We start from the raw sequence: 281,331 nt of genomic DNA, 5'->3' as shown, positions 1-281,331 counted from the left end.
ACTGGGATGCTACAATACGGTGTACGACAAAGCGCAGAAGTTGTCAATCAGTTAACCTCCGTCGAACGAATTCTTCAGTACAACGAAATCGAGAAAGAGGGACCACTATTAACCCCTCCAGGTTTGTATTTTTCCGCTCCCGAGTCCTTACAGTCTTCGTCTCATTATTACCATTTCTAGAAAATGCTCCACCTTCAAACTGGCCCGCGCATGGCTTCATCCTCGTCGATCGCCTATCCCTTCAATACTCACCCACAAAACCGCCCGTTCTCAAAAACCTGAACATCGAAATCCAGGCCGGCGAAAAAATCGGGATCGTGGGAAGAACGGGAGCCGGGAAATCGTCTTTAATAGCCGCCCTGTTCCGACTAACGGAACCCTCTGGTACCATTTACATAGACGGCGTTAACACTCAGACGCTAGGTGTGCGCGATCTGCGTCGGTGCTTGTCCATCATCCCTCAAGAGCCAATTCTGTTTTCGGCAACCGTGCGTCAAAATATCGACCCCTTCGGAGAATACAGCGACAGACAAATATGGAACGTGCTCGAGAAAGTGGAGTTGAAAAATATCGTGTCTTGTTTGGACGCACCTGTCGCTCGCAACGGGTCGAACTTCAGCGTGGGCCAAAGGCAGTTGGTGTGTCTGGCGAGGGCCATGCTCAGGAACAACAAAATACTGGTAATGGACGAGGCAACGGCCAACACCGACGATAAGTAAAGTTTTGAGAGACGCCATTAATTTGAAAATTAATTGACGATTCTAGGACTGACGCTCTCATACAGAGGATGATCCGCAAAAAATTCGATTCGTGCACAGTTCTAACCGTGGCTCACAGATTACACACCGTCATCGACTCCGACAGGGTAATGGTGATGGAAAACGGCGAAATCGTTGAATACGATCACCCGTACTTGTTGCTGCAGAAGCCCGAAAGTACCTTTTACAAGATGGTTTTAGAAACCGGGCTGGAAACCAGCACTTGGTTGGAGGAACTCGCGCTGGACGCCTTCCTAGAAAGGCGAACGCACTAAACTTCTCATACTCATCTAACTATTTAAGGCAGTAAAAAACATCTCTATTAAATCCGTTATTTAAATAATAAAAAATTAAAATAATTGCACTACATCTACTCTTACACTAAATGAGATAAATCGTCAATACTCGTGGGCGGTTGCATTTGCTCGGGTTTTTTCGTGGGAGCTTGTTGGTAGCTGCTTTTCGAGACCACGGAAATGGGAGATTGGCCCGCCTGTGCAGCGTGCGTGATTCCCAGTTTCTGGGCGGTTACCATTTTCTGTTGGTTCAGCGTGTTTGTATTCGACACGAACTTGACAACGGTGTTTTGTTGGGGTTGCGGTGACGGCTGACATCCGGGCGTTGGTGGCCGTTGCGTCACAAAGAGAATTTTTTGGTTGTTAATTTGATTGGTTACTCTTCCGGTCTGGTTCATCATGATGGTTCGCTGGGGACCGGCGGTGTTCTGCACGAGTTGCGGGTGCTAAATTAAGATCAACGACATTTTTCTCCAATTAGTAACAGCGAAAACGTTCTATATTTTCATAAATTAAGTTTATCGATCAATTTTCGTCAAAATTTGTGTCGTAAGATTTTATAGCGCACTCGAAGCGGATTACGTTGTTTGGGGTTTGGCGAAAATTAATGTCAAATTAATGTACTATTATAAGACCGTGCAACTCAGACGCTTCTATTTATGGAGCTGCGATAAAACTGTGTAGTGTTACAATTAATTTGCAGTTTCTGAGTTTGTCAGTAATACAAAGAGCTAGTTTTATTGTTACACTTACCTGTTGTAGTATTTGAGACGGCTGACCGACAGTCCTCGTAATAGTGGCACTAACGTTAGTTAAAGAAGTTGAAATATTACAAGCCGCCGTCGTCGACGGCGTCGGCTGCGTACGCGCTTTTAAAACAGCAGCATGTAATGCAGGTCCCAAATATCCATACTCTTGTTTATATTCTTCAACATAGTCTGGCGAGTTCTTGATATTTTTTAAAACCGGCGCCACTACTTTAATCAATAACTGTTTAATGTGTTCCGATGCAATTTTTTCAATGTTTGAAGTAATGGAACCTTGAAGGTGTGTTTCAATTCTAGCGCCTATCAACTTCAATTTCGGTAAAACAAAAATCCTGATAACTTCCGCTCCCAACTCTGATAAACCTTCCAGAGCACCGTAAAGTGAAGAGAGAGGAACTTTATCGCCTTGATTTAGTGCATTTGTAAACATTCTGGTGATCCTAGTCTGAATGTTGTTTGTGCTGGTGTTGAAATTTTTGCAGATTTGTGACATGAGTCGTGACGCGAAATCGCGAAGCGCCCAGTGATTATCGAGTTCTGGACGCATACACAGTTGTTTGGAAACGATGCAAGTGGTTACTGATGGAATCAGTTCATGCAACTGCAGTAAAAATGAATTAGCGAATAAGTACTAAAGCAAAAGTAAAATTTACATATTTTTCGAGATACAGCGACTGATTATCCAACAAGGCTTTCACCATCCTCATTAAATAAATAAGAAGGGCCAGATTATTCTGAACGACATTGACTCTAACACCTTCGATAATGAAAGTACACATTCTTGGCAGCATTTCATGTAGGCCTGGATCCGAAGCCAAACTCTGTAGCGCTTCCTACAAAACACCGTTAGCCAACACAGTCCCTAAAAACGTTTTTCGCCTTACAGCTCGCCTCGCTTCATCAGAACCAACACAAGCTTCAGTGATTTCTTTATAATACAATTGTTGTTCCACAGACAATTCGTGTGTCGCTAATTGCTTAATCTGCACCGTTTCCACATTCCTCAACTTCTGTTTACCTGTAGTTGGTTTCCCTGACGTTTCTTTTGCTGGTTTTTTATTAATTGGATCAACCGACTCCAACTACAAAACAACGTAAAAACGAGATTCAATTTTTAATTAAACAAATGCTTCAAACCTTTTGTATATTCTTTGCCACGGGTGGTGGATTCTCCGGAATCGTTGGTTGCACCCCATCAATGCACAGCCAATGTGATCTCAATGAAACCTCGAGCGGAGCTTTAGCGTTCAAATTTTGTAATAAATCGTTCAAATTAACTTCTTTTTCTTCAATAAAATGTAGTTCGCGGCCACCTCCTGATGCAAAACGGAATGGTAGGGGTTCTGACGATTGGAAACCGTACTGAGGCTACAAAAAAAGTGGGGTTATGTGAACAATTCGCATCGCAAATTTACCTCCAAATTTTTCACTTTTAGAGCGGCATCGACGTCACTTGGCATTAGTTTTGTTCTTTTTGAATGGTGTACAAACTTTGCAGCATCTTGTATGATGTGTTTGAGTTTGAAGGAAATGTCTTCGGCTAGCTCTTTGGCTGCATCATCTGGAAGATTTCCTATGCCTATGCTTTCAGCGATGACTTTCATCGATTCCATTGAGAGATTTGTACCGTACAGTTCATTTTCCGAGGACTTGGACATGTTTCCGTGTACAAGTTGATAAATTAAAGAAAAAGCTCAGACCTGGAGACGTGGTCTTCCTGTGGAGAAACAAGTAGGATTACTCTGCATTCTCAAGAGTTTGTATTCATTACTTTAATGCGTGTATCACAAAAAATGTACCGTAACCTATAACACAAATTTATTGCATTTGTTTGTTCACTTTATTTGCTTTTTCAGTGTTTGATTTGTTGTCTTATAGTGGCGCCTCTAGTGGACACTACGAACTAGTTTTTTCCTACCATCTCAAGTTAAAGGGCAAAAGAAATGTCTGTTTCATTGTGTTTTTTAATATGTTTTTTTCCACAAAGAAAGTTATATTCAATTTTAATACTAGCATTAACCACGGCATTAACGCAGAAATTCAAAAGTGACATAATTAATAGTAATTGTATCACTTGCAAAGAGATGTCACTACACTCTGACATTTCTTCAGCCAAGTATGAAGATCGATTGACAACATACACGATTTCAAAGTCCCTATTTTAATGATACTAATACATATTTTGACACGATTTGAGAATTTTGAAATATATATTGAAAAATGGAATTGAATGGACCTATCAATCTGACTGGTATTTGAGAGGAAAAAATACACGAATCGCAGAATATCGTCCAGATTTTCTGTGATAATAAGCTCACTACCTATTTTTTTCTTGATATACCAATGATGTAAATTACCAACCAAATAAATTTGATTCGACTGTTGATTCTGTCATGTGATTGGTCGAAATTGGCATAGTTACACGTCGTGACCAATCAGAATTTATATTGTAAAGTCAGTAGATGTCTAGAAGTCAACATAGCGAACACCTAATGGGCATTTTATCCATGTGGGTGGAGACCAAGTGGTAATGTGATGATGGTACTTCAGCATTTCCATTTACCCATGCACTTGATTCTCAAACAGTCGTAGTCTACGACTAACGGCTTATAAAATGACCCTTTCGAACTCAAACAGATTATAATATATTTATTGTTTTCAATAGAACTTATACAGTTATAAATATAACATGAATTAATAATCTTAAATTTTACATAATAGTAAATCATAGCACATTAATAAAGTGTTGAATCACATTCCTGTAGTAGTTAGATCAGCAGTCAGATTCAAAGCAGAGCAGAAATATCCCAAATCTTAATTAACCGGTCCTGACCTACCGTCACCAGTTTTTTGCGAGTTTCATCAATTCCCATGGCTGTGACACTATGTTTAGCGTCATGGAATGTGGCTAACGACGGTCTCCTGCAACACCGTTATGCAAAAATCATATAAAACATCGTCAAAACTCACTCTTTGTCTCTCAATTGTACATGACAAGGATCACAGACTCGCACCGCAAACTCGAAACCCATCACCGGTATTGTAAGCCTGCCTGTGGAGCATTTCTCACAGACGGCTTTCCCACAGTGTCTACAATGATGCTGGCGCAGACCTAACTGTCTTTGATCCATCATAGCACGCAAATTCCAGAAGAAGGGCCTTCCGCACAACTGACACAAATCTGACTCAATCCATTCTGGTGTTTCTTGTCGTGATTGGTTCATGTCCCAAAAAACTAGGACGCCGTCTTCGCCGGCGCTGACGAGTTGTTTTGTGCTGTTTAAATAGCACAGAGATGAGACCTACGACAGTTACAAATAGATGGACAAAAAACACTCGAGAGGCTGTACTTTGTTGTGATGCCCTTGAAGCTCGTACGCGTTGCCTTGCTGGCCTCCTATATCCCAAACAATCACAGTTTGGTCGTAGGAGCCGCTAAAAAGCATTTGTCTTTCGGCATCCCAGGCGAGTGAACGCACAGAGCCCGAGTGGCCTTTTAAGGTTGTGATGACGCTTGGTCCTGAATTATCCAACTTCAACATCGTGATCTGCCCTGAGTAATCTCCTACGAAAGCATGTTTGGTTTGTGCATCAAATCTACTTGCGTTAAGGGGAACCATACACATGTGAAACTATTAGTAGATACATAAAAGGATACTGCAAGGAAGTGCACCAAGCTTCAGCCGTGTAGATCCCGATGTTTCGGCCAGTTTGTGTGCAATTGTAGGAAAAGACCTTGTCTCTGCTGACGCTCAAAACCCATTCACAATTTATAGCAAAAATGATTTCTGTGACTCTAGCCTGATGTGCTAAATACTCCCTGACAGGCATCATTCGGTTGAAGTCTGACGCCAGTGAGAACTCCGATACGGTTCCGTTTTCCTGTCCTATGAAAAGCTGGCGCGTTTCCACTGTGTAGAATATCGAAGTTGCTCCGCTTGGCATGTATTGACAAATGCTGGGCCAGTACTGACCCGAATCTCGTTTTAACCATACTCGGACAGTTCTATACGACGAATTTCGTTAGTACGCAAACATTTATTGCGAAAAATCACTTACTTGTCGTCTGACACACTTATAACCCCATCTTCCCCTGGGATTAGAACAGCAGCGTTAATTTCGTCGCTACAACCTTCTAATTTTGCGAGGAGCGCCGGTTTTTTCGTTGTACAAAATTTGTCGTTTGCTTGTGTCGCTGGTTTTATTTCCGCTGCCATTTTTTAATGTTTTTCGTTTGATATTTATGGCGATTTTTTTGACATTTCTTTGACAATGGCAATGGGTTAGCAGTGCCAACCTTGGAAAAGTTAAGTCGCACTTTTGCAGCACCAATGATATGGACACGTTTCACCCACGTGACCCTTTAATGACAAGCGTGAAACATCAAAGTGTCAAAGTGACATTTGGTGGATAGGTTATGTCATCAAAACACAACACCCCTTTTTTTTTTAAATACTAAAATAAAAAGTAATGGAGCCTTCAAAGGAGCCTACTTTAAACTTGCTCAGTTCAAAAGACTTTGTGCCTGAAAAATGTACTATAAATTTTCGACGTAACAGTTTTCGTTAATATGTTATTTTAGATGTTCGTGACTTATCCCAGAGCTTAGTAGGTGGCCCTGAACTGCGAAGGCTCAGAAAAAAGATCCAAGCATTATATGAAGAGACGAACAACAACTTAAAAAGGAATGTTTACCACAATTACATGCAATTTATTGATACCGCCAAGGAAATATCACGTAACTTTTTTAACTGTTAAAATGTGTTTGCCCATTTTTGATTTTTAGACTTGGAGAGTGAAATGTACCAACTGTCCCACTTACTGTCTGAACAAAAGGCGTTGTTAGCTGCTTTATCAACAACTTCAATTTTAGGCGATGAAACGCCCATGATTACAGGGGCTGAGAATAAGAATGATGCGTCTGAACGTGGTGACGAAAACAGACAAAAATTAGCGTCAATTTTGGAGAAAGTCGAAGGCTGCAAGGTATTTATGGAACTCACGTTTTCTCAAATTGAATGTGATTGTTTCAGGAGTTGCTGGAAGTGCCGGGTCGAACTTACCTTCATGAAGGTGACCTGTTGGAAGTGGATCCTGTGGATAATAATACTATAAAGACAGTTCACGCGTATTTATTCACAGATGGTTTTATGACTACGTATAGGAACACCAATAATAGGGGTTTAATGAAATATGTCTTTGAAGTTATGTACGAACTGGGAAGTTTGGCTGTAGTGAATGTTAGAGATATTGGAAATAACAAACACCAGTTCAAGTTGCTTATTTTTCCAGATACTAGAGTCTTTCAATGTACCGCGAGCTCAAGCAAGGTAAATATTACGTTTAGTGATAAACTAGTTTTCTTCAAATACAAGATTCAGTTTTATAAAAACTGAAAAATTGTTCATTTAGTTAAAAATCGGCAAGTTTAGTACACCGAAACTTCAAATAACAAAAAAAACCTTCAAATTATTGCGAACTGTTATAAATTATGTTGAATTATAACAAATTAGGCACGATCTCTTGCAGAAAGAATGGTTGGACAAATTTGATCAAGCAAAGAAAGCCCGCCTAACGCAAGAGCAACAAAAACGCGAATCCATTGTCGAAAAATCGCCATCCAGATCTGCCTCCATCGAATCACCTAGTTTCAATCGTAAGTTCCATTTTTTCATAACACTCTCAATGACATCACCTTACAGCATTTGAAGACATGGAAGAAGACGTTGGCACCATCCACCCTGAATGGTTTATAGAAATTCCTGAAGAACTAGACGTATGTGTGGCGCAAAGACATTTTGAAGAAGCTCTGATCTTTCTCCAAAAATCCAAAGATTACATCACTCAATTCGTGAACACCAACGGTCAGCCAGATCACGTTATTATCGACATCCAAAGGAAAGTTGAATTGAGGCACAACAATTTGACAGAAGTTCTGATGAAAGAACTTGAAGTCAACCCTGACAAATCTCAGCAAGGAGGTTTGTATAAGCAAATAAAATATTTTTAGACATGACTTAAGTAAAAAATACTGCTGTCATAATACAGCTACCACATCTTTGTAGGTTTAAGGGCTGCAAGACGCGCCGTGAGACTTCTCAACCAACTTGGAAGGTCAACCCAGTCTTGTGATTTGTTCTTAAAATTATGTAGTAGTATTCTGAAGACGCAGTGTAAAAGAGTGAAGAGGGAATGCTCCACTGCGATGTACGTGCGTCATTTGTCGAGTGTTGTTTTCACGAATATGTGTCACATGACCGAGGAGTTCCTGCGAGCGTTTCCGAGCTCGTCTAGCTGTTCATCAGGTGAGGTTATTATAATAACAACATTCAATTTAACTAAAATGTGTTTTAGCCTATGTTGTGTGGGCTAGTAATGAATTGTCGCTGTTTACAAGTCACTTTATTAAACAAGTGTTTATGCCGCAAACTTCTCTCTCTACATTGACGGAATGTGTAGTTCTTGTTCGATCACAATGTGAAAGGGTACAACTCTGTGTTGTTTGAGGTCAAGTCGGTAATTAAAATTGATTTTAGTTATGTTCTTTTGGTGTTGATCTTTGTTACCAATTGGATGGTGCACTGCGCACTCCTTTGATGCAGGCACTTAAAGATACACGCGATAAATCTATAGAAGTAGCTAAATTGCGGGCCCTGGAAGATAAATGGATTCCTATGAATCTGCGTTCTAAGACTGGTTTAGCTAGGTTCCTTCTTCAGTACTCAGAAATGGGTTTGAAGCTGGATGACTACGTCACAGGTATGTACTTCTAATGTAATAAACTGGTGACCGAGAGACGTTACAGTAAAATACTTCCTTGACAGGAGATATTTGGATCCAGCTCACCAACAGCACGCTCGTTTTCGCCAAGCTATATCTGACTCTACTTAATGACTGTCTACAATTGGAAACTACAGAACTCCTTCACACAATAAATGAGGTTCTGTATGATGTTTTTGAGGCGCAAGTACGTCACGTCGAGTCTTCCTTGCGAAACGAAAAACAAGTAGAGGTATTCCCTCAACCACCCTACCTATGTCTGATTAAATAAAAACTTGTAGCAAAGAAAATTCATCACTAAAAATGCCGACTTTCTACTGGTCATACTCCAAGATTTGTGTCAGAAAAAATACAAAGAGACAATAGGCTTTGAATGTGAGTCACTTCATAAACTTAAAAAGGAATATTCGGCGCTCATCAAGGGTGTTTCCCCCACAAGTAGGAGTACAAAAACAAAGTATTCATCAGAATTTTTGTGATTGTGTAATGGTTACAATAAATAATGCTAAGTGTATAATATTAAAATAAAAATCTAATTATCATTAGATGTCGTTTCATGGGTGGTTTTAAGCCGTTTTTTGTCTCTAATGTCTGCCATGGTTTGTTCAATAGACCTAACGTCCTTCTTATTCTCGCTAGGCACTAAATGACAAAACTATAATAAAGAAATAACCACAGTGCACTACTTACCAAAACCATAAGTTTTGTTAGTTTCAGTTTTCTTGGCAGCTTCTAGTGCCGCTTCTTGTCCAATAAGATGCACATACTTATCTCTGTAGTTTGAATTGGGGACGAATTTCTCTGGCTTTCTTTTTGCCGCTTCTGCTTCTTCTAAAGCTTCCAGTTTTCTCTTTTCTATCAAGTGTCGTTTAATGTCCTCGTTCCACGGTTCTCCTCGCCTTCTGGCGGCCAGTTCATCCTCACAGGGAGCGTTTTCTTTACGGTACACTCTAATGTACCTGTCGACACCATCAGTACCAAAGGCGTACGATAGTAAACCGGTAGATTCCGCAGCTTCGTGTCTGTGAACACACTCCTGTTACAAAATGAACATAAAAACTTCACATAAGTACATGATGCTTCGATAAATTTGATCCATTGGTTCAAACTTCAACATCGTGTTTGTGGCAATTTTAAAATACGATTCCAATTTGGACTCAACGCGTTCTTTAAATCGTTTCAGACGTTCTTTTTCTTCGGCTTGTCGTTTTTCTATTTCTTCTTTTCTTTCTGAAATTGAACGATGTGAAGAGGTTAAATAGGTTATGGGGCTTACTTTTGATTAACAGCCGCTCTTTCTCGCTCAAGCTGGGGGGTTTCTCCATCGAATTCATTATAGAACCTAGCAAATCCATTTTGTCGATTACAGGTTGATATATCTACGACTTTAGGCTCGGAAAATTGGAAATAGAAAGACAAAAATAATTCTAGTAATTTTTTCAGACAGTGCATCCACATCAACGGAGTTAATTCACCAGAAGCGAAAATGATAATATATTTTTTTTAATTATGATGTTGAAATTACCATTTCATAATTTATGTACTTTTTATATGGTCTTTATTTTTTTGAGTATATTTTTTAGTTTTTCTCTGCAATCGAATTTTACCAAAACAGGAGCATTTTGTTTCACATAGGGTTTTTCATAAATTAGTAACCGGATTGGTGGACCTGCTTCATTTGCGCGCTTTTAAAATAACCTGTGTGTAAGGTAGTGTTGCATTTGTGTTCGGTGTGAGTTGAATCTTCGAAAATTAAAAGAAAACTAGATAAAAGCTGTGTGTGCGTCAATTTGAAACAAAAATGATGAACAGTTTCCAACCAAGTCGTCAATGGTAAGTTTTCATTTTCAGACGCAATAGGTAAATAGTAGACAGGGATGTAAAGAATGAAAGACAAGCTTAAAAATTCTTCACCTTTTTTATTCGAGGAAGGAACTAGTCACATCGTACATAAAAATTAACGTGTATGCTGAAGTTAAAATTAAATAATCTTACAAATACAAATACCCAAGAACTACCCACAGTAGTGGCACATAACTGTTCTCAGTTTAAAATCTATAAATATGGACGAGTCTATATTTGCAAACAACTGTCCGACAGACGAAATTTTATGGTCCACTTTCACAAATCAAATCAACGAAAATATCACAAAACTGTTACCATACTTTACATTTCTTTTTCGGATTCATTCTAGAACCTACAGGACAGTTAAAATCTTTGGCAAAGTAGTCCAAGTTGCTGAAAGGACCGATAACTCTGAAATACCCCGGTGAATGGTAGCCAGTCAGTACTCTCAATTTTAGCGATTCGGGTCTGTATTTGGCACACCAGCTGTTTGCTGCTGATATCCAGAACAATTGGTTTGGTGTGTACTTTAACCCTGGTAGTACTTTCTCGACACCGTGTCGTGCGGTCCACTTATTGTAAGCCAAATAGGCTTCTTTGACGCCACCGTTATCGGCGATATTTTCTCCTTGAGTGTTAATGCCGTTGAGCTAGAATTCCAGTTTATTTTGAGAGTAGATAAAGAGTAAACGTTAAATACTAGGCCTACATTGCACTACTTACAGTCTACAATAACTAATAGGTATAATTAGGTGAAGCGGTAAAACTACTTAACATACTGATGTAGCAGGACGAGGATATTAATTCTACTGTAATAACTTAACTCAAAAATGTCTCCATTAGGTACCAAATATAAAATTTATTTAAACAATCACAATTGATCTATGTACAACTAATAAAATTCGTCCGAATTAAATACTACGAGTAATCACAAATAATTTGTGCAGTTTCGACTTAACTCTCGACCCGTTTTAAAACAGACCTTTTCCGTCATGTCACGCATGCTTAAAATGCACCCATTCTCAAAGTGTGTTAAAAATTAAAGTGTTAGTGCCGCAAGTCCAAAATCTAGATCTCATCCACTTCGCGATCTTACAAGTTTCTTACATTAAGTGTGAAATCAGTCAGAAAAAAAACAACAATAAATTAAAGCTACCACACTTGGCATTTGCGCTTTGGATTCATTTTGGACCCTATCGGGCAGTTAAAATCTTTCGCGAAGTACTCCATGTTAGTCAGTGGTACTAGCACTCTGTACTTGTCGGGAGCATGTTCGTCGGTAATGACCAACTGCTCCAACTCTTCTTCACGTGTCTTTGAGCACCAAATGCTAGCAGCAGACACCCAAAACAACTGCCGCCCCGTGAACTTAACACCGGGCAATCGTGCTTCTTCACCGTTTCGCTGCACCCACTTACTATAAGCTAAATATGCCTCCTTAATACCACCATTGTCTGCAATGTTCTCTCCCTGCGTGTTAATGCCATTCAACTGAAATCGTCAATGCAAAAGCGGTGTTAGTGGATTAGGCCTCGACATACACGTGCACAGAATCATACTGGGTACCACATACGCGACTAAAGACGATTTCAGCGAACGATTCCGATACGGGAACCGACTGTAGACAGATACAGATACATAAACACGCTGCTAATACCCACTACAATTCAAGTTTTAACTAACTTCATGCTACACTACTACGTCTATGTACAGGGAGTGCCTTTGGGTTAAGCTAAGCCCCTTTGTACTTACGTTGATGCCCAATTCGGGGACCGTGTAGTTACCGTACTGGTCGATAATACACTGAGCCTTTTCTAAGTAAGCTTTTTTCGTTTCCGGTGCCCACCATTCCACCAGGTTACCGTTCTTATCGAACTGTCTTCCTTGATCGTCGAAACCGTGCGTGATTTCGTGGCCGATGACGAAACCGATAGCGCCGTAGTTCATGTAGCGGGGACGGTTTGCGTCGAAGAAAACTCCTTGCAGAATACCGGCCGGGAACTCTGGAAAAAAATCATCAATTTGTGCCAACTCCAAGCCCGAAAGTACTAACGAATGCTATTTTCCAAAGCCGAGTAGAACGCGTTAACCACCGCAGGTCTTCCATGGGTGATCCAGTCAGTTTTATTTACGGGTTGTCTCAACCGTTTGAAAGAGAACCTCGTTCCGAACAATGTCAGATTCAGGATCGATCTCAGGTAGTAGTTTTCGTCCAGTTCGAGCTACAAATTACAGTTATCGAAGTCGACACGCAATCGGGACACTTACGTCACCATAGAACTCTTCAAGTTTCTTATCGTCCATGAGTTCATCAGGGTACGCGATGTGCGTGGACATGGACTTGGCTTTGTCCAAAGCGTTCTTCTTGGTGTCGTCGTCCATCCAATCTACTTGTTTGAGGATGTCTTGGAACTCTGTTCGGATATCGGCAACCATCTCCAAAGCGTTTTGCCGCGCTTCCTCGTTGAAGTACTTGCGGACGTAGAGAGCACCGGCGGCTATAGATAAACTAAAATCGGCGTGAACGTGTGTCCTTTGAAGACGTTTGACTTACCTTCCGGCGGAGATGTCGATACATTCTTTCCATCGGGCTTCGCGTTCGGTACGACCGGTGACGACGGTAGTGTACTCGAGCTGACGCTTCCGGAGGTCTTCGTTCAGGTAGGAGACTGAGGAAGCTGCGGCTCTCCACATGATGTAATTTGCCTGTACTCTGAAATGTTAAATGTTTTAGATAGAAGCCGACAAGGTTGTTACTCGTTCATTTTAAGGGATGATTTTTCAATATGTGACATTTTTAGGAATCGATTCGAGAGGATCATTGAGAATATGACCAGAAAGTTTACAAAAATGTGGGTGGTTACAGTCTTGAGACGACCGTCAGCGTAACAATAAAGTAGACCCAAACAAAAACAGAAAAGTCGGAATGTGTTAATTTAATTGTAAAGATTTTAATCAAAAATATGTTGACCAAACAAGAGGGTCAATTATCGTAAGGTCAGAGAGCACACGGTTTATCGAGAGCTTGACAAGTTGTAAAATTAGTGTTGCCCAACAAGTTTTTGAAAATAATCACACAATTGACCACTGTTTAAAATTATAGTTAAGAGAAATAACAAACGTAAACTTGTAGATATCTTGGAAGGTGTAAAAATATCCAAAGCTTTAACGAATGTGTGTCTTACCTTTTAGGTGTTCTACTGATCAAAGCCTCAAAGTCGTGGAGGTACTGAGGTACGCTGACCACGACGACCTCATCGTGGTTGATCTTAGTGTCTGGGGCTAGTAACGTGTTCATGTACTCTATCCACGGAATACTCGGAAATTTGCGTTGGAGTTCATCTACGTTCATGGGGTTGTACAGTGCTGTGGCGTTACGTCGTTTTTCGCTCGGCAAGGAAATCTAAGAAAGCGACACCACCACGTCCAGAAACGCTTAACACTCATGCGAAAACTTACATTGGCTAGCTTGATTTCAAACAAAAGTGACTCCTTGAGTTCCTCAGCGGCTCTTTCCTTATCGGCCCCGAATAGTACCGCCACATCCACCATGTACTCGTAGTATGCATTGACCAATTTATCTGACAGTCCCTTGGTCAAGAACTCTCGCCGCAAGCCCAAAGAAGCTTGATCTAACTGCAAAATAAAATTTAACAACGTCTCCCCATCTCTACATCGTACCTACGTCTATGATTCGTCTCGTCGAGTTCTTCAAGTCGATACCAACAGAAAAATCAATGAAATAATCAACACTGTAACCGACTTTCCTGAATTTGTACACGGACCGTCTCCAATCGAACTCCCCAGCGTTCCAGTCGCCGCCTTCCAAAACCGGCCAACCGCCCAACTCTCTCAAAATCGATCTGATCGTCTTCAGACCGTCTTTCTCAATCAGAGTTTTGTTCATGCAAGCTCTGTATAATTTCTTCGTCAACTGGAACGGTTTAGGCTCCGTCGGTTGGACTGGTTCTTCGATCATGGTCCGGAGCTGCTCTTGGAGAGTGTCGCTGATGATGCTGAAGGAGGTAACCGAGGACTTGTCGTCCGGGATGTTAGTCGTCTTGAGGAAGTTGCCACAAGTGAATTGATAAAAGTCGTCGCACGGGTCGACCGTCGTGTCCATGTACTTGAGCACCGTCGATGCGGTGTGAATACATCCAGGGGACAAACATACCTCCTGCTTGGAGTCAACAGGGTAGGAGTTGATGAGCACGGGGTTGTTGGAGCTATGGAGGGCCTGCGCTGTGAAGGGGGTGCCTGAAAACAAGTCTTCATGTTCGTTTTGTTCCAAATGGGTTTATTGCACTAATATACAGGGTGATAAGGAAACGAAGATGTGCGTGTTAATGTGACGAGTGATGTATTAATTACGGCCCGCGGCAAGTTCACGAGTTCGTTGGTAGTTATGGTAGACGTAGCGCATTTTTGGGCTATGGATGGAACGGTGTCTTCGAAGCATTCGTGAGTGTCAGGATGTAACGTGTGTACTTCCAAAATCGTGTGTTTTGTAAGCGGGAACCCCCGGTTTTTCGCTTCACTTTCGAATGTTCAGAGCTGTGCATCGTAAAAATCAATGATCCTTAGCGCCACCGCTTCTGTTCGTTTTAAATAATAAAAAGAGTTCGAGTCAGTGACCGACTTTCTAAATCCGATCCGATCGGATCAAACTCGTTCGAAGGGAAAGAATATGTTTAAGTAATGAGATGTTTTACGTGCGAGTCATTTACAAATAATTGTTGTTATTACAAGTAGGTGGGAAGTGGAGTTATGTATGTTGCACACGAAGGAAAGTTTTATATGTTGTGGTTGCGGAGAAGAATGACCTAGTATTGTGCGAAGAATAAAATGTTTGTTTTGTAGCGCATACTAACTGTTGACTTCCTGATTTCTGTTGTATAATACTGTGGCAAGAGCTACGATCAATGAGATTCCAATGAGGATGCTGATCGCCGTAATTAGCGTCAAGCACCGCTCCATACTCGTCCGCCGCTTCCACCATGTTGGATTTCTGAAAATAATGCGAAATTAGGGAATTGTTTGTTGTTAGCTAAATGCAGGAAATGGCTACAAACAGTAATAAGCGTAATTGTGTATTATTACATCTATTTCTGTTCTAATGTGTTTTTAATGCAATATTTGTCGTTTTTGTTGCTGGGTGTAAGGTGAACGTTCACTTACAGCATCTTTTGTCTAACTAAACGACCGACAATTTATGATCATTTAGCGAATTTAATTTTTCCATTAGAACCGGCATTCTTTATTTCTTCACACATACCTATACAACTTTAAAAATAATAATCATTTATTTATGTTGTAAGCAGAATTGCGCATAATTCTATTTAGCAAAACAAAAATCGTTACGTAAACGTTTCTTTCGTTTAACGAAGACAGACGACTTACCCATTGTCGGTTTCTTGAATGCACTGATTAGATTTTTCGGTTGAATTAAAAAAAAACATAAAAAATACGAAATGCTGGACAGTACGAAAGAGCTTTGTTGTTCAATATAGGAAATCGTGGCTAATTGCAATTATATGCAAAACTGCAAGGTGCATAATTAAATATTCATAGATATTTTAATCGTAAGTTCGCTTCATCTTATTACTTATTATTTTGTTGTTATTTACTCGAGACGTGTATGCATTCGAATGAGGTCAGCATGTTCACATAGAAAAAGTATTGTTGCGAAGCGATATTTTGTAATTTATTCAAATAATAAGCGAAAAATGTGCCAGTTTTTAAATCGTATAATCGAAGGCTGATTTAAGTATCTAAAATCATGAGAACATTACATAAACTCTGGTTTGCATTAAAATTGCCGGATTGCAAGATCAAAATTTACGGAAAGAAAAATATTTGACGAAAAACAACGTATGACGAAGCAAATATGTTTAAATATTTTGGCTACCTCAAGTACGAGCGAAAGAAGGGTCACAAGCGAGCGAAGCTCGCGAGCGCGTTGTACACTACGTGCGTATCAACTAGTCCTTAACCCTTGACAGTTCTACTCATCTTCAGATATCGTAAAATATTGTCCGATTTTTTCACAACAGAACACTTATTGTATACTACGACAGTCACTTACTTCCACCCCTTCCACCTGCGTCCCTTTTTAATTTGCTCTTCCGAATAAGTGAGCTCGTTGTACAAAACATTCTCATTCATACACAACATTATTTCAAACCGTTCGCGAAAAAACAAGAAAGACCTCTCACCAATCGTTCACAAGTAAAATCGATCAAATTAATATATAAAACCACTATATGTGATAACACGGCGATAAAACTCCATTATCATAATGGGAAAAGTAACTAATGAAAGATCCGAGATTAGATGAATTTAAAGAGGTTTCAATCTACATCAAAAAACCCGTCGTATCGAACTCCACCAGTTCGATGTCTTTTTTTAATTAATTTATTTTAAATTTTACAAGTCAGCTCTCACCTGGGGAAAACAATGACGTTTGTGACGTATCAGATTTCACGGAGATCGCGTACCTGAAATGCAAATCAAGCGCTAATGTATTATTTGCGAAAGCCGCTTGTCGGGTAAATTGCTCTTCGAGGGGCGCACTAAAGCTCGTCATGGCTGCCATATCATTGTAACTCTAGTCAATTAATTGTAATTGTGAACACCTTCTCTCCCGGAATTTGCCAGCAGCGGTAATAAACTCGGTTTAATTCAGTTAAATTGACCGTAAAGAGAAGAACGCCGGTTATTGTGAAGTGGAATATTAATGAAATGTGAAGGGGTGGTTCTCGAACTTGGTTCGGATTCGTGTTTGGCGACCACGTGAGGGATTGCCGGTTTCGGACTGGCCATTCCAAAAAAAGCGCGCAACTGGCACAGCCCATCAGAGTCTTGGTTTAGGCACGTGGTTACTGCGATTTACAATCAACAAGCGAACAAATAGTAAATGGTACATCGCAATACCTCTGTAAAAGGGTCAGGTTCCATTTATTGCAAGATGGGGGCCACTTTCAATATTTTTGTGCCTTATTTCAATTTTCCTTGTAAAAATAAAAATTTTCGAATGAGTGCTGGATGTACGAATGATTTATAGACAATCTGTATAATGTATTTTTGTGAGGTCTAATCTACGTACTACAAGTGGCATAATATGTGGAAGTCCACCTGGCAAAACCTAGGTAACTAAGTTTCTAGGGATTGCATATTATGACTAGATATTTTAAAATCGCGGACCAATGCATCTTTTCAAGGGTTTGTCCATTTTTTTTTAATTCGTAGTATCTGCATATGTAACGTGTTCTTTACGATTTGAGGACCTATTTGGTAGTCTAAGAAGGAATGGAAAGAGAATTCCCGTGTTTGTCGTGTGGTTAGAACTTCTCGAGTAGAAGAATGTCAGTTCATGGTAACATTTTGTTTAACAAATTTCTCAATTAAATGGTAAATGTATTCTGCTCAGTTCCGCACCAGTCTTCTAGGCTGCTCATAGATGATTCAGTGTTAAAGGTTATGTAAATCGTGCCGGTGCTTAGGTTTTTCCAAAGATTGCTATAACTTTTTCGTCGTGACCGCTTTGTTTGTATAAAGCACACACAATCGCCTCATTGATAATTATCTACGGCTTGGGATTTCTTTATGTTATCGATTGATTTCAGCTCTGCATGCGAGCAATCAAGTCGAAAGCGGATTTCCATCGTTCTCAAGGAACGGAAGCAGAAGACATCCGGCGGAAAACGAAAATATGGCCTCCTTTCTAAATTTCTAAATTTAGCAAATTGCGTGCGATTTTTTAAAAAATAGCGCTTTTGTTTGACATTTCCTGTTAATTCACAAATTGCATGAGCAAAATAGATGTTCTTATCTATTATTAAATTCAAATGTTATCTGAAGGTCTGCAGCGGGTCACTGGATGCTAATTCCGAGCGCGCGTAGCTTGGAAATAAAACTCTTTTCGGATAAGGGGAAGTTTTCTAGATTTACATTCCTTTCTTAACAATTTCCATATTACACGCGGTGCTACTTTACCGGTGCTCCGACGCTGAATCGCAAATTCTTTATCCGTAAAGTAACATACTGGGATTCGAGCGAATCCAACCGGAATGCGAATTTTTTTCGCACAAACATACATAACTAAATAGGGTAATCTGGTGGTTTTACCTTGAAGCGGGTCAGATGACGAGAGATTAGACCAGCGCCAAAAAATTGGGCTTGTGCTGTCTGGGTTCTCTGTTGCGTTAAATCTTGATTGCTGGAGCTGGTTAGGCTTGGATGGCATTCGTTTTTGTATAAACATCAACTTTTTTTAATTATACAGGATGAAAAAAACAAAACGACGATCGATAATAATTAAAGGCGATTTTTTCGTGTTTTTTAAACAACTCGTAGAATACGAACATGCGGCTTTTCCGTTTCCGTGTATGGGTGATTTTTATGAGACTGACAATCTTCGAAACCACGAAATCGGATTACTTTGAAATTTAAGATGTGTTTTCGGGTGAACTTTTTGTGGATGCTGATTTTTGGCGGAAAAACCGGCAATTGTGGTTGTCTGGTGGTTATATGTAAGGCACACCTAACTGACGTTGATCGGGTTAGTGCGAATGCTAAGTGTTACATAAATTTTTACTTTATTTTTTTTTTATGCTAACGTCCTCTGACGTTCAAAATCATCAGATTTATCGTCGCTTGTGTACATTTGTGGAAATGATAATTCCCAGGCTGTATCATTTGACATGTCAACTGAATATGTTGGGGGAACATTCGTACCACTTAAACCACTTTGCTGGAAATAGTGCACTCAGAAAACGCAAGTGCTCCTTGGTGGAATAGCGAATGCCTAAATAATCATCGTACGTCACGTTATGAAGTCACGTGTGATCAAATATTTAATCATTAATTTGTCGACTTTTAGTACGTTTCACGAAAATTTCAGTTCATAGTTTGACCTCTCTTAGTACAAATAAACCACTTTGAATTGATTCGAAGATAAAAACTTTCATTATAATTAACATACAATTAGTCTCTGTTCGCTAAAATGTTTTCCTAGTTCTGGCGCCGTTATCTTCCTATAATTTCGCGATAATAAAAACTTTGCGAAAGTGTAGTATTGGTGTGGGAAGAATGTCATTAGCTCGTTGGATACTTTAAAGAAAGGAACTAAGTATGTCAAAATAGGACTCGACGAATTAAAGTGAACGTGTTTTTCATGCAGCGTTAATTTTAACAGTCATGTAGGTAGAAGCCAAATAGCTCCTTTTAAATGTGCGGAATTTCATAGTGGATAATTTGTTTTTGTCGCAAAATGTATTCAACATGTCAGTCTATTATTTTACTCGAGTTTCAATTTAGTTTTTTATCTTGACGCGGATCTATGACTGTTATGTTTCATTTAATCTGTATTTGGATGAGTTTAAAGTTATTGTTCACAGTACTGAATAGAGAAAACGCTATTCTTACTAACATATGCCTAATAATCAGGTAACCCACATATTTTTTCAACATGATATTTTCTTAGGTGATGGATAATTACATTGGGTGATTAACATTTATCATGAAAAAAGTACATAGTTTATTAATATAATATTAAGCGTAGTTGATTTTTTTATAACTAGACCTCGCATTACATATTAAAGTTTGGAGAAGTAAAGATCTCTATAATAAATATCTAATAATATACACAAAAATACATAAGATACGCTTTTCAGGTTATTTTTAATGTTTTTCAATATAATTAGACTTTGGTTATCTTGCCTGTAGACGAATATCTGAACTACAACTGAAGTGTTGAGATAATTTTTTTCCTGAGAATAAATATATTAATTTTATAAAACGAGAATTAATTATAATGATAACACTGTTCCCAGAAGAATCGCTCTAATAAATTCTTTGGTACATCAATTTTTTAAATATTTTGAATTGTTACTCCAAAAAATAAAAGTACTAAAAGACTAGTATACTTCAGGGTATATTAATATTGTATTTACTGCTTTTTGAGATGACGTCATTAACCTCGTAGAGGAGTTGCGTGAATAAAGTTTAATGTTTCGTAATCCTGTAATAGCTATTGCTTGGTTTTGACGACGTCCGTTTGGTGGTGTACGCAGTGCACAGCAACAGCCGTTTTTGTTTTACTTTTGTAAGTTATTGCTGACGATGGAATTAAATAAAAGTATGTAAAAACTCATTTACGTCTTAATTGTGTTTTTATTGCCTATCAGCATGCAAAATTTGATTTCCCATTTTACGACCGCAGTGTATAGCACAATTAAAATTATTTAATGACTAAGTATATGTTGTTGAGAAGCGTATATTTATTATCCTCGAAGTGGAAACACATAATTACATGAATAAAATTTTATTTTGTACTTTTTGTTCCACTATTGTCATTATGTAAGTATATTAATTGAAATGCTGAAACAATGCTATTGTTAATTGCTTGTTTTGATGACTTTATTTGAAAAAACATTCTAATCATCCGATAAAATGTACCTTTCTCTGCGTTAGTAGAAATAGATGTCACTTCCGGCGAAACAATATGTACATTATCAGCGTGTTAAATGACAAGTGCAAATTTGAAACCTTCAGTTTCTAAAGTTACCTAATTATTAGACCGGAACTACCAAACTGGGACATCTGATCTACAGGGCGTCAAAAATGAGGACACATTGTAAAGGTTAAAAAACAAACAAATTTTAATTGCGTACATTTCACGTCAAATCAAATAAAACAACTGATCAGTTCGTCAGTTGACATTTTTAATTCCAAAATCTCTGCGACAGATTTTGGCGTGCAGTAAATTGTGTTGGCATACGACCACCTGTAGATCGAACACGGCCATAAATTCGGACACGGATTCGAAACTGGTGCTTAACGTTTTATTATTTCTTTAACATTTTAGGAGCTTTTGCGAGTAAAATTTACGACTTTACCTACGAGTGACTGAAAAGTAATATCTGCTTATCGAATGTCGACTTTTTTAATAAGCACGTGTGGTATCAAATGGGGTTCCTGATAATTGTGCCTTAATTCTCTAATATAAATGAATCATACACTTATCAGTGCAAATACCGTAAAAACGAAATATTTCCTTGCGAATATCAGCTCACATTTCATTATTTTCGCTAAACGTGCAGTCGTTTATAGGCAATTAATTTAGCTTTTCTGGGATCTAATAAATGCATCATGGAATGTTACCCCAAGCTTACTAATTTAAAACCCAATGCTAACGATTCAGAATACACACTATGAAAAGTGATAATTTTTCGTTAAATAAGTGACTTGACTTTTGCATTTATAATGTGTCGGAGTCGTGTTGATCAACCATTCAACTAAAACAAGAGAGTCGAACTTGTTTTTCTGGAGTGAAAGAACTAATTCTTTTCCAGCACGGGTTGTAATAAGGTCAAAACACCGACTAATCGATGACAAAAAAGGAATACCTAACTGTTGTATTTTGGTATCATTATCGAATCGGTACGTTTGCACCGTTCGCGATATATGCAAATTTATTCAAATTACTTATTTATCTTGACAGTTCCTTAACTTGTTACAAATAACTTAAATTGTTTCGACTGATAATTGCGACAATGCTTTTTCTTTGCGGATTAGTTGGCATAACTTTTTAGTTTTTTTTTTTTTAAGTTAACACTCGTTTAATTAAGACATTGGCCTTGGTATAAGGAGGATGCACCACCGAAAATCTGGGAAATACGCGTCGAATATCTTTTTATTTATTGCTTGGGCAAGCACAGGATCCACCGTTCGGATATTCTGACGCAAACGAATCTCTTGTGGAACTTGTTTCGAGCTCTGCTTTGAGGGTTGGAAAAGTCCATGACTCTGTTGTAGCCACACGGATTTTTCCGTCTTATATTAAAATGTGCAAATTTGTTGCAGAAAAAAAACATTCATATTAAGAGCGCTTAATCGACGCATTGTTTTGGCGAAACTTAGCGCGATTTTATTGATTTAAGATGTTTTTTGTCACGTTTCGCGATGTTGGTCCACGCACTTAGGCCCAAAGCGCTAATTGGCTTGTTATAATGAATTCATTAGAACAATGTTAGCTGAAAATTAGAATGAACGGGGGAATGTGAAGGTTCTGTGTACATTTTGTATTTGTTTTTGACGTAAAGAAAAATCGTCGAAAAAGTTCATGTTCAAGTGCGCAACTTTCGAATTCGAAATCCGTCTTTTCGGTTTTGCTAGGGAGAGGAAATTCTGATTCGCGTCGCATTACCACACAAGAAACGGCTTGCGGCTTTGCACTTTCCAGCCAAATTGCTGTGCGGTAATATATTGTTGTGAACGTCGGTAATTAATTGCAAAATAAAAGAAGCGCCAAGGTGAGGAAAAAAAATTGGAAACTTTTAAGTGCGTCCGTTGTGTTGGTCGATAAATCGTGTTTTTTTAAAGGGATAAGGGTCAAGGTGAGAACGGCCGTTTCGTAAGCAAAAATTGCAAAATTCGGTCAGTGGAACCGAGCGAAAAAGCGATTTCCTCAGTTGCTGTAAGTGTTCGTTCTTAGGTAACGTGTGGATTTAACCCAATCACCTCAGTGCTGATAAAAATAAGTGTGAAAAAGCGGGCACCTACTTGATAACGGTCTGTTTGACACTGGAAGTCATGTCGGGCGAAGTCAAGCACTGCACTGGAGAGTATCTTTTTGCGATTGCCACAAGTCACACGCGTTAAATAATTCACGTGCTATAGGGTCATGTCGGGGAACAGAATAGCGCGTGCCAGCGTCGGAATTTTGTGTTGTAGAAAGTCAAAGCGATGTCGGAGAAGCGCTTTACCACCGAATGTTGCCGCTATATAACCTGAGATCACGACCCCCACTACTGTAACATTTTCACCACGATTTGGATTGTTTTATGCATTTTACATTTGGTGCGTTGGTTCGATTGTGGCAGTTAACGACGAACGCCTCACGGGGAAATGGAGCGACCGCATGCCGAAATTCGTGGGGCAGAGCCGATCGGCGAATCCCCTCGGACCGATGGGTCAAATTCCGTCGAGCTGATTATCACTTGTATGTTTGTTTGAGCAAAAATTTTAAACGAAATGGGAGAGGTTGACGAGCGATGGCTTCATTACCGCTAGTGCCCTCGATCGGCGGCGGGTACATGGAATTCGCAGAAATTTTCAACTACGGAGTCAAGATAACCCTCTATGTAGCAATGCTGGCTGCCGACGTAAAAGCGACGTCGCATGGAAATCTTTGTTTCTAGGACGGAGATAGGTTTCAAGGAAATTATATGTGCATATATTTCGAAGATGCAATAATAACAATATTTATAAAATTCCTGCGATCTTTGAAACATCGGCTGCTGTCTCGCATATTCCGAATCGGTCGTACATCTCTGTGACGTCACACGCACATCTCGCGATACTTTAACTCTTAAAAGCGCAATTGCCAAAAAGCTGCGTTTTCGCTTTTCTGCTGAAATATTTTTCTTGTATATTACCTTGTTTATTACCTCTTCCTTTTTTTTAAGTAAGTATTTGGAAACCAGAAGTCCTTCCATTTTTTTTATCAAATGTTCTAATGGTTTCAGATAAAAAATTTGCTGTCCTTTTTTTTAAAAACGCAGTCCTTTCCACCAGGATAACCTCAGTTGGCATTTCGTAAGCGTGTTGCTGTTTCAAAATATTTTCGCAATCGTAATCGGCACTAAATGAACTAAATAAATCTCATTAACGGGTTCATAGGGGTACAAGAAAACAAACGTGTGTTCATAATTCACGTTTTGCGAGGAAGATTAGTTTTGCATGTGGGCGGGTATGCGTATGCCTCCATAATTCACTTCAACAATAAAAAATATTCATATCATGTAAAGAAATTCGGGGAATTGACTCCTGATGAACGGGCGAGGGTTTAACAAGGCAGGCTTTTTTGAATACAATGCCGATGGACAACAGGTACTCTATTGTGGGTGTTCGTGAGTAATGGACCAACCCAAAATGACGTTTTTATTCTTACTGTGCAGATTTCATGATTCAACGAACTCTGGTTGCTAGCGAATAGGTTTGAAAATATCGATGACAGAAAGGCGTAATGAGTATTTTAATTCTCAATTCTTGTTATTTTTATTATTCGACTAAGTAAGCATTGAGAAGAAACGAGAATTAACTGCTACTGTGTGGTCATATATTGATGATTTTCTAGAAATAATTCCAGTCGGCCGAGGACTATCCTAAAAGACCCAACTTTGGCATAAAACTTAAGAATCATCTTATTATTTTACTTTAATAGCGGCAACAATAACAACAATGATGTAATAAACGTGTTGTAAAAAGTAACCAGTAAGATCTGAAAATAGTACTTTACCTCACACTCCGTGTAGTAATCTAATACTACCATGTAGTGGCGCCTGTCGAATAAGTTGACGCAGCAGGATTTATTATTTATCAATTAGAAAACATCATGTTGTTAGACTAAATTATGTATTATGTGCGCTTGAAAAAAACAAAACATTTATGCTCTTATGACTCAAGTAATGCAAATCAATAAAATTGTTTGCTTCTACAAATTGGAATTTGTGGTTTTAGCCACAAAATGACTGTAAAACTACGCCGTTTACTTCGTTACATAAAAGCTTGGAACGAACGAACGTTGGTTACCTCTGATAGCCAGAAACAAAGTACAAACATACAAATAGTAGAGAGAAAGATAAATTGACGACTTTTGTAATCAGTTCACTAGTAAAATTTCGAAAAGTAATCTGGGTATGCAATTGTTGTAGACCAATGAAACTTTACGACCAGATTGGTATCATTTAAGTAATGATAGCTGCGATAAAGACCCTCGTCAACCCTTGACAGATCCAGCGTGCTTCAAATACCTAATTTAAATTCCTTGCATAGGGTGGAGCGGTGCGGTTCATAATTTATGTTTTTACGGACCAGAGTGTTGCTATTCTTAACTTTGAAGTTGTAAAAGTGTATTAGTGTGCAAAATACGGTACACTACAGGATGTGCTGGGAAGAGCAGGAAAGAAGCTTTCCACGGGTTTTCTGTGGTGACCTTCACAGTAATCCATATAATACAGGATGAATGACAATCGAGGTGCATCATTCCATCCATCCATTAAAAATCATTTTGCTTATGTTTTTTGCTTTGTATTGTGTTTATCACTTCCTCCGCTTATAATAATAATACGATAATAGCAACTTCAGATCGCTTTAAGAGCGGTGAGCTGAGATTTGATCGATACCGCCTTACGGTGACAGCGATGTTTGTGAACATTTACGCAAAAAGTGTTCCGATGACCCGACATAGAATATGACGCAGTTCGACTCTGCTAATTTACAGAAACGTAAAACTGCACCGGTTGTTGCTGCGTTTTGAGGATATTCTTTTTCACCGCAGGCGATAACGACGAACGTCTTCATTATCTTGCGTTTAAAACTTATGGCTTTTGGACTTCGTAAAATTAGTCACTTTCTGGTGATTTTTTACCTTTCTGAGTAATTATCATTCTTTTACAAGTGACGCACTTTACGACGGAAAAAGACTTGACGCAAAACAGAAATCGATGGTAAATATTTACTACATCTTAAGTCATTTCATAGAAATAAAATTCTTAACGCGAAGTCACTATCCGAAGAGCCAAACAACAAACAAAATTCCTAAATCGTCATTGTTTATATTTTATGCAAATTTTCTACAACAAAAACAAAGCTCGCCCTGGTGCGATGGCTTCGGGGTGCAGGAGTGACTCGTAATTTCGAAAAAATTTATGTAGGATACAAGTTTACACCTATAAAAGAGTTCTGCGTGGGTTTATAGGATATACTTATATGTATAAGCTCATTATTAGTTCAAGTTCATTAGGCTATTGGCAGCACATATCTCGTTCTGATTTGTTTGTGACAACGCACATATTTGGAGAAATTTGTTGTCTGACCTGAATTTCTTGTTTCAATACGATTTATTTGAGGCGCTGCATCGCACTCATAATTTACAGGTTAATGTAAAACATTCGTATTTACTTTTCTTGCGTCGAGCGCATACGAGATGCCGTTATTCATGATTAAATTTAAACCAGAAAAGCTGTAAAGTGCAACTATTTGCTCGTCTCGCACAAAAAATACAAAAACTTGCCATTACGTGGTTTCTCATGATTTTGGGTCGAGAGGGGTTTACTCGTCCGAGGGATTTCCCCGGAGTGTTATAATTTAATGTCGCGTATTAATTTCTGCGATTGATTGCTTCATTTTTTCTCTTATTAGTATTGTACTTTACGTACTTTTAAATTTAGAATGGAGTATTTAAATTATTTGTTGGTAGCGCTCTTCTTTGGGCGATATTTTCTTGATTCAGTAATACAAAAAAAAAGAAGCTGCTATAACTATCAGTTCATGGAATTAAGTAGAACTACATATTATAGTTTTTTAATATTAAAAAAAAAGTTGTTTAGACAATATTCTTTCGTTTCCAGAAATAAACATTGTTTTTATGTTTGTTTTATCCCAAAAGTAGCATAAACGCGCTCAGAGGACCCCAAAACATGAAGACTGTTGAAATCTTCATGCAGAAAATTTTGCCACGTTTTGGAAACGTCCCTAACGTGGAAATTAGAATGGCAAATGATGGCATGTCCGTTGTCCACGTGCCAAGGCAATTAATTTCCTATCCATCGTTTCACAGGCCGTTAAGGACTCAGTGCACCAGAAAATTTAGTGATGTTCGCAGTAGTTGCGAAAACCGGAAGGTAATTAGCACTAAAACCGTCGGAACCTTCAAATGTTGATTTTTTGCCAAAGAGCGTGTAATCGTCAGAAGGTTCGTAAGTGCTAATCCGCTGAAGGTTGAAGGTATCGCCGGTATCAAACGAGCTGACAAGAAATCGAGACCATTATGCAAAACGTGTATTTTTAGACGGAAGTCAGTGGGTCAGCGGGTTTATTAGGTTGAGGTGCTAATAAATGAGTGCCATTATCAATCAGCTATCAGAGAACAGTATCTCTGCAGCCTCGATGTAGATTAGGGTAAGAATCCGAGCGAAGTACGTTTTTATCCGAGTGTGGGACGCTGCAAACCGGGCAACACACATTAACGGGATGGACCGGTCCGGAGTTCAACGCCTTACACAATTTGCATAAAAAACGAATCGATTTCATGGAAATTCGGCTAAATTCGGCACCTTTTATTGTTTTCGATCATTCTTTTTGCAAAACTGCATTCTCGAGCAGATAATTTATTTATTCAAAATAAAAAAAGGCACATGGGGGCACTACACTACAGTGTCATTTTAATGTCGTCGTCTCCTTCGGCGCTTCTTTCCTTTGCTGCCGCCCTTTCGTCGCTTGGCCACGTACATCTTAGTCCGATAGTGATCGCCGTATTTGGCGATGATCCCCAGGTTCACGCCCTTGTTCACGTATCGTGGAACCAGCTTCAGGAATTTTTCGGCTCGGTGTCCGTACTTTTCGTAGATGTGTTCCCTAATGTCTTTCATGGCAGCGCTTTGCTTGTTCTTTTGTAGCTCGGAGACTGTTTCCATTACGACGTTGGCCACCGCCACACTGAAATTTTTTCTCTTCATTTTTACAGAAATTTTGTGCAAGATTGCAGATGCGAAAATGACATTTGTTGAAAAAGATGTGTTTTGTTTTCTAAGGAAGGCTGATTTTTTTTTTTTTTTGTTTTTCTGCGTTCGGATAAATTGCCGCGGCGCTGAAGGTTTAAAATGCTTAAAAGTGGACCGAATTGTTTGAGAAACAACTTTCGGAAGTGGGAGGCTCAATTAGGTTTTCTTTCGTAGTTCTACTTGATTACTAGGTAATGTGACAAACAACAAATAAACCTTATCTGGTTTCAGCGACCATTCGTAAAATGTTTTTCTCAGAAAATTTAAAATTTCCGAGTTGATCATTTACAAAGAAAAAAGTAATTTAAATATATGTTAGCGCGCCAACGCATACCAGTGGAACTCGAGGGAATATTTAAATCACGTGTCGGACTGTACAGGTAGACTCGAAAACATGTCTCTGCTCTCCACGTTTAGGAGGGATCAACATGTTGCAGGATATTGTAGGGATACATTACTAGGGTGTACTTTTTTAATTACCGACAGTAAAATGAACGTCTACTTTCACATATTTTTCGTAGCTAGTAGAATACAAAACTGCGGATTTCCTACTTGTCTGGTGCTTTTAGTAGACATAACAGTACCTAAAATTGCTCAACCGATTATCGAAATGTCTTCATCTTTGTTATTTACTCGCTAGATTTGTGTTATTGTTTTTTTCACAGACGTTGTTTTCCAGTTGTATTTGATTTATTTTTATTTGTTGAATGTAAAGGTGACAGAACGTATCCTTCAAAAAAATACATGTACTTAGTTGTTTATAATTTCAACCTCGAAACTGATACTCCCTGGATACTACGTGGTAGGATATCCTGCGTCCATTACTTGAAAGTATGGTCGAACATGACCCCAGCACCTGCGGAATTTCCACAATATGGTCAAAGCCGTTGCCAACACACTGTCTAACCACAACAAACTTTAAAATTCTCTCAACGAAGCGACATTAACATTGGTTTATGGAAAACCATGAACGGGTGCGTTCTGCCCATCATCGACCTGAATTTTAAGGAGCACCTTGACCTGGTCAGGCGATGCACCGATCACCGATAGTGACGCAGCAAGGAAAAAAAAATGGATGCCACTGGTGACCACTTTTGAATTTGTCCGTAATTTGAATAAAGAACATACAACTTATCCTTGTGCATAATTCTCGTATGACATAATTGAAGGTGACGGCATATCGCCATGTTTCCATGGTAATTGTGGAGGAGTTTCATTTTTGTAGTGATAAGAGCATTAAGAAACGCGCCCGGAAAATGTATAATACAGTAGTATAATTTATTAACGTTTCTATACAGTACACATGAGTGATAAACATAAATAATAAATAATATTCCACAAAACCTTTGGTCCCTATATTTTGCATTATTTGATTAATAGTTAGTACACAGACGACGCCGATAGGTACATATCAATATGACTTCAGAATTCCTTAACAATATTGAGCTTGAAATGCCTAAATCCTATATACACTACGCTTTGACAGCCCTCAGCCCCTTCTTCCCTCCGAAATCTCGTATGGCTTGCAGTAACTGCTCTTTGGGGTCCCCAAACTCCTCTCGCTTCGCGTTCCCGCCGAACTTGGGCATCACGGGTGCCGGCGGCGGCACGGTTTTCTTCTCCAAGTTCGTCGATTCAGTCCTTCGCAAGTTCGACTGCGAAAACGGTTTGGGCGCGTCCAGGGAGAAATTCTTCGCGGGCTTGGCGGGCAGCGTCGAGAAACTGTGGGGCTGGTTCCACGACAACCTGTTGATTTCGTTGCTGTTTCTGAAACCGCGAACGACAGGCGCCGAGGTGTTCTGGAGGTAGCTGTTAACCCGAAAAACAGGTTTCGGCTCGGTCTGCGGTTTTATCGTGCTTTCGGACTGCTCCTTGAACCCGTTTCTGAAATTGTTGCTGGGGAGGATTTGCGTGACGGAGGTGTTGTTGTTGTTATTGTTGGTGGTGGTGTGGTAATCCTTATAGGGCTTCTTAAATTCGACCGACCGTACTATGGGGACTCTGGAGATGTCGAAATCGCCACCTAAAGCTACGGAATGCGGCCGCTGGGTTTCTGTATTCACGTTGCCGAGGGGTTTCCGGAAGACGGGTTTGTTGGGAGGCGGGTTGCCGCCGATCTTGATGACGACGTTGCCGCTGTTTTGACTGACGGGCTCGAAGCCGTTTACCTTTATGCTGACGTTTTTGTTTGCAGCGTCTGGACCTACCCTCACGCTGACCGAATTCGTGTAACTCGTCGAAGTCGTTTTGTTGCGAATTTCGATGCTGTTGTGGCTTTTGACGTCGTTGTTGATTGTGTTGACGACGAGCTTGGACGTGCTCGTCTCCTTGACGCCGTACTTGTAATCGGGATCTTCCTTCACGTTGACTGGAATTTTGGGTCGTTCGGACCAAGTTCCCATGTTAATGGACGGTGGACTATATTTGTAACATCTGATTATCGGTTTCTCTTCTTGGGTTTGTACTTCGTTCTTGCTTTCGGGTGGCTTCTGGTAACTTGGTTCTTTATCCAATTCCTCGGTGGAGTTGTTGGGTGTGTTGAGCTTATTCTGTATCTGTCTCATCACCTGAAAGATTGGCGTTAATACGTTTGTCGCCGACACTCACGTGCTTACCCCTAAGCTCTGGAGTCCAGAGACATCAAACAGACTGTTGCTCTTCGTTAAGCCGTCGTCGACTTCCGGCGGGTTCTTCGCATCCCTGTATTTGTTAATCGCTACCTGTGACTTCGACCTGCTGACGGGTTTAACCGGTACCCATTTCTGTTCCTTCGTGAAGGACTCGGACCGGAGAACGTTAAACTGCTGTTTGGGAGGTGGAGGCCTATAGAACGTGTATTCGTTTTTAGCGAACTCTTCGTCAGAAGTTCTTCCTAGACTGTTCTTCCTGAAGGAGATGTTCTCCATCGATCTGCCGACGTAACTTTTCTGCAACGTCGCCTCGACGAACGAGTTCCTTTTGCTGCCTCTGTCGTTACTCCTAACTGTATCGTCCTCGAAAATGTCCACTTTCTGTTTAGGATTGTTGTATGTGGTAATTTTAAAGTTCGGCAATGTACTCGTCGCCACTTGTTTTAGACTAGATTGTTTCACTTCGTCGTAAGTCTTTTCGAAATTTACTAACGAACTAGAAAACGTTTCTTTTCGATCCTCGTCGGACATTTTTAGGCTCGTCGCCAATTCTCTGTTATACACTAAAGACTTTCTTTTCTCTAGATTCTCGAGGGAGAGTTTATTTAATATCGGCCTCTCGTCCTCGCTCACCATACTAATGATGTCGCTCGCAGTCTCTTTCTCGGATTGGTCTTTGACCACTTTCAGCTTCTCGAAAAGTTCTGGTGACGTTACCACCGAATCCGCTATGGATTCCTGGCTGACGTCCACAAAGGCAACCGGACTAGAGTCCCTGAAAGCCTTCGGAGGCGATGGAAGTTGATACTGCCAGTCCGCTTCCAATTCGTTGTTTCTGTGTGGCTCGATTTCCTCCAGGTTTTTTGGCTCGATCGTTTCCTCCACTTCTTTGAGGTTCTCGTTCGAAGTAACTGAAGGAGGCGGTGGCGGTGGAGACGAAGGCGGTTCAATTAATTCCTCCACTTTTATTTCTTTCTTCTCGGTTAGCGAAGGCAGTGACTGCTGGACGGAATTCAAACTTTCGAAAGGCGTTCGTTGAGATGTTGTCGTGGAAGCTATAGATTCTGGAATGATATACACGTTAAAATTGAAAAAATTAGAGATTAATAGTCCAGCAGACTGGACCATAAAGCGTGCAATTAGTAATGAGACATGCCTGTGTCAGAAGTGTCCCCAATCACCCAACCGTTCCGACCACCAAACGAGTTCAAAGAAATGTCGTCGAGTTCTTCGACGTTGTTCCATTTCTTCATATTACTACCTAGAAACCCGGGAAGGCTGCTCACGCTCCTCAAGCTACCACCCGAAGGGTTTTTGCTGAAGTTATCCAAATCATGCATTCCGTGCAGCTGGTTAAGGATCTTGTTTTTGTTTCTGGAATTCTTGGATAGCGATCCCGTGAACATTTCGACGTCGAGGCCTTCGATCTCGTCGACGAATTCGAAGGCGTTTAGAGCGGACGCCACGGAATTCGGCGTCGACAAGTCACTAGAATTCTTGTGGTTCGAGGCCTCCTCGTCGGAACGCAAGTCGAGCAAAGAGCTGCCGATCTGGAAGCCTCGTTTGCGAGTGTAGGAATCGAAGAAGGACTTAGGGTAGCTGTCTTTATTTGGTGTTTTAGGATGAAGAGCCACAACTTCGGGGGGCTTCACTTTCGACACTTCGGCCTTTGGCTCCAAAATATCGCTGACGACGCTCTTCTGTAGCTTGGCCAACTCGGAGAATTTCTCTTTCATGCCGTTGTCCGATTTTTTGTCGCCTCCCAAAGAATCTGCAGATTGAAAATTGTTTTTGGCTTCATCGTCGTTGGCGGTGGTCTCATCGATTTCTTCTTTTTCGAGTAACCCCTCCTTGGCGCTGTCATCTATTTGTTTGCTTTCATTTATCGGTTCTGGGTCTTCCTCGTAGGGAACTGAATCCGCTTCGTTTTTAGTCGGGGCGGCAATCTCGTGGTCTTCGTTTTCAATGACGGTCGCTTGGTCGACGATCTTGATCTCTTTTTCATCAACCAACTCTTGCATTTCATCACTTTTGGTGTCGGCAAGCGTGGGGCCTAATTCGTCGCGAACTGGCGTGGGAGTTTCGATGCTTTCGTTTCGTTCGTTGTCCGCCAAAGGTTCAAGGTTCGCTCGAGTATTTACAAGTTCTGTAGATTCTTCTCTCTTTTCTAAGAGTTTGTCGTTGACGGCTTCCGCGCTGTTTTCGTCGGGACGGTCTTCCGAGCTAAGCGAAACAAGGCTACGCGGCCGAGGGGATGGTGCGGTTTTGGTTCGATTTCTGGGTTTCGGTTTAGGATTAGTGTTGTTAGCTACAATATTGCCATGCCCAATACCAGGTGCTTCTACCATATAAAATACAAGGAAGGTAGTTAAAGAGACCATCACCGATAGGAAGGCTTTTCTGAGTACGTACCGTTATAAGAACGCTTCTGCTTTCGTGGTAATGATTTTATTCAATTTTTCAATAAAATCATCCCATTTATCGTCACGATCGACAATCCTCAAGCCAATAGGCCGTTTCTCAGAAAAGCTTTTGCTTTTATTAACGAAAATCGCTCCATCTGGCGCGGCTGAACTCTCACGACTAGCGCACTCACCTGTTTGAGCTACTGTACAAGGTTGACTAGCAACTACTGGACTAGGTTCTTCAAGGTTATGAGTTTTTTCGGGTTTTAATACTGGCGGTGGTGGAGGAGGAGCTGTTTTCTTCTTACGGCCTGAAAGAAACCGTCGTAACAACGGAGAGGCATTCGCAAATCACTCACTTGGAAGCGCTAAACTAGAAGTGGACTTTGAGTGAACGCCCATTTTACTTAAATTACTGGTACTCTGGCTGTGTCCCGAGATGATTTTCTGGCTGTCTTCGCCGATGACGGTCGATTTGGGCCGTCGCGGCAAGGAGGCGTTGTTGTCGCTCAGAATGGACGCCTCGTGATACCCGGAGCTGTCGCTGCTGTTTCTCGAATGGCAGACGGTCAGCCCCGCGTCCTTCTTCGCCGCCTCCACCGGCGGCTTCGGTGCCGGCCGCCTCTTCCTCTGAGGAGGCTTGGGCCTGTCCGTCTGGTCCGGAGGGGGTGCGATGATCTGTTGAACGCCCGGAGGCGTTACGGACCGGGAATCGTCGCTGTGAGTTGGCGAAATCGAACGATTTTCGCTCGATAACGAGCCAGTAGTACTCTACAAAAACGGAGCGCGTCGTAATAATTTTTTTGAGCAATGTCGTTTTCCTTGACTTACCGACTTCCCCCGTCGAAATATCAAGTTGAAAACACCGCCCCCGGTTTTGTTATGCATCTGTTTACGTTCTTCTTCTTTGCGGAGTGCCATGATGTCGCTGGTCGAGAATGTCTGGTTCAAACTGCCGACCCCCTTCTGGACGAGGTAAATTTCGGTTATCGTGTAGTCGCTGAGGGTGAGTTTGGGGTCCAAAATCTCGTCTAAGTTTCCTAGAATTATGTAACGGTGAGTTTTCTAGCAGTTTCGTTCGACTGATGCACAAAGTACAAAATAAATATTTTAGAAACCTATCAGAAGATAAACATTGTGAAATTCTTGCCGTAATTAGAACAATAAAATGATGCGTAGGCTACTATAAAAACGTTGTTTATCTCGAGATAAGAGAGGAAAGAATGCGGCGTAAACACATGTCGCGCTGTACGCCTATCGGACGATCGCATGGACGGATACTGAACGTGGTAGTACCTGGGTGCCTGAACTCGTATTTTCCGGGATCCAAGTTCTTCTCTTCGCACACTTTCTTCATGATTTCTTCCAGGTGCACGCTGTGACTCACTCTCGTCACGTACAGCTGGTTTCTCGGTAAATGCACCTTCAACCTGAAGGTACTCTCGAACGGTTGATGTCCCGGGGGGATGTTCTTGGGCACGGACATCCCCTTCGCCTTCGGAACGACCCTGATGTGTTGCGTATCTAGGGCTCCGATGGGCGTACTGGGCTTGTACGGCAGCACGCTGTCGCCGTGCTCCTTCGACGGCGCCATCCCCAACACCTGGAGCGTGTGATTGGACAGCTGCAGCTGGTAATTGGTGGTGATCTGCACCAGCAGGTCCATCATGGGAGTGCTGAAACCAGCAAGCTCGAGCACTGAAGGTACTATCGCCTGACTTTACCTACCTTCTTTCGACCGACATTTTGACGGATCTGCCGGTTGGAAGATGTACCGTAAGATCCATGGCCCCTGCCAGCATGTCAGGCGGTGTGTCTTCCGTGATTTGAAGCATGGTCGCTGCGCCACCGGCCGATCTGGAAACCAAAAAACTCACATGAAATCATCGAACCGGTTTTGCGTCGGACAGCATTTGCTTTCAAGAGGAATGCCGAATTTTTCGAAACGGTTAGGGCGAAATGGAACAATCGTAGAAAGTTTTATGAGATTAATCATAATAGTATGGCTATTGTGTGGCGAATCCAGTGGAAGTGGTTCAACGAACTCGAGAAAATTCAATCGTGCGGCGATGAATCGACGAGTGCCAAAACTGATGTTTTGAAAGTGTCTGAGACGAGTAGGAAATGTGTCATGGGGACTCTTCATCGTGAACTAGAATGTCTTATCTGTGAATTACTTTGGGTAAATAAAAACCTGTTTGGAGATTACAGACGGTCGCGTGTCAATGTCGAGTAAGTCAACTTTCGGCACTTTTGCGACCGAAACGATGATTACTGCAATTGCAGGAGACGGAACGTGGCGGAGTCGCTTTTCGGCAGAAGACAAGACAAGCAGTTTTTCCAGCATCGCACGAATGCAGTGCACCTGCGGAATCCGCAGGTACCAGCCGCCACTCCGAAGGCTGTTACGTCTGCTCCCGACTCAATTACCAATTGAGTAATTTCGGAACGTATTATATAAACGCCCCCTTCGCCTCCGACACGCATGTAAATGGCGTGTGAGAGTCCCATGGCGGAAGAAATCCGAAGAGAATGTAGATCTTTGAGCGTGCCTCAAGCGATTTGGTAACGGAACAGAACCACGTGTTTTCTTCTTCGTTCCACCTGCAACGAGAATAAGTCTTGACCTACAAGGCCGTGCTGCGGCCGCCTACATCAACGGTACAAGTCTTTTTGAAGAAAATGGAAAGATTGGAAGCGCGAAAAAAAGCTTCCGCGTGATAACAACTGCAGAGAAACCACTTTCAGTCGTCGCCTTGCTAATTTATGCTAACGAAAAAACATGTTTGCACTAAAAAAGATAATTAAGAACGTCTCCGATCGGATTGGTTACACTTGTTGACATAGAAATTCTCGCTTGTGCGATTGGGAACTGCGTCATGGGGTTTGTGGTAGAATTTGGAGATCTGCGGTAAGAGATTAGGTGTTTTCTAAGGAGGACAAGATGCGGTAATGGCACTCCCAGTAACCATCGAGCTGATGCCGAACATGGAAAAAGTTTGAAATATGTGATGCGAAACATGGGTTGTAGTATCGAAGATTAGAAGCGTCGACGCTGCTGAGTAGGAAAACCAGTATGGTATTTGTCGAGAGGTTGAAATTAGAGCGCACCCAATTAAAGTGTCGTTAAGGAAATCGTTTAGTAAATGCGACGTGGTATGTAAATAGCAACATTTTTCGTGCACGAGTTTTTATAATATTGTCAAACATTTTTAAAGGATTATGAAACAACCTTGACATTTTTGGAAACTAAAATAAACCGAAATATCAACTCGGAGGCATTTGCAAGCGCCTTGTCGAATATTATGGGTCAAGTCGACCGGTTGGTCTTATTGATGATAATAAGAAAAAAATACAGTAAACAGCTTTGTTGTGAAACGTCTGTGGTGTTAATTGTATCCTACACCGAAATGCATTTCAAGTGTGTAGCACCACTCGTACACTTCGAACGTAATTGGATGAGTGATAATAATAGGAAGAAAATCAGAGGTGGAGAAAACTTGAAATCAAAGCAGCGAATGGGCTGCGAAGTATTCTTTAAGGTGTTCGCATGGAATCGAAAAAGAGAAAATTTTGTATACATAGTTTCGTCGGTCGGAAAGCCGCTCCAGTTAAGCTTGCCTTCCAAGTAATAGTTAAACAATTTGCTTTCTTAACAGTTATTTTAATACACTATAATACTAGAAACAACAAATTACTAGGAGGTGAGCAAATGCGTTGAACTGCCGGTAGGAGTCATCGTCCGTTACAGAGCAATGGTTGCTCGAGACGTTGAATAATAATCATGACACACCACATTAAAGTTTATGTTGTGTTTATTACAATGCTTGATCGTTTCGATTTTTGCAGATACTTTTAAAAATACAAAACAGGCAAACTTTTACCACGGATAAATAAAGCGAACACCCGAGGTTTGAATACTTATATCAATTATCGCAGGAACTGATCGCGGCAAGTAGAGCGTTAACTGGAGCAAGAAATCTGTTTGAAATGATATTGGACGTTTTAAGACGAAATAACTTTTCTACGCGTCGTATGACGAAACTTGGACGCCCAAGAGTTGGCAAAGTGACCTCAAACGGTCCAGCAGTCGGCGTAAAAGGTATTGCGAGTATTTCCGTTCTACTGATCGCGGGATGGATAACATCTTGCGAACAACATCCTGAAACGGCAATTCCTGAACGTGTGCAACATTCTGCATCGGAAATGGAATTGAGAAAAACCCGATTCCCAGAAGCAAGTAGTTCCCCCGTCTTTTTTCGTAACACTTATTATTTCTGAGTACTCGAAAGATAACTGACGAGTACCAAAACCTGGTCGACTTTATCGCCGACTGCGAATAAAGTTTTAATTGAATTACTCATTTATATTTCTGAAGCCCTTCAAAGATCAGATCCAATTATATTTATCGATTATGTTGTAGCCGGAATTTCGCCTGATAAAATACCGATTTTGTGCAAAAACGGGGCACTTGCTTGTGCAGTCGTACTACTGGCTACCTGCAACTCAAGTTTCTCCGATTACACAAGACCGTTCGTAATGTCTTCGTAAAATGAGGAAACCTTTTTTTCTCTTTTTCGATTTGGTTATGCAAAATTTCTCTGCGAACCTCTTTCAATGCTGTACGTTTGTTCAATTGCGATTTAAATTGAATCAATGAGTCTTTTGAAAAACGAGTTGCATAAGAATTGACATAGAAATCCGTAGAGTGCGTTTGGAGGTCGAATACCTCGAGTGCATTGCATTATTTGGCGTGATGTGGTAAAGTTGGAAATTATCGGGATTCGGGATCTCGTCGTAATTGTTAATGTCATGATTAATTAATGATTAATATTTTGAATAATTAATTTGGCATGATTTGGCCTTCGGTGTTCCGTTGGAGTTTCGTTGCGACTATTGTTGGTCGGCGGTATAGGGGTCAGGATGTTGGTTTCGTCATTACGGCAGCCTTGTTCCGAACGAAACGATGATAATAAATAATATTGAACATAATAATAGTGTATTAAAAATACAATGAAATACAGTTGCTAATTTGTTGGTGTTTTAGATGAAAGTGATTTCTTCACTTTGGAAGTCATAGTTTGAAAAACTTTCTTTTTTTAGTAAAACGCTGTAGAACATCAGTTTACCAATTTTCCAAAAACCAAAGTATCAATACTATCAATTTCAAATTTATTTTTACTTTTATGGAAAATATTGTAATAGAATCATTTTGACGGACAGGTGTTCCAAGCTTTTTTTTTTTTTTTTTGTTAACGTCCCTAGGCTACGAGGTATCGATATTTCCGCAAACAAATTGGTATTTGAAATAATGTTTACTAAATAATATTTTGGGATGGCCTCATCAAATTTTTTAATAAAAAACGTAGCATATTTTAAATGAATTCGTTAGTTTTGGGGATTATTTTTCTGCTAAGCCGCCAACGGAAACGGCAAGCCTGCATTTTTGTATCCTACGAGATGCGAGAGAAATTAGACATTCGTCAAAATAACTATATGTATTACAATATACCATATTCCTAATTGTTGATGGAAGTGACTACAGATAAAGTGGCACCACCATTTTAATTTTTCAACTCTACTTTTTCAGCATTCTTCAGATATTGTAAAAGATTAAATTTTTACGATACTAATACTTGATCTAATACGAGCATTATCAAAGCAAAATTTTTGATTGTATACTTTATAATATATATTTCAATTTATATTTTGTTATCGGCGTTTTATAGCAAAATTGTTATCTTGTATATATTGTTAACGATCAGCTTTAAAATGTTAATAGACTTAGAATTTCAGTGGTCTTTTCTTGCTTTATTTTCCGTCTATTTCTTATTTTTTCTTATAAACGATAAATTATTCTTAATAAAAAGAACCGTTTGTGAGCGTTGTGGACGTAGAATTTTGTTTACTTAACGAACCAGTGAATGTGGACATAAGAAAACCAGATTTTGACAATAGGTCACCATCTACAATAAAAACATACACAATTTATTCGTTTGATCACCTGCTGGCTTATCAAAAAATAGTGAAAATTTTCTAATTTAGCTGGATAGTAGTTATGTTGTTCATTTCAAATTATTTTTCCACCTTCCCTGCACTACATTTAAAAACTAACGAACATCTGTGCACTTTTGAGTATTTTTGGAAAGCTGGGATTGAAGAGAACAATATATAGATACATCAAAATCACATCAAGTTCGTAGATAAAGTACCTTGTAGAATACTCTACGATTAGATATCGATCAAATTAGTTGTGATTAATAAATTTTCGGTATCAGTTTTGGAAGTGGATAGCAGCCCAGTGAAACCAAACATTTACTTGTCCTACCTAGCGAACACCTATCAGCGCTTAAAATGCAAACAGATATTTTGAAATTTTTATCGACGTGGTAACGACGACAGTGGTTAACCTTCAAGTAATTACAACGACCGCCTTAGTACAGTTTTAAATCCATAATTTTTATTTAAACTAGACCACGGTGTTTATATGAAAATCGTGAGCATTAAGAACGGAGGCGGTAGTTGCATTTAGAAAATATTGTCCGTATAATCACGAGGATAATCATTAAATTAATGAGTTTCTTGTAAGTAATATCGAAGGAAATTGACTACGTTGAAATCGCCTCATTACCATTCCAACAATTTAAAAAAATCGACATTGTTTCCAACGGTGTAAACGTCCTTAATGAGCACTTCCACGGAATCTAATTAGTAATTTCGTTATTTGTGTGGAAACAGGAAAGTCGTATCAATAGCCACAGTTCGCACGATTTTTTTAACTTTTCGTTATATAAGTAGAAAGTCGCAAAATCGATATATTTTCGGTCGCCACATGCCTCTTCGAGCGCACTCTTTCACGAATCAAAAACGTACCAGAAAGGGCTAATCCGGGACCTGGAGCAAGTTGGCGCTTACATGCTAAGCGTGCGCTGGCCACGACTGAGTTTCGATGGAAGCGTTATCAATCCAATACACGTAACGATAACAGAAATAAACTCGCACATAGATAGACACACACCATGCACTCTAAGCAGCACCTGTTACCTTACGCCACATTGTCGCGAAATCGACTGAAAGTGGGGTCTCTCTCTTCGTCAGACCACTCACTTGTGATGGACGCACGAGGAGGACTTGGGAGGCCGAAGCGAATCGACAGGTGCAAGAATTTGCACAAATTTCAAAGAGATACGGACATTCCGACCGGATTAGAAGATTACTTTTATCACGGTTTCGATCATCCTTGATCGATTATCGCTGTAATTATTTGTAATCGGTTTCTATTTATTGTGATGATGGCTTGTTGTGACATTGCTGATGGATCACGTAGCCGATGTTTTTTCGCGGAATTTTTTTCGAAATCGTTTTTGGGACAGGAAATTCTCGCTTCGTTAGGATAGTCGTGAGCTGTCGATTCCCTTAACCTTAAAATATTGATTTCCAAAAAACAACTAATAAGTTTCCGAATTGATGATCGACAGATTGAGTGAAAATAACGAAGAGCAAAACAGCAAGAACAGGTTTTTAATAATCAATTACATACACGAAAACAAAGTTAAACTAATAGGGTTTTAAATATTTTGAACATGTGTTTGCTTATGCTGTTCAAACATTTAGATGTTTTGAGGTGTTTGCAAGTTTATTTATAACCTTTCGAAGGTTGCGAGATGCGTATTTTAGACATTGTCAAAATATGGTTCTGATTGATTATGATGTTTAGACAAATTAAAGCGAAATTATGACTCCTACTTTGAGATTTACGTTTTTTTTTTTAATATATTCTAGAAATATTGATTTGTGAAGTGGAGATTTTTCGTACGTATTTTTAGTATGCAGATAAAACTCCGCGGCCTCATGTCCTTCTTAGCTTGAATGGGGAAAATGATTCACTACAGTACATGAAATGCGACACATATAGTGGCATTTAAACAAATAACTATAGGCTTCCATCGCGATGTTGACGCTGTATATTTGTGAACGACCAAATTAAGCTTCTCTCTTCTAGCTAAAAATATGGCGTTTACAGAAGTTCAATACCTCTATCCATTCTCAAAAAATAAGGCCGCGGAATTTTATCTGGGACACCCTGTATACGGGGTCAGGCAAAAGTCTGCGATGGATTAAATATCTCGCCAATTGCTGATCGAAGCTTCTTAAAATTTTGCTTATGGAAAATTTGCCATGCATCCGTACTTTTTTTTCACGAAGGGTATCGGGCATGTGGTTAATGGTAATATTTTGTTTTCGAAAGATTCAAAGAATAAAAAAAAAGTAAACTACTCCGTACATTCACGAAATACCTAGAGTCACCAAAAGTATTCAATATCTTTTTTTTTGTATATAAAGTTACCAATATTTTGTACGAAAAAAACTATGAATTCAGTATCAATATTTTCTAAAATTTTAAAGTTCGATGAACATTTCTTTTTTCAGTCACACGAATTTTTTGTTTTCTAAAAAATACTGTTATTAAATTAAATTTAGTTTTGGTTGCAATTTTCATTCATATTGCACTTCCAGAACATAACGAAAATAAGCCAAATCTATGTATTTTTGCTGTAGTTTTTACAATTCCTAGATATCATACGGATATAGCTTAAATTGCCCAGAAACACATACTTAAAAAAAAAAGATCTCTTATAAATACAACTTTGATAAAAAAAATCGTTGCGCCACAATTCAGATATCTGTTAGCACAAAATTGTAAGATATCTCACGAGAGTAACTTGTGTTTAATAAGTTTTTAAGGAGTTTCGTAAGTTCAGAGGGTGATAATTAATTATACACCAGTTTTTCAATTCTAATCTACTGACTTAATTTAAATATTTAGCTTCTCTCATCGAGATACGATATCAGTTCTTACGAAGCCTCAATAAACATTTAATCAAGAACTGAAAATTTACAAGTTTTTCAAAGTAAATTAGCTGTAATTGATGTAGCTGCTGCATATTCACGACATGAAAAACCACATTACCTTATCTTGTGTATGATAAATGTAATATAGAGGCTTAATAAGATGCAAATAGGCAAATGCGATTTCTAGAAATAGATTTTGTTGTAGCAGCAACGGTTCAATTTTTGTTATCAAGTTGCACAACCAAATCTCTTCAACAAATTTTTTGATAAATATCACTAAAAATGAAAATTATCACAAATTTTGGTGGTTGTAGGGTTTGAGCTTTGAATTTTGAATGAGAAATTCAATTTGACCCTAGTTACTTTCTGCGTAGTTATACTTTTGTGCTCGCATCCAGGACCAATAATTAACACTAGCCCATAATAACCTGCACGAGTCCTGTTACCATACAATACTCGGCGTACACCAGCTGTCGTCAGAATCTGATCTAATGGTAGGTGTGGGTGAATGAACGTTCATGGCCTTGTACATCCTTCCAGCGACCATCAGCAACAATTCTCGTTGCTTCCCACTCGCTATTTGCATGTAAAATTTGTTTCATCTTGATAACGTCCCCAACAAAGAATCTTCTCGGCGATTATCAATGACACTTGCAGCCCTGACACGCGTAACCGCAAGGCTCCGTCATCGCTCCTCGGCTCATCAGCGCTTCCACGAAACGGTCTGTTAGATGTCTAATCATAAAGAATCGCGTCTTTGCATAACGGGGACATGCAAAATGTGAATTCTTTTCCAAGATCGCGCATGACGTAACGGTAGAGAAATTTTCGGTTTGCCGTCAATATTTGCCCGGCCTTTTCACACACAGTCGACTTCCTCCCCGTCTCCCATTACCATGTGAAGATTTTTTTCAGTATCGAATGAATCTAAGTGCGGGGTAATTATAATTGATGTCGGTTACGTGGGATTGAGGTTTTAATAACGTTCCACATCCACCATTCACACGTGCATATAATTCATGCACGAAAATGCATCGAGGGATTATGATACAAAAGGAAAAATCGAAACGCCCACTTTCTAATGATCACAGAACAAACTGCTGTAGGAAGTGCGAACGGAGAAAACTGTCGTTGGAGTTTTCTGCCGGTTGCGCTTTATTTGGTCTTTTACGTTTCAGTGAAACTTGAAGCGCTGTTTGGTATTCTTTTGCGAGGAGCGGTCGTGACGGGGCATACGAATAATTAAAAACCAATCAGCATGCGGTTGTCACATACAAAACGGCGCCATTTTGCGCGCTGCTGGACGCGAATTGACTGTTAAGCAACGCTGATGCGATAATTAGCAAAAAGAGGGTTCAAATTCCAAGAAATCTTCACGAAAATGTGAAAATCGTAACAAACTAATAAATAAATTTATTTTTGTATAAACACTTCACTTGTCATTGTACTTACAAGAAAAAAACCTGGTATGGCAGCGCCATTCTGATAAAGTGATAACTGATATCTGTTCATTATTAATAGTAAAGCCACAAGTATTATAGAACATAAAAAAGCACCAAAATGATCGATGTGGGCCAAAGTCTAATAACATTCACAGAACACTCGATTCTGATTGGCCACTTGAATGTCAATTTTTTTGCTTACGCTTGACGCAGTCAAATTTATTCCATTTTGAGGAGGTGTTTGTACCTCACAATTTCAGCAGACAAAAAAATCCGATTGTATTGCATACGTTTTGCAGATGGTACGTGACAACATCAGCAGTAATTATTATAATCGGCGAGCATTACGCACTTCGGTGTCAAGATTGTCTGCTCTTGCTCGACTTGTAATTCAAAGCTGTTATTCGTCGTCGCAAGCGCTGGCGCAATTTAAAATCGATTTTGACCATCCCTGGCGGCTTTATTTTCAAATTTCAAATCATGCTGGGTTATTATCTGGCCGCCGTCATGGTTACTCTGCGGTTTATAAGTAAGTTTACATAATACTTTTGCGATAGTCAAATAATAATATTTTCATACGTAATGGCGCAAACAATAACAGATAGGCTGAAAAAATTAATAACATGTAAGTATATGCGAATACAATTGCTTCAACGACATTGAAAATCGATGACTCATTGCATCTATCTATGTAGGTACGTGATAAATATGCTAACCGACAATAACAACAAAAAGTAAAAATTACGACTGGGTAAGTGCTTTGTTTTTGAAGAAAATTACAGTCACATGAGCGAAACGAAAATTGCTATATTCCCTGCAACCTTTTTTTTTTCAAAATTAATTGGATTCATCGCAATATTGGTCAAGGAGTCGCAACGGATTTTGCACAACGGAGTGAGATTTTATCATGTCTGCAATAAACGGTATCTCAAATATCAAACATTATCCGCTTTGTTATTTTTTCATGTTCCTGTCTTTTTCCAGGTGGTCGCGGACACCGGTAATTAAATTAGAATTCCTGATATTAGAAAGCTCTTACACATGAAAAAGTCAATTAGCCGTTTGTTACATCATTAACTTGAACAAGTACTTACTATTTCGGTGATCACTTTCACTGATAACCATGTAAATTTGTTTTAATTTTGTAAATAATAGTAGGGCGTTGTACTTTGGTCATCGACTCTTCGCTTTTGCACTCTTCGAGTCTTGATTTACCGCGAAACCGTAACAGCTACTTAGTATTTGATCGATCTTCAGATCGTCTTCATTTTTGTGCTCTATATACAAGAAATAATGGTGTTAAGCGTAATCAAGACCGCAATTACGTACCGACGTGTCAGAACAAAAATTAAGATTTTACACAATTAATATGACATTAACAGTTGCATAATCTCGTAAAAAAGACGTATAACGTTATTACGTGCCACTTTCTGTCGGTCGGATTTTTCTCCAGATATCGATGATGCATGTTTATTACTAACTGTTGTTTATGGCGGAAAATTGCTGTTTATAATATCAAGAGTTTGTTATTGTTGCTATGATGAGTGTTACACTTGTTAAAAATTTTAAAAATTAGTTTATGACTTCCGTCTCAAGTGTGTATGTGTTTGCCAATTAATTTCTTGTTTCTTTTAGAGGTTCTCTTATTACTTCAACAGCACATGTTGATTTATTGAAAAGATGCCGGTAGTGAGTTCAGCAGTAACGTTTTTTTTTCGAGCCGACACTGGAGATGTTTACAGAGAAAAATAAACAAATTAATTAAAACACAATCGTTTATTCCACTGGAGTAAAATTTAATTTATATAATGGGATTCTTAATGGAATTCAATCCTATTAGCGAAGCGCAAACAGTTGAAAATGCTTCAATCCAGTTGAGAATAAATGAAGTGGCGGAAAGAATAATGGCTACATATTTTAGTGATTTTCCGCAGTTTTATTTGTGGTAATTCGTCAATATCGTAGTCAGTCGCGCATAATCTGAACTTTACACTCACAGCGATATTTGAGGTAAGAAATTATTTTCAACACACTGACTAATCGATGAATATTAACCGAACCCAGGGCATTTTAGGGTAAACCATACAATTCATGAGACTTTCAGATATGATGCTAATACTCGCAATTTCAGTAATACATACACTTGAAATAATGAAACATTAATAACTAATTAACATTTTTAATCTTTTAAAACCCGATAAGTGCTTAAGGTGTCCGCGAGCAACTAATAAATCATTTTTCGTTAAAATTTTAAAAAATTAAATTTACAAAAATACAAAAACGTAGTTTCTATAATAACTATTCCTCAGTTCTTACATTCATTGATGATCTACACATGACTGGGTTGCCTTACAGCGTACCGGAGTAGAAACCAAGCCGTAAGTTTTACTTTCTTTCTTTTTAATTTTTGATTTCCTTAATTTCGTTAAATAAGGAATTGCAAACATTTGCTGTCTCACGATTGAGTAAATATTACACAAGTTTGTGATTATATTCGCTTGGTGCAAACATGGATTTGATTCGCGTAGGCCATCAGTCGATTGAATGAAGCATCTAAAAAATGCTAGTAGGTACGTGAAACAAATGATTAATCATCCATCCGAAAACCAAGTAGTAAGAAACATTACAAATTTCCTAAATTACCAATTACGACACAAATACGCAAAAATGACCATCATCATCGTTTTTTCACCTTGCAAGAATTTGCAGAACAAAATTTGTAAATCCCAACAAACCGGTTCCACTTAGAATGAATTCCACGTCGATCCGAGAAAAGATAGTGGAAAGGCTCCATTATGCACATAATATGTATTGGATACAAGAAAACGGCAATAAACACAATACGAAACCGTTCAAGTGTGATGCCCATTCACCGATTGTTTTAGGAGAAAACAGTGTCATTTATTTGCACAAGTAGAAACTACAAGTCGTTACGACCTTGTGAAAGTTATTACTGTGCTGGAAAATCATCTTTTTATCGAAAAGGCAATCGATATGTAAAGAATTTAAATGCGGCGTTCTTCTCTCAAGTTTTTGGTCAATTAGTTTAAAATATGCCCGCGCAAAAGGTGATATTCTATCGGAAATTCAAGGCTAAAGTGGGTTCATTAAGGCTCATCGTGTCCATTACATAATCGTCATTACTTTTTTTTTGCGCAATTAGCGACGTTCTTTAAAATGGCTCTGAAAACATCACACTTGCGTCCAAAAGTCCAATGCTGAAGTAATTACCGCCCATTTATGCTCGAATCGTTTTATCCGATGGAACAATGTTCGAAAATGGAAAGTTTCCACATTCACTTTTCGCTACTTGCATTTAAATGATTGTTCTTTCGTGGAGGAATATCGTGAATAAATTGTACGCTTATCGGCAACAGTATTTGTTCCAAAGTTAAAAAACAATAAGCTCGGAGGTAGATGGACTGTAAAGATAAATAACTCGAACGAGGCTAACCCTGACCGTTGTCATTCATGCATACAGCGAGTACAATTTTTGTATAGTTACATCCCACAGAAAAAACCGAACAGTTTCGTTTCCAAGTTAAATGGAAGCAATTTTCTTGCTGCAGAAGAATCAAATAAGACACGTGTTATTACGTCGAGCATGAGCCGTGTCTCCTGACGTTGGTAAAAAGTCGTTAATAACGACTCTTGCTTGTTTTGCTGTTTTTAACTCACCGCTGCTTACTTTTCTCTCTTCTTCATGTCCTGCATTTAATTCCGATCGCGTCACGGCTAGATACTGGATTTTCCAAACGAAACAGTTCGTAGAGACACTTTTTTTGTCACTGCACTGAAAGAACGACATCAATTTAAGCTTAAAATTACGGAAGCTCGACCGCTTTGTGTACGCATTTCAAACATTTGCGGCCCCCATTCATCTACCTGCCAGTTGACGGTTTAACGGATCGAGGCGAATTGTTGGTTGCATGCACGCCAGGCGCGAAATTGCCAATATATTGCACAATATACGGCATGGCGGGGAAAGTTGTACTTGACACTGTTGAAATTAATTTGTTGTTAATATTTTCAGAGCATGGTTTAACCCGATTGTTTTGATGACCGTACGGTCTTGGATTCATTATAAGGCGATCTCTCTAATTAAAAGTCTATAGAAATGTTTTATTGTTTTTTGTTCGATTCACTGAATGATTTTTAATTAGTCTTAAGGTTTAAAACAGTCGTACAACTGCAACATTCGCATAAGAAATCGTTTTTTTTTTTTCAATAGAAATATCGACTGTTCTATTTTTGAGGATACTTGGACTTTTTAAAATATGTGTTTCAAAATGTTCAGAATATCTGTATTTAATAATTTGATTTCAGGTTTTAACTCCCGGCTATACAATGGGTTTGATTTTTAGATCTGACGGTGGCGTGCCTTCAATTTATTACAATATATATTTTAAACGGCGTATGACAACTCGACAATTTTTTAATTTCCTTTTCTTGATTTTTAACACTTTATAGTCACTTTGCTGTGCCACGTTTATGGTATTTCAAAATCTTAAATAGCCTAAGTTTGCCTTCATTTAGAGCCCATTAACCTCGTTTTAGTGATATCGGTTTCCCTCTTAAGGTTTTGCTCTTTTTCCACGGCATTTATCCATTTCGTGATCTACATAGATACATCAATTTCACCTGCAAATTATTTTTGCGTCGGTATTAAACGGAATTACATTTTTTCGCATTTCCAACAAAGCTTCTTGGACGGTTAAACCCAGCTGCGACGAAATTACAAGAAAAAATCCCCCCAAGCCACAAAATCCCAAGATCCAGCAGCTCTTCCAAGTAATCCGTATATGCATTCCCACTTTAAGTACACGGAGAAATAAAATCCCCAGCACGCATTCCAAATAGCAAGCGCAACAAGTTCGGTACTGCTATTAAAATAATGAACAGGGACAAGTTGCAGATTTATAATCCTGGGGGCTGGAAGAAGTCGCAGCGTTAAAACTGGCTCGGGAGCCCATTTAGAGACGACCATGTGGCATTCCTGTCGGTCTGGCGTTAAACTGGTTTAGTTTAGATGGGATTTTTTGAAATGTTTGTGTAATTGAAGGTATCTCCAAGGTTCTTCTGTTCGACAGTTAATCGGTTCTTTTCGTATAACAACCTTTCTGTTGCGGAAAATAACAAAAATAACGAAAATTGTACAAAAAAATCATAATTATTACGTATATATGAGTATTATGCACATTTTGTTTTGCTGTTCGCGGCGCTAAACTGGTTTAGATTAGACTTTTTTCGATTTTTGTGTAATCGAATATACCTGTACATTGTTAAAGCGTTAAGAACTAAAGACCCCTTGCGAAAGAAAGTAAACAAGGGTCCGTGGCAAAAGAGGTTAAACATTTAAACGGAGATAATGAGCGAAACAATTATTCATTTCGTTAAAGAAATTGACCATTTTAGCGGCAAGGCGTGCCGTTTTCTCGGCGGAAACGTAGAATGCAAGGTCGAACAAGAGTTGTGTCATTTTCGAAAATTGGGATTCAAGGGAGACGGATTGTGGCGAATTAGTACATCTGATGTGGTGATAGCGCTAATTGGACGATCATAATTGGAAATTCTCCACCTAATTAAGTTACACGGTGAGCCAATTATAAATTTACCAATTAGCCAATATTTAACGAGTGGTATTGTGGAGATTCGCCGTTTTTTGTCGAGAACGAGAACAACGTTTGACCAATGGGTTTCGTTGCATAACCATTTAATTGTAACATTGAAGACCGTACGTTTAAGCGGCTCAAGGTGAACCCTGAAATGCACGATATCGACAAAAATGCATTCCTGGCAAGGTGAATTATTGAAGTCGGTTTGTGTTTTTGCCTTACAGGTTTAGTTACTTAAAACTGGAAAATTAGACAGGATTAGTGTCTTCGAGAAATTTAAGAACTAATACTTTTGAAATGCAGCTCGCGTTTTTGTTAAATTTCGTTCTCGATTTTTTATTGTAATGTACAAACCGAATGAGAAAATACTGCGTCAAAACGCAAACCCGACCTTCGACAACAAATTTCCAAGTTTGTCGTCGGTTTGCTCTCGACGAGACAAAAAGCCACCTACATTCGTCTCGGAATTTCAGGCAAAAGTGGCAAGGTGTTGTGTAAGAAAACAAGTAGTGATCATGGCACATTCCTTAATAATTTATGCAATATCAAACCTACGTTGTGTTGAGCAGAATTATTCAACAATTTTATTATTCCTGAACGGCAACATTGACAATAAACAGATTATAATGGCTAATAATAGCGAGAACCTCGGACTGACTTATGGTTGCGTGATATAATTTTAATCAAACAATGCTTTTGTCTTCATCCCATTCTGCAAGAATGACTTTAAAATTACCACAAATAAGAGTAAATGCGTTGTTATGCAAAAAGTTAATTAGATGTGCTTGTGTGGTAGGCATTGTGAAAACTTCTCATACTCAAGGGGCGCTTTAATTTCTGATGGGGAGAAAATTGTTACCTTTTGTTTTTTTCGGCGGAACCGGATCCATTTTCTACTTTGTTGACGATGCAGTAGCTTCTCTTCTTCTTCTTTTTGATGCACAGGACATTGGTGGATAACATGTTGCATGAGTTAGCGCCACGGAATCGATGGTGAGAAGTACTTGTGCATCTTTAACGACTTCAGTTTTAATTGGTTTTCAACTAAAAGCGAGTCGGATCTGGAAACAGTTCTAAATTAGAAGTTGATTTGAGTTATGAATCGAACGTAAACACGCGATCAACATGTGCCGCTATTGAAAATATCTTTCCGATTGATGCTTCGATCGATGAAGTTGCTACAAACTATTTGTCACGCATTTCGTAAAGCGGAAAATTACAGAGAAATTAAATTTTTAAAGGTTAATTTGCCAACTGACCGCTGTACGCTCAATCCTCGAAACGTTCGTTTCTCAACTTTGACTTGTTGCAACAATTAATTAACTATCAGTATACTAAAACAATAATTTAACTACTTGCATAATGCTACATTGTTCTTTCTCTCTAACGCAACAGATCCCGATCCAGTATTTTCCTCTCGAAAGCGAGCTCGAAAAATACGAAGTCTTTATCACAATAAGATTAATATAATATGTAAGTAATAATCATGTGTAAGGCCGTTTCATCTCGCTGAATGTCAGAACTTGTTCTACTTGGAGAAACCTTGAAGGTTTTCGAATCACCATCATTAAATGATAGGTACTTATTTAATTGTTTGATAGAATAAAAGTTCGTATTGTTCTGAAGTTGCGAAAATCGTAACGGATTTTGAAAACTTCTACATCACTGCGTTTGCAGATTGTTCTAGTTGGTCGTCGACTCATTAACATGGAAAGTGCAATGCAGTGCAAAATTCACTCGTAAGCTGTTACATCATGTGATTATATTTCCCATTACGCTGCAGAGTAGATGAATATTCAGCGATACGATTTTAACCGTTGTTGCGTTGTTACAAAGCGACCAAGTCGAAGACACTTTTTAAATGTTTGACTAGCTGTTGGCTGGAGGAACTAAAAGTCAAAAGGCGGTTTACGGACCAGCACTGCAACTGTTAGTAGATAGACACTAATCTTCGAAAATTTACATCAAACACATTATCAACACACAAACAAGTACAGGCTCATCATATTTTGTACATTTTAGATATGATTTATTCGGCAAACTTTCGAGCTGACGTCATCAAGTTTTTGGAGGGGATAAGCAAATATATTTTGACTAAACATTTATTATGCTCTTTATGACCTTAAAACATCTGCAAGATTTCAGAGCATTCGGTTTTGTAGTTCCTGATTAAATCAATAAAATATATTTACGCATTCATTAATTTTTTTGAGTCACCCTGTATATGCAAATCCAAAAAATATTAATGGAGTGATAGTTCACAAGTACAGACTCATCATATTTTGTACATTTTAGATATGATTTATTCCACAAACTTTTGAGCTGACGTCATCAAGTTTTTGGAGGGGATAAGCAAATATTTTTTGACTAAAGATTTATGATGCTCTTTATAGCCTTAAAACATCTGCAACATTTCAAAGCATTCTGGTTAGCAGATTAAAAATTAAATTTCAAAATGTTGTTTTATAATTTTGATTTTTTTTCCAAAAATCTGGACGTTTCGGGTGAAAAGTCGATTCAGAGTTGTAAACTACATGTGTAGGACTATGTTATTTTATACAATTGAAAACCCATTTACTATGTACAATTTTGAAGTGAGGTCATCGCTTTAGTGGTGGGGATGATTCGACAAATTTTGGTTAGCGTTTTACCATCTACATGATATTCTTAATATAAGTACAAAATTTCACAACAATCGGTCGAGTACTTTCGGAGATTATCTGTCTAATAAAAATCCGTGACAACAGACGGACAGACGGACAGACGGACAGACAGACGGAAATGGGAGACCTATTTCTTCGTCTTCTAGGGGTCATGAAAGATCGAGAAAACGTAAAAGTAGAGAGTCGGCCGACGGACTCGATTACAATACTTCCTTTGCTTACGCTCGGGAAGTAAAAATAAATTGTACCTTTTTTTCAAATTGTCGTTAATAACTTTGGATACGAAATAAATACATATATTCTTCTGCGTGTTGATAAAATCTGTGTATTTATGTCATAATTCATAAAACTATTTTGTTTCGTTTACGCTTCGAAATCGATATATGCAGCGGTAAATTATCGCATTAAAAAAGCATAAAAGGAAACTACGTTAAATAAATCTAAGCGCAGTAATTGATCCATATTTATGAATCCTTTATTGCAAATGAAGTCGTAATCTGCAAAAAACCTGTCGCCATTAATTAATCGGTCAATCTATGTGACATTTGACGCTAATGCTAATCTAGAAGGTCGTCAAGAGCTCGGTCCAACTGGTTTGCATCCTCCGAAAATACGACTGGTTTATTTAACTCTCCATTACCCCTGAACCATTTTTATGTTGAAACTTCGTGTAGATGCCTAAGGATAACAGTTTCAATAAATTGCGAGTAACCAAACGCACTTGTGCTCCACTTTTCTCAGCCACACACTCAAAAACTCTCATGAATAATTCCATCTGTTACGTTCATGTTAAATTTATTTTGATTTTACGAATCCACTTTAAATTGCAAAATTTCTTCGGCAGGTTTCCGCGTTAAGGTGATTTTATCTCATTAGACATAGTCGATGTCCTTGAGTACTTCGTCTAATTCAGCTTTCTCTCTTTTATTTGGTTTATGAGATAAGTGCTCGATGAAAAAGCGAAGATGACACGGAGACAGAAAAAGCGACCCATTAGCATTTTGCAACACTTCCTGGCACCCGAGGAGGTACAACTCCTTATGTAATTCAATGTAAGAGTTGAGTTGGCTGCACCGAACGAACAGTTATGGCAGTCGGAAGATTTATAATTTGTTCATGTCTGTCTTATATAATTATTATTAATCTCATTAGATGATCAGTAATTAGAAACAAATTAAATGCAGTGGTAATTGGCGAAAGTCGATATTTACCACTAATTAAACTAATTCCGAGTATCATCGTATCACTTGACCGACATCGATTTTGTGTTGGAAACTGAACTTGCACCCATAATCCACAAATTGTGGCTTAATTTATTCAACTGCGGTTTCGAAACATGCTTGACATTAGCAGCATGTTTGAATAAATGATCGTTTATGATTTGTGAGGCAATTGATTGAAGTCATCGCATGATCCAACAAAGAAAAATTTGAATTGAATCTACCACTCGACGTCGTGCCGTTCTGCACCTTAAAAACCCAAAACAATTCCTGTCACGTTGCCTTATATCCTATTAGGTGTGTAATAATTACCGAGGGGACGTCCGGAAATCTTTTCTATTACCATTATGTCACATCCGCTCCTGACTTTATTTTTAATGTCTCGATGACAAACTCTGTTGTGCTTAATCTACTGTTTGCACGAGCGCCGACACTTTTATTCGAAAATTTCTCTTATTGTTTTCCTCGTTGTTAATTTGATCTTCGTGCTAAATTCTTGAACAATTAAAAACACGTTGCAAATTAGATAGAACATGTGCGTGGTCGATTAATTTTATGCTTTATCAAAACCGAAATGAGTATGAGATTCCCATGTCAGCTACAGTTTTTCTTTTAATGAGACTTTCACTGTTTTTACTTTTCTCATAGTTTTTTTTCGAAGAGGTGGCTTTTTATAATGTTACGTTAAGTTTGGCTTGGTCGCTTCGGAGCGTCATGCACCGTAAATTTTATCGTATATCTTGAATTACTTTGTTTTACAGTTAATATATTTTTTGTGGGTTGTTACATTAAGTAGCATCGATAACACTAAGCCTGACGATAAACGGACGCGGCGTGACGGGAAAAAACCGTCTGTGTATTTTCGGCAGTTGTTGGATTTGTTGTATCGTTTGGTTTATACATTTTTAGAATTTGCATGATTACAACTCGAAACCGAACTGCAACAGTTTTTTGTTTTTTCATTTACAAATTCTTACAGTGCCTGACCACCGGCAATCATAGGGCAATACCTAAATATTACGCAAATCGTTTCAGAATTTGTAAATGGTGGCCAATACGACTTTCTCGAAATTAAGTAACGACTACTTTTTACTTAAATCATAATTTGTGATTTTTATAATTACGCCGTCATAAATAGATACACCCAAAGTGGCTAATTTTATTCTAAGTTATTTTAATTTAATCGTAAAAAACAGAAATATTAAATTTTGATGTGAAACTGCGAGACATTTTGAAGTAATTTTAAAAATGTAGATACAGTATTTCTTATTTTTGGATTTTTTCTCACTTTGCAGACTACAGAATAATTTTTGTTGAATATTTTTCCATTTATAGGTAGTTCCGTTGTTTAGGGGATGTAGCACTACAGGCAATTTAAAATATTGGGTTATACACAATTTTGATTTGGTTAAAAATTTAAGTCGCATGTTTTTTGGACAAAATTTTCTTTGAAATGAATCACTAATTCTCCGCTTAAAACACAATTTGGTGAATTGTTAAAATATACTGTAGACGGCACCTCCATGCATAATACTCCTACTATCATTATCTTAATAACATAATGGTAATAATTATGGTAGTATTCCTTTTTGTTCAAGGTATACCAAATTTATTCTCACGTTCATATTTATTAACCATTTAAGTATAAGAACTGCCGCAATGGCGACCGTGACGTTCTGCTAGCAATTAAAAAAAATATCTTTGCAAACGACCTTCCGTCATGATACAATAATTTACCGTCATTAGCAAAAATCACACCTCAAACAACCGGTACTATTTACAAAGTACTGTAAACGTATTGTTTTACGAGCAAAGCTGTGTCCTTGTAGCGGTACATTATAAACGATTAATAAATTTTCTGCTAGCTAGGTCACAGCTGATGTATGCATGCAACCTCTCATAACCGTAGTCAAAATCATCCAGTTAACCAAAATGTGCACGTATAACCTGTTCTACTGTTGTTATAAAGTACTACCAAACAAACGTGTAGTCGTACCATCGGCACTCTTCCCATCGTTCACAATCCCGCCTCGTCCCGAATAGAAAAATTGCCAAAAACTCACCACCGCACTAAAGAAAATGTCTAAATCGCCACTGAAATGATGGAACGTAGCAGTTACAGAACGAAAACAGCTAAAACGAACGCAAAAAGAAGGCAGCGACCGGATAATGACGACATTCGAGAACTGGCTGACTCGGTCATATCGTGAAGGAGACTGAAGCCGGCTCTGTGGAAACACAACAATTCACGTTGAACATTCTCAATTCTCGCCAGCGCGAGTCCCTCCACGTTATCTAATTTCTAACATTCATTCATGTCGTTCGTGCTCTTTGGTGCCGCGAACGCTGGACAGGGACGTCGGCATGGGAAGGCACACCGTACCCACGGCCCTAACGCCAGCAAAACTGACAAAATTAAAAAAGCAGCGGAATTGTATGTTTATTTTGACACTGGTTGGTTACAATAGTTACAACAATTTGGTCAAAATGCTCAATGGCAAGTAATTTTTTTTTTCCTCCAAAACTTTTAATAAAAAAAAATTACAAGCTGGCGTAAACTTTTGCGCAATCGAAACAAAGCCATAAAAAAATCTTTTGTCTTGACGTTATTAATAGTAATAGATATAATTTAAAAGTTGACAAATCGCTTTGGATTTTCCTTAAAAAATGTGTTCTCGCTCCGCCACTGACATTGTGGTGCAGGGCGATTTTTGCTCGGTCATGTCGACGGACATTTTTATTTTGCGTTGGAAGAAAGTTGCGACTAGTAATATACTCGATTGGGAATTTTATATGGATTTTTGGCGTAATAAAATGACGTTATTTCAAGTTTGTGAATTGTTTGCCCGTTCTTGCAGTTTCCCACAAGTTTGACAGGACAGATCTAGTTTAGCAAGTTGAAATTTATGTGAGTTGGGACTTCACCTCAATTGCTCTTGTATCTTTTGATTTAATCTCAACATATTGTTTTGCACTTCTGGAGGTGACAGCAGAAACGATCTACATTATTAATATCGCACGTAGTTCAGAGTGGAGGTGGAGCGTTTTAATGAAAAGACCAGTAACTTGAATTGGCTTTAATGTGAAAATGTGGGGGAAAATAAACGTTTGCTGCAGAATTAAAATGTTTTTGCAAGGGAAGTGCTGATTTTTGGACTCACAGCGTGCTTCAAGTTAAAGTTACAGGCGTGAGAAGACGTAGGAGTGGGTGTAATGAACACCAAGAGCAAGTGGTAAAAATCACTTTAATCTTAATTTCTGACGGTTAAATGAAAATTTTTGCATTCAGAAATAATTCTTAAATCACATTATTGCACTATATCCATTCAAAAGTTGAAAAGTCTTAACATCAATTTTAAAATTCTTAAAAAATATAGCTAATTTATTCTTATCATAGTAGATCTCTTAATCGTAGAAAAGTAAGTAGGCCTTTTTAAAGCTAACTGCACAAAAAAAAAAAGTTGTAATAACATATTAAAAAAATAATAAAAAATAAATTACGGTGTGTGTTTTGGAGTTTCTAGCAAGAACTGAGTGAAATTTAAAGTTCATCGTGCGATTTCTAGTTGTCGGGGTTGAATATCTAGTAAAAACACAGTCGTTGTGCCGCCTGTTTCTAAATAGGAATAAAACTAAATCTTTTTTGGTTTTTGTTGACCTTAAATGGAGAAATTGTTTGTGGGTGCAGGTTCGGAGCAAATGCTCGGTAATTGATTTGTCGCATTCATTACGTTGGAGAGCTATGTGCAATTAAGATATACGCTAGTGTCATACAGATACAATTATGATCGAATTAAGAAATTTAAATAACTTTCTCGTAGTTACAACTTCAACTTGTTCTACTCTATTACTTCTGACACATGTATTATGACTTTCCATTGCCGATAAAAACTTGGCGTTCAGGATCGGCTTATTGATATTACTAATTAAGTAAATTTTACAGTTTCACTTCATTTATCCACTAGTATTTAAATTTTGTACCAACAATGTGCAAAGTAAACAACCACACCGTGACTTTGCTCGATTTATCGAATTAAAGATGTGAAAATTTTGTTTATCTGGAAACAGACGCAAAATGGCACGGGCCGAAAAGCGCCAGGCGATTCACCTGTATGTAGCGTGTATAACCACACCGTTATATACAATTTCCTTGAGGCGATGCTTCCGATGAAGGAATTTGGGAGGGAGTGCCAAATTTTCATGCTCCTCAGAGCAACAAACTTTGAAATTTGCACGACTATTTTCAACGAAACCACACGTCGTTTGCTTTTTCTCCTACAGTGCAGGTGCATTAAGAGCAATTATTATTCTTGATATTCAAGCCTAATGATTACATGTTCGTTAAACTGCATTTCTAATCTTTTTATCAGTCGTGGTGAAATCGTCGTTTTATCACCAGGATCTCGGCACTAATGAAACCGAACTCATTTTAGCGACGCATTTTTTTTTCTGTATTGCATACTCACCATCCTGTCTTTAATACACATAATGGCTCTAAAAACCCACGCAACATTCATTCACAAATTCCACATTATCTGCGCCTATTGTTCCCGTTTTTATCGGCGTAGAAAGCACCGAAACGGAAATTTTTTCTCGATATTATTAATTAAAGTGGCACATGTGACCGGCGCTTTTTCCGCCTGCGAAAGAAAAGAATCGTCGGCAATGAAAATAAGTTTTATTTTTTTTTTTTGCTTGAGGAGAAACGAAACCGTGTTGAAAATAGATTTATTATTTCGGGATCTGAAATCCAGGAAAAATGGATGTTGGCACTTGCGCAACCAGAAAACGTTGTATTTCGCTAAGAAATAGAATTTATTTTTTTAAAGTGAATCTTTTAATTCCCTAATGTGAAAAGCCAAAATTTAGCTTTGGAATCTTTCCCGAGATTTAATTTTTTTATCACGTTAAAACTTTCACAACAGGCCCAAAGTAAGTTTTAATTTGTAATCCAATCTGCTAATCTAGATCCTAAATTACACTTTCCAACAAAAGCAGCTACCTTCTCTTCCATCAGACAATTATTTTACCTCAAATTGTTATTAATTATTACAACTTTGTGTACAGTCGAACGAAACAGAAAAGAACCGCTTCGGATGCAAACCCGGAGCATTTGGCAGTTCTTGAGTAAAGTGATGAAGAATGTGCAAGAAACACCAACAAAGCGCAAAGTGAATGAATATATGCTGTTAGGTCAAGAAATAACAGCGACGCTAGAGGCGCCACCGCACCAGTGACGTCACTACTGCAGTCAACAACCTTGCATTCGAAGTCGACTGTACATACCTAGATTTTGCAGGACAGAACAATACGCTGCTGTACAATGGCCTGCATAAGCATTCTCGTCACCAGGAATGGCGACCAGCCGGCAGCCGGCTGCTGATGCCTCGAGATCCGAAAAGTCGTTTAGGCCGTATGGCTTTCCGAAATCTCCCGCCAATTTGGACGAATCGGCGGCGGCGTGGCGGTGGCGACGGGTCGATCCATACAACACAAGGTCCTAGCATCATGGTCGATAGCGACGACTACCGATACAAAGCTTCAGTAACGAGTCGAAAGCTCAGGAAAGAGCTTCAGTCAACAAACACGTTTCCATTATAGTCATACTCGTGAGTAATATGTGCCAACAACGCGATTTTTCGGTTCGTCAGACGAGGCTACACCTGAAAATGTGAAATTTTTTTGGGTGATCGTTGCTAGTAGGAAATTAGACAACGCAGAGAGTAAGTATTTAAATTATTTGGGACGGATTTTCGGGGACGATTCAGAGAAGGGCCGTGAATTTTTAAGTCGTGGCGTGGTGTGGCGGTGGTAACAATGGCTGGGGGTATACGAGAATAATGCTTAATTTGAAGAGGCGCCATCAGATTAATAGGGATTTTGTAGTCCGGCGAAGTTTCACAATACTGAGCGCCATTTTTTGCAAAAAAGACCATTTTAATTGCTTGTAATTGAAACAAATATTAGGGGAGGTTTAAATATTCAAAGTATTTATCTATCGTGTTGGTCTGTGCGTTATACGCATTTCCTCGCGAGGCAAAGAGTAAGCAAACGTTGCGAACGTTTGAAGCATAAAATTAAAGAGTTTGTAATATGGGCACTTATTAAGACACTTTTTTAGATAATATAATAAAAGCATCTACTTAGTTACAGTTTGGTGGAGGTTATCGAACAAAAATATTGGGTGGTTGTTTAATGTTGTTTTTCTTGTAACTATTATCTATTTCGACGAATGACAAATTAAACCGCAGATTAAAAAATATGATGCTGTGGAAACATACATGGTAAAGGACGAAAGCTATGATTTTCAAGAAAGAATAAAGAAGCAAAAGCGGAAATCGTACGTAATAGTTATTTATATATCAAGCGCCGAAAATAAGACTGCATCTACCATTTTTGTGCTGGTTTTTATAAAAAAAAATTAACATTTTTTAATTACGATTTTCATTAATAAAAAAAATAGTGAATTTGTTTTGTAACGAAAATATGTTGCCACTACCTTCTCCGTTACCATAGCAATCAGTAACAATTCCGACAAAATTGTATGGAAACTTTTAAACTTGTGACGATAAAGTGAATTCGCGGTAAAATGAATGATTATGTAGAAAAATACGCTGAAGAGGCATTGTCGGGGTTGCTTCCTGCGAAATCTCGCACTCTATGGTGCGACGATAACAAAATTAAAAATAAACACCCTCAGACGACGTTTCTAGCTTATTTTAAAATCAAGTCCCAAACTTTTTAACCCTCTTTTTTTGGAGCATATATTCAGTACTAAAAGCGACATTGTCTGTAATAAGCTTAAAAATTGATGAAAATCGCCTTCAAAACTGTACACATTTTTAAAACACACAAATCTAAATACAAAATGTGTTTAAATTTGAAAAATCGACTATTTATTGTTTTTTTATCTCTTGTAAACTGATGAAATAATTCAATTTTTTTTAATGATTTTCCTGATTATTGTAATGAGAAAAGATGATCACCACCTTGTATATGTGGTATACAGGATGTCAAAAAACAGTTAATACGTAGCAGACATCGAAAAGCGAAAGATAGCGAAATTGAACAACGAATGAAATAAACAACTATTTTACCGCTAAAAAAGTCGAATCGCACTGGGAAAACATAGTACCATTATCCATACCACAGATTTAATGAATTTTAAACTTGACGTAAAAACACCGTTCATGTTATTTTTTTAGCAACCTAGCGTCAGACATTCATGAACGTTTCAAAAACCGAACATTTGAATAAACTTTCACACTTCATATTCTTTTGTCACGCTCACGAACCGTTAACCTTTAATAAATCGTCCGCTCGGTTCGAGAAATGTCCAAAAGAGTCGGCAAATCATCGTAATTGCTGTCAATAAAAGCGGTTTGCCTTTTCGTGTCAATTATCCAGATTCCCCCTGAATATTTTTGCATTCGAAACGTTCTAAATTTAGTCGATTTAGTGGCACTTATTGGATCGTAATCAGGGCACTATAAATACGAATTTCGCTGATTGTGTCGCGCTTTACGATGAAGCTACGGCTGCTTTCGTGACGGAGATTTAATCAGTTAATTTTTTCCAACGGATCTCAAGCCACCACGACCAAAGTAAAGAAAGACGGTAAATTACAAGAGGATTCTGCAAGAAATCGATGCCGCGGCGGCCTCAGCTGATCCGTTCAAGATCGTTACATTGAATCCCGTTCCCAATTCAGGATTTCCCAGATCCACACCCATGTTATTTGTCTGTCGGGGGAAACGATAAGGGCTGTTGTTGGGATCCCTAAGTTTAATTGCAAATAGAAAGAGACGCTTTTTGGCGAGATTTCTTTGAACTGTTTCTTGATTTTAAGTGTGACAGAGATGGTTAAAGTACCGGCGTTCACAATTCTGATTTGTTTCATGTACGTTCGGCTAAATAAAAGTAACACGATTTTTGTTTTGTTTCAAATACGGGGTCCTCTGTGAAATGACTATATAAAAAGGCAACAAATTGATAAAAAAAGTAAATTGAGCAGTTTATAGTAGCAATTTTCGTGGACGTAAAACGAAAATAATAGTTTTTCGGGAGGGAACACAGGTGCGCGCGTTATTTTATTACTTCACTCAAAGCAATACGAAAAACACGGCGTGAAATCAAGCCATTTGTTTCCAATTACAATAATTTAACGAAATCTAGAAGGTATTACGCAACGATAAATTTTTGCGAGCTGCATCATTACGTCGTCTCACTAAAAGGATTCGCTAAAATGTTTACGACAGTTGAGACATTTTCCAAGGGATTATGACATTTACACACTTTCCGCTAAATTACACAAATACCTTAAAATCCTCTCCCAAAAGTGAATCTCAAAGTTGAGCCACTACCATTTGAACTTACGCCGCCTCCGCTTTTCTGCGATTCTCTAACGAAGTAAACGAAATTTAATATGACTGTATTGTCTTTCAAGTGGTATTTCTGCCCACGAAATGCTTTATGATTTCTTTCTGGGGGGTAAAGGGAATTAATAGTTGTTTGCTTTTCTGATTTTTTTTCTCGACGAGATACGAAACAAACGCTAAGGCGAATATCTGACTTGCTTCCCGACACCTCATAAATTGGAGGTTGAATGGAAGCAATTCTTCTCTCCCATCCTTTTTCACGGATACGTGGGCGTATTTGTGCGGCGGACGTATAGGAAAATATAAATTTAGATAAACAAGGGCATAATCGGGAAATTTATAGGAAACACTTTGTTTAAAAAAATGAATAAAGTGTTGTACACTTTTGGCCAAGGGTTGTCTTATTTTTTAGTTACTTTCTCACCAGATTTATTATTATTTCACAAAATAGTTTTCATTATTAAATTTAAATTGCACATGTTACCATCTAGAAAAATATTACATGAAATCCCGGCGCATCCACCATTTTGCACCATAGCCGTTTCCTGCGACAAAATAATTTCATCCATTTTTTTTTTGTTTTTTTTTTTTTACAACTATACCGTTACTACAGTAAACTATGCTGCGTTTTGTTTGTGGTGATCAGACAGACATTCCATAAATTCAATAATACCTCGTACCACATTGTGTTGACACAAGCATAATGAAACGACGTGCCCACTGATGGAAATAATTTTAATTACGTTAGACGTGATACCACAATACGCTGTTTGATCAATAAAGCTGAAGCGTCTGTTGAAAAAGTTGCGGAACTTTAAAAATGAAACCTTTACGAAAACTTCGCTAATATATCGCCCGCGGCATAATTTTAACAACATTCAAAATTCGCCTTCGAAAATTCCCCATTGTCTAAATCCCATCCATCTGGAAACAAATTTGCGTCTTATTAGAAACCCTTACCCGTCTCGAAGTAAAATCTTACGCAAATTGAGGCTCTTTGTTGGGCTACGTTTATTTATTAATGTGCGTTTTTTACAAAAACGGACGAAATTATTTTAAAACGAATCAGTTTTTGCCTCATTAAATATGCAGGAGACGTGGACACTTCATCAAAATAATTAAAAATTAAACTACGAGTAGGTAATTGGTGCAGTGTGAAAATAGAGTAAAATCAATAGAACCAAATCCCATAGCACTAAAATAATGACAGCCGTTTCAATTTTAAACACGTAGGTAATTGCATATTGATTGACGCATTTTTCTTTGAAATTAAAAACGGTGGATGCGCCACGACGCAACTTTTGTCGAGACGAGTTTACTTAAATGAATTATGCGCATCCGAAGTCAAAGTCATTAATTTAAAAGTTATTCCGCCGAATCTGATTTTTTATTTCTCGACAGAACTGACGTGGAGGGTGTTGAAACCCACACTTCATCCTTGTTCATGTTTAGGTTTGTTTAATTTATCCATTTTGACGTTTTTAATTTACTTACATTGTACTGTGTTGGGTTTTCCGTCTCCGCGAAAATTATCTCTGGAGATGGGACCAGGATTATTCTTCAAAGTATGACCGCATTAACTCAAGTGTTGTGAAGTTTTGCGTGAATGCACTTCAACATACTTGGTGCAGAGAAAGCTCTCGAGAACAGTTAAAAATAATTTTTCTTGGTATGAATTCACCGCAGAGAGCATTGTAATGCTGATAAAAAACTATTTCTAATACATAGTTTGGTGATTTTTTTAGCGATTCACCTTTTCAAAAGAAGTTTGTTTTGCTAGTTGTAACTGCAAGCGAATGTTCCTGATTATTATTTTAATAACGGTCTACCGGGATAACTTTTAGTGTCTTTTAGGAAAGTGCGCAACATGCTTTAAAAATATTTCTTTCTCCAAATATACCTTGTTTATACCCCAACATTCTACGGCAATAAAATATTGCCGACCGTTTCAGTTCGAAACCCGCAACTGCATATTGATTGAAACATTTTCTCTCGGCTAATTAAAAATGGTGGATGCGCCGCGATGCGTCTCAAACTTTCTAATAAAACGCCTTTGTCAACGTAGATGATTTAAATAAATTTGCATCCGAATGCTCGCATAAACGAGTTTCCAAAAATACCTCTTAAATTACATTATCAATAATTCATCGGCGCCTCAGCTCGAGATATGCCTCATTTACATGCAGCATAACGAAACCTGCATTTGTCAGCTTGTAATTTGTATCTGTGACGGGAAAAACGGACACGGAATTAACATTTGTGCGCAACGACGACATCGATTTTACCTAGAAAGCAACTGGTTAGAAGTCGGACGACGCCATCGGTCCCCGACGTGACGTCATCGCGTCCCTACAGGTTGCTTTCATTCATAAGCTTTTACCAATTCGGCGAGAAATCGATATAGATAAATATTTTCTGACGCTGCTGCTCCAGGATAATTTACCACTTCGACGGCGGATCCAAGAATAAACACGGCCGCGTTTGTCTAACGATGGTGGTTAGAGTATCTATCGATCGCCGCCACTGTGGGAGATTAAAACGGCCTTTGTTTGATGTTGATTTTCAAATGTGCGATTAGATTTTCTGTTAATTTGATCTCAAGTTTTCGCACGACTAAATGGAGCGCCCGAATTGCGGAGGAAGTGAAAATGCGTCTAAATGAGTGATATTTGGATGAATGGAAAGGAGTGGGACGGGGGTGCCTACGTAGACTACCGCTTTTACGCCAACGTGCAATTATCGCTTTGCTTTATTTTTACGTACTTCGTGCCTTTTTTTCTTTCGCAGAGCTGGATTTTTCGGAATTAATTAAACATTTAAGCATTTTCTTTGAATGTAGAGTTTCTGCAAAATATTAAAAATTAATATTATGAAATTTTTTAAGTTGTGAAAATTCAACTCCTGCTCATTTTAAAAGTGTTTGTAGCGAATTTCCATTCTTCTTTATTCCAAAAACCTTGTGCGTTTTATATTTACCGAAATCTCAAATTTCCAGAGCTTTAGAAGACAACGTTCTGGGAATTTTTCGTTGTCGTCAAAGTTTAGAATATTTATTTTCGAGTCGAAAGTTTGGGAATACAATAATATGGATAAATTATTTAAAAATGAGAAGGTAATGGCTATGGTGTATAGAACTTTGTAAATGACTGGAAACTTGAATAATTTAATAATGTCGTAGTAAATGAGTTCCATAAACTTTTAACATCCCTTTTATGGCAGCAAACCGGATTGGAAAATTTTGAAATCCTAGACCTTTTTCAAACACTCACAACACAAAATACGATATACGTTGTTGCCAAACTCAAAAAACTATCGAATGCATTCTAATCTTTTGTTAATAAATAATCAGGGTATATTACGCACTAATAAATTTATTGGTTTCGAAATATAGTTAAATATTCACGAAAGTTTAAAGTTTCCACATTTTATGGATCAAAACTTCACATTTCGTTCATTAATAACATCCAATTTTATAGTATAAACAAAGCTGTTAATAATAATGGAAGCCAAACTCCTAACTTTGTGGTGGGATTTATACGAGTTTGTACTTTGTTACCGCACTTTTCTTTTTAAACATTTTGTGTAAAACTCGTAATCCCACACGAACAGACTTTGCTTCTCTTTTTACATCTGTTTAACAATCCCATTAACTTTTACACGTTTTCATCTAAAACCTCCACGTGCGCCACCATATTTGCCGCTACTAAAGAGCTTCATAAGCTCCCCAGAAGCAATTTTCTCCAATCATCGCTCCGAAACGAAAAAAAAAAAACATAAAAAATGTGTCATTTCATAACGTGTAATACACTAACCGCAGATCAGCCTATATCCCGCCGCGTTTTCATTAATTTAAATTACATCCGAAATTACTAAATAAAGGCGAAAAGAGCCCAGTTTTAGCTTTCGGCGCCCGTGTAATTCATTCAGGGGCGGGGTGCGGGTGGTGTGCAAATTAAATTCTTGTTTTATTGAGGTCTGCGCGGCTAACCTCTGCGCCAATTCGAACACTTTTGCAGATTTTCGGTCGCCCACATGAGCTAACCTTCACGGTTCACCAGCTGCGTTATGGATAAAATTGAAATTGCTGGAGCAGAAATGGAATATTAAACACCAACCTCGTTCTTCATTGTGTTGGATGAATTACCGATATTGGAATATCTGAGGGGCTCAATTTTCGCTTTTTCTGGGAGCCGGCGACGCGGGAATCAAAGTGAATTCATTTAGAGCGGTATGAGGCGTCGGGATGCCCGAATCGCCTTCCTTAATTAAATTGGACTAAATAAGTCGTTATGTACGGTTCAGACGGCTGTATTTCAATCAGAGGGGCGCCGAGTCTTCGGAAAGAAAATGAGGTTGATTAACTTGGAATAAATTAAAACCCGCACAACTAATAAAATTTATTTCATAAAAGTGCAAAAAATTCAAGTCAACAAATTATTACAAAATGTTTAGGAGGCACTTACTAGAATCCGAATGTAAAGCATTTGACTTTTCATATTGAAAAAATGCAGTTACTTCACAAAATGTATGGTGTATAGCGACACTGAGGCCAAAGCTGCGATCATTACTGAAAACGATGGTATCCTGAGAGAAAAACGACTGAGTCCTTCAGGAATCTCAGGCATTTCGAATAAAGTTCAGAAATAATTGGGTTACGACGCTTGCTGTGAATTTTTCGTTGGATGAAAATAATTATAGTGTGGTAAGCGAAGGAAAATAAACCGAACACAAAAATTCAGTGATCCATCAATGATCTGATTTCATCGTAAAGAAGTTTAAATTACAATATTTTCAAAAGAAAAAAAGTCTAGGGTATCGAAATGTTTTAAAAAAAGCTACATGTTGTTACACAAGACCGGCGACAGTTGCGTAGCCAATAACCGCTCCTAAAATTGCATTAGATGTTTAAATGCTCCATTAAAAACGTAGTTATTTCGTTAAAGCCGTAATATTTTCTCCCTGAAGAAAGACTCGAGCACCATTTCTAACGTTTACGCATCCCCAGCCGCTTAAAATTTCTTCCGCTGCACGTTTTGCCGTCTCGACGCAGCGATAAAATTAAAACGAATCAACGCTAATGAATTTTGTACGCACACACTATTTAAAAATTAAACGTGACATGGCGTGGGTGACAATCCCTTTATACCGTTACCATTTTACATCGGGATATCTGCAAAATAAGCACGAAGAGTAATGAATGTCGACACGTGCTCGAATACGATAATGATGAAAAATTGTATTTACCAGCTAGTCTTTCAATAATTTAGAGCCAAAAATGAAATACGCGACCATTACAAAAGCGCTTTGGTAAATATTTGAACCACCCGATGCGCCATACTGGAATACAAAATCAATAGATACGAAAAACAACGCGGATGAAAAAATTAATAAGTGTGGTTTCGTTTGGCCGAGTTCACTGCCCTTCTTTGCTTATGACATGTCGATAAGCGCTTTTCATTGGAATAACTATGTGGGGACAGATAATCAAACAAAGATAAAATTTTAGCTACAAGATAATCAAATATCTATTTTGTTTTGTTTTGTGTCGTCGTGCTGTGAGGTTGTGTGGTGAAACGCTGTCACTTAATTTGATATTTTGCCAGGGTATTTTGAAATTGATTTCTATTATTGCATGTTTATGAGATGAACAATCCCAACTAACATTTTTAGTCCCAGATACGTAACAGCCACTACTGATGGAACTTTATAGCACATCGCTACATAGCACAGATACGGAATAGCAACTTTTCTACTAGGTATATTATACCAAAATGGGCAACAGTAACAACGTATCCATCACTTTTCTGGAAACACACTGGCTACGTTTTCATGATTTACGTGTTTACGCAACAGCTGCGTAATTAAGTAGTAATCGAGACTTCATGGTAACTTTTGACCCGAGTATACATACTTTACCCTTTTGTTTTCTCTCTCTTTTCCTGATAGTTCAAACAATATATGCCATCGCTGTTTCTTTTCTCGAATGAACAAGTCCGATTTGGAGAACGATGTGTTAAACTTCATAATGGCAAAATGGTTTCACAAGTTTTCTGATAAATGTTATGATATCTCCATATACCACACGCACTCTGAAAATATTACATATTAGGAGATTCTTTTGTAGAAATTTATACATAATCTCACACCAACAATTTTATATCTAACGCAAAAAAAAACTTCAATTTGTTTTTAAAACCTTGTTTAGGTCAGTATAGTTGTGGTATGTATAACAATTCAACATAAGAAACGATATTTTTGTCGATATATCGATATATTGCAAATAACATTATTACTAAAATAACTTTTAAAGTCTATTTTTCGATAGTAACAAAGCCATTTTTGCTTCAAATGCTACCAAAAGTCCCAAAAATTTAAAGTAAAAAAACGAGTCGTGTCAACGTCGTCACGACTATCATCTTTACTTTAACGTTAATATAACTTTGGAGTATTCTGTAGCATTTTTGTTCAATGCACACATCGAAACCATAGCACAGGCTACTTTTAAAGCACTGGGTTTTGTTTTACGTAATGGTCGTGAATTTGATGCTGCTGAAACGTTAAGACATCTCTATCGTGCTTTTGTTAGATCCCACCTTGAATATGCCTCAGTAGTCTGGTCGTCTTTGTACAATGGGTATATTTCTGCATTAGAGCGCATTCAACGTAGATTTCTTAAATCAGTAGCATTCATAGTCGATGAAGTATATCTCGTAATAGGCTCCAAGACCTGCTTCTTGACAGGCTGAATCTGTCTTGGTTGTTGTCTATAGAAGCATTGGACATTCGGTTATCTTCTTATTTAAAGTTCTTAATGGCCTACAAGATTGCCCGGAGATTATTTTTAATAGGATTAGTGCTCGTTACAAAAATACATTTTACTTTGCAGCTCCACGTGCTGACTTGCATTGGGTTCGCCACTTTTTCGAATGCTTCAGAATTTTTCCCATCTGACGAGCATGTAGACATATTCAGTAGGTACTTCAGTGCTTGAGATTAGAAGGTGCTTCCATCGTCATTCTGTAAACTAATTTTTCACAATAATTCGTGACCTGTAATTGGGCCTTTGCTCGTTGGACATTATGTCACTAATAATAATATTAATAATAATAATAAATATCTGGGACATTCTTGAATTGGAAACCGCCAATAAATGTTTTCTATGGGTCGTGGGTGGTAAAATAGCTTGCTACCACCGAAATTTAATTGTGGCCGGTTTTGAGGCTTTGCGGAGGTGACGCAAACAGCTGGCGTAGAAACTGGAACAAAGTTTCATTTATTCCACATGCGATATTTTATTAAAGGCGAGCCCGCGGGGAAAATTTCAATTTTATACATTATTACGTGAAGGGCTGCGAAGAAACGGGTTAGCTTTAGTGCTGTTGTAATTACCGACAAAAAGACGAAAACGAAACTTGCGTAACTATCGCCTTTAAGTTACATCCTGATTAACTTCCTAGAGTTGTGTTTCAATTATTCAGCAGCAGCAGAATTATCACGATCCTTATAATTATTTCCGTCGGCGCGGTTGGAACAAACGTTCCGGAATGAAGAATGTTAATTAGGGGTGAATCGGTGAATTATTTGTGACCATTGAACCTTGTCTTTTACGCGAATATTGTAATTACGACTTCGGAAATGCCTCACAGCTCTTTTTGTCCTTCCCTGTCGGATTGTGGAACAACTTTTCAAATACTGCACGTCAAAGCTGCGTTGTTGTGGGATTTCGACATCAAACGAAATCAAAACCGACATGTTCTCAGAGACGATGAGTAGATTTTTTTTACAGAATGAAGGTGGGTGCTTGGCTCGGTGATCGCGAAACGCTCCGGAGAGATGGTCTGGTTCTCTTCAGCAAGTTGATACGGACGAAGAATGTCGAGAGCCTGCAGGAACAAAGCAAATCGGCAAGAACGGACGATCGCAAACAAAAGCTCACGGTAGGTTGAATTTTGGTCAGATTTGTTCGGTTACGATAACTGATGCGACCCTAACGGCAATAATATTTCTCGAGGGAGTAGGACGGTGGAACTCATTTACACACTTTGAATATTTGCTTAGTTCCAGCCTTTGATTCCGTTTTAAACCGAGACAAATACTAGGGTAACACTGTTTCATATTCAGAGGGGCTGGAGATGATAAACGGTTCTGTTTCACTTAAACGGAGAGGGAAGATTTATGGACTTAGAGGCTGTTATTGAAGTGCGGTCAGGAAAATACGAGTTTGCGGCCACGAAGGGATGCAGTTTTTTACGCCGAAAATTTTCATACCAGCTTGCAGGGTGTCCCAGCTTTTTATTTCCGTATTAATTTTTATATCTCCAAAAAAGCTAATTGCAGCTTCGTAAATAACAAACCCAAAATTTATACCGATAAAATGGTACAAAATCGACGAATTGATTCCTGTTTGCATAACATTCGTGGTTAAAATTGCGGTTTATTTCTGAAAAGAGGCAACAGGTCCCACATGTTTAAAAACCGAAGCACTTTTTGCTCTTGACGCGTATGCCAAATTCCCGGTGTGTAACGTTAAAATAAATTTTTGCGAAGCACTTAAATCGATGGCTAATTAATATTCAACGTTTGTCAAACACGAGCGAGCTTCGTGTCCCCCAGAACGAAAACAGCATAGGATATGAAGCTGAAGCAAAATTAATTAAACTGCGAGATTTTTGCGAAAACAATTTCATCTCGTGCCATCACGGCGACGGTGTTCCTTGTCCGTTATTATTATGTAACGAGTGCGTAAAGCAGAATGATATAGTAGCAAAAGCAGATTTTATTGTAACTGTAAGTGTTGCTTCGGTGCACGAAATGACACAAGAGCTTAAAAATTTCATCAGGTTAAAAATGTATGGCGAAAAGGGAGGTCGGTAATAAAAGATCTTCGTGTCAACGGAATAAGAATTGAAAGTTGCAGTCGTAAAGTCGGATTTTTATAGTTTTTTTGGATGGAAAAAAAAGCTGGATTATCAGGTGATATCTGAGCTTGTATTAATAAAGGCACACGTCCACAGCTTTCCATAATTACCTAATACATGCAAACGACGCCGGCGGCACGCAAATTGCTTATTACGGACCGTCACTGGTGCGGACAGCTTAAAGCCATCTGGTAAATTGTGATTTTAATTAGCTTATTTCAAATTCGAGCTTTGAATTACGGCTAGATGAGATTACGAAAAGGGAGGACAATAACCCAGAAAAATTATAAAATTTTACGGCGAAACCAAGGAACGGACACACGTTGCCTCGAGCGGGCAGATCGTTATTACGTCAGAGGTTTTGTGGCTTATACTGTAAATTCTTCGGGGATTTCTATTGTAGAGATTATTTATAAGGTTTCATTTATTTTGTGATGATACAGTAGGGCCGCAGGGCGTGGAAGGGCTGGGTTTCCGAGAGACATATGTATGCACACTATCATTTTAACTCTGACAAATATTTCTTTGATAAATTTGTGAGAATCAAAGGACCAAATTAAGCACTTCTCCAAAGCTGACATTTTTCTCAACAAAATAAGTAATCTCCGAACCGATTGAACCGACAACTTCAAATATCAAGTGTATCTTAGATTATTCTGAAACGAAAAAAAAAAAAATGTCTGTTCATTCCCTCGGAAAAATTGATGCCGTCATTTCAGTTGAAACGGAGCGGAGTTGCGAAAATCAGCTCAAACGCACTTCATATCGCACCGTGTATAAAATATCAATTATAGCACCACATAAACAACTTGAAATATAATTCGTATGAGTTGTTTGTGAATAAGCCATTATTATGTCGGTTAAAACACTGAAACGTTCCAGAAATGCCTGACGACGCTGGACCTGACGTCCCTGGGAGTCGGAAGCTGCGTGGGTACGGGAATGTACCTCGTGGCAGGAATGGTGGCCAAGCACTACGCCGGCCCCGGTGTAGTCATCAGTTTCGTCATCGCCGCAGTAGCTAGCATATTTTCAGGTAATCCCCGGCATTATTTTCGTTCAGCGACACGTGTCCTCCACCGTTCGCCTCCCATGTTCTGCGCCGCGAACACGTTTAATCCATAACACGGCCCCATTTATCGGAACATGATTGCGCCGTCACCGCAAATATGCGGAACATTCCTGCGGGAATACAAGCTCCTGACAGTTTTAAAGGAATCCGGTTAAAACCTTCGCTCGTCACTTTTATCGACAGCCGAAGATTCGTTTCGGCGCAAACATTAATTTAGGTATCGGAATTTGGAAGCTTGTTTTGAATTCATCACCTATGCAAGACCCATCTGGTTAAACAATGGGGCGCTTTGGGCGTGGATGTATGTTGTACAAACACGGTAACTTTCGCGGATCTCCCGAGGGATAACTTTAGGAAACTACTTACAGAGTTACTAAAGGCGAGTTTTGGTGTTCACTCACCTCAAAGGGCCGCCACGAAAAGGGCGTCCGCTTTCAATTTGAGAGATTGGTTGTTTGGCGATACGGGGACGATTCGCTGCTGCGACGCGACGGTCGGGGATGGGATCGGCGAACAGTTACCTGCTTATTCGGGTCCTGTTAAGGCGATAACGGGAATCGAAAAGTACTTTATCGGGCAATTCGAGTGCTTATATGGACGGTTTGTTAGTGGAGACGTTTCTCGTTTCAGGGATCGGAACGAAAATACGATATGTTGTGAACGACAGGCGTCTGCATGAAAACTAAACACCACATATGGGTGTAGTTATGTATCAAGACCGTGCTCGGAAGTTAGAATTCAAAAATGAGCTTTACCGACCAAAATTGAATTTAAAATGTCGATCCTCGTGCGAAGAGCGAAATTTCGTTTTGTTATTTATCCCAGTTACTTAAAACAACAAACTCCCGACCGCCACGAAACGATTTTAATGCAAATAAAACATTCCGACGTTTCCATTACGTTTGGCGTTTTTCACATCATATCTTAAATTTTGTTTGTGGCGCCATTTTCCCCTTTAGTGCGTCAATAAACAAGAACAAATACCAAGAAACTCGTAAGATATAAAAATTAATGGCAAGATTTAATAGCACAGCGAGAATAAGACAACGATAAAGAAAGGAGCGAATCTCGTCGATAACGAAAGGGTCGTGATTTAGTTTTGAGAGAAGCGAGACTGGGGAATCAATTCAATTAATAGAGCAATTTACTGCGTCAAATGCAGCTTATTTTTCAGCCGAGATCGTCGCGTTTACTGAAAAGACAACTCGGTTTTCGGTTTTCAGTTTTCGTCCGTGGAGTTAAAACGGGCAAAAGGAAAAGCGAACCTCCCGACGACACTCAGTTCTGCAGTGCCATGAGCTATATCATTAGCACAAAGAACATAATATGAACGACATAATCGGAAACACTCGAGTTCAAAGTGGCCGGTTACAATTTTCCTTTTAAGTAATTAAGAAATTAAGGAGTTGAAGAATTAAGACCACAAATAAAATTGTGGCATTATACTCGCGCCGTTTTAAAATTCAACTAGAAAGGATTATATGATTCACCGTTTCATCGAGATATAAAGTGAATCGTCCACCGTGTTTTCTGTAACTACGGACAGTGTGGTTAATTAACCTAATATAACTACAGCACTGATGTGGTGTGCCGTCGGCTCTATCTCTTCGTGTGTTCAAACGAACTTGTGGCAAATGATATTAAAATGACCACAAACGCGACTCCATGTCAGCTTTGTCCCCCTCCCCTTCGCGCATCCACTTACCAAACGTTAATTGCGACATTAATGTAATTAGAACCACACGTGTACACACTTCCTCCACATTTGCAAAAAGGTTGTTTACCACCAACCCTCGTTTGATTACAAATTAGTCATTATTGACATAATTTTCCCTTAACATCTACGAGACCGCTTCTCCTCTCTCACTCTCCATCTCTGTTTTCAGGAGCATGTTACGCCGAGTTCGGCGTAAGGGTGCCACACACGACAGGCTCGGCATACATGTACTCGTACGTGACCGTGGGCGAATTCATCGCTTTCGTGATTGGCTGGAACATGATTCTAGAATATTTGATCGGAACGTCAGCATGTGCTTGCGCGCTTAGTGCCTGTTTTAATGCATTGGCAAATGGAGCAATTAAGGAGGCTGTTGAGACGAGCATCGTCGGCAATATATTCGGTAAGTGAAATTGTATGAAATATCGTCGAGGAATTGTGCTAATTGTGCCGGTGCACAATTCGACGCTGCGGATCGATTCGATGCTGGATGGCCATCAAGGGGACGATACGCGGTTGCAGTTGGTGGTCGAAATGTGATTTATGTCAATAATGGTGATCGAGACTCGTAATTGGTTTAATGTTTTTGTGATGAGTTTGTAAATCTGAACAAAAATGCGTTTGGTGGGAAGCTATTATATTTCGTAATTGCAAGATAATAGGGATAAGGATTCGATTTTGTATCACTCATCGTCTAAATGTTACATTCACTGTCTTGTTCGTTTGCTTTTTTGCACTTTCGTACTTACGCACCGAAATTTTTAATTTGCTCTTTGTACGTACCCACTTCTGTACTTGGAATTAACGTGTTTTCCCAACAATAACAAAACCTTTTCATTTGCTCTGGGGTGGAATATGAAGCCAGGCGTTTGTAAGCCTCATGAATCTTTTATTTGTCGGTTGAATCGGTTCGTCTTGCCGCAGTAAATATTTAACGAATTTAAAACAGACAACCTTGCAATTTATTATTAATATCGACTTCTGCGGAGAACTTTACAAAAAGCGGTACGTATTTTTTGGCCACAATATTAGTTTTAAAAGTTGATAAAACAGAAGGCAATCATTTCGTCCACCAGTCGATAGCAAAGATTTATTAATTAATTAAATTTAAAAATAAGTCCATAGTTGTTATTTTCTTATTTTTGATGAAACTGCTGTTAATGTTAATTTCTTTTTATACATAAGTCCGTTATACATAGTTGATGATTTGCAGTGTGTGTAGAAAAATACAATTCTCTGGGTGCAAGCAGAAAACCAGGCACAGTGTATAGGAGAACGAAGTATACCAATGTACATTTTTTGAGGTTCCTTTCTCGTTGAGGAATAACACGAAATATACGAACCATAAAAAATTTACGAAGACATGTATGCACGTAAAGATCGAAATCCATGTACATGGGTCACTGACCATTGGACGAACTCCACCTTCCAAATGTGTGCGGCGTATCCCTTGATCATATATTTCTAACGATCCCCTCCCATATGCGCCACTTGGTAACCAAGCAATTATTCCCAAATCCATTTTATGTATTATACACCGGAAAAAGAAAACTCCCCAAACCACCAGCTTCGATTAAAAATCATTCGCAGCAAAAAAAAATCTTCTCACGAAAAGCCCATCGTGTTAAATAAAAAAGTATTCATTACTCACCCGCCAAGAATTCCCTGCGAAAAACTAATTTGTCGTCGTGTTTACTTCCAGGCCGAGCGCCGGATTTCCTGGCGTTCGTCATAACCCTCTTGATGATGCTCCTTTTGGCAGCCGGGGTGAAAAAATCGCTCATATTCAACAACGTCCTCAATGCCATCAATTTAGCAGTTTGGGTGTTCGTCATGACCGCCGGCCTTTTCTACGTTAATACGGATAACTGGACCAAGCACGACGGGTTTTTGCCAAAAGGATGGTCGGGGGTAAGTTGGGGAAGTTTTCGGCTTGAATTACAACCGAGTCTGATCAAAGTTTCGCGGGAAAAAATGGCAAAGTTTTTATTGCGTTTAGCTTGCTACATTATTGCACTAATGAAGTCGCCTCGTAAATATTCCGCTTCTTTCGCAGCGGAGGGAGGGAAGACGGGAAGCGCTGTGTGATAGAATTTGTTGCACATACGATCAACCGAACGTTTCGATTTTCCTTCTTGTCAATACTCCCACCGCTGTGGTGGCGGCGAGGACTCGTTTTCTAATACGCCACCAGAACGTGTAGATAGACGAAACCGTATTTTGATTTGAGGTGTTTACTGGAGCTGCGACTTGTTTCTACGCTTTCATCGGCTTCGATATCATAGCAACAACGGGGGAGGAAGCCACAAATCCGAAAAAGTCGATACCTCTTGCTATTATAACGAGTTTAGGCATTATACTGACAGCTTACGTTACAAGTTCCATGATGTTAACGCTAATAGGTAGGCATTTTTTTGCTGCCGCCGAAATGCTTTTATGTGCTTCCTAGTTCCCTACGACAAGGTCGACGAGAATTCCGCCTTGGTCGAAATGTTCGGCCAAGTCGAAGCTTACAAATGTAAATACATCGTGGCAGTCGGAGCCCTGGCCGGTCTCACAGTGAGTATGTTCGGCTCCATGTTCCCCATGCCCCGAATTATTTACGCAATGGCTCAAGACGGATTAATTTTCAAGTAGGTATCTCCCGTGCCGATCCCACCGACTCAGCCGTTTGTACGCACTTTTCAGAGTATTTTCTCAAGTCTGGCCGAGCACGGGAACCCCGGCTTTAGCGACGTTCATTAGTGGTTTGGCAGCCGGTGTTGCTGCTCTTTTTATAAGGTTAGAAATCCTCGTAGAAATGATGTCGATAGGTACCCTTTTAGCTTATACGTTAGTCTCGACGTGTGTCCTAATACTGAGGTATCAACCCCACTCTACGAATTTAGTAGAGTTGTTGCCTCAGAGTTTGAGAACTCCGTTGAGGGGATCTCCAACTAAAGAGGGGCTCAGTCAGAATCCTAGCGGACAAGGGTTGTACGGCAACCAACTCCATCCGGACGCCCTGAAGCAAGCGATTGACGCGAACCTTGGACCGCCGATTCCCTCGCCGGCACCCTCGCCCATACCCAACCAAACCACGCAGAGAGTGATGGTGAGGAGGGTCACAAGAAGGTTACTTGTTCCATTTTTTCTTAGCTTGTGCACTAATAGTAATCTCTTGCAGTTCACCTGACAGCGATGACACTTTCGGTGCCGACGAGCAAGAGGAGGACTTCTCCATGAGGGACGACCAATTCCTGGTCTCCGACAGAACGGAAAACAAGTTCTATGGTGAGAATAATCTTTATATTTCAACTCCTACAGAATCCCCTAGTATCAACATCAAAAACCACGTAGTACCTCACTGTCCTACCTCCTCAAATAAATCGATCACAACGGTTCGAATATACACATATGGCTTTCAGGGACCCTGCATGGTGCGGGCAGCGCCACCAGCACCGGAGGCGTCGTCGGCTCCACCGTGGGCCCCAGTTTAGGCTACATCGGCCGCAGACTCCAGGTACTCTCCAGCACTTTTTCAATCTCCAATAAAAATACCTTTTGAAGGCGGCCACCTACCTATGCCCCGCGATTTTCCCATGGGTCGACACCGGTCCCGCCACCGAAGAATCCGGCATGTTCGTAATGAAAATGGTCGGTTGTTTATACTTGTTGATAATAGTTTTTGACCTCATAATAGTGTGTGGCATGCACAATATGACCGGAACGTTAACGTTCTTCTGTTTCCTGTTTTTATTCGCGATTGTGGGCGTCCTGCTGGCCATATCAAGGAAGCCGCAGAACAGGTCGGTTGATGAAACGCTAGAACGCGCTTGTTTAATGTTTTGGATTCTAGAAACACTTTGATGTTCATGACGCCGGGTTTGCCTTTCGTTCCAGCAGTGGCCATCACTGTCAACATTTATTTGATCTTTAAGTTGTCGATTTTGACCTTGGTGAGGTTCACCATATGGATGACGCTGGGTTTCATCATGTACTTTTATTACGGGATTACGAACAGCACGCTGGAAGAAGGTGACGGGGATCAAAATATCGAGTTGACCGTGACTGATCATGAAAAGCCCAAGTTTAATAACACGGAGCCGAGCATTTTCAGGTAAGGCGGCGACGAAAATGATTGAAAATTTGCTCGATCGGTTTCGATTTTTATTTTAGCCAAGAGCAACCCACGTACGATTGGGACCCCAAAGTGGCCTGGGAACCGCCGTCTTGGGCCCAGCAGCCCACGCAGCAATACCAAGTCGAGCAGCAGTACAATGTAGAAACAAATAATACACGATCGGTAATTAACAGGTCGAATCCAACATCGACGAGTTCTAGTCTTTTCGTGAGCGATCCCAATGCTTTCCCCACATGGGACGACTAGTGAGATTTTAAGAAGCGCGAATTTGTTATCCTGTTATTGAAAAAATGGTTGTTATAACGTATAGTTAAAATGGACTATCGGACTGAAGTTTTCAATTATTGGTAGTATAGTTATGGTTTTTCAACAACAGCTTATCGTATATTCTAAAACCGAGTGGTGTGGGCAGATTTCATTTATTTGATGCACAAATTCAAAGCACACGTTGGTTTTTGAGTACTGTCCAAATTTTCCTACAGTTTTGAATTAAATTTCGACTTTTGAGGTTGAGCGTCTGTCTGTCTGAACCGGTGTAAATTTATCTTCCGTTTTGTCGCGGGACGATGCAACATATCAAGAAATATCACGGTACTGAAACTGGAAAACAACCCTTTTATTAAAATGAAGCGTTTGAACTGAACGGAAGACATATCACCGGAATTTCACTCTACTTTTTGACAGTTGTTGAACAGAGTGAGACTTAAGAAATACGGTACTGAAACTGAAAAACAAACCTTTTATTAAAATAAAGCGTTTGAACTGAACGGAAGACATATCGCCGGAATTTCACTCTCCTTTTTGACAGTTATTGAACAGAGTGAGACTTAAGAAATACGGTACTGAAACTGGAAAACAAACCTTTTATTAAAATAAAGCGTTTGAACTGAACGGAAGACATATCGCCGGAATTTCACTCTACTTTTAACACTTATTGAACAGAGTGAGACTTAAGAAATACTACTGGCGTTTCTTTGCAAATACTCATTGTAAATAACGGTGATACAATTTAGATATATATTGTTTTTCTCATTATTCTTGTTGCGATTTGTTACGAAGTTGCCTAAAGATACAGGGTGGACGACACGATCTTAAAACTAAACTGTTAGGTTGTGATGTAGGTAATTAAGATCTATCTGCCTTTAATTTGTCTCAGCGTTTCGATTTAAACACCCTGTATACGTATGAGATGAAAATTTTTGAACGGGTTTTGTAGCGACATCAATTTTCTCGGTAGTACGTGACGACGAATCTTTGTCAAAATGTAACGATGTGTCCATGATTATCATGACTTCCAATTTCTGAAAAAACCCGGTTACGTTATTTTTCTGTTGGTCGGTCTTCCTTGGGTAAAAAAAATCGCCGCCCCTCCCTTGTCCCCTTCACAAGAGCGGAAGTCACTTTCACCATGGAGACAAATTTTAAATTGGTGATATAAACGGCACAATTTACTCTAGTATCAAAAGTAATAAAAATGCTCCCAGTACTTTCGGAACCCACTCGTTTTGCAGTTACAATGTGTTTGATAAACCGCCACCATCAGTATTACTGAACTGCTGAAATTGTTTCGTGGCTCATGCCGCTTCTTTACTTTTCACAAGATTTAAATAGATGTGCGATCCATACATTAAGTGCTGTATTATATTAACTTGATTAAAGTGGGCTAACCTGTTGTAAATAGTTTTACGTTAAAATGAAGCAAAACTAAATGTTGCAAAATGTTCTAAACATACCAAAGATGTATAAAGCACGTATTTAAATGTTGATAGCTTGTTATTGATATTCTCATTTCGGTTATGTTCGACACGCCTTTGTAAATACACAGGACTGATTAAAATCTGTATTAAAATATTTCACATACGTCAGTGCCTGGATTTAAGGATTGCGTAAGATTTCTTTACGATTACATTCCAACGCATTTATCATAAAATGATTCTTTTTTTTTCGAAGCCTACGTTTCCGATTTTCGACAATAACGATACGTTTCTTCCTTTTTTTTTTTCCCATGTTACTTACCACCACATATTTGTTCCATGCGTAGTCAACATGACAATAAGTTCCTGCGTCTCTTCCCTCCACAAACATATCGACAGTTTTGTGATAAATGCGTGGCCAAACTTTGTTACCTTAACGGTGAAAATGATATACATTACTGATTATAATTGTTTTGTTGTAAGCAATGTGAAAACGTGTATAAACAACGAAATGTTTTTTTCTTCAAAGAAAATGAAAACGTTTATACATGTTCGACTGCTTGAAATTTACCGTATGTTGATTTCGACGTTTTCGTTTCGTAATTGTAAAGGGTTACATTTGTAAAATAAGTAATCATAGTGATATCTTGATGTTATTTCTTCCGATATATACATATTATATAAGTATGTTTTAGACATTTAAAATGTTATTTGATGATATTCATTGGAAATAAATAATTTCAGCATTGATTGACCGTCTGTGTTAATTTTACGGCCTTTCCTGACCAAAAAAATCCGTCACTCTTATATATCCTATTTATTAATTTAAATAGCATCAGTCATACATACCCACAGAACTACTTTATAAATTGAATATGAAATTATGTTATTACATTCGACATTTACCTATGCAAATCTATTTTTTCTTTATATAAAACATACTAAAAGTTAGAACTAATTCTAGTAAATGAAATCTTTACAAAATTTAGAATGAAACTCCTAAGTTTGACTCACTTGCAAGAAACAGAACGAAACGACGGAAAAAAGATAGCTGTCAAATTTGTTAACTAACGAAGGGAACAAAGTGTGTGACGACCTAATTGAGAAAGAAACTTCCAACACTGCTGCGTACTGCGTACAATAATATTGTTATTTGATACAAATGAAATGTGAAAAATTTTATTTGTTGCATTTCGTTCAATTTTGCCAAGTTTCACTCTACAATCAGATCGATACCCACCTCCCTGGTAAGTATACAAGTGCAAAAGAAAAAAGTATTCTAAATTATGTAAATATTTTAATATTTACATTTTACACTTATATGTACATATTTTTATAACCGACTTTTCTGTGGACACAACACAAAGAAAATGAAAAATACAACATGTCCTGTGCCCGCAGGATCTCAGTTGAATTAATCATTACGTGTACGATCGAAAAACAAACCTGTATTAAAACTCAACTTAAGAGTGCATGGAATTGAAATGTACATTGTTATTACATAAAACTATAAAAGTACAAACATTTTTTTTTTATGATGAAATTTTATTTTTGCCGAACGTTTTCTCAAGAACAAGGAAGAAACCGAAACGCAATAGAAAACATTCAATGACCGAGGAGATTCAGGTACATATGTGAATATGTACTGTCCTATGCTATCTTCTTTTCTTTATTAAAAAATTAACTGTAGGTTAGTTGACGCTCGCCGCAAACGATTATCGCGACACCTCAAAAATAAACTGAACAAAGGAAAACAGAATTGGATAACCGTTTGGGCCGTACAAACTTAACCTTGCTGCTTTCATTACAAAAGTCACCAATAATTATATTAAATCACAAATTAACTTTAAAATAATTTGTTTATATTAGGTAAAATTACAATTATTCAATTGTTCAATAACCTACAGCGCAATTAGAAACGGAAACAAATTTCAACTTGGTTTTACTCAGCTGGCTTGTCCGCCGCCTCCGCCGCGGGTCTGGCCGCGTCGTCTTCCGTCGTATCCTCACTCTTCTCCTTTTTATCGTCTCCAGAGCTCGAAGCGTCCACACTATCTTCCTTTGCTCCGTTTTCCGTGGCCTCTTCTTCCTAAAATTCATAAAATTAACTCCACGTCTCTCGCCTTTCCTCCCTCTACTTACTTTAGAAGACGCTTCGGCGTTGTTGTTTGCCAATTCTTCTTTCTCCTCGTGCGTATTATTTTCTACTGGCTGAGCATCTTTCTTGGCGTCTTCGGTTTTGGCCTCGTTCTCGGTCATGGTGACATCTTTGCTTTCGTCGTGCGAATCGCTTTCGTCCGTAGTGTTCTGTGAACCCTTCTTTGGGCGGCCGCGGCCTTTGGCCGGTGTGCTTTTACGTTCTTTTTTAGCCGGAGGCGGCGGCGTTGCCGTTACTCCTTTGGCCGCTGAACGGGTGAGGCGGCGTCCTTCTACGTCTCCAGTGATACCCTATGATATTTAAAAATTGTTCAGCGTCAACAAGTTTTCAATATACGCAAGATACATACCTTAGTAATCGCTTCGCTTTCTTCTCGAGTCCTGTCAATTGTGGATATTCGAGGTGACTTTGACTTCCTCGACTTTGTTGCTTTGTCGTTCTATAAAAAACATTCGATTTAAAACTTTTTTTTCTGACACATCGACAGTTCATAACTTAAAATTTAACGTGATGTCGATTCTATCTAGCCAGGTTTTTAGAGTTTTTACGTAGATAAGTCAATAACAGGGAAACTTTATCAATGAAAACGTCAATAATAATTTAAAAATTTAATGATTTGGCTACAGGATAGGAAAACAAACAGAAACAGCCTGATATTCTTATCTTTGTTTACCGAGCAGTTTATGTTTTCACACTTTTTGCTCACAGGCAAGTAATTCCATTGCAGTTCGTTTAGTACCTGTTTGTCATCGTTTATTTATTTAATTTTTACCGTTTATCATCTATTAAATAACGTGATTATTGAATGAATATACCTAAAAACGATTTTTTTGGGATGTTAACACTGAAACAATGGTCGCTTAAAATTCTTGAACACATCTTGTGTGACACTCGTCAGGAAAAAAAATATATTAACTGAGGAAGGAGCTTTATTTTTCAGGTTATTGAAAATTATTCATGAATAATAAAATCTAAATCGTCAGAAATTAAACTTGTCGGGAACGTTTTCAGATTTTGTATGCAACTTTTGCACTTTTAAAGCGTCTACTGCATTTTCACATGTCTTGTTAAAAAATGTAGTTTTTTTTATTTCGTCTAAAAAATGTTGCAAAGTGAGGCTAAATGTCTGATCAAAGGTAAAAATAGGTATTAAACGCAAGTTTGTGGCGACACTTTTCAAAACCACCTATTAAAACAGCTAACAAAGCTAAACAGTTAGAACCAGGGTACTCTATGGTCAGAAGTTGCTGACATAATGCAAAAATTGACGAAAAACAATCCGATTACGCGTTATACTTTTTATTGATTAGTTTTTAAATTAATTAATTGATACATTTACAATAAAATTCTGCATTTGTTCACTGGGAGAAGGACATATAACCGTCAGAGCAATATTAAATATCATGTAAAAAATTGTGGAAAAAATTACCAGCAAAAATAACAGTGGTGCCATATTAGAAAAAAAAAAACTGAAGATTTAATGCTTGTGTAAATCTGAGGTTATGGCGGCAATTTTTCGTATTCTAATTCAGTGCACTTCATATCTATTTTCCTTTTGGCGTTTTATACCAATCATTGCTGGCATTACGTATCAAACTGTTATGCCGTCCTTATACTTCCCAAAAGTAAAAAAAATATATTTTCAAAGTTTCCCTCCAAAATGCTATCACCGTCCGCACCATTCACCGACACGCAATCTGATTGAAAATCGTTCGAAAGAGTGAAATGTCGACAACGACGTACGTCGTAGCTTCTCCCGCTCACAAATGGCGTACATGTAGAAAAGTGGATTTTTGCAAAAAAATCCTGCAACAAACCAACGAAATCATAAAAATTAAGCACATCCGTAGCGGTCTTTCGCTGAAAATCATAAAAATTTCCACTTTCACTCGAATAAACTGCCGAAATTCGTTAAATTAATGTCGATTTCCAGTTTGGGTTTTAGACGGTGATCGTATCAGCGTGCGCTTGCCGCAACGCATCGTTGCGAGAGGGGTTTAACCAAGCCGCGTCACATTCTAAAATCACTGCACTATTACGTGCACATTGCTGGATTGTTGCAGGTTGAAATGTTGATTAAACGCGTTTTCACGTTACTTACTGAAGTGTTTTCCTCCGCGACGGCATTGTTAGCGCTCACTGCATCGACTTCCGACATTTTAATTGTCTGTTTTCACAAAATTTCCACAAATTTTACAAAGACACACACAAACACCTTCCCGGCCGTTGTTTATACGGAGAAATGGCGCCCAGCGTGGGTCACGTGATTTCGCTTCAGTCGACAGGTACGAGCGCGCTAATTTTGAATTTAGAATGGAACTCAAATTCGAATTTTTTGTTGCGAACTGGACGTGATTTCCAGTTTTTCAACATAAAAAAATGTATTTTTCAACCCTGATCTGTAAAACGCAAGCACAGTCAACTTTTAGTCCTGGCTTTTGTATAAATTGAGGACGATGTTCTGGTTATTTTAAATTCTGAATTTGTTTTTGCCAAAATTTTTAACCGTTATATTAACGAAGAATTCGAACCGCTACTATCGTGAGTCTAGGACCCAAGACCGCGACTACCATGTTAAAAATTTTCAAAAACTATAAATTAATTTACGTCTGTAGCTTAGTGTAAATACAAGAGTACATTTAGCAGAGTGTGAGATTTCTTCTGGCGGCGGGCATCAATTTTTCGTTTCGAGTTGTCAGTACAGTCCTTAGGTGATAGAGATCTACACAGTCCTTAGATGAAAAAGATCGACATAGGAATGAGCATGGAATAGGTAATGGGGTGATAATCGGTAGTCGCCTTTGTATAGGCAGAGCTGAAGAACGCGGAGGTGCGTGACACACACAGACGCACATCAATGGAAGAGGGGATGATCGCGCTAGTGAGGGTGGTCGAGGTGCGGTGGTACTGGGTGCCCCTCTACTGGGGATAGTAGCGAAAGTCGAAAGGATGAAAAGGGTACTAGCGGAGCGATTCTCGCCAGTCGTCAAGTTTTTTAAATCTACAAAAGTATTTTCTCTTGGGAAGCTTTTAGTCGTGAAGATATTTTTTTCGCTTCAATTTAAACACACCCACGACACTGGAAACAGTTTATATACGAATGAATGCACACCTTCATTGTGTTGGCATCTTTTTGTTTAGTGCGAAGATATGAAATATGTAAGTATACTGCAAAAAAATAAGTAGGTACAGAAAAAACCATTCTAACGCATAAATCTTTATTCACAGCAAATTATTACCTATCATTTGAAATTATCTTGAAAAAGAGTTCTATAAAATATACTCAAGCCTTCGAGGAAAAACCATGGAACTGCATCACTACAAGTTCATAAGTCACTACAAGACTAGCCACCTACAAAACACACCAACTTTTCGGAGAATGTTTAAAATCAGTTATTATATCATACACTCAAGAAAATGCTTCTTGTAATCTTAAATATCTTTCCCCCCGTAAGAGCAACTTTATCAAAACTCATTTGGGTTAACCAGCGACCAATCTAAAGAAAAATGTCACACAAAGAAAATAAATGACACGAAATTTACCTCTGGGTTGTAGTCTCTTGAAGAGACAGAATTTAAAATGTTTACCGGTGCCAAACTTTCGTCATTAATCCATGACGTGTATAAACATACTGTTAATACTTTAACCACCATTATAGGAAAAAATACATAAAATATTACTAGCTGAGCTCCTTCGTTTTCTACCCTAGAAATACACGATGATTTAATGTTCCGCTGTATACATATTTTTAAATAATAAACATTAATTGACGAAACAGATAACTTATCACGCAATACAAATTGTCGGCAAACGAGACAAAAATTAGACCATTTATGCCATCATCCACTTCCAAACACAGATTTGAAAGACGGTCGTAATCTCGGCGCATTTCTTGCCAAAAGTCAACTATTTCAACCCCACGCTGCAAACAGAAATGTCGTTTAAGATCAGAGAAGACGCACAAATCTTGTCACCTGCGCGTGTTTCTCTTGCCTTTCCAGTCGCTTACGAATTTGTTGAAACCTCAACGCAACATACATGCTTGTTACAATTATAAAAAAATCATTAAAGTTGAGTATGAAAAAATGTACCGTGTATACGAACTACAATAAGAACTCGCGTTTCAAATGAGACTCGTAGGAATACTTACGGCAAGAGTGATTCCAAGAATAGAGTTAAATGGGATGTAATCAAAAATGAATGCATAGAAATCAAACTTTAAAACGTGTCCGTACATATATTGGTATACGATCGCGTTCAAATGTCCGGCTAAAAACACTGCTTCATATAGGAACACAAAACGGAAAAGCTGTTACCTGTGGTAGTCACGAAAAATAAAAGTATGCATATTTTTACTCTCAAACCAAAGTTCTCTAAACGTCCATAACGAATATCCATTACAGTTTCAGTTTGGGACCAGTTTTGCATTAAACTGGGCCACTTATATCCTAGCCTAAGATGTACAATTAACATTAAAACACTGCAAATTTTAGTTATAAGCGAATCTAGAAATTACAGAAATTGCAGTGAACAAAGCGTTAATATAAAGATCATATACTTATTCTATACTCGCTTAATATTTGTCCAGACGAGTAAATCACCTCAAAAATTAAAAGAACACATAGAACTAAAGTTATAAATAAAGTGTAACAAATGTGAACTGATTTCCACTGAAAATGTATGTTGTTGGATTTGATTCCATCCACTGGTAAAAGAGCAAAACACTGTGCCGTAAGTGTAAACCACTTATAGGGATTTGTATTGTTCAGTTTTGCCATCTGGTTCACTTCCAATATGAACTTATACAGATGTATCACACAAACTCTAATTTGTTTGTTTCAAAAATAATTTATACTTTCATATAAAATTATGTACACTAACTAAACGTCATTAATTATTTACAAAAAAATGTGTTTATGTTCAAACAAAATGAAAATCAATTCAGTTTATTTGTGACCTTCTCCTTTAATGCACAAATAAGCGCTAGGGGGTCAGATGATTGGTTAAATTCATTTTTTAAGTCTTCTGATTCCTCCTGTGTCAGAAAATAACTTGCATCAAAATCTAAAAACAAAAAATGAATAATGATGGCACTAATCAAAACTTTTTGCTACCTGTTACAGTTCTGCTTGTTCGACTCATTAAAAATTTAACTGGGAAATTTTCCTCATGGCAACAGACGGTTGCTGTAAATTTATCATTACAAGTTTTATCTGTGACATTAATCCGTATTCCAAAACTAGTTTCGTATAAATTTTTTGCAACATGTAAGGCACTTTTTTGTTCTTGATACATTTTTTTGAGCATACTGTATTCTAAAAAATATATATATGGTTCATAATTATATGTAAAAATAGTTGCAATTACCTTTTTCAGTTCGTTCAATATCTAACTTTAACCTTTTTGACTGTTTCTGTAGTTTGCCAGTTTCATTTAACAGTTCATCCTCTTGTTCTAGTAACGAATTGTATTCAGAGTTGTATTTTTCGACTGTACTGAAGCCATCATCTTCTTCCTGTAGGTATTGTCTTTTGATTTGTTTAAAATGATCCACACTAACAGGAGCTGAAAGTATTACAAAAGCAATGAGGAGACCCACTTACAATTAATTCCATCTCTTACAAACAATGTCAAATACTGGTAATGCCTTCACGGAATCTTTTAATTCCTTGAACTGTTTCATATTCCTTCTATGTATTTTTTCAATTGTGTTCAATTCTTCTTCCATTTTACCGTCGAACTTGCCACTCCAAGGTACATACAGAGATACATCCGAAGCATCTGCAAAGCATAACCTTTAAAGTGAGATAGAAGACTAATCACAAGAAATAGTAACAGCAAAAAATTAAAATGCACTGTTAAATATGTTACCTTCCATTTTGATATTGTGATTGACTGATACCTAATATTTTTTAATGTTTTTTCTGCTTTTGACTGTTTAGCTGTTTACGTTTGTTTTTTGAATCTGGGGAAATTTCAACCTGTTAGTACCTTTTTCGTTATAACCAAAACCGTCAACAAGTTTAGTTTGAAATGGGCGCGAGAATCGCACCAAGTATAAAATCTAACAACTTGTTTTAATTTAAAACTAAAAATTATTAATTAAAAAATTATTGTTTAGAATTAGTTATTTACACAGTGTAATGATTTTCACGATATTTGTTTTTTTTTTAATCTATAATTTTCTGTAATTTATTTTCTACTAATAACAAAGAAATACTCGTAATAAATATCTGAAAAACAGTCATTCCAGTTGTCTGTAACATGAAATTGGATCTACTTGTGAACGCAACTTCTATTGGCCTTTCTTTTCGTCTTTCTAAATCTCATGCTAGGTACGTCTCGATTTTAGCAGACGGCCATAATACTGAGGTATTACATTGTTTTTTAGCATTTCTTTTTTAATTTAAGGATCTATAACAACACACTTTAAATCACACCATTCAAATGAGTCGCAATCGAACAATTATAAAAAATCCAACGCGGGAGACTGAAAGATCCTAAAATAAAACAGCATAGATGTCCCCAGATCGTATCAGACTAACAGCTCAGTTTCAGATAAAGTCTTAAACTGTTTACACACCCTAATTTAGTGTTATCAAACAAAATTTACATATTCGTATCGCGTAAGTAAGTGCAATCCATCAAAAAATACATTTCTCGCCGAACAAAGAAAAAAAATTAACAAACACATCTGCGCGTTAGTCATGTTTTTGTGAATCATCTAAGATACTGCTTGTTTTAAACAAAAACCCTCCTTTGTCTCTTGCAAAACTCTGATTTTCACCTCAAAAAGCTTGCGTCTTTAGATCATTGCTACTTAGCCACGTTTCGAGCCTCTAATTGAATTTCTTCCGGACAAAATCGAGCTTTACAAGCATTGTAACATGTCAGCGACCATCTTGTTTTTGAGTGTTATCCAACATGAAATTCTATTTTTACACAAACTTTCAACGTATAAAATGACATTTGTTTATTTTTAATCAGAAAAAATGGATACAAGAGTCGGTGACGGCACCCGCGAGAGGTCTAGAAGGCCCATCAGAACCAAGAGATACACCAGGTTAGACTAGTTTTACGACAACCCAACCGGAAAACTACTAAACATGGTTTTGTGTGTGTGAACTAATTTTTTAACACGAGATTTTTGGAATTTTTGTGGTGACGATGTCCTTGTACGGTTTTTTGTTGTGCACAGAAGAGGCTACGGCGAAGACAAAAGGCCGCCGAAGAGGCTTTTCACACCGGAAATTAAACGATTTCTCAAAGACTGGCTCGTTAGGAGGCGCGAAAATCCATATCCTAACAGGGATGAGAAGAAGAATTTGGCTGTGCAGACAGGACTTACGTACATTCAGGTAGGGAAGAAAAAGGGAAAAAAAATCAAATGCGTTGAAAATGGGAAAAACAAAATTTTCAAAATACGCTCTCATTTCATTAGTAGGTTGTTGTACTTTTTTTTAATGATTCCTGAGTTTTTAATGTCCACGTGCATATGCTAACAAAAGAATCTATTTTTAAGTGGATCAATAATTTTTTTCTACATGTATTTTGAAATTCTCTATTGTAAAATTTTGTAGCTAAGCTATCAAAAGCTATACATGTAAAATGAACACACACGCATCTTCATGCATCCAACGGGTCTTTTTTCAAACATTCAGTAATTTAATATATGTATAGGAGTAATTTTTACCAATTTCTAAAGAAAAAAAAACTTATTCCTATAGCTTCGCCACGAAAAACATATGGTTTTAAAAAAATAAATTTCAGTGTCTGCGTGCGCAATTACATATTTATAAAAATGTTCTAGAATTACGTAAATTTCTCAGTCCGTGACAGAGCTTAATAAATAATAATTTATGTAGTATCCCTTTTCCTGCGAAGCTGAGCGCAAACGTTGTGAAAAATGTAATACAGATTACTAAGAATAAATCAAAGAGGTCCCTGTTGTAAGTTTTAGGATGAACCGTAATTACTCTTCATACTAACAGATGATACATTGAATCTCCGATTAAACGAAAATTTTTTCTTAAATTGTTTCCGTAAAAAAGCATGTCGCTACATCTAGAATTAAAATCTAAGAACTTCGAAATGCATTTTCAGGTATGCAACTGGTTCGCCAACTGGCGCCGCAAACTCAAAAATGCGGGCAAAGAGCCCCAGCGCAAAACCTGGGGCGACCTGATAAAATCCTACAATAGTCAGGTTCAAGGAAACGTGGAACATTTCAGTATCTGCTCCGACGACAGTATCTGGGAAGAACCCGACGACAGCGAACACTACGACAAATTTGAAGAAATTTCAACTCAACCAGATCATAGCTACACGACGTTTACTGAACAACCTAATAACAATAACATCCAAAGTCAATGTTACTTCATCAATTCAGTTACGGAAAACAACGAAGTAGAACCAAACCCTTTCAGTCAATCGGCCAAGTACAAAAATCACATCATGGAAAAATATCTGCGCGATTGCCAAAAACCGGAAAACAATGCAAGTACTGAGGACGATATGACGAAACCTTCGATGATCTCCAAATGGTTAGAGAGTGCTGTGAATTTTAGGCCAAGTGAGGATAATTATCTGCACTGGACGTTCGCCACGAATCAGAAAAAGAAAAAGAAGAGCGCACCGAATTCTGCAACCAATCAGGTATACCAGATTCACGGAAGGGAGGAGCTCGATGCTGCCGAAGCGCTTACTCGATTGGCTAATTCGAGATCTTTCAAAGCGTGACCAATGAGAAGAGAAGACTGCTTCAGGTTTGATGCGGCTTTTTTGGTACATGCTGTATATGTACGAAATTCCAAACGTTGCTCATATTTCATAATGTCAAACCAATGATGTTTTCAAATGCGTCGTTTGTACATATTACTTAAATTTTGGGGTACTGGTTGGTTATTCTAACACTAAGAGGTTGAAAATCAACACATCAGATTCCTAATGTAAGATTCCTATTTACGCTAACACACTGTTGTGCTGTGATTTTTTCCTAACAATGTTTTACCTTTTATGAGAATGTTTACAACGTTTCTAACCCATTTTCAAATGTTATGTAGATGATAGATACTTGTTATGTTTGTATTTTTAGGAAAATATACACTTTATTCATACATTTACCACATTTTCTGGCGCATTTTCAGCTTTGCCCCAAACTTTTATCGTCTGTACAGATGCAGTTAAAACAATGTCTTGTGTGGGATGAATACTAATCGAGTTCAAAACTTTTTTAGAAGTGTGAGTGTACTTTTTCACAACGTTTCCACCAACCAAATCCCAACAAAACAGTTCTCCTGTCACTGAACCTGACAACACATGATTATCACTTGTTATAATACCACTTTCGATATTCATATCCTGAGTTTTGTGCCCTACATACCTGAAAATAATTTTACTCAAGAAAACATATAACTAAAAACCTAGCTTAACTCACTCTCCCAACAACTCGCCTGAATTCTTGTCTAGCAATCGAACTGTGCTATCTGCAGACCCCACCAAAATACACTGTCCATCATGTGAAAAACTAACACTCGTAATAGCAGCCCCCACAAAATCAGCATGGCAACTCCCATTCCTCAAGTCGTACCTCCGCACAGAGCAATCAACTGATCCTGTTAGAATCTCATGATCTGTGACCTGAACTGACGTAATACAGTCCTTGGCTTCTTTAAGTGTCTGTATGGGGCTAGTGTTCCGCGATTTAACATCCCAACACATCACCGTATTGTCTAGACTCCCCGTCACGGCAACAGAAGATTCTTCGTTGAATTTAACACAAGTTACTGATGCGGCATGTCCTCGTAGTCTACGTAACGGCTGTCCAGTGGAGACGTCCCACACAATCGCCGACTTATCAGACGAACACGAAACAATCTGACTGCTGTCGCACGAACCACAAGCGTCCAGTACTTCGTTGCCGTGGCCTCCATAAGTTTTGAGCAGAAGGCTACGGTATGGATTCCAGAGTTTGAGTTTCTTGTCGGAGCCGCAGGTCATGCAATAGGAGCCGTCCACTACAACGGAATCGGTTTTTGGAACAGAATAAACATAACCCTAACTTACCATTGAAACGGACAGCCCTCACGGCGCCTTGTTGACAATCTATTGTATTCAAACAACTCAGATCCATCTTTTTTGCGTTTTTGTGTGTGTTTAAAAAAGTTGAATAGTATTTGTTTTTATACCACTTGCAGGTTATATTATTGTGATGAAAGTTATAGGTTATGTAACCCCCTGGTGTTTTTTGGATTGCCTAACCCATTTTACAGGCAACTTCTACAGGATTTCTTGTAAACTTGAGATACCTAAACCTCTGCCTAAACATTATTTTAACATGAAACAGAAATATTTTTAAGTCATGTGTCTCATAAATTTTTTATTTATTTTTTTTATTACACAAAAATGTAACGCACAGTCATAGGATATATTTACATAGATGTAATACAAAATATTGAATCAAAGATTTCTGTTGTAAGCACAAACCAAAAACAAGTCAATAAAATCTGTAAACAATACATATTTTTTAAAATCCCGCCTTTGGTTTCAGTTCTTTATTCAACAGTGCGCCAGTGTTACCATCAGTTACGTTGACAGTTCGCTAAAAATTTTAAACTGGTCGAAGACCATCTCGAAAAGCGCGTATTTTACACTTTAATGTCTCTAAAATTATGATTATTTTTCACAAGTGGGGGTGTTTAATCGTAACGAGTGTTGTTTTCACAAATATTACAAGATAATTACTGTTTGAAGTCTTCTGTTGTAGTGACTCGCCAACTGCAGTCTCTCGCGATTTCCTTAGTTTCCTGTGTTTTAAAACCTTACAGTGAAGACGTTGTATTTCGGATCATTTAGATAAATTGTTGTAAAAATTTACATGCAAATCTTGGGTAAGATCGTGCTTGAATTTTTTACGTTATGCGATTTTACAGACAACGTTGTGTTGTCTGTCGTTTGTTGTTGTCCTTAGTTCTAGATGTTGTCAGTGACAGGCGTATAATTGCTTATATAGTGCAGGCATTTATTAAAAAGCAAGTTTTTCAAAATTAAAGAAATGTGCCTGAAGGTCCATCAATGTTCTAATTTCGCAGAACAGTTTCGTGTCATGCGTGGTTCGACATGATGTCATCCTTTTTTGATGAAGTCACGATGCTGTAACGCGATTGGACGTTAATGAAAGCGTCAGTTAATTAGATAGCCAATGACAACTCAGCGATGTTTATGTTAGGATTGTTCGGTAATTTTCTGGTGGCGGTCTCGCAGGCTGCGCTTTGCTGTAGCTGGAGTTCAGATGAATTTTTTTCGTAGAAGTATTACCCATTAATATCTCTTTAATATTTATTTGTAGTGTTTAGTTGTTAAGGGTGTACTGTCAAAACCTTGAAGATAAACCCTTAAAATTTAAGAACTTATTCTTTACCATTTTAAGCAAAGTTTATATAAATACAATTCGCAACATTTTTTGTGCTTAGAAGTAATTAGAAAAAATTAAAATGAGCTCTTCAGAACAAATCATGAAGTTGATGATAGATACTAAAATCGTACCTTTGAACAAGCATATATTATAATTATAAAGCTTTTTACAAATTTTATTCTCATCATTCTGTTTAACGTCAAGGGAAGACGAAACTGTACTTATATTAATTTCCTTGCTATTCTGAACATCCTTCTAACTTAGTGTTAAAGATTTGGGATTCTTCTACAGTCCTACATCTTTCAAAGTGCACATTACACAAATAAGATTTGCATTGTAGGGATTTTTTCAGTAAAGTTTATATTTTCTTATGAGCATACCCTCAAATATACAGTGTGTTAAGTGTTTTTGATAAATTAATGGCGAATCAAAATGAAGTGAGGAAGAGTACTTTTCAATTCAGTCAATTTCTGGTTCAGTTGGACGCCGGATAATCTAATATGGAGTCGACTACTGGGGCATCAATGAAAAAAGGTTTGTAAGGGTAAGTTTTCTAATTATTAATAGTTAATTATTTATTGACTTAACCATGACCACCATGAGATCGAAGAATTCCCTCTACTGATTAAATTCTTTAATGATATACCAGATCATACTAAAATCAGTTGAAAACATGGACATTGTGTTAATATAATTACAACTAATAGGAGTAATAAAATTAATATACAACATCCCTTGTTTAAAAGTTAAGAAAAATGTCATCTGATATTTAGAAGGAATATTTAAATTGTAACTAATTTTTACGATTTTTTTTTGAGCTGGCGTAAAGTTGGCTAACAAATTTTTATTTTTTTCAAGAAATCTTATGACATCTTATTGATCGAATTCTATCGTTTACTTCTGATACCCTCTCCGTTTCTTCCCTGGAATACACTTTACACTGAGGTTTAAATAACTATTACAGTTGCATGAGTATTCTACTGATACTATCCAAAACTTAATAGCTCTGTTTCAAAGATTAACAAACAAATTTCTGAGTGGCACACGATATGAGGAATCAGAAAACCTCTTCACCTTCGAATTTATTTTATGGCCTGCGAAACAAAAAAAAAACATTTTTTCTGTTTTGTTATAATCGCTTTTCAGCAGTACCATACATGTTATAAAAGTAGAAAAATGTTCACAATAAATAATTAAAATACATGAGTAACCACTACATTACTTGTTATCTCTCGACACTACACACTCTTGGCACTTGTTTTTCCATTTTTTGTTACTATTTTTGATTTCGTGAGTAATTGCTTCGACAGTGTCGATAAAATGTTCATTATCATCAGTTTCATCGTCGTCCTGTAAAGATTATGTAAAGTATACTGTTACAAATATAAACTTTTTTTACTTTGTAATTTGGGGAATACCAATCTTCCACGCTGCAAATGCAACTCGCTGGACTATTGGGTGGACTAATATCCACCGAACCGATTCCTTCGGATCCTAAACTAAATCCTAAACAACACGGGTTTTGGCAGGTTTGATACTCAGCTGGTACGCAAGCTGCAATTAGTCGTTCATATTTCGGTTTGCAAGAAGTGGGAGTTATCAAAGGACGTCCCGTCATCAGATTCCTAAAATATTAATAATAAAAAAGGAAAGAAGTGGTGGATTACGACATACTCATTTTCTTCCTTCAATTTAGCAATAGTGTCACAATAGCAACGAGTCCTCTGCATAACTTTTTGGTTTATTCTTCGTTGTTCTTGCAACCACGCCTTAACGTTGTTAACAACGTGTCTACTTTCTGCGCAGAGGTCATCACGGTTATTTTTCGCTTCTGCCAATTCAAACTCCAAATTTTTTATTGTTTGGACATAACTATCCCTTTCCTGCAAAAGAATCATATTTTTTTCTTTCAGTTTCTGACAGTCATCCTGTAACTTTTGAAATTTTTGTTTCAGGTGATGATTTTGATCTTCTAGTGACAGTACGTTCGTTTGTAAGCAACCGAGTTGTTTTAAAAGTTTGTCGTTCTAAAATTTAAATTTTGTGCAATCTGAATAACATAATTGTATACTATGATTTACCTCAGTATTCAGGGCTAACTGGTTTTGTAACATACTCTTTATTTCGACTTTCAAACAATTTATTTCTTCCTGAGTTGCGCCCATGTCGTTACAGTCACAACAGTTAATTATAACCCGTTCTACATCTTTCTTTTCTTCAATTTTCTTCTGTACTTGCTGTTTCAAGTCTTCGATGAATTTAGACAAGCGCTTTTCTTCTTCGTGAGATGCTGTTAGTTCATTCTGCAGTTGTTCTGTCAGTATAGACAAACGTTTTTCTTCTTCTCGAGCTTCTTTCAATTCTTCTTTCATGAGTTCGATGCATTCACACGATTCTTGTTCTTTTCTTCCGGATCTTTTTACTATTTCTGTGATCTTCGCATCTTTGTTTTTGAGTTCTTCTTTCAGTGACTTGTTTCTGACTTCCATTTCCGACAATTTCTTCTTGGTGTCCAAGAGCTGGAATCAATGTGTAAAAACAAAGTGAAAGAATGTATCAAAACAGACCGCTTCTTTAAAGTTATCGGCCAGTTTCTTGTATAACGCAATTTCGCAACGGCAGCTTAAATAGATGTCTTCTTGTTGACGATTCTCATTTGTTTTGTTCTTGTGATACTCTTCGGCAAGCGCCATGTGATGTAACTCGCTCTCGGCCAAACTTTCGTTTAATTCAATCATCTAAAAAAGGGAAGACAGTTATGCGTGCAGTTACGTAATTGAAAATCATACGGTTTGTCTCAGTTCGATGATAGTTTGTTTGCTCTGTACCAATTCTTGTTCTCTGGAACATTCTCGCTGCGTTAGCTGCGACATCTGTTCCCTTAACGATGTGAGTTGTTCAGCAAAACGCTGATTGGTTAATTCACTAGTGGCTAATTTTTCCTTAAGGTCTTCATTCTGGAACTCTGCATTTAGAATTTTTTTTTTTTAACATTTGTTCCCTTCACCTGACGCTTCAAACTTCGTATCTTCTCCCTGTTTTTCTCTTTCACTCTATCTATCTCTTTCTGTATCATTTTCGAGGTGTCTTGCCGTTCCAAATAGTCTACTCTTTTGCTTGTCTTTTGACATTCATCTCTACACTCAGAATGGCTCCTCCTGCAGGAAACTCCTCTGGATCTGGATGATTTTCGCGTGCATTCGATGTCCCCATTCCAACATTGTAACTGCGTCACGTTAGTATTTAACGCCGCTACCGTATTTTGGAGTTCTTGATTTTCCATCAAGGCTTTTTCTAGACGCATTTTCATTTCGTTGATCGCTTCATCATGAATATTCAGATCGACGTTTTTCTGGCCAATAATCAACTGGAGTTCACCGATTTTAGCGTCCTTAAGTTGGTTTTTCTGGTTTTCAATGAGAACCTTTTTCTCGGTGTCGACTAGCTCTGCTTGGAGCTTTTCGCTTAGTTTTTGCAATTCGTGGATAGCGGCGTATAACTGTCCGTTCTCTTCCCGGCATGACTGGTTTGATAACTTCTAAAAATTTCGTGATCGTGCGACGCAAAAGTTACGAGTGTTTTTCTTACCAAGATTTCTTGTAAGTTGATCAGTTGTTCAGACATGACTGTCATTTCGTGTTTAAAACAGTCAACTACGTGCTCGTAGTAGCGAATTTGTTTATGTAATTTTTTCGATTCTTCTCTGGCCGCTAGTTTTTCGTCCTAAATGTATCGAAGTGATAATTTCGTAAAATTGTTTTAAGATAATAACGAAAGCGCTCTACAAAGCTTCAAGCATGCTATTTTACTGTCTTAAATATTACCTCGTGAGCCTTCGACTCGGCTTGGTATTTGTACAGTTGGGTTTCTAAAATAGCTAAATCCTGTAAAACGTTAAAGTGATCAATTTCCAGTTCCAAACTACAGTCTTGAAGCTTTTTGTATAGATCGGTTATCTGGGATCGCTCGTGTTCAGCAATTTTATTTTGCTCTTCCAAGTCTATTAAATTCACGTAGAATACATTACACAGATATTGGTAGTGTTCGACCTAAAATAAATTGTTTTTGCATCAGGCGTCAGAAGAGAATTACGGCAAGCACTTACATGCTGGATACTACTGGGAATTTCGCCGCATTCAAAACATGAATTTTTAAAGAAAAGATTTATTGCATACAATTGTATAAAAGCAGGAAAACCTTAATTTGATGTCTTTTGTATCTTAACAGTTTATAAAACAAGAACGGCAAGGTAACTCGCGAATAAATAAAATAAATAAAAATAAATATAGTTAAGTACTTGTAGGTATAGGTACCGATGTGTGCTTAGTGTTAAAAATTACCATCTGCGAATACATTAATTTTTATATGCGACATCGCAGCCGGAAACTAATTATTTTCCAAACATTAGCAGTCAACACGGACAGAAGTTTATTATGGCACCTCTAACAAAAAAAAAAAAAAACGCTTTCCACCTGCGACCTCACAGCATGCTCAAACACTTTTCAAACGTCATGCACAGATTTTTGGTTAGACTTAGACGTTCCAAACCATCGTGCAGCCCACCCGACACTCACTTCTTGTTGGTTATTTTGTCGCAATTCGTCCAGCTCTTGTTTCACAATAACCAAAGCTTCTTGCAAATTAGTAATCGTCATTTTTTGTTGCTCAATCTACAAACGAAAAAACGCTTTTCGTTCGTCTGTTATACCTTGTACACAGTTTACCTCTATTTTAGCTTTTTCTTCGGACGCTTCCAAAACGTTTATGGAATTGATATATAGATCCACCTAAGAATTACGATCATCGATTTTACAAAGCGCAAGCTTTTTGCGAAGCGACGAGTGTGCAAAGCGAACGAAAGTTTTTTCGACTTACCGCTTTTTGCAAGTTGTCGGCACGTCCTTGAGCACTGGCCAAAGACTTTTCCAGGTTCAGACATCTGCATTTTAACTCCTCAATCTCATTTTGTTTGCGACCGATTTCGTCTTCTGCATCTTTTTCTCTTTTTCGGGCTGCCTGCAACTCAAGGTCAATAACATTAAGTGTGTCGTTTTGGATTTGTATGATGTCGTCTTTGTTTTGCATCTACGAAAATAATCAGTGATTACGCGGGAAGTGTGGATGCGTGTTATTTTTTATACCAGTTTGGATTTTTTAATTACCAGTTGCTCGTCTTCCATCTCCGTGGAGGTTGACACCACTTCTTTCTAGATAATGATTCGAAGAATTCAAAAATACAGACACTTTTGACATTGTTACTCACGTTAGGTTTCATTCGCTTTATCGTGGTTTTCGCCTCTTCCAGTTGTTGCTCAAGGTTTGTTTCTTTTTCTTTATTCTGCGAGAACGGAGAAAACGAATTAAAACCGGAATATTATATAAGAAAAACTACAATGAAGCATTTAAAAGTATCACAACACATAAAGAGTCAACAATTTTATTGAACAGATTACACGTTACGTCAAATTTTTTTTCAAAAAAACTACTAGTACAGAATTTTCGAATTTTAGTTCCATGATTTTAACTACGTTGTCGTTTACATTTGGACTTTCAAAATTTACTATCCGATTTTCTTCTTCTGTTATGTCAGTACCTAACTTACAGAAGCATGTCTTCTGCTGAAAAAATGGATTTAAACGATATTTCGAAAAGTAACGTTCTATTTACATTATTATTTTCGGAAAACGTCAGTTTAGTAATTAGTCCTTTGATTACGTTATACAGATTGCTTAACAGTAATTGTTTTGAACTGTTTTCATCTTCCAATTCTTTTATTTTAGTTTGTATTAATTTCCGTTTACTATACACATTTTTTAACTTTTTCTTCATACTGCATATACGTTCGGCAAGTTTTCTTAAAGTTTCGTCTAAAAGTTGCTTTCCAGTTTGATGTAACGTACTTTCCTAGAAATGAGACATTTTAAATTGTTGCACAACAAAACGTCATTGTTTTTTTCATAAAACACCACTACCACAGATTGCGAACTTTATATTTATGTGTATAACATTAAAAAAATAATGCAATAAAGTAGGTACTACATTAGTCTATATTAATCCAAGGACGTATTCAGTTTGTGCTTCGTTTTACATAAATCGACCTCGATCAGCCACTTTCTCTAATAAACCGTTATTAAAATTGGTCATAGTAAATTTTGATTTTTCCTTGACCGGAATTTCGTGTGCATAAGAAGCCTTCAGAAGGCTATTTTCTGATTTAGTCAAATCTATCTTCGGTTCGCTGTTTTTCTTCTGCTCATCGATTTTATGTTTAGCAGAACAGCATGTTTTGATCTCTTCGTTAATAAAAATGACCGTAGAAAATTTCGGACTTTCTACATGCCGACAGTGTCGTACAGTATGCAGAGTTTTACTTTCATAATTTCTCATTTTTGCACGAGTGCAGTTGTATAACATCTAGGGAAAATAAGGGATTTGGATACAGCGGGTTCTTTGGGTTGTTTTGCTATTACCTGTTGTTTCAAATGCTTGATTTCTTTTCTCAGTTCCTTAATTATATCGTCTTTGAAAGCCGTTTGTTTGTCGGCTTGAACGCACCTTTCTTCTAATTGTTGGATGTCTTTTTTAAGTGCTGATATCATGTCATGTTTGCAAGCTACTTCTTCCGTTAGGGCATTGCGCATGTCCAACATGGACTGAAATGCAAAGTGGCGTTATTATACCTTATATGATTCTATATTAAGTTCCCTACTCGTCGAAGTTCGTCGTATTCATCAGTTTTCTTGTTCAGCATTTGGATCAACTCTTCGTGGGTTTTATTATCATCGTCAGCATTTTCGGGTTTCCTTGAAAATGCATAACAATTACAACGATAAGGCCACGAAATTTACCCTCTTACCTGGTATCCTCGATTGGCGGTGCGTCCTAGAAGAAAAACATAAATTAATTCTGCCGTGTTTGACAATCAGTCGACTTGACGCGAAACTTATAAGCATAGAAGATGGAAACAATGGAACAAGAGAAAGAAATATATTTGGAATCTAAAGGTTGGGTACACTTTTAAACTTAATTTGATAGAGCAGGACAGCATCGACATGGACACGAGCAACGAATGTTGCTTTCTGACTGTTTGGTGCGACATTTGCATGCGTTAGGATCGTCTACAACTTGTAGAGTCACTTTTAATGTTTTGCCTACCTTTGTTTTCAAACTCAGTCCGTTAGTTAGCGGGTCGACGTCCCTAAAAAAATCAACGACACGATCGACAAATAAGATAACAAGATTTGAAAGAACCACGTATAAGAAAACTCACTTTTCCTCACAATCGCAACTGTTGCCTTTACCAAACAGATCCTTGTATGTGACATCGTAAAAGCGCAGTCCGTCGATGCTCCATTTTTTATCATCCCTAACACGTCTTAGAAATTCCAGCAAGTTTTTCAAATCGTTCTCGAGATAGAAAACTTTCTGGAAAGGTTCATCTAAGTTGTGGCTAATGCTGTAGTTTTGATACCTTTTCATCACCTGCAGAAAAATCTTCACTATATCACTCTTCACTTATTTTTTGAAGGAAATGAAGGATCGGGAAGGAGCTCAATGATTTCACTGGAGGCGAAGAAAGAGGAACGGACGCAAAAAACCGCACGAAAAACTTTTTTTTTATTTTCGCAACTTACTTCATAGGCACTTTTCGAAGTCTGGCGCAGCTTATCCTCCAACATGCGTACTCTGGAGGTGGCTTCGTCCTCCAGTTCTTTCACTATACGTGCCATCATCTGCGTCTGTTCGGTCAGGTCGTCGATCCATCTTTTCTGGATTTTCAACTTCAACTGTGAATTCAAAATTGCCGCCGTTAGGATAGAGGTCGTCGTGAAAGATGTCAAGAACACGCCACGCCCACAATCATCAAACGCCGCAAACGAAAGAATAAAAATAAAAGGGCTAACGCACCTCTAGGCAGTCACCGCCACCCTGGACATCAATTTCGTTCAACTTCCCTTCGTAAAAATCCTTGAACTGTTCCATAACCCTCAACGCATCTTGTTCGTCGCATCTTCCACTCGTTGCAAACGCTGGACACGGATAGTCGCGACTGGTGCCTACTTTGGACATTTTTAGCACTGAATCGAACGATAAAAACGTAAAATTTGTAATTTCTTTCTCTTGTTGATTTAATGGTGCGGAATAGACGTCATGTTTTGACGTGGTGCTATACCCAGCTGACTAGATACCCCACTTCGGACGTAGCCTACTGCGTTTTATTGCAGGGACGAAAATAGATTTGGACCCCCACATGCATACAACGTAGGGCGTTTCGGGTCATTTGTTGCACGATGTCAATCGAATTCGTGAGCTTATTGTGAATTGGGGGTGCTTTAGTAAAGCATCATTCACACGAAATGCGCGACGTTGACGTTAAAGTTTTCAGTTTTATTATCTCGGCAATATTTTAATTGAAAGGAATATGCAACCAGCAGTACGAGACTCGTTGTTTATAATTTTGCAATTTATTTTTTAACATTTACAGCTTCTGGATTTTGGAAAGAACATAATTTAAATATTGCAATGTACACTTGACGAATGTGATTTAAAAATACCTACCACAATTTCTGCCATTTTTTTTACTTTCCGAGCGTAAGCGAAGAAGTATTGTAATCGAGTCCGTCGGGCGACTCTCTACTTTTACATTTTCTCGACCTTTCATGATCCCTAGAATATGAAGAAATAGGTCTCCCGTTTCCGCCTGTCTGCCGTCACGGATTTTTATTAGACAGATAATCTCCGAAAGTACTGGGCCAAATTTTGTATTTATATCATGTAGATAGTAAAACGCTAACCAAAATTTGTTTAATCGTCCCCACCAATAATGTGATGACGTCACTTCAAAATTGCATATAGTAAATGGGTTTTAAATTGTATGAAATAACATAATCCTACACATGTAGTTTATGACTCCGTATGGAATTTTTACCCGAAACGTCCAGATTTTTGGAAAAAAAAAATCAAAATTGTAAAACAACATTTTGCAATTTAATTTTGAGTCTGCAAAACCGCAAGCTTTGAAATCTTGCAGATGTTTTAAAGTTATGATAAGCATGATAAATTTTTAGTCAAAATACATTTACTTATCCCCTCCCAAAAATTGATGACGTCAGCTCAAAATTTTGCCGTATAAATGCTATCTAAATTGTACAGAATATGATGAAAACGTACAGTTCCCTTGGTCCAGATCTTATTTCGGCCAATGTTTTGAAAAATTGTGCAGACTCCCTCGCGGTTCCACTCTCAATTTTGATGGAAACATCTTTCATGTCGGGAAAAGTTCCCTTAGACTGGAAAACGACAACAATTCGTCCGATTTTCAAAAAAGGCGATAAGTTTGATGCTTCTAATTACCGGCCTGTTAGTTTAACATCTCTTGTGGTCGAGGTGATGGAATCCATAATACATATACGACTAGATAAGTGGTTCGCAAACTGGGTGCCGCGGAACCCCCAAGAGGGTGCCGTGAACATTTTATAATGATTTTAATAAATATAAGCACAAAACCAACTTTAAAAAATAGTAATTGATGATCTGATTTTATTAATATGGTACAACTGTTCAGTAATGGAAAATGTGTTCTGAACATGTTAACTTTCTTCATACTGAAGTAAGATGGCTATCTAAAGAAAACAGATATAAAGGTTTTTTGAATCAGAAAATATTGAACAATTTTTTGACCTCCTTCAAGACCACGTTTGGTGTGCAAAACTAGCATAATTTAATTAATACTTTTGAACACTTAAATAAAATAGGTAAATTTAAGTATGCAAGGTAGAAATGAAAATATTTTAACCTCCAGTGAAAAAATTTTGGCTTTAAAAGACAAGCTTAAATTATGGAGAACAAATATTTATAAATCAATCTTAACATCAATTACATATTATACAATCATGTGATAAAGTGTTTTTGATAATAAATTAGTCACAATTAAAACTGTTCTTGGCAGGGTGCCGCCAAATTTTGTTTAATATTTTAGGGTGCCATCAATAATAAAAGTTTGCGAACCACTGGACTAGATGATTGCATTTCTAGTGACACATCAGCTCATTCCAACACGGATTCTTGCCCGGTAGATCTGTTCAGTCAAACCTCTTGTGCTGTCTGACTGGACAAAAGATGCAGATTCGGAGCGACCGTTGGATATCGTATATCTTGATTCCTCGAAGGCGTTCGTCAACAGTTCCTAAAGGCCGACTCTTACACAGATTAGACCATCTTGGACTACGGGGTAATTTGTATCGATAGATTGATTCATTCTTAAGGGATCGAACCTTTAGAGGGTAGATTGGAGACGCGGTCAGTAGATCTATTTATGTTCTGAGTGGAGTGCCTCAGGGGCCCGTACTTGGTCTTCTGCTTTAAGAATATTATAACATCGTCTTCTGCCATGTTTGCACACGACATCAAGCTCTACAACAACTGCAACAATTTTTCATTTTTATCATCTGACCTTCGTTCGATTTACAAATGGTCTCAAATATAATGTTTTAGCCTCACCTATAATAAGCTTCAAAACCAAATATGACAAACATTGTTCTACAACTTAGTTTTTTCACTTTTACCACCACTTGATTTAGCGCGGGCATAACAGGCTAGCCTCTGCCCGATCGCTCTCCTAATAATATATAATATTAATTCATTTAATTATAATACTGAACTGTTGCTTTTGTACAGTAGTACGCTGTAGTTACCCACATTGGTGCAGATTTGTACCTATTAAAAGCTGATGATTTTAGCATAAAATTTGCTCCAGGTCCTGTAGTTTAATAATCCGAACCTATTTGTATATTAACTTGTAGAGGTTATCAGAGTCGCAGAATTAAATTTATAGTTTTTCGAATAAACCAATGGAACTTTTTTATTGAGTGTTATGCGTCGGTTTTTTTTAATATGCCTCACCACCGCTCGTGAAAAAGGCAGGTAAATCGATGTTAAAAAAATGCATTAATTTTCTTGATCATATTGCGTTCATTGTTTGACACGAAATCTCATGTACCGCCCGCAGAAAAATTAATTTGTTTCCTAATTCGTGGGTACTATTTATGGTCAGAGGGACGTCTGGAGCTGCTAAATCAAAACCTTTAAAAAATTGTTTTCGCTTACCATCGAAAATCCAGTCATCACACAAGAAAACTCAGAAAACTGATTTTATTTTTTCTGTAGACTTTAGAATTCGCAGTCATCAAAATGGCATGTAGCGAGAAAGTTAGTAGAAGAGAAAAAACATTAATTTTCTGCACTGAGTTCGTCGCATTTAAGCGAAAATCTAAGGTTGTTTTGAATATTGAATGTCGCTTTGGTTACAATGCCAAATCTGGTGTCTCCTCAAAATTGAAATTTGCGTTTGAGAGGCATTAAAAAAAAAAACGGCAAATTTATAGACGGGAAAAATTTGGTCTAAAAGAACAGACCGATACGACGGGTTATCGTGTTGGGGAAAGCGAAGAGAGTATTGTAATAACTTTATTGAGTATGATTTACTTCCTGTACAATCTGTTTCTGTGCATACAGAATAATGATAACCATATATAAGCAAGCTAATAAAACAATTTATAATAATAAATTTAATTAATATATTCAAATATAATACAGTGATACTCATGGATAAAGAGACATCCATACCAGACGATATTAGTTTCCTCATTTTTAAAATCTGTACAACCACCTTACTACATTGTACATCTACTAAATTATATATATACGAATGTAGGACTAAGAGTCTCAGGGGTCGATGAAGACTTGGTCGTTAATACAAGTCTGTATAGAGCGCGAGACTGGATGATACATGACCTACCCTTATACTTATGAGCGGTTTCGCTAATTTCCTCTTTAAAAAAAGTTCCATACACTAAAATCATTAAAATACCAGTCATGCATCATTTTGGGAAAGTACATTTCAAAACAACGCGGCGACTGTCAAATTTCTTTTACCGTGGACTCGGAAAGTGTTGTGAAACATACTTAGATAATTTGAAAAACATTTAAAAGACACACAAAACGAGATTTACAACTTACACGTGTCTTGTGTAAATTTTAAATCGCCTTAGAAATCTTACACAAATTAGATTGACAAAATCTGCCGAAAGCGGTGACTTAACGATAATTGCACTTACTGAATTAAGAAGAAACCAATAAAATCGACCAGAACAAGAAGAAAATTTGGAGTGCTATAATTTCGTCAATCCAATTCTACACTGTCAAAGAAAAAAACGCCATTATCACAAGAGCTTTTTAGTAGTTTCAACTTGCTATAAATAAAATAGAATCGTAAAAAAAGACGGAAATGCAACCAAACCGTTTAGGATCTGATCCTAACAAGTGACAGTGTACTTTTGTATGAGTGTTATAACAGTATTAATAAAAGGGCTTATTATTACACTTATGTATCACTAAAGTGCAACAGCACAGTCCAGTCCATCTCGCTGAATTAAAGACACAAACCCGAACGGTGGTGGTGGGGGAGGGCATCACTTGCAGCAATTTCCCGCGGCTTTGGCACCCGTGTCGCCTTCTGCCAGTCTCCTGCCTTGGCCGCTGCCGCCTTGGGCCGTCGCCTGTTCGTTTTTGGGGAGTTTCTTAGCTGTAAATAGGAAGAACGTGCTTAATACGTCAACGGCGGACATTTAATCTTGTTAAGCTAATAAAGTCCCACGCCCTATTTACCGAAGAACCTTCATACCGGTAATATTCGACGCTGCTTTGCGTCAACAACGACATCGCATTAATATTATTAAACGGACTAACGGTTGGAGAAGTGGCGAGATGCGGGTGGGACCCTATCCTGACCACGACAACTATTTGTTATTGTAAAGGACCGTTTACATTTACATACATGTAATACGACCCACGTTCCTTACAACACAAAGAAAGGTTACCACGTTTTGTTATACGAAAACATTTCGCTGTTTAATTACGACACTTCGACTTAACAAAAAAACTTAAACGTTTTCAACCAATATGATAAACATCAATTATTTCACACAAGAATGTCACACAGCTTGCTATACGTTTCGTCGGCAAGAAGTAAGAAGTTGCGTTTCCCTAAATGGGACTTGAAATGCGCACTTAAAAAGTGTCAAAAAAAAAGTCCAAGAATCAATGGAATTGGTGCGACGTTAGGTTAACAACACAGTCCAACGCTACGTTTTTTTTATTATTTTTCGATGCACCATATATATCACCATAGGCGTGCAGATAACGCGAACGTGTAAACACCACTAATGATATGCAAACATTTTATGTTGTTTCATTTAAAACAAAACTTTTAGTTTTAACAGTTTGTAACTGGGCACGTGACCTTAATTGGCATTTGACTTTTTCGCAAAAATACAGGTGTTTTTTTAATGCATATATTCACTGGCATAAAAAGTAACGAACTCATCGCTAAGTGACGCTTAAAGTTCATTTCTTATTAAAGAAAACGGTACTCTAAAACTGCTCACCGAAGCCTGACACGAGCCGCTACATCTTACCTATCGCCAAGAAAATATCGTTGACATTCATCGCCGTCTTCGCCGACGTTTCCATGAACAACAGCCCGTTTTCATCGGCGTACGTCTGGGCCTCCTCGAATTCGACCATCCTCTTGTTGGCCAAATCCTGTTTGTTTCCTGCTAACGCGATCACGATAGTCGGACTCGCTTGCCTCTGCAGCTCCTTCACCCACGTCTTTGCTCTGCCGAACGTGTCTTGATTGGTGATGTCGTACACCACAATAGCTGCCTGCGCTCCTCGGTAGTACATCGGGGCCAGACTGTGATACCTGTCAAAACAAATTTTCGAAAACCTCGTCTCACGTCTTCAGCTACTTTACCTTTCCTGCCCAGCGGTGTCCCATATTTCGAATTTAACCGTGGTATCGTCGAGGCAAACGGTCTGTGTGAGGAAAGCGGCCCCGATGGTACTCTCCTGGTACTCGTGGAACTGCCCTTTGACAAACCTCAAGACGAGGCTGGATTTACCGACGGCCGATTCGCCGAGTAGGACCAGTTTGAACTGACAGATTTTGCCCTGTGTCGAGCCGTTTGGTCGTTGGGCTGTTCCAGTTCTGTTTGCCATTTCGTCTGGTTAAGGGAAAAGAAAGCATTTGTTAACGGACTGTGAATAAGGCATCGACGAAAATTCTTATCGGTTGCGGCTCGTGAAGAAGGGAAATAGTTGTCGTCACGAGAATTGCATAACGTGTTAACGGAATCGGCGTGCGTAACAATCACGTTCCTAAAACTGATAGTTTTTCAACTCGAGAACGTTTCTGGAAACTCAGGCACATTTAGGCGCCTAACGTGAAGCCAGTTGGTATTTACATTTTCTATAAGCGAATCTTACGTGCTACAAATCAGACTTTTTTTTATATCGTTATATGTACCTATTTGTATTTCAAAATTTTTATAAAGCACGGAAGAAGTTATGAACTTGGATGATGCTTGATGATACTTTTTGGGACGATTTATTAAACAAATTACGTAAAAAATCGGGAATGGAATTTGACATAAATGTTCACAACTTTTAGAAACATTGCTAAGTTTTTAGCTGGATTTGTCAAACTAACTTTTATTTTGGAGGACATTTTTAGAAACGTATAAAAAGCAATTAATTGCCTAAAGTTTCAACACTGGAGTAAAACAAATTCTAGAAAAATCTGACATACAACAAAAAAATGCTTGCTGACCTGACCTGACATACTTACAACAAAAAAATGCTGAAGTTTGGACAAAAAAAAAACTATCGGAAAATATTTTTCGAATTTTAATCTTAAAATTTCGGAAAATAAAATCATAATTTTTTACTAGTCGTTTAGCTCTCTAATGATATTAATTATTATGAGCAATTATTTATAAACATTGAAATTTATGCGTTCTCGGGAATTTTAACGAACACAAAACCACTTCACTTATAGAAGTTATATTTTTTAACTTTATTATTATTTCTATTATTTAAATAAGTCGAATTGCACATTTTTCAAATGGTCCAACTGCGAACGTATAAAAGTGCTTAGGTATATAACCGACATTAAGTAGTTGATGATAACAGATTTGGTATCATATTAATATTATACATGTGTTCCAAATGCATAGTATAATCTAGTAAAATAAACATGCAAACTATCTACAGCTTTTTAAGCCTAAAGTACCTAGATTCAATACGAGTATATCATATTAAGAATTCGTAACATATTTTACCAGTATACAAATGCTTCATTACTAAAACCGCCCCTGTGGCCGTCATTTATTTGTTTACAGTCCAGCAAAGATGACTAATGAGAAAGTTATTTCACAACGTCGACAAAGGGAAACAGAAGGGAAATCTAAACAAATTATTAATACGAAATAAGTGCAATAACGGTACTTCCGGCTTCGTAAAAATCGCGAAAGCAGATCTCCATTTGGAGAAACTCAAGAACTTGCACTTTTCGATAATTAGCCCCATGATAACGAATTCGTAATTAGTCGACGAAATATTCGAATACGGTACTCACTTTTGCTATCGTTGTTTTCATATACTTGGACAATTTTAAAAGTTTGTTCTGTGATTAACCTAATCTATCTTATCTCTGGCTATTATGGTGATTTCTGGTAGGTTTCTAAGTGGAAACCTATCCCCGCAAGACATTTAACGTAGATATTTATTATAAAATTTATCTCTTAACGCAAGCGAAGCCCCGATTAGGGCTTCGCAGCAATGACCTATAACACAGAAACAACGAGAATGAGTTGATAAAAGGAGTTATAACGAAATAAAAAGGGGGCGTATGGGTTTCAAGGCTTCCAACAGCGGGGTTCAAGGGCGTCGTTGTCCGAAAATCAGCTGACATATTGACGGGGCTCCAGTTCTTATCGCACGATTTTAATCAACAGGTTCGGGGGTTTCGTGAATCGTCCACGAAACATGAAGATTTACTTGAATATGAATGACGCATTTGACATCATAAAAAAAACATCACCTCGAGATGTATAACCTACTATCGTAAAAGTTAACTACTTACTTTGGATTTATAGCTCACGTTGCACTTATGCGATTATTGTGTTTCTTCTTCATAAAAATACTTTGATCGATTTAATTGTTTTTAACACGATAGCACCAATTTACTACACACAATGAACAAAATTAGCGACACAAATGACAGCTCTCGTATAGACGAACCGACCCGCCAACATGACAGCGCTAAAATTACCAACTTATTTGATTTGACGGTGCATTAATAGTATATTAAAGAACGAGTTTCATAAGGCAAATATTGAGGCACGAATCCAAGTTTATAGAACGAGCGGCGAAGCCGCGAGTTATATAAAGGATGAGTGCCTCAATGGCCTTATGAACGAGTTATTTATACTATTTTTTCTACCGCACACGTTTTTTCCCAAAATTTAATTGAAATTTGCATTTTTTTTAATCTGGGGACTTTTGTCGTGGTTGGTGATGGGTCGGTCTGACGCTAACCACGAAATATTTGAGGTTCGAATTTTCACAACAACAATTGTAATTCGAACCAATTCGAGTTTTTGTAATTTAAAATTGGTTAAAATGTCTTGCGAAGAAGTTACGCGTCCGGAAACGTGGGAAATTTTAAGTTTAGATTTGCCACTGACATTCACCTGACATTTCTCGTCATTGCTACCAATCTTACGGATCTAAATTATACCAGATCTATTAAAGAACGCCTTTCCGCTATTAACGAACTGCTGTGACGTCATTTGCGTGCGTTAATAGCTCTATTAGAGAACCAAAAAACGTGGGCGGTAGAAAAAACCTATTTAAAGACTCCCAGCGGTGTGTGAATGGCAGATTTACCGACACACAATTTTTTTACCGTCAGAGTTTTACTTGACAACAAAACTGTGATTTTCTTGACCTATTAAGATTTATTACCGGGTGCAAACAAACATACACCAAATATAAATTGGCGCGAAATTCAAGTAGCCATCGTTACAACGACGTCTACCATTAAAACAAACCATTACCAGTAAATAAGTTTTTATTACATAAATATGAACAGTTTCAAGTTTTACGTGATACATAATTAATTTATTAAAAAAAGTAACAATTATTATACATGCAACTTTATCTTCTGTGTCTGGGTTCAGGACTTCGCCGTTTTCGTCTAGTGTCTTGTTCTCTTGATCTTTCGTTCCGGTACCTTCGCACGTCTCTTGAATCTCTCTTTCTGCGTTTTTCTTCATCAGACGAATCTGGACGTTTTTTATTCTTATCTTTTTCCTTTTTCTTCTTTTTCTCATCTTCTGAACTTGATGATTCTGTTGAAATACATTAAATTTATTTAGTACGCATTTTTTCTTTACAAACCTGAGTCACTGCTTTCCTCACTGCTGGAAGAACTGGAACTACTACTGGAGTCGCTCGATTCTTCTGCAATGTTCAATGTTGAAACTTTGGGAGCTGTCTTCAAGTGTTCCCTTAGTTCAGCTGTAAGTCCTCCTAATCCAATTGATGTAAAGAAGTTAATTGCGAATCTTGTATTCTTTGGATCATCTCTTGGGAACAATCCCTCAAAGTGCGTCTGTAACGTCCTGCAAATATGAGATTAAACAAATGTACACTACTGGGTTGACGAAAAAACCTACGGGTCTTTCAGCCTCGCGTTTAATTTTTCTAAGCCCATATATTCCGCCAGCTCTTGAAACAAAATTTTGATAAAAATCCTATTAGAACTGTTTGTGTCTTCTTCATTCAGTTTCATGATTTCCAAAACTTCCCAACCTATAGCATCTGTAAACATCAGGTGTGCAAAGAACTTACTCACATTTCTCAATTTATTTGTGTCTAATCTGTGAGTGGTGGCATATGTATCTTTAAATATTTGTTGAAATGGTTCGACATAAATCTGATTTACTTGACAAAATCTCTGAGCCAGCAAACCATAAAATTTCTCATAAGTTCTTTGTTCTGCACAACAATCCAAGAACATATGGCAGAGCTCAATTTCTTGGCCAGGCTTAAGTTCCATTTTCATTAGTTTGTGAGCACTTTCTTCAAAATCCAAACTTGACTGGATTGTTAGGTATATAGTTCTTCTCAATGCCACCAAATTTGTTTCTGTGTTGTCAATGATGTTGGATTCATTTTTAGGGACAGCGTCTTCTTCATCGTCGTCTTCATCTTCATCTTCGTCCTCCTCACCAGAACCTTCCTCAGAGCCAGATTCTGAACTACTCGCGTCCAAGATTTCTTTGCTCAGAGTTTTGTATTTGCCTTCATTTTCTTCATAATTGTCATCAAATTTAAAGACGTCTGTAAAAAATAGATCATAATGCAAAGAAAAAGCTTATGCTGAAGTAATTACTAAGAATGTCTTCGGCGTTTGATTGTTTTACATCATCCAAAGTTATTAAGTGGGTAAATTGATGTTCTTCATCTACCAAATCGAGTGCCTCAATGACGGCAGCGTGATCTTTAAAACCGTCCTTCCGAATTTGGAACATGACTTCAATCATGTATTGAATTCGTTGTTCCAACTGCCCTTCATGAAGAATGTTCCTCAACATTTCGAAGATTGCATTTATTCCTAAACAAATTATTTTATTAAACATCTACCTGTAATTGAGTTGATTATAGTTAAGTTACCTTTACTAGATACTTCAGTCAATTTTTGCCCACACTCTTTTAAGAACGAAATGGCTACCTCTACAGAATCATCAGTTGGTGTTTCAACTAAAAGAGTTAAAATTTCCAGAGCAAGAATTTCATGGGCAACTCTTTGATTAACTAAATGCGCAACAAAAGTAGTAGCCGATATGCAGATGACTTTGTTGTTTTGTTTAAACCCTCGCTTAAATTGTAAAACTAATCTTTTCAATAATAATTCGCCAATATTTGGAAATTTTGAGTTAATTACAGCAACAAGAGCTGAATACACATTTGTGAAAGTAGGAGACGCAGCTTGTGCTTGAATGATTGATTTGCACAGTAAACCACGACCTCTTACAACGTTTTCATGGAGCAATTCTCTGGAAATAATTCCAATATTCGAAGTATTCACTTTGTTTATGTACCCATGAATAGATTTTTTCAACGCTTCCCAAGCAATTCTTTGGTATGCTGCTGAAGACTTGTCTGTGATTTCTGCCTGCATCATCCGCAGTTTCGCGGGCGGTATGTAAGCCCCCCCCGTTCTAGTCAACAAATCAACAGTCTTTTTCTCGCGAGGAGTAATCGTCTCCTTTGCTGGGTTCTCTTGTGGTTTGTCCCTAATTTCTTCTTTTTCTTTCTCTGGTTGCTTGTTACTCTTTTCTCTGTCGACTTCTCGATTGCTGTCTGCTTCGCCCCCATAATAACGGTTACCGATTTGATTTTCATCCTTTCGCGGATACTTTGTCCAGTATCTGTCACTGTTTTGTTTGTAGTCGAGGTCCTCCCCATAATACCTTGGGTAGTCCTCAACTGGACGATCTAGGTCGTGGTACTTTCGACTTCGTCGCTTTTCTCTAGAACGTGAACGTTTAGAACGGTGCTTGCGGCCGTCCCGATCGCGGGATTTGTGGGGAGAATCATCTCGTTTGTGTTTTTTGGGTTCTGGAGATTTAGATTGGCTCCCGCGTTTCGGTTTCGTCGGGGGGGAGCTTTCGGTGTCTGTCGTCATGTTGCACACAAGTCACTTCGAGGTTATGCACAAAAAGCACAATCGAAAAATGGAGAATCAGCTTTTACGATCGTCAATAACACAACCTCGCGTTGAGGTTAGGTTCGTTTTCGTCAATTCGTCAGTTTTCGTTACTTGTTGTGCAAGAGTGAGACGCAGAAACAAAAAATTCCCTAACAAATTCAAATTTTGCGTATTGTCACGTCAACACAATTTTTTTATGTTATTGATCTTGAATTTGGCCGTAAGTTTTTTTCCACAGAAACGTGAGAGATTATACAGTGACGCAAAGTTTGTTGTAAGTTGTATACAGACTCTGATTTGCTGCTGTTACAATGGTTGAATTGACGTGATGATAAATTTTTGCAAACGGAACACGTCATTTTCTAGAAATATATTGTACTGTCAGCAGTGTCAGCTTGGGAATTACAACTTTGGCAAATAAACGATTTATTGTGGTTGTTACGTCATTTTAGTCTTTTTTTGTGACTCCTCTTTTTACCAACGTTTCGTTTTGTTTTAAAAGAAAATTTTAGATTTCCCTTTCTCTTTTATTATTCATCTAGCCACGATTTTGTAATGTGTTCTAAGCGTTTGAATTTTTTTATTTGCGTTTGGACAAAGTTCATATTTTTGTGTTGGATTTACATCTCTTTTTGCGCAATATTTATCGCAAATAATGTGAGCAGACCTTGAAATAACAGTTACGTCATATTAAGAGTAGCTGTTGCATAAAAATGATTTAACAAAAAGTCGAGTTATTCTACTACTGCCCCCTCCGCGTCAACGTTAATACAGTTGACACTATTATTATTCCCATGTCATGCATGCTCTCGTACGCCGCCCTGTCCGGTTTTCCAGATTTCACAATACCTCTTCCGCGGTGAAACGAACATTTTTAAATGATTAATCGAAAGTGTTACAAGGTATTTTATTCGCCTGAATCTGCACATTTTGTACCACAGCGACCGCTGCAAACACCGCATCTCATATCTTAGCATTTCTCCCATTCTCATAAATATGTTTGTTTTGCATGTGCAATTTTTTCGCACTCTTCGTGCTTACGTAATTGTAGTTTTCTCAAACAAGAAGGTCACCGCCGAGTATTCGGTGTAATTCCAGTCTAGGCGGCCTCCTCGCGAATACTTATGTAAAAACTGTTTGCGCGTAAACATTTATAATTACACTAGTTCCAATAATAAACAGTGCGAATGCAGCGTTTTGTGAAGCACTCCAAGGTCATTACCAAGTAAACCCAGCTGTTTGTCATAGAGATCGACCGACGAAACCAATCCGTACAAAAGAATAACCCCGAGGCTGCTGCTCCTGCTGCTTATGGAGTAGTACCATGCTGCAGCAATTCAGTTGGTTCTCTCGACCTTTCGGTGCGGCGCGCGTTGGCTTCTCCACAAAAGAATTATAACATAAGTTTCTCGAGTATGAAACAGTAATAAAAAAACAGTCGTACAACAGCAAAGTTTAAATGCAGTGGCGGGTTGGTGTAGGTACTTAACTACCAGTTATTCGGAACAAAGAAGGTGGCAAGCGTTGCAAAAACGAATCTGTGTGCTGGATTCGCAATTGGAAACTACGACCATGGTAAATGCAAACTGCGATTGGGTTAAAATACCAAAACATAGAATAGTTTAGTCGCGCATTCTAGACGAATGTTAGTTACTATAATTTATATTTCCTTGAGCTAATTAATTTCGTCATTTCCTTTTTACATGTGGTGTGGTATGATTATTTTAGCCTTTATCACCCCCGACTGAAGTACGAGCAGTAAACACAGTTATTTGGGGTTGGAATCTGTCGGCTCAAATTTAGAATGCAGTTTAAACTCGTGATAACAGGGTCGTTCAATAGGTTATCGCACAAGTGCGCAATTTTTGAAAGTGCCTAATCCGTGGCAGTTAGCCACATATGATAAATAATTTTTACCCTCTCTGTTAGTCTCGTCTATCTTTTTTTAAATACGACGATAAAACGTCATTAGCGCTGCTATCGTAGAACATTTTTTTTGACTGGGTTGGATACCATTAATGTAAAATTAAAATTTACCAGAGTTCACCGTATATATTCCGTCGGTTTTGTGGAATTATGTAAAGCGCAATGATGTCATTTGTTTAACATTTAAAAAGAACATTACCATAAAAATATCATACAGTACACCTTCAAGCATTAGCATATGTCGTCGCAAGGCTAAAAATATACAGTTTATGTCAGAATGTGACTCGTTTTTACGGTCAACGCTGGAACTTTATCGGGAAACGACCCCTTGGATGTACAGTAGCTCAAAAAATATTTTTACCTGCCGCGGTTGGTTTTACCATAATGTGGGTGTTGCTATTCAGTCTGCATTCAGGGCGATAATAATTAGCACCTACTCGTCTCGGATTAGGGTGTCTGTGCAGTTTAGTAATGAGTGGGCGTATTGATGAGGTCAGTTTTGGTTTCCAAACATTCGCAGTGTCGCAACAGTACAGTGTGAAAAAGAAATATAGGCGTTTTTAATATTTTATGAAAATACGACAGTAGTCTGAAAATAGTGTAGCGTAGTATAGCAGTTTATGTTATCTATTTGTTGGTCACGGTTACATCACTAACGTGTCTTTTGTAGCAGTTATCATTATCAAGTAGTTCAGTTTTTGGAGTTAAAATGAAAATATGTGATATAAATAGTTGCAAACATTTTGTGAGGGTTTAGCATGTAAGCTTTGTAGATTTTAAAATGGTTTAAAATAGGTAATTGTTTGTTTAAAAGATACGTATTTCGCTTTTAAATGCAGTACAGTTTTTTCTGTATTCCAACGATTAAAGATATACGGGGCCTGCAATTTTCTACCGACTCTTTATGAAATAATGCGAACTCTGTTGGTTGGTTGAAGATTAAAATAAGATTCACAAAATAATAAGTATGCATGTTTTGGAGTTTTCCTGCTTTCCAAACTATAAGATGTTTTTTGTTAAGTAATACTATATCATCTGACTTTCTTAGTAGAAATATTCCGTTTATTTGTGCCACTTTTGCGTCTTTAAATTTAAGGGAAGCCTAGTAAGAAGGTCGTTTTGACGAATATCTAATTTTTGGCGCTTGGGAGCTCGAATATAAAAATAAATAATAAATGAAAGAATATTTTTGTTGGCGTTACCATTACCTGTCAAACAGGAAAAAATTAAGAGTACAGCTGGCCATCAAAAGCTTATCATTTGCCATTTTCTGGAAATAGCGAATGCTCTGAAAGGAAGCGCTTTGTCGATTAAACGAAGACGGGTAGAAAAAACATATTAATTCCGTGTCTGAAAAGCTAACCTTGTTAAAATTTTAATGCCTGCATTTTATGGGGTTCAAATAGCTAACTGTCAAACTTCAACAAATTAACGAAAACAGTTTCGCATATTTAAGCATGTTTTGAATACCCAAGAATGAATAATATTTTTTGAGAATCGCTGTAGAAAATAAATATAAAAGGAACTGTCGGGACTGTATGTACAAGCAGGTGCTATTAGACCACCCCAAAGCCAACTCACCATCACGTCTCTCTAATAATGTCCATTGTTTCTTTGATATTCCTCCGTCTCTCGTATTTGTTTTATACGAGTCTTCTCATTGTTTTTTAATTTCCCAGTTGGAAAAAAAATACAAAAACCCACCGTGAAATATGTGTTTTTATGTGTCGGAACCGAATAAAGTTGTCAGAATTTGAAAAGAATTACTCTGTCTCATGTATTGTTAGTGTCATTTGATATCAACATTAATTTTTCGGATGCCGAGCGAATTTACACCCTCGCTTGCACTCCTATGGTCTCTAAATCATACTGTACACCCACGTGAAGACGTCTGCGTTGCGTAGGCGTAATGGATGTTTGACTGTAGTGTCATCATTTTCTTTGTTTACCTACAAGGTCTCTTTACGAGGGTTATAAATCGTTCTTTTGATCATGAGGATGCACCGGGAGCGGTCGATTCAGTCGTGATTTTGGTTCGTTTCAAAGCTTCCACCACGCATCAGAGGGGTTCCGAGAAGCCTGCTCTTTATTACTCGATTCCTTCGATGATTAAAGAAGTTTTCCTTAAATAACTCGCTAATTTTGTAACCTGTCAGACAATCTCTCTTAATTTATCCGCGTCGACTGTCGATTAATTAGAAAAAAGTTAAATTCGTCTGCGTCGCGCTATTAACGAGCACTCGAAACCATCAAACGGCCATTTTTAATGATAGGGTTGAAGAAATTCCGAGCGCTTTCGCCCACATTCACCCTTTGGGTAAGCGTTAAAATCGCACGAGCATCCTCAGGTAAAAGACGCGAAATTGCTTTATGCGTTCTCTAAAGAATTATGCCAACCGATTTCCGTCGTTTGCTCTCCGACCAGATGCTGCATTAGAAAAAATGAAAGACGTCACCATTTGGAGGATTTCCTGTGACATATTAAAACGGAAAAGATGCGTCCGCGTAACGGGATCGTTGCGTGTTTAGGAGAGTTCGTTATTCAAAGTTTTTGAGGCTAAATTCGCGAAAGTCTTGATTGCAAAGTCGTGATCTGACAGACGAAACAAGAAGAAAACGAGAGAGAATAAATCCACCTCCACGGCTGCAGCGGGCAACAGCACCTATTCGTATCTTCAATGAACTTGCTTTGCTTGTGTGTACTTGCACGACAATGAACCCTGAGTACGCCCCTAGATACTACGTGCGGGGAATAATAGAACGGGGTCAGTTTGATTTAAACGTCGACGGAAAGGGTCGACTTAATTAATGCAGAGCAAGCATAGCCTACCCGATTAATAAATTCGAAGAATCAATCAACAGCATATTTTTTGGATGCCGAACGAAGAATTGAAAAATATCCAAATTTACTTTCATCGTGTTTGTGGCAATGGCGAACAGGCGGTTCTTTAAAACTTACCGTTTTCAAGCAGACATATTGCAGTTTTTTTAATACAAATAATGTTTAACACATATTTGACGTTTCAAATGGGAGTTTTTTTTTTATGAAAATCACGCATCTCATAGGCATACATTCAAACAAAAAATATAAAATTGCATCGCATAAAAAACGCTATATAACGCGTTCTATTTCCGTGCACCTTTTTGCTTTCAACATCTCGAAGCTTACTTACTGAAGAATAGCAGCAACATATTAACTCAAAAAGAGCCCACGGTCATTGAGTTCCACAATTATTCCTGCCTTTCATGGTTTACTTAATAAGTGCAGTTAGTTAACACCAGTAAAACTAGTTTATGTTTCCTCCAGCCTTTATTTGAATTAGTAAATAAAGAAAAAATGTTGGCTATTAGCTTGCTGACTGACGTGTGACAAATTTTACTTTGTGGCGTGGTACTTTACTTGGAAATTAATTTTTTCGTAAAAATAATAAATAAGCAAAAAAATGCAGCGCGTTCGGCTCGAATCGCCGCCATACAAATTAATTTTCTTTCTGCCTTTAACGTTCGGAATTTATTGGTGTGGAAAGTAAATTAATTTTTCGCAGCAGTTGCTCCGTGTCGATCGAACGTCTTTCATATATATTTTTTATATTTATTATGAAAAATGTTATTGGAAAATTTTACACAACTTTGGAGTGTTTATGCAACCAGCATTACCGACGGTGGTTAAGCAATACTATTTAGTATACTAAAACAAAATGAAAAAATTAAGTCGTATGTTTAGGAAACAACTTACTGAATGGGTGGTTTTACTTGGAACAAGTAAATAAATACTGAGTGAGTCAAAGAGCGCGTGATAAATTTTTTTTTGCATTTAAACAGTCTTTTGCAAGTGATTTATTTTTTATAACGTTAAAAACTGTAAGTTCTTTTCGTTTGTGGAAAGCGTAAACATTATTGTTATTGCTATACTTTTCTCAAAACTGTTGAAAAATAATTTTGTTCGAATGTGGTCCGAGAAGGATATGAAATTTCCACGAGTTATAACTATTATGAATAGATGTTGCGAAGTGTGTCTGTCAGTAAGATTTCCGCCGTATAACTTCTTTACAAGCGCTGTAAATCAAAAGTAAACAACTTGAAGAGTGTGCAATCATTCCGAAAAGCTCCATAAATGGCAAACCAATAGTCTATTTACATTTAACATTACCGCTGAAACAGTGCCTGCCTTTCATCTGATTTATGCTTGACACAATAAAAAAAAAACGCAAGTAGGTATAAACCACACAACGAGTTTCACACGACTTAAGCCGAGACCGTTGCAAAACGACATTATGATAACATTTAACGATACTTTTATCAGTGGGTAATTATTTAATAATTTAATTGTACTGACCTCAACGCTGACGTGCTGGTAACAACCGCGAATTTAAAAGGGGCCTCAATTAAATTCGAGTGGTTTTAGGTGATTGACATGGGAAAATCCGCCTAATGAGAGATTTACCCGTAAACAACTATTAATAACCGTACGTATAAACTGTAATAAAAAAACAAACTTTTTATTTTCCTCGGAGTTTAAGGCACGTGTTCGAAAAAGCCTCGCCATATGTCTGTGTTTATCCGTTCTTTAATTCAGCATCTATTGTTTCAAAAATAAACCCCTCATTTAATCGAATCGTAAAATCCGAGCTCGACCCGGAAAAATCCGCGCGGGGTCATCGCGGGAGATGTTAATCGACAAGGAAGTCGATGACGGCTAATAAGATCCAATAAACTGCAACCTCCTGAGGCGTCACTTCTTCTCTGTCTGTCTGCAATGCACTGCAACTTCAAATACGTGTAGGCCGGGAGAGTCTGATAAGAGTTCGATTACAAAACGGCCAGGTGCTTATCACTAGTCGGATGCAAACAGTCGTACGATGTGTTTCACCTAGTGTTTTGAAGATTTTTCAACTCTTCACGTCTTAGTGCCTCGAGCAGCTGCTGCAGTTTGTAAAGGTATGCGTGACTCACGACGATTTGCTCTCGAGTCTTCAGTCAACATGAAATTCTTCTAATAACTGCATGTGTGTGCAGAATGTGGTGTATGCCAGAGTTGTGGTGCGGAGAAAAATCTGCAATTGCGGGATAAGTGTGCACGGATTTGTGATTTATTCGATGGAGCTGACTAATTCGGATTTTGGTTGGTAATTTAGCGTACTTGTCGAATATTTTGTACGTTTGGGAGCTTTCTCTCCGATTATCTTTCATATGGTTGGATCTATATATTTTTTATTTCGTTCGACGTACAGTTTATGAAGAATAATCGAATCTAACGTTCTTGTCATAAAAGGTACATTTTTTATTCAAATTTAACTGTTATAAATGAGAATTGTTGCGTAATCATTTTTTTTTTCTCAATCTGCGATAAGAGTGACACTTCTGAACTTGGATCCAACGCAACGTGACAGTTTTACAAAAATAATGTTTAATGTTTACATTATCGCATCGGCTAATATTCTAACGTAAGGTGGGACCTACAAAAACTTGTCTCTCAGTTGACGCTGGATGATCACCCCCCTTTCTCATCCCTCATTCTGCGTAGCAAACGACAGACATACAGGTTCTTTGGTCGGTGCCAACTAGACGGCAGTTTTTAATGATTGCATCTAATATTCATTCGATAAAAACAAAAAATTAATCGATTTTTTTTTTAAATTAGGCCTCGCCTCATATATCTTCGTCTCCCATTTTTGTTGATAAAGATAACAGTTGATAAGATAACTAAAGCAAATAGCAAACTGTTGCTATATTGCGTTTGACTAACATTTTTTATCGCGATTCATCGAAAACGGCAAACCTTGTAATAAAAACAACACCTTTATTGCTTCATGCACTAATTCTGTTTTCATTTTCAGGAGTTTCTATCGCCAAGCCAATCGATAATTCGAAATGACCTCGTCGGCCAACCCCGTAGATCAAGACGGTGAACACGTCGACATCAAGGAGAGTACGACAGTGACAACGATACACAAAATATATAGGGGAGACAATGAAAACTTAGTGATCAGAGATTCGAACAATAGGAGAAGTTTTATCAATCGACCCGCGTACGCCAAACTGCATCGCTCGTTTAGTTCTGGAAGTAAACGGCACAGTGTCGACAATTTGAAAGGGCGTTTCGAAAGTTTAGCCCGGCAGAGCTCTAAAGAGCAGAACCAAAGCGACGACAAAAACACCCAAGTTCCTATCGAGCCCAAAAAAGAAGAATCCAAGGTGGAATCTCCGCCTCCCGAAGATACTAAGCAAGAAGTTTTTACGCCGGCAAGTTTTGGTTACCCTAAGACTGCCAAGTTGGTACCACCTCTTATTAAACCCAAACCTGTTATTAGAAAAAGGTCGTCCAAAGATGAAAATTCGAACGTGGTGAATCGACAGTCACAGGCGAGTGATGTAGAGGAAGTTAACATCGTCCTGCAACCGTCCGCATCTGAAGAGAGTGTCGACAAAATAGCCAAAGAGTTGTCCAGTTTTACGATGGACGGTAAACCGAAGGACAGAAAACGCGTCGGCAGCTTCAGGAAGTTATTTTTGGGTGGGTTGTTTGGGAAAGATAAGAAAAAGAAAGAGGAAGAAAAGAATAAGCAAAAATCGGGCGATAACATCGTTTACAATGATAATATAAAGAATGAGACGAGTTTCAATCGGCGATCGCCGTCACGACAGACGGCGCCTAGTCAGAGGACTATTGAAGATCTGTATTCGCAGAGGCCTCACAATATTAGGGAACAAAGGATGCAAGAATATCACGAACAGAGGATCAGAGAGCTGGAGCAGGAGTACGCCCATTTACACGTAAACCATTTCAATTCGATTCGTCAGAGTTTTAACGACGAAAGAAACGATAATTACGTAATTATGGATAATAGCAAGACGAAACCAACGATAACAGACTACATCAGTACTCCCGTTAAGTACATTGATACCAGTTCTTCGACCAGCGCAGAATCAGAAAAGCCGAACGACGTTACGGCTCGCGATACTCCACCGAGGGCTCAAGAAACTTACCAAAATATTAGCGTGGTTAAGCCAAAGGCGGCGATATCTATCAACTCCGAACGGCCACCCCCAAATCCGCACGAAAGCGAGAAAGGGAGTCCTAGAACGATCGAAAGGAATTTGAACAAAAGCGATGGAAAAGATTATCCAGACAAAGTCAGTTTCGCTACGAGACAAGAAGAAACGCAAGGTACAGTTTTCGATAGCATATCTCGTAGTGCTGACACAAAACCAGTGAACTCAAGACCCCCATTAAGTCCTCCGAAATCGCTCTCGCTAGAAAGTACTAAGTTAAAACTGCCGCCGAACCGCGAGATTTACGAACCTCAACCGAGAGTGAAGTCGCCAATTCCTGCTAACAAAGTGAGCACCGAGAAGATAATAGCTACGGAGCTATTAAAGAATGTGAGATCACCGACACCACCGAAGCGTACTGTGTCGAAAGCCAGTGACGAAGTAGTAACGATCAAACCTCCGGTGTCGCCCAAAGTGCCGAAGAATCAAGAAGTTCAAGTTGATAGAATCGTTACTAACGCACTGGTGCATGTCCCGCAGCGCTCTCAAACTCCTTTGGATAATAGGACTTACGTCAACGTCCTACCGAATCCTAGGGCGTCCACTCCTGTGGATTTACGAATGTCGGTGTCCATGAAGATGTCGCCGAAGAAAGAAGATGTGAGAAAGAGCGTCGAAGAGTACTATTGGAAACAGCTGAAGAAATTAAAAGAAGAGGAAGATTCTAGGTTACACCAGTTACAAATGAACGGCTATTACGAAGACCAAGCAAAGTTAAGACGTTCGAGAAGTTTGTCGCCGTCCTCGCATAGGGTTGGCAGGCGAAGTTTGAGTTTACCAAGAGATACCAGAGGTCAGAATTATGTGGAATATGGGCGGTTACCGCCACAACAATCGATTCCTGAAGATCAAGCTTTGACGACGACGGATGGAGTCAGGCATTTCGTCTATGACCAGAACTTCATCAGGAATAATCCTGAACGAAGATCGGTCGATAGTCTACAGAGGCCCATATTTAGACGTGGAAGTCTGACGAAGCAAGAAGTGATTTACGACGGAAATCCGTACAACAAGAGAGTGAGTTTTTCAAACTCACAATCAGCTCAGCAGGCGTGGCCTACCAGAAACGGTTACACTCAAAATCCCCCCCAAAGGCGACTAGAGAGAGTCGAGTCAGACCTGGACGATGAGGTGTTCGTCCAGCCGGAACCACTTTATGGATATAGTAAATATAATGTCCAAAGGGAACCTCTTTACAGTAACAGAGTTCTCGAGCAGTTTAGGGCACAGAAGTACGATGAGACGCGTCAGCAGCCGCTCTACGGACAGGCGCCTCCGCAGATGGGCGTTCGACGCCTCTCCATGGATTCGATACCGCGTCATCAAGACATCTACGGTCTACGACCTCAGACGGTACGCAGACCCGTCTCCAATGTTCCCCAATTCGACGATTACGACCACGGCAACGTCGTAACGTACCTCAGCAACTCCCAGTTGTCTCTCCAACGCAACCCCGTCTACTCTTCCCGCCAGAGCATAACAGACACAAACTACGGTCAAAAACAGGTCACCGTCAGAAATAAATACTGCGATATTTATGGGCAAATCCACGACTCGCCCAAGACTGGTGTCGTTATGGGTCAGCTACAGAACGCATCGGTACCGCCACCTCGGCAACGCGACAATTTCGTGCGCGGTTCGCGCTTAACGTCGAGTGCCAACGACGTCGGTAGACGTAACAACACTCGATATTTTTACGACACGAATTACGAAAATCGACCGTTGCCGCCCCCGCCGCGGCAGACGCGAAACAACCAAATATCGGATACGGAAAGCGGCTCGGACGTAAGCGAAATTCAGAGGATTATGCAAAGCAAAACGAAAAAACGTGCCTTTTTCGGTAAGTAAAGGGTTGCAGAATGTTCAAGGAAGAATATTTTTTGATCAAGTCGCTTGGTATCATTTGACCATGCCGTGCCATTTGTGAAATGTGCAATAGTTGAATTTTCTTCCTTGGACTGAAAAATCTTGAATTGAAGCTGCTATTTTTGTAGGATATATTTATGTTTTGATGTCTATAGGACTTTTTTCAAGTATATGATACTATGTTCTACTTAAGAGTTTTTATGTATTGTAAGTACTTAAACGATAAATGTGTAAATAAATTTTTATTTACTTTATTTTCTCATTTTTTTTTTTGTCACCTGGAATAGCTTCTTTCAATTCTCGATTTTGGCGCAGATTGGTGTACTATATCTATATCTCTTATGTAAGTGTAAATAATTCGGTGATTCATGCTATTTGTGCGGATACAATAGACGTTTACGGTTTTTTGTCTCCCCATCGGTTTTAAATCTAGTTATTTTGTTATTATTTTCAGTACACATTATATGTCGTTATCTAATTAATCGGCTGACTTTTTTTTTGATCTTTAGAATAAGTAAATTTAGCTTAACTGCAATAGTAAAAAAATGGGGACTGTTGACTAACTGATGTATCGATAACGTTATCAGTGTTTGTTAAAGATGGGGCTTGAGTAAGGGCGTGCCTGCGTGTAAGTAAGAATGAAAGCAAAAATAGTTAGTGGCAATATCGTACAAAATTGACGTTATAGTCACAGTATGGAAATCAATGATACGTATACTGTGTTATAGTATTAACGTTTATGCAACCAACTATACGCGCAACCATAGTGCGAATCCTTTCGCTTTGGTTCAGCCATGTTCAGCACGACAGGACCTAGAACGTTTTCATATTAAAGAAAAACGTAAGGAGAAATAAAGATAAAATTACGCAAATTACCATATCGCGACCTTTATTTTGACAACTTCTCATTGAATTTTTCGAGCCTCTCTCCCTGTTCCATCGTTCAAGAGGAGCGATTAATGAATAAAGTAGGAACCATAAAATACCCTCTATGATCACATTATCCGATATAGAGGCCGTTCCGCGAGCGTGATAAAGCCAAAGAAGGAATTAAAACAATATTTCAGCGTAAAAGTCTCATTTTCATGTTCTTGCTCACAATTTCCCATCCCATTAAAGTTCTGTCGTCGTCCTTGGTCCTCTTCTTTGCACGTAACGTGCGGTTTTTATGTACAGCAGGTGCGTCGCGGAACGTTCTCAATTTTCATTCGGCACCACCCAAAAGAAGCGGTCCAGCGTTAACCCAAGGCTCGTTGGGCGTGTGTGGGTGCATCTGGGTGTTGCTCGCTCCTCAGAGATTCTCGAAAACGCGTCCTGCTTTATCCCGGGCAAAGGGCGTGATGGTAGGGCGTTCACCCCGAAAGTTCCAGATGATGCCGCTAGCTGACAGCAGCGCTTCTATCGATTATCCTTGCAGTTACGTCATTCGGATGCTGTAATCTAGTAGGTGGCTGCATCGGTGTCTGTTCTCGCTCTCGGCCTACTGTGACTTACAACGGACTACCGTACGGCCTACGAACCGACCTAATAATTAATGAACCTAACTGTGCTAATAATCCGTGTTTTCGAAACCTATGCTAACTATTTATCATGTATCATTAATAATCATAACACTTGTGCTCTGATCATTAATATTAACCGACACTTGAGGCGATCGAATCGCGTAAGTATCACACATACGCACACTACTTCAGGACGACCAAGCAGGCTTCCCACAAGGGATACGCAGCTTTTTTTTTGCCTTTTTCTTAATGGGATGTTTTCGAATTTGCAGGCCCGAACGCCTACATGTGGCTCCTATTGATTCTGTCAGGGACACGTGCCCTTACGTTGTAGACGCAAGGGGTTAAATGCAGTTTCGGGCGGCACCAGAAAAATGATTCGTCACTTTATAGCAACGGCCGCATGGTACATGGCTGTCCGTAAAAAGTCATTAAAATGAGGTCTTTTGTGGTCAAACTTTGACGGAGGTACCGACTCTGGACCATATTTTGCAATGACAGTTGAAACTTTTTTGAAATTCTTTTTTCGAAACGATTATCGTGTACGCTCTTGGTTCTATTTTGTAAAAATTTTCTGCCGAGGTACTCATTCGTTATAGTGAGTCGTCAGATACCTAAGAGCTTTAGCTTTTTGGTAATTTTAAAAGGAACCTTTTTAAAGACGTTCATGAAGTACTCGCGATTTATTCAACCAAGAGTTACTCTTCGCACAAAAGTACTTGTACCTCTAAAGTTATACTTTTCAGATACATTAGGAACATGAGTACTTATATGTTTCAGTCTTTTGTACATTTATTTAGTTTATCTGTGTAAATTGGAGTAATCCGTAACATGATTAATAAAAAATAAAAACATCGCGCGAAAAACTTGTCTTCATTTTGGTATTGAAGAAATTTGTGACAAACGTAAACACTTCTCTGCCCACATGAAAAGTTGAAGTCTAGAATCTCGTGCTTAAAGACTGAACGTCTCGTGTTTTGCGCATTTTAAATTGGTCATTCAAACATTTTCTTACCGTGTTTTAGTCTTGCTTTAGAAAATATGTTGTTTTTGGCGCGAAAATGGCAGGGCACGAATGCAAATATTTCACATTTGCACTGGTGCCGACTGTGAAAGACCTCATGTTTGCCTCCCTCATTTCCGCCAATAACCGCGTTATTTTTGAAGTCTGTTCCAAATTAACGCTTGACGTCTTTCCTAATGACGTCCAAACTCCAACCCTCCACATTTTCGGGCGAAAATGCGACCCCTTTTCACCAATTTAACTTTTAATGACAAACAATTACGTTGACAGTGACGTACGAGGTCCTAGTTTTTATTATTAACTATTCAATTCCGACCACACGAGTTTATAGAGATTTATTTGCCCAGAAACATTACGTCCTGATTATCTCTCACTCACACCACCTGAATTAATTTAAAAGCGTATCGGTTTTTTCTTGGTCTCCATTATCTTCGCCTCTTTCACTCGCGAAGGGAAGTAAGTGTATTTAAGAAATTTCTTCGCAGACTTTAATTAAGAAAAATCGACCAGACTTTAGCTATTAAGATGCCATTATGCTTTATTCTAGCTCGAACGCTAATTAAGCAAAACGTCCAGTGTGTTTTTTTTTTTTTTAAGTAACAACCCTATGTCAAGTTTGAGACGCTGTTGGTTAATTTCACGATGAGTGAGTTTAATTGAAAGACGGTAAACTGCAAATAGTGCGAATATGTTGATACGGTGGAAGAATAAAGACAAGGACAAAGAAAAGTGCGAGAAATCCTCTGGCCAGAAGCAAAGTTCCAGTTCGAAAAAGAAGAGGAAGTTTGGCAGAGAAGGAGGTAATTGTGTGTTTCCTGTGGTAGTAAACACGATCCTTAATTTATTGTTTTCTCTTTTTTTGATCGTCAATTTTTGCCCCGGATGGCGCTGTTGACATTGTCTAGTGAATAATTAATGAAATTTGAAGAGTGACGTTTTATTCTCAGTATCTTTCCAGTAATTGGCAATCGTTTCGGTTGGAAAGTTAATTAATCCGAACTTCACGGTCCTTCGGCGATATTTAAGTGAACAGAAAAAAGTTTTAATTGGAATTATCAGCGCCATCTGCGGATGACGAAAAATGTCGGCGTTGTCCTCGAGGACAAATATTTATTCTCGTTCGATCACCACTAAGAAAGGCAATAAATACATAACCTTTGCGTGCTTCTATCATTGCGTAAATAAAAAGCACTGAGTCGCTGAAAACGTATACGTTATACAATCGTAAAGGAGCATTAAAAGCATCAACGGATAACCTTAAATTTAATATGGATCCAATAAGAAACTTGGTTCGAACAAGTTAGTTGCCGGATGATGGATATAAAGGCACCGGTGTGTACTTTGGGTTTCCTAAAATATAACGTGATGGATAAGCCAAGTTAAGAATAGAAAGAGAAGAACTAAACCACTCCTGCCAACAATTTAGACAAGTTCGCCTCAAGTTTTCAAGTTTTGCCCTAACTTTATCCTGTTTAGTCCATAGTTTTTGCCGTTACGACTATAGTAACGACGTTGGTGGTATTATTTGCGTCTTGAGACGTCACTTTTTGTTATCTTTTTTCTCCAATAATCTAGCAGTTCTCTGAATACCGATATGAAGTTTCGACTTCCTCTGATTTTTCGAGCTCACAGTTGTTTTGATTGTAGTTTTTCCTCCCAAAAGCAAGCTCGCTTCTAATTATACATCGTTAACGAGCTCCATTAACTTTATGAACTTCTTTAGAAGCATTAATCACGAGCGACATCTACCACACTTGACTGTTTCTCCTTAGTTAGGTTTTCACGTGCGCTCCACAGTATCACCTTAAATATTACAACCCCCTGCCAACATACAGACTCACAAACAGGTGAGCAGCAGCGAGAATCAAATGACTCAAGAATTATTGTCTGATTCGATTTCCGTGGCGCCTCGATGAACACGAAACACTCCCAATTCGAAAAAGAACCATAGACTTGTAGAGACGTACTTCCTTGGGAAGGTCTCACTGCATCATCCCCGGGTAGGTACGTGGCGACATTGTTAATCGTCGCTAGACGGAGATCGTTGTAAAACGGTAAAAACCTTTAGTGTCGAATTATGCCGTAGTTAACATTCATTATGTATTTATGATCAAGATTCACTTCCTTAAGCTCCGGATCCATTCATCATCCTTAACGAAAAGAAGCGCCCTGTTAGGTTAGGTCTGTTAGCATTTAAATTGGAGATTAGAAGCGTTCTCTTTTCGTTGCCATGCCGCAATTAACGGAAACAAGGGGGAATTTAAAAGATCTAGTTTGAGTAGTTGTACTCTCAAGATGTAGTTCCGAGAGCTTACGTTCTGTGAAAATAAAAGTTGTCGGTTTTGCTTTCATATGTACATTAGTTAATGGAACGCTCAGTTAATACTCGTTATCGTCCAGTAAGTCCTTCGTTCGACATTTAACGCAATTGTGTTGTTCCAAGAAGAAATCAAAACTGGGATTTTTTTCTCTTTTTTTTTTTGGAAATTTGTTCTTAAAACGGAGGCACTCGTTAACATGTTCACATTTTGTGCACTGGGCGTATAACCACGAATTCTGCCTCGCTTCGATGGATATTCATTCTGACGCGTGCTCCCACAGGATCGCTGCCAAACAGGATAACTGGCTTGAGGAGAACCAAATTACACTCCGCGCCAATTTCTACCTTATAATTACACTAATCGTGGGGCGGAATTAGTTACTAGGTTATCGATTCGCCATCCCGTGATGGGGACACGAGCGATAACTTTAAGATATTATTAACCGAAGGTGTGAATTACGCTGCAACATTCCGTCCATTATTAATGGAACCTAAGGGAATCCGCCGGGTCCGCCCTGCGTCCTGCTCTGTTTAGTACATCCATTATTGAGGGTTTAGGGGAAATTCTGTTCTTGCATTGATATTAGGTTTTTTCTTATAAAGTTATTTTAGAGGTGGGACGTTGCAGTGGCGGCTGGTGACCTTTTGAAATGGGGGGACACAATTTGATTGATGAGTTAATTATGAAGATATAAAACAGGTTGTTATTACCAATTAATAGACGAAATTGTGTGGCGGAATTAAATACAAAAATACATTCAATAAAAATAAAAAAGGATTTCTCCTTTTTGCCTTCGGTGTTCATGGCATCTAAAAGTTCATTTTGGACAGTTTTAGGCGTTCCTTTAAAAACCGTTGCTTCTTTCAAATGATCTGATAAAGTCCAATTCAAACACTCCACAAAATTTTATGCACATTATCAATCGGCGATTATATTAATATGGCGATTTTTGTCAACCCTTGCGTTATGTGCCCGAATATTATTAATATAAGCGGTGTGTAGTTGTTTCCGGATGTCTGTATTACCGAGAAGATTATCCAAAAATATTTATCATACATGTTCGCGCAGAATGAAAATTAAAACCCGCGATAGTAACTCAATTCTCCAGAGCACGGTCGCAACGGGCTCACAATCCAGTTGTATCAGGCGCATATCAGGCGGCTACGACGTGTAGTTTCCATGGCAACGGTGTAAACAAAACATCTAAATCAGCCATGATTCGGTCCATCGGTCTCTCTGCAGGGCTTTTATCAGCATTTCATCAGAAATAACATATCATATTTCCAAGACACATCTTTAGATGCAAGTGGAGATAAGTTTTGATACATTTTATACAAGTGGAGCGAGATAAAAAAAATAGTTTTGATAATTATGACACAAATTTCCGGATAATTTTTTAAATATTGAAAATTACTATTTCGCTATGTCCAGTGTGTCTGTAGCCGCCCCTGGGACGTTGGTTGTGTAATAAGTCATCTAGACGATGAGCGTTCATCGGATGCCAATGAATGTATATTTCTGTTTAACTTGGAGTTATAATTTTTTATCGCACTGTTTTCTGCTTCATTTCTTATACAAAAAAATCGGATAAATTAGGGATTTTTTTTTCAAATATAATATAACAAGTGGTCTGATTTTTTCCGACAAAATTTGTGACACAAATTAACGAGTAGCTGTTGCGACGAAAATCACACGAGTCGACGAAGGAGACGAGTGTGATTTTCCAAAAGCAACAGCTACGAGTTAATTTTCACACAAATTTTGCAGAAAAAATCAGATCACGAGTTATATTCGGCTTGACAATCCAAAGAGAAAATTTTTATTTACTTTTTACGGACAATAATTCACATAATTTATAGTTAGCATATTCGTTGAGTAACCATACCTACTTAGTTTAAATAGTAACAAAACAACAAGGCAAAACGTAAATAAATTTCTAAACATCAAATTTTGTGTGTGCTGCTGGTTGATTTTCTTAATTGTGGGAGCAAGATTTGGTAACAAGACTGTGTATGAAATTCGAAATGCAGTGAAAGAAAGTCAGTGCCGAAAGACCGCAAGAACGCAAGATTCAATTTGGAAGCAGTTTACAGAATTTTGTGAAATACGCAAGTTTCCTCTAAATAAAGCAGTCGAAATGAACGAGGTGGCCAGTATTTTGGAAGATTATGCCTTTAACGCCAACAGAAAAGTAATTTGTATTATCGTTTTTTTTTATTAAAGTTCATTTGACAAGTTTGACAAATTAATTTGACATAATTTATTTCGCTGAAAAACAGTGTTGTTGCCTGACAGAAGAATGTTTTTTCACTGAAAAAATTTTTCGGTGAATGCCATTGGATAAATTTCAAACAATTCTGCCATTGTATTGGTTAAGAATTTTCGAGTTGGATTGTCAATAAAAATCTTTGTACATTTTTTGTTGATTTTAGGTAACTTGAAAAGTGAAAGTTTTCAAAACGGATTGACGATTTGAAATGGCTAATTTTTCACAACTAGTTATGAAATATATATTAATAAAGAAATTAACGTTGGCACGCTAGATCATACCTCTCTTGAATTTTTCGGGTGTTAATGAAGACACTACAGCAGTGGTAGCTGCCTACTCAATATCTGAAACATTTTCAGAATTATTATAGAAGCGGATTGAAACTTTACGCGAACTGATGACAGCAAAAAAGTGCTCTCTTGGTTTTTGTTATTTCAGATCCTAGACATTGGTGGTTTTTTGTGTGTAGTATTCCTTGGATGTTAATTTTACTGTTTCTTATGTCGATAGTGGGTCTCTTATATAATTTGATAAAATATTATCGCCATAACAAGAGGTATTCAATATTCCTCAAAATTGAAATTAATCTGTAAATAACAAAAATTAGAAAATCTCTTCTACATAAACGCGTCATCAGTCTCCTTTGTGTAGTTTGTGTGTATTTACAAAACTCGCTTCGCTCGTTTAGTAAAATTTACACTCGTTATACAAAATGAAGCTTTTCGCAACTGGTTACGTAAATGGCTGTTGAGGTGACACGTTATCAGCTTATTCAAGGCAACGAATAGATAAATTTTAGTTGATGTTTATAATCCTTAAATCACATCGTATATTGTCAAAATTTATGACGATTTCCTAGTATAATTTTTGTAACCGATTGTCCGATTATAATTTGTCAGAGATGTAGAAACTTTGATTATTCATCAACCTAGTACGTACACGGTTAAAAGAAAGCATATCACATTGCGAGTTCCATGGAAAATTTGTTTCAAAATCTTTTGAGATAACGTTATCAGTTTTTGGAAGGGATTAAAGTAGTAGGAATATTTGAATTCGTACGATTTTATTAAAAAAATTGGACAACATGAGAAAATCAGCTTCTCATGGAGAAATGATAAGCAATGGGAATAATACGTTTATGTCACTCTCATTTGCTCAGTTTTTTTTTAATAAAATCGTACCACCCTTCATCCGTTTTTGTTTGCGATTGTCGTTTTCAGACGAATTTACCTAATCAATGGTGATTGCCACAGAAACAACGAAATAACGAGACTACTGTGTCTCATAATGTTTAAGCTCATGTCGTTATGATAAAGGAAAAATTTAAATTTTTGTTGTGAAATGCGTAACGAGGACGAAAGCTTCTCCTTACGAACAAGAATCGTACGTGGCGCTGAGTTTACTTTCGATCAAAAGTGTAACTTGAGATTTGCATCAATTTTTACATCTTCGTAAGTATAGAAAATATTCGACACTTTATAGTCTTATCCTTGTAATTCTTGCTCGACGTATTATAAGACACTTGCCGATCTATGGTAATAGAGAAAAGCATAAAGGAAGCTGATGACATACCAACACCAAAGTTAGTGTTCTGAGCTGAGTGACGGACGTAAATTTTAGCTTTCCCATTTTAAAATATTATACAGGGTGAGCCATCGCAGCGAAACATATTCGTACAGCGCAGTCTCTATTCGTTTGGTTTTTGTTGTCTGGAGTTTTTCGTGAGACGCTTCGTCGTCTAGAAAGTTTTTTTTTTTGTGTCAAGACTTTGTCGAAAAGGGAGTATCGGCCCGTACGTTGTTGTATATTACATGACCGTTCGTAACCCAGTTAGTGTATCCAGGTATATGTTCAAAGGCGGGCTGGCATGCGCGAGGCCGACAACCTTCACATCGCGGGAGGCTGCGGATTGCCTACTACAGTGTAGTAACAACAGGTTACCACTTAACTCGCGCACCACCACTCTTTGCCGTCTGTTAATAACGGACTGATTTGATTAATTCCCGATTCTCTAATGCGGATCATTCGGTCGGTTCAGTGTCATCTGCTTCCGTTTGTTCTTTGTGATTAAATAAATTCGAATATGGTGTGTCAGTGTGTTTGCTGAAATTTTGGATCGCCCGGCGCCTCCACCATTTCTCGTTCAGGGGCATAATCATACTCTTTGATTAGTTCGACTGGGATCGTTGCAGCAAAAATGTTCGTTTGGAGACACTGCGTGTCCTTAGAAGGTAAGTGGGACGCGAACTTATTTCATTAAAAATACAAATGAGACAGACGTGCTCGTCGTGTATCTTTCGGAACGGCAAAGATAAAAAAGGGAAGTTCATTGTGTATTTATGGTTTGAATATTTTAAGGAGGAATTTTTCTCGGTGTTGTGACGTCGCGAGGTCCGCTAACGATTGGCTTTTAATTTGGACGGCATGTGGGTGGACTAGGCTTTTGGCAGACATTGAAATATTGTTTAAATTTTCAAACCTCCGGACTATCGATTATGGAGAAAAAGCCCTCAGACACGTAGGAACCGGTGATTAATTATTAATACCAAAACGTGGTGGCAATTTTCCGATATGTTATCGAAATCGAGACTCTTTTTTCTTCACACAAATTCGTTGATAATATCGGCGAATCAATTCTAAAGTCAAACATTGTCTGGAAGAAGCAATTAAGTACGCAACGTGGGGATTGTCAGTGTCTCTAAAGCAACCAACATCCATTTATTTGAGGGCGAAACCGAGACAAATGATCCTATTGGAAACTTTACGTTACTTTACATCTCTTATAATCACCTTGTCTTTCTATAAAGCCCTCTCGTTTCCTTCCACAGATGAAATTAATTTACTTTTGACTCTTCCAATTGCGAAATTTCGCCCAAGTATTTACCTGCGAATTCGATAATAATCGCACAACCTTAGCATCGTTGTTTCTTTACATGTTTCGATGCGACGTGCGGTTCCGACTGCTGTAAACATAATCCACTGATGGATAATACCGAGTTTAGTTTAGCAAACTTGGAATATTACTTTGTCTCTCAAAGTCCATCGAAAACTCTCGAACCTCATCAGGATATTCGATTTACGCGAAGTATCGTTAACATAAAATAATAACTTGCGTCGTGCAATCGAGACCACCTGCAGAAAGTTCTTGTATAAACAAGCGATGAAATTGTTGACCGAACCAATTATTGGGATAGACAGAACCCGCAAAAACACTCGACACGGCAGCTCTCGGCCACGTAATTACTTAGCAGACGTAATACACAAAGGAATAAAAAGAAAAAATAAAATACAGTTTTTCCTCCCTACATAAGACTGCGAAACGACTGCCTGTTCGTATTTATAACTGTAAAACTACAATTTTCCGTAAAATATTTCCGACCCGAGAGAATACTACATCTTGCTGAAACCGGACGTGTGGCCTATGTACGTTCCCTATTTATTACCGTCGGTCTGGTGATAAAAATGGGAAAAGTGGTAGTCTTACCTACTGACAGATTTGTCTACGTTGCGTGCGCGTAGAAGCGCTTTCATAAAACAACTTCTTTAATAGATAATAGAATGAATTCACCTCTGAAATAGGACCGCTTTTACTGCGCTCCAACGAGCACTGCTGCTGTCAATTTTTCGGGGTTGTTTTAACAAACTTATTTTATGCACTCGCATTTTTTTCAGCATACGCATAACCGAAATTAATTTTGCCAACGCTGTTTAGAGGCAATCTTCCTGTTTGCTTTATTATTCGCGCAGTAAAATAAAAAAATCACGCTTTAAATTGTTACGCACACATGTATTGTGTTTTTTTTTCAGTGACATCCAAAATTACTGTTATTTTTGAGCACAGTCTTTGGTGTATATAAATCAGGGTTTTTGATATTTATTGTAGGGAACTTTGTAAATCCAAAAGTATTAAGTAACAAATATAAGTTAGTGTAATTTGTGGATTTTTCTGATTATATTTTCGATGCTGTTCGATAAGCACGCATTGTAGTGTTTTCCAACTAATTTTTCGTGTAAATTTCATGGGACAGTTTTTTTAAGTGTCATAAGGTCATATAAATAGTGATAATAATGATGATAATAATAATAATTATTATGAGACGCTGGAAGTAAGTCAAGAGTTGACGAGTTTTAGTACCACAGTTAAACATTTTTCCTAGTCTTGCTTTCAAGACCTTGCATATATACCTATAGTATTATGTAATATTTTACCTTCTTTTTTTAATATTTTAGTTACCTGTAGTTGTATATAATATTTAAAATTGCTTTAAATGAGTTTCTGACAGTGACTTGGCAAATCCGAAAACCTCTAACTTGGCATCGAGAAATATCTAGAACAACTTCGAATTTCGAGCTCTTTTGGAACTTGTTCGTCGCTCGCGCCTCCTGGGAATTTCGTTTAGTTAACCAAAGATTCGATTCCATGACAGTGCTTTAGTTTGCATTATTAAGTCGTCTTAAAGAAAAGGTTCCTTAACGAAGTCTAGACCCGGCAAACTTATTTTATTTTTAAGAAAGCAGCCATCGCTGATTTTCCGTCCCGAACCTTTCTCTTTTTTGCAGGACAGCTTGTGAGTTCCGAGACATTTTCAGGCAAATCCCAGCATCCTTCCTTAATCTTAAATGTTGTCGCTGCAGACACGATTTATTGGCAAAACAATGCTTCCGGGATTATCATAATCCAGATCCGAGGACGGGATTTGTCTATAAATGTGGCCATTACGTCGGTAATAAACTGAACGTGGTACGTTGTGAGGGTTTTAGTTCAGACACGTTCTCGTTCCGCCAAAACGGGCCAGTTGTGCGTCTACGTCTTGAATACACCTTAAATATTCATATTAATGCTAGTTTGCTTTTAGATGTATCGAGTTTTCGGCAAGGGAACATCCGCCAAATAAAATATGGCTAGGTAGGGGTTGATGTATGTCTGGTTGCTTGCTGAAGCTGAAGTTTGTAAACAACAAGTTGATGATTTACGCGTGCATTAAAATGAGATATACGATCCGGGTTCTTATTAGTTCATTATTTTAAAATTTACTGTGCTTCGAGCTTATTCGTGCACGCTTGTTTTGGGCGAGCTGTCTAAATTTAAAGTTGAGAGAAATGGTCAGCGGCAAATTTCTTGGTCAAAGTAAATGCCAACGGTAATACGAGGCTGGTGAATGGAACTAACCTTCGTTTGGGTTAGAGTATCGATCGAAAAGGGTAGATCAAAATGGAAGCAGGTGTTGGCGGTTGATTCTAAATATAAGAGAGCCCACATAATGTTGCTGAGTTATCCGACAAAGTTGATTACCCCTGAGGTGTTTGTGGTACAGAAGAGTTAAAGGCTAAGCCGACAAACCATCTCACCTGGAAACTGCTAATGCGCGATTTTAACTGTAGGGGTTCATTGCACTTATTATTATTTTACATACAATACTATTTACAACATTGTACAGTTGCTATTTACTTAGAAAACGGTTTGTACTAATCTTTAACATGGAGCGACTGTCTAATAAAAGCGTCGACTGGATTTTTTCGTTGTCGTACAGCTTTGAATCAAACTAAAAAAAATCTAGGTACAATAAAAGCAAAATCTTACAGTTAGATTCATTTGAATGTCTCCTTCATTTGTAAGATAGCCCGACACTCTGGAAAACGTTTCAACTCGAGGTGAAAGTGTCGAAAGGGTGGGAGATATTCTCATGCAGCGTCACGCCCCCTTTATTAAAACTTTATTTCTTCCCCACCGATAATGCGCAAATTGCGGCTTAAAAGCCGTTATTACACATTGATAAAGTGTGCTTTCAATATCGGTTTCGCTGCGATGTTGACTTTGCGAGTCAATAAAACCCCTTTTGCGTTAAGGAACGGCGACGGCGGTGGCGGCGGTAGCGGCGGAAAAGTTGAAATTCGTCTGCATGTATAAGTAATGCGGCGAGATGACGGTGACAGTTTTTGTTTAGGTGTTAAAGACGACATACTTCTGTAGGGGCGTATTTTCCATCATCCGAGCGTCACGGGAAAAAAAGAACTTTTTCCTTCCCAGGGAAAAGCCCCAGCAATTCGTTAAATGTGTTTTTCGGGACGTAATTCGATTGTACAGGTTGTCCCAGTTCATCCATTTGTTAATCGCATAATACGTATGGCAAATTTAATTTCGCGTCACGAATGCGAGGTATCATACTGGAAAATCAAAGATCAGAAGATAATACCGTGGAATTCAGTTTGCGATTCCGATAAATTGTAACAATTACTGCGTTAGCTGGATTTTTTCAAACGGCTTTATTTGACGGGAAAAATAGATTCCACTCGAGCTCGCGTGGGGTGCATATTTTTCCTTTGAAATTTCCCGCTTCACTTCACAAATGAAGATCAAAATTTAGAAAGAAATGATATTCAAGGAGTCGTATAAAACGGAGACGCGATAACACTTTCCTTTCGTTCCTTTTTTATCATCATCGTTCGCCACTCTAATTTATCTGTTTTTAGGATAGAGCGGCGACGAGATTTAAAATATTGTCGTTTAACGACACTGAAGACGCGCCTTTACGATTATATAATTTAAAGTAAACTTGCGCAGAACTGTAAAAGACATCTCTTCATATACGCATACCTTTTTGCCTCATCTAATACATTTACAGCGGTCGTAAATCATTTTTATTTCTTAAGAATGTAGTGGGACAGCGAAAAATAATATTGCACATCCGTCTTTTCTGTCGATAATGGAGGATATATTGGATGCTTTATCGCACACCATCAGCGGCTTTCTTGACGGACAAGAGAAAAATCTCTGTGTGCTGGAACGTATGCGTAATGTTTGCTAAAGAGAGCAAAGGAGGCAAAGGAACTCGAAATACTAACATGAACTTCGCTGTAAGAAGAGTACTTTTTCCACTTCGTTTCGTAGTCAGAGGAAGTTTATTTTTGTGCAATGCCTCCGAATTGGGAGATCGCGTTCGACTGTTTCGTGTAGAATGTCGTCATTAATAGTAATTCTACATAACGTCTAGTTAAGAATGTCTTTTCTCCGAGTCATCATGCAAGTAAATTAGTAACTCGTAGAACAGGACATACGAGTAGATCCTTGCGTAGTTTTTAATATTAATATTAATGTGTTCGATTAAAATAGAGCTCCCGTCTGTATTTCACAGTAAATTCAAACTAGTAATTTTTTCGTTTACTATGTTTTTACACTTAACACCCCCGCAATGTATTCACAGGAATACGATTTTATACAATAGATAGAAGTTATTTTTGTCTGCCGAGTTCACTAAACGCAAAGCAGAATACGTGGAAATTGAAATATATGAGACCGTCGTCAAAAGATAATGAGTATAGTTTATTTATGAATGAAGTAACTACCTACTCATTGTTAAAGGTTTGCCCGATGTTTGTTTTGAATTTCTATTACGACAACTGGATTTCTCTGTGACATTCGCGTTTTAAGAATGACCTATATCGCGATTCTTATATTGTTTAGTCATACTCGTGTGAATCATTCATCTCGTACCTATCTCGTTTGCACAATGAAAACTCTCGAACGGAAATTTTTATGTACGATTGGTAGTTATACATTAAAACTTGAATGCGCATATAAAATTCGTGAATAAAAATATCGTTAGATTTTTTAGCTTTGCCTACGATATCCAAAAACTAAATACTTACTCCAACAAAATGCAAAGCCTTAAAAAAAACATCCACGTACGACTGTCATTCCACGGATTAGTGCGACCGTCCGGCTTTCCCCTCCCAGAGGTTATAATCCTTGCACGTCCTTCCTCAAAGCTAACCCTCGGCGGCAATAACTCCTCGCCGCCCACATTCCACTTGATTGAAAGTTGGCACGTATGTTCTTCTTCCCAAACAAACTGGGTCGAACTTCCTCCGCACCACTAAGCCGCCGTATTATCGAAGCATTCTTTTTGAAGCGAACACCCCATGCCCAAAATTACCACAGCTCATTGGCCGTCCCCATCAATTGGGCGCTTCTCCCGTGACCTCCTCAGGCAGGGGGCTGTGTATGTGTAACACCGACGTTCTATTATCGACCTCGTCGTCGGGGTGCACCGCGTTGGGCGGATACACAAAGCTAGTCACGCGGTGAACGCTGCTCGCTGCGGATGTCTGTCTGTTGCGCCGCGCATCTCCTTGGCGCTCGCGCTCTCGCAGTCGCCATCCGGAGCCGCGCCAGACGGCCACTTCTCCAAGGAAAAACGGAAAAATAGTGCCGGGGGTCATGTGATTGGTGCGGATGCGGAGGAGCCGCGGGGGCGATAGCCACCCACTCGCCGCGCGCGGATCGGTACCGTAGAGCAACAGTCGGTCGGAGTGTTAAGCCATCTTCACACTCGACCATTGCATTTCGAAAACGTGACGAACGTTGATTAGGAATGACGCCGGGGTGCGGTTTGCTGAAGGATTTTTTAAAGCGGAGACCGATGGCTCGTTGACCTGGATTTTGCGGACGCTTCGTGATGATGTTAATTATCAATAGCAGCAGGGCGCAACAGGGGGATTCACTTGGGCTGGTTATTCGTTGATTTGTTGTTGTGCGATTTCTTTGATTTGCTGGAACAACATGGGAAACACGAAGCGCATTTGAATAATGGATGAGTTCGAGTTGTCGTGCTCTTTTATGTGTAACTCGTACAAGTAGTCTTTTTATCGAGACTCGTAATACATAGTAACGAATTTTATACGGTGACTTGAGAATGGAGTGTTGTTTTATGAACCGCCATAATTGCTCTTTGTTTACCTAAAAATATTTGCCATAAAGTTTTTAATTTTTTCTCGATCGATTTAGTTAGTATCTTATTATTATGTAAGTGAATTTTCCTTATGACAAGTTTACCATTTATTCTGAACAAAGACAGGAAATCTGCTATCCCAGCACCAAAACATTGTATATCGAATCTTAAGATCTCTTGTGATTTTCATGCCGTCATAATAAAATGCTTAAATGATTTTCGGTGTCTTTCGTTTACTTTGAAAGAGTAGGTAGGAAGAAAATGTAGTTTGATTTATTGCTTGTTTAAAACCGTTTCAAATTAATAGGTACTCGCTAGTTGAGCACAAATGTTTCATCAGCTACAAATATGTATCCAATTAAGTTAATTAAATTTTTATCGTCATCGTCACATTTTTTTATGGTTATCTGTAATAGCTTTGTCTGTATGTGAAACAAGCTTTAACCGGATATTTAAACTGTCGCTGCCTGAACGTCGTTCCCTCAGAGAAGTATACAGTGCTTTTTCATCATCGTAACTTCGTTTTTTTTTTTTGCTGTAATTAGTTTTAGCGTAATTGATTTGCATTAAATGAGCATTTCATCTCAACACTTCATCAGTGGACAATTTTTAGGCCTCAAACAAACTTGTCCTATTAGGTATATAATTAAAGATATGCAGTGCAACCAAATGAATAATGTTTTTCAGGAAAGCAATGTTCAGCCCTTTATTCATGTGCAGTTTTGAAAATTTGGCAACGATTAATTAAGAAAAAACGACCCTCACGTGCAATGCTCCCGAGGATTTTTCTAAGTGAAAATTGAGAGCTCGTTGACCTGGATTCTACGACCGTTTCGTGATATCGTTAATTATCAATCATAGGAAAACGCAACAGGGGATTTGCTACGAGTTGCTGGCTTGTTTATTAATTTATTTCTTGTTGCGAGATTTCTTTGATTTAGCGAGACAACGTGGAAAACGCGAAGCTCATTTGAATAATGGATGAGTTCTGCTGCTTTTGTGTGTAACGTGGACAAGTGGTGGATTTTTTGTTGTCGGTTTTATTGTTGACTCCGCCTTGGAAGTTATTCTTAATTTATGCTCCCTAATAACTGCTATTGGTTTGCAGGTAAATTTATTAAAACATTCGTACAAATTCTTTTAGGTATTTCGTCCACGTTTCATACGTAACATCCTATTTTTCATCCCACCGTTATAGACTGTTTCATTAATTTACATTTTAATAACTTGCGTACGGTAGTCGCGACCACAGTTACCCTGTTAAATAACAAAATGACAAACGACAGGTTGATCTAAATTCATGTGGATTTATCACACGATTTTGTTATAGCAAATATCATTCTACTAATTTCCAGGTTGTCTTCGTCCTTATTATCCGGTACCTTTGATCTTTGTTTTTCCTGTTATCAGATATGTTTTTTGCAATAAATTAATTTTGCGAAATTTGAAGTATATTGTGTATTTTATTTTAAATTGTCTTTAGTGAGATTATTCGCGCAACGTAAATAGATTATACATTCTCAAAATTACATAATTTAAAAGCGTTCTGTGTTTATATTTCATCCAGGACTTTGGAGCAGACGGTTTTTTTTTTCAAATGGCTTATTCAAATTTGTTTCTAATGTATACTCTGTGTAGGATTGTAAATTGGAGAATCTAAAAAGACCGGCATTCAGGCAAGACTTACTTTCATTAGGGATACATACCAAAACCAAGTGATGAACCAGATGAAAGATGAAACGACATTCGAGGTCTCAAAAATTCTTCAACCTCGCGGATATTATTATTCTTGTGAACTGTTGTTGACGCAGTTTGAATTTTGGAGTAATTTACAAGAAAGCTTGACCACAGCTAAATGTTGTTTTGATTATTACACTTTCGGTTTTTAACAAATACAAACAAGCCTAGTTGTTGAAAAAAATGCGTTGATCATTGAAATTGGAGACTTCCTAATTCAAAGGTACTGCCAAAGCTTTACTTATTCAGTATCCGTATTGATGGGAACTATTGTAAAGGTTAATCTGTTAGTTGGCAAATGAGCATGTATGTAAAATTCTCCGGGAGCTCGGAGTTGTCGATTAATAACTTCTTTACATAATAATAGCAACAATCATTGCGATAACGATAACCCAAGAATTACAAGAGAAAATAACCCACTTCAGATTGGGTTCATCGCAGGGTGTAGTGCCAAACAATCTGAACAGTAAGATATTTTGCAAATTTTGAACTATTTTTAATTTCGAAACTTTGCGAAATTCCTAAATTTTTGGGCGTTTAACATTTTCAAACGGTGTAAATTCTCCCATTATAATTTTATTTATGCTATCATAAACGATTCAATTTATTTTTATTTCCTCAGATGAGTAGGTATTTCGTAATTTTAATTTTACGTCAACGAGCTGCCCAAGAAAATAAGTTGAGGCCCCCGGGTTTTACAGTTTATCTTAGAGATTACATGGCAGACTTCTTTGAAACTTTGTTATGATGCCAACATCTAAACTGGAACATTAAAATTTATTTATATCTACAAAGTTGATAATACAATCTTAAAAAATATTAAATAAACCTTTACAGAAAAATGTGTCTTCTGTGTCAGTAATATTTTTGATTAATAAACTCCGAATCGACTGATTTACGTTTCCTGAAATTTTAGGAACACACCGTTATGATTAATGTATTTAACGATCCTGATGGTCGTTACGAATAAAAATTAACAATTTTTTTATTCTATTTTATTAAATGATGATTACAAGACTTGAAACTATTCTAAGTTCGAATATAATAAAATAACGTTAGACTTTTCTAAGTCCGGACAAAATATAAAAGTAAAATATTTTATGATAAGACGGGAACGGCGTTACGGTATGATTTGAGACTTTTGACTGCAGATCACGACTCGAATGTTGAATACTTGAGTGTCGAATACTTGAATGTCGAATACTTGAATGTCGAATACTTGAATGAATCTTCTGCTCGTTCTTCTCCCTTATATACTGAGGTTTGACCTCCTTTGGCGAAGATAAGCTGCACATGGGCTGATGTAAGAGCTTGCATCAGAATTACAGGTCAACCAAGGGTCGAGGGTTGATAAGGAGTACAAAACAAAGAAAGTTCATTGCTCTAAGACGAATGTGCGTTGCATCTAGAAGTAGGCCAGTGATAACGAGTGCGTTAGCCTCAGGGTTAGAGGTCACTTCGGCAGGGTTGATAACATAAGCGAAGAAGGTTCATTGATCTAAGACGAAATGCGGTGCATCGGGAACCAAGTCGAATAAAATGTTAATAATGGAGTCTTCGGACATAACACCTCCCTCCGTAAGTCTCTTCACTCCGAGAAGAGTATCATAGTCTTCATTTAGTTGAAATCGATGCCAGTGGGATGTCGCTTTGATGGACAATTTCTTCGGAGTGGTCATCGGTTTATTATGAATTGACGATCTTCATGACACATTGGAGTAGATGAAGATTTGAGGACAGCAGGAACCTGGTTGTGGTGGACTGAAACCCGTGAAGTATCCAGTGGGATCTTTAAGTAGTCCATATTTAAAACATGTTATATAAAGGAGATATAATCACAATAGTGATCACATCGAAGGTCCTCAAATGTCGAATAAAACTGGATGACATCTTTCATTTGCTTGTAGCTTGGTCAAAACTTTGACTTCACAAGATGGACTCTCATATAGGGATGGTATCATCTCGAAACATAGTAGGGTGTCTTCTCCAAGTTCTTTACATCGTTCTATACTGTTTATTTTCAAGTAGTGCCTATTATTCTCAGCTAATGCAACATATCTTGATTCCGAAATGATTGCATGAAAAATTATCTTTAAATGGAATCGAGTATAAAATAATGGTAAACAGTATATTTTTCCTTTTGAACTAATGTAATCCTCAAAACAAAATTAAATCTTTTGTTTGTTTGCTAAAAGCTTCTAAATGTATTAAATCAAAAACGTTTGATAGATGTGAATATTCGCATCCAAAGTTGTAAATGTTGAGAAATTAAATTCAACTGATTCCAAAGAATTTCAGCTTTGATAATTGAAGGATGCAATATCTTTAGTTTATCAGAAGTAATACTTTCTAAAATGTCACATAATTCTGACTCAATTAACATAAGTGATTCAAGCAACTGTTCGTAAGTATGTACTTGAATATTGAAATGATAAGTAATGTCTACGATCTTATTGATTTCCTTTTGGACATTTTTTTTTTTGTTTTAAAGGTTCGTTCATCAATTCGCAACTTTTAGACAGTATAGTTAAATTTACTAATACTCGAAGTGGCTGCTTGTATTTGATTTCTTAAATATAAGGTTTCGCGATCGACCCTTTCTTATTTGTTTATCAATTAATCAATATATCCTCAAATTGCAGGATCAAGATTCCGTTTAATTGTTTTCCAAATTGCATCTAAACCGTGTAAAATTGATAAAATATTTTCGTTTTCTTAAAACGCTAAAACAAGCAAGTTTAAATTAATTTTCAATTATCGTTCATTATTCTGAACATTTGTTGGTGTAATGAAAGAAAACCAGTGGTGATTTTTGCAATAGCAAAAATTATTATCAATAATTCCTAATAAATCTGTAGGACTAATATCCAAAGTATCGATAGTTACTTTCAAATTATCCACTCGGTTCAAAGTTTCAGGCTTTATCATAAACATAAAATTTCTCTTAAATCTTGTAAAAATAACTGATGATAATGTCCTGTTGCAAACATGATTTACTTAAAAATAATTAAATAACTAATAACGATTTATTTTAATCAGCTCTTTAGTATAATTTTTTTTTTCCATCAGTAGTTTCAGTTTAAGATTTTTCTAATTCTCAATGTAAATAAAATTATTTCACTTGTTTTACAAACTCAATATTATGAAAATTATTCCTTAAAATATTTAAAACTACTTACAAGTTCAAATACAATAAATTTGAAATGAAATAAAATAAATAAAATTTTTTTAATGATGCATTGCAATTCCATCAAGCAATATTCTTTTTGTACACATTATCCCTTTGTGTTTTTGTTTCTTTTCTATACTTACTAACTCTGGGAAATAAAGATTTTTTTATTTTTTTTGTAAGTTACTTCAAAGTAAAAGGAACTAAACTTATTTTAGTTAAGTAGATTTACAAAATGCCAAGTTTAACTTTACATGATACATAGTAATATTTTCCTTCCCAAAGATCGTTAACATTTTCTTTTTCTGAATCTTCTAAGAAATATTTCAATTTTTCAAAAATAATTGTAAATCAATAACAGTAAAAGTAAATACTAGAATTTAAATAGAGCTTTCGACAGTTTTCTTAATTTTCATGATTTAAAATTTTGAAATGGTAACTGTAGCTTTAATGATTTATTATAGTGCTATAAAAAAGATCTTTTGTGTATACGTTATTTGTTTACTTTTTTTTTATGCTTAATACACCAAGAAATATTTGATTTTTTTTTTTTGTTAATCGTAAATTACCTGAAAGTAAAAGGAAGTAAATTTGTTCTCTTAACTTCACTTCTTAGAGTTATGAAATAACGAGTTTAATTTCAATGTGATTAATTATATTGTCATCAAACAATACTTTCTTTACCCAAAGCTTTTCTTTTTATTTTAATACTTCAATAATTATTTTAGTTTTTCAAATAAGTATAATTGTAAATTATTAATCGTGAAAGTAAATACTAAAATTTAAATACAGTTATAATTTTATTAATTACAAAAATGTTTACCAAAAAGAAAATAATGATAGATAAATAATTAACGTTGTTTAAACCTTTTGTGTGTATTTATTTTTTCTATTTTTTTTTTATGTTTTATAATATTTAATTAATATAAGCTAGTACTTTCACTTAGGAATTTATTTTCCTTTTGAGAACTGAAACGTCTATTATACGTTGAATAAAAATTAGAACAAAATCTATCTTTGTTTAAATAAGAGCTTTTGTTATAAATCTGTTGATCTTTTCTTACATTGTTGCTCGAAAATAAGTTTCTATTTAGAAACGATTGTTTAGATCTAAAATTTGTTCCATAAGACCTGTTGTCTATTTCAGTTGCATAATTTGGGTAAAAATCTTTCGTAAAATTAAAATTATTCTTTTTATTCCTGTAATTATTACTTTCCGTTGATCTCAAATAAGTAAGTTTATTAAACGATTGGTTTTTAGTCTGAGAGCGATTGAGATTTATAAACTTATTTTGATCATTATTACTCTGCTTTCGTGTAATGTAATGTACATTTATAGGTGAAACAGAATTAAAGCTATTATTAGCATTATAATAGAAGTTACGATTTTTATTCATATAAGCTTTTTTGGATTTAAAATCATTATAAGGATTTCCTGTTAAATTCTTAAAATTATTCTTTCTGTGGAAATAGTTATTATATTTTTGTGGTTTAAAATCGTTATAAGTTTTATTTCTATAATTATAACACGTAGTAGGTTCCACAACTTGAGATAGATTTGGAAAACGTTTGTTTTCTCTATAGATTCGGTTTGATCTGAAATATTCATTAGAATGAGGTTTGCGCACTTGCGACTTAAAATAATTCGCAGAATTTTTATCATTTTGAGTAGTAAAGCTTTTTCTCGAATTTCGAGGTTTTTCGTGATGTAAAACATTTTTCTTTGTTTGTGTTTCACAATAAACTAATAACGGAATATCTTTAAAATTAGTTTTTAGAACATTATTCTTAAAGTCAACGACACAATCGTATGAGGTGAGAAAATCTAAACCTAAAATTGCGTCAAATGCGATTTTTAAATTGGCGATGTACATTTTAAACTCAGTATTTGTTTCATCGAATTTTTTATAAAAACTTTTGGTGATATGAATAGGTTTTGGAGCAATTCCTTGAATTTTAAAATTTTCATTTAGTCTTGAAACGTTACTAGGTACAGAACTTGACCTCATTATTGATAATGCTGCACCAGAATCGACTAAATATGTCTTGTTATCGTTATCTACAATGTACATTAGTTTTGAACTATTTTTGTTCATTATATTGCAACTTAAAATTTCATTATGACTTTGATGCACTTTAGATGGTTTACTTTTACCTTTAGATTTATTGTACATCGAATTACTGGAAAGATTTAAATAATTAATCTGATTATTTTCATTTGTTCGCTGATTTGTATAAAAGTCTCGTTTTTTATTTTGATTCAAGTCTCGACAATTTTCTATGTTAGTGAAATTATTTTGTTGTAAAGTATTTGCATTAAAATTTTTATTTTGCATACTTCGTTTTTCTGGTTGGTTTAATTCATTTCGTATACGTTTATAACAAGATCCGATCATATGTCCTGGTTTCTTACAGTACGAGCAAGCTTTTATAGTTGTTGCAGAAGAAGAGTGATAATTTTCTTTCGGTACTATTTTATTATTTACCGATTTTTGTAGTGATGGTTTTAGTGATCTAAAAGTTTTTAAGTAAGAGATATTTTCTTCTTCAATTAGAAATTGTTCGGCTTGTTCGAGACAGTTAGGTTTTTGTGAACGTAAAATACTACCAAGAGGTTCGGATAGACCGGCTAAAAATGTTTTTAAAGCTATCTTTTCGTGTGATGCATTTAATGCTTTTCGGGATGCATCATTTAATTCATTATTTAGTGCGACGCTGCTACGAATTTTTGTAAGAAGGTCTTCAATACGCTGCACAAAATTTCTTGGAAGTTCGTTTGGGTTTTGATAACAAGAAGTCAAATCACAAAGTAACCCTTCGGTATCTCTACAGTCACCATAATGACCTATTAATAGTTGTCTAATATCTTCCCAATTATTAAGTTGCCTTGATGAAATAAATCTTCTCGCGCTACTGGTTAATTTACTTTTTACAACAAAAAGTAGTGCGTTTCTGTGCTCGTCTTGTACATTTTCAAATGCAAAATTTACCGCTTCAATAAAGTCGTACAAAGTTGCTTGTTCTCCGTCATAAGTTGGTATTAATTCTTTTAAATCTTTTAGAGTAAAATCTGCCATTTTTCTTTTTTTGTAATTAAATTAACTTAAAGGAAAAATATAAAGAAAGGCAAGAATTATTTCATTAAATTGAGAAAAATTGAAGAATAACAAGGAATTTTTGAATAAATCGAATAAATGCAAAAATACGAAATATGTTGCAAAAAACCAAAAATAAGAGACAAATACTACTTACAGTAATAGATAGATGCTCTTCATTGAACCTGGAATCCGGAAAATGAAAACCCTAGATACCAGTCTTCTTTCTTCGGGATTTTCGAAAATTCTTTCTTCAATTTCGCCTTTTCTTCGCTTTCTTTCTGGATAGTGTTCAAGAATCTTCTCGCTGCTTCTTCCAGATGATGAACTACGTCGAATAGGTTCGTTTCTCGCTTAAATTCGAGTTTGCGAATTTTTCGCGACTTGCAAAATTTTTGCAAATCCTACCGACTGCGCCACTTTAACGATCCTGATGGTCGTTACGAATAAAAATTAACAATTTTTTTATTCTATTTTATTAAATGATGATTACAAGACTTGAAACTATTCTAAGTTCGAATATAATAAAATAACGTTAGACTTTTCTAAGTCCGGACAAAATATAAAAGTAAAATATTTTATGATAAGACGGGAACGGCGTTACGGTATGATTTGAGACTTTTGACTGCAGATCACGACTCGAATGTTGAATACTTGAGTGTCGAATACTTGAATGTCGAATACTTGAATGTCGAATACTTGAATGAATCTTCTGCTCGTTCTTCTCCCTTATATACTGAGGTTTGACCTCCTTTGGCGAAGATAAGCTGCACATGGGCTGATGTAAGAGCTTGCATCAGAATTACAGGTCAACCAAGGGTCGAGGGTTGATAAGGAGTACAAAACAAAGAAAGTTCATTGCTCTAAGACGAATGTGCGTTGCATCTAGAAGTAGGCCAGTGATAACGAGTGCGTTAGCCTCAGGGTTAGAGGTCACTTCGGCAGGGTTGATAACATAAGCGAAGAAGGTTCATTGATCTAAGACGAAATGCGGTGCATCGGGAACCAAGTCGAATAAAATGTTAATAATGGAGTCTTCGGACATAACATGTATGTGTATAGATTTTTACAATGTAAGCGAAATAAGTTATCAATAATGTAAAAAGGTTGAGGTCGAACTCCACATTTATGAATTTAGTGCTTTATTAAAACAAGGACAATACAACTTGTACTTTCCATAACCAAACACGTTTTTCTGTTAAAACCTAATTTCATTTGATTTAATACGCTGAAAATGAGAAAGACAAGTTTCTCGAAACATGCCTCTGTTTTAATAAAGTACTAAATTCATAAATGTGGAGTTCGATTTTAACCTTTTTACACTAATTTTTAACCTCCACTTAGAGATATCGAAACCGTAAACAATTTCAAATTATCAATAATTTTAAAAAATTGTTAAATTATAAAGGGTTTTATCGTTGCTTTAGATGTGGAAAAATTCGGTAGTAAAAGGTGTCACTAATGTTAACATGAAAATATGGTTTTTTCTGCGAGTTTGAACCTAGTTAGACAAATTATAAGCAAATTGGTAGCCGTTTCTTTATAATTATAAACTTTTTTCCTCTCATGTCTATTTAAACTTTCGTAAAATATTCGTTGTTTTTAATATTTCTCAGTATTTTCTGCGCCCAAAGATTGATTACTGTTCTCATTGGAGAACACTTTTGTAAACTTGTTATGAAAATTCCTCCTTTGCTTTTGTCTCGATAGTTTGAGTTGAATAAGCAATTAATGTTACGTGAATGATTGTACAACATTTGCGGTGTGTTTTAGGCGGTGGTCGGTTAAGTCACGCGATGTGGGGTGTACCCGCTGCATATTTAGGGTGAAACCTCATCAAATATTATTTAACGGTTATATCCAGGTCAACGGACTGACAGTAGTGGGTCACAAACACAATTTAGTTGGAACGATTACAGCGTCACAGTAATGGTGCATTTATTTGATTTCCTGTTGGAAACGTTGACGAAACGGAAATTCAAGACAAATTCTGAAAAAATCCAGATGAGTGATTTCTTGTAATCAAAGCAACCAAATGCGAAACCGAGCTGAGCGTATCAGTAACAACAGCTTTTTCGTTTAAATGAGCACCAGCGGAACGACTAAGATCTGAATACGAAGTAAACAATAAAACAAATTGTTTGAAATTTTCCTGCGTTCGTCATCTTATTGAAACGACTGATTGCTTCTTGGAGAAGTTGGAAGGGCCATAAAGTAGGCGACCTAGTTTCAGTTCGAGACCCACTATTCACGTAAATTGCCGAAGATTTAGTGAATTTTATGTGGTGGTGATTTTATGTGGGCAATGTACGGGAAAGGAATCGACTCTTTTAGGCTACCGTTCTTTCGGTTTAGGGTTGAGAAGTATGAACTGTATAAGTCTCCAGGGGCATGTATTTAGAAGGGTTCAAATAAGTTTTAAAAATGGAATTACATTTAAAGTGTAGACTACGTAGTCGTGGAATAATAGCGACCGAATTTTTTTTTCGTATTTGTAGCGTGTTCGTTGATGCAAGAAACTACTAAATTCTTATAGCGTCGGTATATATCGGAAAGTTATTGAACAGATAATAATTTATGAATCACAGATTTAAGTGTTTTAAGATTGTCATGAAGTTTAAACAAAAAATGTGTGACGTCGTCTCAAGGTATTGTTGAGTAAGTTTCACTTGTAAAGTCGTCTCCACCCATATTTCTGTAATTTTTAATTTCACGTCTACTGGCTGTTCTGAAAAACTAAATTTGAATCAATTAATTTATCATTTATTTTAACGCCTCGTATAATTTTGTGTAATTTTGTGTAATACGGTAACATTATAATAAGTATTACATCGTACGTATGCCAAAACTGATCCAGGATTTCACCAAATATTGCATATCTCAAATGTATTTTTCTTATTTGTCGTGAAACGCTTGCGGTGTTCGAGGCAATTCGCCGTAATAAATTGTCCGGTTCATTTAGAGAAAGTAAAAAGCTGGATTAAGCTCGATGTATCGATGATGTTAAACTTTCACATTGTCAACTAGAAATTTTCTGTAACGACATTCGAAACGTGACTATTTATGAAATCACGAATTTGTCGTAATTTTTCAAGTGTTGAGCGTTCCGAGATTTATGTCACATACAGGGCGTTTATTCTGCCCGTTTCACCCCGAAAGTAGCTTTTCCGACAGCCTCTGGCGTCGCCGACAAATTAATAGCGTTACGCATGTGTCACTTTTTCTCGCTCTAGAGCCATCATCAGATGTGTTTAATTGAGTTGAGTGTGACAGACGGCTTTTAGTTCCTAACATAATATACCGAGCCAATAATTACGTGAATCGCTTCAGAGAGAGCTTTGATCGACGAGAATGTGCTCGAGGTGCAGTCGCTGCTGCAAAAACAACGTTGAAGACGACGACGTTCCATCTTCCGAAACGTGTTCAGGTGATTCGAACTTTATGACGTGTGCTTTATGTCCGTAATACAGCGCGAGCTTTGAGCTTTGGCTCTATTAGCTCGACCACTTGATTGTAATCTTCTTGGACAATTTGTTATCGGAAGCAACTTCGCCGACATTTATTTTATCTCTCTCGTCGATCTAATAACTGTAGGGGAGTTGTTGCCGTTTTGATTTTGTCAGAAACTCAATTAGGGAGTGTTATTAATTGTGGGTTTTTGTTTTGTAGATGAAGAATGGAACGCCGACGGGAAGCCTGGAAGAAGCCCTTCCGGTAACGACAGTGGTAAGTTCCAGTTTGAGAACTCTATTAAGGAGATTTTGACAAATTTCGATTTGCATTAAAAATTGCTTCGAGGAGATTCGATGTTTTATTTGATGGTTTATTAATAAGAGCATTAGAAAGTTAAATTGGGTTCGACAAAGTGGATGAGCGATTTTAAATGATAAATTAGATTGGTGATATTCATTAAAAACAGATACGGTTTCTCCTATCGATTGAATGATTGTATGTAATATCATGTTCAGATATTAAAAAAATGTAAATGCAACATTAATGGAAAGAGCGCAATAAAAAATATGATCAAAGATAGCGATGGATTTTTTAAAATTTGACTTTGATTGTTGCATTTTTAATTAAAATTTTTAAATTGACGCTAGTCTGACAAAATAAAAATTCTGTCAAAGACAAATGTTCAAAAATCCATGGCTGTCTTTCGATCGTGTTTAATTTATAGGTGAACGTATTGTGTGTGATGATGGTGTTAAATAAATACAAGTGCAGTGCTATAGCTGCTATTTTTTGCTTCTTCTTTTCGTTTTTATCCAATAATTTAATTGCTTGTTACATAACTCTTTGTCTTATATCTTTTTATAATTATATTCACAAAATACATTGCATTTTCTCACGTATAAATTTGACAAAAAAAATCATGACTGTCTGTATTTAGAGAATTATTTTTTTATTATTTATCATCAGTTATTTTAGATATATTAGAATGTAGGGTTTAGTTCTACAGTTACTTAAGTAAAATAAATACTAACAATTTTTTATTGTCGCACTCATAATGCCACAAAATTTGGTTGATACAACAATAATTGACGGACACTAGCAATTCTTTAAGTAATGAAATTAGCTTGTATGAGGAAGACAGTCAAAGACTGAAACCTTATTTGTTTCTGACAGCTTAAATAAAGATAAATCCATTAACGTGTTAGCCACTCCTAAATAAAATAGAAGGTAACACATGTAATAATAAAGTGAATAGTTTCTTAAATTTAAATTCATTTAGATAAGCTGTGTTTATGTACATTTTGACAATTTCAGTATCGTTTTAAAGGTGTTAATAATTTAGACCAATTTTGGAAGTTTTAAACGATTCACAAATGTGAACATAAAATATGAACATACGTAACTATATTGGTTCGAACCTTCGAAGTAAAACCCAAATAAACGTAATACAAAGTAAGCCATTCGATACGAAATGTGAGAAACCGAGAAGATTGTAATTGCCTACGACCGTGGTTAAGCATAAAATCCTGGTGAGGAAGACTACTAGTGTATCTATTTGACGGTTTTTGTATTGAGTAATTAAAAGCTAAATTTCATCTTGCAATTGTATTTTATTTGTATGTTTTTCCTAACAAAAACTGTATATATGCGTGTTGGTGTATATGAGGATGAAAATCATTTAAGGTTCATATACTTTAATTATTGTATCATGATACTCGACAGGCTTCACGAAATTTTGCAGCCATTATATGTATTATGTTATGTTAGTTGCGATTACTGTAGAATAACAAATTACGATTTGTATAATTAATGTGTCGCACGAGCCAATTAACTAATGGATTTTATGTCATTATTCTGAGATGCGTTGTTGTAAGTGTAAATATGATTTGGCAGTTGTTTTATTAGTAATTAGTTAAGTCGCTCTTCACTAAATTATCTTGCTCCTTTAATAACTAATGATGATAATCACATTAATAATACAAAATTGTTGCTTCGTTGACGGTGTTGAATATACTAGTATTCCACTGAAAATGGATTTTTCACAATGAAGTCTACAAAGGTCTAGCATTATGAACTCTGGAAAACTTTGAAAGGTCACCACATTGTCCAAAACTGCTTTATTATAATTAGTGTTCCGCTCGATGTTCAAAATTACCACGCTAATTAATTCCGCAAAATTCAAGTGACCCCGCTATTCATGCTAAAGTTGCAAACATAATCGTTGGATGAATATCATCATTAAATACATTTGTTCATTTTGATCGCCCACTGAATAAATACAGTCACTAGAAGGATTAGCCTAACGTGCGATTACATTTTTATTTTAAGTAAACTAAAACTGTAAATCTAATACTCACCCAGCGTTTTCTCTCCAAAGAAATAAAAAAATATATACGCGGTCAAATACCAAGTTTTCGCCTTGCTAGTCATCGCCAAATAATTGACTTCCTCGCAACATCAACCCGAAGAACAACAGGATAATTGAAAATACCAAAGTCTCGACTCGAACAAAGCTACGTTTTAATTGCAAATCCGATTTTGTAAAGTTTCCAAAAATAGTTGGAAAACTCATTAAAGTTTGAAAATTTAAACAGAATCTGAAAATATGAAATTAAGATAAGTGAGAATTCTTAAATTAATTCGACGAATTACTGAATTACTTCGGCACCTCCACCATTTTTGAAGTAGTTTTTCGCTAGATCGGGTCTCGGCTAAGTTAAAATTAGTTATAAGATAAGAGATTTTAAAGTAAGTAGAGTGGAGCCGAGGGCCACCTATCGGCATTTTCCTTGGCACAAGCACGTTTTCATTTGATATTGTGCAGTTTTCGCTTTTCCGGGTGTGTAGCTGCTGCTTCGCAGCGGTGGAACTTGTAACTAGTATCGATTATTCTCTTTACGTCCGTCGCACACTTCATTGAGGAAATGAGCTCGTATTGAGGGAGAGGGTTGAGTCGAGGGTAAGGGTGGAGGGATGGCGACGCCTTTGAAGAGACAGATTTGCCTAATTATTGACGGGATTTTAACACTTTGGTACGAAAAATCTCGGGGTATCAAGAACTCGGCGGTCAATGTTGAAGTCAAAGGGTAGTATCTTTTGATGCCTAATTATGTCAGACTGCAACAGCAAATGTCGGGATAGAATTCGTATATTTTAGCTTTGGCTGTGCAAATATCATACGCAGTGTGACAGATAAGGACTGACGATTTTAGTTTGAGTATTAATGATAGAAAAAAGATTTTTTTAAGGATGTGCGTTCTTATTTTACGTACAAAAATTATTATTAAAGGATGTTTCATGTAGCGTGGTATGTGAATAATGGGTTGCCTATCCCACCACACTATCGTTTTTCAGAATAAACGCGTAAAGCCTAAGCGGGGCTCTCGTCTTACAACAGTTTTATTAGGACGTTTAGATCGCGGCGTTTTCTTGCCCCCAAACACACCAAAGGAACTGGATACAGCGTTTACTTCCCGACTTAATTATTTATCAGATATTACGGCATTTTGGTTCTAAAAGTTAAAACTGACAGGCCGTTAGTTATTCTAGGACGCGTGTACAATGCATACCTACATAGGTACATAGCGAGTGTACGATTTATGCTGCTGCGAGAAAATTAATTGAAATTTCCTGTTAGTAGAATCGAGAACAGCAGGATACAAACGTTAATGGATAATGAGCTTTTAAAACGCGCAAAAACTATTAGGCCGTGAAAAGCGGGAGGGATGCGCTACTCCCAAGCTTTCCATTATGCTAGCTACGATGGAATATGGGGACGTCCCGATTTAGAGATCGACTCTCACGCGTTTGTGATTGATGTTTAGAGCAGTGTTCGGGTCAATGGAACTCATCACTAGTGTAAAAGGTTTATTTTTACGAGTCCAACAACTTGTGATATGTGAAAAATAAACGACGTAATCGGTGGAGATGGCGCACGAAAATTAAACATTCAACATCTTCGGAAGAGATGCGAGTATCATTAAGTCAATGGTGCGAGGTGATTTGTAAATTTTGGATTAGATGATTGGAGAATGGCGGTGTGTTCGTTCTCCTGTGAGCTTTTCTTAAATAATGCAGCATTGATTAATGACTTATAAGCGTCTATTTTTGGTTATATGGGGCGGAAATTTATGAAAAAGCGTCTGCGTCAAATTTTACTTTAATACCTTGGAAGGGTGAAGTCAGCGATTGTGAAATTCTGAAGAATGGCCGCGATGAAAATAGAGCCGATCGGAGGCGGCTCGGAGAGTGAGTGATGGGTTGTAGGAATATGGGATGGTTTATGTAACGTCGAACGGTGCCAAGCAATGAACGTATGACGAACAGCCTCGACCGAGTTACGTACTTTGTCTAAATAAATTCGAGTGTAGTTGAGGATGTGCACCACACATTTTATTTGGCCCTATTCCAACACGAAGAACCGTAAAAGTCCGCATTTTTGGAGAGTTTTATTGCTTGTTTTAAACATAGCGGTCATCATACTTGATATCGACCAGTGCAACGCTGTGACCTTTGTTATCACTTCATTTTTAGTGCACGAAAATATTCTCGATATTAATATCACAAGTATGTACATGAAATGTTATTGAATACATTTCACACAACACAAGACGTATTATTAAACGACAATATTATGCTGAGTGTATCAACACAGTGTACCATGACTAAAGAAGAAAAGGCGATTGGAAGTTACTCGCCAAACACGACAGTTGATCGCACGCCCTCATTTGTGTAGTCTGCCGTTGATTTTCAAACGAACCGTATTGTACTGCGGTATAAGTTTTTTAAAGTTATTTGTAAACATACTCGGAATACTGTCTAGTGCAAACACAACAACCACAAAACCTTTGCAAAGCCAGGTTCTCTCACCACTCCAAAATTAAACAATTAAAGCTCACAAATAACTGAAATTCGGTAATTACGAGTAATAAATTCACAAGCGATTACACCGTCCACATTGTTAACTCTGGAGTATACACTTTGTAAAATTCCGTGTTAAATTACATTTGTTTTGTTCACCTGGAAATTCTCCCTCGTAGTAATATATAACTACAGGGACGACGTACTGAAGCTTAAAGCACGCATAGTTCTCCTCAGAACAATATTGCTTTGCATTTCGAAATCGTGCTCGAGTTTGGATTGTACAGCAAGCATTCAAACGCCAAGTAGCGAGTGTGCACTCAATTTTTGAATGTGCAATTATCAAAAGCAAAACTCAGGTTTAAATTAGGACGAGGACGAAAAATTTAATCAAGAAAAAATCCGACCGCATAATTGACTTGGTGAAAATAGGGTATTTCCTGCATTTTTGTTGTCTAATTGAAATGTGGAAAAGGGTGGCCGTCTTTCTTCTAGAAAATGAGTTCTGTCATGAGTCGTGGGGATTGCTGGTCGCAGAAGTTGAATTGAAGCAATATTTGTTGGAAATTCTTGGTCCTACTTCTGGAATCATAGAGTTTACAGATTTTTCTCTCCGGGTTGCATACAATTCCATTAGATTAATACAGCAGTTGAGACAATGTGCGTGTCGTTTTTCCACAGTTCATAAAACTGGCCATCCAAAAGTGCTTTTTGAAAACAGTGTCCGCAACATACAAGCCTTCGTCCGACGTGAGTGATTTGTATATCCAGGGCAGCAGCGAGCATCGCTAAAGCGCCGTGCACAGTTCAATATCCCTCAACCAAATGTTGCCTTTGCGTTCCATTCGGTGCTTTATCCAAACACGTCTAACCCAATTAAGCGCTGTTTTCATTAAAACTTCCAGCGCACTCGATTAAAGTACGTCCAGTGTGATGCTGCGATGTTTGTCAACGACGCAATGCAAACGTATAAATTAAGTAATGCTGGTGATCAAGCCGTGCATTATTCGAAAGGCTAAGAAAAAAAAATCAACGTCGAACGCAAGAACCCCATCGTATAGTAAACCGCGTATTGACAAACCGCTTGCGCGCTGGCGCCGCCTAAGCTACGACACACTCCCTTTTATGATATCTCTTCCATTTCATGACCGCGTCACGGCGCCGGAGTCACTCTCCTAATCTCAAACACACGTCGCTCACCAAAACTCACGCGCGTTTACTCATCTCGAGTGGAGTATTTTAGTCGGTGTGTAGCCGGTTGGTGCTAAGTTCCTGTGACTAAATTAAAAAATCGCAGTGATTTTGGAATGTTGGTTGTACCCGAGGAGTTCGTGTGCTTCAGGTGCCGTGTTTCCGCGGAAAATCAATCAGATTTGTGCTTGACTTAGAAATAGTGAAAATCTCGAAGTTGGTTTGAGTTGGGGTTAGTTCAAGACTTGCCATCCACATATGAGCGCCATCCTTGGCCTTTTTCACTTTCGTTCTTTTTTTGATATTAAGAAATGCTAGTTAGTACGAGCTGTCGTCGTCACGTGCGTCTTTTTCTAGACCTGTTGGATCCGACGAACTACTCAGCGCGAATCAATAAAAGTCGGAAACAACCGAAAATTTGATTGGCGGTTGTTGGTAAAACGCCCAATCATTTTCTCATTTTGTAAAGTGCGTAAAGTTCCCACGCTTGTGGCCAGGGAATTACGCTGATCGTATAAACCCTTTTTGACCCAGGCCTAAATTACGTCACACTAATTTCAATTTAGTTACTGTTTAGATTCAAACAAAAGTGTCTTTGTTGGTGTTGAGTTTACGATTTATACTTGCGTTATGTTGCGTCGATCGAATCTTGACATGTTCTGTTTTGCCGCATGTGTTAGCTATTACACGTCGGGTCCTGATACGACCAAGTGTTACCGAATTGATTTGCATTGCCGAAAAAAATTGGATCACATGCGACTATTTATTTGAAGCGGGGCGCCCACGTCCACTGTGTTGCCAGCGATAGTTATTTTAGTTGCTTTTATTATGTTTAGGTGTCAATAACGGGCATTCGTGCAATTTCCTTTGGCCAGTTTGGACCATACACCAATTGTGTAAAGTTTGCTTATTTCAGCGCTTTTTCTCAAATTGGTATAAGTTTTCTGTTCAACAAAACATTCTTAGAGCGCAGAGGCTTTTAAAAATTGTCGGCGTGTTATGTATTTGATTTGAGCTAACAGTTCTCAAAAAAGATATTCACAGAACAGTTTATGACACTGTGATCAAAAATAAATCATCTAAGTAGGCGTTGTGAGAATTTATGCTGTTATTTCCGAAAAATCTTAAGATGAGTTAATAAGAGAATGGCGATGATTATGTGCTTTACTAGAAAATTAATCTGTTGTGTTTACATCACCCATTTTTTTTTTGTTGGTTGGTAGCGGATATTTTGCTACACTGCTTTTTGAAAGTTGGCGTTATATTTTCCATCTGTCGATAATAAAATAAGCTTTTTTGCTGCCTTTTTATATTAGAACAACAGATTGTGTAAGTATTGTACCTATAAAATGAAAGGGAAAAATCAACGTACACAGCCTGTATATATTTTTTAAATCGCCATATACTACACAAATTTCCGTTTTAGGCAGTATGTAAATGTGATCGACGCTTAGGTACATTTTCTTCTTGTAATTGTTACCTTCATACTGCAGTCGCAAAGGTCACGAGATTGATAATTCTATAAAATGAAGTAGCTTAGAACTCTTAATGCTATCAGCATAATTCACGTCAGAAGCGAATTTTTGGCGGGAATCCATTACCAGTTGTAATCACATTATTTCTAAAGTAACGACATAAATGTACGGAGGCTCGGTCATTTTCCGTCGAGTTTCAGACTCTCTTCAAGTGACGAGCGCGCCTTTCCTGTCGAACAATATAGACATTGTAAACAATCGACGCCTGATTCTTGTAGAAGCAATGCAAGCAGCGATTAAGGAGGTGATAATAGAATACAATAAATAATATTATCAAAGAATTTGAAGGTTGAAACGCTGTGTCGATATCAGGTCTGACCCGGATTCAAACGAAGACGTGTTTTTCCGGGTTTATACATACGGAATGAAACTGCGAGGAAAAAATACGTTGCGTAATACGTTTTAGCACGCAATGTTTTTGCCACTCGGGTTCGACAACGAAATTGTTCCTTGAAAATTGTGCGCGACTTCTGTAAGTTCCATTTTTATGTCTGTCTCAGTTAAATTTGAATCACTTCGAGAATTTTGGAGCGTGACTGTGACACTTTTAAACTTGACTTTGGCAATTAATTTTAGACGGAATATTGAGAATTTTTACGTTCGCTCAAGACCCGTGACGGTTTTTGTAAGCCTACTCCGTCGAAGAAAAAGAGTGTGGTCGTTGTTATCTAAACAACTACGTCAACGTTCAGCCCCCGAATTGGCCTTTGCAGGATTTATAAGCTAGAAGAAGGGATAACGTCCGACTGGATAAATCCCTGTCTGTCGGAACCTCCGTATTCCTGATTTTTCCATTTCCCTTCGACTTAGAGCTCATCGGAGCTTAATCTCTGGCCACGATATAATGGTTTTAACTGGTTCCTGTGAAAATTGACTTGGCAAGTGGCCCGTTTGACCTCCGGAATGATCTCATGCATAAACCGAAGTTCCCGGTTATCTCGTCTAAACTTCGGGAACGGTTCACTGTTCAAAAGATAATCATTTACTCCACCGGATCGTGCCCTTTCGGAGAGGTGAAATGAGGAAAAAGGTCGCACAATACGATTCTTTGGATAAAAAATGCCGGTTCTGATATTGATTGAGGAGGCGAGGCAGACGGAACTATCCTCTTTAAAATGTCAGAAGGGTGGCTTGGGACACTTGTCTGTATGTTTTCTGGATGTGTGCATTTACGAAGGATGTCTTTCGAATGAAAAGGGTGATGAGAACGCCATGATGGCGGTGGGTCCATCTATTATTCAGTGGACAAAGCTGGAGAAGCTCACCTGAGCAGGAGTGACTAACCATAAGCGCGTTAGGGAGGGGCTAGACTAAACATGAACCGGGAAAGGTTAACATGGGGGAAATGCGGCGGGGAGTGAAGAAATATCGAAGGAAATTACGAACACGTATACATATAAATACAATTCCTTTTTAATTGCATGTCAATACAGAGTTTCATTCATGTCTGCTCTTAAAGGGCATTTGATGACCGATAGCAATTTAGATTTGTATCGTTAATTTCGGCGTAACTGTTTATTCAAACTAAGAAAATAAAAAAGCTTTGTCACGAAACTGCACAAATGCTTGCTGTTTAGCAAAATTTATGTTTGAACTTTGACGACGGTGGTTTTAAACTGAGATAAATTGATTCAGGTTCAAAGGGGGGTGGTTGCAAATAACTAGCAAATAAATTTTACCTTCAACAAATTTCCGTATAATAAAAATACCTGTAGGTTTAAAAATAAGTCTTGTATGCAACACAAATCGATCTTCAGTGTGAAAATGACAGAAATATTTTCGTAATTTGGAGTGGGTGGTTTGTACATTCTACGTTTGCAAAAATCCAGTTTGCCACCTACTACCTCACATACCTAAATTTAGCTTTAGTATTAGCAGCAGATTTATCTCAGACAAGCACATTTTCTCGAGAATTTCTCTGGTAATTCCCGCCTTCCCGCCGTGTTTATTGCATATTTGCAAGTGAAATTTGTCCAAATTTCCCCGTTTTTGGGTTACTTCCTGTGTAATTTTTCGATATTATTCTAACTTTAAAGCTCATTCTTGTTCCCGTAAATCTATACATTTCCCCAAAAAACGCGCACAGTGTATCGCGATAAATAAAACCAAACTATACCCCACGCAAAAAAATCGCTTTCTTGCGTGGAACGAACTAGACCGACTCACACTATTTTCCTTTTTTCTGAGCGAACTTGAGCTTGCAAATGGATATATAATCGTCGTTTCTCTCCTCCACGTTTTCTGTTTCGCGTGGAATAAACACGCAAACTTCCAAGATTCGGTTTATTTTACGACGTCGGTATATCAGCATTAGTTTCTGTACAGTTATTCGTTTTATTCGATGTTCCGGTGATAAATCGTATGATCCGGAAGCGAAAATTCAAAATGGAGAAGCTCAAAAATCCAGAAAACTTTGGTATTTGTCACATATCGCAATGTTGTAGTTTATACGTTGGTTGTTACTACTAGTTTGCTTTAATTTCGGTTTCGAAGGACACTCATTTTGACATTTACGTGCACCATCGACGTTTCAGCTAATTACCCATTCATAACTTTTACTTATCAGTGAAATTTTTTGTGAGAATATGTGAGAACCTTTTGTTACTTGGGAGTAGGCGACCATTTAAATGTATTTAAACACATGAATGTGAAATAAATTCGACATTAACGACGAGCACGACGTACAAGGAATAGCCGATGAGGAAAGTGAAACTCAACGAATGCCCGTTTAACGGATCACCGTCAAGATTATGTTAAATAGTCTGAACACAATTTTTTTTTATCGGTGTTAATCTGAGCTGGTTTCGTAAATTTGTATTATTCGACAAATTGCTTACATGAACGAGAAAACTGTATAAAATTAAATCGTCACATTTTGTTACAACGAATCAGACGTGAATTAAGTAACGCAGGCACTTTCGCTGTGGTCCCGCAATCGATCGTCGACGACCAAAGTGTTCGGGTTCAGCTTCACTTCAAATAGATTTTTGTGAATCCACTCGATACAAAACAGTTCGCTTTGGGTGATGTGGTCGTACATTTGGGTGTATTTTTCTTTGGTAACTCCAGGGGTACCTTGTACTGGGAGTGAGGTGGCTTTTTCGAACATTCCGATGAAGTCTAACGGTTCCGCGACGACACTCACGTCATGTTTGGCGCAATTTTCGGTTTGCGTTTTTATGGTTCTATACTTGATCTCAGTACTTTGGGCACCGCTGTTTCTTTTGCAAAGATGTTGCCTGGTCCTCGATAGAAGGGTGCTTCGGGGTACACAGGTGTATCTTTCGTCTGTGGCCTGAGTAGGCGCATCCACGTATCTTTTCTGTCTTTGTTCCGTCATGAAATTCTTTAGGGCAGGCATGTTTATATTCGTAGAAGTCGAAGGCAACATTTTCGGACATCTGTCTTTCATTTCGATCGCCCTGGCCGGCGAAAAATACAGTTGCTGCATCTCTTGTGGCTGTCCTCTGCGAATGTCATCTATTTCGAAAGATCCTTTTCTCTTTTCTAAGGCGCTCATGTCGGTGTAGTTGACGAATCTCTGCTCAATTTCCTTGTGGATTACAATTTCACAGTCTTCATTCAGTTCAGAAATGGTTTTCTTGGTTTTCTGCATCTTTATTGTGTTTTTGTCGTTCGGTCCATTGTAACTACTAGAATTTTTGACTGCCTGCCAAAAAAACGTCAACTGCATCAGTTGTTTGACATTCAGATTGTTTTGTCGTGTTCTGGAAAGAGAAGTGTTCGTGCGATGGAATTTGATGGATCGTGGGAGAGCGAGATTTAGGGTCTTTGAAATATCACGGATATGTTATTATGCGCATATTTTTGGTCTCCAGTTATAATCACGATTTAGCTTGCTGGGCGCTATGGAAGCTTCCTTTCGGGCTTTGTTTGCCTAAATCATGCAACTGGAAGGGAGCAAAATTTTAGAACTTATATAAAAGCAAAGTGTCAAATTTTCTTATAAATAGAGTTTTACGCTTGAGCCTCATAAGCATTAGTTCTTGTTGTCAATTGTCCTTGCCGACTTATTTATTTTTTGTTATAAGCTTTGTTATAAGTTGTGTATGCTATTATACCGAAAAGAAATTATCGACAATACTGCCGATCTATTACGAGGCTGATGTGACTTTTGATTGTTTGCCTTTTCGTTGTGCTCCTTTGTTTCGCTATACTTCAATAGGATCGATCAAAATTAAACCGTTTGAGATGTTTTACACTTCGTTCAGTATAAAGAGGTCTGCTTAAATAAATGCTGACAGTTAGTGAAGTAAAAGTGGTGATTTTAATACAGCTTCGGTTTTTGAATGGAAGTAAAAAGCTTTTTACTCAATCCAATACCGTGGTGGTGCGAAAAGCGTGCTCTGGGGTAACAGATCGAATATGTAAATGAAACTGAATTATGCTGAATTTATGCGGAGATTTCCAAGTGTTTGCTTAAAGTTTTGTAATATATTCGATGTTAAAAGGGTCTTCGTACTATGTCAATGTGATATGAATAATAAGTGTAGCAAATCTAATTCGAGTGCATTTGCGGCGAACTATGAAGAGTTTTAATTATATATTTCAGTAGTACGTGGGACACTATAATTTTATTGAAATAACAATTCAGTGTGTTAATTTTGCATTTCGTCTTACAAGGATTTGATAAATGTGTTGTGTCTTCTTTTACATACAATAAGAGAACTGTGAGGGCGAATTTTATGAGAAATGCGTTTATTTTGGCAGTACGTTAAAAATTAGCAGTCGTTATAAAACGTTGGCTTAGAAATTTTAATAAACCTGTGTTTTCTGTAAATATGTGCGTTACCTAAACCACAACTTTTTAAAAGGCAGGCTCCAAGTTATGCTGTGGCGAAAACTAAAAGAACGAATTTTATTTATAAATCTGTTGTCGAAGTTGCCGCGATGGCACAAATTTAATAAGGCACAAGGTCGACACTCGGTAAAAATATGAAAATGAATTTAAAAATGCGTGCCAACAGGAAGTACGGCGTTTAAATCAACCGACAAGAAAAACCCAATTATGCTGTGGCTGGAAAGCTCAATGTCAATTTAGACAGTCGAATCTAAATTTAGTGCTTCAGTTTTCCTTTATAGATCGTGCGAGAATATCATAAATCTATCGATGTGACGATCTGCTTTCAATTTGTTGATGTGAATCTTGTTTTAGTACATTTTCATCGAAACGTCTATTTTTAGATTAACAGAAAAAAATGTTGCTTGATGGTTTTTCTAAGTCAAGTTGCTGAGGCTGTTGTAACGCAACTAAATTTAATTTTGATATTTAATTTTTTGTCCCATGTTCGTATGTTATGTGTTGGCGATTTTATTAGATAGATAACCCTTAAAAAAAACAAGCCGACTATTGTGAAGGTGGTAGAGTGCTAATCAACATTTGGCTACTCATCCCCGAATTTGTATTGTATCGAAATTTCGTTAAATAAGTCTCAGTTGTAGTGTGTGGTGCGGAATCTCTTTTGTTTGTGATTTGATAATTTATTTCTATTTTTAACTTTGTGTACAAGATATTCTAAAAAATAAAGATTGTACAATCGAGTATGGTTTTTTTGCCCGTCAAACACTGCGGCCAATTATTACTGGAAGTTTTGTTAAAATAGTGACGTTGATTTGATGATGATCGAATAAAAAAAAAGGATTCTTGAGTTTTTTATCGATTGCCGCTTACAGAAACAGTTGATTAAATTTTTCTGAAATCTCGGAACGCAATATTTTCATGATGGCACACATCAAAATTAGAAAGTTGACCTCGTATTAAAACTATTAAATAAATTTGTATTTGAGTCAGTTGTACATCAAATCTGAAGGAAGTTTGGTGCTATTAAGTTTCCGCCTTTTTCAAGTCCTGGTATAAACGCACTTTAATTACCATCTGTTGATTTTCTTTTTAAAACCAGCGTTATTTTTATGTTCTGGTATGTTTATTTGCACCAGGGCACCATTAAACTTGTATAACGCACACATTCTTTACTATCTTGATTACTTTTCGTCGTGTTAATCCATGTATATCGTTCCGAAGAATAAAAAAAAATACTTTGATGAAGTTATTTTACTACAGATAAGTATATTGACGACGTTAGTACTACCATGCGGCTTTTCCTCATTCATTGAATGTTCGCTAATATATTAATGTAAAATCACTGGAATTTAATGCAGGTCTACTTGTTGTACATTGTTTGAATATTCTTTATTAATAATTTTATATGATCGTAAAGTGAAGTTATGACCTCGTAAAGTTTTACAACTGAGAATTTAGGGGCTTTCCTAAATATAAATGACAGTATCGTTTTTCGATTGGATCACAATTGCTTGTAAGGGCCGATACACACACAAAAAGAACGACTTTTATCGTATCGTTTTACGGACCTTTTCCTTTAAGAACCGTGACATAAGTCGCGGATGGAATTACAGGAGGTTCTTTTTGACATGAAATCATGAAACTTTCAACAACATTCCTACCACGCAGGAGAAGTAATGTGTACGGGTGTTTCCATTTTTAAAATACGACAGCGCAGAAATTTATTGCTTATAAATAGCTAGAAATTGTAGAAAGTCGTCGAACATTTTGCCAACATTTGTCTCAAGTCGTCGTAATGCCTAAATATGAATACTAACTTTCTATAAATAAAGATTATCTTTGAGTTTGTTTAAAAAATTGCAATATTTAACAAAGAATAGTTTTTCACATGTTAAAGTAATATTTTTATGATAAATAAAAACTGTTTATCTTTTCAAACTTCTCAGGCACCACGCCATTTTCAAATTCGTAACGATACAATCGTTACAGAAATAGTTTTCGAATGCGAGCATATGTTGCAGTCTTAAAAAATCCCCATGCTTTTCTATAAAATTAAATATTTCATTGAATTTAAATTCGATTTAAAAATAACCACTTCGGGTGCGGAAAATATAGAGTAATGGTGAGTGCCGAAACGCGAGCAAGAGTAAAATGAGTTTTAACCTTTTTTTCACGCCCCTGATTAAATAAAACCACATGAAAAACTCGAAGCAAACCCCGTAAAAGTGGAAGCTAAAATGTAGTCAGATTACAGCTTAATTAAAAAAGTTATAAAGGGCCTAAATTGTACGAATCAGTCCATGTAGCACACCCTCTGTGCCATCCTCTTCGGGCATCGCTTTCTTGTGTAAACACTACTCGCCCGTGTTATTGACATTGCTGATTGCCGCCTCAGTCTCTGGCAATGAGATTCAATTACATGAATAATTCGATTACTTAATTGTACGTCAGACTAATGTGAAATTTCTTTTTTTCATTGCAGGGCGCAGCGACAATGAAGGCGAAGTGAGAGGAGGCCGGAGCAGGAATACGCGGCGAGACGATCCTCGAAGGCATACCCTTGGAGCCGAGCAACAGTACCTAGCTATGGCAGGCCAAGGAGGACCTTTATCCCGTACAATGGATCTAGAGGTAATAACGCGCGGGCACGCCCTTGATATGTATGCATGGAATCGGAACGATTTCCATATAAAAGTATTCCCTATCCTCTATCCATTGATAAATCGGATTGCGAGAGCTTTTGACGAATTTGAGAAATTCACCGCAGCAATTTTCGGTTTGTTTGTAATCGACAAATTTGCAAGTCGCTACGTAGATTTGGGTGAAGCAGAACGACACGGCGCAGTTGGTAGGATGAGGAAGTAAGAAGGTGGTGCGAGTGCAATTAAGGTGTCAGAAAAGGAATTGTTTATTCGTAATTACTGAAAGTATCGGACAACAAATGACGCCTTACTGCTGCAAGTGATGTTGTTAACCATTCGATATTTGTCATTTCGCTGCTTTAGTCGGACGTGCCAACAATTTCACCTGAAGACCATTACGTCGGAGTCTCTATTTCAAAACTACTAACGGTGGAGCAACGTCTTTCTTCGCAATTTCCATTTCTGTCTTGTCGCTTTTGGAAAACAAGAATAAACAAAACTTTAAAAACGTTTCGAGTCGAGAAAGTTCCATCGAGCATGAAGCGAATGCAGTTTCTGCACTCCTCTCCTTCCATCCCTCCCGCTTCGCATTTCAGCGTTGTTTCTGGAAACAGGATATATGTTCTTGCATAATAGGAAAACGCTCTACATTTATTAAAATGGAATGACATCACCCCGTCAATTAATGGCTAGGCTAGTAGTTGTCCCCGTCGTGTGTTTTAATTAATTCAGTCGATATTCCGCCGGATTCACGTGATGAACGCGACGGCAACCCAATTCTCTCCTTTCGAGAAGAAGTAATAATGTCTAGTCAGAGCATCGTATCTTTACCACCCCAATTGGAGATGACGCCTCGATCGATACCCCTGCTGAAGAAACACGATAGGATCACAACGACGACAACTGATACGGATAAGGACGGTGTTGTTTCACGTGGTGTGCTTCATAAGTTATCAGAAACTTCCTTTCCGGTTAGTCCCGATACTCCTGTTAATGTGAGAATTTTTTTACACGCCGCCAAACAGATGAGTTCCACGAGACCCAGAAAGGTAAATTAGTTCTGTCGGTGAATTTTTGTGTGTTTTGTTGTCACTTTCGGTGAAAATGTGCGGTGATTCTAGGGACAACCTAGGGGATATCCACCACCTTCGAATGCGATGCTGTTCGACGACGATCCGGGAATTATGTCGGAAGTAGAAACTAGTTCGACGGGCTTCCGTAGAGGTGGTAAACAGCGGAGTTCACTTCCTGTAGTACGAACGCCAAGTAAAACGTTAGAAAGACCACTAGGTGAGAACATGAGGTTTATAAAATCCGTTTATTAATTATTAATCTGAACGCATCATCATCGCTGAAACTACGTCGAAATCTTGTTAAAATTCGAAATTAGATTTACATTAGGGACTACGTTGTGCTTTCCTTGTATGTGCAGCATAAATTTAAAAAAAAAAAAAAAACAACAACTAAACCGTTCTTTGTTCCAAGTAAGGCAAAAGTTCTCACATAAATTTTTACTATCGTTAGTGAAAGTCAGACGTGCCGCATTTTACATGAAAAATTAAAAATTTAATTATGAACATTTTTCGAATGCAACCACTCGCCTCCAAATTTGAGACGTGTTTTCATACAAAAATCAAACAATGCAATAAAGCGGAATAAATTTTGCGCTTTGTTTTGTAGTGTATCTTTTTTTTTTGGCACTCGTTTACATTAATTTTGTTGTCAGACCGACCTTTCCTCTCGTACTGACATGCGGAGGTTGAGGTCCGGACCTCACATCTTTCTCGAAGTAGATAGAGAAAATTCGATTTGCTCCAACATATTTATATGGTTGCAATTTCCATTCTTTTGCAGGTTTAGTATTCCTCCAGTACCGCAACGAAACGAAACGAGCCCTACTTCCGAACGAGATAACGTCGATAGATACGGTGAAAGCCCTTTTCGTTCGATCGTTTCCTAAACAGTTAACGATGGAATATCTCGATTCGCCCAACGTCAAGATATACATTCATGATTCATCGAAAGATATGTTTTACGAGTTGGAAGATCTGAGGTGATTGGAGAGAAATTGATTTTGTAATTGAAGCGAAAAAAATTGAAAGCTTTGTTCGTAGGTCGCATTTGCGGGAGATTCGGGATCGCTCTGTGCTGCGGCTCTTCGAATCCGCGGATGTTTCCGGAGGCTTACCTATGGCGGGGATCGGAATTGCAGGTGGTGTTGGACATTTTGAGGATCCCAGTTATTTTTCAGAGCCAGAATTCGATTCGGAGTACCAGCATCAGCACATCCACAAAAGTAAGGTGAGTCGTAAATTTTACGTTACGGACCTAAATACTCGCGGGATTGTTCATTTCAGTTTGATTTATTAATATTATGTTAAGTTACAAAAATATAAATACTAAGAAAAATCTAACAAAATAGGAGAGAGTGTTAAAAAAATAACAATATCCTCAGACAGGCAGTCTGGAGCTCGATGACGATGAAGAGATGACGTGACATATGTACAAAGTCGACGAATGAAATTGAACAAAAACAAACTTAAAAAGCTTTGCACTGTGGCGCTGCAGGCGTGTAGAAGGCACCCGAATATAGTTTCTTCGGAACGTTCCTCCAGCCGAAAACGAGCGCTTTTTCGAAGGGTTCTTCGTCGCACCCACTGCACACGTTCATCACCGCTTTCACTTCGGCTTCGGCGGGTTCTCTCTCGTCGTTTTGTTTTTGTTCTTGCAAAATTGGTTTGTTCTCTCCGATTCCAGCTAATCCGTCTAAGAAGCTCTGGTCGATACCCGACGTGAAGCCTTCCTCGATAATGGTACCCCCACTTAAATACAATTCTCGTTTCTTATGTTTGTTCTCTTTCTGATCGTTATCCTCAGATCCGGCTTGGCGTTTCGTTTTCTTGACTATTTTATCGCCGAATTTCAATTCTCCTTCGTTTTTCTCGTCGTTCTGTCGCTTGAATAACTGGTGAGTCTCGATCTGAGGGGTGTCGATGAATTGGACATTAGCCGGATTGACGAGGGAGGGGTGGACTAAACCGCTGTTGATTAACGGTGTACCTATTTGTTGGACGGGAGGTTGAGGGGTGAGGAATTGGAGTTGTTGAGTTTGAGGATTTTGAGGTAGTCTTCCTTGGGACAGCTGCTGGCTGACTAAATTGCTTACGAATTGTCCGTTGAGGAGTTGCGCATTGTAGTTTTGCCCAGGAATTAGTTGAGGTTGCGGCTGAGGCTGTCCACCAGCAAAGTTGAGCATAAGCATCGGGTTGATCTGGCCTCCCGTGAGTAACGGGTGGGTGGGGAGGGCATTTCTTGGTCGTGGGGTTTGAGGAGGTGGCGTCGTGATTTGATTACCATCATGGTCGTACTGGTGAGCATGATGGTGCTTATGGTCTCTATGGGCTTTCCCGGCTGTCAGAGCGACACTGTACAATTGCAACATTGTGATTTCGCCAAGCATTCCTCCAGAACCTAAGACGAAGAAGTTATTCTCTGTGAGGAAACTGTGCGAGCATTACCTTTCGGTGCATCTTTACCCTCGAGGAAGCCTCCGCCGACTTGGGTTTGTGCCTGTCCGGTTATGGCTAGTCCTCCGGATGGAATTATGTGCCCTACCAACTAATTTTTTTTGTAATTTTGATTAAAACAAAGTCAAATAGGTTTACCCTGTTGTGGAAGCCACGGCCCACTCGTTCAGCGTTTACCCAGATTTGCCACTCTCCAGTTTTGCCGTTCCAGCTCTGGCAAGTGTGGTACCACTTATTGAGTCGCAAGGGATAGTTAAGTCTATAGAAGGTGTGTCCTTCGATTGCTAAACTAAAGTAACTGGACCGTTCCGTATTCGAAATCCATGACACTATCGCCTTAGGCTGACCATCGACTGCAAAAGCAAACCATAATGAGTTGCGTGCTATCTTAATTCATCTCATTCCAAACCATTTAGCACAGAATCTCGAGGTAACGACCGGATATGGGTGAAATTTTCTTAATTAGCACTTTTGTTTCCGGAAAAGTACGAACTGCATAAAGTGTGCCAGTATCAGTGATAATTTTGAGTAATTCATTTTTAATCTTTTGGAGAAATCATAATCGACATTTCGAATGATTTTGATCTTCCAGTTCTAGATTATTAATAAGAACGAATAAAGACAAATTTTAATGTTATTTTTCATAACTTTTTCTGAAGCGGCCACTTAAAAATTTGTAGTTATTGCGAATTGTCTTACGTGAAATTAATTTGATTAAGTTGAGACATAGGAACCCGATACATACTTTCAGAGATTTCCTAATTATTTAAAAACACTAGAATTTTTAAACCCGTAAATATACGTAATACATCCGTTCCAAGGTTGGTTTGGTGATTTTGCAACTACCGTTTTAGATAGTGTTTAAAAAACAATCTGCACACTTACCCGCATAGGAAAATATGGGATGATCGTTGCTATGATTTGCGAACTTGCTCCAGAAACATAACGTGAACTCTTTCATTTCGGGTATGTGCGTTTTGTATTGAATATATTGAAAGTAGAGGTCCTGCACGAACCCGACTTTATACAGTCCGCATTGATCATTCGAAGGGTTGTGTAGAGAAGGTCCTGATTGGTGGATAGTGTGTGTCACGTATCCTGCAGGATGTGATGTATGGATAGTTTTGACTCCTCCATCGTAAAGGTCCGAATGAAGGACGGGTTGCCAATTCTCGATGTGGTGGACTGCTTCCGTCGACAAAATCAACAAGATCGAACAGTAATAGAATTTCAACATTTTCAGTGCTGATGAGGTGTTCTTTGATGGATTGCTAGTTAATTGAAAATGGAGTACATCCTGAAATTAATGGTCGGGTTGTGTGAAACGGTTAAAATTGAGAAATTGAGGCAGCGGTTGGTCCACAAACAAAAGTTTAAGTTTTTTTTTTCGTGACACATGTTTCCAGTCGTAGAAGTTTACGATAGTAAAATTGAGTTTTGACTCTTCATCACGACACAGATAAGAATTCTTTTCAAGTAATGAAGAAAAAAATATGATACTGAATAGCCAATAAGTCTTTGATACGGAAAGCTTGTAAAGTTTTCATAGTTCGCGTAAGAGACGATAAAAACTTAGTTCCGAGTTTGTCACAAAAGAATTATTTTCACGTAATTGGCGCGGCGCAACTTACGTATGGCGCCTGAAAAACAATCACAGAGCAAACATTTTTTCTTGCACAGTTTTTAGTTTTTATCAGTGTTATGTACTACGTATTACGCAGAATTACACAATGAGCAATAACAACTAATCGATATTTTCCAGAAGTAGCGCGTATCAAAAAACTACACGCGAACCTAAAATGGGTGAATGCTTTCTTTAATTCACTCAATCTGCATACCATATATACTTTCATTTTTACATGTGATTGTGCTCTAAAACACCTGCTGCTGCCATAAATACGAACCGACCGTATAAATTACAGTTTCAAGTCTGTCCACACCATGCACCAGAGTAAAAGTGCTTTGCAGTTTTTAAAATTACGGTTTCCCTCGAAATATCTATGGTTAATTAATTATTCGTACCGTGATCTAGTTTCCAGCGACGTCAAGTGGTGTGGAAAGAAACGTTTTGGTCAAAAAATCTGCGCTCGTCTTGAAATACACAACAAGAAAATTAACAAAATCTCAACGATCGTCCTGTAAATGCGCTAAATTTTCCACTAAAACATTGATGTGTAAACATTTTAATGGGCGTGAGAGGAAGCGCTTCGAATGAAACGTAAGAAAGTGAATGAGAATGCTTTTCATTTTAGATGATGAGTGGTGTTTGCATAACGGATCATTCTTACCAAGCTGTTTTGACTCTTTTCATTGTCAAGGCGTCTGATTTTCTTTGCTCTGGAGTATTTCGTAATTATGATCTTGTCACTTTCTCTATAGTTTTTGTAGAGAAAAAAGTGACTTCATTACAGTGAATTCCTTGTCATTAGTTTTTTTTTATTGTGATGGCTTGTGGTTTTGTGGAATAAATGCAATTTCAGTTTAATGGTCAGAACAACCTTGAAATTGTTAAAGAAATACCGGCTTTGCATAATTATAGTTTTTCATTGTACTAATTGATGCAGTGCAAGTTAAAAAAAAGTTGTGTTTTTAATTGTCAATGAAAACCGTTTTTAACGCGTGATGCAGAATATGCAGTCGTGATGCAATTCTCGTTACGTTATGAGAGCACTGTGTCAACTCAAGCAGTTCGTGTAAATGCGCTCATCTATTGTTTTCCACAGTTAAGATTTTAGCTCTTTCGACATTAGTCTGTGTACTAATCTTTTATTAACATCGTTGTTGCAGAAACAAGTCTCTCATTTTTTCTCGTCACATTTTCTTTCAAAATTTCGTTTATGTAAGGAATCGAACGCCTGAGAAAATACTTTTTTCCACGAGAAAATACCAAGGTGAATTAAGTGCTTATTAGCGGCGACTTTTTTCCTTCCGCTGAATCAAGTTTACCAAGTTTACACAATACACTTCAAATTGTATGCTACTTTCTATAGGCATGCGATAATTAGTGCGAATGTACAAAAAAAAAATTTATGTAACGAGAAATACAGCCGTAGGCATATTAGCTTAAGCTTAACGAGTTTACACACTTTTTTTTTTAGTCCACGTGATGGAAAGGCGGAAAACTTTAAAGAAAAATGGAAATTTGTAATCGAAGTCAGGGTTATTTCCGATATTACTGACTCACTTTGGAGATCTGCTCGTGAAATTGTGGGAGCATTATTTTCACCGTGTTTCTCTTTTTTAATTTATATTGATGTAATTTACACGTTTGCGTAATACATAATTGGCTATTATTACTAGTTCGGAAATGTTTCTCGGTTGTGGGTCCACCGGAAAAGGAAATTGTAATTTTTATACCCTTAAAATGATCTAAAAGACAGATAAAATTTTATTACCTATGTATTTATGCATGTTAAATTCATAGTACAAAATCTTTATTGAGTTATCATCAAAAAATATAGAAAACTTCTATTTATTATTAATTATGTTCGTATCCATCCACGTGGATAAAGTAAAAAGAGATGGGGGGAAATCGGACTTTATAAATACAATTTTTACAATATTGCCGACGTTTCGGTCATCTAGCGTTATCCTTTATCAAGACTATTGTACAATTTAAATTTTGTCACTATTAAATTTTAACAAATAGAAAATAAAAAACAAGATATACTGTAAATTTTAGCAATGTGATTCAAACCGTTTTTCAAATAAATTTTCTTAACAGAATTGAGAATTGTTGTTCTCTGTTCTCAACATTATGGCGTTGTCAATATATTTCTAAACACAAAAATTGTGAAAATTACAGAAATAACGCAAATGTTCACAGTTTGTATTCTTTTTCAACAGGACGTATTAAACGCTAAGTTGTAGTATCGCTACTACATATTAAAAAATTGATCATGCTATTACTTTGATAATGTTTAATTATTACACATTTTTTTTGTAGGTACGAAAAAAAACTTTTGCTATTATCAGTAAAAATCAAATAAAGCGTTAATAGTTTGTGTAAACAAACTTGTCTATTTGTAATAAGTCGATAAAAATGATTTATTATTATTATTATTATAAAAACAGACATGATTAAATTAGCATTCTAGATTTACGTCTTTCATTTTTGACCCTTACTGCAATTCCGACTTGAAATAGATGATGTCATAATTTTTTGATAGAGATAAACATCATAATTTTTGTGTATATTCTGGATTAAAATAAAACTTGTGTAAAGATTAAAAAAAAAATGTAGTACCGAAACACGAGAATCATTACATTTCATATCATATTTTCAATCAAGATTTATTCAATGAGTTTTTGAAGGGACGTCTTGCAACTTTCCGGAGAAATTCTGTAACCCCTGATCAATGTTAGCGTCTTGCAGTATTTCAAAGAAATTTGTTCGAAGTTTCTAATATAAATTGTAAAATTTACTCCAACAATTTTTTGAGGTGATGTCAGCAATGTGTTATTGTGGATCAGTCGAAAGCGAGTGTTTTTCAAAGTTTTTCGTTAGCCATTTAATCCTGCTTCCGTTCAACTCGAATTATCATCGCGTACATTCTTCATCCGTAAAAAAAGTAATTAATTTATTATTGTTTAAACCGCCCGTTCAGCCAGTTGAACTTAATTATGTACTCCCTTTAATAAAAAGTTTTTTTCATTTTGTTTGTGGTGCAATTGAGTGCACTCGAACCTAATAAACCCTTTGTAATTTTTTCTTTTACAAACTAATCGCATTAGTGAAAAGTCCGAATAAACACGGACCGCAATTACCAACAAAAATGAATTCTTACAAAGAAGAATTTGTTTTAACTTTGTACTCACATCCAACTAAAACACATTCAACACGCAAAGCACAAGCGAAGCACGACTGACCGCACTGGAGAAACGTTCTTCGACAACTAGAGGACTATATGGAGATAGTCTCCGGTTTCACTTAAGTCGCGTGTCATGACCAATTCCTTATTACATTTGCTTCTGCATCCGAAGAAGTGGTGGGGTTAATATCACTTTCCCTTCGACGGAGTTAACTTTTCGCTCGCCTAGTGTCTTCAGCTCATGCTAAAGTACCTCAAGGGTTGCTCTTGAGTCCGTTCCTCGATTAGGAGATCTTGAATGATGATGGTGTGCAAAAAGTCTCCGTAAACATTTGTATTATTTTAATGCTTTAATAGTATCCATTTAGCATGTGTTACGTAATAGTTAAAAGCACTTTCATTGTGTGATTTCAAACCAGTTATCTGGACAAGATAGCCATTATTTATCGAATTCGTTACTTTCATTTTCATGCTTAACGTTCGTTCGGTTTGGGAGTAAAGCACTGAGTCACGAAACAACTATTTGCAGAGTGCAATTTTTATTGTAAAAGTAATGAAGTATATATTTCGTTCTTTCTTATCCATTTAATTCCTCAACGACAATTTATTGACACTATTTTAGATAAATACGTTTTATCATTCGTCTTGTCTAACATCCATCTGATGGAGACGCATCGATCGACGCGCACATGAGGGTCGACCCCTTGACCTTCTCAAATTGATACACTTGACACTGTAAGCCACCATTTTTCTACTAGCGTAGTTCAAGAGGTAAAAAATTAGATTTAAATAGTTGGCTGTTTTTACTGATGCTGTGCGTACAGAACACTCACAGAGTTGTTAAATCGATTAAAGTCGTGTCGGTCCAATAAATCGAAGATGAAATTATAGACTGAAACGCGAATTTGTATTGATTTTACCAGGATAAACCAATTATCTGTAATGGGCGGCGATTGCTAGTCGATTGGCTTAAAATGTTGTGCGACTGGGATGGTTTTACATGAAGGTGGACTAATTGGGCGGAAATAACACGTTCAGGATAACATTAGAACTAAAAATAATAAAACACAATGTTTCCCATTCAGATTTTTGAAGTTTCCGTGTTGTTTCGTTTAACGAACTCGTAAGACGGTCGTAATGAATGAAGTGCCATTTGCAAATATAATATATCTAAAAAAACATAATGTTTAAATTTAAAGATTCTAATAATAACATCACGATATTGTCCAAAATGGTTAAGTTTTCTCTTTTTGAAGAAAGTACATATTTATAGTTCATAAATATACGCTTATTTTCATAAATTAGAGATTGGTGCAATTTAAATAACAATTTTTAATTTCGTTAACAAACGCGTACGAAACTTCGCATGCAACATTAAAAATATACTTGATAACAAATTTCGCGCATTGCCAAAACACGACAAGGTGAATGAACATTTCGTATTTATTAAGTCATTTTCCAATGGTTGGTTCTGATTTGTACTTATATAAAAAGAGCAAACAATTTTTTGTGTGAAACACTGACAATGACGTTTTGTTGTTAAAGAAAGTGTTAATTTTTTTAAGTAGTGGTGCGTCCATTGTTTTTAACAATGAATGACATTTATCGGTTCTGTCGAACTATGAGAAATGCGCAATAAGATGAATAAAACAGTGAAATAATTTAAAATTACGTAAAGTGCGTTCGATTTGCAAAAACTTAAAACTTGAGTAATTTACTGCAAATAATTAGTCTAATTGATTATGCAATGTTGTTTGATAGGAAGTTAGTCCAACTTGGCAATAACATTGAAAGGAATTTGTTCAAAAACGCTTACTATGAAGTAACACGTCCTAAATTTCCTAAATAAAGAAAAGTTGCACGGAACGTGTCATTAATACTATTCAGGACGATAACACAGTTATATGTTCTTCTAGTCCACATCGGTGTGGGAATTGCATTGTGAAATTTGAATAATAAACGTTAACTATCGATAAATTCTTGATTTCCTGTTTTTAAATAGATATAATGGGTGATTAACCAAGAAATCAATCAGGTTTCTGCAATACACCGTGGCGGTTTGGATTTAAAATTATATATTTGTAAAATTGATTTGTTGTAATTTAACTTTTGCGATGAACCATTACAATGTTTTTCGATCAATCGGTATTATTATTTACTGTTAATATTGTGTAGTTGAATATTTGTCACTCATTGTACAAATTGATAATATTGCAGAATTTTAATATTGTTCAACGTAAATTAAAAATTTCACTAAATTCCTCGTTAACAGTCGATCGTTCATTTTCCGGTTACGTGTTTCGTTTTATGTAAGCCAAATTTCTATGGTCAAATTTCACAATGCTTTGGTATTCCCAAGACTTGCGACTTTTTACCATCTTCATAATATGTGCTAAAGAAGATAAAATCAATTACAGTTAGTACTGTGTAATATTTTTTATTCGATTAGAAATCGAATTTATGTTTGTACAAATATTACATGAAAGATTTTTTTCATCATTATAAGTGCACATATACTTTCAGTATTTTATAACTTATGCCTCAATAAAAAAAGTCGTGACGCAATGTTAATTAAAAATCTGTGACACATATAGTTTGTTTATTTTTTATTCGAGATAAAATTTAATTAAAACAAATTTTCTATAATGCGACAAAACTTTTAATCGCATTCTCCATTTCGCTGTCGCTTTATCAGGACTTTCTCTCAATCTTCACTCTTTCTGTGCCGACAGGTTAACGAAAGTAGGCACACTAAAGGTGATTTTTTTAGCTATTTTTAACTACCATTAATATTGTGTACGGAAATGTGTAAATTGTACTTCCCTGTTGCAGACAACATTTTCAGGAAAATCTTTAAATGCGCATTATTTCTGATCTTTTTTTATTTAATTAAAATGATCGATGATGTATGATCTACATTGGAAAGGTATTTCGTTGCTGTCGTGAATCACTGATTTCCACAGAATAATGAAAACCATCAAGGCTATGCGTATGTCGACAAAATACTCTATAAATGAGCACTGCTTCGACCGTGACTCTGCTCATTCCATATTCAGTGCATGACAGTGTGAAAATCTTAAAAATCTAAAGGTACTACTGAATGGTTTTTCGCTTTGCGACCTATGTGACTAACAACTTAAGATTTTTCTAAAGTCGGATCTATATGCGAAGTGAATGAGAAAAATAACCTAGTTTTGAAATTATATTCATTAAAGGCGTTCTCGCGACTAAAAAAAAAGGTTTACGCCCCGCATCGAAACCACGCATTAATGAGTGAAAATCGAATACAAATAACATAACAACCGGTTGACATTTGGTCCAAAATGAGACGCATTCTAAATTGAAGGTTTATGTAACAGCGCGGATACGTTTCAGAAAAGAAAAAAATCTGGAAATGTTGATTGGCTGCCGCTGGTATGTGGAATCGAGCGGCGTATGCGCTTATACGTTTGTTGCAGGAAATTGGAAAGTTAACCGCTCTTAAATAATTAGGATTTCTTTTAATGGATGATGATTATGACCGATTTATCAACTTAGTAGCTCCTACTTTCAACTCGGAACGTATTTTTTATTTGTTGATGAAAATGCATTTCGACCAAAGAATAACATTATCAGTATTTTCGTGTGTTCATTTTATGGAAGAATCAAAGTTTCCGCACTCCGGTGTCGTTGATTTTTATTACAAAAACATAAACAATTAGTTCTCGGCAATAATACCAACCTTGTTGTGATGTAAATAAATTCATTGTAATCGTTACTTATTTTGACACATTTTAGTGGCATAAATCGTATCTAATTTGATTTTAATGTCTTCATGTTAGAGTGACTACATAATAACTAGAATTCGTGAGACGCGTGCCGATGAAATTTATTCATGGTAGGGCGATTAGGACATATTTTGAAAAATGATGAAATCATATCGCGCAGTCACTATGATCGATTTGATAATTAAGATTGTTGCATAAGTGTGTTTTATATTTATCGATCCGGCGAATTATCTTTTTAACAAGTTACCTATGTCTTGGTCGTGTGTTGCTGAAAATTATATAATTTTGCACCACATGTGTGAATTATTCGCTAAATACTCGTGAGGCACAGATACAGATATGTTTAATTAATGAGAATTGTGTGTCTGAAGGAATTGACTTGCTGTTAAAAAATACAATGGCCGAATTATGGTGACACGCCCTAGACGATGTCTTTGCGATGCCGAGAATTAAAAAAGATGAAATTGTGTAACGCAATTATGCATTGAACTCGATGCCATTCCCTGAAAAACCCACTACAAAGAAGAAACTGTAGATTATGTAACGAAGACGTCACCCTAAAAGTCGTTTGTATTTTGTACTCAGCAGGTGTTTAGAGTCGCAGCTCTGTAAAAAAATGTACAAAGCTCAAATACGAAGGTTCAAATGAGAACGTTGTGCTTTACCAATTTACCGTAATGAGAGCAAGCGTGCAGAATCATGAATAACATTTAACACCAAACAGGGAGGAGAGAATTTAATCAAACTTCACCCGTACTGCTGTGTTAACCCAACAACGTAAAACAGAAACTGATTAGCTTACAATAAGAATTATTGCATGTTTTTGATGTAATCTTTAATTTCAATTTGTATTACAAGTAACTTTATTTTGAAACTTCTAGTAGTTAATCACCCTTTTAGTGAATAAATTTTGTCGGTCTTAACGACTTTAGTTCCCTTCATCTCGCCCAACTTGCTCTCTGAAGAGACTTGACTTGCTACTTGACAACTTTCCATCAAGTGCATAACGACTACTTCGCTTCAAATTATTGTATGTAAAGAGGCGTGTTCGCGACACACCTTGAAGAAGTAACTGATTTCATATTTTGAGTAGTTACCCCATTTTTCAAGATGTTATCATCAAAATGCAAGGTGAGAGTGAAAGGGCCGGGAACGATTATTGTTATTATTATTAGTATCAGTGACGAGCGGTGGTCTTAGGTAATATTATGCAGAAATTATGTAAGCTTGGAACCGGTTGCATGCCAAGAAAAAGCAGACACACCTTCGAATACGAAACAAATTTTGTAGTGGAAAAAGGAAGCAGATTATTGTTAATGACGAGCAATTTGTTTGACATTCCGAATCGGCCTCTTTAATGTTGTTTAAAGTTCAAGCCCACATGGCAGCTGACATTTTCAAATTTAGATCCGATTAAGCGAATGATAGCAGACAAAAAAAAAGGTTGAGACATTTTTAGATCAGAGCATGATTATTTAAGGAGAATATGTACGACTTTTCAAAAAAGTAACCTAGGTTTTATTACGAGGTTGCTTTTAGAGAATAAATAAATAAATAAATAAATAAATAAAGGGCAGCACATATGGGGCAGTTTTCGTACAGGATACGTCATTTCCGGTATTGTTATTCTTAACGTACGGAACTATCAATAATAAAATCAATCACTGACTAATAGGACGATCTTGCATTCCGTTTTGTTGCAGGAGACGAGTCAATAGAACGTTATCATTCTGAATTTTTAGTCGCAGTTGATAGGGATAATTGCATGGCCGACTACATCTGACAGTCGTTACCTCCTGTATGGCCAGAACGATTTGATGTTTTCCCATTAGTTTAGAAGATTACCAACATCTGTCAAAAATTTGCGCCTGGTGGCACCATCTAGAGCTACCCGTGTAAGCTACAAAAGAAAACTTTGTTATCATTTTGTCGTGTTTTGTCAATGTTGACTCAGTTATCTGTCACCTGTCACTATCATCATAGATCATGAGCGGATCATGAGCAAGTTGCAACGAACACGCAACGAAACTAAAAACTAAGTAATAATATCAAATTATAGAAAACATAATTTTATTTCAGCAATTTAATTGTATATCTACAATTTTTATTTAATAATGAACGACAAAAACTAATTAACAACCAAAAACTGTAAGTTTAGTTTAATTTTAATATTTTCCTACTCAACGGTTTTTTTTGCATTGATTTTCTTTTCACAAGGTCCGTTTTAGTTGAACAAAAATTATTTAAGACCACTGTGGCAGCAGTTCTTATTATAAATTGGGAAACCTGCGTCCTATGGGTAGAACAATGAAAAATTGGATTTTGTACTAAATCTGCTGTGATAAGTTCTATTAACTGACTGCAAGGATTTTCCTTTTCAATGTGTGGTATTAGTAGATGTATAACTTCAGCCAGTTCTTTTAAAACAGCTACAAATTCGAGATTGGGATATGTCAGCCCCCCACGATCTTGTAAATTTATTAAACGCAATAAGGGTCCAGGGATGGTTTTAGTTAATAATGAAGACACGCAGTAATCACACTTAAATTTATCATTCATTTTTTTTATGATATAGCCCGCCAAAAAAGCCACTGATGCTGAATAGACAGTATTATCTGTTAACATCTGAACGTTGTGTAAATTGCGAAGTTGTTGTAAAGTCGTAAAAGGTAATACAAGATCAGAGCAGTGTTTATGATGTTCTTGCGTAGAAGAAGAAGAAGTAGAAGGAAGGATATGATGTTTACTAACGAAATCAACATTTGATGCGACATTTGCAGATTTTGAAGTTTTGATAATACCACATTTAAGAATTTGTTTTAATGCATACTCAGCTGCTCGAGCATCTGTGGCATCATTTGATCCACCTCTCAACCTAACATGAGAAAACATGGCTTCGATACAATCAGAACTGAAAGTTCGTGTTAGTACATAGTAAAATCCTACTTCTTCAAGTAAGAATTTTACTGTAAGATACGTACTGCGGGCGATAAATTTTAAAGAATGCGCCGTTTCCTTGGATAAACCAGGCAAACCAGCTCGTTGAGACTGCACCTGAATGTCATCGATGTATTGAGGGAAATCATGGGTGAGCCAGTGTAAACGCTCATCTGATACATTGACATATGGTGCCACAGAACTATCCAAAGACCGTATATATTGGTTTTTGCTGCTAACGTTATGTATTTGGAAAAAGTGATGCATACATTCTAAATATTTCGTAGTTGCAGATACATTTTGGAATAGTTCATGGCCATTTTCATTTAAGAATTTTAAAGCAGCAGTTACAGATGGGTAAAATATCTGGATGGCTCTAAGGACATTCATTTTTTCTAAATTATTTGGAAATAGATGCTTTTTTGTCAGGAACTTCACTGGTTTGACTGGTAAATCTCTTTGTAAATCATACAAATCTGTTAAAAATGATGCAGAGATCACGCCATCAGAGGACATCATCTCATTTTGCAGGAATAAATTCCTCGCATTTTTTATGGCGTGACAATAGTCAAAGCTTAGAAATAAAGGCAAAGGAGACAAATAGGGGTGACTGATGACATTTTCAATGGTGCCATTTCCAAGAAGCTTAAATAATTTTACGTTCAATGCCAAATTGTCCGTTACAATGCGTATTATTAAAAATCCACAATCGGTAACTAGTTTTAAAATTTTTAAGGTTAAAGAATAAAATTCTTCAGCGGTAAAAGAAGAATGGAAAAAATATCCCGCTGGGATCGTGAATCTGGTCGTTAACCCATGCACAACATAACACATCATTTGATGAGCAATTTCCACCTGTCCTCCAATTGTGTTACTGCTGGATGTGCTTAAACCGTAAAGTCGATCGTCAGAACGACTGTAGATCAGTTTTTGTCTTATAGCCATGTCATCAATGACAAGGGAGCACACTCTTTCAATGGGATTTTTGAAATTGGAGACTTCTGTTGTTAATCTCTGCTTAATTAGTTCATTAGAACTGTTAATGTTTCCTAAATATCTCGCAATAGTTGTTTTGGATGGTATTTTCAATAAATTTCGTCTACAAAATTCATACCCTTTTGTAGAGCAAAATCTCCACACAGTACACAATCTGACCGAAGTTTCATTCCATCTTGGCACTTTTCGATTGTAATTAGTTAAAATATTTAACAAAAATATTGCTGTTTCGTCACCATTGGCAGCGTTTTTATTAATTTTTTCAAAAATTTTGTATTTTTCCGAATGCTTTTGTTTTTCTGCTTCCAAAATTTCAATTTTTTTGAGTGATTTTTGATATTTTTGAGTTAATGTACGTAATTTCGATGTTAAAATTTTAACGTGGTATTGTAAATTTAGAAGTTCAGTACCTGTGACATTAGTCTGAGTACCAGATTCTTGAGAAGGAGTGTCAACAAGAATATCAGTGGGAATATCAATAGGAGCGTTCTGGAAAAGATAGGAAAGGTTTATATTGGAATTATTTAAAATTGAAGTATACTCACAAATTCAGAAGGTACTGCTTTATTAGTTAATCTTGTTACTTTTTCAAAATTTTCAAAACAATCCGGTCGAAAGTGTTCGGCGCATATTAGTGTACGCTCTTTTATTTTTGATGCATCTAATAGAAAAATGATTAGTCATTTACTACATGAATGTTATAAATGTTTTATATTTATATACCGCAATAATTTTGAACTGCTTCAAACCATTGTTTTCTTAGTTTTGCTTCTGACGGAAATTCGAAGCAAGAAATATTAGTTTTCTTGCAAATAAAACACTTTCTCGTCATTTTAAAACTAATAAAATATTTATGCGTTACTCAAAAATAATATTTGAAGTTTCAAAAATGTCAATGCTTGAATTCTACATTTCTGTAACAGATGGCGCTGCATGACGCAAAAAATCTGCCATATGTCGGTAATCCTGTAATTCAAATTTTTATCAAATCGTTCCGGCCATACAGGAGGTAACGACTGTCAGATGTAGTCGGCCATGATAATTGAAACAGCTGCTGCTATCTATTACCAACTAGATTTGACAACGTGGGGTGTCCTAAACAGAAGAGTTCTGTTCTCGTGTACTGAATGTCTGTTTATCTATATATGCACATGAACACTATGAACTTTCAAGGTACCTGTCATATATCTATCTTTATACAGTTTTACCGAAATGATAACATTAGTTGATTATTATTCGTTGATAAATAGGGCATAAGACACTAAAACCTAGTATATAATACAAAAATATAAATATACATCGCGTTCACTTTATGCTAGAGTAACTTGATTACTGTTGACACAATAATGAACGAGATCCGAATTAAAAAGAACTAATATTTATTAAACACATGTGTATATCTGGTTGCCTAAGCATTCTGCAATATACTACAAAAGTATCGGTAATGTTTAAAAAAAGGATTTGTTATTAAACCTGTGTAAAAGACACTTATCGCGTTCTAGATCCGTGTGAGATTTATTATTTAATTCTGCAGTGGCGGCGCATTTTTTTCACAAAACAGATGACGTATTCATCAGACGTCTTTATAAACTATTTTATATTTTATATGTTACTTGTGCAAAATGCAGTTGAAATTAGAGGCAGATTCGGCCCCACCACTCCAGGTTTGTTATTTTACCACCTTTGCGGTAAGGGTACAGTATACTTAGTTTTAAATGTGCTGTAGACTAGGAATCAGAAACGGAGAAATGACAACGTAGAGTTCGCATTTTCCGAGCTATAATGAAATCAAACGTTTCTTGAAATTCTCTTTTTTCAGTATTTGCCCTGGCTATCGCTCTGGTAGTAAAAATTATGTTGTGTTTCAGTAAACTTTAATTTAATTAACAACAATAAGTTAATGCTTAAGTACGCCGCATTTAACAATCTTAAACGAAAATAGAAAACCCTACAACCTAAAAGCGAGAAAAATTGTCTAGACATCTTGGAAGCTCTACAACGAAATCACTGTCTATTGTGCTTCAGCTCCAAAGCTAATTTGTAACCTAACTCGGGCTTTCTGTCATTGCCGTCAATCATATCTTTAACTTGGCTCGAATGGACCACAACGCCGTGATTTTCTTTGACATAATTCTTGATTTTCTCAATATCTAGGAGATCGACGCCTCTGCAGCAGTCTTCCAAGATGATAGTCCTGTATCCAGCAGAGAGAGCGTCGTTTGCGGAATAGGCTGCAACATATTTTTGTAATTCAATCGAAACATTTAACTATGGGTGGGTTTTTACCGACGCACACATCGTAAGCCACCCCACACAAATACAGATCGGTGATGTGTTTCTGTTTTAAGAGTGGATCTAACTTGGTGGCTGCTAATTTTTGATTATCCCAGAACAGGGAGTACGAATCCACGTCCGGGTTGGTTCCTTTGTATATTTTCGTTGCGTTTTCCACCACCTGCAAACTGTGTTTAGCGAGACGGTATACCCTCGAAACAGTCAAACCTTAAGGTCTTTGTGCAGATCCGACCCCCAGGTGTTTTGTACGCAGTGTTTTGGCCAGAGTTTTTGCGGCATCGGCGGATCCCTGTCAAAAATAACAGTGTCGTACACCTTTGCGTCTTCGGCTTTAATCGGGCTGGATTCGTGCAGTTTTCTTAAGAAAATGTTATCAATGAAAGACACGTGATCAATAGGATGCCAGTCGTAGGAGTAGACGACAGTTTCGAAGTCGACCGTTTCAAGGAGATTGTTGATCGGTTGGATGACGTCTTCGCCGTTGTGTTTCGCCGGACAGTTGGAAATGTTGAGGCTGCCTGAGATGAAATCGTTTTGGACGTCGATGACCAGAATGGCGGAGACGGGTTTGACGATCTAACGACAAGAAACTCAAAATCGCTCGATGTACAAATTGGACTTTCTTACGACTTTGATCCAGTGGTGCCAGCAGAACACGAACTCATCTCTATCGATGTGGTCGTCATCGTTCGTGTCGAAAATTTTGAAAATCTCCGTCAAAGTGCCGTCGTCGACGTTGTACGTCTCACCCTTGCCATTACGGAAGAGCGCCCCGCAAAGCGTGCGAAACTCTTCAAGGTTCAGCTTACCGTCGCTGTAATAAAATGTTTACAAGTGTGCTTTTGTACTTGTTACCGAACATTTAAATCCGTTGCATGCGATGTACAAGGAAGTTTCGCGTTTCGATTTCACAAAATTATAATCGATATGAATACGGTTGTTGTGTTGCTTTAACCTTTCCGAACAATTTATAAGTTAAAAATAGATTGAATACGTGGCGAAGGAAGGGGTTGCTTCGAGCACGACTACTAATTGGAGAAAAAGCGAACACGTTTGCGGAGATGCGTACATTATTAGACTTGTTTGGAAAAAACGGAATCGATAACTCATTCCGAGCACCGGTGGAGTCGATATAGTGTAGGAAAAAAACTCCCAGGGATCCGATGAATGCGGATTTGGTTAATGGCGTGAGCCGAACGCCGAACGTAATTATTTTCGGATACCGACAATTTTCGATATAATTTAAATTCGATTATTTTATTTGCTCTGCGGTATATTGCGGAGATTCGGGCCGCCAGAGCCTTTCCGATTAGATACTTCCTTGGCGGTTTTTTTTTGTAAACAACACGGGGCCAAATAGGGCTTCGGCAAATTCGTTGAGAAAGATGTTCATCAAGCAAATCTAGATCGAGTCAAGTTATCGTAATTCATCGGACCTCGAAGGTCAGCGGGTTTTTTTCGGCAAACGTATTTTAACGTCACATTAGACATTTAACAATCATTTTGTTGTATAATTTCACCTGGACTACGTTCATTGTGTGGGTTCCAAGTAATAAACACACAAGGTGAATTTATCGGACGTGTATTGTACGGTTTCAAGGATAGCGATAACTATTAACTGATTATACGTTTACGGGTGCTAACGAAAATTACCCATAGTGACTGTAAATTTGGCTGTTGTACATGACGCGAACTTTTGCATGCTTTTCCTCGTCCCAGATTTTCGCGAAAAATCTCATTCCTGCTGTCAATCGTCCAGGAAGAGAATCCGTTCCCGCTAATATTAGCTCCCGTGATGTACACAGCACATGCATCACGATGACGAATCGCAACGCAAGAATATTTGACAAGCAAAAGCTTCCTAACCTAAAAAGCTGCTCTATCGTCTAACCGACATGATATTTACCAGTCCTTGTCGAAAGCACCAAAGCACGCGTCCATCGTGGACTCGTTAGTAAAATTAAAATTCACAAAATCAATGGATCGTGTGCTAACGGACATGACTACTGCAGTTGGGGTAAAACTACGCGCCAAGTAGTGTTTACAGTCGATAATATCAACGCGACAATTCACATCGCTGACTGACACGATACCGACGATCCTCCCATTGACTCCACGGATATCAGCGACTGCGAAAAAACGTGACGCGCCCGACTTAGTCGTGGGAATACCCTAAACACACAGCTTATACTCTTGGCTCTATTTCTGGGCTGACATGGCCTGACGTCACATCAGTCATTTACTACGATTGTATTGATCGAGGTGACGTCATCAAGCTTAAAGTTTGAGGGGTCTATGTACAGTATCTTCAGGCGGTACTCTACTCTCTCGATGGCACAAAAGCGTGGGAATTTCAATGCCAGGCAAATAGGCATTACAGGACGAATACTGGAAAGAGTGATTCAAGTGTGCGGAGTATATGGAGGATTTTTTCGTAAATAATTACTTTAGTTTGTTTGTGTTATGCCAGAATTATCTTAAGTAAACAATAATTGTAAATTGTTGTTGGCTAAACTACTTTGAGTCATTAAATAGACCTAGTTTTTTTTTTTTTTTTGAGAGAAAATTGTTGGATTATGTTAAATGTATTATTTTTTCAATAACCGTGTGATTCAGAGGATTTCACAATTTTCGTACACATAGTTATTTGGCCATGTGGGAATAAATAGTTATTTCATCATAATATTTCCGGAGATAACACGATATATTTTAGATCCATGTAGTGCGTTGGTGATACTTAAAACAAAACCGGGTGAAAAAGAGATGTAATTATAGATTACGTATCTCTTGATGATTACTAATCTTTCACGATATCTATTAAAATTGTTACAATAAGTAACTGACTTTTATTCAAGACATGCGAATGTTTTTCGTGGAAGTTACTTGTCCACTAACCCTATTTAACTTTTTTCCTAGTGACTGTTTCAGGCGGTATTGATTACGCTTCAAAGGTGAAGGAAATTCTATACCTAAGAGTATATAGTTGTAAATAGATATATGTAATTATGTATACATAGTATAAAACAAAGTGTCTATCCGTCTGTCTGAATGCGATAATCTCAAAAACTACTCTACGGATTTTCATGCGGTTTTCACCAGTAGGTAGAGTGATTCACGAGGAAGGTTTTTTGTAAATTATGTAAAAAAATAAAATAAAAATAAAAACGTAACCCTCCGATATTCTAAATGCAACACAACAAAGATATATATGCAACCGGGTTGCATATGTCTGTGCTTTCCATAAACGACTTCATCTTAATTTTTTATAAATAATAAATAATACATATGTAGATGGCAATGATTGCGCCAAAATTGTGACACATTAGTTCTAACAGTCAAATTATTTTCAACTTTTGCTAACAATATTTTCGAATTCCGAAAAAAACCGATATGCTTTTAACTTTGGGAAGTGTGATAGAAATTTCGATGCTGCCCCTCTTCTGTATACTAGGCGATACGATTCCTTCTAACCAAACATTTAGAAAATTCAAAAAAAAAGTCAAGAAAAGTTGATCAGTTTAAGAAAACTCAAGTTAGGCGTCGTACAGAAATTATATGCTTATGATGTGTATGTGTTGCCTTTACGAAAGTATTCAGACGTGAACAGATAAAATAATCACCCTGTACATACAAATAATCTTATAGATATTTTTTAAATTTGGACAAGCTAAATTGTGAAATAATCCAAGTTTAATATACAAACACATTACTAATCAATTTTTTAAATAATTCAATGACGCAGAATGATACGGTGACACTTAGATTATCAAAATTATCGATAAAGTGAGCGTATCAAAATATCTTGTAATACAAGATCTACTCGTAAGGAAACTTACAGTTGAAACGGCTGAACTGATAAAAAATTCAATTCAAAATTAACTCATTCAAATGAATGAGTTAACGGAAGCAATTGTTATTCAGTTTCACATCATTTACATCGCATGCTAGTGTTGAACTTTTAGGTTACCAGTACCTCAAACAGTAATTATCTAATCATATTTAAAAAATACGTGTCTATTTACGTTACAGAAAGATCCAATTTTTAAAATTCCATGAAAAAGGTTAAGGGTGAAAATTTTTCAAAGTAGGTGCTTCACGACATCCATCCATTAGATTTAGAATAAATATTGCACTTGTAAATTAAGTGGATTTTTTTATCGAGACATTGTAGTTAAAGATTTGATGAAAGATTTTAATTCCTGTCTGACAATTGAAAGTAATTGTAGATGCAAGTCCTGTTACAGTTTACACAATAAAAAAAAAACAAACAAAAAAACAAAGTGCAATCTTAGATCATATAATAAATAGATACCAATACTCAAACTGAAAGCTGTGACTAGACATGAAGCTATCTGTTGTCGTTTTCTACGTCAAGAAGAGTAGTATAATGCTATCCTTGTGTGATCACCACATCTTCATCTTTGTTATATGCATTTCATCTGTATATGTCTATTTCACTTCTATCCTTGTACCGCACCAGCACAACAAATCGCTTTTGACAGAAGTTTCTTCTAACCTCTCTTTCGAGTTGTTGTACAGAAAACAATTTTAGAATTTAGAACAAAGATCCTATTTTAAGTGATGTAATCATAAAGGATCACAATTGCTGCCCAATAATTTACTATTCCTTTCATTATCTACTGTGAATTATTTATAAAATCAAGCTGTCAACATCTTTCGTACGAAGTTAGTTCAGACATACTTCCTAAAATTTAGGCGCGCAAAATTCAAATAGTGATCAGGCAAGGATAGCTTCATTGTAATCCCTCCATGCACGAGAGAGATGTGTGACAGGAGGATGTCGTCACAGGCTCTGCTACGGAAAGAACACGGCATGGTGGTATCTATTTATTATATGATCTAAGAGTGCAATATTTTTTGTTGATTCTAGAAATAAAATTTATAAATTTAATTTTTAACCGTACCTTCATGGATACACTTTCACAACAAGAAATTCATTACTAGAAAAGATAGGGAAAAACGCATTTATTTATTATATGACAATAACAAAAACAACTATATACACACATCTACTACTTAAATACTAGTGTCTACATCTATGTTGGCAACGACTGTTTTCAGGCACTTTTTCATTTTTTGTGTTGAAAATCTATTTTATGTAAAATAAATTAGTGAAAGCTTGATTAGAATACTACATATATGATCACGTGCAAAATGGCGGTACGTTCTTCAATATGGCGCCCCCGAACACCCTCACCGGCGTCTTCGTCCAACTAATCAGAACATCCTTTCCGCTGACCGGAGCTCCTTTCCCCAAAAAACAAATATAACTCAGTTCCACCAATTTTAGTCCCGTTGGCTTTGGCGTAAAACTTTCAATGTCGTTAATTATCCTCGACCCTAAATGGATTCTCCTGTTGGGTTGCATTCGTATAGCGGGAGCATCAACCAAACCGAACATATTGTCGAAGATATCCGAGAAACTTTTCGGTTTTCGGTTCGGTTGAACCGAAAAGTAACTAAATACGTCTGGGACATCGACAGCTGAACGATGGGGATAAGTTGACGGTTGACGTATCTCCTCGTTGCTAATGGCGTAATGGCGGCGTGAGGGGAAGTCGGAATACGACGTCGGCGATAGGACGAAGTTGAAGCCGAAAACGTCCCCTTCGATGCCGTCGTCAAGTCCCTTATCGAAATCGGTGTACTCCTGTCCCACAACGATGTCACCGCCGCCCTTGATTTTTATTCCTCGTAGCTAAAAAATATTCCGGTTCAGTTGCTTTCTTTGGATTTTTATTAATTAATACCTGAGGCGCAAAGCCCGTGGATTTTAACTTTCCATTGAAGTATAAATTGTATAGCGCTTGAGATGAGGACCACGATTGGCAGATGTGGTACCAGTGATTCTCCACGAATTTTATGGGTATTTTAAAGATGGGGTACTCGAGGATTTCCAAATTTATGTCGGTTCCGTGAGGTGAGATCCAAACTCGAATTAAGCGTTCCTCTTCGTGTTCTGTCGACATGTCCATGCTTATTATGTTACATTACGAATTGAGAAGAAAGTGCGTGAATAATGAGTGGTTATAATTAGTTAGGAAAGTAATGAGGAAATACGTTGACAAAGTGGTTGTTTTCTAGATTATGGATGGACGAAGTCGCAGACTAAATGTGCGCCTAATTTAGAACTTACTCGAATATGACAGAATAGGATGGGAGTACGTGAGGTTGTTACTTCTGACCCATATACAGAAAGTGTAGTCGCTGAGGGGCGGCACGTCGCTAATGTACCTCAAAAACTACGAAAACATAAATCTTCTTTTTTCTTTTCGTGTAAATACCAACCTGAATGTATCCCTTCTGAGTAAAAGAAACTTTATGTATGCTGATATCGGCCTTGTGTCGGTTATAATTTTTAACAAAACTTTTCAGTGCCGCATTTTCGTTATTTACTACAGCCTCAATATTCTCCCATAAAACCAAACAACAAAAGAGCAGCGTGTGTTTTGCAAATTGCATTTTTATCTGAAAATAAAATACACATTGTAAGTGCGGCGATTTTGGCAGAATTCCTGTAGATAAGGTCAGTGTCGCGGTCGTTACGGTGAAATTCAGGTTTTGCGAGCGGTAGCCATTGACAATGAAACAATAATGTTCAATAATAGACTAACGTCTGCAGTATCGGGCGATCGATATCAGCGCAGCAGGATTAATAATATTGGTCACGGTAACACAACCGTGTGGAATTAATCAATAAGCGAGGGGTCGAGAATTTGACGTTGCAAAAATACAACAGGCATAAAAATTCATACAAGTCCCCGCATCTTAACTTTCTCGAACCCACATTTTCATTTTTTATTCAGTGTGGGTTCACGTGGTTCGCGTGTATGTTCTGGTGACGATGGAACAAAAGATTTGAATAAATAAATAAATAAATAAATTGTGCCATCTTTTCTGGTCGCCTACGCTCGACCCATTCAAATTTGTAAATGTTGACGCAAGATTACAACAGCAAAATGTCTTGTTTTCTCTATTTGGCAAAAAGCGATATCGATCTATCGATTTCCACGAAAATTATCACTTTTTTAAGACATTCACTTTCGAATGTAACGGAAATTTTCGAATCAATCCATTTATCGACAAAACACTTTTTGTCAAGCACATTAAAACTTATTCGCGTATTATTAACTTTTGTTTACATTTGTTAATAACCTCTTTCGGTACGTCGTGCAATGTTTTCATCTGTGTGACACGAGTGAAAGTTGTTTATCATAATAATTCCATGAGGGAATCCTCGCCATGTGATGTCGTTTAAAAATGCCCACAACTCTTTCGTTAAAAAAAAAAAATGCAAATTATGCAAACTCGCATCGGTACTATTAGCAAGCAGAGCATGTAATATTTCTATAATACGTTGGTTTATTAACAGTTTTACGTAACGTTACTTTCAGTATTGCAAATATTGCTTAAATCAAGCACTCGAGAAATTTTGGAAATTAGAAAAAAATCACTACACTCACCTGAAATTTTTCAAACTATAAGGAATGTTTCTTTTTGCTAAATTGATAATACACCGACCGCACATCCCGCACACATATTCTTTAATATTTTAATCTTTTCTTGTGTCGAACAACTTCTTGAAGCGCGACTGGATCATGCTGCCGACGTACTGCACTACACGCGATAATTTTCTTTTTAGAAATGTTGGTTCAACCGCCCTCCTCCACTCTGAAAGAACCGCAGACATACTTTTGTTGTATAATTATTAGTCAATTAACAATTAAGGCCAACGTAGCTTTTGTAAAATCAAATGTAAAATTGCGGTTTCGTTAGCTAACGGTTAATACGTATAACGAATTACTTGCAAGGATTAAATAATAATTGCTCTTCAGGTGGAGAGAAGACATTCTTGTGGTGCATGATTGGAATCTGTATTGGAGTGTCCTAGGATTCTGGCATATCTGGTTTATGATATAGATTAAGTGATGGCAGTAAAAATAATAATGTAATATAATTAACAAGAGGAAAAAAGATCTGCGGTTTTGTAACGGGTGTAATTCATTCAATCAAGGTAGTTGTAGTTGCGGATATCATGCAAGAAAAATAATTCAAAATTCGAACATTGCATTGAAACAAAACTTTACTTTGAAATTAATTTTAGTTCCAACGCTTAAAGTTTTCTTGGCATTTCGCAACTTGTTGAATGCAAAAATGAAGGCCTGTGATTTGTTGTCGTTGATGATTTTATTAGAGAGACAATTTAGTCTACTAAACTATCGAAAGCTTATTTATGCAAATCTCAATTGAAGCGACTAACGTGGCCTATTTCTTTATTGGATTACAAAATATTAGTCGTTATTATTGTTGCTATTATTTATTATAAAACCAATCCACTGACTCGGAAATGAGGGGCATTTGGTACTATGTTGATAAATACGCTTCAGGATCGCCTGATGTTGTGCCTCAAGGGCGACGAAAATTCGGTGGAAATGATTTTTTAAATCTTTTATTCTCTAGCGTCAGCAAATTTTGTATAGCGATTTGTTTTTCAAATTGCAAGAATTTTGCAACAGATAACCTAATAGGAAGCCAGGTTTGTTAAATATAAACATTCGGTTATTATTTTTACTGCAAAATCTTTACGTCTACGTAACGGACATGTTAGAGTTCAAGTATCTTCTCCGCCATCCTGATTTCGTAATATTACCATGACTTTTTTTCCAGCATTGGCAATAAAATTATTTAATTTCCTGTTTCCAATCTACGAATGGCATTTTTTGCAACCGTCTAAAATACGCAGCTTCCGATTTTACCAATCGACATTATCAAATCTAATGAATTTGTGTGATAATCAGGTGAAAGGTAAACAGTCGCAATTCCGAAATAATTAATTCATCCACATTCACAATTTCCTCCTGTTTTCACATTCATATCGAAGAACCAGACCAAACAACAGTTAATCCCTGAAAAGCATAATTGAGTATTAGGACCGAGGTCAGCGTGTCTAGAGGTAATTGGGTGTCGTAGCAGGTGGTTAACGAAGTGCTCGCTCGTTTTTTCCTCGCTGTTCCCATCAATAGACGGTTTACCGGGTCATCGAAGTTCCTGATGTCATGTGTATTATCTGGACAAACAAGCGCGCTACACGGATTACTATGCTTAATAACGCAATCCTATTTCCCGTTGGCGCTGACACACCAAAGAAGACTCTCAGCAATGAGTACTCGTTCTCCGAACGGTATTTCAATGCTTTTCGCTTCAAGCCAAAGAAAGCACCATGACTAACATTCAATAATCTCAACATCTATAAAATTATTTTTATTTGAAGCACTTACTTTCGAGATGTGCTATTGCGTAAGGATCTGCGTGGAATTTTCTCGGGTGAAACTGTTGTTTACGGTCAATAAAATAGGTGCGGTTTGATAATAATTGGACCACGGTTCCGATGAGTTTCGAGATGGTTTTGAGGTCGTTATGGATGATGGTCTAGACGCATTTTTTTTTTCTTAATTTCGCCTTCTGCAATCCACCAAATATTTAGGTTTGTGAAATTCGATCATGATTTCGGCGATAGTTTGGAAATCGGCGTTTCCTGTTGACCGTCTACTGGAATATTTAGTTTTTATTTGTATTGAAAGTAATTGAAATTTTAATGATTGGACCGGGATTTGCTTTCAACAGTTCGCTTTTTGCGTTTGTGTAAACGAAATTAGTTGGAAATTCGATTTACACTTGCAGTCGAACGGAAATGTGCGTGAGTGTACATGTTGCAAATTATTCGAAAATTTCTGATAATGGTCATAAAATGTACGCAAACATATACTTGTTGATAAAAAAAGTGTATAACATGCACTCCTCAGAATTAATAAAACAAAAACGGTCTAAATACAACGGTTCTTTTTCCTATCGAGCGAAACGTAAAAGAAAAAGAATAACGTTTGTGGAATTTTGAACAAAAAACATTTGTTTCATACGTCTTGCTTTCACCGTTAATTCAGTTCAAGGCGTAAGTAAGTAAACGAATAAAATATAGAGTTAAATTTTTCATTAAGTTTTTAAATGACATGTTCGCGCATTGTACCGATAGAAGCTCCTGTCCGCAAACTGTTTGCGAAAAATTACAAGTCAAAAGTTGAAAAAAAAAAGAGAATTACTGTTCTCGGTGTGTATTGATTCATCTGTTAATTATCAGGTCGCGTTTTTTTATGTATAAAATAAAATAATATAATTTGTAAGTCTTTTCAGGGGAGCGCCGGTAAAGCACCGTATTACATGGGCTCCACCGCCAGCCTTCCGCGAGGCGCTACTCTCCTTCGGACTTACTCCCCCGCCGTAGGAGCTCTGCCCTCCGAGCGCTTAAAGTCTCTTCCAACAGGTAACCTTCCACTTGCAGTTTTGAGCTTACTGAATGCAGCATGCTAGCACAGTGCACTCATCAATTTTATGTTGGCTTCCAACTAGTGTACGCTTCTAGCTCTTCTGCTTACCCATGCAAAGTTGGTTTTTTCTCTTAAAAATAGAGAAAAACCCAGCTTGTGATGCCACCAGCAATGTTTAAATCGTAATGGTGAAGGTAACTTTTGAAAGGTGCTCCTCCCAAACCTCAACGTGCGTACTCCGGTGGGTCTACCCGCTCGAGTGACGGTCCACCTCGACCACCAGACCGATTCGCCCCCTTCCAAAGGCCCGCCAACCCTCTCTTTAATGTACCAGGTGGGTCAGTACCATCCTTACAAACGAAAAAAAATTTTTGCATCGAGTGTATGATTCCCGTGGCTGCGAATTCGATGTGGCACTTAGATTTTTGAGTAGTGTTAGTACAAGGGGAAAGATGAACACTTGTAGGATTTTGAATATTTAGATATGTGTGCGATACTGTTAGATATAGTACCGTAGTCGCTGACCTTTAGTTGCTTCGGCTTATTGGTATTTTTTTGTTTAGATGGATACATGTCCTCACCAGAAAGAGGTTCAAGATATGAAGACCCTTATTACAGCCAGTACGGATCGAGGTCAGGATCTATCACGCCAGTCATTGACGAAGAAGTTAGGTACTTCGCGTTCAAAATTTTTGAAACATTCAAAACACTTTGCATCCATTTTTTTCAGTGATACGGAATTACTAGATGACTCGTACTCTCTTTATGGGGTTAAATTAGCTTCAGGAGGGTCAAGAGGAGGACCGAGGTCGCCGTTCCCGCCTCCGGCCGCCGTTCCATATGATGCTACACGGTATGCAAGAAGATAGTCTTTTTTTTTGACATTAAAAATACACCCCATTCAGAAGGCATACTTTCTGGTTTGAAGAGCACATGTTTGCGATTTTTCGTTACTAAAGCAAGGCCTTATTCACGAGGAAGACTTACTTTAATTGCGTTACTTTTGAATATTAAGTACCTATCTGTAGAAACAACACAATACAAAGACACGTTAATATACTGTGCCAATATTTCTTTAACATGTGAATCATTAAACTTTTTCTTTTCGATCTGTTTGCACAATGTCTGTAAGATGCGAATTAGAACACTAAACTAGGTTTAAAAGTTTACTTAATTTTTATAGGTTGCGTGTAGAAAATATGGAGCGTCAGCTCGCTAATTTGACAGGTCTGGTTCAAAAGGCTCTTACGCAAACTCCCACAACGCACCTGCAAGTACCGGGAAGGGAAAACTATCGTACAGGTATTTATTTCGTGGTTGCGAGTGCGTAGCCTTGTGTTTAATTGTTAATGCACTGAATAGCAACTAGTCCTAGAAAATTTTGGATTAAGTATTTTTGCTGATTGAAATAACGTACAGGGTAAGCAGTACGAACGAATACAACGTACCGATAATAAAAAAAGTGCCGTACTGTTAATCCAAGTGCACCTCAAAAAGTAGACAATCATTCACGAATCCAGTTTTAGATTCTAGATACTTTGCAATCGCGTTTGAACGACATTCTTTTACTTATCGATAAACGAAAATTTCTTTATTCATTAGAATTCAGCTCAGCAACTGTCCATGTTCTATTATACATGTAGCATCAGCGCCTGTCGATGGTGTTACTAATGTTGCGATGTGTGTGGTGCTTGTAAATAGTTTGTTGCTAACATCACCATTTCTCCTGCAGGAGACGAGTTCGATAAGAACTCCAGTTCAAGTTCCGCCTCTTTACCAGGTTTGTATTCACCCGCTTATGGTCGCTTTTTTTTCTACTAACATCCATCATTATCATCATCATCATTATTATTATCATGCATGCACACAAAAACGATTTAAAGAAAAACTAAATCTCGAAGATTGGCAATAACATACTTTGACTTGTTTTTAAATGATTAGCCTGATTTAATTTGCGTCAGTGAGGTACATATTTTTAATAACACACCGATTTGTCTATGTTGGCAGATGACTCGTACCTCCGATCTGACAGCAAAACGCCCAAATTGGGCAAAAGCGGCTGTCGTAAGTCCACATTATTACTAAGCATGATCTTAGTATGTATCAGTGTAATACCTCTCCAAAATTAGGATTTGTACTTGCTTGCAGTTCCACGGGATATTGGAAAAGTCACCCCTTAGTAGAAGGGTGGCATCTCCTCCATTTGCATTATCGTTAGCTGTACCATTGCTTCCTTTCAGTATAAAACACTCGTACATCTCCAGGCTTTCTATCTGTGTACTTCCTTCTCTCAACATCTTGGATTTTCGAGATAACCTCAAGTAGTTAGGGTTGAATGACTCTTTCCTCAGTCCTCTGCTTCGTTCCAAATTTGATTTGTTGTTCTCTGTATTGTTTGTCTAACATAAACGTTTGTGTGTACTTTTTAGATAAATCGGTTTCTTTCGAGAAATCTGTGTCGTTCAGTGACGAACCGCCAGACATGAACTCGCCGAAACAGCACAGTCCGCAGCATGCAGGTAATAATTCATTCTGTGAAGGCACCAAAATAGCAACTAATCCCACATTTGCATCCGTATGTAAAAAAAAAAATGCGAAAAGAATAAACACACTAGGCATGTACGGGGACTAGATTGGTTGTTATTAAAAATTCTCAGCTCAGTCAAATCTTCCAATCGGACTAACCGCATCGCAACTAGAATCGAACTCAGTCTTGCTACAGTGTACAGTTTCCTTCCGACTCCAAATGCTAAACCAGGGAAACGATCCTGCAGCGAACGTTGTCCCAAATGCTAACGAATGCACAGCTTGAATAATAAATTTCAAATCGAACAATCGTGCGAACGTAAAATCTCGATTTGACTGAGCCCCATTAGCTAGCTTATATTTGATTTACTTATTTTTTAACGAAAGAAAATGAGCGTCTTCGTTTCGACTATCTTCACGTTTATTTAGTTCCGCACCACTCATTTTCTTGGCAAGCGATGACGCATGCATTTGCGAGATAAATAAATGGAAAAAGTAGAAGGTACTGTCTCGAGAACGTGTTAGGAATGGTATGCATGAGTGTAATTTTTTCCCGACTAACTTAGTTCTTTGGTGTTTTGCTTCCCCTATAGCGGATACTAAACCTGCCAAACCCGCCATAAAATCATCAACTCTTCCGCGGACCTCTTCGCAGGGTAAGTCTATTTTTCCCTCCTATTCTACGAATCTTTTCTTGCGTTTTCAAGTTCGAGCGCGAACGACGATCAAACTAACCAACTAACCGATCTTGTTTAATTCAGAGAGAGATCGGTTAAAACCGGCGCCTCCACCAAAACCGGCGTCGTTGTCGCCTGGACAATACGACGGGCGACTGTTGTACCGCGATCTCCAGCTTACGCCAGAAATGTACAACCAGTTGAGAGGTTTGCAGAAAAAGGCGAAAGATTTGAGAGCGGAAGTGAGGAATCTGAGGAGGATGTCACAGGCTCAGGCACATTCGGTGCGCGAAACCATAAGGGATACTTTCATCAAAATCAGAGCGATGCTGCTGGCCGGTGGCGAACAAGTCTGGCAAGCTGGTGAGTAAAAGAATATGTGTAGAAGGTTGTCTATAGGAAGAGGAGAACGCAGGGATGGATCAAGAGAGGGTGCGTCTGAGCCGGGAGGAGGATCTTTACAAGCAAGAAATGTTGCGCCTCGAGAAGGATCTGAGCGACCTGGAATCAACAGTGGAGGAGTTGAGGGGCAACGTGATCAACAGGAAGACAAGGGTGAACATGTCGGACGTTGAAAATATGGCACTAGTCTTAAGTAAAAGCTCAAAAACTGTGGCCGATTTAAAATTAAGGTGAGACTGTGAACGTTTTGAAGTTAATTACGACGAAGGGCTTGCAGATTTCCCGGCCTACAAGACGGGATGAAAACTTTCCTGAGTTCGGAGATGGAGAAAGTGATGAGGGAGGAAAAGTTCCTAAAAGAAGAGCCCGAACGACTGGAGAGCGCTTTAAGACGGTGTAAAAAACTTACAGGGACTCTAGTCACGTTAAAAAGGTTAGTTAGTTGAGCGTCGTAACTGCAGTTTACATCTTGTATTTGCAGACTTGCAAGTGTTCAAGAGCAACGCCTTCCTTGCTCAAACTCATCGACTGACGGTCGCCTATCGCCCACGGTGACCGAAACGCCACCTATAACACCTACGTCAGCGTCACAACATAGCAAGGTAAGTCGTCTGCGAGCTAAACGATTAATGTCTAACCTGCATGCGTGGCTGTTGTGGCGAATCAGTTCGTGTCCAATGGAAGGGACGACACGAATTGATTCATCTCTCAGCATTTTTCTGCAGAAGAATGCCTTACATTAATGGACTAATAAGGTGATATTCTCAAAATGATGCAATACGCATTTCCAATGTTACCTTAGCTATGAAAACCCCTAACCCCTTTTCTAAATTCGACCATGTTCGTGAAAAGAGTGTTTTCAAGACGTCGTCGTTTGTCGACCTGCTGACCTTTCACGAATATTGGGGTCGATATTAGTTTAGGTCTTTTCTTGCTGTAGAGAGCATCTTGTTTTATAACCCTAAACCCCCACGATTCTAACAGACCATGCACAAATCTCGAATCGCCTTAAACCTAATGTTAATGTAAGAATTTAAACCAATGTACACTTACTTGTACATACTTAACTATGTGTTTAACCCCGAACAAGGTACAATGTTGATGCGACTGGCTCGCATTGATCATTGAAAAAAAAAAAACAAAAAAAAATGTCTACCCACCCCTTACACTAGACACACGAGCGAACCACAAAGCATTGAAATCGTATTTTTTTTGTTGTCTTTGTCTAGTACGACTGGAAGTGGAGTTCTAACTTCAAGGAAGCTATAACCACTCACGAGTAAAATAATTCTCCGTTTATCAATAATGCTTGCATATTTATTTCTTGACTCGTACGTGATATGTTCTTGATAATGAACTGTTCATTGATTATACTTGGCTTGATTCGGTTTTGACTCTTGTAATTTATTGGTCTATTTATTGCACTGAGCACGTCACGAAATTACAGTCCCCCCCCTTATTCTCTTGATCTCATGATATAGTGCACACACGATTCGATTCGATTGGATTGGCTCACACTTTTCTTTCTATTTGCACTCTACCATTGCTTTAGTTATTGTCATAAATTCACCCATTTTCGGAAACGTGAAGACGCCCCCGCGGGACGTTTTCGCGTACTGGTGCAACTAGTCGAGTGCTACAAACGAGGACCAATAAATTATGGATTGAATGACGCTTAAGACAATTTTACCTTTTCCTTATAGTAAGGTGTCATTGGAAATGTCATCAAATTTGCACCACCATCGTTCAGTCGATCAACATCCATTCTCCTAGAAACATTGTAAAATAATTTAATGAAAGAATAAAAAGGAAAGTGCCTTGTCCTAACTACACGAAACGATGCTTTTAATACGACTGATGTTTATTTTATTTGATATTTTGTTTGGTAGTTTTACTATTTCGCTTGACTTAGTTATTTGACCCATACAATATACTTTACTAGTACATTATGGCATTCTGTAGTTCGAGTAGTTTAATTTTGAATGTACTTGTAAAGTTTCTGTAGCTTAGATTGTCGTAGCTTCTTTTGCTTATTATTTTGTAAACAAATTTTTCAAGTAGTTACGAGGAATTTTTCGGTTTTTGCCAAACTCTAACCTTACTATAAGGGAAAGAACTTATACTTGCATGTTTTTGCTGCCTGCCGGTTGCTGCATGTTTGCTACCTTTTCACCTTTATTTTTAACAGAATGTATGAATTTTTGCCTACGTGGCAACCTTATTATTGGTAAGAGTTAATTACTTCCTGCATGTACGCCACACACTTTAACGCTTCTTCTATTTCTTTTACTGACATGTCTATGAACATTTTATGATGTCTTGTATCGGTTTTTATTTAATGATTTAGTAATTGTTTCAGTTGGACTCACCCCATAAACTGTAGTTGACGTGACATTTATTTTTGCACAATGCGTTTTGTTCTTTTAAGGTAACCTTATTTTTTATTGGTTTTTTCGGCTGCGTCCGCAAACTTCGGTCTCTGCAAAGCTAACATTTCTTGAGTTCAATGCACACGGGTGTGAAACGGAATGGTGTCGTCAATGATAAATAATAAAAAAAAACAGTACTGAACGTGTTGCTTATCCTAAGCGCTATCTTGATGTCGCGCAGTATGGAAATTATATTTGATGATAGTTTTGTCGATTACTCAACAATAATTTTTGTTTGTACGGAAAAAAAAACAAACGCATTTCTTTCACCCATAATATCATTTCCGAAAGGTGGCATCTTGCCTTTGAATTAAGTGGCACGTTCGTTCTTTTTGCATTAGCACTAACTTTCCACCCAGGCACCGCAGCCCTTTTTCCGAACGCAGCATTTTCGTCTGCGACTTACGCATTTAACTGTCTCCGCTTGACCAAAGATTACGGACGTTCCTTACTACTTCCTGAGTTGTTTCGAAAACCTTGACCACGACATTAGTAAATGTGCTTGCATTTGTCTTCACACTCGGACTCGAGGTTCTCTTGCTGTTTTAATCCATATCGGTGTTTAGAGATTTTGTCGGTCTTTTGCCCGAACGTCCCGACGCTGTGGCCGATATCTCATTCTAAAATGTATTCCCATGCAGCCCCCTTCCGGCGCAGCACGTGTGGGGTCGCTCGGCGTCGGGGGAGACGCCGTCAACACCCCCGACAGTACCCAGCGTCCGGAGAACGCACTCGACGCTTTGCTAGACGAACTGCAGACATTTTCGAAACCCCACCACAACACCGAAGAGCCGCCCGCCGTCCCCACCAAGGGCATTCCTCCTAGCCACCCTCCGAACATGTCCGAGATCGGGCGGAAGGGCAGCATGGACTCGGCCACGTTCCTTCCCACGCAGAATTTAACCGTGAGCACGGCGACGGGCAGCCTTCGCCGCCTCCATTCCTATCCCAGCGGCTCGGACACGGACAACAGTCCCCCTATCCAACCGCAGAAGACAACCACTAAGCCGCCGATCCCCGAGCGAAACGCCGAGCTGTTGCAGCACATCACGGGACGGCGCGTGCCACCTCCACCGCCCCCGCGGACGAGCTCCAAGTCGCCGCTGGCGTCGCCCACGTCGCCCAGTTTGCCTCCCAGATCTCCGGCCGCCGGGTTGCAACATATCCAGAACGTGCAGAACATGGTCGAGAGCAAGGGGCAGTTCGCGGCGGAGAATAAGCCGCAGAGTCAGTTCGAGGCGGCCACGCAGAACCTAGGATTAGCGACCCTGCGGCGGAACGTTCCTAGTAGGTCTAGCGTGAAAGACAAGGCTCAAACTTTGCCTAGGAACATCGGCTCGAACCTGCAGATACCGCAGGAGAACGAGACGATCTCGGCGAGCAACAGCAGCAGCTGCGAGAGTGTCAACTCGCAGGATGGCTCGAAGAAGACGCGGAAGGAGGAGCTGGAGCAGAGACACCAGGAGCTGTTGAAGAAACAGAAGGCGTTGCAGGAGCAGTACGCGAGGCTGCAGCAGCTGCAGAGAGGCAACAATACGCTGGCGGTGGTGCCGCCTACTCCCGACCAACTCCTCAAGAAGACCGGAAGCGAATCGAATCTGCTCCAAAAGATGGGACTCCAAATGTCTACCTCACAGATCACCGGCTCGTTGACGAATCTTCCAAACACCACAGCGAATTCTGTTAACAAAAACACATTGACCAATACGCAGACGACTAGCAACAACGCGGAAGAACAGACCACCACTACGACGAATAAAGTTTACGAAACTGACATACTGTGACCAAAAAGACGATTGCAATCTGTATGTTGAAGAATTTGTTGCACTCGATATTCATATCACGACTGGATTGTTACTTTTGCTATTTACTCAGATTGAATGTAGTCAGTGTTTAATAACGGTTAGGGAATTTTATCCTTTTCGATCTTAATGTTTAATCAGAGGTGCGTAATTTTACGAGCGGACGTAACGCGACCCGGTTCCTCAAACTTGAAACGCTCTGTGGTTTCAAGATTTACTATTTGCTGCGACGAGCAGAAAAACAACGCCCAAATTTTACTTTTTCAATAAATACAAGTTTTTGTTCTCATTTCTTAAAATTCGTTAATCTAGTAACGAGCGCCCACTCGTAGTGTTTCCCTTTCTTTAGTCTCGCCAGATTCTGCGATGGGCATTCCTTGAGCGTTTGTAAAATTACGTACAATGAGTTCTAATTGAAGCGACGGTATTTGTTTCCTTCATTTTTATCAGAAATTCGTTATAACTCTCACAAAATTGTACATGTAATCACGTAAAGATTGCAAAAATTGTATTGATGCACTCATTGGATAATTAAAACACCACTAAATTGATTATACACGTTGTACATACTTAGGATGTTTCTTTCAATTTGGATTACGTTCGGTCGCTTTATGTACGAGTTTTTGATAAATTGTTTTTAAAGTTGTTGACTATTATATTGCTCAAACTATAAATTTACCATGTAATCAAAGATGTTGCACACTATATTTAACTGTGGTGTTTTCAGATGTTCAACCAATATTTTCTCGACGTTCTTTTTTAATTTCATACACTAAACCATTATTTTTGGTTGTTATCTTTAATAACCGCATTTAAAAGGAAATCCCAAGATGAATCAATTTATAAACATACTAATGTAATAAACTGTACCACAATAATCCACAATCCCCCACCAACAATGTGATTAATCAGTTTTGCATTTTTATATGTGCAGTAGAAAAAAAAGCAGAGTTCCCGTAGCTGATGTTTTACTACTGTCAGATATGTTTTTCTAAATCCTATCAACAAAATTCACACATGGCATTGTACAAAATCCAAAGCGTAAATGGCCACTAGAACGACTGGTGGGCTGCATGTGTATTTATTTCTGACGATAGAAAGAACAGAATACGCGCCAAAAACCCAAGACTAATAACCGATAACTTATGAATTACAAAACAGTATTATGATACAATGACGTTTTGTTTGTCATTAACGGATACCAACTCGGTGTAATTTTTGATCATTTATTTGCAACATAGTCACAATAGAATTAAGCGACAATTTCTATTTAAATGAATGTAAATAATTTTATTTGTTGAATGAGAAGTGGTGGCTGCTAAGTATTAGGTGCCAATGTAATTAAAAGTTGTAACTAAATAAAATAATTAATAATACTGCCTCAATTTTTTGAAAGCAGGAAATCGGCGATGTCGTCGGCGGTGTTCCAAATACACACCAGTGACTTTATCATGTACGGCTTCCCTGCATTGTCTACATATTTACCCCTTTTTGCCTTTTGTACAAGATCCAATAACTTGTAGTTGTTCCTAACACAAGCCAAATCATTCTCTTTTAAACGCAAAATGGGACAAAAATCGTTCGATCCATCCCCAACGTATACAAGTTTGTTATAGAATATACCGTTTTCCTGCTGGCTTTTAATAAACTCGTCCAATACCTTGCCTTTGCATAAATTCCGGGTGCTCAGCTTACACACATCTTGATCATCATACGGAGATATTTGAAACATACCTCCAACAATTTTAGTTGGATTGGTGAAGATTTCAGTAAAGCACGTTTCTAGTTTGTGTTTCTCCAACCATGTCTTAATAAAAACCGAGTTTGAATCGCTGACCACCACCAAGTCATAGTTCAGTTTCATCTTTAGGTTCCTGATGAGATCAACCATTCCACCAACGGGTTGCAAACTTTGGACGTGACTTAATATCTGCTCTACAGTCACACCTTTTTCATACATGTAGGTAAATATAGCCTGCATAAAAGCCGTCCAACCATCTGTAAATTGTATGTTCTTTATTTCTTGTGGAATTTCATTTTTGTCGACGAGTTCAAGAATGGCTGTATCAGAATTATCGTCTAGAATTGTATGGTCGAAATCAAATATAGCCAAATTTTGCATTGTTCGCTGAAAGCCTGTAAAATGATTGAAAAGTAACTTTTGGTGAATTGCATACAATTTTCATGATAAAAACCTTTAATGTGTGAAAATAGAAAAGAATTGCTCCTGGCGATGAAGCTACGTCATTTCGTTAGCGATTTACGTAATTCTAATTACTTATTATTAAGGATTTATGGGCATTTTTCGATTACATTCCGATTATACATAATAGATTCCCCATTCAACGCTCGTTACATGATGTCCACAGACCACACTTTGGTTATTTTGGTTCTTCACAGAACAGCCACTTTGGTTGAAAGCAGTTGAAATTGAAAGTTAAAAAAATGGTTAGAATAGTAGTTAAATCACAAAATCCCTGTCAAAATATTCAAATGAGATATTTAGGTTGATGGTGGTTGGTTCAGTCCGTCGTCTTCGTTGATTCACTATTAAAGTCTCTCCAATTGGTTACAATCGTCCGACTTGTCAAAAGGGAAAATATCAAAAGATGTCACCCCCTTCGGGAGTTATAGGAACCTGTAATTAATCCGTTTTGTCACGCTCCAAAACAGTTTGTGCTTGAATTGCTATTATCAAAATGTTCAAAAAATATTGCTCTGTGGCTGCTTGTGGGGTAATCAAGGATCCTAGAGACCACAAAATAATGCGCAGATTCCCTTCAAACACTGCGAACGAAAGGTTGTGGTCCAAAAAGGTTTTTAATGCTACAAGTAGGTACCCCAACATGAATCTTTTACCTAAGGGAATGTATAGCCATTAAAACCATTTCAGGTGATAATATTGCACATAATTTATACCTTTGTGGTAAACACTTTGAGAGAAGTTGTTATTATACAAATAAAAGACTTAAATCCGGCTCTGTTCCTAGTTTGTTCCTCCATGGTTCCAAGTCACCGCTACCTGTTCCTACTTCTTCAAGCTCCTCAGCCAGTACTAAACGTGATCCAGAATGCAGCTTCATAATTCCTGAGACACATTCCGATAACAATGTAAACACCTCAAAGAAAAATGTTCCCACTACATATCCCTTTGAACATCATTCACGCCCATGGCGTTGTGACTTTGGCACCGGTACAGAAATTTTGCCTCTTTTTCAAGTAAAAACCGAAATACATGATGTCAAATTGTGTCAAAAAGTCAGACCACGACAGACATTTAGCTGACATTACAGATTCCTTTCCCTCCCGACGTATGCGCCCCCACGTGTCACATTTAAGGGATTGGAGAGACTTTAATAGTGAATCAACGAAGACGACGGTTCAGTCAGAGACGTTGGTTGCATAGAAAAATAATGGTAGTGAAGTTAGTGAATAACAGGGAGTGAATAATGTCATATGTGTTAAACACAACTTCATAAAATCAAAAGTAACTAGGTAATATTCCCTGGTGCCTGTTTTTGATTGTAATGTTATTCTATGGTATTTCTTGCAGTTCCTTTCTTGTTCTTTGTTTGTTTCTGTGGTTTACCGTAAACATTTGATCGCAGAGTAAAAGAGAACTTATCGCTTCAGTAACAAAATATTATTTGAAAAATTAATGTTATGATTAATGTATAAAAAACCTTTGTGAATTTTAGGAAAGCGGTTTTGCGTTAATGCCAAAAACAATTACCTTTTAGTCAAATCAGTGAAGCAAGCCACTGGAAGGGCAGTATTTGAGGTTACAATGAACAGTAAGAAGATTGTCTTGTCTTCTACATAACTGGAGAATAAACAATGGCTGATCAGAATCAATTTAACGTTAGCAGCAGCAACCACGAACAAGGGGACGGTTCAGCAACTGCAGCGTTGACTAAAATTCATGCAGCGAATCCGAGCCACATTACAACAAAGTCATCTCAACCTGCTTCTCGACAGACAAATCTCCAAAGGATACAACAAAAGAAGCAAGCCGTTTTGGCTTTTCCGTATAGCAAAAAGTTGCTCAAACTAGCAATTTATTCCAAATGTCAAGTAAGTTTTAGATTTTAAGTAACATTTAGATTCTATGACATTTTTAGTTTATATTAATATGTAAAATAGAGATGATTGTATCAATTTTGTATAAGTTTCTGTAAGCACATATTTGTACTAATTATTAGGGTGAAAACTGCAATTGCACAGGATGGAAGAAAACAGAATCTGCTATTCAAGAACTCACATTTTCTGACCCCTGTAGATGTGAACATGCATTAGGTATAAAGAAACAAGAATGTTGCGATAATGATCTACACAGTTTTATTGCAGAGGCGCACATTTCACACTTACGTTGTAAAACAGAAGATGACTTAAATAGATTACTTCGAATGGTTGTGGATATTGATAACATGGGCACTGCAATGAGCCGGGAAGAAAACATGGACACTAAAAAAGTCTACACATATTTGTTTCATGTAAAAATTACTAAATGTACTGCAAAAAACGAAAAACAAAGTTTCAATTTTAGTTACTAAGGAAATGTATCCTCACTCTTGATACTCCAATTGTTGAAAGTTCTCTAGGACAGCCGCCTTTTGAACAACCGTGCATTCACAAGGCAGTAACTAATTTATTGGTGTACAAATTTTCTCATTTGGCACAACAGGAGTGGAAGACAATGTGTGAAGTGGCGCGAATACTTCTTCATTGCTTGAATACGTGGGAATTTCCATCACCGAGTTCTCAGAAACACATTGTCAGTCAAGAAGAAGCCAGCGTTTATAAAATGGAACACACCAGATGGTTGGTGTTTTGCAATGTTCCCACATTTTGTGATTCTCTTAAACATTATGATACAACTATGGTGTTTGGGCGTACTTTGCTTCGAGCCGTTTTCAAGTACATGAAAAAACAAATCATGGATCAATTTAATAGAGAAAGAGATAAAATGCCCCAAGAACGACGGGTAATGTTACTCACTCATTTCCCTCCGTTTTTAAATCAGTTGGATGAAGAAATTTATGCCCAAGATTCGCCTATATGGGATCCTGAATTTAAACACGGCCCTTCTACACATTTTCAACCTTTGCTGGAATCAGGGAAAATAAAAAGTAATTTATTTGATCTTTGTTTCATACTGGAGTCACTATTTTTTTTTTACTTCTGTATGTAGCTAATGCAGTATTAGCCAAAAGAGGATCTAACGAAGTAGATAAATCAATTGCACTTAATGAAAAAGATGGGTTTTTATATGCTTCAAAAACTAGTAGAAGTTGTGAAGGGCAAGGACGAGAAGCCAAGAGAAAAAGACTTGCTCAAGATGAACATTTTGAAGATATTTCAATGGAAACGGTTGCTCAGATTATCGCCACAATTGACGATCCAAATTATATGACTGGTCCAGATGTAAATATATAGAAAGTCATGCTTTCAAAGACTAAACGCTGTGTTTTCAGTTGATTTTTTCGGAAAATGCACCAGCTACAGATGAAGCTCCAAAATTAGAAGAAAAACGCAAAGTTATTGAAATGCACGTCATAGGAAACAGTTTAACTGAAACTGTATCGAAAGAGACGATGTTGTGGTTCATTGGGTTACAAAATGTGTTTTCTCATCAGTTGCCTCGAATGCCAATAGAATACATCACTCAGTTACTGTTTGATCCGTATAGATTTTATTATTGTTCACTTTACTGCATATTAAATTTTTCTTTTTCCAGAAAACACCGTACAATTGCGTTAATAAAGGAAAATCGCCCAATTGGTGGAATCTGTTTTAGGCCATTTGAGACGCAGGGCTTTACGGAAATCGTGTTTTGTGCAGTGACTTTTAGTGAACAAATTAAGGGCTATGGTACGCATCTGATGAATCATTTAAAAGACTATCATATTCGTAAAGGAATCCTGCATTTTTTAACTTTTGCTGATGAAAACGCAATTGGTAATTGGAATACTGAAAATACGCTCAATAATAATTGATTTCTGTTCGTCCAGGATATTTTGAACGGCAAGGATTCTCAAAAGATATCAAATTAAATAGATCCATTTATCAAGGTTATATTAAAGATTATGAGGGGGCGACACTTATGCACTGCGAATTAAACCCAAAAATAATCTATACAGAATTCACCTCAGTAGTTAGGAGACAGAAAAAATTCGTCAAACAGTTAATTTATCAGCAACAACGAAATGTATCAAAAGTTCATCCTGGATTGACCTTCTTCAAAGAAGGTGAAACATTTTTGTTAACATTTGAAATCAAGTTGTTATTGTACTTTGAATTTAAGGAGTGAAAAATATTCCCATAGAATCTATTCCTGGCTTACAGGAAACAGGTTGGAAACCAGCTGCTCGCGCTACCAGGGGCGCTCAACAGTTGGAGGAATCTCAAGATATCGAAATTCTAGCAGACATGTTGAAAAACGTTCTGGTTGCTGTTAAAAATCATGAGGATTCGTGGCCGTTCCGATTACCCGTTGACAAAAATGAGGTGCCCGATTATTATGATCACATTAAATATCCTATGGGTACGGTGGACATTTTTGTTTTCAAAATAAGAATCGTTATTTTATATTTTTTTTCAGATTTAAAAACCATGGCAGAAAGGTTAAAATCCAGATATTACGTTTCTAGACGGCTATTCATTGCAGACATGATGAGAATTTTCAGAAACTGTAAGATTTACAATTCTCCCGAAACCGAGTATTACCAATGTGCTGTCAATTTACAGCAGTATTTTCAAACAAAAATGAAAGAAGTTGGATTGTGGGACAAATAAAAGTTGTTTAAGATAAAAACCAATATATTGTGTTCTACATAATAAACAGTTTTATACAATATTATTACATAATAAAACGAGTATCAATAATAATATAGTAGTAATAAAAATGACTAGCAAAATTCGTACTGCATTATTTCAAATAAACTATAAATTTCACAAAAAACATTTTTGTGAATTTAACAATAGCTGCACTCAAAGATCAATAAAAACAATATCCATCACGAGAAGAAAAAACAAAGAGCTAAACTGGGATCCAACAATACTTTCTCAAGAAATAAAGTAAATAAATAACGTTAGTCGAGAAAAAACAAATACTTCATAACAGATTCATTCAAGTCTCCTAAGATCCACCTAGGTAAATATTTAACAAACGTCGTTACATTAAAATCAAACAGTTCCTTAACTGATATAAAATATTTTCCGCTACATATAACATTCATCCTTGCTTTAAAATACACTAAGGACTTTTAATACACATTCAAATCGTCACGAAGTCGTGCTGAATGAAGGTTTTAGTCAAACGTTAAAAAAAATACACGTACGTTCGATTTACCCTATTTGATCGTGCCATGTGTCATTTATGAAGGCGTTATACTTAAGAGTAATTCGTAGATACTCCGCAACTAGCAAACGTAAATGATGACGAAAAGAAGGCTGTACAGAAGAATTTCCTTACACGCATTAACGATTTCGACGTAACGGGAATTGCAAATTGAAGCGATCGGAAGCTTTAAAGCTACGTGCCCACTTGCCGAAATCAGTTCGAAAAACTGTGGTCGAGTGGATAAGCAAAACTGCGTCTACCCGAGTTCTAAGAGCGACTTTCACAACCCAAACAAGTTTGAAGTGCGATCTGCGAAAAGACCGTTTACATGTTTCATTGTAATAGTATCTCAATTGCAATTATAGACCTCTGAAATATGGAATGCCAAATTAACACAACAAACGGTATAAAATTAAAATCAAAATTCTCGTGCGAGTTACTCTCAAGTGGATACGTAGTTTAACACAATATTGGATGCAAATTTCTTCTCGCCCTGATCAAAAGAATAAAATCGGGGAAGGATGTTGTATGTAAGAAAATTATACCGCGTTCAAATTTTTCCCAACAACGTTTACGGTTGTATTTCCGGGGGAGCTACAAATTGCGCTTGAAAGTTTTATACTAAACTTATGTTAAACAATACTAGTTTTTAATGGCGTAATTTAGAGTCTCACGACTAGAAACGGTACGTAAAAACAAACTACGTGTGCTAAATACTGCACTCATCACTATCATTTGATGATTCTTCCTGATCGGCGTCCAACACTGTGTCAAGATTTTGTGAAAGCAGGTCGTCCTCAGTCCCTTCATCGAATGAGCTGCAATACGAACGATTTAAGCGTTATGCAAGCATGATGCAACAAACTTTTTTTTTGCTAGGTTCAATCATCCACATGTTGCAGCGATAATTAGCATGAGAAATGTAAGCGAATGATGATGTTGGATTAGTAGATGAACTGATATCGTCCAGATCGGTTATTATATTTCCATTTAGATGTTAGACAAAACTTTAAAAATTTTCGTAACGACATTTCAATACCACAATCATGCTACAGCATATGCCGCGACTGTTAGTATCTTTGTAAATCTTAAGCGTTATTGTTCTTACAAAACGATTTCTTACCCTGTCAAAGCCACAATCGTACTCCCTAAATACAAGCAAATATCAATAAAAATTACAACACAAACCGCCAGTACCAAAAATACCCAGTGTTATAGCAAAATGTACAGAGAAAATAATCATTGATACTCACAGACTGTCTTGCTGATCATTTCCGCCTTCTTCCGCTACCAATAATTCATACTCTTCTGCAGCATACCTGTCCCAATCGGACATCTGTAACGCAATACAATCAAACGAAAAAATCAAACCTATAAAGATTTCTAACCTCTTGCCCATCGATATCGTGGTCTCTCTGCGACGCAAACGGGTCTCGTTGCTCGTGGTCCAAATATTTCTCTAGATTAAAGAATGTATCAAAAAAGATCGACGTCATTCTGCATTTCTTTAAGTCACTTAGGGCGATTTTTCCTGGGCACTTGGGCTTAACCATGTCCAACATTTGGCACAGACAGTCCTTAAAATGACAACGTTACAAAAACTGTTCAAAATATCTTTGCGAAAATTTACTTGGAAGGGTAAGGTTTCGATGCCGATGGCTTCCATTCTTTGCATTTGCTCTTCATAAAAGTATTCGAGTTCATACATTGACAAGTAACCGTCACCATCGAGGTCCATGCAACGAAACCAATATTCTATAGCGGTAGGATGTATTTTATCCTCCTCGCTTAGCAGGAACCATACGAATTCCGTGTAGGACATTTTCTCGTCATGCTGTGATCTTTTTTGTCCCCGTGTCACACAACCACTGAATATGCGATCTATAATTCTCGTCGAAAGAGCTAAAAAGAAATAATAGAAACTGATAAGACATCAGCAGGACAAAACTTACCGTGATCGTTATGCCTGGTTAGATCCTGTTTGTCTATGAACAAGTCGTGATCACGATCTAGTTCCCAAAACTTGCAGTAAATCACATAGAAGTGTTCATAACTGAAATAGTGAGTAATTTGATTAATATCTTCTTCTTCCTCCAACAGCTGGATGACGCCCAACAGATTGGATCTTCTGAGTTCTGGAATAGTAATCTTTCCAGACCAAGACCGGTTGACGCAATAATAAATCCTAGCGATAACCGTATGCACGTAACGAGAATGAAATTCCGTAGCTTCCTTAAGAAACGTTAATCCTGGATGAGTTTCAACCACGTCTTGTATCAACGGTATGAAGTCTTCTGGGGCTAACCAATTTCGGCGACCTCGAGTTAAGATATATACAAACCTAGAAGCTGCATCGTGCGAATTGCTAGCCATTCTGCAAGGAGAGATGTTTTAAAAGAGACAAAAACAAACAAAAAATGACTTGCCCCGTCCAGAAGTTGATGAATTGTTCTTGCGTACAACTCCCTTTATCTGCACAGGCCGCCAAATATAAGGGTGTCTTCCAGTATAGAGGCAACTGACACGCCGTGGTGATCGCAGCAAAATGCTCCCTTGTGGCTCGATCACCAATGCTAGCAAAAGTCGACGTCATTTTGCTCTTCACCACATCCAACTGACCTGGAGGGCCTGGTTTGCCGGTTGGAAAATGAAAACGCGGTATATTAACGTTTCTATGAGCACGGATATGCCTTTGAAGGGTGGTATGTTGGAGCGATTGTTGTTTCGGTGGGGCCTGCATTAGAATTTTAACTGACTAGAAATATACCAAAATACACTTAAAAAAAAATCAGTAAGCAAAAATAACTGTGAACACTACATTCATTGTTACAATACGTGGTTACTGTGGTTGCAATTGTTTTATAAAAGTTTATTTAGTTTTAATTATGCTTTTAATTGTCTATACTCATCAAAAATCATAATTTTTGGTACACGATATTTTAAAAAACTACGATAATTTAATATGAAACAAATTGTTCTATTTTGATAGAAATATGTAACTACGCTGTCTAGGGTACCTACCTGAGGTTTCACTAGTTGTGTTGGTGGAGCGCGCACTCTTTTATCCAAAAGCAAATCGCTAGGACATCTTTCGAAAATCAAAACCCTCTCCGCCACCGAACCTCGTGTTAGGAAAGGCCTTATCGGATTCGCAGTTGTCTGTCTTAAATGTTGACGTTGGATGACCGTGAGTTCTGGATGTGGTACTTGCTGCTCCGTTCTCCTCGCGCTCCTTAAGGCCCATTTCGTGTTATTTTCTTTGTCTTGATCTTTGCTCGTGTTGATATTGTGGGACGACCGTTCGTTAACGAGAACTCCGTTTTTGAGGGCGTTAATTAACCTTTTCTCTTCAATTGTCACTTCATCGATGGTCGTTTGCCTGTTGGGTAACGTATTAAATTGCAGTTGTGGTTGATAATCCGTCGACCGCACTTCGGAAGCGGTCTTCTTGACAGCGTCAGTTGTGATGACCCGATTTTTTAAAGGCCATGTTTGTAAGCCGAGAGGATTTGCGTCTTCTGGCAGTGTAAACTCGATCGTTTCGGCGAAACGGGGCTTTGGAGAGATTTGGGGTTTCTGGCTGATGGCTGGTTTTGTCGGGTGAACCTAACATCGCCTTTATTAAAATTTAATAGTAACGAAAACGTAAACTGCTACACTATTATTTGGTTTACAATCTTTAGAATACATTTTTTGTACGTTATAAACGACATTAATTAAAATTTGGAACGTCGCGAATTTTACGCTTTCGCTAGCGAATCCGAATGGTCCATGACTTACTCTTGAAAGTAAGTTAACTGTTAAAAGTGTAATTGTTTAAGTCGTTAAAACAAAACAAACTGAACATCAACTTGTTATACAAAATACATATCGTTTTGATTATCAAAATGGAGTATAACATGCAATAGTGTAATTTCCTCCGTGCCAAATTTATGAGGACCTCGCCCAACATCAATCACATCCTTCGATCGAGTATCGATAATTACTTTAATTAGGGCGGAACCGAAATTTATGGATAATCGTGGTTATGCAGGAAGTGATCACTAATCATCAATCTTCACTAAATTTTGAAAGCAATGCATGCCAATTAAAAACTATATTTAGTTTCGTTGACAACTTAAAAAGAACTACCGCTTTATATTTTGTAATCTCTAACATCACTTTACAACTATGGGTCCGAATATCTAGCTACATATTGTTATCAAGTCATAAAAAACCTCGGTTAACGATCCAAAGAAAGTCCCAAAAAAACACAAGTAATTAATACAGTGTATTCAATTTTTGATTTTTAAATTAACACTCGTACGGCAATGGACTTTTACGTGACTAATTTGCTGTTTTTATAACATTGTACGCTCAATATTCAATTCAAGTTTAGTTGACAGCGCAAAGAGCCCTTGAATAATGCACTCAAAAAAAAAAAAACCACCACTGCGGTATTTCCGTCTTTTTAAAAATGTTTAAATGTGTTGTAGGGCGATGTTGATTAAAAAAAAAAGTGAATATTGTGATCACATATTGTACAGGTAATAAAGTAAGTTTTCATGACCCTACCAAAAATAAAATAGATCCCCATTTCCGTCTATCTGCGTCGATTTTTATTAGACAGATCATCTCCGAAACTACTAGACCGACTGTTAAATTTCATGTGTTTTATCAATATCGTGTAGATGGTAAAACACTAGCCACACTTCGCCTAAACATCCCACCGATAATGTGATGCCATCACTTTAGAATTGTACATAGTATAACTCTTCTATATTTAAATTTTATAAAATAACATATTCCAACACGTGCAGTCTATGAATCCGTCTTGATTTTTTGTCCTAGGCATGCAGATTTTAGGAAAAAAAAAATCTAAATTGTATAACATTACAATTTAACTCGGAAGCTGCAAAACCGAATACTCTGAAATCTTGCAAACACTTTAAGATTATAGTAAGCATGGTAAATGTTACATCAAAATGTTTGTCGTTACTGTATACGTTAGTTATATATCTATACTGTGCTAAAATGTTGACGATCTCACCATAAAATTTTGTAATGGAAAAACTTAGTGGAAACATACGCACAGCATGCTTCTTACCTGTACTTTAACGCTCCACAAATATTTTTATTGCAAGTTATGGGGGTTATCACAAAAAAATCTCAAAACTAAAGTTTATATATAATTTCTTGAAGAAGCAGTTATTTGTTCGACTGTACTTCAGGAGCGAGGGAAGTTCTACCTAACCACCTTGGACCCATTTGTTTTTTTATAATTTAAATTGTCAGTGATGTTTAAATATTTATAACTTAAATATTAAATAATAATAATAATAATAATAAAAAAGGAATACATGCGAACTGACAAAAAACGTTGAACGCGAATTGAGCCACAGATAGAGTATCTTACCTCGCCCGGCGATACACTAATGGGAGACTTTACGCCATCAGAATTAAAATTGTTAGATTTGAGCGTATTTTTCTTATTCGCCTCAGGTTGCGGCGTATTTTTTTCGAATTTTTGAAGAGCGTACTGTATACTTGAAGGCATTGCTTTGTTTCTCGCTGCCAGTCGAGCTTTATCTTCTACGACGAAGTTCTTAACGAGTTTTTCTAAACGATTATTGTCCATTGTAGGAGCCTGAGCCAACAGTTCTATCGAAGGTTTCGCTGGAGGCTGTGGTTTTAACATCGATCTAAAAAAAAGCAATAATAAAGTATACTAATTTCATTTGAGACACACCTGTTAAAACTTTTATGACTTAAGCGGCTTAAGCCAAACCACCCTTATAAGTCAAACTGGCTATTGTAAGCTTTGTGGAACCGAACCGCAAGATTATTACTGTCCATTGTTGGCATAATGTAGCTGTGAACTGAGTTAAGTAATTCAACAGCCAGTTTGACTTATAAGGGTGGTTTGGCTTAAGCCGCTTAAGTCATAAAAGTTTTAACAGGTGTATCTTCAAATGAAGTTACAGTATTTTTAGTTCTCTCGGTAAAAATATGATGGAACAGGATGGTGAAGGCTAACGTAACAGAACATACACAAAAGGCCTTACCCCAATTTAGTTGTGTCTCCGACAGCATGACACGTGATTAATTCTGCCGGAGCTAGACCCCTTGATTTCCAATTTTGATAGATCGCTTCTGCTTGGTCTGAAATTTGTTTAGCTATCGCAGCAATATCATCATCGGGATCTCGTCTTCGGGCTGTTGTGGCCATTTTTTGAACACAAATTGTCATAAAATTATCTTATCTTGAGAAAATTAAAAATTCGAGTGTATCTAAAGGTGCCATCGTGCTGGCATGTATCTTCTATGCTCAGTTAATTACGACGAACTTGACGACCTGTAACAAAAGCAGTGAGTTGAAAATAAAATCAATCGACAGCATTATGCAACAAATTTTGTAAGGTTGAACGTCATTTCCATTGGTCAATAACAATTCATCGATAGATACAGAAAAATATGGCTAAGAAAACATAGGCGATATTACTAATGACGGAAATCGAGTTTATGCTTTGTAATTGTTGTGTTTCTCCATCGACTGAAGAAAAAATTGAAAATAAAAAATATTTAGGCCAAAATATAATTTTTTAAATATTTATTTGTTTTTTTCAACTTTAGCCGCTGCTGTCAGTTTTTGAAGAACACTTGTAGGAACGGTTTTTCCGACAAACTTCGGACGGCAGAACACACTCTATTTCTGAAACGGCGAGGAATGCTGCCAAAGATATCCCCGTACACCGCTCGTATTAAACCATCTCATCATTTGTTTACCGAGACAAAACAAGATCGTGATAGAGAGTTCGCGAATCTACGGTACATAAAAAAGCTAAAAAATTCCACCAGCTTCATTAATCGAAATGGTAAAATATTGTCTTCTAGAGTGGGATGTAGTCACAGTTAAAACTCAGGAATATGCTTACACTCCAGTGATAATTCTTCAACTAACAACGAAAAAAATATCATACATAAAGCACCGTTGCGATTTTTTAAATCTCTCCAGGAAATTCAACGCTGTATAAGATCATTTTTTTAAATTCCCGATGGTTTAGTAAATTGACGACTAGCAGGAAGACAAATGGCACGTCATTGATATGTATCTATCGTGTAAATCGTGTCTTACCTAACTTCTTCATTTCAGAATATTTCCACAGAAAACTTCATCATCCACGTTTTTCTGAAAATAAAAAAATTCAGTCAATACATGCATACCGTGTTATTAAGTTAAATAAAAGCACCCACACAGTTTGTTATTTGTGTAGAAAAGCATATATTACATCATTATTTAACATACTTGTTGTATGATATACTGCAAGTGTGATTTAAATGGACTTAACACTCACATGCGTTCTGACGTTTTGTTTAATTAAACTAAAAAGTAAAAGCAGTTTTGACACGGTGCTTGCGAAATCGGGTTTTTAAATAATTGACAAATAAAGAAATATATGTTTAAATCGATGTGCTAAAATGTATATTTCTTTTATAAAATTCAATGACGAAATAAACATAAAGCTTTCTAGTGAATAATTAAAAAAAAAATGAATTAACATGAATTAGACTCAGGATTCTGATTAACTGTACTCCCTAGGTGCAATGTAACACTTTAAATTTTTTGCACTCTGATTACGAACGATGTAATATCTATCCATACCTTACTCATTTGCATTTTATTGTTGTCCATAAAAGCAACCTACGCAGAGCACTTGACCCAATAATATGATCCCCACCAAAGCAGAGGAACGCAAATCTTGTCAAAGTTTATAACAATTTGTTGCGTCTGACGAACAAGGAACGAGAAATACCGAGGTCACAAAGCAAATTTTTGTGGGCTCCTCACGATGAAGACCGAAAATAAATGTTTCTCTGCGTTAATATAATTTAATGGCTATTTAAGTTTTAATCTGCTCCTAGAATACAGCCCACGTAAAAATTAAATCGACCTATTTGAGCGGTTTACTTAAATTGGTGTACGTTACATTTTGAATATCACGTGCGGAACTCTACCAGAATAAGCGCATCATAACAAAACCACGAGTTAATTCTTGCAGAAAGTAAGTTAAAAAATTAAAGGCAGATTTTGTCTCATCGATGTCCTTGCTCATGTGGTTAAACTCTAGCGCATTTAGTTGGCGGCTGGCACAAAACACCAAAACGATGCGCTCCAACTGCAAGGGGGGGTATAAACCGACATCAACTACTGTTAAATAATGAAAATGCGATGATTGTGCGTATTTATTGTTGAGGTTCCACAGAAAATTGACAGATATTGTAAACATTCTCTGGGAACTCTTCAATATGTTGGGAAGATTAAAATATATATAAATATTGCCCTATTACTTTTTATTAAAAATGTTAAAGAGATAAAAAAATCTTAAATTAAATGATGTGATAATGCACTATTAGTACATCATTTACCTACTTTGGTAAACCATTGTGTGTGATTTTATTACAAAGCGATAGAAACTAGATAGATGTTTTGTACAGCATTCTGATGAATGTTTCTTTTCATATTTTCTTGGTTTGCCGTTTTAGTTTCACGGTTAAAAATATTTCCTTTTTTTTTTTTCAAAACGTACACAGATAACATTTTGTATGTTACACTTCCGTTAACGCAATAAACCCGTGTTTCTACACAAGTCGGCAAGTGCCTCTCGTGAACAAACTGAATATTAGGACATGTTATAATATTTAAACTCGTTGGCTTTCTGATTTTACTACAAGTGAGATCTCTTTCAAATATTTTGTTCATGGTATCAGCCTCCTAAACCTTTAGTCATGTGTCATGTCTCCCGTACATACAACGGGAAAATAACAATCCCATTTCAATTGAATGCGACTTCTCGCCAGTTTTCAAAGTTCAGGAATTGAAATTATTGAATTAGTTAAACTTTAATGACGACGCTCACTGCATTTTTTTATCTATCGGTAGTAGTAGGTATAATTCTACACGGTATAAGGAACAAAAAATATAAACGAGTTTTAAATAATTTCTGATTTGTAAGATTAGCATCCAGCAATCTTGGAATTTCGTACTGTGTGCACTGTTGTACATACATATTTATATATATAGTAAGAAATAAATAAATAAAGTGATTTTCTTCTCATCGACAAAACAAATGCAGATGTGCACAACCGGTAGGTGCAGCGATAACTTCGTCCGTTGCCCTTTTCCGACAAATTTTTTGGCAGCGTTATGACCCAGAGCTTCCAAATATAAATCAACAATGATGTTATGGAGTAAATGCAACAAAAAATATTTACAAATTATACTGCTCGGAAAGAAGACTGTCTACACGTTCTTTCATTTGTTAGCGTCAGAGTTTTGCCTCTTTTTATTGTACGAGGCACATCCAGAATATAGCGGATATACAAAAACTAGTCCCACACCCTGAAAAATGTTTAGCGATAGATGGACATCATGTGAAAAAATTGGTCAATATTTGAGTGTATAAAAATAAATAACTGCTGTTATTTGGATAATTTATTTTTGTATTAAAGCAAAACGAGTAGCACTATTGGGATGCACCTCGTACATAAATATCTTAAAGAATTTCGATAGGTAAATGTTTCGTTTGTTTACTGCGAAAGTTTAAGTGTTAAGGGATAAAAAAATATGTCACCTGTGAACAATCGTCTAAGTAAATTACAATTTGTTATTAAATAAAAAACGTACGTAGGAATACTTTCAAAAACCTACGCCTTGCATGCGCTGCCGTCCCACAAAAGGTAAAGCGGCGCTTCCCACCACAAATAAACGACAAGTCGAGCTGCAAAACATCTGACGACAGAAATAAACGCCTTATCACAATAAACAAGCCACATCCACAACAGGTAACAATATCAAAAACAGAAAGAGCACGTGTTAACACGTCAAATCGATAAACACGACTTCTGCCAGAGTCCAAATTGTGTAAAAAAGCCCCAAATGTAATTAAGATGAAAATAGTATAAAGAGCACGACAGCTTATTTATAGCAGTAAGCTAAAGATATGCACGAATGAGATTTTAGACTCGTCTTTGGATGTTCTTCCGGTGGCAAGTTTTCGGAACGGTAAAGAGTAATATACGGCACATTAGCAAAACTCACTCACCTGCAACGGTGGCCGTCGGTTTTGACGAATTAATCCAAAAGCAAACGACGACTCGACCACGCAAGATGCACACAGACATCCACCGCAACTAGGAACTTCGGGTTTTAAAAGGAAGAATTTGATATAGCACGAAAAGGTAAACACGATTTGCACCAACTTTTCTGGACGGATTGCGCAATTTATGAGAATTTTAGGCTATTGTACGTACGTACGTAAAAGAATTTCAACATGATCGTGATGATCTACAACAGTCACCAACACATCACCACTGCGTGACATCACCGTGCGGCCACACCGTTTAAAACTATCCAGCGTGTTTAATCCGGACACACTAGAGACAGAAGACTACATGCAATAACAATAATAGCACAGATCCATATGATAGGTACATATACAATACATATATAACAACGTGCTATTTTAGAGCCACCTATTGTGGTAACAGACTAAAGAAAACGGCTTTATCGTGAAGTCAGTGACATCTATTAGACATTTAGTAAACTTAAAAGCAATCCAACGGAAAATCAAAAGTTGAGAAGGTCGTGGTTGATGTCCTGGCAACATAGTAGAAAACTACATCACAGTCATCACACTTTTTGCACAGGTGAACGGATGAACGAGTTCAACTCATCGAATTCATATACACCGATAATATACCTCTCTGCCACAAAAATTTCAAAGGAGTCGTGCATTAGTTGGGTAAAACTGGATGATTCAAACAATACTGCAATGTTTTGTATCAATCAGTTGATCATATATATCACAACACGGTATATTCTTAACTGTAGTGTTGAAATTATATTCGCCTCTTGTAAAAAAAATATTTTGCATAAAATATCCTGTGAATTCCCGTATAGTTTGTTTTCCACCAACCGCTGTCGGTTGGCCGACTTGGTTGTACTTGCACGATTAGAAAACCGAAGATAAACGAACGACAAATGTTCAGAGCAGAAAACATAGTTCAGAGCATGGTACAATAAGATATATATTTTAGCCATGGTTCAGAGTATTTTTTAGCAGTGGTTGGTTGCAATGGTTGCATGTTGCACGAAGTGGGTCTGATTAGATTGCTAAATATATATTGGAAGTAGTTGTATAAAAACTCACGATGGAAATTAGCAAAAACAACACTGTGTGCAATTGATGAAATTGTTTGCTAGTGTTGTTTAATTGCAATTTGTATCGAAATCATTTTGTTAATTATATGACGAAGAAAAACGCAAACGTGGTAAAAATGTTTATACATACTTATCATTTCAATATTTACATTCATGTTGATGTTTTTACAAAATAATCTATAAATGTAAATCTAGGGCAGAATGCAATAAATAGAATAATACTATTAATTAAATACTCATCGTGGATTGTAAAAATAAATAAATAAATGACTTTATCAACTAAACGATCGTTGGCAATACGTATTCATTTAAAAATCAGTCACATTCTCTGAAAGTTACAACATATTTTGTGTGCTGTGTATTGGTTTTTGTCCTATAAAATTGTTAACACAAAAAAAAGCAAACGGCACTTCGTAAATTGAACAGGTGTGATAGTAATTTGCTTGAATTCCTAATTTATTCCTATGTCAAAGTGGAAAATTATGTATCATTTTTTTGTATTCAGAAATAATCAAGCTAAACACGAATTAAGTTGCACATTGTTCAGTTTTTTCATATCAGTCCAGTCCATAATGGAGTCTTCGATTTTAAATTTGCGGATACAGCCTTTAAAGTTTTCTTTAATCTTCAGCGTTCCGCTAGGTGCATTACCTGAAATTAAAAACAAAAATTCAAGATTTTGGTACTTGTTTATGTGTTACGTACTCGGCAAACCTCCAACATATAGAGGTGCTTCGATCGCATCAACCATCGATGTGATATCAGATTGTACCCAACTCTTTCTGACTCCGTCAACATTGACGGTTAGTTCTGAACTTGAATAGAGAGCTGTGATGTTATGCCATTCGTTATCGGCAAGAGATGAATCTGAATGTGGACTGTTAGTCACTTGCGAAATAATACCATTGCCCATGTCGATGGTCATCACTACAGCTCCATTTTGGAGTTCAACCGACAAAGCCGGACTATTTCCTAAATTCGATACACTTAGGAGTATTCCGTTCGGTTCGCCGGTTTTAAATTCGAAACTCAGTTCTAAAAATTTGTTCACTTTGAAGGTGTATTCTGTAACAAATCATAAATTGTGAGTGAAAGCAAACGGAAAATTGAAACGATAACGGCACTTACTATAAATGGCAAAAGCGTCGCCGCCAAAGTATGCGCCCTCCTCTACATTCTGGAAGCATTGCCCGATGTTACTATACACAACATTGTTATTGTTTTTAACAACTTGTGCATTCTTGTTGATTTTTAAAGATCGTATACAACCCCGAAATGGATGCAGTTCGTTTTTCTAAAAAAATAAAATTAAGTTGATACGTTATTACGTATACGCAACATATTTATTACCAGTTTTTTATGAACTGGCAAAACGTGGGCGACGCCACCAAAGTACAACTCCCCGTTGAAACTATTCCGCAACAATCTTTCTTTCAGTTTCCATTTTTTATCGACTTTCACGACCAACCTCCATTTTTTCTTGCCGAGAATTTGTTCAACTTGCACGTAGTGCCACATGCCGTCATTAATTTTTACATTTGTTTTCATTACCTTTGTTTTATGGCCTTGAACTTGCAATTTTATATCACCTCCTTGAATTTCCAAAATAGCGTAATAAGTCAAGTTTTTAAAGTGGGACTAGAAGAAAAGGCTTATAATTTTCAAAATTACTTATATAATTATACCTACATTCGAAACAAACAGAACTCCGTTCGGATAGAACGTTCGGAACTGAAATTCCAAAATCAATCTTTTTCCTACGGCGGGATTTTTGATCAAAACAAAACTGTTTGGTTTATCTCCAAACTTAAATGCAAAAGGTTCAGTTCTATAATCAGGCGTAAAATATCTCTCTGTGTTTTGCATTTCTCTTATCGATTCATTTCTTGCAAGAGTTCTATCTCTGCCGATTTCTACATTTTGAAAAGACTGGACGTTCGCAGTATTGAATAAAATAGGCCTAAAAATAAATTAATAATTTTTTATTATCAATAATGCAATATATTGCGTTTAAAAAGTAAAATTGTATTCATCGGACAAAACAATGTACTTTATTTATGATCATTATCTGACTTTATAAGTCATGTACTGGATAGTGAAACGACTTTGATGCAGAGGGCTTTCATACGGAATTCAAATTTGAAATATAGTGAACCAAGAGCTATAAGGTTATATGGCCATCATAAAATCATCCCATTGTGTCGAAGTTAAGTTGTTTACAATAGAAAAGGTTTTAGGGTCGTAAATAACGAGTCCACTACAGCTCGACCGGCTCTTGCGGTTTCGTTCAGGGGCGGCTTTCACTAAATATGAAAATCCACCACTCCACTATTTCTTTGCTACCTGCAGCCGCTGAGGGTTCCGAAATAACCACTCGCTTTGAAAGCCGGCCCTGTTAAATATGAGCAAGAAATGTTTAGAAGATGATTTATTGGCAACCGGTAAGCTTAGTGTGAACCACACAAAGGGGGTATTTATTTGCGGTCAACTATTTTATGATGGCCATATAACCTTATACCTCTTGGTTCACTATAAAAACAAACATTTATTTCTGTGACGCGCTACACCATGGGAATCTTACCTGTCACCAACAAAAATATCCCCAATATTTCCTATAAAACTGGAGTAATTTTTATTCGTACTGTGGTCACCTAGGTATACACTGTTTTCCTCGCGTAAAATATTCGAAATAGACCAATCTTTGTAAACGCCATTCACTGTAACGCTAGTTTTATTAAAGTAAATAAAATTGTGCGCGTTGGGATGAATGGAAGTAAAATTCACAACTTTTCCATTTTGTCGGAAGAATAAGTTTGAATTTTGCAAGTAAACGTCTAAAATATCATTTACATTCATTACAAAATTATTGTGAATATTAACGGGTTTAATCGTGAAACCCATTTCTTGTTCATCCGCATTAAATTTAAGATTTACATGACCGTTCCCAGGAAACCAAGTTTTGTCAAATTCCAACTAAAAAAAGCAGTCTTGAAATATTTAAATCTCTCAAAAGTCTTATTTACTTTCTCGTGTCTCGGTTCAACGCCTGCCGATAACGTATTTTGACTCTTGACTTCTAGCTTATTATTTGATTCCGCCACTTTCAAATTTCCCAAAAATGACGTAGTATTAATAGGAACGCAACTTGCGTTAGTTATGCTTGAAATCCCTCCTACGAAAATCGCCGATTTCCTTATTTTATATACATTCTCCCTCGTTAAACGGTTAGTCTTTTCCTTTTTTCCCGGCTCTTTTGGAATGAGCACATTAAGGGAATACGTTTGTCGATTTGCGTCAGAGTCATAGATCAACGATATGTCAACCTTCGTGTCTGTACCAGTGTTGTGTTTTTGAAAAGATCTTAACGTTATGTTGTCACCATTCACGTGTCTCACGCTCAGTTCTAAGAAACCATTCTTTAGATTAAGGGCCACAAATGAGCAGGAGTTCTGGCGGTCTTGCGCCAAAAATAACAAACTGTTCTCGTCAAAACTCGCGAAGGAGATCTTGAAAGTCAGTTCTGTACGACTTAACTTTGAAAAATCCAGATCCTTCTCTAATACTTCTCTATAGCCGTTGCCATTGAAAAATACATCTACTAAACCATCGTTGTTCGCGGTGGTTCTGAAACAAGAAACTGCTACGTGACAGTAATTAGTGATGATAAAAATTCTGCTACCTATAACATCCAGAACAATTGTCTTGAGTACCCGTGACGGGATGAAACTTCCATAAACCTATCGTCTGCCCGTTTATCTTGATTTTCCGTAGACACGCTTCCTTGGAAGTTTCGTTCAGGTTACCCACTTGTAACGGATACTTACTGTCGATCCTAAACGGTCTATCCGTCGTTATCTCTTTAGTTTCTTCTCCTACAATTCGGATTTTCGAAGCGACTCTAAAACGAAGCGAAATATTTAAAATTGTGTTTTATTATTATTTGCGATAACGTACTTTGTAAGCGAAATAGTGTTGTTTGCGGCCACATGAACCTCTTGATTTTTCCATTCAACCACTATGCTATTATTTTTGTAACGAATTTTTAGTTCTTCGTGATCAGAATTCTTCAAGTAAAAAAGCAAGCAAGAATCACATTTGAAACTGATTTCTAGATATCTCAAGATGTCATCGTTTAATTTATAAAATCGTTGGCATTTTGTTATATTAACACCATATTCAATCTGAAAATAGGAACACAACATGAAAGGATACAGATTATTTTAGTTTTTACCCCTTCGACTCTTTCATTTGCGTACTGAATAACATTACTTAATTGTTTAATTTGAACGTGTAATTCCTTCGTACTGTTCTTGTTTAAATTAGTAACGTTGTCCAATCGAGTAAAGCTAGAAGTATCTAAAATGTCCAGCTCTCTTCGAGTTTCGTTGATTCTTGCTTTAAGGTTCTTAACCTCTGAAAAATTTGGAAAATGCAATAAACTTCCTACACGATGATACCTTGACTGCTTACCAGATCCCGACAATAGCTGTAAATAATTTACGAATGTTTTGTTCAAGTCATATTGAAAAGTAATATTTAGATCACGTAGTCGGTTTTCAATAGACATGATTACCGAAGAAATGTTTCGCGCATTGTCTTCAGCTTTCTTTAATTCGGTTATTTTCTTAGAGTGCTCATTGATGTTTCTGAGGATGTTACGCAGGTATAGATTCAAATCATTGTTACTTTTCCCATTCATTAAAATGTTGTGTTTCAGGTTTTCCAACTGGTCGCTGCTGTTCTTGAAATCTACAAATTTGATGTCAAAAAAAAAAAATCGACCTGTATTTTTATATACCTTCAGTGAGGTTTTCTAAGTTAATAACTCTTTTCTGAATTCGATCGGAAAACGCTTTCGCAAGATCAGTTTGGACTAGTAAAGAATCTTGGTCTGACGGATAGAGCTCATGGAGAGCTTGAAGTGTAATATTTCCTGCCCTTTCTGCTTCTTTTCGAGCACGCTCTACTCCCTTGACAATGGTATCGTAGGCGCTACTAGCGTCAATCTTGGTCCACTCGTCGGGAGTGAAGTTAAATATATCTTTGTAAGTTTTTATTTTGTTTTGCAAATCTCTGACATGCTCGCGAACTGTCGACAACGTGCCGTAGACTTCGTCCAGATCGTTTTTGTCAAGATCCATTGCCACATTCTCGAGATCTACTTCAGATAACAAGTTGTGAATTTTATTCGCGTCTTTTAATACAGCGTTAGTTGCACTTATTCTGCTCAAAAGATCTGTAAGATTTTCCCTGATTATTTCCTCTGTCGTATCCAGTTTTATAATCTTGTGTCTCAAGATCTCGATTTGCTGCGAGTTTTTTTTATTTTTCATTTTCGTAAGGCTGTTAGTTGAATCAATGCGTTTTAGTTCGTCATTTAGTTGCGCAATTTTTGTCTTCAGATCACCTATCTTCGTTTTAATTTTGGCAGAATCTGGCCCACCTTTGTAAATCACATTAACATCCGCATTAAATCTTTGACACTTGTCAAAGAAATTTTGGTAAGAGTGAGTCGTCTTGGTTTCATTTGCAATGCTGATGATGTCATTTAATAATTCGTTGGCTTCGTGCAAAGCTTCGTTTACGTCGATCTGTGATTTGCCGAATTTATCGATATTTTGGATCAAATCGTCGACAGCGTTTTCCAAATTTTTAACGACGTTCGAGTTGTTGAGAGCTTCTGATTGTAACTTATCAATCAGTTGTGTTTGCATATTTAAGTTTTTATTTTGCTGAAGTAAACCATCCTTCATGATTCGAATGCGTCCTTCGATTCCTGAAATATTCGCTTTTTGAATGAAGTTTTGAGCTTTTTGCACATCGTTAAAATTATCATTCAACAAATCGTATCGACTGACGGTGGCATTCAAAAAAGCCCAGGGCGGTCCCAAACCGTCTTTAAAAAGGTCGAGGGTGTTCTTGAGACTTTCGGAGAGATCATCTAAAGTGTAGAACAGTATTTGTGTACATTCGTCGCAAGCTAAAACAACAGAAATGAAGATTTTCGTTAAAAATGGTTACGAAAGCTCACGAATGCATATGCCGTCTTGTATAATTTCTCTAGGACTTGAACATTTGGAACACTTTTCTCCAGCAAAACCGGGTTTGCAACGGCAAGTTCCGGTCGATTTTTCACAACGTAAAGTTTCACTGCCATAAGGATTACAATTACATGGACTACACGAACCACCACTATCTTCAGGAATTCCCCAATATGTATCGTCACATTTGTTGCAGTTCTTCCCAGAATAGCCAACTTTGCAAGAACAGTTAAACTGCTTGCTTCGTTGTCCAAAAACAGTACAGTTGTGGGCAAAATTCTGTCGTTCGGAAGGACATAAGCAAGGCGAGCAGTTGTTTAAATAGTCCTTGTAGTAACCTTCCGCACACGAATCGCACTGAGGTCCTGTTGTAAAATTCTGACAATTCTGAAAGATTTACGTTAGAAATGTAATGTATTTTGGAGAAAGGAATTACCAAACAATGACCCGTTTCCCTCTCGCAATCGTTGGACCTGCTGTTGCATTGACATCTCTTTGCCACCCCTAAAATTCTGTCTACGAAATTATATTTCGATTCGGACTCGTTCGGGAAGTGTCTGTAGAAACCCTTGTTCGGGTCTTGACATGACGATGAAGTGTATTCTTCTGGACAAGTGCAGTTTTCGACGGTCTTGGCCTGAGGTATACCCATCATTGTCGACATTTTATCTAGGAGGATTTCACTAAATCTGAAATAATCATTGTAAGAAACGCCCTTAGAAGTTGGCAAGCTCGTAATATTTCTCACAGCAAATTGGATTCTCTCGCCCGAGATTCGATTTGAATTTTAGACACGTTTTGTAAAACGACCATCAGGCAGGTCCTTGTCAACTGTTGTAGGCAATCTCTCGGAATTTCAACTGGAGGAGACCGATATTCGTATTTCAGTTTCCAGTATGTTTCTGTTAATTTTATGTCTCCCCCGCGGTCCGTTACACTTTCCAACGTGATGTTGTTGCCAGTTAGATATACAGAACTTCGCGGTGAATTTGAGGAAATCCGTAAGTACCCTCCATACGATTGAATGAGATCACCAGTAAATTTTGTGGGAAGAATCCAACAGTTTCTTCCATTCACCTAAATTGTTGCTCCTGGTATCAACGGTCGATCACAAAGTTTTGGACTTACGCATTCGTAGGGTTCTATTTTTCTAACATTGGTTGTTCTGATTTGGTTCCATGCACGATTAGACGCGGAACACGTGGTCGATCTGTTTGAACAAAAACAGGATATACATCCTTGAGGATGATCTGCGTCTATTCCGAAGGTTCCTTTCTTACATTTATCGCAATTCCAGCCTTCAACATTCAACTACGACAAAAAGCAGAAAATTCATATAGGTATTTCTCAAGTGATAATTGGGAAATCATACCTTACATCTACATCCTTTCAACGAACACTTACAAACACCGTGACTGCAGTCTTCCGGTAAAGTACCTGGCACAGAACATTTACACGTTCGGCAGTTTGGGTAGTCGTAGTAACCAAATGAACATTTGTCGCACTTTTCGCCTTCAAATCCAAGTTTGCAGGTACATCTGCCAGTTACGTTGTGACATTGCGATGTCGAGCGTCCGGGACTTGAACACCCACAAGGCTGCAATAGGTATTACTATTCAAATAAAAAAAGCCTTGCAAGCAAGAACGATGAGGTGTATTAGAAACTGTCTTTCTCAAAAATTCGTGTAAAACTGCATGCGTAGTACTCTTATCAGAAGAATTCAAAACTGTACGTGCAAAACGGCAAACTAAATAGTTTTGGCTAATTCAAACTGTTCGCACAACAATAACAAATTTTACTTATAATTATTTCCTTAGATAATAGGTAAAATGTTTGTAGTTGTAGGCCTGATTTAAGCTGTGTTTAAATTGGCTGTTAAAATTTTACGGTCCTAAGTCAAAAATAGTCCAATACCGATTTTTGTTCTGTAATATTCAAAAATATATTTTTGTTCTACACTTTATTTGCATAAACTTCTACCGGAATCACTGTTTCTGCTAAGTATAGATGTTTACTTACTTTACATCCTATTCCTGGTTCATGTCCCCAAGCGTTTGCGACGCACAGTTCGCATTTTCGTCCTACACTTAAATTAGGGCAAACACATTTTCCATTTTCGGGATGACAAATGTGGCCTTCTTTTTCACAAGGATCGCATGCTGTAAAAGCAGCTTTGGTGGAAGCCTCGACAAAATTATACATACATTTCGTACCTTTACATCCTGCCGTTACATTGCCGTAATGTTTCTCTTGACAGGAGTCGCATTTTTGTCCTGTCACTCCAAGTTTACAGTGACAAGCGCCCGTTTCTGCATCACAGTTTCTGCTTGTGGAACCGTTGCTATTGCAATTACATGGCGCGCACACGGATTTTAACTTATAATATCCAACCTTGGAATATGTGACGATAAGTACATTAATAATACATAATCATATACTGAGTAAGTAAAAGAACACCAAGAAGGAATCATGGAAAGACTTTTTTTCTTAAAACTACTGGACAGATAACATTAAATCATATAATATACTATTAAGACAACTCTTAGCTTGTAAATAAAATTTGATTACAAAATCATGATTCCTTGTTGCTGTTCTTTTATTTTTGTCACTCCATATTATAATAATATTGTTTTTAAATGTTGTAGAAGCTTACCTCGCACCGATCGCATTTAGCACCTTCATAATGTGGTTTACAAATACATTTTCCTGTATTTTGATCACAGGCTTGAATTTTCGAACCTTGTTTATCGCAGTTGCATTCTAAAAGGGAAAATAATTTTTATAACGATGCTTCCTATGTTTTTACTTAGTTGGTCAATTCTAAAAGATGGTATGCACGGCCGACTGTTTTTAGTGCGGTACTTAATAAAAAACACGAACAAAAAAATTGGTCCAAAGTTATTTCACCAGAACTTCCTTCGCTCCTAAAATACAATAAAACAAATCCAACTTTTTCGAAAAAGCATACAATTTGATTATGCGAATTTTATTTTTTCTTAATGAGAACCCTTATAAGTTAAAATAAAGATATGTATGTAATGTTAAAGTAAACGTAAAGAAGCGTGCTAAGCGTACGTACGTTTCAAATGAATTTTCCCTTAACAAAATTTTGTGATGACGTAGGATAAGTGCAGGGTAATAATGATAACAGTAATATATTCCCAATATCCACAATGATACATAATAATATGTCCTTGCCAAAAAGTTGATGACGTCATCACAACATTTATTACGAGGAACTTGTTTGAAAGTTTAAGAATCCCCACATATCTTTATTTTAATTTATACAGGTTACCACACAAAAATAATTAAAATTAGCAACGTCAAATTTTATAGCTTATCTAAGAAATTGGATTTGTGGGAACTTTTGTCGAAATAACTTTGGATTATTTTTTTTATGTTTTAGAATTTCGCACCTCTAACGACGAAAATATACCCCTCTTAATATTTAATTAACTGCCACTGGCGCACAACTATCTTTATTCAAACTGAAGGTCGAAATTATAATCTTTCGAAGAAAACGTGTAGCAGGTATTATCCTTCTATTCATTTTGCTTGATGTATTATTTTGAAAGACTAGGCAACATGATGTATATATAATATATATTGTGTTGATTGCCGCCTATATAACTGTTTGTTACATGTATTCCGACCTTGCTTTGGTCATTCTATTCAACCCACATTCCAAGTGAATTCTGACAATTTGATTCAAACGAAAGTCGACAGAAAAAATTCAATAATTGCCGGTTGTTAAAACGGCTTTACAGAAATAAAAAATAAGTGCAGCATTTCTCATCGCGCTCTCAAATTTGAGATAATGGACGCCTTTTACCGTCCCGAAATGGAAAATAATGCCGTTACATACCTTTAATAAACGCTATGGTTACACCTCTTCAGAAATTTACTAAAAAGAAATTTAAAATTGTAAATCTGAAAAAAAAAAATGAAAATCTTATTAGTTTTATTTCTGGAAAAGGCAGTTTATAACAACCTAGATGTCTTTGTACATTGACATTATCTTCGAGCTGAAAGCTATCAACAAATTCTAGTTCTTCCATTAATAGATTTTTGGGATAGTTAAGACGATTCTGTTGTTACATAAATAATAATATATCGTAAATACCGTGTGAATTTTATTTACAGTTGATAAGAAATTTAGGTCGACACAGAACCTTGATTGTGATGAAATGTACACATAAATATAAAAAATCATGTATACTGTAACCATATAGAGCGTCAACAAAATTTCCAAGTGTGAATGGTGTGTAAATAACTGATAGTGGCTCGTTTTTATGCCCACACTTAATGTAGTCTTTAGTCAAGTATTTCTCTTGTGGGAGAACTCGTTATTAAATTATAACTATAGATAGTAGCTACCTAATGCTTTCGTAACTGTTATCAAAACCATCCTAGGAACAAACATGTAAATTTTCGGATAGAACAAAATAATCTTTTAACACAAAAATTACTAGGACTATTAATTAATATTCAATCTAAATGCAACTTTTCTTTGCATATTATTACTTTCATGAATCATCGAATTTTCCTTTTTTGTTTTTATGGGAAATGAAATAATTTTATGTCAGTTTCGTTAGTTTGCCATTTCTGCGCTGTTCAAGTTATTAGATTTTATTTACATTCTGAAGCAACTTTTAACATTAATTTTTTTGTGTGGCCATGTGGTTAACGTTTTCCAAAGCTATGAATGTCACGTACGTTTTTTTTTTCAGAATAAGTAAGCTTTTTTTTCTAATTCGATGAATCACCCATTAATTAACACCAATTAAAACTGTTTTGTTGTGTCATTCAATATTGTGACAAGACAGAAATATACGATTTTGTTATCTTTTTCTCTAATTTTATTTAATTTTTCGAATTATTTACGGGGAGACAGTTATACTTTAAAAAATTGAGAGATTCGTCGATTTATGCATACAGTAAAAAATTTCGTCAATGAAATTTCAGCATTGAGAGACGTACATGTATTTACTTAACACGTAAGAATCAAACATTTTCTACTACGTACACGTTTAATCAACTAAATTGTGTTGCTCGAAAAATATAGCATTAACTCTAATATAAAATTAGAATTATTTTTTAATTAAAATGTTATCGTACACCATAAAATCCACCACTTTTAATGGCGATATTTCTGTAACAAAGCGACTTTTCTGAAATAACAAAAACCGTTTTAATTCGTTTTTACAAATGTAAGTTACGAAAGTACGTTAATCCAGTCATTTTATATCACCTTCTACAGTGTTGTAGTGTGTGTTCCGTTATTTTAGTTTGTCCTGTAAGTATTTAAAGCATTGTTGTTGTTCAGATTATTATCAGTTATCATGAATGTCTCATTTCATATTTGTTTGGTGTTTCACAATTTGTAGAATACGAAAGTGTTGGTAATAAATACGAGGAATCATTACTGAAGACCAAGTTCTAATATGCATGCAGAATTCCCTATGTTTGAATAGCGAAGCTAAATAACTTTCCTAAATGTTTTATTCAATTTTCCCCACAGTTTGCGGACACAGTGTGTGTATGTATAACATTGTATCACACAACTAACTGGGATAACATTAGTAGTCTGTTTTGTTGTTGTTTTTTGTACTAACTCAAAAATGGCATTTTTCCCAGCCCACAAATGAAATGTTCATTATACAGATAAAGGACAAACGCCACGTAATTACGTTTCATAGTCACAGTAAAGTAAAGTGAAATTTATTCGTACCAAAGTATAACAACTCTACACATGTCAGATATCACGATTAATATAAATTATAGTAATTCACATGCAGAATCAATAATAATTAGTCACAAAAATCAATGAGAAAAATAAAAATATATATTAATATCTAATTCTAATTTAGATTTTATATAAATAACTGCCGGAGCATCTTAATAACTAATCTATCAACATGACAACAAATACCTGCAGTTCTTTCATACTTGGATGGAGAAGAATGAACAATAAATGAATGACTTCATAATGTAATGAGGTTACTTTCTCTTTCGTGAACTTCGAACGTGTTATTTACTTTTTCATCTACTTATTTTAATTTTACTCTCAATTTTGACTCAAATTTCGTCACTGATTTATTTATAATTCATCTTATTAAAGAAATCCAATTTGCAGTTTTGAAATTAATTAATGGTAATACACACGAAATTTTTATGATTTTGTTGGTGAAACGTTTGTAAGAAAGATGTTTGTCTATTAGACGAAAAGTGCAAAAAAGAGGTAAAAAAAAGGCAGACATTTTCATAACACGACTGAGTGAACAACATTCATCATGTATTTTGCTGTTTGGGAAAGTATAAACGCAATTATTTTACTGCCTTTGGCATTTATTAGTTTACGGTTACTATAGCCAAATATGTGTGTGATGTGATTTATTACGTCTAAAAGACGGAAATATGTTTGGGGTGAGAAATGAAATTACAGTTTTTAATGAAAACAGTTAAACTCTCGTTCAGCCCGTGAAATTTGTTGCAGACGGGTGTCACAAACGCATACTTGATAACATTGACATGCTATCGTCATGAAAAATTAATAATTTATTGGAGAATCCACTCTGATATGTCTGCGGAATTAATTTTTCTGAGATACGTGATGTTCTGTTTAAATAACTTGAAACCAATGTTTCTTATTTAATTTAATACAAAAAAAAAAAAACTTAAACAAGAACCTTTTGGAGGCGGTGTGCTTCTCGCCGGGGCGAGAGTTTCTTGTGTCACAGGTCGAGATCCTCCACAACATCTTCTACAACTTGAAGTTGGACAGTAGCCGCAATAGTTTTTTCTACAAATCGTGTAATAACAGTTCGGTTGCACATAGTCCGGTTGATAATAATACTGTGCATAACGTCGGCACCTTTTTATTTTATTAAGTTTTCTCTCTTCGTTGTGCCTGCGGTGCCTAATTTTAATACTGTCGTTGGTCAAACCACCGTTACGCAATTGTAAAAATAGTTCCGTTTCTTGAACATGATCGTCGTAACTATTGTAAAAATTTCGCAAATAATTTACACGATAAGACCCCCTTTTTTGTACGCCTTGCACAACAACCGCAGAAACTACCACTACACTCACAGTTATTAAAACGTTAGTCCTCATTTTAAAAATAACACTGTTTTTTATTCGTTATATTTGAGGAGAAAATGAAGTGAATGCCATCACTGTCATCTCTGATAAGGCATTGGCGCGGTTTGACGAATGATTAAATTTTAGGAGGGTGTGTCGCCATACGCTTTCAAACAGATAGGTAAATTTTAACTATTTTATTAAATAGATAACATATTAGTTAAAAAATAAATAAATTCACTAGCACCGTCCGTGATAAATTGTTTATACATACTTTTTATTCTAATAGTATGCGATGTTCAAAGATTAGATGAATAATTAATTACAATTGGCAAACATTTACATAAATTAACTTTAGCGAATTGACATATCACTCATCACAAGTAATTAGGATGCCCGCTTGTGTATAAAACGGAAAAAAATCATCAACGATGGGCTGTATGCAAAGAACAGCGAATGCCGTAAAAGTTAAAAATATGGAAATTTCAAAAGAAGTAATGTTGTGTATTTTTCACTTTGGCAAAAACTGCGTTCGACGTGTGACGACAGTACATTAGACAGTTATTTTATTCGGTTCCCGAAATATTGCACTCAGTCGCACGTGTTGGTATTTGATTTAAGGTGAGGAGAGTGGCACAACTTGCACATGCTGCCGCAGCAACTCGCGAGGTTGAACTGAGGCCAAGAGACCGCCAACGCGAGAACAACTCGCGAGGTGGTGTGTACATAAATTTATTCATTACAGTGAGTCCGCGCCTTTTTCAACAACACATTTAATACTCTAACCGAGAACACACTACTTTGATAAAACTCATAATAGTTACTCAACTTAATAAACCGGAACTGCGTATTATTTGCTCTGTTAACTCGTTTCTAGGGATTCAGAAAGATCCCTGCTTTAAAATCTGCAAATATTCAATTTTTTATAACTAATACGAAATGATTCGTCGGGATTTGATTGTCAGTTGGACCCAAATTCCTTGCTTTAAAATTAATTCGCTTTTTGTAGTGAACTTTTAAAATTAGACGCAATTTTTTTTCTTCTCGAGCGTAAGCTGTAGGGAAAAATATTTATTGTACTTGTGTCGAATTGTACATCTTGTAAAACACGAAAAAATGTAGGTCTTTCGTTTTGGGGCTGCTTAAAAATCTCGCTTGAAATTTATAATGTGACATGTGGCTAAAATGTGAAAAATAAAATGCTTTTCTAGGTACATATGAACTATGATTTATAAATCCACCCTTATTTTTATCTTTACGTATGAGGCTTTGGGAAAAAAATGGAGTTCTAGAAAAAATGTAGGTACTTTATTATACTCTACACTTCTGTTTTTAGAACATTGCCTAAACACGGTCTCTCTAAAAAATTAATTAAACAAGCAATTCGGTTTATAAACGAAATCAAAGATCATTTTGTGGAATTTTGAACCTTTTAAAAAAATTGGTCGAAAGTTGTTTCGACAGAACTTCCCTCGCTCCTGAAGTACAATGAAACATATCCAGCATTCTCAAGTATTTATTTATGTTTATACATCGAAAGAATGTCGCGTAGAAATTAGTTTGATTTGAATTAAACCACAATCGAACAAAATGTTTTGAATATTATAATTCTTATTTTATCATTATTATTATGAAGACGTGTTTTTCACATTTTCGAGGAAATGGGGTGACTCGTTCTTAATTTGACCAATAAAAAATCTGTAATGAAGTCATCAATATACTAGTAGATAATACTAGTCACAGCACAAAAGAAAAGTAGTCGCAGCGTATTACCAATGCAAGAAAAAAAAATTGGTCGAAAGTTGTTTCGACAGAATTTCCCACGCATCTCCACAATTTATAATATGAAATATAACGATTTTTTAGAATTTCAATATTCACAACGAATAACATCATTACAATTGAGATGGAGGTGGGAGGGCGGAACTTAAATTTTACCTTTTTTCTGGATATACGTAACAATCTTTTCACGACAATACATATTTAAAATGGTAAATTTTTGTCGGGAAACATCGATTTTACAATTACGCTCCGCCCCTCGGTTTGACAACGAATGAAAAATTCATCACAATTGAGATTAGGGTGGGTGGATGGGGCTTATTTTTTGGATTTATTTTCTTTAACACATACATAGTTTCTTTCAACAACATGTTACTTATAAACATGTTTCACATAAAAGTTTCTTGTAGAGAAATAAGCCTTTTGCAATAAACTCCGCCCTTTGGCTCACAACGAATAAAAATCTGATCACAGTTGAGATGAGGGTGGGTGGGCTGGTTTTGTATTTTGCCTTTTTTTTTTCTTAATATATGTCCGTACTTTTCGTTTCACGACAAGAAACTGAAAACATGTTTAAAAGGGTAAATTTGTAGAGAAGTGTATGGGATAAAATTTACCATTTTAAACATGTTTTCAGTTTCTTGTTATGGGAAAAAAACAATATATATTTTGAAGAAAAAAAGATGCAAAACATAAGCCCCACCCACCCATCCTATCTCAATTGTGATGATTTTTCTTAATCGTCGACAGCCAAAGGAGCGGAATTTAATTGTAAAATTCCTATTTTTCTACAAGAATTGCTTGCCATGTGAAACATATTCTTGAGTGACGGTGTTGTTCAGAGAAAACTATATGTATTAACTTAAAAAAAAAAACAATAAGAAAAGATTAACCCCACCCCGATCTCGGTTCTCAATCGTGATGAATTTTCCATTTCCCGTTTTAAACACGTTTTAAGTTTTCTATTGCGAAAAGAAGATTACGAACAAAAAAAGGCAAAATATTTTGGCTTAAATGTAGATTTCTTTTCGCGAATTTCTAATTTATTATTAATAAATATTAGTGAAAATGTGTTGTGTTAGTGCTGTGAACACGAACGAAAGTAGATATTTTTCCGAAAAGGACCGAAAACGGGGAAGTACGACTTCAGTTTTAATTTATCAAGTTCCGTGAATCGTTTAATCGACAATGTTTAAATTTTGGAAAAAATTTCGAAACGGTTGAAGTTGATCTGCCAAAGCCATATATTTTCACGATATAATTAAATAAAATTTAGATATAATTAATATTATTTATAATGCTCAAATATGGTAAGTAACTATTAATATATGATAATCAAACCGAAAACCGTTTTACTAAAAACACGATGGTATTAAAAATAAAGCAATTTGTTTAAATATTGGTAAGTTAATCCTGAAAATGTCTTAATTTCCCGGCCAGAATATGAAAAAAAATAATTTTTGCAATCTCATCGTGACGTGCGATGACGTCAGTGTCCAAGGTCACGTTTTTCGGTCCTTTGTGTTCAGTTTTAATTTCTGTTTGATGGTGACAAGATCGTCGCGTCCTTTTGGCGTAAAAGTAGAGCAATTTCGCGAATTTCTAATTTATTATCCTATTCACAGCACAGTCGTCGCTCTTTGGTGGCAAACGTGGAGCTGTGTGTATCTTGTAACATTTGTAATTGAAGCATATTGTACTGTATATTGTACGTGTTACACGTTCTTCTACCTTTGATAGGAGTCGTTTCTTTGACACTCGTCTGCACTAAATCAGCAATGTTAGTATTTTGTGATATTACGTTGGCAATATTGATAGTAAAACCTTTGCTGCCATGTATTGGTCTGTGCATTTGACAGTTAAATTGTAAAATAGAAATTGTCCATTATTAACGGACTCATTATTCGGAAAAATTTTGAGATGACGATCAATTTTTTGGGGTTGATAAACAGATACATTTTGACTAAAAAATTACTATGCTCACAAAACGTCAAGATTTCAAAGTATTCAGTTTTGCAATTCTTGATTTAATCAATATAATAAATTGACCCAGTTATTAATTTTTTTCAGACACCCCGTATAACCAAATCTAAAAAATATTGATGCAGTGATAAATCACAAGTATAGGCTCATCATACTTTGCACATTTAAGATAGCATTTTTTCATCAAAATTTTGGGGTGGCGTCATCATTTTTTTAAGGGGGATGAGGAAATAAATTTTGATCAAAAATTTACTAGCCTATGATAACTTTAAAACATCTCCAAGAATTCAGAACATTCGGTTTTGTGGTTCCTGATTAAATCAGTAAAATAAATTCACGCATTCAATTTTTTTTTAGTCACCCTGTATATGCAAATCTAAAAAATTATAATAGAACGGTAAATCACAAGTACAGACTCATCATATTTTGTACATTTTAGGTAGGATTTATTCGGCAAAGTTTTGAGCTGACGTCATCAATTTTTTGGAGGGGATAAATAAATATATTATGATAACTGTGAACCATCTGCGCAAGCTTTCCAAGCTTACGGCTTTGCAGATTCAAAATTAAATTGCAAAATGTTGTTTTATAATTTTGATTAAAAAAAATCTGGATGCTTCGGATAAAAACTCAATACGGAGTCGTAAACTACATGTATAGGACTATGTTATTTAACACAATCTAAAACCCATTTACTATATGCAATTTTGAAGTGATGTCATCCCATTATTGGTGGGGATGATTAGGCAAATTTTGGTCAGCGTTTTACCATCTACATGATATTCTTAATATAAATACAAAATTTCACAACAATCGGTCTAGTACTTTCGGAGATTGTCTGCCTAATAAAAATCCGGGACGGCAGACAAACGGACAGACAGACGGAAATGTGAGACCTATTTCTTCGTCTTCTAGAGGCCATGAAAGATCGAGAAAATGTAAAAGTAGAGAGTTGGCCGACGGACTCGATTACAATACTTCCTTTGCTTACGCTCGGGAAGTAAAAAGTAGACGGCCAAATTCGGCATCGAACCACTACCGCATGTCGCACGGCTTCGTTGAACGTTTCGGAGTTCTCGACTTTGCTGCAACGCCACCGAACTCTTGTCCGGTGTTGGTAATATAATCGTATAGTACCTTGAAATTGTTTTTTCGAAAATTTGAACGTTTAGCGAAAAAACTGACAGCGGATTCGTACATACAAGTGTAGGAGTATATTTTTATATAAGATTAAAATTATTTTAAAATACAATTCAATGAAATAACGTCATCAAATTGATGGTGGGGACGATTATCCAAAATTTGGGTGACATTTAACAATCTGCATGATATTTCTAATATATGTACATACAAAATTTGACAACAATCGGTCCAGCAGTTTCGGAGATTAAGTACTTGTCTAATAAAAATGGATACAGACACCAGACAGACAGACAGACAGACGGAAACGGGAGACTACTTTTTTCGTACTGTAGGGGTAATGCACCATCGAGAAAACATAAAAGTGGCACTTCGTCCAATGGACTCGATTATTATACTTCCTTAGCTTAAGCTCGGGAAGTAAAAATGCACTGTATATATATTTCATACCGTTAAAAAAAAGTAATACTTAGAAATTATCGAAATCAAACAACCATTTATAATAACTAGTTGTTTTATTACAAAAAAAATAAATAAAATAAATACAGTAAGCTTCTGGAGAGAAACCTCAACCGAGAAAACTTAAACTATAGTTTTTTAAAGGAAAGTTATACAGGAAAATGTTCTTTAAGTAGGTGGAGTTCGAGAATTTCCTCATACTATGCGATACAATGCAGCTAAGCTGAATTAAAATCCGAGTTGTTTTAATTAAAAAAGTCAAATGCTTATGGTGCTTTGCTCGTGTTTATGCTGTCTGTCGGAAATTATACGTAACCACAACAATTTAGACTTACCTTTGCATCCAGCTGCAGAAAAACCATAGTGAAGATTCTGGCATGTGTCACAATGAAATCCATCTACTCCAGTTTTGCAGTGACAAAGTCCTGTATGTTGGTCGCATAACTTAGATTTGGAACCGGTAGCGTTGCAGGCGCAAGGAACACATAACGCCGTAACATTTCCATACCCTGACTTTAGTCAATTTTTTGTTAATATTTTGTGTAGCATAGATTTACGTTTAATACCTCGCACTGGTTGCAAGTTCTCCCCGTGAAATATTTCTTGCAATCGCACTGGCCACTTTCCATGTCACAGGCAACAGAAGTTGCACCAACGAGATCGCATTGACACGACATACAATTGGACATCAAAGCGTTTCCATAATAACCTACTTTACACTTTTCACACCGCCATCCTAAAAAATTCGCCGAAATAATGATTTTGAAATAGTTAACAATTAGCATTTCGATTAGATCACCTTCAGTATTTCCTTTACATTTTAAACATTGTCCTGTCATCTTATCGCAAGGACCTCCATTGCAGTTGCAAGGACTACAGACGCTACCGACTTTCGTTGGATTTCCAAAATATCCATCGTCACATCTGGAAAAGAATAACATTCAGGTGTAACCCCACCCAATACATAAATTGGCGCGCTGACTGCAGCAGTGAACAATTCCCGTAAAGAGTATATTTACGTCCACCAACTTACATTTCACAGTGGTCACCCGTATATCCTTTAGGGCACTGCGTACATACGTATCCGCCTTCCTGCTCAGTACCCTCGCTTAGAAAATCGAGCTGGCAACTAGGGCTAAAGTTGTTCTCTTCTTTTTCGAGGGGACATTCACATTTTTTGCAATCGTCAGGTCTTCCTTTCAATGGATTCCCGTAATAACCCGGTTTGCATCTTTCGCAATTTTCACCCATGGTATTATGCTGGCAGAAACACTCGCCAGTATCGGGATTGCAGCTTTCGGAATGTCCGTTGCAGTCACATTTTCCGCAATAACTTTCTCGAGTTGTAGTGTTTGTTGTTATTCTGACATATCCGAACGCACAAGATTCACAAGACAGTCCCGAATATCCAGATGGACAAAAACACTTTTCCACATCAGCTGAACTGTCTTCGTCGTCGGCATGCAAGGTGACCTCTTCCAGCAACGATTCAATTTGGTCAGTATGAAACGTTGCTCTTAGTAGTACACAACTGATGTTTGACATTACGCTAAGGAAGTGTTTACGATCTACTGGATTGTCTTGGATGTTAGCGAATGAATTCTGACTGTGCGAGGGAAGGTGATACCATCCATTTTCTTTGAGTTTTACGTTAAATGTTTCGTTAGATGTTGAATAAAAATCGTTACCGATAGCGATCTTACGACCGTCGGCTCCAATAATTATGACGTTGGGCCCTGTTGTTGGTTTTCCACTTGTATCACCTCTCATAATTACCCAGTGAACTTTGAATGTTAAGAGGGACCCATAATATTCTAATTTGTTACCGAGGTATGCCTTTGGAGCCAGCCAATACAAAGTTTCGGTAAATGGAAGTTCGTAGGTTCCGATTGAAAATAAGCCTTTATTGTCCCAAAGAGGTTTAGCTACACTTGATATTTTTGAGTCTGTTATGAGCCAGTTGTCTAACGTTTGTACCTGAAAAATTATTGTAAATATGTACATCAAACATTTTAATTTTTAAATGTTAAACAGACGTTACCATTTTTGGTGTCACCAAAGCGGATTCGCACAGATTGGTTACTCCCGAGCAGTAGCATTCTGTACAACCTTTTAGACTTTCAGCGTTCAATGCAAAGTATCCTGGTTTACATCTGTCGCAAAATTTTCCATTAACATTGATCTGAAAAAAAAAACAACTTACAGAAATTAAATCTGTACTGTCTACACCAAATAACTGGGTCTTTATTTGATTGTTTACAGAACAAAATAACAAATTTATAATATGTGACGCCATCTACGATCCTATTACATACATAACGGGTGTTTAACAAAAAAAGTCATCGAGTTGGCTTTGATTTCTTGTAAACATTGTGAAGTATGTCTACAATTAACCTCAAATTTAATCGATGACTGCTGACAATGCGGAAATGTCAATTATCTATAGAGCAGTATGAATGAATAAAACACATGCGTTTCTTTCCGTTTTCTGCTATCAAAAAAGTAATGCCAACTTGATGACTTTTTAAATGAATACCCAATATATAAATTGGAGGTAGAATGAGAGGAGGGAAGATAGTTTGAAAAAGTTCGTGGTGTGGCGCTTTCGACAGACTATAAATGGCTCCTCCAACTTCTCTGAAAAAGTGGTTGTTCTAGTAGTGCTTTGAAAGTATTTGCTGGGTATTGGGCATAAAAAATAAAAATAATTTAACAAAATAAAATATATATAGAAACAATAGCAGTAAAATTTATTTGAGGTTTTATATTGCAATAAATATTTTTGCTTTTGCTCCATAGTTAAGCAAATAGCAAGACATTCTTACTACCAATGGATCTACATATTTTAAACCGCCTCTGACCCTCTGTTGTAGAACGATCGCTGCCGATGTGGTACGGAAATGGTCATAAATGACTCTTCTATGGAGCTGTTTTTCCAGCAAATCTTTAACATGGTACATTGAAGTATGTTCCCTCCTATGATTCTACCTCCATGGTTTCAATTAGATGTTTTTATTTAGAGCATACGAGGGTAAAACGCACTTTGCATTTACATTCGTCGTCACAGGTTAATATGTTCAGAGTGCCTTTGACATCACAGGGGCACAATTCGCATTTAGGCCATCCTTTAAAACCTCCAGCGCAGTATTCGCATTTTCTCCCTTCGTATCCTTGTAAACATTCACAAGTTCCAGCAAACAAACCCTCTTGTATGCACGTTCCAAATGATCCCGGTGTATCGCAATTACATTTTATACAGGGACGAACGGCATGTATATCTGTTTCATGAGGTCGATAGTATCCCATCAAGCACTTTTCGCAGTTAATACCGGTAGTAAATGCCTAAAGACATTACAGCTATATTAAACACGATACCTACTCTCAAAAGATATTTCTGCAGCCCTTACCGTACAGTTATCGCAGACACCTCCTCCTTGATAATTACCATTTATGTCCATGCTTAGACCCGCTTTATCAACATCCTCATCATAATGGCATGATATTGCATGCCCGTGGCAGTTGCAAGGTAGACACTGATGGGCATCTCTGGAAGAGCCTGGACCCCATAGCCGTTGATTATGCATTGGACAACATTTGTCGCAGTTTGAGCCGCAGGTGTGATGTGAACACTCGCATTCTGGATGCTGTTGGCATTATTTCAATAGCTTGTTTCGTCATTACCGAAATTGTTCAAGAGTTCGTAAAAAAATGTATGTTAAAGTTAGCGGTAATACATAGTATGAGTATAAATAAAGTTGAAAAGTAACCAGTTTGAATAGAGTTACATCCACACTTTTTCTTTTCGCCGAAATGACATAGTTCGGGAATTCTCCGCTCTCAAAAATATTGCTTTAATATGTTCGTAACTATTTTTATTACGTTTTTTTTTACGTACTAGATAAAAGTAGATCTACACTTATAATATAATACTGGCCGAAAATTCCTGCCGTCGTCCATTTTATTAGAATTTACCTACTGTTGACATTCGATAAATTCACGCAGGGTGTACCTATAATAAAAACCAGAGACCAAAGTTTCCTAGTATGAAAAACATTCGAGTGAACATTGCGTATGTAGACTATTCCTGAATCTGCAAGTCCGCAGCAAATAACATACATCTGTATCAACAAAAAAAAAAAAAAAAATTAAAAACTGTCTAGGTTCTTAAGATGCATGCCTAGGATGTATCGTTATTATTATTTTTTAATCGTTGGTAATTTATTTAAAAACTGTAGTTGTCCTACAATATTGTTGACACGAACGTTACCATCTGTTATTTTGAATTATTTATGGGTACTTTTTATATACCTACATACTCTATTGTTAGCTCATTGTCTCCTAAGTATATTACCTTTTAGTGTATTTTAATTTTGAATTTTGAAGTTCAATTATAAAAACAGCACCAAATGTAGATTCCTAAATAAGTATACGTCCGTTTATACGTAGAAACGGGTTTATGTTTTTTCAAAGAAGCTTAATAAACTTAATCTTTCCAAAATATTCTTATCAGAAGTTTCCACTGAGATACTGTATGCGGTAGACGTTTTCAACTAAAAGAAAAAACTTTTATCGATTTATGCACCGTACAACATTTTTGTTAGTTGCTCTTTCCGTACAGTGCATCAATTGCGATGAAGAAACAAAGCAGATACATTGCTGCTCTTCCTCTCTGCGGCAACTTGTCCAGTGTTTTTCCTAGAAAGGCACCCGGTTTGTCGTCTTATATGGAGTGTGACAAAAACCTCTGAATTCATTATGTTCAACTATGAAATAATTATAAATTATTGAACAGATCTTATTTCTGGATGAACTTTCAAAGTTTACGAAACCATGATGAGGTACTATTTATGTCACAAATATATTAGCGTTCAGAATTACAGAATATTTCAATAACCTTACCCCTGATCCAACATTGTGTCGACAACTTTCGGCGTGACCATTACAAACGCAGTATCCAATGATGCTGATATCTCTTATAGTATAAAACAGTCTTTTTTCTTTTAAAATGTCCTGTGAAAACCAACGAGGTAGCGGTTCTGAGTTACCTCTTAAGCCCATTAAACGGAACTGCACGTAACGCGCTTTAGTAAACTCTAATAATTCAGGGCTGGTTTCATTCGCTCCAGGTCTTCCATTTATTAAAGAAGTGTGAATCTAGAAAGAAGATAGTGTAAAAGTAGTTACAGATTTTTCATAACGAGAAAATTACCTCTCCGTTTTCCATGGGTGTTAATTTCGAATAAAAAGAAGTACATATAACTTCTGAGTCCGTAAAATAATGGGGTTTCCCTTTTATTCCAGGTAGACTAAAGCGGTCAAAACATTCTTTGTCGCTTCTGGCAAAATACTGCCACACTTCAAAATCGTTACCATTTGTGGAACGTTCGAGTATCCAAGTTCCTGGACGCAATGAATTTGCAGATTTTATTATTACGTCGGTGATTTGGTAGACCTAAAAATCCCTTATAACTTAAACAGCACATTTTAACTTAATTCTTCTTCTAAACTGCCGATAAAATTTGTACATTGTAGCATGTAGCTAACTGGTCTGGTGTTCGGTATCTGGTCGCTGTTTTTAACAGTACAAGTGTAAACTGAGATGTATATACTAACAGTCATAGGGAAAGTAGAACTGCATCAGTGTTTATTAAAAATGAGGTTGTCCTTAAAAAATACTGGCCGCTGAATTTTTGATGTGTAGGGTTTTTTACGTGTTAATTTGATATACTTTTCTCCTAACAGATTTGTAAAGAAAAAAAGAGAAGTAAAAGCCGCTTTCATAACCACTACTACCTACTTGTTCTGTAAATTCATTTCTTTTAACAATTAAACTTTATTTATTCAATTAAAAATTACTACACATCTGTGTCAAATAGCCATGCGATTTGATATTTAATTCATTATTATTTTAATTTCGAGTAATTGCGTTGGTCCTTATCACAAAGCAGAATTTATCTTATCTGTTAATTCAACAAATCGTCGAACTCTTCCTGAGCCAGGCATTTATTTGTCTTTTCGAATGGAAAATAAGTAAGTGTTGTCTTACCACTGTTGTAGTATCATATTCACTGTGTAGTGTATCATTGCAAAATTAGAATATTTTTTTTCTACTTTGCGTTAACAATGGCCTCATTATTAAACCGAAAACAGTTTAATAATGGGATCAATTGTTAAACTGTATTTCAGGTGGCGTGCAAGCCCCCTTCTTCCATTTTTTGAGGCAAACTTAGGTTAGATTGTTAGTGTTCGATGGTTAGATGTCAAAGTTTGACATTGTGAAGTCAGCCACAACGCTACAACTAACGTTTCGAATTAAAAGGCCCTTATAACCTTGAATTTTTATTAATTTTTTGTTTCCGATCAGATGCAAAGTAGAAAAAATAGTATATTATACTCGTTTAATAAGACGCATTGTGGCACTTATTCCTTTGGAGCACTCCTCGCTGCGCTCGTCGTGCCCCAAACCCATGCGTGCCACAATAAGACGTCTTATTAAACTAGTATAATAATATACTATTTTAGTAGCGAAATAAATTTTCCGAAATTAAACTGACAATTAATTAAATGTCATTTGCACGGTTATGCGATTAATGGTGAACTTTTTAGAGCAGAAAATCGAAACTTCCTGTATACGGCAATAACGCTTTTCTTTAAAAGTTTATTGTTACGTAATTAAAAGCGAACATTTTTTGGACTGCTTAGTTTTACGTGTAAATGTCCTTTGTACGAAAAGCAATTCGCTACCCGGTATTATGTTGCTGTAACAATTTATATTTTGTTTCAAGCCTCATCAATTAATCGAAATTTGGATCTATAATGTTTAAATTATCTAATAGCGTTTTTTGGCAGGGTAATAATTCCAGCTTATAGTGACTTTTTACCTGTTTTAGATCGATGGTAATGGTGACATACTCGTATTCTGCACCATAATATATAGCAGGACTTTGCCACCACTTGTTGGAGCCATCAATTGCGTAAGTAATTGGGTGTTTTTTACTGGGATCTGTACTGAAATTATCACAAATTCCACATCTTCCTTTTCCTCCTTCCATCATCCTACAAAATTCTTCCCGTCCATTTTCGCCACATGTTGCATTAGCAGAAATTATTGCTTTCGTAGCGAGGTTGAATGAAGATGGCCACAACCCAGAGTTCATTGCAGTATTCCTTCTGATATAAATATAGTCTTTTGAATGTTTTCCTCCTACAATTTAAATACATACATCGATTTTTATCAAATCTAAAAGAAAATAAGGTAAAACAACGTATTTATTTCAGAATTCTAGAAAAGGTACGACCATGTGATTCGTCCAAATCTAGCAAATGTATTTTTTGTAACTTTTTGGAAAATAACAAACGGCTACATAAATTAACTAAAACTGTTTCCAAATTCATACACCGGGTGGTGAATTAATTTTGGTACACAGAATTTTTAAGATTTTTAAAGATGACTTTGAATAATAGTGTGTATCTTTTCCTTAAATTTTCTGCAGCAAACCTGTAATGAAAGAATGTGTTGAAAACTGTAAGACGTTGTGCAATTAACCCGTTGCAACAGCGAAATAATAAAACTACAAAAAATTTAGTAGGTCATTTTCGTGTTTTACAAGCGGTGAAACGTCGAGAAATCATGAAAATAATCATTCGTCAAAATAACTGTTTGAATACTTCACTAGCTTATGTTAGAGAAATATAAATTGATCTTAAGTTGTTTTTGATTCGGAACTTCTCTCGTTCCTAAGGTGCACGGCCATTAGGCATGTTCAAGCAAATGTTTACTTATTTATTTATATTATTTGTATATTAATTTAAATAATATACATATGTAATTCAACTCTAGCAGGATCATATTCCATTCATGAATTTCAAAGTTTTTCCTTTAATTTTTAATTTAATTTTAATTTTTATTTATTAAAATACATATTACTAAAATACCAGTAAGAACTTACTTCAAATTCTATTTCAATAAACATTGATTTAAAAAGGGTAATTTGGGGTTCGTTAGTTTGTCCTAATTTGGAAACATACTAAAAATACTGTATAAACCATGTAAGTAGTAGGTACTAATCGAATTAATCGAATAGGAAAATCATACAAGCCTAGAATTTCCATCAAATTAATGTGTGATCTGACAACATATGAAGAATACTTGAATCTATTTGATATAAACTATTCCCTCCATTACTGTAAAGCAACATGTAGGTACCTAACGCGCACGTTGTGTTAATGATTAATTCGGCATACACTGACCTACCTTAATGACACTGTGGGCAGTTATAAATGAGGGTAAAAATAAAACCAACTTCTTCAAAATGAAGTGGGCATACAGTATTTTATTTATACACGTCCGGAATAGAAATATCTCAGACGGCAGATGTTTGTAAATGTTTGTTAATATTTTAAAAATATTTTTAGATATTTAAAAATTTTAAGAATCGATTGTAGTTCATAACATTGTATGTTTGTATGAAATTGCTTTTTTTTTAACATTATATTTATCAAGTGTTGGTCAACTTTAGAATGTCCGAATTATTATGCATGATACTTGAATAACAAAACCGAGAAACGTTTTTTTGATCCATTTGTTCAATTTATTAACTTCTACAATTATTATTTTTGTGAATTTGTGATACATAAAATGTTTGGGTAATAAGATCAGTATTTTGATATTTTCTTTTATTTTCGCTTTAAATTTAATCTCATAGCTGTAAAATAATAAGCCCGTTGTAAAAATTTAATGGAAAATGAATCTTCGAATGTTCAAGTTTATTCAAATTAAGTCAATATGTGAAAACTTTGGTGGGTAAAGAGACATGGTGTGTTGAGTCTCTGGGTCGATGACTTTCGCCTTTGCTCTTTGTCGCATGGTTGTATGAACCCATAAATGGAATCTCTTCGCGAGTCATCCGCTTTATTAGCTCTATAGTACTCCTATTATGCTCTAGTTTTGGGTTGCTGTCGAGATTTCTCGTTCAGCACGATTAATTGAATCATGTAAAAAATGTAATGTTTTCCAAGAATCTGTTATTTGTTGTGAAGTTCACTTTAAGAAAATTCATCTATTCGACAATTCTATTTTAAGTACCAGTTTAGAAACAATCAAGAGAATTCAAGGAAATTGTACAGAAAAACCATTTTAGAAATATCTAAAGTCCAGCAAAAGATAAACGCAAATGACTTCAATTATGAGTATTGCTGCTGTAAAATGTCCAGTCGCTTTCGAAGCTGTAACCTGTGTAAAGCTGTCAATCAAAATTAGTCGCCACCCAGGACCGTATTTGTTCTCTAGTAAATGCATTCCTAATGTATAATGGTTTTATTGCAGGTTGTGGTCTAAAGTACTAAATACGTCTCATAAAATAATTGACGGGGTTTGCATTTATCTTTTGCTGGACTTTACATATGTTTATATTTCTCATACCGCGTTCGACGTTAGATTTGTCTACAAAAATGTACTAAAACCTACAAGATACAACAAGTGAGATAAATTCTGGATGAGAAACGTACAAAGAAAAAACAGTCTGAAAACAGATGGTGGAGAGTTTTTGGATTTCTCAAAGAAATCCACTAGGTATAAATTTTCAAACGAATGCATACGTCATACAACAAAAAATAAATACAATGACGTTTGAAAACTCAAGAGGATAACCGACTTTAGTGATGAGTGGAATGGAAATTACTACCTACTGAATACAAGTGAGGAGGTCTTTCATATGACGCTGTCAGTATTAAAAAAAAGATACAATAATAATAATAATTATACCAGTTTGAATTCAAATTCATTAACAATGGTTTAAGCAAGACGAGTTGTTGAATAAAAGGGAAACATCCTACGTAGTTCGTTAGTAAAACAATATTAACGAGAAACGTATTAGGATCTTGTAAATGGCGAAAGAAATGAACTTGATTAAAATACGAAAAAGATGCACTATTTTACAATGGTCAATAACCCGCATTTTTTTGTACTATGGTAGTCTCAGGCAAAATGACGCCTTTAGCACAAATTTTCGAGAAATGTTGATTGTCAGTGAAAGTTTAACATCATTGTAATCTGCAGACCACTTAGCCTCAAATGTGGATAGTGCTGTAACCACTAACACTCTAGCACAGGTTCGGTCTCGTGCACGGGCTGCTCATGATTTTATTTCGCTTTCAAACTTTAGGGAACAATTTTATTTTTCTGATGTATTAAATTTGTTTATAACTAATGACGCTATAGAGCCTGTTATGGAATTGAATGTAAAAAATTTAACTGGTAATTTAACGAAAGTGTATGAAAACAAATTCACTTTCTTTGACACACAGAGATTTTTATAGGTTTTTCTTGTTTTTTGGACATTCCCCAGTTTATGATGAATGAAAATAATGATTTTTCGTTTCCGTCTATCTGTTTGTTAGTGAATTTTTAGGTAACTATTCTCCGAACTTCTTTTTTGGGGTGTATTTTGAGTCTGTTCTGTCTGTTATATAGATTTTTTACTGTTCATCATATGTAAATATAAAATTTTGCTTAGAATTTATATTGTGATTCCAAAACATTTTCTGACTAGTATTTTTTAAATCTTATCTACTTACTTATTTATTAAACCTGTGCAATGTTCATCTAAACTTCTGTGGTATTTTTCTTTGTGTACACACTTACACAAAAATTTCATGTTTTTTTTTTGCAGTGGGTTCGTAAATGAAGATGAGGGGATTCGCTAAATTGTAACAGAAGCAGCTAAAGATTAGAATTTTGCATTAATTTTAAATTGGGTGTTGTTTTGCAAAGTGTTTATTACACCGATTATTATTATTATATTAAGTACATAGGTCGCCACACTTACATCTCACTAAGATGGGTATTGTTTTTTTTTAACATTATTTTTGTCTTTTATGAAGGCTATTTTGATCGGTAATTTTCTCTTATTTTTGTTTTATCAATTTTTTTTACGTGTATTTTGTAAGTAAATATTGAGAACAGCTATGAAAGATGAAACGACTGCGACCTTTCGAAACAGTTCTAAAAAAATTCTTCATTTTAAACATTAAGTTGCAATGTTAAATAACAAAGGTGGTTGGATCGAAAGCATTAAAAGTACACGATTCTAGGAAATAGGGTACTTTGGAATCTTCGATTTTGCCTACCTGTTTTTTTCGGTCTTCCAGCTTGTACCAGAAAAAACATGCACACTAAAAACACGGTCCTTCTGAGAAGCATGGTTAACACTTATTTTAGGCCTTTTCCACAAATCTGTTTTGCCCTGTTGTAATAAATGATACGATTTGAAAAACATGACACTAGGAACTCATTTTTGCACTACTGTTTCGAATAGTACATGGTTGTTTACATAAATAGCACGTGGAATTTAGTTTGCGCAGTCTGCGTCTATCCGTTCTAAACACAACACTCTTGAAAACTGAGGTCGACTGAGGTAGGTTTACCTTCGGATAACTGAAATAGCTCAAATACCCGCCTCCTTTGCGTTGGGTCACTTGCACTTGAATATCGTGTCTGGGACTCTGGATGTGAGTGTATTATTGGTTGCCCTCGCTACGTTTTTGTTCTGTCTCTGTTAAGCCGAGATCAAAGCAACTGTCTAGAAAAAAACAGCTTTAGAGTTCATTTTTTATTAAAGAAACATTTTCTGTACTCCATTGAAGAACACACACGGACATTTTAATTTATTAATGACATTTGCTAAAGGACTGTAACTTTCTAACATTGGTCAACAGTGTAAATGGGGAAGGGTGAAATTTATTTACTTCTAAGTCGTACATATGATGACGATTTTACTGCAAAAGTCATCATAACTACAACTCAAAATCATTATTAATTACATATGAAAAGAACGTGAAAATCATGAACACTGTGTTACATTGAAGAACGAAATAGCAGAAGTCAAGTACATATCATAAGGATGCATGCTGTTTCCAAATACAGTTTTACAGGCTGTTAGAATTACAACTTTTTCATGGGAATGTGTTAAAATAAAAAAAAAAATAAATAAATTCTTGAAGAAACTCATTGCATAATGTTTGAAAAGCCCTGTAAAAATATTTTGGAACATTAGTACGATCGAAAAATTCGCTCGGACTAATTACGAAACAACGTGTGTGATTCTAATTATGTAAAAGCTCGAAAACGGAGATCTAATAAAAGCGTTCTAAATAATTAATGTTTGCTAAACATCTGCAATATTTTCCTTTTATTGTAGCGGACAATATATTTGTTACACAAAAATAAAATTCTTGTGAGCAAATTCGTTATCATAAAAAATACACCTAAAGTCCCTGATATGTTATACATGTATCGATTAACCTATTTGGCCAGGTAGTAGGCAGAAACGTATACCTACTGTTGACGGGTATTTAAGACAGGCAATTGTCACAAAATAAAATTTGCCCACAAGACTATAATAAGCGTACTACGTTGATAATTTACAAATGATGAAGCCGTCCTGAAGCTATTCTATATGTAGGTATATTCCTAGTAGATATGTGTATAAACATACTCGTCATCAGGTCTGCTATAGTAGTAAAAAATGGTACGAAATTTTCGTATAGAATAACATTGGAGTTGTCTGCTTCAAATGGTAAAAAAAATGTCTTACGCTTGTTGAGTGTTTTTCAAGTTAAGACATCTTTCCATTTATTAGAAAAATTACACTAAGAATACCGCCGATCGGCAATAGCTTATTGTTCTATACATACAAGTTTACACTCGTTTTTGGATAGACAAATTGAAAATTCGCTTTATTGTTCTAAAAGAGGCTGCCGGTGACCAGCCATGGTGCTATACAAATACAGTGCTTTCCCACTAACAAAAGTTACATCTATCTAGTTAAACATAGAGTAGTATAGTGTCATTCGTATTTGTCTATTGGCTGTGTGCGTTGATTCGAATACGTTTCCTAAGCTTTCTTCAGTGGCGCATCGTTCGGGCAAAACCTTGGATGATTATTGAACCTCGCAACGATTAATGCGCCCTCTGTCGGCAGTACTGAGCTGTGTGACATCACAGTAAACAAACAATTCGGTCTCCCTCCCCTCCCCCCTCCCCCCAAAAAAATCTTTTCTAAATATGTATAATACTAGATTAGGCTAAGAATAATTTTTTCTTGTTTGCTTTTAGTATTGTCTTTCACAACAAATGTAATATCTATTTTAGCCTCCCTCTTCAAAAAGTTCATTTTTTTGTGTCTATAACATAAAATACAGCCAAATGAACGAACAATCTTTTGCACACTTACAAGACGCACTCTTTCTCGTAATAAAACGTACGTGTGCGTCATTTAAAAAGCTATTGTTATGAATCGTTATGTTGTAATTGTAGATTATCGGTGAGGAGAGGTCACGTAGCTAAGGACAGTCGATATAATTGGTAACTGATCTGCCGTAGGCCGAGCGCTGGGTTCTGCACTCGACTCACCCTGCAGGCTACGACTCGGCCGCTTCTGAGATAAAAATAATAATAACAATAATTAGTACAGGAAGTACAGAAGCGAATAAAGATGTTCCAATGGAAGAAGGATCTCTCACGTGATATTCCCACAAAATGTAGAACGCACGTAAGCTTTATCTACAGGTCCTTCTCTCGTTGAAGCGTCTCTTATAACATGTAGGATATAGGTATGTACATAACAATATGATACACGAGGTGATGAATTTGTTTATTTTTCTTCATCTCGTAAATGGCAGGAGATACAAATTCGGTTAATCCGGATTAATGTTTGTTATTTCGAAGTCTCCCAGAATGTAAATTTAAAATTTTCCAGATTACTTCTGTAAAATGTTTCACACAAATATTAAGGAATATTAATCTTTCTTCTGGCAGAATCGAATTAGGATCTCTCGTCGTTTATAACATTATAACTTTATAAAATACCAACAGTGCTTCTTCTGTTAGTCGCAAATGTGAGGGACGAATTCAGTAGGAATTGTGTGGGATGTCTATCGAATGTGATAAAAGGGAAGGGAAGGATCCAGAAAATGTCATTTCACGAAACTACAAGGCGTGAATGCTTGAAAGACCTAACTATAATGTCTATAGTCTCTCAAAGTCTGCTGTCGTTCCCTAGGTGGATGATCTGGAGATATACATTTTTGAAAACGAAACTTACCTACTGCTAGACGAACCATTCATCTTTTTGTGTTTGAGAGACTAGATCGGCGTCTCCGCCGTTTACGGGCGCGTTAGGCGCCGTCGGCGTCGGTCTTACTTTGCCTGGCAGTAGAGGCGGGCCCGGGCCGGCGTGCTGAGGCGGAACCCTAGTGGGCCCGCAGGGTGGCGCCAGTTTCCCTGAACGGCGGCGGCTGTTGCTGCTGTGGCGGCGGCACCGCTACTCGTTAAAGTCGTCATGCTCCCACCTTGCTTCATCGCGCCGTTGGAACCGTACATTTGTTGAACTGGAATGTTTAATTTTTGTGGTTAACGAAGAATAAACACGTATCTGAAACTTAGAAAGAAGAAAAAAACTTTTCATCTTGCCATAAGAATTTGTAATGATCCGTGCTCTTAGCAACTTTCCGTGGTCACTTTACTATTTTTTGGTTAATACCCCACCAACATTTCTTTTGAGTTATAATACTAAGTTATGTACATAATTCAGATATGTAACTTACGTGGATATGGAGCATTGGGTTGTGGCACATTTCCGTTTCCGGATCTGGCACTAGAGCTCCATCCTTTTCGACATAAACAAATCGAAACAGCAACAATGCAGACTAACAAAATTAGTAGTGTGCTAATTACTGTCACCACAAACCATGTCATTTCCAGTCCTAAAATGGTTCCAGTCTCGTTATCTGCAAACAAAAAAGTGCAAATTATGCAAAAAAAATACCACAAATTTATTAAACAAAATTAGGTTTTCGTGACTAAGTAGTAGTCGAAATTTAGACATTTATTAGTAATAATGCGAATACATTTTAGAATCATTTTACTTGCAAAATATCTGTCTATTTTTTATTTAAATATTTCATTACTAAAAAAATTGCGGACTTACTTAATTTTTTTAGTTTAACAGAATTGGTATACTGTTGCCCAGAGAACAAAAACCATGAATTTAAAGAAAAAAACATTAGAAATGCTCACATGATTTTTTCGTAGTATCGACAACATATTCTGCTGATACTTTACAAAACACAGAATTAGTCACTATAATATATAATACATATACGTGATAACGAAAGATATTTTCAAATTAACTTAATAGTAATAATCATAAAAAATCATGGCAATTATTTTTTTGCCTATGTAGTATCAAAGTATAACACTAAACCCATTTGAAGAATAATAATGTAGCATATGATGAATATGTTTAGGAATTCTCTACGATAGGGTTTTTCAGCGGTCCTCCCATAATGATGTTCCAGTTTCAAGTGTTAGTGATCTACAATTTTTTATAATAGTGTAATACTCACTTTGACAAATTGTATTTGAAGATTCGTCGGAGCCGTCGGCGCAGTGGTTAATTCCATCACAAACCAAATCGTTAGCTATGCAAAATTCTCTCAGATTACAGCGAAACTCTGTGCAAGCATGTTCTGAAACAAATATTACAAATCATTTCAAATAACCAGGTTGTACTCGCACTTATAAAATAACAATAAACTAAACAAATATGCAATATTAATTAAAATACTTCTGGGGCAATAACTAAGAGAAGTGTTGCAACAGATTGTATACATTAATTTCTATTAAGGTATCATCAAAGGTTTTTACAGGTTTATTCACGAGACGCTCCTTGCCCAAAAAAATTCAAAACGCAACCAGTAATGCAATTATGCAGCAGTCTTATGTACTATCACTATTTTTTTTTAGGTAAAACTTAGGTGTTTGTTATGATAATTATTGGAAGTAAATGCCAATCGTTGGGTTAAAATAAAAAACAAACAAATTCAGAACAAGAGCTCGTAAGGGCTCTCCTGTATGGAAAATATCATATAGGTACATATAAAAATCATATCAGTCTTTTCGTTGTTTGCATACACTCTGAATCAATTTTATTGAAATGTCAGTTTTAACATGACAGTGCCCGGCACTTCGTCAATGTTGTTACACAAAACAGGTAACGAAGTTTTACGGTGTTTCACCAACAACAATAAATCTTGTGCACTCAAAATTTCAAAGTAATTTATGTAGTAGATACGATAATCTTAGGCAATCAAAATTTCAACGTAATTTGTGTAGTAGGTACATACTTTCGGTGATTATTATACATATTCTCTCCTTATTAATTTGTAACAGACAAACGAACACGAGAAATTTACATTTTCTATTCGGCGAATTGTGAATATTAGTCAAAATGAACTTACCAGCCACCATAATAGTTTCTTATCGCTTTTTTAAGTAAATATTTTTTTTTATACATATATAAATTGCACATTTGAAACTAATTTTACTTGAACAGAAAAATGTGTTTCCAAGAAATTCGAGAAAATAATCGGTTTACAAAATATTTTGAGAAAACTAAAATTTTCTCAAAATTACTAGAATTGTCTGAGGGGCGTAACTCCTTGGTTATAAGGATTTAAGTGTAATCGCTTTGCAATAAATTCAATATTTCATAAAAGTCAGTTTTTTTTTATAAGTGTATTTTCTTTCTTTGATGTGATCTGTTTGTTTATGACGCTATTAAATTTTAAGCTGAACTCCACGGTTTTTTAAAGTGCATCTGATTAAGTTAATTAGTTACAATACATATCAATTACTTACTAGGATCTTTAACAGCCGTGATGACTAGTTTAAAACCATTGGAATCAGTGCCCCATCCATCCGTTACATACTTAAGTGTAACGTAGTTAGTGCGAGTAAACATGGCCCCTAAAGTTTGTTTCGTGTTCCTACAGGATAAATCAAACTGAAAAAAATTAATCAATTAGTTCGTTTTACAGCATAATATGCTAATTTAGTAATAATAATAAAATACATAACTTCATTTAACTTTAATATCGTTTGAATTTCAGTGTATCGAGAAAACAGAGTATAGATATACTAAATTCACTATTTTTGGTTTCTAAAAAATTCTATAATCACTTGGGATTTATTAGATGAACAAGGCCTTAGCAAGTCAGGCAGGAAGTCGGAATCCTCGTCAAAGTGATGACAACATACGCGTGCCTATTTGAAACTTACCTGAATTACAGGGTTAACCGAAGTATTAATGATGGCTCTAATGAGGGGTTGGGAATTTTTCACCTTGAAGTTATTTTGCGAGCACCCAAAAATAGTGAGTTTAGTATAAAGTAACCTCATTTGACATACACCTGCAAAAACTTATATGACTTAAGCGGCTTAAGCCAAACCATCCTTATAAGTCAAACTGGCTATTCTATTACTTAACTCAGTTCACAGCTACTTTATGCCAACAATGGACAGTAATAATTTTGCGGTTCGGGTCCACAAAGCTTACAATAGCCAGTTTGACTTATAAGGGTGCTTTGGCTTAAGCCGCTTAAGTCATAAAAGTTTTAACAGGTGTATGTCAAATGAGGTTACAGTACATAACCTTGATGCAACCTCTTCTTGGGCACGATGTATCTTTCGATTTCATAACGGTATGCTTTAATTGTGATTTAAAAGTCACAAGTAGTTTTAAAATAAGCACCAAAAAACTGTAAAACATCCAACTGATACATAAACGGAAAAAATATTTAGCTTTTTAGCTCGAAGTTTAAGCATCCATTTGATTATGTGACCTCTCTTTGAGCTAATAGTGTTAGCACGTGTTGGCTTCATCATGTTTTCTCATTTACATGTTATTATTTGTGAATTTTAATTATGCGTACCTTGTAAGTTCCAACAGCGTGTGCTCCATCGTAAATATAAAGGTGATCATTACAGTCGAGTTGTAAAAAGTCGAATCTTAACATAAATCTTTGTAATATGGAATGAGTCTGAAAAGTGATAACGCAGTCCAGATTTCTTTCATTTTGCGACCATAAGACAGCACCATCGATTTTGCGATAGAGTTGTTGTAGAAAATGATTTTTGCACAACGATTGCATGGAATCTGTAAAAATCAGTTCATGCATTGAGTCGGCGAAGAAAACATTAACAAACACTGATTCCGAAAAAAACATGAAGATAGCAATTTTCAAAGTTACATAGGTCGTAGCGAAAAATTATAATAACACTCAAAAAAAAATTATATGTATCCGAACTAAATTAAAAAAGCTACATCTTGTTATTTGTATTATTTTTTTTTTAACTTACAGTTTCACTACCAAAGATTGTGAGGTGTGATTGAAATATGAACAAAAAAACTAAATAAAAATCGTGATTAAGTATAATTTCATGCCCTTCCTGTTTACTACCTCTTTATTCTTCAATTTAAAGGAACTTTCTTCGATTCATATGTGCTATGTCGTATATAAAACCTACTTATCTAACCATCACAGAAATTTGTAAAAACAGATATAAACCATATAAATTTAACTAAAGTGAAATCATTGTAAGAAATGTTTCATTTGTATTGAAAAAAGCAAAGTTTAAAAGTTTGGAATTGTCGATCTATATGTCGTCAGTGTTTGATATCTATTTTTTACGTACACACATCACATTGAGAACTCACAATATTTGCTTTTTTCGGAGGCTGAAAATGTCGTGCATATTACAAGAATCAAAATTGCAATTGAAATGAACACATTATGGAATGGAGGCCCCGGTCCCCTTTGACTCATTGTCATTTTCACTCAAGTTTCATTAACATGATCATCACTACCACATTTTCATACCAGCCACCCAGTTTTCGTTGAGAGTGCACTAACATTATCACATATTATTATTATTTTGTATAGTACATCATCGAGTTATAATGTAGTCGTGTTATTTTGCTGGAACATGGAGACATGTTGCGGTTACAATATGAATTATCAAAATTGATGATATGTAGCGTACGCGATGACCGATATGTATGTCGGTAGTAAGAATAAGAATCTATTTTAGATTGTGATTTTAAAAGCGTCACCCGCGCAGGGCTCTGGCGTCGTAAAATCGATGACGACGCCGGCGACGTTTACAACGTCAAGGTAGCGATATCTAGCTCGGTTGAACGGAACTGCATAAATGTAATCTGTAACACCACTCGTATAAAAAATATTCGAAATTACTTATCACGATAGTAACCCTTTTCGGGTAACCAAGGCTGTAGGTGTAAATAAGATAAGCCATTTTGAATTTTTTGATGTGTTTCTATTACCACTTTAAGTTAAAAAATGTTTGGTTGTTATGGAAACATTTTTTATCTCTAGGGTTAAAAACAGCCACTTTAGTCCCGTCCCGATTTACAGGGATTAAAATATCAATTTTAGTCTCGGGAGGGTAAAAAAAATGTTATTTAACAAATGAACGGTAGTCATGTAATATATTCGCTCAAGAGAAAAATAGTTGAAATTCGCAAACATCAAAGTAAATGAAGAACGTTATGTTTTGAAATTGTTTATTATAAAATATACTTTTTTTATTTATTTATCATATAGAAATATCAAATTATTATAATAAAATGTTTATATATATATATTGAACGCGTATACGCGGCGAAGTCATTAATTTTGGCTTAAAAAATACGTTGCCTTTGTATTTTTCGACAAAATGATGATTAATGATCATGATTGGGTTAATTAAAGTAAATATCCATGTATTGTCAATTGTTGTTAATTATAAAATATACTTTTCTTATTTATTTATCATATACAAATATCTAATTATTATAATAATATTGTATAAAAATATAGCGCGGCGTTACATGCCTATGTTCGGACTCAGTTCAGACTGGTGTCGGTGTCGAACTCGACATCCTATTCCGCCGTGCCTCGTATATGTATGTGTTCTATAATATAAAATATAAATTTATCAAATTCTTCATCCGGTGTTGTCAACAGTGTCTGAAGCAATAAAAAGATTTTATTTCCAAGAAATCTTATCTGGTTTGTTCATATTTGTAAAAAGAGTGCGTCGTAATAAAAGATTCTTTAAAAGCATCGTTATCTCCGTAAATAATTAAAAAATAATTTCACATTTAATTTCAACGTTCGTGATGTAGGTAATGATAATGGATATTCGATAATTATAATATAATACAAAAAAGGATAAAAGAAAAACATTTGATAAGATGTAAAATTTTTGTAACCAACAGGGGTCTCGAATTCCAAATATAGCACATTTTTGGATTACGAGACCATCTATTAGTAATTATCACCTAGGTGATTTTCACTTATAAACTCGGATGTGAGATAACACTGATAATTTTTCTATAGTTTTAAACAATTCTGGTGATAAATATCTAATCTGTATCGTTTCTATTGTGTGGTTTCATTTAGTCTACGTATTGGATTTACAAATGGTATTAACGAAAATTTAAGTGTGCAAAGTTGGAATAAAATGTTTGTAATTATCGAGGGGTCTTGAAGTAACTGATACCTATATACATACTGAAAAATCTGTCCACCACATTCTAAAGCTAAAGTAAGTGGCCAACAGCCCATTCAATAGTAATTCTTACCAAAACACTCGATAATTACTTTCAAGAGCTTGTCCATTTTTGATAGAATATTTCGGCAACTTGTACTTTTCAATAGCAGCTGCTGTCTTGAAAGCTCATTATCAGACAAAGCTCTTAGAACGTGTCCATTGCACAACTGGACCACTTGCAAGGGAAACGAACCGCCTTTAACCGACCCACAAAGAATTTATGATTTTTGAGACTTGTTAATTCCTCTTTCAAGGAATACGATTGCAATATGTATATGGGTATCAACGCTGGGAAAACTCATTCTACTGAATGTACACAACTTTCAATCGAGGCAGGCATAAAATTCTATAAGCTCTTGTGCATAACACACGAAGGATATATACATATTACATATATAGAGAGATTTTTGCGGCTCGAAATCTACGAGAAAATGCGTTTGGTTGAGTTTCAAAAATGTCAAAATTTTTGCGAAATTTGAAGAAAAGGGGACTATTAAAAAATTTCAATTTTCAAAAAGTTGTCTCAAAATTATAAAAAAATTCAGGGATGTAGATCTCGACACGCCGATTCCAAAAATATAGCATGTTGATTTGTTACGAAGCAACATTTTGGAAACAATAGCTGCGAAATGCGAATTTTTGAAAATTTCAAAATATTCGATTCTTTAACGGTCGATTCTGGAAAAACGGTTGCAGTTATCAAAAAACCGAGGCCGGATTTGAGTTCTAGAGTTCGAAATCCACAAGAAAATATATTTCGTTGAGTTTCGAAAATATCAAAATTTTTGCGAAATTTGGGGGACCGTTAAAAAATTTCAATTTTCATAGACTTGTCTAAAAATTATGGAAAAATTCAGGCACGTAGATCTCGACACGGCGATTCTAAAAATATAGCATCTTTATTTGCTACGAAGCAACGTTTTCAAAAAAATCGCTGCGAAATGCGAATTTTTGAAAATTTCAAAAATTTCGATATTTTAACGGTGGATTCTGAAAAACGGCTGAAGTTATTAAAAAACCGAGGCCGGATTTGAGTTTTAGAGCTCGAAATCCACGAGAAAATGTAGTTAGTTGAGTTTCGAAAGGGTCAAAATTTTTGCAAAATTTGAAGAAGGGGGGACCGTTAAGAAATTTCAATTTTCATAAAGATGTCCAAAAATTATGAAAAAATTCAGGGACGTAGAGCTTAACAGTCGTCTAAAAATTCTGAAAAAATTCAGGGACGTAGATCTCGACGTGCTGATTCCAAAAGTACAGCCTGTTGATGGTCGCGGAGCGACATTTACGAAAAAATCGGTACGAAATGCCTAATTTATAGCAATTTCAAAAATTTCGATATTACAAACGTCGATTCTGGAAAAACGGTTGCAGCTATCAAAAAATCGAGGATGGAAGCGAGTTCTAGGGCTCGAAATCTACAAGAAAATGTGCTCAGTTAGGTTTCGAAAATGTCAAAATTTCGGCGAAATTTGAAGAAGGGGGGAGGGACCATTGGAAAATTTTCACTTTTAAAAAAGTCGTTTAAAAATTCTGAAAAAATTCAGGGACGTAGATCTCGACGTGCAGATTCCAAATATATAGGCTGTTGATGGTCGCGGAGCGACATTTTCGAAAAAATCGGTACGAAATGCCTAATTTATAGAAATTTCAAAAATTTCGAAATTTCAACCGTCGATTCTGGAAAAACGGTTGCAGCTATCAAAGAATCAAGGCCGGAAGTGAGTTCTAGATTTCGAAATCTACAAGAAAATGTACTCAGTTAGGTTTCGAAAATGTCAAAATTTCGGCGAAATTTGAAGAAGGGCGGGGGACAATTGGAAAATTTTCACTTTTAAAAAAGTCGTTTAAAAATTCTGAAAAAATTCAGGGACGTAGACCTCGATGTGGTGATTCCAAAAATATAGGCTGTTGATGGTCGCGAAGCGACATTTTCGAAAAAATCGGTACGAAATGCCCAATTTATCGAATTTTCAAAAATTTCGATATTTCAACCGTCGATTCTGGAAAAACGGTTGCAGCTATCAAAGAATCGAGGCCGGAAGTGAGTTCTAGAGCTCGAAATCTACAAGAAAATGTACTCAGTTAGGTTTCGAAAATGTCAAAATTTCGGCGAAATTTGAAGAAGGGGGGACCATTGGAAAATTTTCACTTTTGAAAAAGTCGTTTAAAAATTCTGAAAAAATTCAGGGACGTAGATCTCGACGTGCTGATTCCAAAAATATAGGCTGTTGATGGTCGCGGAGCGACATTTTCGAAAAAATCGGTACGAAATGCCTAATTTATCGAATTTTCAAAAATTTCGATATTTCAACCGTCGATTCTAGAAAAACGGTTGCAGCTATCAACGAATCGAGGCCGGAAGTGAGTTCTAGAGCTCGAAATCTACAAGAAAATGTACACAGTTAGGTTTCGAAAATGTCAAAATTTCGGCGAAATTTGAAGAAGGGGGGACCATTGGAAAATTTTCACTTTTGAAAAAGTCGTTTAAAAATTCTGAAAAAATTCAGGGACGTAGATCTCGACGTGCTGATTCCAAAAATATAGGCTGTTGATGGTCGCGGAGCGACATTTTCGAAAAAATCGGTACGAAATGCCTAATTTATCGAATTTTCAAAAATTTCGATATTTCAAGCGTCGATTCTGGAAAAACGGTTGCAGCTATCAAAGAATCGAGGCCGGAAGTGAGTTCTAGAGCTCGAAATCTACAAGAAAATGTACTCAGTTAGGTTTCGAAAATGTCAAAATTTCGGCGAAATTTGAAGAAGGGGGGACCATTGGAAAATTTTCACTTTTGAAAAAGTCGTTTAAAAATTCTGAAAAAATTCAGGGACGTAGATCTCGACGTGCTGATTCCAAAAATATAGGCTGTTGATGGTCGCGGAGCGACATTTTCGAAAAAATCGGTACGAAATGCTTAATTTATCGAATTTTCAAAAATTTCGATATTTCAACCGTCGATTCTGGAAAAACGGTTGCAGCTATCAAAGAACCGAGGCCGGAAGTGAGTTCTAGAGCTCGAAATCTACAAGAAAATGTACTGAGTTAGGTTTCGAAAATGTCAAAATTTCGGCGAAATTTGAAGAAGGGGGAACCATTGGAATATTTTCACTTTTGAAAAAGTCGTTTAAAAGTTCTGAAAAAATTCAGGGACGTAGATCTCGACGTGCTGATTCCAAAAATATAGGCTGTTGATGGTCGCGGAGCGACATTTTCGAAAAAATCGGTACGAAATGCCTAATTTATCGAATTTTCAAAAATTTCGATATTTCAAGCGTCGATTCTGGAAAAACGGTTGCAGCTATCAAAGAATCGAGGCCGGAAGTGAGTTCTAGAGCTCGAAATCTACAAGAAAATGTACTCAGTTAGGTTTCGAAAATGTCAAAATTTCGGCGAAATTTGAAGAAGGGGGGACCATTGGAAAATTTTCACTTTTGAAAAAGTCGTTTAAAAATTCTGAAAAAATTCAGGGACGTAGATCTCGACGTGCTGATTCCAAAAATATAGGCTGTTGATGGTCGCGGAGCGACATTTTCGAAAAAATCGATACGAAATGCTTAATTTATCGAATTTTCAAAAATTTCGATATTTCAACCGTCGATTCTGGAAAAACGGTTGCAGCTATCAAAGAACCGAGGCCGGAAGTGAGTTCTAGAGCTCGAAATCTACAAGAAAATGTACTGAGTTAGGTTTCGAAAATGTCAAAATTTCGGCGAAATTTGAAGAAGGGGGGACCATTGGAAAATTTTCACTTTTGAAAAAGTCGTTTAAAAATTCTGAAAAAATTCAGGGACGTAGATCTCGACGTGCTGATTCCAAAAATATAGGCTGTTGATGGTCGCGGAGCGACATTTTCGAAAAAATCGGTACGAAATGCCTAATTTATCGTATTTTCAAAAATTTCGATATTTCAAGCGTCGATTCTGGAAAAACGGTTGCAGCTATCAAAGAATCGAGGCCGGAAGTGAGTTCTAGAGCTCGAAATCTACAAGAAAATGTACTCAGTTAGGTTTCGAAAATGTCAAAATTTCGGCGAAATTTGAAGAAGGGGGGACCATTGGAAAATTTTCACTTTTGAAAAAGTCGTTTAAAATTCTGAAAAAATTCAGGGACGTAGATCTCGACGTGCTGATTCCAAAAATATAGGCTGTTGATGGTCGCGGAGCGACATTTTCGAAAAAATCGGTACGAAATGCCTAATTTATCGAATTTTCAAAAATTTCGATATTTCAACCGTCGATTCTGGAAAAACGGATGCAGCTATCAAAGAATCGAGGCCGGAAGTGAGTTCTAGAGCTCGAAATCTACAAGAAAATGTACTCAGTTAGGTTTCGAAAATGTCAAAATATCGGCGAAATTTGAAGAAGGGGGGACCATTGGAAAATTTTCACTTTTGAAAAAGTCGTTTAAAAATTCTGAAAAAATTCAGGGACGTAGATCTCGACGTGCTGATTCCAAAAATATAGGCTGTTGATGGTCGCGGAGCGACATTTTCGAAAAAATCGGTACGAAATGCCTAATTTATCGAATTTTCAAAAATTTCGATATTTCAAGCGTCGATTCTGGAAAAACGGTTGCAGCTATCAAAGAATCGAGGCCGGAAGTGAGTTCTAGAGCTCGAAATCTACAAGAAAATGTACTCAGTTAGGTTTCGAAAATGTCAAAATTTCGGCGAAATTTGAAGAAGGGGGGACCATTGGAAAATTTTCACTTTTGAAAAAGTCGTTTAAAAATTCTGAAAAAATTCAGGGACGTAGATCTCGACGTGCTGATTCCAAAAATATAGGCTGTTGATGGTCGCGGAGCGACATTTTCGAAAAAATCGGTACGAAATGCCTAATTTATCGAATTTTCAAAAATTTCGATATTTCAAGCGTCGATTCTGGAAAAACGGTTGCAGCTATCAAAGAATCGAGGCCGGAAGTGAGTTCTAGAGCTCGAAATCTACAAGAAAATGTACTCAGTTAGGTTTCGAAAATGTCAAAATTTCGGCGAAATTTGAAGAAGGGGGGACCATTGGAAAATTTTCACTTTTGAAAAAGTCGTTTAAAAATTCTGAAAAAATTCAGGGACGTAGATCTCGACGTGCTGATTCGAAAAATATAGGCTGTTGATGGTCGCGGAGCGACATTTTCGAAAAAATCGGTACGAAATGTCTAATTTATCGAATTTTCAAAAATTTCGATATTTCAAGCGTCGATTCTGGAAAAACGGTTGCAGCTATCAAAGAATCGAGGCCGGAAGTGAGTTCTAGAGCTCGAAATCTACAAGAAAATGTACTCAGTTAGGTTTCGAAAATGTCAAAATTTCGGCGAAATTTGAAGAAGGGGGGACCATTGGAAAATTTTCACTTTTGAAAAAGTCGTTTAAAAATTCTGAAAAAATTCAGGGACGTAGATCTCGACGTGCTGATTCCAAAAATATAGGCTGTTGATGGTCGCGGAGCGACATTTTCGAAAAAATCGGTACGAAATGCCTAATTTATCGAATTTTCAAAAATTTATTTTATTTTATTTATTTATTTATTTTATTTATTTATTTTATTTTTTTTCCAACGGGGTTACACCCAATTACAGGAAAAACTAAAAATTAAAATTAAAAATTAACAATAACAAGAAAGTAAAACTAAAAAGAAAAGAAAATTCTACCCATATAATGATTGCTTAACACAACTAACAATTTTGTTAATAGAGTCGAAATTTATATCGCATAAGTGTGAAATTTGATTAAAATAACTACACATAATACTAACTGGAGATTTTCTTAAAACGTTAGTTCTGTCAGCAGTACAATAAAATACATGATTATGGCGTGCACTAATTCTTGGTACAAGAAAATTTAAATAATGAAGCAATTCAGGGCAGTCTACTTGATTTCTAACTAAAAAAAACAAAAATTTAATGGCGATAATAATTCGTCTTTTATGTAATGATAAAAAATTAAATCTTAATAATAATAACGAGTGGTCATATCCTCGACAAGGATAGACCCCATCCAAAAGAAAAGACATAAATTTTAAGAACAAGCGTTGAACCGATTCTATATGATCAATATGGTTTTGATAAATTGGAAACCAAATTAAGGCACCATATTCAATTCTCGATCTGACTAGTGCGAAAAATAGAGCCTGTAACGTGTCGACACGCTTAAAGTCACGACAATTTCTGTAAATAAATCCATACGTCCGAAAGCATTTGGAAACCATATCATTTATATGATCGACAAAACTAAGCTTACAATCAAAGAGGATACCAAGATCTTTAATAGACTCACATCGCTTAATTAAAGTACCATCTATATTGTAAGAAAAGAGTATATCATCATGTTTTCTTGAGTAAGTTACGATGGAGCATTTATCAAGATTTAAGTAAAGTCGATTAACTGAGCACCAATTAACAACAGCTGTTAAATTGTTTTGTAGATTTAGACAATCCTGTATCGAGTTGATTTGGAAAAAAAGTTTTAAATCATCTGCAAACATTAACTTTTTACAAGAGATGTTATCAACGATATCATTAATAAAATATAAAAATAAAAGTGGTCCAAGGTTAGATCCTTGGGGAACACCTGAAGTAGGTTTGATAACAGTAGATGTAAAATTGCGATATCGAATATACTGTTCACGGTCGAAAATGTATGAAGTAAAAAGTTGGATAAGTCTGTCAGAGAATCCAAAGTGCTCAAGCTTATCGATTAGTAAATAGTGATCGATTTGATCGAATGCTTTTTGAAAATCAAGATATATGGTATCTACCTGCTTTTTTTTGTCAATGGCCTCAGATGTATACTGTGTAAAAGATGCTAGATTAGAAATTGTAGAGCGTTTCTCCATGAACCCGTGCTGAAACGGTGACAAATTGGTTTTGGTCGAAGCATAAATGTGTTTAAATAAAATCGACTCGAATACTTTAGCAAAATTACAAAAAAAAAATTCAGGGACGTAGATCTCGACGTGCAGATTCCAAAAATATAGGCTGTTCATGGTCGCGGAGCGACAATTTCGAAAAAATCGGTACGAAATGCCTAATTTATCGAATTTTGAAAAATTTCGATATTTCAAGCGTCGATTCTGGAAAAACGGTTGCAGCTATCAAAGAATCGAGGCCGGAAGTGAGTTCTAGAGCTCGAAATCTACAAGAAAATGTACTCAGTTAGGTTTCGAAAATGTCAAAATTTCGGCGAAATTTGAACAAGGTGGGAGACCATTGGAAAATTTTCACATTTGAAAAAGTCGTTTAAAAATTCTGAAAAAATTCAGGGACGTAGATCTCGACGTGCTGATTCCAAAAATATAGGCTGTTGATGGTCGCGGAGCGACATTTTCGAAAAAATCGGTACGAAATGCCTAATTTATCGAATTTTCAAAAATTTCGATATTTCAAGCGTCGATTCTGGAAAAACGGTTGCAGCTATCAAAGAATCGAGGCCGGAAGTGAGTTCTAGAGCTCGAAATCTACAAGAAAATGTACTCAGTTAGATTTCGAAAATGTCAAAATTTCGGCGAAATTTGAAGAAGGGGGGAAAATTGGAAAATTTTCACTTTTGAAAAAGTCGTTTAAAAATTCTGAAAAAATTCAGGGACGTAGATCTCGACGTGCTGATTCCAAAAATATAGGCTGTTGATGGTCGCGGAGCGACATTTTCGAAAAAATCGGTACGAAATGCCTAATTTATCGAATTTTCAAAAATTTCGATATTTCAACCGTCGATTCTGGAAAAACGGTTGCAGCTATCAAAGAATCGAGGCCGGAAGTGAGTTCTAGAGCTCGAAATCTACAAGAAAATGTACTCAGTTAGGTTTCGAAAATGTCAAAATTTCGGCGAAATTTGAAGAAGGGGGGACCATTGGAAAATTTTCACTTTTGAAAAAGTCGTTTAAAAATTCTGAAAAAATTCAGGGACGTAGATCTCGACGTGCTGATTCCAAAAATATAGGCTGTTGATGGTCGCGGAGCGACATTTTCGAAAAAATCGGTACGAAATGCCTAATTTATCGAATTTTCAAAAATTTCGATATTTCAAGCGTCGATTCTGGAAAAACGGTTGCAGCTATCAAAGAATCGAGGCCGGAAGTGAGTTCTAGAGCTCGAAATCTACAAGAAAATGTACTCAGTTAGGTTTCGAAAATGTCAAAATTTCGGCGAAATTTGAAGAAGGGGGGACCATTGGAAAATTTTCACTTTTGAAAAAGTCGTTTAAAAATTCTGAAAAAATTCAGGGACGTAGATCTCGACGTGCTGATTCCAAAAATATAGGCTGTTGATGGTCGCGGAGCGACATTTTCGAAAAAATCGGTACGAAATGCCTAATTTATCGAATTTTCAAAAATTTCGATATTTCAAGCGTCGATTCTGGAAAAACGGTTGCAGCTATCAAAGAATCGAGGCCGGAAGTGAGTTCTAGAGCTCGAAATCTACAAGAAAATGTACTCAGTTAGGTTTCGAAAATGTCAAAATTTCGGCGAAATTTGAAGAAGGGGGGACCATTGGAAAATTTTCACTTTTGAAAAAGTCGTTTAAAAATTCTGAAAAAATTCAGGGACGTAGATCTCGACGTGCTGATTCCAAAAATATAGGCTGTTGATGGTCGCGGAGCGACATTTTCGAAAAAATCGGTACGAAATGCCTAATTTATCGAATTTTCAAAAATTTCGATATTTCAACCGTCGATTCTGGAAAAACGGTTGCAGCTATCAAAGAATCGAGGCCGGAAGTGAGTTCTAGAGCTCGAAATCTACAAGAAAATGTACTCAGTTAGGTTTCGAAAATGTCAAAATTTCGGCGAAATTTGAAGAAGGGGGGACCATTGGAAAATTTTCACTTTTGAAAAAGTCGTTTAAAAATTCTGAAAAAATTCAGGGACGTAGATCTCGACGTGCTGATTCCAAAAATATAGGCTGTTGATGGTCGCGGAGCGACATTTTCGAAAAAATCGGTACGAAATGCCTAATTTATCGAATTTTCAAAAATTTCGATATTTCAAGCGTCGATTCTGGAAAAACGGTTGCAGCTATCAAAGAATCGAGGCCGGAAGTGAGTTCTAGAGCTCGAAATCTACAAGAAAATGTACTCAGTTAGGTTTCGAAAATGTCAAAATTTCGGCGAAATTTGAAGAAGGGGGGACCATTGGAAAATTTTCACTTTTGAAAAAGTCGTTTAAAAATTCTGAAAAAATTCAGGGACGTAGATCTCGACGTGCTGATTCCAAAAATATAGGCTGTTGATGGTCGCGGAGCGACATTTTCGAAAAAATCGGTACGAAATGCCTAATTTATCGAATTTTCAAAAATTTCGATATTTCAAGCGTCGATTCTGGAAAAACGGTTGCAGCTATCAAAGAATCGAGGCCGGAAGTGAGTTCTAGAGCTCGAAATCTACAAGAAAATGTACTCAGTTAGGTTTCGAAAATGTCAAAATTTCGGCGAAATTTGAAGAAGGGGGGACCATTGGAAAATTTTCACTTTTGAAAAAGTCGTTTAAAAATTCTGAAAAAATTCAGGGACGTAGATCTCGACGTGCTGATTCCAAAAATATAGGCTGTTGATGGTCGCGGAGCGACATTTTCGAAAAAATCGGTACGAAATGCCTAATTTATCGAATTTTCAAAAATTTCGATATTTCAAGCGTCGATTCTGGAAAAACGGTTGCAGCTATCAAAGAATCGAGGCCGGAAGTGAGTTCTAGAGCTCGAAATCTACAAGAAAATGTACTCAGTTAGGTTTCGAAAATGTCAAAATTTCGGCGAAATTTGAAGAAGGGGGGACCATTGGAAAATTTTCACTTTTGAAAAAGTCGTTTAAAAATTCTGAAAAAATTCAGGGACGTAGATCTCGACGTGCTGATTCCAAAAATATAGGCTGTTGATGGTCGCGGAGCGACATTTTCGAAAAAATCGGTACGAAATGCCTAATTTATCGAATTTTCAAAAATTTCGATATTTCAAGCGTCGATTCTGGAAAGGCGGTTGCAGCTATCAAAGAATCGAGGCCGGAAGTGAGTTCTAGAGCTCGAAATCCACAAGGAAATGTACTCAGTTAGGTTTCGAAAATGTCAAAATTTCGTCGAAATTTGAAGAAGGGGGGACCATTGGAAAATTTTCACTTTTGAAAAAGTCGTTTAAAAATTCTGAAAAAATTCAGGGACGTAGATCTCGACGTGCTGATTCCAAAAATATAGGCTGTTGATGGTCGCGGAGCGACATTTTCGAAAAAATCGGTACGAAATGCCTAATTTATCGAATTTTCAAAAATTTCGATATTTCAAGCGTCGATTCTGGAAAAACGGTTGCAGCTATCAAAGAATCGAGGCCGGAAGTGAGTTCTAGAGCTCGAAATCTACAAGAAAATGTACTCAGTTAGGTTTCGAAAATGTCAAAATTTCGGCGAAATTTGAAGAAGGGGGGGGACCATTGGAAAATTTTCACTTTTGAAAAAGTCGTTTAAAAACTCTGAAAAAATTCAGGGACGTAGATCTCGACGTGCTGATTCCAAAAATATAGGCTGTTGATGGTCGCGGAGCGACATTTTCGAAAAAATCGGTACGAAATGCCTAATTTATCGAATTTTCAAAAATTTCGATATTTCAACCGTCGATTCTGGAAAAACGGTTGCAGCTATCAAAGAATCGAGGCCGGAAGTGAGTTCTGGAGCTCGAAATCTACAAGAAAATGTACTCAGTTAGGTTTCGAAAATGTCAAAATTTCGGCGAAATTTGAAGAAGGGGGGACCATTGGAAAATTTTCACTTTTGAAAAAGTCGTTTAAAAATTCTGAAAAAATTCAGGGACGTAGATCTCGACGTGCTGATTCCAAAAATATAGGCTGTTGATGGTCGCGGAGCGACATTTTCGAAAAAATCGGTACGAAATGCCTAATTTATCGAATTTTCAAAAATTTCGATATTTCAACCGTCGATTCTGGAAAAACGGTTGCAGCTATCAAAGAATCGAGGCCGGAAGTGAGTTCTAGAGCTCGAAATCTACAAGAAAATGTACTCAGTTAGGTTTCGAAAATGTCAAAATTTCGGCGAAATTTGAAGAAGGGGGGACCATTGGAAAATTTTCACTTTTGAAAAAGTCGTTTAAAAATTCTGAAAAAATTCAGGGACGTAGATCTCGACGTGCTGATTCCAAAAATATAGGCTGTTGATGGTCGCGGAGCGACATTTTCGAAAAAATCGGTACGAAATGCCTAATTTATCGAATTTTCAAAAATTTCGATATTTCAAGCGTCGATTCTGGAAAAACGGTTGCAGCTATCAAAGAATCGAGGCCGGAAGTGAGTTCTAGAGCTCGAAATCTACAAGAAAATGTACTCAGTTAGGTTTCGAAAATGTCAAAATTTCGGCGAAATTTGAAGAAGGGGGGACCATTGGAAAATTTTCACTTTTGAAAAAGTCGTTTAAAAATTCTGAAAAAATTCAGGGACGTAGATCTCGACGTGCTGATTCCAAAAATATAGGCTGTTGATGGTCGCGGAGCGACATTTTCGAAAAAATCGGTACGAAATGCCTAATTTATCGAATTTTCAAAAATTTCGATATTTCAAGCGTCGATTCTGGAAAAACGGTTGCAGCTATCAAAGAATCGAGGCCGAAAGTGAGTTCTAGAGCTCGAAATCTACAAGAAAATGTACTCAGTTAGGTTTCGAAAATGTCAAAATTTCGGCGAAATTTGAAGAAGGGGGGACCATTGGAAAATTTTCACTTTTGAAAAAGTCGTTTAAAAATTCTGAAAAAATTCAGGGACGTAGATCTCGACGTGCTGATTCCAAAAATATAGGCTGTTGATGGTCGCGGAGCGACATTTTCGAAAAAATCGGTACGAAATGCCTAATTTATCGAATTTTCAAAAATTTCGATATTTCAAGCGTCGATTCTGGAAAAACGGTTGCAGCTATCAAAGAATCGAGGCCGGAAGTGAGTTCTAGAGCTCGAAATCTACTAGAAAATGTACTCAGTTAGGTTTCGAAAATGTCAAAATTTCGGCGAAATTTGAAGAAGGGGGGACCATTGGAAAATTTTCACTTTTGAAAAAGTCGTTTAAAAATTCTGAAAAAATTCAGGGACGTAGATCTCGACGTGCTGATTCCAAAAATATAGGCTGTTGATGGTCGCGGAGCGACATTTTCGAAAAAATCGGTACGAAATGCCTAATTTATCGAATTTTCAAAAATTTCAATATTTCAAGCGTCGATTCTGGAAAAACGGTTGCAGCTATCAAAGAATCGAGGCCGGAAGTGAGTTCTAGAGCTCGAAATCTACAAGAAAATGTACTCAGTTAGGTTTCGAAAATGTCAAAATTTCGGCGAAATTTGAAGAAGGGGGGACCATTGGAAAATTTTCACTTTTGAAAAAGTCGTTTAAAAATTCTGAAAAAATTCAGGGACGTAGATCTCGACGTGCTGATTCCAAAAATATAGGCTGTTGATGGTCGCGGAGCGACATTTTCGAAAAAATCGGTACGAAATGCCTAATTTATCGAATTTTCAAAAATTTCGATATTTCAAGCGTCGATTCTGGAAAAACGGTTGCAGCTATCAAAGAATCGAAGCCGGAAGTGAGTTCTAGAGCTCGAAATCTACAAGAAAATGTACTCAGTTAGGTTTCGAAAATGTCAAAATTTCGGCGAAATTTGAAGAAGGGGGGACCATTGGAAAATTTTCACTTTTGAAAAAGTCGTTTAAAAATTCTGAAAAAATTCAGGGACGTAGATCTCGACGTGCTGATTCCAAAAATATAGGCTGTTGATGGTCGCGGAGCGACATTTTCGAAAAAATCGGTACGAAATGCCTAATTTATCGAATTTTCAAAAATTTCGATATTTCAAGCGTCGATTCTGGAAAAACGGTTGCAGCTATCAAAGAATCGAGGCCGAAAGTGAGTTCTAGAGCTCGAAATCTACAAGAAAATGTACTCAGTTAGGTTTCGAAAATGTCAAAATTTCGGCGAAATTTGAAGAAGGGGGGACCATTGGAAAATTTTCACTTTTGAAAAAGTCGTTTAAAAATTCTGAAAAAATTCAGGGACGTAGATCTCGACGTGCTGATTCCAAAAATATAGGCTGTTGATGGTCGCGGAGCGACATTTTCGAAAAAATCGGTACGAAATGCCTAATTTATCGAATTTTCAAAAATTTCGATATTTCAAGCGTCGATTCTGGAAAAACGGTTGCAGCTATCAAAGAATCGAGGCCGGAAGTGAGTTCTAGAGCTCGAAATCTACAAGAAAATGTACTCAGTTAGGTTTCGAAAATGTCAAAATTTCGGCGAAATTTGAAGAAGGGGGGACCATTGGAAAATTTTCACTTTTGAAAAAGTCGTTTAAAAATTCTGAAAAAATTCAGGGACGTAGATCTCGACGTGCTGATTCCAAAAATATAGGCTGTTGATGGTCGCGGAGCGACATTTTCGAAAAAATCGGTACGAAATGCCTAATTTATCGAATTTTCAAAAATTTCAATATTTCAAGCGTCGATTCTGGAAAAACGGTTGCAGCTATCAAAGAATCGAGGCCGGAAGTGAGTTCTAGAGCTCGAAATCTACAAGAAAATGTACTCAGTTAGGTTTCGAAAATGTCAAAATTTCGGCGAAATTTGAAGAAGGTGGGACCATTGGAAAATTTTCACTTTTGAAAAAGTCGTTTAAAAATTCTGAAAAAATTCAGGGACGTAGATCTCGACGTGCTGATTCCAAAAATATAGGCTGTTGATGGTCGCGGAGCGACATTTTCGAAAAAATCGGTACGAAATGCCTAATTTATCGAATTTTCAAAAATTTCAATATTTCAAGCGTCGATTCTGGAAAAACGGTTGCAGCTATCAAAGAATCGAGGCCGGAAGTGAGTTCTAGAGCTCGAAATCTACAAGAAAATGTACTCAGTTAGGTTTCGAAAATGTCAAAATTTCGGCGAAATTTGAAGAAGGGGGGACCATTGGAAAATTTTCACTTTTGAAAAAGTCGTTTAAAAATTCTGAAAAAATTCAGGGACGTAGATTTCGACGTGCTGATTCCAAAAATATAGGCTGTTGATGGTCGCGGAGCGACATTTTCGAAAAAATCGGTACGAAATGCCTAATTTATCGAATTTTCAAAAATTTCGATATTTCAAGCGTCGATTCTGGAAAAACGGTTGCAGCTATCAAAGAATCGAAGCCGGAAGTGAGTTCTAGAGCTCGAAATCTACAAGAAAATGTACTCAGTTAGGTTTCGAAAATGTCAAAATTTCGGCGAAATTTGAAGAAGGGGGGACCATTGGAAAATTTTCACTTTTGAAAAAGTCGTTTAAAAATTCTGAAAAAATTCAGGGACGTAGATCTCGACGTGCTGATTCCAAAAATATAGGCTGTTGATGGTCGCGGAGCGACATTTTCGAAAAAATCGGTACGAAATGCCTAATTTATCGAATTTTCAAAAATTTCGATATTTCAAGCGTCGATTCTGGAAAAACGGTTGCAGCTATCAAAGAATCGAGGCCGAAAGTGAGTTCTAGAGCTCGAAATCTACAAGAAAATGTACTCAGTTAGGTTTCGAAAATGTCAAAATTTCGGCGAAATTTGAAGAAGGGGGGACCATTGGAAAATTTTCACTTTTGAAAAAGTCGTTTAAAAATTCTGAAAAAATTCAGGGACGTAGATCTCGACGTGCTGATTCCAAAAATATAGGCTGTTGATGGTCGCGGAGCGACATTTTCGAAAAAATCGGTACGAAATGCCTAATTTATCGAATTTTCAAAAATTTCGATATTTCAAGCGTCGATTCTGGAAAAACGGTTGCAGCTATCAAAGAATCGAGGCCGGAAGTGAGTTCTAGAGCTCGAAATCTACAAGAAAATGTACTCAGTTAGGTTTCGAAAATGTCAAAATTTCGGCGAAATTTGAAGAAGGGGGGACCATTGGAAAATTTTCACTTTTGAAAAAGTCGTTTAAAAATTCTGAAAAAATTCAGGGACGTAGATCTAGACGTGCTGATTCCAAAAATATAGGCTGTTGATGGTCGCGGAGCGACATTTTCGAAAAAATCGGTACGAAATGCCTAATTTATCGAATTTTCAAAAATTTCGATATTTCAAGCGTCGATTCTGGAAAAACGGTTGCAGCTATCAAAGAATCGAGGCCGGAAGTGAGTTCTAGAGCTCGAAATCTACAAGAAAATGTACTCAGTTAGGTTTCGAAAATGTCAAAATTTCGGCGAAATTTGAAGAAGGGGGGACCATTGGAAAATTTTCACTTTTGAAAAAGTCGTTTAAAAATTCTGAAAAAATTCAGGGACGTAGATCTCGACGTGCTGATTCCAAAAATATAGGCTGTTGATGGTCGCGGAGCGACATTTTCGAAAAAATCGGTACGAAATGCCTAATTTATCGAATTTTCAAAAATTTCGATATTTCAAGCTTCGATTCTGGAAAGGCGGTTGCAGCTATCAAAGAATCGAGGCCGGAAGTGAGTTCTAGAGCTCGAAATCTACAAGAAAATGTACTCAGTTAGGTTTCGAAAATGTCAAAATTTCGGCGAAATTTGAAGAAGGGGGGACCATTGGAAAATTTTCACTTTTGAAAAAGTCGTTTAAAAATTCTGAAAAAATTCAGGGACGTAGATCTCGACGTGCTGATTCCAAAAATATAGGCTGTTGATGGTCGCGGAGCGACATTTTCGAAAAAATCGGTACGAAATGCCTAATTTATCGAATTTTCAAAAATTTCGATATTTCAAGCGTCGATTCTGGAAAAACGGTTGCAGCTATCAAAGAATCGAGGCCGGAAGTGAGTTCTAGAGCTCGAAATCTACAAGAAAATGTACTCAGTTAGGTTTCGAAAATGTCAAAATTTCGGCGAAATTTGAAGAAGGGGGGACCATTGGAAAATTTTCACTTTTGAAAAAGTCGTTTAAAAATTCTGAAAAAATTCAGGGACGTAGATCTCGACGTGCTGATTCCAAAAATATAGGCTGTTGATGGTCGCGGAGCGACATTTTCGAAAAAATCGGTACGAAATGCCTAATTTATCGAATTTTCAAAAATTTCGATATTTCAACCGTCGATTCTGGAAAAACGGTTGCAGCTATCAAAGAATCGAGGCCGGAAGTGAGTTCTAGAGCTCGAAATCTACAAGAAAATGTACTCAGTTAGGTTTCGAAAATGTCAAAATTTCGGCGAAATTTGAAGAAGGGGGGACCATTGGAAAATTTTCACTTTTGAAAAAGTCGTTTAAAAATTCTGAAAAAATTCAGGGACGTAGATCTCGACGTGCTGATTCCAAAAATATAGGCTGTTGATGGTCGCGGAGCGACATTTTCGAAAAAATCGGTACGAAATGCCTAATTTATCGAATTTTCAAAAATTTCGATATTTCAAGCGTCGATTCTGGAAAAACGGTTGCAGCTATCAAAGAATCGAGGCCGGAAGTGAGTTCTAGAGCTCGAAATCTACAAGAAAATGTACTCAGTTAGGTTTCGAAAATGTCAAAATTTCGGCGAAATTTGAAGAAGGGGGGACCATTGGAAAATTTTCACTTTTGAAAAAGTCGTTTAAAAATTCTGAAAAAATTCAGGGACGTAGATCTCGACGTGCTGATTCCAAAAATATAGGCTGTTGATGGTCGCGGAGCGACATTTTCGAAAAAATCGGTACGAAATGCCTAATTTATCGAATTTTCAAAAATTTCGATATTTCAAGCGTCGATTCTGGAAAAACGGTTGCAGCTATCAAAGAATCGAGGCCGGAAGTGAGTTCTAGAGCTCGAAATCTACAAGAAAATGTACTCAGTTAGGTTTCGAAAATGTCAAAATTTCGGCGAAATTTGAAGAAGGGGGGACCATTGGAAAATTTTCACTTTTGAAAAAGTCGTTTAAAAATTCTGAAAAAATTCAGGGACGTAGATCTCGACGTGCTGATTCCAAAAATATAGGCTGTTGATGGTCGCGGAGCGACATTTTCGAAAAAATCGGTACGAAATGCCTAATTTATCGAATTTTCAAAAATTTCGATATTTCAAGCGTCGATTCTGGAAAGGCGGTTGCAGCTATCAAAGAATCGAGGCCGGAAGTGAGTTCTAGAGCTCGAAATCCACAAGGAAATGTACTCAGTTAGGTTTCGAAAATGTCAAAATTTCGTCGAAATTTGAGGAAGGGGGGACCATTGGAAAATTTTCACTTTTGAAAAAGTCGTTTAAAAATTCTGAAAAAATTCAGGGACGTAGATCTCGACGTGCTGATTCCAAAAATATAGGCTGTTGATGGTCGCGGAGCGACATTTTCGAAAAAATCGGTACGAAATGCCTAATTTATCGAATTTTCAAAAATTTCGATATTTCAAGCGTCGATTCTGGAAAAACGGTTGCAGCTATCAAAGAATCGAGGCCGGAAGTGAGTTCTAGAGCTCGAAATCTACAAGAAAATGTACTCAGTTAGGTTTCGAAAATGTCAAAATTTCGGCGAAATTTGAAGAAGGGGGGACCATTGGAAAATTTTCACTTTTGAAAAAGTCGTTTAAAAATTCTGAAAAAATTCAGGGACGTAGATCTCGACGTGCTGATTCCAAAAATATAGGCTGTTGATGGTCGCGGAGCGACATTTTCGAAAAAATCGGTACGAAATGCCTAATTTATCGAATTTTCAAAAATTTCGATATTTCAAGCGTCGATTCTGGAAAAACGGTTGCAGCTATCAAAGAATCGAGGCCGGAAGTGAGTTCTAGAGCTCGAAATCTACAAGAAAATGTACTCAGTTAGGTTTCGAAAATGTCAAAATTTCGGCGAAATTTGAAGAAGGGGGGACCATTGGAAAATTTTCACTTTTGAAAAAGTCGTTTAAAAATTCTGAAAAAATTCAGGGACGTAGATCTCGACGTGCTGATTCCAAAAATATAGGCTGTTGATGGTCGCGGAGCGACATTTTCGAAAAAATCGGTACGAAATGCCTAATTTATCGAATTTTCAAAAATTTCGATATTTCAAGCGTCGATTCTGGAAAAACGGTTGCAGCTATCAAAGAATCGAGGCCGGAAGTGAGTTCTAGAGCTCGAAATCTACAAGAAAATGTACTCAGTTAGGTTTCGAAAATGTCAAAATTTCGGCGAAATTTGAAGAAGGGGGGACCATTGGAAAATTTTCACTTTTGAAAAAGTCGTTTAAAAATTCTGAAAAAATTCAGGGACGTAGATCTCGACGTGCTGATTCCAAAAATATAGGCTGTTGATGGTCGCGGAGCGACATTTTCGAAAAAATCGGTACGAAATGCCTAATTTATCGAATTTTCAAAAATTTCGATATTTCAAGCGTCGATTCTGGAAAGGCGGTTGCAGCTATCAAAGAATCGAGGCCGGAAGTGAGTTCTAGAGCTCGAAATCCACAAGGAAATGTACTCAGTTAGGTTTCGAAAATGTCAAAATTTCGTCGAAATTTGAAGAAGGGGGGACCATTGGAAAATTTTCACTTTTGAAAAAGTCGTTTAAAAATTCTGAAAAAATTCAGGGACGTAGATCTCGACGTGCTGATTCCAAAAATATAGGCTGTTGATGGTCGCGGAGCGACATTTTCGAAAAAATCGGTACGAAATGCCTAATTTATCGAATTTTCAAAAATTTCGATATTTCAAGCGTCGATTCTGGAAAAACGGTTGCAGCTATCAAAGAATCGAGGCCGGAAGTGAGTTCTAGAGCTCGAAATCTACAAGAAAATGTACTCAGTTAGGTTTCGAAAATGTCAAAATTTCGGCGAAATTTGAAGAAGGGGGGGGACCATTGGAAAATTTTCACTTTTGAAAAAGTCGTTTAAAAATTCTGAAAAAATTCAGGGACGTAGATCTCGACGTGCTGATTCCAAAAATATAGGCTGTTGATGGTCGCGGAGCGACATTTTCGAAAAAATCGGTACGAAATGCCTAATTTATCGAATTTTCAAAAATTTCGATATTTCAACCGTCGATTCTGGAAAAACGGTTGCAGCTATCAAAGAATCGAGGCCGGAAGTGAGTTCTGGAGCTCGAAATCTACAAGAAAATGTACTCAGTTAGGTTTCGAAAATGTCAAAATTTCGGCGAAATTTGAAGAAGGGGGGACCATTGGAAAATTTTCACTTTTGAAAAAGTCGTTTAAAAATTCTGAAAAAATTCAGGGACGTAGATCTCGACGTGCTGATTCCAAAAATATAGGCTGTTGATGGTCGCGGAGCGACATTTTCGAAAAAATCGGTACGAAATGCCTAATTTATCGAATTTTCAAAAATTTCGATATTTCAACCGTCGATTCTGGAAAAACGGTTGCAGCTATCAAAGAATCGAGGCCGGAAGTGAGTTCTAGAGCTCGAAATCTACAAGAAAATGTACTCAGTTAGGTTTCGAAAATGTCAAAATTTCGGCGAAATTTGAAGAAGGGGGGACCATTGGAAAATTTTCACTTTTGAAAAAGTCGTTTAAAAATTCTGAAAAAATTCAGGGACGTAGATCTCGACGTGCTGATTCCAAAAATATAGGCTGTTGATGGTCGCGGAGCGACATTTTCGAAAAAATCGGTACGAAATGCCTAATTTATCGAATTTTCAAAAATTTCGATATTTCAAGCGTCGATTCTGGAAAAACGGTTGCAGCTATCAAAGAATCGAGGCCGGAAGTGAGTTCTAGAGCTCGAAATCTACAAGAAAATGTACTCAGTTAGGTTTCGAAAATGTCAAAATTTCGGCGAAATTTGAAGAAGGGGGGACCATTGGAAAATTTTCACTTTTGAAAAAGTCGTTTAAAAATTCTGAAAAAATTCAGGGACGTAGATCTCGACGTGCTGATTCCAAAAATATAGGCTGTTGATGGTCGCGGAGCGACATTTTCGAAAAAATCGGTACGAAATGCCTAATTTATCGAATTTTCAAAAATTTCGATATTTCAACCGTCGATTCTGGAAAAACGGTTGCAGCTATCAAAGAATCGAGGCCGGAAGTGAGTTCTAGAGCTCGAAATCTACAAGAAAATGTACTCAGTTAGGTTTCGAAAATGTCAAAATTTCGGCGAAATTTGAAGAAGGGGGGACCATTGGAAAATTTTCACTTTTGAAAAAGTCGTTTAAAAATTCTGAAAAAATTCAGGGACGTAGATCTCGACGTGCTGATTCCAAAAATATAGGCTGTTGATGGTCGCGGAGCGACATTTTCGAAAAAATCGGTACGAAATGCCTAATTTATCGAATTTTCAAAAATTTCGATATTTCAAGCGTCGATTCTGGAAAAACGGTTGCAGCTACCAAAGAATCGAGGCCGGAAGTGAGTTCTAGAGCTCGAAATCTACAAGAAAATGTACTCAGTTAGGTTTCGAAAATGTCAAAATTTCGGCGAAATTTGAAGAAGGGGGGACCATTGGAAAATTTTCACTTTTGAAAAAGTCGTTTAAAAATTCTGAAAAAATTCAGGGACGTAGATCTCGACGTGCTGATTCCAAAAATATAGGCTGTTGATGGTCGCGGAGCGACATTTTCGAAAAAATCGGTACGAAATGCCTAATTTATCGAATTTTCAAAAATTTCGATATTTCAAGCGTCGATTCTGGAAAAACGGTTGCAGCTATCAAAGAATCGAGGCCGGAAGTGAGTTCTAGAGCTCGAAATCTACAAGAAAATGTACTCAGTTAGGTTTCGAAAATGTCAAAATTTCGGCGAAATTTGAAGAAGGGGGGACCATTGGAAAATTTTCACTTTTGAAAAAGTCGTTTAAAAATTCTGAAAAAATTCAGGGACGTAGATCTCGACGTGCTGATTCCAAAAATATAGGCTGTTGATGGTCGCGGAGCGACATTTTCGAAAAAATCGGAACGAAATGCCTAATTTATCGAATTTTCAAAAATTTCGATATTTCAAGCGTCGATTCTGGAAAAACGGTTGCAGCTATCAAAGAATCGAGGCCGGAAGTGAGTTCTAGAGCTCGAAATCTACAAGAAAATGTACTCAGTTAGGTTTCGAAAATGTCAAAATTTCGGCGAAATTTGAAGAAGGGGGGACCATTGGAAAATTTTCACTTTTGAAAAAGTCGTTTAAAAATTCTGAAAAAATTCAGGGACGTAGATCTCGACGTGCTGATTCCAAAAATATAGGCTGTTGATGGTCGCGGAGCGACATTTTCGAAAAAATCGGTACGAAATGCCTAATTTATCGAATTTTCAAAAATTTCGATATTTCAAGCGTCGATTCTGGAAAAACGGTTGCAGCTATCAAAGAATCGAGGCCGGAAGTGAGTTCTAGAGCTCGAAATCTACAAGAAAATGTACTCAGTTAGGTTTCGAAAATGTCAAAATTTCGGCGAAATTTGAAGAAGGGGGGACCATTGGAAAATTTTCACTTTTGAAAAAGTCGTTTAAAAATTCTGAAAAAATTCAGGGACGTAGATCTCGACGTGCTGATTCCAAAAATATAGGCTGTTGATGGTCGCGGAGCGACATTTTCGAAAAAATCGGTACGAAATGCCTAATTTATCGAATTTTCAAAAATTTCGATATTTAAAGCGTCGATTCTGGAAAAACGGTTGCAGCTATCAAAGAATCGAAGCCGGAAGTGAGTTCTAGAGCTCGAAATCTACAAGAAAATGTACTCAGTTAGGTTTCGAAAATGTCAAAATTTCGGCGAAATTTGAAGAAGGGGGGACCATTGGAAAATTTTCACTTTTGAAAAAGTCGTTTAAAAATTCTGAAAAAATTCAGGGACGTAGATCTCGACGTGCTGATTCCAAAAATATAGGCTGTTGATGGTCGCGGAGCGACATTTTCGAAAAAATCGGTACGAAATGCCTAATTTATCGAATTTTCAAAAATTTCGATATTTCAAGCGTCGATTCTGGAAAAACGGTTGCAGCTATCAAAGAATCGAGGCCGAAAGTGAGTTCTAGAGCTCGAAATCTACAAGAAAATGTACTCAGTTAGGTTTCGAAAATGTCAAAATTTCGGCGAAATTTGAAGAAGGGGGGACCATTGGAAAATTTTCACTTTTGAAAAAGTCGTTTAAAAATTCTGAAAAAATTCAGGGACGTAGATCTCGACGTGCTGATTCCAAAAATATAGGCTGTTGATGGTCGCGGAGCGACATTTTCGAAAAAATCGGTACGAAATGCCTAATTTATCGAATTTTCAAAAATTTCGATATTTCAAGCGTCGATTCTGGAAAAACGGTTGCAGCTATCAAAGAATCGAGGCCGGAAGTGAGTTCTAGAGCTCGAAATCTACAAGAAAATGTACTCAGTTAGGTTTCGAA

The 281,331-nt window shown here is 37.0% G+C and overlaps 24 protein-coding genes, 1 long non-coding RNA gene and 1 pseudogene across 65 annotated transcripts in view; 7 read left to right on the top strand and 19 right to left on the bottom strand.

Moving 5' to 3' along the window:
* The window catches only part of LOC135144093 (ATP-binding cassette sub-family C member 4-like), a 4,477-nt gene extending 3,392 nt beyond the window's left edge, over positions 1 to 1,085 (top strand). The window contains exons 9-11 of the mRNA XM_064076095.1: positions 1 to 121; positions 181 to 715; positions 766 to 1,085. The exon at positions 1 to 121 is cut by the window's left edge and continues 56 nt beyond it. Of these exons, the coding sequence (XP_063932165.1) occupies positions 1 to 121; positions 181 to 715; positions 766 to 1,033 (924 nt within the window). The 3' untranslated portion in view covers positions 1,034 to 1,085. The remainder of the gene's footprint in view (positions 122 to 180; positions 716 to 765) is intronic.
* Positions 1,056 to 3,790, bottom strand: LOC135144094 (transcription initiation factor TFIID subunit 6-like). The gene is made up of 7 exons (XM_064076096.1): positions 3,593 to 3,790; positions 3,237 to 3,538; positions 2,959 to 3,189; positions 2,706 to 2,903; positions 2,475 to 2,654; positions 1,808 to 2,422; positions 1,056 to 1,500 (listed from the first exon to the last, which is right to left on the bottom strand). The coding sequence occupies exons 2-7, from the start codon at positions 3,477 to 3,479 to the stop codon at positions 1,135 to 1,137; spliced, it is 1,833 nt and encodes a 610-aa protein (XP_063932166.1). The 5' UTR covers positions 3,480 to 3,538; positions 3,593 to 3,790; the 3' UTR covers positions 1,056 to 1,134.
* A 660-nt stretch (positions 3,791 to 4,450) lies between these two features.
* Positions 4,451 to 6,119, bottom strand: LOC135143980 (WD repeat and FYVE domain-containing protein 2). The gene is made up of 5 exons (XM_064075887.1): positions 5,881 to 6,119; positions 5,480 to 5,827; positions 5,172 to 5,418; positions 4,792 to 5,123; positions 4,451 to 4,743 (listed from the first exon to the last, which is right to left on the bottom strand). The coding sequence occupies exons 1-5, from the start codon at positions 6,036 to 6,038 to the stop codon at positions 4,608 to 4,610; spliced, it is 1,221 nt and encodes a 406-aa protein (XP_063931957.1). The 5' UTR covers positions 6,039 to 6,119; the 3' UTR covers positions 4,451 to 4,607.
* Positions 6,120 to 6,204: 85 nt separating this feature from the next.
* On the top strand, positions 6,205 to 9,146 carry Exo84 (Exocyst 84). 2 transcript variants are annotated; one of them, XM_064075886.1, is made up of 11 exons: positions 6,205 to 6,355; positions 6,404 to 6,559; positions 6,608 to 6,807; positions 6,855 to 7,151; positions 7,351 to 7,477; positions 7,524 to 7,802; positions 7,887 to 8,126; positions 8,176 to 8,306; positions 8,358 to 8,580; positions 8,646 to 8,827; positions 8,883 to 9,146. In XM_064075886.1, the coding sequence occupies exons 1-11, from the start codon at positions 6,292 to 6,294 to the stop codon at positions 9,078 to 9,080; spliced, it is 2,097 nt and encodes a 698-aa protein (XP_063931956.1). In that variant the 5' UTR covers positions 6,205 to 6,291; the 3' UTR covers positions 9,081 to 9,146. The 2 variants fall into 2 exon arrangements, with proteins under 2 accessions (XP_063931956.1, XP_063931954.1); XM_064075884.1 differs by having other exon boundaries at positions 8,646 to 8,833.
* On the bottom strand, positions 9,062 to 10,052 carry LOC135143981 (sperm-associated antigen 7). The gene is made up of 4 exons (XM_064075888.1): positions 9,878 to 10,052; positions 9,675 to 9,831; positions 9,292 to 9,623; positions 9,062 to 9,243 (listed from the first exon to the last, which is right to left on the bottom strand). Exons 1-4 carry the CDS (start codon positions 9,954 to 9,956, stop codon positions 9,134 to 9,136), a joined length of 678 nt encoding a protein of 225 aa, XP_063931958.1. The 5' UTR covers positions 9,957 to 10,052; the 3' UTR covers positions 9,062 to 9,133.
* A 293-nt stretch (positions 10,053 to 10,345) lies between these two features.
* Positions 10,346 to 79,690, top strand: LOC135144024 (solute carrier family 7 member 14). 5 transcript variants are annotated; one of them, XM_064075955.1, is made up of 14 exons: positions 45,285 to 45,353; positions 45,653 to 45,721; positions 69,006 to 69,156; positions 71,020 to 71,173; positions 73,096 to 73,329; positions 74,629 to 74,837; positions 75,157 to 75,328; positions 75,376 to 75,559; positions 75,615 to 76,040; positions 76,093 to 76,199; positions 76,334 to 76,428; positions 76,476 to 76,714; positions 76,765 to 77,025; positions 77,085 to 79,690. In XM_064075955.1, the coding sequence occupies exons 3-14, from the start codon at positions 69,007 to 69,009 to the stop codon at positions 77,293 to 77,295; spliced, it is 2,442 nt and encodes an 813-aa protein (XP_063932025.1). In that variant the 5' UTR covers positions 45,285 to 45,353; positions 45,653 to 45,721; position 69,006; the 3' UTR covers positions 77,296 to 79,690. The 5 variants fall into 5 exon arrangements, with proteins under 5 accessions (XP_063932027.1, XP_063932023.1, XP_063932025.1 ...); XM_064075957.1 differs by lacking the exons at positions 45,285 to 45,353; positions 45,653 to 45,721 and adding an exon at positions 10,346 to 10,434; XM_064075953.1 differs by lacking the exons at positions 45,285 to 45,353; positions 45,653 to 45,721 and adding an exon at positions 40,480 to 40,565.
* LOC135143988 (neprilysin-2) lies at positions 10,501 to 23,321 on the bottom strand. 2 transcript variants are annotated; one of them, XM_064075901.1, is made up of 10 exons: positions 23,011 to 23,314; positions 15,318 to 15,454; positions 14,132 to 14,703; positions 13,906 to 14,082; positions 13,632 to 13,849; positions 13,001 to 13,159; positions 12,715 to 12,955; positions 12,500 to 12,668; positions 12,199 to 12,449; positions 10,501 to 11,096 (listed from the first exon to the last, which is right to left on the bottom strand). In XM_064075901.1, exons 1-10 carry the CDS (start codon positions 23,040 to 23,042, stop codon positions 10,758 to 10,760), a joined length of 2,295 nt encoding a protein of 764 aa, XP_063931971.1. In that variant the 5' UTR covers positions 23,043 to 23,314; the 3' UTR covers positions 10,501 to 10,757. The 2 variants fall into 2 exon arrangements, with proteins under 2 accessions (XP_063931971.1, XP_063931972.1); XM_064075902.1 differs by lacking the exon at positions 10,501 to 11,096 and adding an exon at positions 11,286 to 11,937 and having other exon boundaries at positions 23,011 to 23,321.
* On the bottom strand, positions 29,266 to 55,057 carry LOC135144023 (uncharacterized). Of its 5 annotated transcripts, none has more exons than XM_064075947.1 (10): positions 54,838 to 55,057; positions 49,818 to 50,019; positions 34,777 to 34,905; positions 34,345 to 34,724; positions 33,880 to 34,088; positions 33,408 to 33,819; positions 33,240 to 33,359; positions 31,800 to 32,984; positions 30,629 to 31,707; positions 29,266 to 30,580 (listed from the first exon to the last, which is right to left on the bottom strand). In XM_064075947.1, the coding sequence occupies exons 2-10, from the start codon at positions 49,919 to 49,921 to the stop codon at positions 29,486 to 29,488; spliced, it is 4,713 nt and encodes a 1,570-aa protein (XP_063932017.1). In that variant the 5' UTR covers positions 49,922 to 50,019; positions 54,838 to 55,057; the 3' UTR covers positions 29,266 to 29,485. The 5 variants fall into 5 exon arrangements, with proteins under 5 accessions (XP_063932017.1, XP_063932018.1, XP_063932020.1 ...); XM_064075948.1 differs by having other exon boundaries at positions 54,905 to 55,057; XM_064075950.1 differs by lacking the exons at positions 49,818 to 50,019; positions 54,838 to 55,057 and adding an exon at positions 47,022 to 47,170.
* An 893-nt stretch (positions 79,691 to 80,583) lies between the features above and the next one.
* Positions 80,584 to 83,158, bottom strand: LOC135144025 (uncharacterized). The gene is made up of 4 exons (XM_064075958.1): positions 83,003 to 83,158; positions 81,251 to 81,340; positions 80,886 to 81,191; positions 80,584 to 80,832 (listed from the first exon to the last, which is right to left on the bottom strand). The coding sequence occupies exons 1-4, from the start codon at positions 83,057 to 83,059 to the stop codon at positions 80,686 to 80,688; spliced, it is 600 nt and encodes a 199-aa protein (XP_063932028.1). The 5' UTR covers positions 83,060 to 83,158; the 3' UTR covers positions 80,584 to 80,685.
* Positions 83,159 to 84,118: 960 nt separating this feature from the next.
* On the bottom strand, positions 84,119 to 85,682 carry LOC135144013 (gustatory receptor for sugar taste 64e-like; annotated as a pseudogene).
* Positions 85,683 to 85,747: 65 nt separating this feature from the next.
* Positions 85,748 to 86,865, bottom strand: LOC135144012 (uncharacterized). 2 transcript variants are annotated; one of them, XM_064075931.1, is made up of 5 exons: positions 86,774 to 86,865; positions 86,525 to 86,683; positions 86,270 to 86,467; positions 86,017 to 86,217; positions 85,748 to 85,966 (listed from the first exon to the last, which is right to left on the bottom strand). In XM_064075931.1, exons 1-5 carry the CDS (start codon positions 86,778 to 86,780, stop codon positions 85,839 to 85,841), a joined length of 693 nt encoding a protein of 230 aa, XP_063932001.1. In that variant the 5' UTR covers positions 86,781 to 86,865; the 3' UTR covers positions 85,748 to 85,838. The 2 variants fall into 2 exon arrangements, with proteins under 2 accessions (XP_063932001.1, XP_063932002.1); XM_064075932.1 differs by having other exon boundaries at positions 86,525 to 86,697; positions 86,774 to 86,864.
* A 377-nt stretch (positions 86,866 to 87,242) lies between these two features.
* Positions 87,243 to 89,958, top strand: LOC135144011 (homeobox protein Mohawk). 2 transcript variants are annotated; one of them, XM_064075930.1, is made up of 4 exons: positions 87,243 to 87,528; positions 87,890 to 87,965; positions 88,101 to 88,260; positions 89,006 to 89,958. In XM_064075930.1, the coding sequence occupies exons 2-4, from the start codon at positions 87,895 to 87,897 to the stop codon at positions 89,639 to 89,641; spliced, it is 867 nt and encodes a 288-aa protein (XP_063932000.1). In that variant the 5' UTR covers positions 87,243 to 87,528; positions 87,890 to 87,894; the 3' UTR covers positions 89,642 to 89,958. The 2 variants fall into 2 exon arrangements, with proteins under 2 accessions (XP_063932000.1, XP_063931999.1); XM_064075929.1 differs by having other exon boundaries at positions 87,243 to 87,532.
* A 14-nt stretch (positions 89,959 to 89,972) lies between these two features.
* On the bottom strand, positions 89,973 to 91,188 carry LOC135144010 (WD repeat domain-containing protein 83). Its single transcript, XM_064075928.1, has 3 exons — positions 90,968 to 91,188; positions 90,339 to 90,918; positions 89,973 to 90,284 (listed from the first exon to the last, which is right to left on the bottom strand). The coding sequence occupies exons 1-3, from the start codon at positions 91,032 to 91,034 to the stop codon at positions 90,014 to 90,016; spliced, it is 918 nt and encodes a 305-aa protein (XP_063931998.1). The 5' UTR covers positions 91,035 to 91,188; the 3' UTR covers positions 89,973 to 90,013.
* A 2,216-nt stretch (positions 91,189 to 93,404) lies between these two features.
* LOC135143963 (golgin subfamily A member 6-like protein 25) lies at positions 93,405 to 100,701 on the bottom strand. Of its 6 annotated transcripts, none has more exons than XM_064075864.1 (21): positions 100,224 to 100,701; positions 99,950 to 100,102; positions 99,586 to 99,797; positions 99,471 to 99,513; positions 99,172 to 99,197; positions 99,025 to 99,118; positions 98,786 to 98,968; positions 97,579 to 97,653; positions 97,478 to 97,522; positions 97,191 to 97,331; positions 97,040 to 97,102; positions 96,890 to 96,985; positions 96,140 to 96,364; positions 95,904 to 96,038; positions 95,323 to 95,853; positions 95,105 to 95,272; positions 94,883 to 95,053; positions 94,397 to 94,834; positions 93,990 to 94,342; positions 93,715 to 93,940; positions 93,410 to 93,665 (listed from the first exon to the last, which is right to left on the bottom strand). In XM_064075864.1, the coding sequence occupies exons 1-21, from the start codon at positions 100,383 to 100,385 to the stop codon at positions 93,534 to 93,536; spliced, it is 3,672 nt and encodes a 1,223-aa protein (XP_063931934.1). In that variant the 5' UTR covers positions 100,386 to 100,701; the 3' UTR covers positions 93,410 to 93,533. The 6 variants fall into 6 exon arrangements, with proteins under 6 accessions (XP_063931937.1, XP_063931935.1, XP_063931934.1 ...); XM_064075863.1 differs by having other exon boundaries at positions 97,191 to 97,400; positions 97,457 to 97,522; positions 99,586 to 99,740; XM_064075862.1 differs by having other exon boundaries at positions 93,411 to 93,665; positions 97,191 to 97,400; positions 97,457 to 97,522.
* A 3,176-nt stretch (positions 100,702 to 103,877) lies between these two features.
* LOC135143989 (ras-related protein Rab-5B) lies at positions 103,878 to 108,469 on the bottom strand. The gene is made up of 4 exons (XM_064075903.1): positions 108,301 to 108,469; positions 106,132 to 106,381; positions 105,791 to 106,080; positions 103,878 to 104,898 (listed from the first exon to the last, which is right to left on the bottom strand). The coding sequence occupies exons 2-4, from the start codon at positions 106,374 to 106,376 to the stop codon at positions 104,786 to 104,788; spliced, it is 648 nt and encodes a 215-aa protein (XP_063931973.1). The 5' UTR covers positions 106,377 to 106,381; positions 108,301 to 108,469; the 3' UTR covers positions 103,878 to 104,785.
* An 803-nt stretch (positions 108,470 to 109,272) lies between these two features.
* Ncm (nucampholin) lies at positions 109,273 to 112,238 on the bottom strand. Its single transcript, XM_064075933.1, has 5 exons — positions 110,898 to 112,238; positions 110,617 to 110,838; positions 109,898 to 110,564; positions 109,620 to 109,843; positions 109,273 to 109,570 (listed from the first exon to the last, which is right to left on the bottom strand). The coding sequence occupies exons 1-5, from the start codon at positions 111,910 to 111,912 to the stop codon at positions 109,377 to 109,379; spliced, it is 2,322 nt and encodes a 773-aa protein (XP_063932003.1). The 5' UTR covers positions 111,913 to 112,238; the 3' UTR covers positions 109,273 to 109,376.
* An 833-nt stretch (positions 112,239 to 113,071) lies between these two features.
* On the top strand, positions 113,072 to 203,018 carry LOC135144066 (coiled-coil domain-containing protein CG32809). 19 transcript variants are annotated; one of them, XM_064076032.1, is made up of 23 exons: positions 118,615 to 118,800; positions 119,700 to 122,755; positions 150,297 to 150,353; positions 164,971 to 165,119; positions 166,156 to 166,179; positions 166,252 to 166,420; positions 166,985 to 167,183; positions 167,233 to 167,431; positions 193,664 to 193,802; positions 194,015 to 194,140; positions 194,370 to 194,478; positions 194,537 to 194,659; positions 194,990 to 195,108; positions 195,539 to 195,586; positions 195,814 to 195,870; positions 196,236 to 196,325; positions 196,926 to 196,988; positions 197,094 to 197,372; positions 197,425 to 197,641; positions 197,689 to 197,844; positions 197,893 to 198,013; positions 198,641 to 198,690; positions 200,482 to 200,690. In XM_064076032.1, exons 2-23 carry the CDS (start codon positions 119,734 to 119,736, stop codon positions 200,585 to 200,587), a joined length of 5,622 nt encoding a protein of 1,873 aa, XP_063932102.1. In that variant the 5' UTR covers positions 118,615 to 118,800; positions 119,700 to 119,733; the 3' UTR covers positions 200,588 to 200,690. The 19 variants fall into 19 exon arrangements, with proteins under 19 accessions (XP_063932085.1, XP_063932087.1, XP_063932083.1 ...); XM_064076033.1 differs by lacking the exon at positions 198,641 to 198,690 and adding an exon at positions 199,771 to 199,839 and having other exon boundaries at positions 118,616 to 118,800; positions 200,482 to 200,569; XM_064076015.1 differs by lacking the exons at positions 118,615 to 118,800; positions 198,641 to 198,690 and adding an exon at positions 113,072 to 113,511 and having other exon boundaries at positions 200,482 to 203,018.
* Positions 167,571 to 173,585, bottom strand: LOC135144070 (uncharacterized). 2 transcript variants are annotated; one of them, XM_064076042.1, is made up of 5 exons: positions 173,476 to 173,585; positions 169,543 to 169,954; positions 168,796 to 169,010; positions 168,649 to 168,748; positions 167,571 to 168,601 (listed from the first exon to the last, which is right to left on the bottom strand). In XM_064076042.1, the coding sequence occupies exons 2-5, from the start codon at positions 169,892 to 169,894 to the stop codon at positions 167,670 to 167,672; spliced, it is 1,599 nt and encodes a 532-aa protein (XP_063932112.1). In that variant the 5' UTR covers positions 169,895 to 169,954; positions 173,476 to 173,585; the 3' UTR covers positions 167,571 to 167,669. The 2 variants fall into 2 exon arrangements, with proteins under 2 accessions (XP_063932112.1, XP_063932113.1); XM_064076043.1 differs by lacking the exon at positions 173,476 to 173,585 and adding an exon at positions 170,680 to 170,744.
* Positions 179,221 to 181,184, top strand: LOC135143998 (uncharacterized). Its single transcript, XR_010282965.1, has 3 exons — positions 179,221 to 179,383; positions 179,464 to 180,847; positions 180,909 to 181,184. It is a non-coding gene; the product is annotated as an uncharacterized LOC135143998 (long non-coding RNA).
* On the bottom strand, positions 183,021 to 185,634 carry LOC135143997 (nicotinamidase-like). The gene is made up of 5 exons (XM_064075913.1): positions 185,370 to 185,634; positions 184,091 to 184,277; positions 183,671 to 184,039; positions 183,455 to 183,623; positions 183,021 to 183,399 (listed from the first exon to the last, which is right to left on the bottom strand). Exons 1-5 carry the CDS (start codon positions 185,462 to 185,464, stop codon positions 183,173 to 183,175), a joined length of 1,047 nt encoding a protein of 348 aa, XP_063931983.1. The 5' UTR covers positions 185,465 to 185,634; the 3' UTR covers positions 183,021 to 183,172.
* On the bottom strand, positions 188,435 to 191,112 carry LOC135143991 (uncharacterized). The gene is made up of 5 exons (XM_064075909.1): positions 190,948 to 191,112; positions 189,773 to 189,952; positions 189,621 to 189,726; positions 189,235 to 189,443; positions 188,435 to 189,182 (listed from the first exon to the last, which is right to left on the bottom strand). The coding sequence occupies exons 2-5, from the start codon at positions 189,944 to 189,946 to the stop codon at positions 188,628 to 188,630; spliced, it is 1,044 nt and encodes a 347-aa protein (XP_063931979.1). The 5' UTR covers positions 189,947 to 189,952; positions 190,948 to 191,112; the 3' UTR covers positions 188,435 to 188,627.
* Positions 202,855 to 204,864, bottom strand: LOC135144071 (pyridoxal phosphate phosphatase PHOSPHO2-like). The gene is made up of 3 exons (XM_064076044.1): positions 204,562 to 204,864; positions 203,838 to 204,501; positions 202,855 to 203,778 (listed from the first exon to the last, which is right to left on the bottom strand). The coding sequence occupies exon 3, from the start codon at positions 203,762 to 203,764 to the stop codon at positions 203,024 to 203,026; it is 741 nt and encodes a 246-aa protein (XP_063932114.1). The 5' UTR covers positions 203,765 to 203,778; positions 203,838 to 204,501; positions 204,562 to 204,864; the 3' UTR covers positions 202,855 to 203,023.
* A 156-nt stretch (positions 204,865 to 205,020) lies between these two features.
* Positions 205,021 to 208,559, top strand: LOC135144069 (histone acetyltransferase KAT2A). 2 transcript variants are annotated; one of them, XM_064076039.1, is made up of 11 exons: positions 205,021 to 205,137; positions 205,196 to 205,716; positions 205,845 to 205,938; positions 205,990 to 206,135; positions 206,189 to 206,771; positions 206,834 to 207,066; positions 207,117 to 207,325; positions 207,380 to 207,600; positions 207,654 to 207,890; positions 207,947 to 208,186; positions 208,244 to 208,559. In XM_064076039.1, exons 2-11 carry the CDS (start codon positions 205,480 to 205,482, stop codon positions 208,435 to 208,437), a joined length of 2,394 nt encoding a protein of 797 aa, XP_063932109.1. In that variant the 5' UTR covers positions 205,021 to 205,137; positions 205,196 to 205,479; the 3' UTR covers positions 208,438 to 208,559. The 2 variants fall into 2 exon arrangements, with proteins under 2 accessions (XP_063932109.1, XP_063932110.1); XM_064076040.1 differs by lacking the exon at positions 205,021 to 205,137 and having other exon boundaries at positions 205,158 to 205,716.
* Positions 208,560 to 209,435: 876 nt separating this feature from the next.
* Positions 209,436 to 219,479, bottom strand: LOC135144068 (serine/threonine-protein phosphatase 2A regulatory subunit B'' subunit beta). Of its 4 annotated transcripts, XM_064076038.1 has the most exons (12): positions 219,067 to 219,479; positions 216,099 to 216,152; positions 215,029 to 215,318; positions 214,380 to 214,665; positions 212,006 to 212,590; positions 211,411 to 211,739; positions 210,937 to 211,358; positions 210,615 to 210,886; positions 210,373 to 210,561; positions 210,238 to 210,320; positions 210,108 to 210,132; positions 209,695 to 209,802 (listed from the first exon to the last, which is right to left on the bottom strand). In XM_064076038.1, exons 3-12 carry the CDS (start codon positions 215,211 to 215,213, stop codon positions 209,791 to 209,793), a joined length of 2,388 nt encoding a protein of 795 aa, XP_063932108.1. In that variant the 5' UTR covers positions 215,214 to 215,318; positions 216,099 to 216,152; positions 219,067 to 219,479; the 3' UTR covers positions 209,695 to 209,790. The 4 variants fall into 4 exon arrangements, with proteins under 4 accessions (XP_063932105.1, XP_063932107.1, XP_063932106.1 ...); XM_064076035.1 differs by lacking the exon at positions 210,108 to 210,132 and having other exon boundaries at positions 209,436 to 209,802; XM_064076037.1 differs by lacking the exon at positions 210,108 to 210,132 and having other exon boundaries at positions 209,436 to 209,802; positions 211,411 to 211,718; positions 219,067 to 219,478.
* An 811-nt stretch (positions 219,480 to 220,290) lies between these two features.
* Wb (wing blister) lies at positions 220,291 to 250,087 on the bottom strand. Its single transcript, XM_064076045.1, has 31 exons — positions 249,798 to 250,087; positions 245,552 to 245,874; positions 243,880 to 244,122; positions 243,570 to 243,824; positions 242,078 to 242,314; positions 241,713 to 242,012; positions 240,712 to 240,852; positions 239,704 to 240,647; positions 239,470 to 239,594; positions 239,237 to 239,406; positions 239,006 to 239,183; positions 228,880 to 228,986; positions 228,440 to 228,617; positions 228,246 to 228,385; positions 227,598 to 227,822; positions 227,354 to 227,536; positions 226,974 to 227,302; positions 226,662 to 226,914; positions 226,216 to 226,612; positions 224,983 to 226,164; positions 224,655 to 224,933; positions 224,416 to 224,597; positions 224,139 to 224,365; positions 223,864 to 224,082; positions 223,208 to 223,808; positions 222,766 to 223,157; positions 221,874 to 222,144; positions 221,535 to 221,822; positions 221,313 to 221,478; positions 220,890 to 221,249; positions 220,291 to 220,835 (listed from the first exon to the last, which is right to left on the bottom strand). Exons 1-31 carry the CDS (start codon positions 249,868 to 249,870, stop codon positions 220,696 to 220,698), a joined length of 9,108 nt encoding a protein of 3,035 aa, XP_063932115.1. The 5' UTR covers positions 249,871 to 250,087; the 3' UTR covers positions 220,291 to 220,695.
* Positions 250,088 to 250,264: 177 nt separating this feature from the next.
* Positions 250,265 to 257,632, bottom strand: LOC135144037 (uncharacterized). The gene is made up of 7 exons (XM_064075972.1): positions 257,228 to 257,632; positions 256,443 to 256,666; positions 255,370 to 255,514; positions 254,076 to 254,198; positions 253,275 to 253,457; positions 252,773 to 253,058; positions 250,265 to 252,106 (listed from the first exon to the last, which is right to left on the bottom strand). The coding sequence occupies exons 1-6, from the start codon at positions 257,340 to 257,342 to the stop codon at positions 252,868 to 252,870; spliced, it is 981 nt and encodes a 326-aa protein (XP_063932042.1). The 5' UTR covers positions 257,343 to 257,632; the 3' UTR covers positions 250,265 to 252,106; positions 252,773 to 252,867.
* Between the last annotated feature and the right edge of the window lie 23,699 nt (positions 257,633 to 281,331).

This window comes from Zophobas morio, unplaced genomic scaffold (genome assembly GCF_036711695.1).
Source record: "Zophobas morio isolate AGI-343-1 ecotype UQ-CSIRO unplaced genomic scaffold, CSIRO_AGI_Zmor_V1 ptg000081l, whole genome shotgun sequence".
Taxonomy (NCBI): domain Eukaryota; kingdom Metazoa; phylum Arthropoda; class Insecta; order Coleoptera; family Tenebrionidae; genus Zophobas; species Zophobas morio.
Note: the sequence above shows the minus strand (reverse complement) of the source record. Positions and strands in the feature narration are given on the sequence as shown.

What these genes read in the sequence shown, in the direction of transcription:
- LOC135144094 (XM_064076096.1), bottom strand. Translation starts at nt 3,479, where the DNA reads ATGTCCAAGTCCTCGGAAAATGAACTGTACGGTACAAATCTCTCAATG. An exon ending in CTGATGAAGCGAGGCGAGCT is followed by an intron (nt 2,655 to 2,705) that starts GTAAGGCGAAAA and finishes GGTGTTTTGTAG; the next exon opens with GAAGCGCTACAGAGTTTGGC. An exon ending in CGCTGTATCTCGAAAAATAT is followed by an intron (nt 2,423 to 2,474) that starts GTAAATTTTACT and finishes TTTTTACTGCAG; the next exon opens with TTGCATGAACTGATTCCATC.
- LOC135143980 (XM_064075887.1), bottom strand. Translation starts at nt 6,038, where the DNA reads ATGGCAGCGGAAATAAAACCAGCGACACAAGCAAACGACAAATTTTGT. An exon ending in TTCAAGGGCATCACAACAAA is followed by an intron (nt 5,124 to 5,171) that starts GTACAGCCTCTC and finishes TAACTGTCGTAG; the next exon opens with GTCTCATCTCTGTGCTATTT. An exon ending in GTACAATTGAGAGACAAAGA is followed by an intron (nt 4,744 to 4,791) that starts GTGAGTTTTGAC and finishes ACGGTGTTGCAG; the next exon opens with GAGACCGTCGTTAGCCACAT.
- Exo84 (XM_064075884.1), top strand. Translation starts at nt 6,292, where the DNA reads ATGGAGCCTTCAAAGGAGCCTACTTTAAACTTGCTCAGTTCAAAAGAC. An exon ending in TGACAAATCTCAGCAAGGAG is followed by an intron (nt 7,803 to 7,886) that starts GTTTGTATAAGC and finishes ACATCTTTGTAG; the next exon opens with GTTTAAGGGCTGCAAGACGC. An exon ending in TTCGATCACAATGTGAAAGG is followed by an intron (nt 8,307 to 8,357) that starts GTACAACTCTGT and finishes AATTGATTTTAG; the next exon opens with TTATGTTCTTTTGGTGTTGA.
- LOC135143981 (XM_064075888.1), bottom strand. Translation starts at nt 9,956, where the DNA reads ATGGATTTGCTAGGTTCTATAATGAATTCGATGGAGAAACCCCCCAGC. An exon ending in AGAGCGGCTGTTAATCAAAA is followed by an intron (nt 9,832 to 9,877) that starts GTAAGCCCCATA and finishes GTTCAATTTCAG; the next exon opens with AAAGAAAAGAAGAAATAGAA. An exon ending in CAAATTTATCGAAGCATCAT is followed by an intron (nt 9,624 to 9,674) that starts GTACTTATGTGA and finishes GTGTGTTCACAG; the next exon opens with ACACGAAGCTGCGGAATCTA.
- LOC135143988 (XM_064075902.1), bottom strand. Translation starts at nt 23,042, where the DNA reads ATGACTTCCAGTGTCAAACAGACCGTTATCAA. An exon ending in ATCGACATCTCCGCCGGAAG is followed by an intron (nt 12,956 to 13,000) that starts GTAAGTCAAACG and finishes CGCCGATTTTAG; the next exon opens with TTTATCTATAGCCGCCGGTG. An exon ending in GGCTTTGGAAAATAGCATTC is followed by an intron (nt 12,450 to 12,499) that starts GTTAGTACTTTC and finishes ATTTTTTTCCAG; the next exon opens with AGTTCCCGGCCGGTATTCTG.
- LOC135144024 (XM_064075953.1), top strand. Translation starts at nt 40,516, where the DNA reads ATGATCGACAGATTGAGTGAAAATAACGAAGAGCAAAACAGCAAGAAC. An exon ending in GAGCAAAACAGCAAGAACAG is followed by an intron (nt 40,566 to 69,005) that starts GTTTTTAATAAT and finishes TTTTTTTTACAG; the next exon opens with AATGAAGGTGGGTGCTTGGC. An exon ending in CATGATGTTAACGCTAATAG is followed by an intron (nt 75,329 to 75,375) that starts GTAGGCATTTTT and finishes TGTGCTTCCTAG; the next exon opens with TTCCCTACGACAAGGTCGAC.
- LOC135144023 (XM_064075947.1), bottom strand. Translation starts at nt 49,921, where the DNA reads ATGTTATCCACCAATGTCCTGTGCATCAAAAAGAAGAAGAAGAGAAGC. An exon ending in TCCGCCGAAAAAAACAAAAG is followed by an intron (nt 34,906 to 49,817) that starts GTAACAATTTTC and finishes TTTGGTTTCCAG; the next exon opens with ATCGGCCGGTGGCGCAGCGA. An exon ending in TTGTACAGTAGCTCAAACAG is followed by an intron (nt 32,985 to 33,239) that starts GTGAGTGCGCTA and finishes TTTATATGGTAG; the next exon opens with AAGCACCTGGTATTGGGCAT.
- LOC135144025 (XM_064075958.1), bottom strand. Translation starts at nt 83,059, where the DNA reads ATGTCGGAAGTCGATGCAGTGAGCGCTAACAATGCCGTCGCGGAGGAA. An exon ending in AAAGCGAAGCGATTACTAAG is followed by an intron (nt 81,192 to 81,250) that starts GTATGTATCTTG and finishes TAAATATCATAG; the next exon opens with GGTATCACTGGAGACGTAGA. An exon ending in ACGCCGAAGCGTCTTCTAAA is followed by an intron (nt 80,833 to 80,885) that starts GTAAGTAGAGGG and finishes TATGAATTTTAG; the next exon opens with GAAGAAGAGGCCACGGAAAA.
- LOC135144012 (XM_064075931.1), bottom strand. An exon ending in TATTGAACGAACTGAAAAAG is followed by an intron (nt 86,218 to 86,269) that starts GTAATTGCAACT and finishes TATATTTTTTAG; the next exon opens with AATACAGTATGCTCAAAAAA. An exon ending in AACAAGCAGAACTGTAACAG is followed by an intron (nt 85,967 to 86,016) that starts GTAGCAAAAAGT and finishes TTTTGTTTTTAG; the next exon opens with ATTTTGATGCAAGTTATTTT.
- LOC135144011 (XM_064075930.1), top strand. Translation starts at nt 87,895, where the DNA reads ATGGATACAAGAGTCGGTGACGGCACCCGCGAGAGGTCTAGAAGGCCC. An exon ending in AGAACCAAGAGATACACCAG is followed by an intron (nt 87,966 to 88,100) that starts GTTAGACTAGTT and finishes TGTTGTGCACAG; the next exon opens with AAGAGGCTACGGCGAAGACA. An exon ending in CAGGACTTACGTACATTCAG is followed by an intron (nt 88,261 to 89,005) that starts GTAGGGAAGAAA and finishes ATGCATTTTCAG; the next exon opens with GTATGCAACTGGTTCGCCAA.
- LOC135144010 (XM_064075928.1), bottom strand. Translation starts at nt 91,034, where the DNA reads ATGGATCTGAGTTGTTTGAATACAATAGATTGTCAACAAGGCGCCGTG. An exon ending in GAGGGCTGTCCGTTTCAATG is followed by an intron (nt 90,919 to 90,967) that starts GTAAGTTAGGGT and finishes ATTCCGTTGTAG; the next exon opens with TGGACGGCTCCTATTGCATG. An exon ending in TCAGGCGAGTTGTTGGGAGA is followed by an intron (nt 90,285 to 90,338) that starts GTGAGTTAAGCT and finishes AATTATTTTCAG; the next exon opens with GTATGTAGGGCACAAAACTC.
- LOC135143963 (XM_064075862.1), bottom strand. Translation starts at nt 100,385, where the DNA reads ATGTCCAAAGTAGGCACCAGTCGCGACTATCCGTGTCCAGCGTTTGCA. An exon ending in CTTCGAAAAGTGCCTATGAA is followed by an intron (nt 99,798 to 99,949) that starts GTAAGTTGCGAA and finishes ATTTTTCTGCAG; the next exon opens with GTGATGAAAAGGTATCAAAA. An exon ending in AAATTGAAGGAAGAAAATGA is followed by an intron (nt 93,941 to 93,989) that starts GTATGTCGTAAT and finishes TTAATATTTTAG; the next exon opens with GAATCTGATGACGGGACGTC.
- LOC135143989 (XM_064075903.1), bottom strand. Translation starts at nt 106,376, where the DNA reads ATGGCAAACAGAACTGGAACAGCCCAACGACCAAACGGCTCGACACAG. An exon ending in GACACCGCTGGGCAGGAAAG is followed by an intron (nt 106,081 to 106,131) that starts GTAAAGTAGCTG and finishes TTGTTTTGACAG; the next exon opens with GTATCACAGTCTGGCCCCGA. An exon ending in CGATATTTTCTTGGCGATAG is followed by an intron (nt 104,899 to 105,790) that starts GTAAGATGTAGC and finishes TCCTATTTACAG; the next exon opens with CTAAGAAACTCCCCAAAAAC.
- Ncm (XM_064075933.1), bottom strand. Translation starts at nt 111,912, where the DNA reads ATGACGACAGACACCGAAAGCTCCCCCCCGACGAAACCGAAACGCGGG. An exon ending in GACTGAAGTATCTAGTAAAG is followed by an intron (nt 110,839 to 110,897) that starts GTAACTTAACTA and finishes TAATTTGTTTAG; the next exon opens with GAATAAATGCAATCTTCGAA. An exon ending in AACGCGAGGCTGAAAGACCC is followed by an intron (nt 109,844 to 109,897) that starts GTAGGTTTTTTC and finishes TCATATTTGCAG; the next exon opens with GACGTTACAGACGCACTTTG.
- LOC135144066 (XM_064076015.1), top strand. Translation starts at nt 119,734, where the DNA reads ATGACCTCGTCGGCCAACCCCGTAGATCAAGACGGTGAACACGTCGAC. An exon ending in CCCGTACAATGGATCTAGAG is followed by an intron (nt 165,120 to 166,155) that starts GTAATAACGCGC and finishes GCCGCCAAACAG; the next exon opens with ATGAGTTCCACGAGACCCAG. An exon ending in GTTCCATATGATGCTACACG is followed by an intron (nt 194,660 to 194,989) that starts GTATGCAAGAAG and finishes TAATTTTTATAG; the next exon opens with GTTGCGTGTAGAAAATATGG.
- LOC135144070 (XM_064076042.1), bottom strand. Translation starts at nt 169,894, where the DNA reads ATGTTGAAATTCTATTACTGTTCGATCTTGTTGATTTTGTCGACGGAA. An exon ending in TCCCATATTTTCCTATGCGG is followed by an intron (nt 169,011 to 169,542) that starts GTAAGTGTGCAG and finishes TTGCTTTTGCAG; the next exon opens with TCGATGGTCAGCCTAAGGCG. An exon ending in GCCGTGGCTTCCACAACAGG is followed by an intron (nt 168,749 to 168,795) that starts GTAAACCTATTT and finishes AAAAAAAATTAG; the next exon opens with TTGGTAGGGCACATAATTCC.
- LOC135143997 (XM_064075913.1), bottom strand. Translation starts at nt 185,464, where the DNA reads ATGTCCGTTAGCACACGATCCATTGATTTTGTGAATTTTAATTTTACT. An exon ending in ATCTGCACAAAGACCTTAAG is followed by an intron (nt 183,624 to 183,670) that starts GTTTGACTGTTT and finishes CACAGTTTGCAG; the next exon opens with GTGGTGGAAAACGCAACGAA. An exon ending in GGCTTACGATGTGTGCGTCG is followed by an intron (nt 183,400 to 183,454) that starts GTAAAAACCCAC and finishes AATATGTTGCAG; the next exon opens with CCTATTCCGCAAACGACGCT.
- LOC135143991 (XM_064075909.1), bottom strand. Translation starts at nt 189,946, where the DNA reads ATGCAATTTGCAAAACACACGCTGCTCTTTTGTTGTTTGGTTTTATGG. An exon ending in CTCAGAAGGGATACATTCAG is followed by an intron (nt 189,727 to 189,772) that starts GTTGGTATTTAC and finishes ATGTTTTCGTAG; the next exon opens with TTTTTGAGGTACATTAGCGA. An exon ending in CCACGGGCTTTGCGCCTCAG is followed by an intron (nt 189,183 to 189,234) that starts GTATTAATTAAT and finishes AATATTTTTTAG; the next exon opens with CTACGAGGAATAAAAATCAA.
- LOC135144071 (XM_064076044.1), bottom strand. Translation starts at nt 203,764, where the DNA reads ATGCAAAATTTGGCTATATTTGATTTCGACCATACAATTCTAGACGAT.
- LOC135144069 (XM_064076039.1), top strand. Translation starts at nt 205,480, where the DNA reads ATGGCTGATCAGAATCAATTTAACGTTAGCAGCAGCAACCACGAACAA. An exon ending in ATTATATGACTGGTCCAGAT is followed by an intron (nt 207,067 to 207,116) that starts GTAAATATATAG and finishes CTGTGTTTTCAG; the next exon opens with TTGATTTTTTCGGAAAATGC. An exon ending in ATTGACCTTCTTCAAAGAAG is followed by an intron (nt 207,891 to 207,946) that starts GTGAAACATTTT and finishes TTTGAATTTAAG; the next exon opens with GAGTGAAAAATATTCCCATA.
- LOC135144068 (XM_064076035.1), bottom strand. Translation starts at nt 215,213, where the DNA reads ATGACAATTTGTGTTCAAAAAATGGCCACAACAGCCCGAAGACGAGAT. An exon ending in TTAGTGTATCGCCGGGCGAG is followed by an intron (nt 212,591 to 214,379) that starts GTAAGATACTCT and finishes AGGCGATGTTAG; the next exon opens with GTTCACCCGACAAAACCAGC. An exon ending in CACAACTAGTGAAACCTCAG is followed by an intron (nt 211,740 to 212,005) that starts GTAGGTACCCTA and finishes GTATATTTCTAG; the next exon opens with TCAGTTAAAATTCTAATGCA.
- Wb (XM_064076045.1), bottom strand. Translation starts at nt 249,870, where the DNA reads ATGCTTCTCAGAAGGACCGTGTTTTTAGTGTGCATGTTTTTTCTGGTA. An exon ending in ACGACGAATGTAAATGCAAA is followed by an intron (nt 240,853 to 241,712) that starts GTGCGTTTTACC and finishes TTTTTTTTTCAG; the next exon opens with ATCAATGTTAATGGAAAATT. An exon ending in AACACTATTTCGCTTACAAA is followed by an intron (nt 224,083 to 224,138) that starts GTACGTTATCGC and finishes GCTTCGTTTTAG; the next exon opens with AGTCGCTTCGAAAATCCGAA.
- LOC135144037 (XM_064075972.1), bottom strand. Translation starts at nt 257,342, where the DNA reads ATGACAATGAGTCAAAGGGGACCGGGGCCTCCATTCCATAATGTGTTC. An exon ending in TTCAAATACAATTTGTCAAA is followed by an intron (nt 253,458 to 254,075) that starts GTGAGTATTACA and finishes TTTTGTTTGCAG; the next exon opens with ATAACGAGACTGGAACCATT. An exon ending in ACCCAATGCTCCATATCCAC is followed by an intron (nt 253,059 to 253,274) that starts GTAAGTTACATA and finishes TAAACATTCCAG; the next exon opens with TTCAACAAATGTACGGTTCC.